Genomic DNA, 276,988 nt, shown 5'->3' with positions numbered 1-276,988 from the left:
TCTTAGAATTCTTAGGTGTGATTGAATTCTGTGATAAACCTGTAGAAGCCTCCAGTGGCTTGAGATTTTATCTAGAGCTATTCTAGTGCCTATTCGCTTGATCGAATTTATGAATAATTATGAGTCAGCCTCGATAATAACATTATGTGTATTGTGAGCTATTAGAATCTCCAAGCATTGCTCCATAACCATGAGTTCAGCCATATTATTGGTTGCTTTTCCCAGATGACTGTGAAAGATGACTTTTATGTTGCCCTCCTCATCTCTTATGACTCCTCCATAACCAGCATCTCCAGGGTTACCTTTTGAGGCTCCATTTATGTTGAATTTTAGAAAACCCTGTGAAGGGGGTTGCAAGAAAGCCTTTCCCTCTGAAGTATTATTTGTGGTATGATTTAAAATCTGACGGATATGTGTTTGAATTTTCAACCTTTCTAGAATGTGAGCCTCTCTGTGGCCAATGTGCTTTCCTGTAGTACAACCACCAAAGGTGTTGACCGTCTCCTTGAGATGTTTTAGGATTAGCACAATGATGCTTCTAACTGGGCCATTTTTGTCTTTGAAGATCCTATTGTTGCGCTCTTTCCAAACATTCCAGATCAGGAACCCTGGAATCAGGGCCCAGGCTGTGTTTATTGTCTCATTGTTTGAGAAATCTCTTCTCCAGTTTTTCAACGTAATCATTATATTATTTTCATTCCTGTCTGTTTGCCTGAAGACATCTGCTACCTAGTCCCATAGGGTTGATGTGTAGGAGCAGAGGTTAAGAAGATGATTTGTGGTCTCCTGTTTTCCGCATAGGTGACATCTTGAGGGGCCAACAAAACCTCTCTTTCTTAGATTCTCCCAAGTTAGAATCTTTTCTTGTTGAACCAGCCACCTGAATAGTTTGATCTTCATCCAATGTGGTTTATTCCATAGGTCTTTCCATTATTTGTCAGTGTTTGGAAAGTTAAGACCAGTGGCTATTCTTTCAGCTTCTTTGAGATTGAAAACTCCCTGATTATTGTTGTCCCATCTTAATATGTCATCTAAAGTTGAGGTTAAAATTTGTCCCTTTTCCACAATAGCTGCCAGAGCTTTAGCTTGAGTTTTCAGTGGTGTCATCTCAATGTAGTCTGGTAGCTTCCAAAATCTCCATTTGTCATTGTCCCTTGACTAATATCAATAGTCGCTTACCTTCTTTAATCCTTTGTTAATGGTATCAGTTTTCATCTTGCTAATTCCTCTCTACTATGGCTACCTTCCTGCTGCCAGTTGTACTCCCAGAACCAGGCTAGATTTCCATTTTTTATTTCCCAGAAACTATGTTTTTTGAACTAAAGCTCTGTTCTCCTAGGCCTTGTTCGAGATACAGGAACCTTTTATGTGTCCTGTCATTCATATGAAGTTTGTTTCTTGCCAGTTTAGAACATATTTTTGTTTCCAGAGTTTCACCCATGGTTTTTGTATTTCCTTTAGCCATCTCCACCACAGCTTTGCTCCTGAAACTTTGTCTAGGATATCTGGGTCATGAAGACCCAAACCACCATGTGATTTGGGTTTGCAGATCTTATCCCAAGGAACTAGAGGCCATTTCTTTTTCTCTTCCCCTTTTCCCCAGAGAAAGTCTCTTTGAATATTTCTGATTTGCTAAAGGACTCCCTTTGGAGCCAGAAGGGCTGATAGCATGTAGATTGGGATAATTTGTAGTATCGCTTTGGTGAGGACTAGCCTCCCTACTAGGTTCAAGGCTTTTCTTGTCCACTTGCTAACATTGTCTTTCAATTTATTTGTTATATACTCATAGATGTCCTTGTTCAACGGTTTGTCTATGAGAGGAATACCCAGATACATTGAGGGAAGTGAATCTCTTTGAAAGCCTAGAATTCTCGAGAGATTTCTTTGAATAGAAATATCAATATTGAAAAAGAATATCTTTGATTTTGAGAGGCTTACCTCAGTACCAGCTGCCATTGCAAAGTCATATAGAATTTGTTTGAATGCTTTGGCTTCCTTGACTGTTGGAATGCCCTGCAACATAGTATCGTCCACAAATTGTTGATGTGTCACAGTGTCTCCATTCTGTGTGAGTCTCAGTCCCTATATTCTTCCATCCTTATTGGCAGAAATGATCGCTCTACCTAGCCCTTCCATCATGAGAATGAAGAGGAAAGGGGAGAGAGGATCTCCCTGTCTGAGACCTCTCGAAGGCTTGAAGGTTCTGGATGGAGAGCCATTGAGAAGAATTGAACAACTAGCCGTGGTAACAAAAGCCATAACCCACCTTATCCAATTGTGGTCAAAGCCATATGCTTTGAGTACAACCCTTATGTAAGCCCAGCTTAGTTTATCATAAGCTTTCGCTATGTCCAGCTGTATTATCATTCCTGCTTGCTTATTGGTTTTGATGGAATGTACCACTTCATGAGCTTGAATGATGTTATTGAGAATTTTCCTTCCTTCCACATAGCCCGTTTGTTCCTCTGACACCAGAGTTGGGAGGAGGGGTTTGAGTCTATTGGCAATGACTTTGGAAATGATTTTGTACACCACATTGCATAATGCTATGGGTCTGAACTTGTCAGGAGAGGTGGCTTTTTCCTGTTTGGGGATTAAGGCAATGAAGGATTCATTAAGTGCCCTCAAAACTGATTTAGAGTTTCTCGAGTCCTCCACTACCTCTAGAATGTCATGTTTGACAATCTTCCAACATATTTTGAAGAAGTCCACATTGAAACCATCTGGGCCTGGAGCTTTTCCATTGTGCATATCTCTGATAACTTCATTGACCTCTTCCTCCATCACTGACCTGTTGAGATTATGATTGTCTTCCCTGGAAACCAGCTTAGGAATGTGCTGAGTGAATCTTCTCGTGAATTGGGATTTGTCTGCTATGGTTTCCTCAACAATGCTTTGAAAATGCTGGACCAGTACATCTTCCATTTCCTCATGAGTATTTTTCTCCGTTCCTTGAGAATCTGTGAGTTTCGAAATCCTATTATTAGTCCTACGTGCTATGGTGGATTTGTGAAAGAATTTAGTGTTTCTCTCTCCTTCCTTAATCCATTGTACTGTAGATTTCTGTCTACAAAAGATTTCCTCTTGGAGACATCTGTTGTCCCATTCTTGTTGCAGAGAGTTGGCTAGCTCTTTTCTTTCCGCTGTGAAGCCTTCAGTGATGAGAATTTGGTTAATTTCCTCTAATTGCCTTCCCACTTCTCCTTTAGCTTTGAAGATATTTCCAAACTCATTTCTGTTCCATTCTTTGAGTTTTCTCTTGATGTGTTTGAGCCTGAGGTGTATAAAGAACATCTTCGTGCCTTGGATGTGTAACTCTTCTTTCCACCACTTCTCAATGTTTGTGAGGAAATCAGAGTGAGTGAGAAAGACATTCTCTAACTTGAAGGGTCTGTTTCTTGGTGAATTAGTTAAGGAAGCTTCCAGTTGGATGGGCCAGTGGTATGAGCCTCCAAAAGGGAGGATGAATGCTATCAGGCTTCGTCCAATGAGCAGAAGTTCTTCAGAGATTATGAATCTATCTAATCTTGAGGTTACTTGGGTAGTACCCCCTCCCTTGTTATGCCATGTGAAGATGCAATTACTTGTGTCCATATCCACCAATCTCATATTGTTGAGGAAGTTCTAGAAGGCAACTGAGTCTCTATCAAGTATTTTGGTTCCCCCTTTTTTTTTGTGAGAGATTTAACCAAATTGAAGTCTCCCCCCAAAATCGAAGGTATTGCTAGGTGTCTTTGCTTCATTTCCTCTAGAGAGGAGAGGAGTCTGACTTTATCTTCTAGTAGTTCAGGGCCATAGACATTGGTGATTATGTAACACTCCTTGTCCCCCATAGGTTGTATAATCAAAGAAAGGTGGTGTCTGGACGCCTCCGCGTTAAGTATACCAAATTTCTGAAGATTCCATAAAGTGAGAATTCCACCAGCTGAGTTAGTTGCTTCGACTTCAGGATACTGATATTTACTTAACCATTTGCTATGCTTTTATCTGATCTTCTCTAATAAGCATTTGGTTTCCTGTATGAACACCATATCTGGTTTTTCTTCTTTCATTTTGTTACTTAGATTTCTTTGTTTTCTTCTACTTCCTAGTCCTCTAATGTTCCAGGTTATGAGCTTCATTGAGGGGGGGTTTATAAAGGAGTAACTAGAGAGATCTTTCATCTTTCCTGAGTCAATCATGAGTTTTCCACATTCTAGCAGCAATTCTTTTTGTCTCTTCCTTCCTCTTTTCTTACTTGGGTTTTTGGTAGATTTTCCTAATAGTAATCCCGTTGATGTAACCCCTCTGTTTTCTTGGTTATCATGGCCTCCTTTGACTCCTAGAGCTTTTTGATGTGACTTGTTGAGGAATATTTGTTGCACCCTATCAACTTCCTCCTGAGGTAGAGAGTTAATTCCTTTGTTGCTTCCTTGTTCTAGAAACTTTTCTAGTTCAAGGTTCTCCCTCTCAAGGATCTCCTGTAAGTCTTGGTCCTCTGTACCACTTTCACTTAGGGTCATATCATGGTCCCTTTCTAGATCCATGGTACTCAATGGGTCCATTTTTTGTTCATTTTGATCCTGTATGATCTCCATGCTAGCCTCTTTTCCTTTTCTGCTTTGCTGGTCCTCTTGTTTCTTTTGTATTCCTTCCTCTTCCACTTCATCCTCTAAAATTTCAAAACTGTTGTGACTTGGTCCTTTGCTCTCACTAGGTTTCTTTTGGGTCTTTTTCCCCCTCCTTTCCCTTTTCCTCCCACTTTCGTAAACCCTATAGGGTCTTTTCCTTTGTTGGTTTTCTGGTGTTCCTCCCTTTTATTAAGAGGGCAGTCTCTGAATAGGTGTCCATGTTCATGACATTTGTGACATCTGAATGGTATGTGTTCATAGTCAAATGCCTGAACCCATTCCTCGTCATAAACTTCTAGGATGACTTCATCTGGAAGTGCTCCTGATAAGTCCATCTCTACACATATGCATGCAAAGGAGGTATATTTTCCTCGCAGAGTCACCTCTGATATCTTTATGAAATGACCTAATTTGTTACCTATAGCTTTTAAAGATTCAGGCATCCAATAATCTAAAGGTAAGGAGTATAGTCGAATCCATATCGGGATCAATGTGAACGTCTCTCGCTCTCGAACTATGTTCAACGTCCAAGGTCACATATAGAGACCAGCAGCCACATAGAAGTATGGTCCTCCTTCAAAAATTTTGTCCTTGTCCTCCAAGTTCGTGAATACTATAGTAAAAAAACCCTTGGATCCAAGATGTATCGTTAACTCTCCTTTTGGTTTCCAGGTGTTTTTTATCCAAGTGTACAGTGCTCTCTCCGTCGGCCAGATGCCCATAAACTTGCAGATGATCGCATAGGTTGTCATATGATCCCTGTGCTCTAGCAGAGCTGGATCATTTAGGATTACCCATGGTTTAATGTTGGACTTTGGTTTGCAGGGCCCCATCTTAGCTCTATTCTCAGATCCTTGACTGTTGTCTTCTATTTTCTCCTCCTGTCGGACCTCCTCGTGGGTCCCTTCCTTTTCATGGGGTTTGCTGCCTTCTGCCTTTTGGATGTCAGAGATTTTTGTCTTGTGCTCTGAGGAGCTTTGTGGCTTGTTTCTATTCTCTTCTCTGCCTCTGTTTGAAACCACATTACTGTAGGAGGGAGTGGAGCTCCCTCCTCCTTGCCCCTCCATGGTTACCAGCTTGCTTCTGTCACTTCCAGTGTCGAACCCTAGTTTTTCCCACTCCGATATTCCTTTCAACTTTTAAATGCTATATATCATTTTTATATTGAAAAATAAATGAATTACACATCTTCAAATAATTCATTTTTTTACTTTCAATTATTATTATTATTATTATTATTATTATTATTATTATTATTATTATATGGCTATACACAATATAAAAAATTGATATTAAAACATATTGTGTCACATGAATATTTAAATAATTTATTTAGATATTATATTGAAAAACAAGAACTATACATCTACCTCACACTCTAAAGTGAAAATATAACTTTCCTTCACTTTTAATTATATTATATTTTAAAAGTCTATATATAATTATGTAATTTAATATGGATATGGAAATATTTCATTTGTGGTTATGAGTGATATTAAAACTTTCCTTCACTTTTAATTATATTATATTTTTAAAGTTTATATATAATTATGTAATTTAAAATGGATATGGAAATATTTCAATTGTGGCTATGAGTGGTCTTAAATTTTTTTAGTAGATTTTGTTTATATTAAGTCTTTCGGTGCATTCTTTTTACCATAAAAATCAAATATTAAAAAATCTCAACTAATCTCTTACTTTCTACTTTCCTAAAGTTAAATAAACCACATTCCGTCATAACAAATTTCATCCTCATCAGCTAATTGTACGCTCAAATTATATTTTAATATTCAATTTATAACATTATAATATCACTACACCTCGGTACCGCACTCCTTAGAAAACTAATAAGCAGTACATTTTCCATTTGTGAGATGGAAAGGGACAAATACCCGTAGCCTTAAACAATTTGTCCTCAAGTTATGGATTGCCTTGTGATAATTGTGTTGATAAATAATAGTTAACTAATTAAAAATAAACAATGTTATATAGGAAAATATGGAAAACACGCTTAATTGACAGGTTATAAGCAAATAAAGCATAAAATTGTAAGTGTAGAGTGGATAATTAAAAACACATGAAATGAAAATTTCATGCATAATCTTAAGGAATGTTGATATGATGTTATGTTATATATGGATATTATCAACTTGAGGAATGATCTTATGTTATATATTGATATTATCAACTTGAGGAATGTTGATATGTTATATATTGATATTATAAACTTGAGGAAAGAAATATAAAATTACTTTTTCATTTAATGTTGATGTTAGGTTATATATTGATATTATCAACTTGAGGAATGTTGATATTTTATATATTGATATTATAAACTTGAGGAATGTTGATATTTTATATATTGATATTATAAACTTGTGGAAAGAAATATAAAATTACTTTTTCATTCAATGTCATTGACTATGTTAGAGATGTTATTGATTAATAGGTTTTGCGAGGTTTATATGTGCTATATGCATATTTTTTTTCCCGATTCTTAATACCATTTTGGAATTTAAACAAAAAGGGTAAATGATGGGATTAGATTTGAATATTAAAGAGTAATTTATTATAACCAAAATGGTGGTAAAGAGATGCATGGTAATTTAGTTGAATTTGGTGTTTTGTGTATCTATTAAAAACAATGTCATTTTATCTATTTATTATGATTATTAAGTAACATATTTTAATTTCTTTTGGATTTTTCCCTAGATACAATGTGTATCTCTTATTTAGGCATTTTTTGCGTTATGTTTTTAAAATTATGAGACATAATTTGATTCTATCCCATTAAAATTTTAAACATTGATTATATACTCAACAAGATTCGCAGGCATCGGTAGTCCATGCTGATCCAGAAAACAAATAATAAAACATACCAGATTAAATATTGATAAAATTACAGAATAATTACCAACATCTCTCAAAAGAAATTCTCTTGGGGTTGACACAATGTATCATAATTGTTGCAAGTACGCTGAAATTTTAATTTTACAAGAGTAATTGTCACAGTAGTAAAAATAATTCAAATCTAGACACTTTGTTTATATTGAAGTATGAAAATTTTGGAGGAAGGAAATTAGTAGAAAATGAAAGTGGTAGATAAATACCTCTTTCTGGAAAACGAAAACAAAGAATATGAATTAATGTTTTGTCATGTCTGAGGGCAAGGGGAAGAATATGAATTATAATATGAATTAGAAGGCTGTTTTCTGTTCCCTTAGCTTAAAAACATAAGTCACCTATGGAAATATAACATTTAATGTTCCGGGTTAATACTCAGTTAAAACTTAGCATTAGTTTATGCATCAGAGGAAAACCAACTCCACATAATTTAACCAAACTTTATATGCATCGCAGAAACCCCAACTTTGGTTATCTTAATTTGAACACATAGAAAAATCAGAAGACTGCAATAAGGCTTCAAATCTGGTTATCCAATCAAATTAATATTAAATAATTGTAAATATGTCCTTTTTAACGAAAACTTTGGATAAATACAGGAAATAAGATGTATTTTCAATGGTCAACTCAGATTAATGGAGAATCAATGCTCTTGCCAATGTTATAATCCCTCAAGTAGGGACAAAAACTTTGATAGTATGGACTTACATATCATATCGGTAACCATTAGCTCCCTTACTCTCAACTTTTTATATTTCAATTACATAGAAATTGAGGATTGTTATCTTTTGTGCATTGTTTAGTGAAGTTAATGATATTGAAGCTATGTTGGTGCAATGGTTATATTTTATCGAAACAAAGCTTCCCACAATCTTGGCTAATGTAAATATTTTCTTACAACTTTCTTTTTCTTGAAATCCTTTATAGAAATTGATTGACATAAAACCTTGTCCAAGTGTCATGTTAATCTATGGGAATAAATTCAGACATTATATTTAGATTAGTTATAGTGTTTATATACTTATAAACACATTACAATATCTACGAAGCCATGCTAGATTGGTTGGTCCCATTAAAATGAGACAATGTGAACTAGCAGAGGTTAAGGTCTAGAATTCTAATTTAGAAAAAAAATAAAAAAACTAATTTATAAAAGCATGAAATAAAATTTTTGAAAGCACACTAATCTAATTACACTTATTTAACGTAAGGCACACATACACAAAAAATCTATTCAATGATAAGGTATGCACTAGTGTCCCAAAGATACAATGTTTGACTCCTTGTCTTTTACACTATCATGCTCGATTGGTTTTCAAGTATTCACATTGAAATCAAATTCTTGAAAATGAAAATCACATGAATTGAAAACAATGCTCATTCAGGTCTAGTTTGATAGATTGTGAATGCACTAAGGCATTTTCCACTTAAGAGAGAGAAAGGAACAAACACTTTTCCTACTCAAATTCTTGAAAACGAAAATCACAGGAATTGAAAACAATGCTCATCCAGGTCTAGTGTGAGAGATTGTGAATGCACTAAGGCATTTTCCACTTAAGAGAGAGAAAGAAACAAACACTTTTCCTAGTCTTTTACTCAACCAAACACTAGTTGAGAAGCTAAGAATGCACTTCCACTTGTGAAAGAGAAAAGGATAGAAATTCCTCGTCTTTTACTTAACTCATTTGGATTAGCTTTTCTGTAAACCATTGGCTAATATAAGAAAGTATAAACTAATATAAAAGAGAAATAACTATGACACCTTGGTGAGAAGCTTAGAATTCAATAGGGCATTTTCTATCCATGAGAGAGTAAGGGACAAACATTGTGTAATATGCCTAGAACCTTTATGCATTTATGATAAATAACATGGGAAATATTATTACGTTAAAAATAAATGCATGAATGCGTTAATATTATGTGCCAAAAATTAATGGTCTAATTAGTTAATGGTAATCAATCAATTAGTAAAGTATCCATTATAAAGAATGTCTTTTAATCGAATTACAAGAAAGCCAAAAGAAAAGTGGAAACACATTGAGAAGTGGCATACTTAATTCCTTTGGAGACAATTCCAGGAAAATGTTTTTTACGTTCCGCACATCGGATGCTCTTTTGGAATTTATGGGGAAAGTGGATTTTATGACCAAACGTCACCTGTATGAGCACTAGATTAGTAAAGATGAGAAGGTACCGCTATAGATTATTTTAAATATCTCTAGCCAAACATGGAGTAATGTCATTCCTAAACAGTTTGAGGGAATTATTCATGAGGGGAAAATTGTATTGGAGAAGGGAAAATATTATCTCAAGAAAGATATATTATCTTCCGTGACAATGAGAACCCTCATTGCTACAAGGATGTGTTAAGAGGAATCATCAACCCAGCAAGGAGACAAGTAAGCGAAGTGGATTTTCTCAGCCTCTGCAGGGGTGGAAGAAGCTGGATTCGAGGCATTTTTGTTTATCAAAAGGGCCCTCTTTTGTCCCTTTTTGCCATATGTCGTACATGAAATAGTGGAATCCTATTTTCCCAAGACTTTCATTGTCATCACATCATGTGCAGAAAAGGAATGGGTATGCAAACTCTGTTTTCCCTTATTGTTGCATGGTAATTTTTAATTAGTTACTACATTGCCATGTAGGATCCTTATTGTAGGAAATTTATATGTAGTCTGCAAGCTGACTTCATAGATATGGTTTTTGCATCGGTAAATACTTTTGCGATAGGTCAATTCAATAGTAAGTTTATAATCGTTTTTATATTTATAATAAGAGTTGTTTTCTATCAATGCATTTGGAATTTTGTAATTGTATGCATTTTAAATGAATTTGGAATATGGATAAATTGGTGAGATTTTATAATTGTACCCATTTGTATGATGCATATAAAATATAAGAAAAAGATGACTATGTTTTATATTATTTTCCTATGTTGTTACGTGGGAAATAAGAAGAATGGTTTTGTATTAGAAGAAACAAGTGGATTATTACTCATGGCTTTTAACAAAAAGAATAACTAGAAAACATTACCATGGTTGTGCAAATATATTCCCATTTGGATTAAATGCACTAAAAGTATTGTTTGCAGATAGTAGTTAAGGTATTGCATGTGTTAAATAGTTATGGTTATGTATTTGATGATGAGTGTAAAAGTAAAAGAATAGTTATGGAGAATGACTTTTACTTTTATTTATGCATGTGAAAGAAAGTGTTTTCATGCAAAGATGTACCATAATCTTTTGGGTTTGTAAAATTTGATATTTCACGAGTTACATGTAATCATGGCATTATTGTGTTTGGTAACAATAGTGTTTGCAGTGAAGAATCTTGAATTTCACAAATAATTGAGTGATAGATTTTGAATTAATCTCTTTTGTAGTGAACAAAAGATGGATTATAACTAATACTATTGTAGGTGACGAGGAAAGTATATATAACTATTGTTACATGAGTGAAATATCAAAGTGTAGTTCAGAATGGGAAACTTGGTTTACTAAGTTATATTTTCAAATTTTTATGGTGTGACAATGGTGATGCACAACAGGGAATAAGGTTGCTACAATAAACAACCATGCCACAAACACATTATTCTCTAAGAACTATTGGGTTATGTCTTTGAGAAACATCACAACATGTCTAGTATATGGACCTCTAGTTAATAATGCTTGGATGAAAAATGATGTTTCTTTTGTAAAATTTCCACAATGTACAAGGGACAGACTCCCTTGTTTCCATTGAGTGAGGGGTGAACTCCGTCACAAAACATTTAATAAAATAAATGTTTGTTAGATTTTCCCTTCAAGGTTTTGAGGGTAACATCAATGTTGGTTTATGTTCTTTCCTATTTGGTTATCTTGGTGACATTGTTATCTTGCATGAGTTAGAAATTAAATCATTCATCATAATATATCATTAATTAAATAATGTTAATGATGAAAACATATAGTGGACTACATTGTGGTAGCAAGTTACATTCATGATTATTTATTTATGAAGTTTGTTATTCCATGTATATGGTTACTTCACTTAATGATTGTGATTATATCATTTTTTATCAGTTAAGGAGTATGTGATAAGCCATTCATGGAATGTTAGATGACAGTAAAACTTGTAAGAAATTTTAATCCTGTGTATTTTATACGAGGTATACCAACGGATGTTTCAAGTGCTATCAGAGGTGAGGTTGCATCAATGAGACCTCTTGGTTTCCATGAGAACGAGAAGGAGTATATGTATAATACCATTAGATGATGCTTAGGTATGATATTAATGAAATTACATTGCAACGCATGCAGTAAACTACATTTATTGTGAAATGTATGATAGTGTTGATGGATGCGTTAAAGAATGATAGTGTTAATGACTGCTTTGAAGAATAATAATGCTGATGGTGTTGAGTTCTCATGTTGAGAAAAGACAGTTCGAAATTATGTTAAAATTGTTTATAATTAATTTATGGACAATATTGCACACTCACAGAGTAAATAGTGATCTTGTGGATTAGAATTCACTACCAAGCTTTGTATCCATACTCTTACAATAATGTTTAATGATGCATTAATGCTTGGAATTGTCATGCATTTCATATAGTTTTTCGGAAAGAATGGATGTGTGCATTTCGTTGTCAATAATGAAAACGATGTTATAGTGAAAGAATGTAGAAGGAGAGGGGTTGCCCTTAATGTTGTTGATAATGTACTAGAATGTTTAAAAATGCATTAAATAACCCTCTTGAATGTTGAGAACAAGAAATGAGTCAAGTGGTAGGTATTATGTATTAAATGGACACTTACTATGACCATAATGGAAAAAGTTAGTGATATCTTGCTGTGCAATTACTTTGAATGTCAATTGAGTTTACAATAACTTTGTGGCTTCAATTATTTGGTATATTACAATATCGTCCTATGAATTAGCATTCTTATAACAACCCTAGTAAAAAAGTACATGTAATAAAGTTAATAAAGAAAAATAATAACCGATTTCATGGGACACATATTCCAAGTTTAATGTTGGGAAAAACAATAGTGATGGGGATCACTTGTCATTAATTAATGGCTATGGAAATTGTCAAAGGCAACGGAAAAGGCTTTGGAAAGGAAACATGGCATTAATTTGGCATTTTATTCATGAAATTAATGGAAATTAGGATAGAAGGAAGGTGAAAGGGCACAAACTGCATGTGATGAGGAAAATGAAGGAAAATAATGGAAAATGAAGAAAATAGAGGCCTCACTGATAAAAAGCCTTTTGAGGATCAATTCATGGATTTTTGTCATTTTTATCTTGGATATATCTCTTTTATTCTCTCTCTCTCTCATACTCTTGGATACGTAGAGTTTTATTTGAGAACTCTTGAAGGAGTGTGGCATACTTCGGATTTGGAGCAAGAAGGAAAAAAAACAATAGGAATGCACAACAAGACATCAAGATCAATAACGACAATAGGTTTTACTTGTAGGTACCGACATTCATGTATAATTTCCTTGCTAGTTTTGGCATGCATGGCACATGCATGCGATTTCTTGGTTATGATTAGTCATTGGCATGGAGTATTTCCTAGATTAATGATGGTTTTTTGTAGCCTTGACATTTCCTATATAGACATGGTGTTGAGGGTTTCTTTCCTTTTTTTCCAGTTGGTTCTCATATTCCTTATGGTTGTGGGTTGAGTTACTAGTCCTTGGAGCCTTCATTGGACAAACGATTTGCAAGCCCTGTAACAACTTAGGTTGAGTTACTAGTCCTAGAAGCCTTGGTTGGAAAAACTCTTTGGAGCCCTTGGTGGGTTGATCTACTAGTCCTAGAATCCCTGGTTGGACAAACACTCCAGAGCTCACTAGTAGATGTGGGTTGAGTTAGTAGTCCTGGAATCCTTGGTTGGAAAAAACACTCTAGAGCCCTTGACATCTTGGGTAAAGCCCGATTTGGTGATGGTTAGTGATGTCTGACTATGAGGTGGAATTGCTGGTTCAGGGTTGAGTTCGTTGGCCTATCGAATCCCTAGTTTGGCTTATTTTATTTTTTTCATGAGATTCCACATTCATGCTTGGAATGTGGCGCAGGGGTGATTGGCTGAAATGATATCTTTTTAGCAAAATCTATGGTCAGGTGGTATGTTGAAGTCCCTCAATTGGTTGGATTTACATATGTTCATAATCACTCCTTTTCATTTTTTATTTTCATGAGTAAATGTGTTGATCACTATGTGGCTTTAATAGTTGTTCATCATTGATATATCTCTGGTTATATGTTGGTTATGAGCATGTTTTATGATAATCTTGATATATGGATCTCATAATGTTTTGGTTTGTGAGATCGATTCCTTTTACTTAAGTGTTTGCAATAGCAGCTTTATATTAGTGTTAATTATATTTTCTAGAAGTTTCATAAAGTTCTCGGCAGTGGCCTAAGTCACGGCCCTCAAAAAGTGGCACAAAACCTGGGGTTGTTGGAACAAAACCTGAAAAAGGCCACAATTGCATGCATTCCTTGTTATGGGAATGACCGGAGGATCTCATTAGCATGCATGGCTTGTCATGGGAGTGACTGGGGGTCGAGAGTAGCACAACATCAATTTGTCTCAGGGGTTAGGCACCTGGAAGGGTTGGTTATATCATGAAGTTTCTATAGCTCCTGAGTAAGGTGAGATTGGTTTTGTCTTATCGATTCCACTTCCTTCACTTTACTTGGAGAGTTAGATCATATCATAGTAACTCTTCGTCACATGTTTACCCTGGTGCACCAGTTAGCTTGGGTGAATGTGGAAGGAGGCTGTTACAATTGCGTGACATGAATTTGGTAATTGCAACACTAACAAATTGTATGTGATATGTCAAAAACCTATTATACTTATCTCTAAAGGTATATTGAAATAAGTTTATTGGAATATGGATCTTTCAATTTTTGTTAAGATTGTTACTAGATTTGTAAACAATTTGATAGTTGTAGTTCATACTAATGTTATTTATTATTGGATTAATGGTGATAATACATTTTTCGAATTGGGGGTCTGATTGATTTCTAAATTTCTACTAGTATTTGTTATTGTCACTTAGTTACTAATGGTAAATTAGTATCCTTGTATGGTTAAAATTTTGTATGTGCTTTATGCATATTAAGATAGTATGCAAGGAACTATGATGTCTACAGAAATGGATATTTGTTTAATCATTCATAAACATGATTTCAAATTCTTGAATTTTATGAGTAAGTTAGATCATGATAATAGTATCCCTGATAGAAGGTGACTAATTTTATAGAAATGCATTGTTATGTCAAAAATAAAGGAAAAGGGTTGTGGTCTTTTACATGAACATATATAAATGGTAATTGGTGTGATAAGAGCAGTAAATATTATTTAATAATTTAATAATGTATTGTCCAATAATGGGAACATATGCAATGGAATACAATATGTATGTTCTACAACTTAATGATAAAACTAGTAGTATCCATGTGTTATTGTTTACATTCATTGTTCAAACTTGATACATGACAATGTAAATTATACAATTTGATGTTTGAATGGTGGTGTTAGTGTTAATTTTTAGAAGATCAGTGACAAATTCCAATCATTGGAATAGATTTCTCTTTCTGAGAGGACTAATTTTGACTATTGAAGTGCTCAATTTAGACAAGGGAAAGTGCATCTTTGAAAGAAATCCCACATGTGCATATTTGTTCACGTTGGCTCTAAAGAAAATTGGACACTCTTGGAAGCCTACAAATACAAGTGACCTCAACCTCATTTGGACATCTTTATGGATCATTCTTGTATTTTCTTCTTTGGTTTGGCTTGCACAGGTCCAAGGGATGTTTAAGGAGATTGGTTGACACAAGTCCAAAATTGCAGGTTTGAAGCTCACATCTCTGTTTTTAGGGTTTTGAGTCTCAGCCAGAGCCATGTCATGGAGAAATTTAAACTACATTCATAGGAACTTCATGGACAAATTTTGACTGAAGCCTTTTAGTCATATGCATGACACATCTTCCCTATGACTGGGACCTAAAGGTTGAATTTTCCAGTTGATTGAAGTTTTCACCCGTTGACCACAAACTTCGATAGTTGACTATAGACACTCACAATTGACTACTGGTTCCTAAATTAGGGTTTTGAATTATTGGCATTATTGGTTTTATCTCATGGAAATTTTCTAGTTCAATTTGATGGATAGGTTTATTCTTACGGATCATTGTACTCTCTCTTTGTTGAATCATTCAATGACAACCTAATAAGAAGAATAATTTGAAAGGGTTTCCCCATGGTGTGTTTTACCTTTGTCTCCGACCAATCCAGGTATCTCTATGTGTGAATATTTTTCTTCTATTTTTCTTGTATGTTCCATTGCATTGATGATGATATTGTTATTTCTACATAGTTGTGTATGTTGTTGAATACCGATTTAAATTATAATAATGTTATAATATTATGGGGTGAATTTAACATGGAAATAGTGAAATGCAATTATCAAAGAAAAGAACAATATAGCCCTTAAGAAAAATTAACATGGATCCAAAGTTGGGTTGAATAAAATTCATTAAGATCACCCCTAAGAAGACACCTTTCATGGAATCAAGAGAAGATGGAAGTAACCTAAAATACGTCTAGGGTTTGAAGGAAAGCCTCGAAGATCTAGTTATTAGGGTTTGATGGATTACATGAGGTTAGGGTTTGGAAGAAACCCTGTGATAAAATGATTGCTTGAGTTTTACAGTTTTGAATCATGATCAATGTCAAGATGTTCTAAACTTGTGTCAAGGTTGATGGCCTTGGTCTTTAATGAAGTTGATGGAAATATGGACAATGGATATTAATGACTCTTGAAGGCTAGCTCAAGAGGGAGAGCTCACATGTCATTAAGATAATTACCTTTTTAGATTTATGTTAGCTCTTTATGTTTCTATTATATTTTATGATTATTGATTTTATTATTTCTTCTTCCATGAATTTTTTAGTATGTGGTTACTTCTAACCTCCTGATGAGATGTGATAAGTGGATCCTTCAAGAGGATCATCTAATGTGCAGGAAAAGAAAGCTAGTGTAGGAACATAGGAGTTAGTGGAAAGTTGGCAAAGTGCTAAGCATTATAGGCTATAAAGGTACATGAATACTGAAAGGTATGTTTCAACTTCAATATTTGATGGAAAAGTAAGCCCTGAGGTATGAAAAAAATATGAAAGTAAGTTTGATTTATGGTACATATTTGTTCTCTTTATATTTTGCTAATATATTTCATTTCAGACATGGCAGATTTCATAAAGAAGGCCAAAACATTGTTTTTGATATATGGTGGCTTGATGTTGTTGTTAATGCTTGTGATAATCATGATGAAACTATGAAAAAAACATTGATACTCCTTTTGATTTTGGTAACATTTTGTTGGATTCCCTAACTTGATGATCCTTGAAGTAAGAAGACACATTTATATGACACTAACTCTTGATGAATATTTGATGACATGATGATGACTTATTATGTTATATGTCTAAGAACCTGATATAGTTTGTGAACTAACACTTTTGTTGTAGCCTCATAATATTATGATAGAAAAGTACATATTGATGATTGAAGAGGTTTCTCATTAAGAGGGAGTTAGACATTGAGTTTGAGATGAAATATATTCTGGAGATATGAGCTTGCATGGATACACTGATAAATGGAAGAGAACATTTACTAGATTGGCTACTAGCATGGTTATATATGGGATTATTTGGTAAAGGAATCTCCTTGGAGAGATGTTTAAGTAGGTTTTAATATGAAAATGATATTGTGATAACAAGAGTGGGTTTCGATTGGCAAAGAATCCCATATATAGTTGAGTCAAATATATCTTCATATTGAGATGGTGTTGCTGTATAGGCTTATGGTTGTTGCCTCCATATGAGGGAGGATGAAGAATAGAGTAGCATGGATTGATGAATGTGACCCTCATGAAGTAAGGGTCTAGGATGATTGAGAACACTGAGCTAGCTCTTCCCCCCTTTCTGAGATCACAAGGTGAGGAATTGAGATATAGGTCTCGTAGGGTTGAGGGATTTCTAGACAATAGGGTATCCCCCCTATTTGTTACACATAGGTTAAAAGATGTTGCTTCCCTATCTTGGTCTATGCATAGTATACCCCAATTGGAATTTGTCTTTCCCACCCATCTAGCCAATGGGTGTTGGATACTTGAGTTAGGCGCGATCCTTACTATTTATGGTAAGTGGCATTCCACTCAAGCTAGAGATGTAGGTGTTCCACCACTGACTCTTAAAGGTCATGTTGGGTATATCAACAAGGTTTCTTGAGTTGTAGCATATTCTCCCCATTAGGATAGCTTTCACAAGTTGTAGCATTGGCTCCCCGCTGGCAGAGCTTCCATGGTTGTAGCATTAGATCCCCACAGGCAGAGTTTACCGAGTTGTAGCATTGTCTCCCTACTAGCAGAGTTTTCTGGGTTGTATTATTGTCTCCCTACTGACATTGTAGCATTGTCTCCCTGCTCGCAGAGTTTCCGGGGTTGTAACTTTGTCTCTCTGTTCAAAAAGTTTCTCAGGTTGTAGCATTGAGGTCCCCGCTAGCAGAGTTTCCACAGTCAAAAAAATTTCTCGCCACTAAGAGATGTTTCTTGGGTTGTAGCATTGGTCTTGTCATTGGAAAAGTTTCCCGAGTTGTACCATTGGGCTCCCTACTGGTAGAGTTTCTAGGGTTGTATCATTGGGCTCCCTGCTAGAAGAGTTTCATGGGTTGTAGCATTGGCTCCCCATTATTAGAGTTTCCTAGGTTGTAGCATTGGGCTCCCCACTGGAAAAGTTTCCCAAGTTGTAGCATTGGGCTCCCCATTGGCAGAGTTTTTTGGGTTGTAGCATTGGGCTCCGTACTAGCATAGTTTCTTGGGTTGTGGCAGTGGGCTCCCTGCTGGAATAGTTTCTTGGGTTGTAGCATTGGGCTTCCCACTGGTAGAGTTTCCCAGGTCGTAACAGTGGCTCCTCGTTGGAATAGGTCTCCCGGGTCATAGCATTGGCTCCCTGCTGGTAGAGGTTTCTCGGGTCATAGCATTTTCTCCCCGCTAGAAGTGATTATGGGTGGTAGATGGATAGAGGGTGGTAGATTAAGCTCCCATCCGATCTCAAATGATTCTTCTTTTAGATTCGATAATGATCAACATATGAGCATACAGAAGTAAGAGATGAGCAGGGATAAGCAGATATGAACCAAGATGAGAAACGACAACATTTGATGATGATGTTCTTGAGATGGGACATTATATGATGCAAGGATTAGAATTTCCCCACAGCTGAGTGGGAGTGTTAATTTTTGGCAGCTTGGTGACAAATTCCAATCATGGGAATAGATTCCTCTTTTCAAGATGACCAATTTTGGCTATTGAAGCCCTCAATTTAGATAAAGAAAAGTGTATTTTGGAAATAAATCCCACATTTACATATTTGATTAGGTCGGTTGTAAAGAAAATTGGATAGTCTTGGAAGCCTATAAATACATGAGACCTTAAAATCATTTGGACATATTAATGGATCATTCTTTTATTCTCTTCTTTGTTCTGGCTTGCACAATTTCAATGTAAGTTTGTAGAGATTGGTTGGCATGGTCCGAAATTGCACGGTCTCAAGATCGTATCTTTTTTTTAGGGTTTTGGGTCTCAACCATAGGCATGTCATGGAGAAATTTCGACCAAATCATTTCAGTTGTATGCATGACACATCGTCCCTGCAACTGGGACCTAAGCGTTGAATTTTTCAGTTGACCAAAGTTTTCATCTGTTGACTGTAGTGTTCGGTAGTTGACTATAGATAGTGATAGTTCACTACAGGTTCTTGAATAAGGGTTTTGGATTATTGGAATTGTTGGCTTCATCTCATGGATATTGTCTAGCTCATTTTTCTCGATAGGTTTATGGTTATGGATCATTTTACTCTCTCTTTGTTTAACCATTCAATGACAATCGAATAAAAAGAAGAATTTGAAAGGGTGTTCCACATAGTGGGTTTTTCTCTGGTCTCCAACCAATCCTATTGTCTTTTTGTGTGAATGCTTTTCTTCTATCATTCCTTTATGTTTTGTTGCATTGATGATGATATTTTTCTTTCTCCATAGTTGTATATGTTGTTGAATAATGATGTAAATTTGAGTAATGTTATGATGTTATGGGGTGAATTTAATTTGGAAATAATGAAATGTAATTATCAAAGAAAAGAAAAATATATCCCTTAAGAAAAATTAACAGTTAGTATGAGCATCCTATATGCACCATATATCTAACAAAATATTTCATTTTCATCTTTCGAAAATTCACTCACCCTGTGTGATTATTGTGGATGACATTACGTATTAAACATAATCAGTTAGGCCCATTTTCTTGTGTAATTGTGGAATTTGGATGGCATATTTTAATTTGTTGGCATTTTCATTTCTTTGACTTGAAAGTATGCATTATTTCCTTCAAATTATTGATGTTGCATAGTGAATTATTGTTAGACAAATATACATGAAAATGGAATATCATTTTCATAGATTGGAAATATGGTGATGAGAATGGCTATATCTACTAGAAGTTCATGCTTTCCTTAATTGTTTTTATGGAAAAAATCTCTGTGATTTTTTTTTAATTATATTATATATATTTTCTAGAAGATGTATCTTTATTTTCTATGCTTACTCTTAATGCATCGAAATTGTTGATGGAAGTGAAAAATTGGCAAGACCGTACCTTCTCACTTTGTTAAATTATTGAGAAACATTGATGCATGTGAAAATTGAAATGCATATTGAGTATATTTGACAATATGTTTTGAATGAAAATAACAATTTTATAAAGAGTATGGTTTTGACTAACGTTGTTAGTAAGATTAAGCAGGAGTATCCTAATTGTAGCATAGTGATGTCGCAAAATATTCGACAACACAAAACATTAGAATTAGTGAAAGCTAAAAGGTTTACATTGTGATTTCCAATTGAAAATGCGAAGGTATAACATTTACTATTATGCAAACATGAAATTTTAAGGATGAGAGTTTATCTTAAAGGTTATAAATCTTGGCAAATCTTACTAGTCCCCAATTTGTAAATTACAAAAAATTTTATGATATTTTTGTAAAAATGTTTAGGTTTCTAATTACTGGATATTAGTATATATAAAATTTTGGCGATTTATAGGGTAAAATAATTTTATACTATAAAATTTGGGAGAATCAATTTTCAAAAAAATGGAAATTGGCAAAAAATTTTTTTGGAAAAAGTATATAAAATTAGCCCACTTGCAAATACTAGCCCCTAAAATTTTGCTTGATTATGTTTGAGAAATACTAAGCAAATTCCTTGGTCAATACGTCCAAGCATATTAGCTTGGGATTGATAGACTACCAAAGGTGCTTATTGTTGGGATGATAAAAGACTATTAAGAGTGTTTTCCACAACTGACAAACCACTTCTAATTAAAATATTTCATGGAGTTGCCATGGTTTCCAATAATATTGGAAGTAACAACCATTTTTATGAGTTTTTTTTGCAAATTGAACATTCACTGAAACATTGGAAATAAAAGTGGAATATTTTCATAGTTATTGTTATTAATAAAACATTATTTTTTTAACTTGTAGATATTTCCTAGAAAAAATCATCCATTTTGAAGGGGAAGGATCCCTTTTGGTTGTTCTAGTTATGAAACTATCATGACTAGAGATAGATATGATGAGTGAATGATGTTCTAAAATAAACATGGTTATATATAAAAGAAATCTAATTGAAAAGAGAAATTTCCAATGGGAGTTAAACACTGGGAAAAAATATAATGATAATGAAATGAAGATGAGATCAACAATGAGGATGGTTTTATCTTTAGGGGGGAGAATGTAATTCTTTAGAACCTGCATATTAATCTTGAACATTTGGAATTTATGATAATAAACATGGGAAATATTATTAGGTTAAAAATAATTACATGAATGCATTAATATTTTGTGCCAAGAATTAACGGGCTAATCAGTTGAGGGTAATTGATTGGTAATGTATATGATTACATTATTCCAATATAAAGAGTGCATTTTCATCTCATTAAAAGAAAATTGGAAACCCAGGGAGAAGTGACATACTTAATGCTTCTAGAAACAATGCCAAGAGGTGGAGGAGAATGTTGTTGACATTCCTCATGTCGGATTCCCATAAAAAAAAATTGGGGAAAGTTTATTTGATGACCACATGACACCTGGCTGAGCATGGTATTCCTATAGATCTCTATGTAACATGATATAATAGAGCCAAACGTGGAGTTAATGTCATTCATGAATAGCTTGAGAACAGTGTTCATGAGGGGGAAATTTCATTGGAGAAGGGAAAGGATTCTCTCTAATACAGATGAAAAATAGAACATGTTAGAGTCGGTCTCATCATCCCTCCATCAGAGATCATTTCTCTTATTGTATTTCATTTTTAGGTGTCTCATTCAGCTCGATCATTTGAATTCCACTAGGAGCATGCCATAATCTGACAAAAGGGCCTTATCACTCATTCCCCTCATGTTATCTACCTGCTGGCTCTTCATTTAAAAAACATATACAGTCTTTTCATCAAAGTTGCAAAAGTTGTCTTTAGGGTTTTAGTGTCAATTAGGTCTAGGATTTCATTACGGTTTTCTCAATAAATGCTTCAGAGTGTCTGATAATCACTAGCAGGCCATGAGGATGTTCTATCGCCAATAAATTTTGTTAATAAGTATCCGAAAATGTGTTTTTCCACAAAACTCTGTTTTGAGGAAAAAACAGAGTATTTAGCTTTATTTGTACAAAATCATGTAAATTTTGTTCTCTTCATTGTAAATTCCTTCACCTGCACCCTGGTTCCTTTCCTTAGCCTAAGAAGCTCCAAAACCTGCAAAAACAAGCCAAGCTCGGGTCATTTCGCTCATTACAAAGTGAAAAAGCAGTGAAAAAGTCCAAAACAGAGGTTGAAATAAAAGTCATCTGCCAAACATTATAGAAGTGGGTTTCATGAGCTAAAATCTTAAAAGCTCTTTGATTATAAGTAATTCCTTCATGTCATTAGCTCATTTGCTAAAGAGAAGCAAGGTAGAGCACATTTGTTGAGCACGTGCACAATTTGGGTGAATTTGGAAGAAACTTGGCCAGCATGGTGCATAGAGTAGGTGGCGCGGCGCATTGGGAGAAAACACGCAGTGTTATTTTACACTGGTGCGGCGCACTGGGAAGGCATGGCGCATACAACTAACTGGCCCGAAACATTCCAAAATCGCCTCCAATTGCCAAAACCGCCTACATTATCTTGGTTTCAAGTAGGTTGTTGTTTATTCATCCAATTTTGAGGTTTATATTTGATGTTTTGTGATGATTGGTGTGGTGAAACCCTAAACAAATAGCTAAACACAAAAACCTATTGTTAGGGTTTCAAATTTATTGTTTGTCACCAAATTCATTCCCTCATCCCATTTCTCCCTTACGTTCATCATTCCTAAGTTTCCCTACTCCCTAAAATCATCAAACCCCTATCCCAAATTCTCTCTCCCAAATTCTCAAATCCCAAACCCCTCAAACCCTCCTACATTTCCCTAACAAAATTTGTCCCAATAGTCCCTAATCCCTTACTATTTTTTCCCCTTCCTAACAGTCCCTTGTTTCATTTGTTTTCCCCTTGGTGGCAGAAATTAAACACATGACTAAAAAGCAGCCCAACACAGTTTTCATACATCAGCAATCAGTTTTCTCCAAGGCATTTTGTACAATAGTCATGGCATCTGAGCATTCATCTGATTATGAAATGGAGACCAAAAGTGACTCACCAACAAGAGTACATGCACCCAGGAGACCTCATAGAGGTGGCAAAACATTCGGGAGAATAGCCAAGCTGCCCAAAGGAGGAGGGTCGAGTTCACTTCACTTGAGTAGGAGGTTAATGCTGATCGAGAGTCATGGCCTGAAAGAGCCAACATACACTTAGAGAGACTGTTGGACAAGGCTCACACGGACAAAGCATTGTTGAGACACATGGATTTCCACTACATGGCACGGAACAAGGTTTGCAAGGCACGAATAAGGAATCTAAAGGCAAAATTAAAGAAGGTAATAAGGAAGAAAAAGAGGCAAAAGGAGCATGATCATCTTCAGATAATTGCCGAAGCCTCTTTAGCCCAGCATGACACATGATAGAGAAGGTCCAGCCCAAATTTCGAGAAATTTGGAGCAATTTTTGGCATCTTGAAATTTTTTGCACTAAAAAATAGGTTTTTGCTCCCTTTGCACTGTGCCACGCGGCGCTCGCTTTTGCTAGAGGGCTACAAATCCAAAAAAAATTGCATTTTTGGATCTTTCATGATAAATTATGGTTTCTTGTGCATGGCCAAGAAATTTTGGCAGGTTTTGAGCCCTCAAGTGGCCAAAAACACTCAAAAAATGACCTCACTGCCCCTATTTTGACACACGGGAAGCAGTCTTGGGAGATTGAAGTTTTGGAGGGGCAAATGACATCCAATTTCAGAAATTCCACTTGGGTTAGAATGTAGACAGGCAAGGCTTTCCAACAAACTATATTGGGCTCAATTTGGACTTCAGGAAGTGCCTCAAATTCAGCTCCAAATTTATGCGATGCATAGAGGATTTTTTCCTATTTTTCACTGTTCAGCTCAGAAATTCACCCAGTTTTGACCAGTTTTTCTTTTTGATGTTACAATTGACCTTTCGTGATGTAATTTGACAACCATGTTGTAATATTGGCACATTTTTACTTGTTCTAGAGGATTAATTCACTAAAAGGTGAAAATTAAATGAATGAATCAGTTTCCTAGCATATAGGGGCAAGTTGTTTGATTACCTAGATTTCAGTTCCTTGTTTAGAATTGGTTCAAACAGCTCCAAGAATGATGAGCTCAACCCCTAGAGGCCTGGGAAGGAGTTAGGATTGTCTATATCATGTAATTTCTCAGTCATTTTCAGGGTTGGATACTTGGGATTGCTTGGCACTTCATTTTACATTTCATTTCTGCAATTTTGGCAAAGGAAAGACTAGGGTTTTGCAGCACTTGTTGGGATCCATCTGGCCCTGTGTTTTGATGGTGTGTTTCTCTAATTAATTGTAAGTTCAATGATGTTTATGTGTATCATTTTACCTTTTCTTTTCTTCTGAAATTAAGCAAATGAGTGATTGAGGTAGAATTCATTGGACTGCTCTGCTCTGCCTTGAGATTTTGTTTAATTTTGCATGTTTTCATCTATTTGAGGAGGACTCTTGAGACCCTCCTGCCCTCCTTAGCCCCTCAACAGTCTGATCCATCCATTCATTCAATCCAAAGCATCAAAACAATTGCGTTCCTTTCCCCAATCAGAACTCTGCAAAAACTAGGCCTCATCCCACGACCAAAATTTGCCTTTCCCTTTTTCCCAACAAAACCCTCAAAAACTCAAATCAAATCCTCTGCACTTCATACCTAGCCTAAAATTAGTTTGTTTTTTAGTCATCTCCAGCCCTATTGATTATATTTTGCTAATACTGACCGAAGGAGAGCCCTCTCCTGTCCTCGTAGGGCTAGCTACGAGGCTAAGCGTGGTTTGATGTGGACCTAGAACCTTGTCTTTTCAGCCTGAGGCAAATCTAGGCTCTAACATAGTGGTGACCAAACTGGGGAAGAAAATGGTTTGCTTGTTGACATCATTTGTTTTATAAGCTACAGACAGAGCCTGAAGTTATGCCAGGTAGCCTTTGAAATGCTTTTTCTTTGCATTAGAGGAAGTAGATAGATGTTGCTTCAGTCAATCTCCGGTCTAGCTTGTGAATGTGACACTTGACTTGTAAATTGTCCCAGTACATGTATCAAGTTAGATTTTATGGTTGATGGTGGAAAATGATCAGACACCACAAGGCTGAAATCATTCACCTAACGACTCCATCCACTGAAAAAACTGGAAATCAATCGTTCACCTGGCGACTCCATTCACTGAAAAATCTAGAAATCAATCATTCACTTGGTGACTCCACTGCAGGAAGGTCAGTAGCTATAATATTTTCAAGATGGAACGGGTTGCAAGAAGATACGCTCCCATGAGCCGAGATGACATCCCAGGTTTTCCAAATAAAATGCCTAAGGTGGATTGGCTTCAGAATTTGCCTATGTTCAGAAATGTGGAAAGTAATGATGTTGCTCTTCATCTGGTGAAATTTCACATTCATGTGCATAAATTAAATATCAATTTTCCTTAAGACTATTTGATGAAAATGTTTATGGCTACTCTGGAAGATGAAGCCCGATCTTGGTATGAAAGTTTGCCACCTGCTTCTATTTATTGTCTAAAGGATTTTCATACAATATTCTTTGAAAGGTATAAAGAATCTTGTCCATCCTTAATATTAGTGCATAATTTTTGTGAACATGTTAGTAGTTTCATTGAAGATTGATCCGAATTTAAACAGGAACGCAACAAATTACAGAGATAACCATATACACAAAGATGCAGCGGAAATAATACTTCATTTCATTAATGGAAAATACTGAAATATGCTTACAACCAGAAATGGAAATAAACCAGCTAGGGCGATGGTAGCTTATCTTTGAGAAAAGATGTGATGGCTACATGCCTCTGAATTGTGTTACCATGAGGCTCGAAGGCCTATTTATTGTTGAGAAACAATGGAAAAACCCTTAACATTCCAAAACCTAACCCTAGGAGATGAAACGCCAAAGTCTGGGCCCTGTTTGGGGTAAATTGGTACATCAACTTCCCGGGGTCGTAATGTTGGCATATGATCTCCGTTTGACGTGTACAATAGCTCATTAGAAAGATCTATCTGAGCACTATCATTGTTGGAACGGGCAACATCGGTCCATTGCATGGACCCATGTTCCCCCTGGATTCCCCAAAAAACGTCGTTTAGGGCCTCAAAACGGCTCCGGAAGTTCAGGACCCGAAAAACTGCTAAAAATAGTAAGTTGTGCTACAATTAAGGAAACTGAAAATGCTGAGAAAGAAAATGGTGGGGGTCTAGGTGGACTTGGTAGGTGGCCACCAATATCCACCTGGATCATTCCTCCCCCCTTAGGAAGCAATGGTCCCCATTGCGTTGAGCTCCCCCATGAGATGAGGAAACTTCTGCTGAACTTGTTCCCTGGTGAGCCACTTGCCCTACTAAAGGAGTTGGCTTGCTTTGACAACTCGATACAGTTGGATATTCTGTTGGCGAGTGTTCTTGATCTGTGTGTCCATGATTCGATCAGTTGTAGCTTGTTCCATGCAATCTGGATTTAATTCTGTGGGTTTGAGCTGTTCTGCAATGTCAGATGTGTCTAGCAATGGTGGAAAGTATGGCCGAAGGCGGTCCACATTGAACACTGGGTGCAGGCCAAGGAATGGGGGAATGCTGAGCTCAAATGCATTGTCTCCCATAGCCTTAGTAATGGTGTAAGGACCATATCAGAGTGGTCTCAATTTCCGATAGGCTCCAGTAAGGCGTTCCTTTTGCAAATGCAACCAGACTTTGTCGCCCACCTGAAACTTGTGTGGCACCCGATGTTGATCATGTCGCTTCTTGTACTTGGCATTTGATTTCTCAAGAATGTCATGGACCTACTAGCGAATATGTTGGATGCGCTCAATGAAGCTAGTGGCCTTATCTGTTTCGGACTGGACATGAGCTGAATTCATGTGAGTAGCTGCAAGTGGCATGGCCACATCAATGGGGCATAGTGGCTGGAATCCCAAACCCACCTGAAAAGGGCTATGGCCAGTGGAGCTGTGAAGAGCTCGGTTATAGCTGTGCTGAACATAGGGGAGGCTCTCGTCCCATGTGCGTGGATGCTTTGAGTTATACATGCGTAGAATGTGCACAATCATCCTATTGACAACCTCTGTCTCGCCATCAGTTTGAGGATGGAAGGCTGTGGACTTCGTGAGTTTGGTGTCCAGCATTGACCAGAGACTGGACCAAAATGTGCTGAGAAACCGACTGTCCCGATCTGAGATGATAGACTGTGGGATCCCAAAGTGCACCCACACTCATTCAAAGAAGAGTTTAGCAGTGGCTTCTGCTGTGATATTCTTCTTGCAAGCCACCATAATGGCCATCTTCGAGAACCTGTCGACGACCACAAAAACACAGTCATTTCCATGCTTAGTGGAAGGAAGGCCTGACATGTAATCCATGGAGATGGATTCCCAAGGTCGACTAGGGGTAGGCAACGGGGTATAGAGGCCGTGCTTCTTAATGGTCGGTTTGGCAATGGCACATGCAGTACATGATCGGATGTACTTCCCAACATCCTATCAAAGATTCGGCCAATAGAAATAATTTTGCAGTACTTCCACTGTTTTCTCGACCCAGAAATGCCTAGCAGCCCGACTGTAGTGTGCTTCCCAAATCATCTTGGCACGCTCGCTTGAAGGAACACAAAGGTGACCGAGGTGGCATAACAGGGCATCCTGGAGGTGAATATCTGCAACATGCCGACCCTCCAAGAGTGTCTGGTATGTGTGGCCAAATTCTGGGTCGCTTTTGTAGAGAAGTGGCCAATCATAAGTCTCGTGCCCACAAGAGTTGAGCATGGTGGTCAGCGCCATGATCGGTGGTCGACTGAGGCAATCTGCAACATTATTGGTGCTGCCCTTTTTATACTTGATATTCAAGTGAAACTGTTGCAGGTATGTAGACCACTTCTGATGGCGATCATTCTGCAATTTCCCTTGGGTCTGTATGAACTGCAGGGGTCGGTGGTCTGTGTGGAGGACCGTTTCCTTCCCCAAAATGTAATGCTTCCATTGTCGGCAGGCCTATACAATGGAATACATCTCTTTATCATAAGTGGGGTACTTCCGGACTGTGTCTGAAAGCGTTTCACTGTGATATGCCACTGGATGTCCATGTTGAGTAAGGACTGCCCCAATAGCATAGTCAGAGGCATCTGTCTCGACCTCAAATGGTTGTTGTAAATTTGGTAACGCGAGCACTGGTGTCGTGCAGAGGCGATCCTTCAACTCCCTGAATGCCTTCTGTTGAGATTCAGACCAAAAGAATTTTGCTTTCGCCCCTCCCTTGGTGACTCGACTCAAGGGCCAAAAAATATGAGAAAACCCAGCACAAACCTACAGTAGAAGTTGGCAAGACCTAGAAAGTTGCGGAGCTCTGTTAGAGTGGTTGGAGAGGGCCAATCCCGAATGACTTGGACCTTGGCTGGATCAACATGCACCCCCTGTTCATCAATGATGTATCCCAGATACTGAACCTGGGTCATGCCAAAAGTGCATTTCTCCAAATTGGCACATAGCTTGTGTTGCCGCAGTGTTTGGAGAACCTGTCGGATGTGGTGGAGGTGCTCTTCCCAACTCTGGCTGAAGATCAGAATGTCATCCAAGTATACTACTACAAAGGAGTTGGTGAATGGCCGCAAGATGTCATCCATTAGCCTCATAAAGGTTGCAGGAGCATTCGTCAATCCAAAAGGCATGACCAACCATTCGAAGAGGCCCTCCTTGGATTTGAAGGCATTCTTCCACACATCTGAGGGTTTGATTGGTACCTGGTGATATCCTGACTTCAGATCGATCTTGCTGAAATATTTTACCCCCTTTAGTTGGTCTAGGAGGTCATCAATCCACGGGATCGGGTACCTATTACGGACAGTGATCTTGTTCAGCGCCCAATAGTCAATACAGAGTCTCCACGTCCCATCCTTCTTCTGTACCAACACGATCGGGCTTCCACAGGGCGATGAACTCGGACGGATGTGACCTTTCTACAGGAGCTCTTGAATCTGCCTCTTGATTTCATTGTTCTCCAGAACGGAGCGCCGATAAATTGATCCATTGGGTAGCAGCGCACCTGGGGTTAGATCGATGGAGTGCTTGACTTGACAGTGCAGAGGAACCCCTGCCGGGGAGGTGAAGATGTCTTCGTACTCCTCCACAATCTTTTCCATCTGTAGCTGTCGTGCAGAGGGACCCCGTTTGGAGGCCGCGACCACTGTCTTCTTCTTCCCTTGAGGGCGTATCATCAGGAAAACAAATTTCCTGGTTTTGGAAATGATCTTACTGCATTGTTTTGCAGTAATCAAAGAGATGGCGGCAGGTGGTGCTACCTCTGGTATCCTGAACAACTTATTTCCCAATGTAATAATAACAGCACGGGGCCTTGATTCATACATAGCATATCGCTTCCACAAGTATGGTTGTCCTAGTAATACATCACAAACTTCAAGGGGAGCAATGTCACACAATACCTCATCCGTGAAGGGCTTGATGTTCTATGGAAGGCGACACTGCTGACTCACACGAAGATCTCGCCCTTGGTGAAGCCACCCAATGGTGTATGGTTGTGGATGTGCTATGGTCGGTAAGCCCAACCGCTTCACGACCTCTGCCGAAATGAGGTTCTTTTGACTCCCGCTATCAACAATGAACTGTATCGGGGAGCCCTTTACCCACATCTGGGAATGGAAGAGACGCTCCTCTTCCTCTGGATCTTCGGGTTCATTTTTCTGGATCTTTGCGGTAGCAACAGTGGCGCTAGGATCCGCATCAATGATCTGCTTCCCTTTTTCATACCCCTTATCGGGTTCTGATTCAGAGTCGGAACATGCATCTGATTCTGAAACCTTTAGCTCAGCCATCAGTGACTGCTTGGCCCGACACTCACTTGTGTTGTGAGTGGAGCTCTTATGGAACTCGCACCATTTTCCAGTGTCCTTTCTCGGCTTCGCGGCATTGTTCTTCACTTGCAGCTTCGGCTGGTTGTCTTGGGCTGTCCCGCCTTGGCTCTATCCTTTATTCTGTGGTTTAGGGGCACCTTTCCCTTGCTTTGGATTCGCAGATCCAAAGTCTCGCTTCTTTTGTTTAAACTTCTGCTCGACCTTGATGGCATATCGGTATGCTGCGCCGAGTGAGGGGATGTTTAGGAATTGTATTTCTTCCTGGATGTACTTGTGCAGGCAACCACAGTATTTGAGTATCAAATGTTGCTCCGAATCCTTGATACCCAACTTTGTGCGAAGGGTATGGAAAAGATTGGTGAACTCCGGCACGTCTTGGTCCCTTCCCTACCGCAGCGTGGTCCACTTTATGTATTCATCCTCATAGCTTCCGACAGGGTAGTACTACTCCTTGATGGCATCCCAGAACGAATCCCAGGTGGGTGCGGCTGAAAATAGTGAGCCAGTACTTTCATCCTTCTGCTCGCAGTAGGTTTCCCACCAGTCCTTGACGTGGGGGGCTGCTTTGAGAAGAGCAAAAACAATCTTTTCCCGACTCGAAAATTCATGAACAGAAAAATAACCCTCTAGCAGATTTAACCATTTATCTACGGCATCGGCGTCTATCTGACCCTTGAATATGGGGATTTCAAAATTAACTTGTACCTTAAAGGGTGTGGCGTTTCCAGAGGAGCTGCTGGAAGCCGATGCGCCGCTTTCGGGTAGCCGCTGAAGGATCTGGGCAAAGCTGTCCATCATCGCGTTCCGTTGTCACTCGAGGGCTTCTTTGAGCAAGATTTTGATGGGATCTCCTGCCCCCTCGTCTTTCTTCTCGTCCGCCATGGGAGGCCGTCGGGATTTGCGAGGCTGGTCTTGCAAAGGTTCAACTAGTTCAAGCCCTAACTCCTTATATCCCGACCTTGTTGGGGACATGCAAAGAAAAACAGAGAAAAAAAGCAGACCGCTCTGATACCACTGATCCGGATTTAAACAGGAACGCAACAAATTACAGAGATAACCATATACACAAAGATGCAGCCGAAATAATACTTCATTTCATTAATGGAAAATACTGAAATATGCTTACAACCAGAAATGGAAATAAACCAGCTAGGGCGATGGTAGCTTATCTTTGAGAAGAGATGTGATGGCTACATGCCTCTGAACTGTGTTACCATGAGGCTCGAAGGCCTATTTATTGTTGAGAAACAATGGAAAAACCCTTAACATTCCAAAACCTAACCCTAGGAGATGAAACGCCAAACTGTGGGCCCCATTTGGGGTAAATTGGTACATCAACTTCTCGGGGTCGTAACTTTGGCATATGATCTCCGTTTGACGCGTACAATAGCTCATTAGAAAGGTCTATCTGAGCACTATCATTGTTGGAACGGGCAACATCGGTCCATTCCATGGACCCATGTTGCCCCTGGATTCTCCAAAAAACGTCGTTTAGGGTCTCAAAACGGCTCTGGATGTTCAAGACCCGAAAAACTGCTAAAAATAGTAAGTTGTGCTACAATTAAGGAAACTAAAAATTCTGAGAAAGACAATGGTGGGGGTCCAGGTGGACTTGGCAGGTGGCCACCAATATCCACCTGGATCAAAGATCTTGAGAATTTTTACGGAGATACTGAATTGATGGACAGAGAAATCATGGAAGCATTGTATGAAAATTTATTTTAGCAGCATACAGAAATCTTAGAGGATTTCCATATTGCTGAAAATGATGAGAGAAGAAGTTTTATTTCAGATCTGGTTGAAATAAAAGATGATACGCAGGAAAATGATGTTCCAATATCAGATAATGGTGATGATAAATCAGATTGAGAGACAGATTGTGATGACGAAAAACATGTTGTTCTGGATCTCATAAAAGAGAGTTGCATTGTTGAGGCTGCCTCAAATGAAGAAAACGGAGTTACAAACCTAAATGCTCTCATCCCACTAGAACTAGATCTTCATGAGGAGGTAGTTCATTCCCTCTATGAAAAACAAGACGAGATCTTCGCTTAAGTAAGTGAAAAAGTTTCCTTGGATGAATCATTGGTAGATGATAATGTCATATTTGAGTATCAAGAATCATCTGAAGTTTCTTTTCTTATGATTGATGAATGTAATGAGAAACATGACAATCTGGTTGTTATATCATATGAAGATGATCAAAATAATATTCAGACTACAGAAGATCATAACATTCAGCACTGCCTTTCAGATTCTTCTTCATATGTCTCATGTTTTGAAATGTTTTTCCAAGAGGAGATCTGCTCATCTACTTGTTCAGAATTATTTGAGGACCAGGAACATACTTTTACTGAAGTACATTATGAAGGAAGATCAGAATCAAAAGAAAAAGACACCTTGTTTCTTCAGCAGGAGGTAAATCTTCATGTTTTTCAGGATCCAATGGCAAATCTGTTGCAGTCAGCAGTGAAGGTGATTATCACAGTATTCAGTGATGAAGGAGATCATGGTCAATTATGTTTTTGGATGCCCAGTTACCAGTATTTATTGTTGACCAGAAGATCTGATCAGGAGAATCAATCAAGGAGGCATCTGCTTAATTGGTTACATTGGAAGGCACACTACACATGATTGTACATATTCCATCAGCAGGCAGTTGGTTGTCATCATGATTTGAAACCCTCGAATCTTGATGGACTGCTGCCATTAAACAAGCTTTGTAAGTTCTTGTTTTAGTTAAGTCAGTCATGAGTCATTTCTTTTTGCATTGAGTCAGTTTTTTCAGTCATTTTAGTTTCAAAATTGAGTCAGTTTGAGTCAAATTTTCAGTCAATAAATGAGTCAAGAGTCTTGTGTTAATGTCTTGTGTTAATTTGTCAAAATAATGGACTCCATAGCCCAATGGACGAAGGCACTGTCTATCTCTCGCAGAGATCTGTAGTTCTTGGCACCTCCAAGGAGCTACCATCCCCATCAGAGCCAATGTTAGAGTCAGTCTAGTCATCCCTCTGTCAGAGATCATTTCTCTTATTGCATTTCATTTTTAGGTGTCTCATTCAGCTCGATCATCTGCATTCCACTAGGAGCATGCCGTAATCTGACAGAAGGGCCTTGTCACTCATTCCCCTCATGTTATCTACTTAGTGGCTCTTCATTTAAAAAAAATATACAGTATTTTCATCAAAGTTGCAAAAGTTGTCTTTAGGGTTTTAGTGTCAAGTAGGTCTAGGTTTTCATTAGGGTTTTATCAATAAATGCTTCAGAGTGTCCGATAATCACTAGCAGGCCATGAGGATGTTCTATCGCCAATAAATTTCGTTAATAAATATCCGAAAATGTGTTTTTCCTCAAAACTCTATTTTGAGGAAAAAAAACAGAGTATTTAGCTTTATTTGTACAAAATCATGTAAATTTTGTTCTCTTCATTGTAAATTCCTTCACCTGCACCCTGGTTCCTTTCCTTAGCCTAAGAAGCTCCAAAACCTACAAAAACCAGCCAAGCTCAGGTCATCTCGCTCATTACAAAGTGAAAAAGCAGTGAAAAAGTCCAAAACAGAGGTTCAAATAAAAGTCATCTGCCAAACATTATAGAAGTGGGTTTCACGAGCTAAAATCTTAAAAGCCTCTTTCATTATAATTAATTCCTTCATGTCATTAGCTCATTTGCTAAAGAGAAGCAAGGTAGAGCACATTTGTTGAGCAAGTGCACAATTTGGGTGAATTTGGAAGAAACTTGGTCGGCACGGCGCATAGAGCATGTGGCGCGGTGAACTGGGGAGGCGCGGCACACTGGGAAGGTGCGGCGCACTAGGCAAGCTACGCAGCACAATGGGCAAGCTGTGCAACGCATACAACTGACTGGCCCAAAACGTTCCAAAATCACCTACATTATCTTGGTTTCAAGTAGGTTGTTGTTTATTCATCCAATTTCGAGGTTTATATTGTGATGTGTTGTGATGATTGATGTGGTGAAACCCTAAACAAATAGCTAAACCTAAAAACCTACTGTTAGGGTTTCAAATTTATTATTTGTCACCAAATTCATTCCCCCATCCCATTTCTCCCTTATTTTCATCATTCCTAAGTTTCCCTACTCCCTAAAATCATCAAACCACTATCCCAAATTCGCTGTCCCAAATTCTCAAATCCCAAACTCCTCAAACCCTCATACATTTCCCTAACAAAATTTGTCCCAATAGTCCCTAATCCCTTACTATCATTTCCCCTTCCTAATAGTCCCTTGTTTCATTTGTTTTTCCCTTGGTGGCAGAAATTAAACACATCACTAAAGAGTAACCCAACACAATTTTCATACATCAGCAATCAGTTTTCTCCAAGACATTTTGTACAGTAGTCATGGCATCTGATCATTCATCTGATTATGAAATGGAGACCCAAAGTGACTCACCAATAGGAGTACATGCACCCACGAGACCTCATAAAGGTGGCAAAACATTCGGGAGAATCGCCAAGCTGCCCAAAGGAGGAGGGTGGAGTTCACTTCACTTGAGCATGAGGTTAATGCCGATCGAGAATCATGGCTTGAAAGAGCCAACATCCACTTAGAGAGACTGATGGACAAGGCTAACAGGGACAAAGCATTGCTGAGACACATGGCTTTCCACTACATGGCACGGAACAAGGTTTGCAAGGCACGAATAAGGAATCTAAAGGCAAAATTAAAGAAGGAAATAAGGAAGCAAAAGAGGCAAAAGGAGCATGATCATCTTCGGATATTGGCCAAAGCCTCTTTAGCCCAGCATGACACTTGATAGAGAAGGTCCAACCCAAATTTCAAGAAATTTGGAGCAGTTTTTTGCATTTTGAAATTTTTTACACTAAAAAACAGGTTTTTCCTCCCTATGCGCTGCACCACGTGGCACTCGCTTTTGCTAGAGGGCTCCAAATCCAAAAAAAAAAAATCATTTCTAGATTTTTCATGATAAATTATGGTTTCTTGTGCATGGCCAAGAAATTTTGGCAGGTTTTGAGCCCTCAAGAGGCGAAAAACACTCAAAAAATGACCTCACTGCCCCTATTTTGACACACAGGAAGCAGTCTTGGGAGATTGAATTTTTGGAGGGGAAAATGACATTGAAATTTAGAAATGCCACTCGGGTTGGAAATTAGACAGGTAGGGATTTCCAACAAGCTATCTTGGGCTAAATTTGAACTTTAGGAAGTGCCTCAAATTCAGCTCCAAAGTGGCATGATGCATAGAGAATCAGGCGCAGCGCATGGAGGATTTTTGCCTATTTTTCAATGTTCAGCTTAGAAGTTCGCCTAGTTTTGACCAGTTTTGCTTTTTGATGTTACAATTGACCTTTCATGATGTAATTTGATGACCATGATGTAATATTGGCACATTTTTACTTGTTCTATAGGATTCATTCACTAAAAAGTGACAATTAAATCAATGAATCAGTTTCCTAGCATATAGGGGCAAGTTGTTTGATTACCTAGATTTCAATTCCTTTTTTAGAATTGGTTCAAACAACTCCTATAATGATGAGCTCGACCCCTAGAGGCATGGGAAGGAGTTAGGCTTGTCTATATCATGTAATTTCTCAGTCATTTTCAGGGTTGGATACTTGGGATTGCTTGGCACTTCATTGTACATTTCATCTCCGCAATTTTGGCAAAGGAAAGACCAGGGTTTTGCAGCACTTGTTGGGATCCATGTGGCTCTATGTTTTGACGGTGTGTTTCTCTAAGTAATTGTAAGTTCACTGATGTTTATGTGTATCATTTTCCCTTTTGTTTTCTTCTGAAATTAAGCAAATAAGTGATTGAGGTAGAATTCATTGGACTGCTCTGCTCTGCCTTGAAATTTTGTTTAATTTTGCATGTTTTCATCTGTTTGAGGAGGAATCTAGAGACCCTCTTTCCCTCCTTAGCCCCTCAGCAGTCTGATCCATCCATTCATTCAATCCAAAGCATCAAAACGATTTCCTTCCTTGCCCCAATCAGAGCTCTGCAAAAACTAGGCCTCATCCCCAGACCCAAATTTTCCTTTCCCTTTTTTCCAACAAAACCCTCCAAAATTCAAATCAAATCCTTTGCACTTCATACCTAGCCTAAAATTAGTTTTTTTTTCAGTCATCTACAGTCCCATTGATTATCTTTCGCTGATATTGACCCGGAGAGAGCCCTCCCCTGTCCTCGTAGGGTAGCTACGAGGCTAGGCGTTGTTTGATGTGGACCTAGAACCTTGCCTTTTCAGCCTGAGGTAAATCTAGGCTCTAACAGAACCCTCAGTGTTGCAAGGATGTGTTGGGAAGACTCATCAACCCAAATAAGTGAGGAGGATTTTCTCTCTAATACAGATGAACAATAGAACCCTCAGTGTTACAAGGATGTGTTGAGAAGACTCATCAACCCAAATAAGTGAGGAGGATTTTCTTAGCTTCCGCAGGGGTAGAATAAGATGCATTCAAAGCGTTCTTGTTTACCAAAAAGGAACCTCTTTTATCCCTTCTGGCTAGCGTGTCCTACACCGAAATACTGGAAACCAATTTTTCCAATAATTTCAGTGTCATCACAACTTGTGCACCAAAGTAGAATGTAACGTAAGAAATGGGTATGAAAAATATGTTTCCCCCTTATCGTAGCATGGTAGTTTTTAATTACTTACTACATTGGCATGCACACTCTATTGTAGGTGATTTACATGCAGTTTACACACTCATATTATAGATATGGTTTTTTCATTGGTAAATACCTGTTCAATAGGTTAGTTTAGCAGTAAGTTTATAATCATTTTTACATTTATAACAAGAGTTTACCTCTGTCAATGCATTTTCCATTTTATAATTGTATGGATTTATTTCATTCTTGTGAAATTTGGATAAACAAGAATTATTTTATAATTGTATGCATTCGTTTAATGCATATGAAATGTGAATAAATAAGCATGTTTTTTTAATTGAATGCATTTATTTAATGCATGTTAAGTATGGTAAATATTCATGCTTTTATAATTGTATGCATTTATTAAATGAATTTGGAATATGGATAAATCGGTGAGCTTTTATAATTGTATGCATTTGTATGGTGCATTTGAAATATAGGAAAAGAGAATGATTGTGATTTATATTATTTGCATATGTTGTTACATGGGTAATAAAAAGAATGATTTCGTATTAGAGAAACAAGTAGATCATTACCCATAGTTTTGCAACAAGAAAAATAATTGGAAACCAATACCATGGTTGTGCAAATATGTTCTCATGGTTTCACATTTGGATTAAAGGCATTAAAAGTATGAGTTTGCAAATGTTAGTTAGGGTATTGCATGCGCTAATAGTTATGGTTATGTACTTGAGGATGCATGTAAAACAAAAATATTAGTTATGGAAATGACTTTAACTTTTATTTATGCATCTACAAGAAAGTGTTTTTATGCAAAGATGTACCATAATATTTTTGGTTTGGAAATTTTGATATTTCATGAATTATAGGCAATCATGGCATTAGATTATTTTCTAAAAATAGTGTTTAGACTGAAGAATCATGAATTTTGCAAAGAATTGAGTGATAGTTTATAAACTAATCTCTTCTGGAGCAATTGAAAGATGTATTATAACTAATACTATTGGATGCGATGCATACATTATATATAACCATTGTTACATACATATTGAAATATCATCATGTGCAGGTCACAATGGACAACTTGATTTACTAAGTTATATTGTTAACTTGTTATGGTTTGACAATGGGGTTGCACGATGGGGAAGAATGTTACTATGGTAAAAAACCATGTCAGAAAGACATTATGCTCTAAGAATTATTGGGTAATGTGTTTGAGAAACATGACAACATTTCTAATGTATGAGCCTCTAGTTAACAATGCTTGGATCAAAATTGATGTTTCTTTTGTAAAATCTCAAAAATGGACAAGGTATGGACCCCCTTGTTTCCATTGAGTGAGGGGTGAACTCCTTCACAAAACATTTAATAATATAAATTTTTGTTAGTTTCTCCCTTTGGGATTTTCAAGGTAATATCAGTGTTCATGTATGTGCAAATGTTACTACAGTAAAAAACCATGTCAGAAAGACATTGTGCTCTAAGAATTATTGGGTAATGTGTTTGAGAAACATGAAAAAATGTCTAATGTATGAGCCTCTAGTTAATAATGCTTGGATCAAAATTGATGTTTCTTTTGTAAAATATCAACAATGGAAAAGGTATGGAACCCCTTGTTTCCATTGAGTGAGGCGTGAACTCCTTCAAAACACTTAATAATATAAATGTTTGTTAGTTTCTCCCTTTGGGATTTCCAAGGTAATATCAGTGTTCGTGTATGTGCTTTCTAATTTGGTTATCTTGATGATATTGCAACCTTGAATGATGTTTGAAATTAAATCATTCATCATAATCCCCAATTAATTATATGATTTTAGTGAAGAAAAGATACAAAAAATTGCATTGGGGTAACAAGTTGAACTTTACGCAATTTGTTATTCCCTTTCTATGATTACTTCACTTAATGAGTGCGATTATATCATTTTTTATTAGTTGAATATGTGATGAGCTATTCATGGAATTTTAGATGCTGGTAAAACTTGTAAAAAAATAGTATTGTGTATTTTGTACGATGTATGGTCAGAGATGTTTCACATTGCTAGTCTTGTACTTAACTCATCAAACAATTTTTCCTCAATTTATCAATTACTCTATGATAATTTTGTCCATAAATAGTAGCTAACCAATTAAATATAGACAACGTCTCATAAGAAAATATGGACACAAAACATTATTAACAAGTTATGAACACATGAAGCATAAAATTAGAACTACAGATTAAGGAATTAAAATCTAAAAATATTGATATAATGTTATGTTATACATTGATATATGAATGTTACAAATTTGAGCGGAAAATATATATATAAAAACAAAGAGTCGTTGAATTTGATTAACTATGTTCTAGATTCTTTATTGTAAATAAAAATGAAAAATAAATGTGAAAATTAAAGTATGTTTTTCTACCACTTTGTAAATTATATTTTAATAGAAAAAGATATTTGGTTTATTATAAAATTTCATGTTAAATTGTAAGTTATATAATGTTTATTTGAATTTTATAATTTTCCATGGTTCAATAAGTATTATAATTATTAATTTATAATTACAATACAAATTATTTCTAAGAGATAAATGTAATGGTATTAAATATGTTTTCTATTCCTGGAGTCTATAGTCATAAAAGATGAATGCTTGTAAGATGGTAAATTGGTTATGACAAATTGCAAAGGTGAATGGGAATAATAGTGAAGAGCTGCTAGAATGGGTGTTTGTGTGTAAATTTTTTAAATGTAAATATATATATTATATTTTTTTTATGAATTTGAAAGATTTGTACTATTCAATAAAACAAGATTATATAGATAACATTAGGTGCACAAAGGGAGAATTGAGACTCAATCCTCAACTTATTTTAGCTATACGAGTCACTAAGAATTACATAAAAAAATACTAGTACATCAGCTTCTTGAAAGGCCGAGACCCCTCTAAACAAAATATGTATTAAAGCCCAATCAAAGGCCACGTCGAGGCATCAAAACAAGACCACACCAAACAAGCTCCTTGGAATACAAAATAAAAAGTCCCATGACCCATGACAGAAGACCCGAGAAGGAACCTTTAAAGCCATTGTCCCATTATAAAGGAAACACCATGCTAGCCCACAAACAAGTAGACTTTCTCTGCAACCCACATCATTCAAATAATAGCTCGTATTTTGAACATTGAAAAAGACAAAATACTCTAAATATAAAAGAGGAGAAACATTTCCAATGAAGAAACACATGGATGCGACACTAATATGTCACCTTAATCCATAGATTGGAAGGCCATCCAATGACCTACTACAGACAAAAACCAAAAGACTCAAGAGTAACCCATAAACCACCACCCATCACCCTATATCACTGATCATTGTTTGAAGACGAAATAATTATTGGAACACTTGCACTCAACCAAGCTGATACCTTGTGTCCCCACCATAATATTCATAGGGAACATGGATGTCCACATGCATGAGACGCGCATCAATATTATCGACACATAACCTCAAAATTCTCAACATTATTTTAACATCCTCCAAAGAGAAAATGTTGTTATACTTCTCCACCTATTAATTCCTCAGAACGAAGCCCAACAATTTATTCATTTTCCAATAAAGTGTCAATGATTTTAGGTAATTCTTCTTCATACCCCTAGTGTACCTAGGATCAGGCACCCAACTTGCCAAATATACAAGAAATCCAAATCAGAAATAGACTACATTTCCTCCCCAACATCAATCTCGAGACCCGAAATTTCCTGGCATATTTTTGGTGGCATTGCATTGAAGCATGTCACCACAGAGTCGTGGGAAAAGAGTCGTTCCCCTCTATACCCAGGTTAGTCTCTATGACCATATCCTCTCCTAATCCTTTGTCACTACCTTCGTAGCATTGTCGGGTCGTAGAGTGCCACTTCAATTTCACTGTAATTATTTCCCCTTCTTGTAAAATAGAAGACAGATTGATCTAACCCACCCTCAATAAAATCGAGGTACCAACAAAAAAACCTTTTGTAGTAGCACGAGACATAAGACTGAATCTTAGACAAAGACCCACCAGAGAAGGCAGAGGATGACACTTCCTCAGCCACAATCCTACATCCCTCAACCATTGAACAAGGAAATCACCACCCCAGTACTAGGTAATTACAAATACAAAGTAAATAGAGAAAAATATCTAAGTCCCATCCTTAGCACCTGCTTAAACATATAAGTAAACCTCTCTAGACTAGCCCTTACCAAAATATCAATCTAAAACCACTACCAAAGATAATAAACTAATACAAACCGCAATACCAAACAACCCAAGAAAACCAACAATATTTACCAGACTTTAAGGGGTAATTCACACACAAAAGCCTAAATAACCAACCCTTGAGACCCAATTTACCAGAAAGGAAGTACAAGACACCTAGAAAGAACAAAAGGGACACTAGAATACATGAAATTAACTTACAGGCTGAGAGCTCCAACTACGACTGAAAAGAGCTTACCTCTACCAACTAGCAAGACGAAGTTGCAAAGACCACCACTACATCCTAAGACTAGAGGATGACAACACCTAGAATTTATCCATGCTCTGCATAAATCATTTCTTCCTTCCACACTAGAGCTACTACCAACACCACCCTCACATGCAAGTAACTCGAGAAAGATGAGGTATTCCCCTCAATGCTCTATCACTCTTCACAAAATAACTTACCAACCTTCTAAGCCAAAACAAATAACCCCTTCGAGTTGGATATTTTCATGCTCATGCATGTGAGACACCAATCACGTACCATAATCCGTTAATGAGTGATTACGAGCTTGAGGGTGGTGGGAAAAAATCCCTCAACCATGTACCATCTGTCATAACACCCCCATCAGGTGGATATATATTATATTATTAGGGTGTGTTTAAAGGATAAATTTAAAGTTTAATATAAATTTATTATATGAAATTTTAGCTAGGATATATATATATATATATATATATATATATATATATATATATATATATATATATATATATATATATATATATATGTTATTGTAATAATTTTAACTTTTAATTTCATATTGGTATTATAGTTAATTATGTTAATGGTTCTTCTGAGCATGCAAATGTAAATGGGTTAAAGATTCAAAATAGTTGTAGTTATATTTTTAATGTAAAATTCCAAACAATTAATGTAGAGGTGGATTGTGATACACAAACCATGAGAATCCATTTGAGAGGAGTAAGCCACGAAGGGGGGATATGCTAACAAGCCTAACCATGGAAATAATATCTAGTAATAAATTATTTGGCTAAGATATATATTTAATATATCGAATATTGCCAAAATCCCATGAAAAGAATCAATGGGGAAGTTAGTAGTTGAGCTACAACTCCCATAATTACTGTGCTAGTTATGATCTGTACCCAACTGTATCATCCAAGGTATGGGCATAGTAAAGATCTAGGGAATATTGGGATTTCACCAAAATCTTTCAATATGATCATGAATTGGGAGATATGACATGAAATAAATGGGAGAATAAAACCATGAGCATTAGGGTGACAAGTGATGGGATATTGTTCTTGTTTCCACAATATGAGAGAAAATAATGTTCTCAAGAGATAGCAACATAGTGAGGGATAGGATAGATTTTATTTTGGCCTAAGAAAACCAAGTGCAAGTCGCTCAAAACCTAGTCTACTTTGTAGTGCTATGTTGTAGATGCTTGTTGGGAAAGGAACATATAATTAAGAAAGGAGAGGTCCTCGAGGGTCTGGTTGTTAGTGAAACTGATCCCTTTGTGTTATGAAAGTAAGTTGAAAAACCACACCATGTGCATGTTCAATCTCTTATATTTTTGGGGTTTGGGTGAAGCTTGTTGATTTCTTGTGGATGAAGGAGAGTGGCCTTCAACCTTACACAAAATGACTATATGAAATAGAGATATTATATTATGGGTGCTTTCTAGTCAATTAACTAATAATTATGAAATAATAGATCATCAAGGGACTAGTTGGTAATGAAGGAGCTCCCTTTGTGTTTTGCAATATAGCTAAGAAACCACACATAAAATTTGTCTAGGCCCTAGGATTAGTGGGGTTATAAGAGAACTTATTGAGCTTGAATCGGCGAAGGAGATTTGCCTCCATGAATCCACCTTCAATGATCAAGTGAGAGTCTTGTCTCATGACTTCATGTCTAACTAAGACATGGCTAGTTGTAAAGTATAAAGTAGTAAACTAATCCTTTTGTTGGGTGGAAAGTGACTCACCCTTTATCAATTGCAATAAACTATGCATAATATCTTGATAAGTTCCCTTACGAACATCAAATATGAAATGAAAATTATGTTAAATCACATAGAAAATATGTAGTTGGTTGTTTATATTTATGTTCTTTCATGTTGGATTGTACCTAATCATGTAATTTATATTTAATGGATGATTTCTTAATGTAGTGTATTATTTTGTTAGTGGATTATTTATCCCTTATGTATTATTGTAATTGGCCTTTTTATAATAAAGAGATTGTGGATGACAAGGCAAGCGATGTTAACTAATTATCCCCTTGGATAGCCATTATGGTTGATTGGTTCTGGACTAATCTTAGTGCATCATAAACACGGCATTGGTTTTGTTCCAAATAAGAAAAAGAAGCATCAACTCCACTTCTTATGCAAAGAGTGTCTCGTTGATGATGTGGATCCTTTATTTCAATGTTAGGACTCAAAGGAAGGAATATTGATAGAACATCCAATAAAAGGTGGGAAACATTTCACTCATGAACTAGTGAAAATATGATGAGAGTCTTGATTAGTATTTAATATATTTTAGAATGATTGTGAATGATAAGAGTACTCATTAGGATACATTTGTGGTTAATTATCTGAAAGATATCTCTGTTTTTATATATGAATAATTGGAGGTCTTCTTATGTTTATAACATAGAAGGATTTTCCTCCTTATTAAGGCAAGCCTTGACATTGGTGTTTGGCTAGTATTGTGTTGGGATTGAATCCCTATGTTTATTTTATTGAAATGATTGACAGGTTTCACTTGGATTGGGGTAAATGTTAATTTTTCACTCTTTTATGTTGTTACAGTCACTTTAGCCCAATCATTTTCTTTAATTAGCAACCTTTAAACACAATTTAATATTCCAATGATCAATAGAAATTGTAGATAGAATGGTAAATGAAATAGATAATAGAAGACAATCAAGAGAAATAAGAGACACAAGGATTTGGTACAAGCCCGGGGAAAAACCCACAATGGGGAAAACCCTTTCATATTCTTCTTTTTATTAGATTTTCATAAAACTTTAAGAAAAAAGAGTACAATGTTCAAGAGTCCAAATCAATCCCAAATATAACCAAACAATATCCAAGATATAATCCTTGTAGACAAATTTGATCAAAGTCAAAAAATCTGAAGTTTGTTGTCATTGGTCAAGAAAATTTAGGTCAAGATCATAATCGCATGGACTAAATGACAGTGAGTGCAACTAAATATTTCCAGTTGCAGGGAATACCCTATCAAGTGAGCAACTACAACAGAGATTTTTCAACAAACCAAGCCTACAACTCTAGAAAAAAACTTCCTTTCACATGTGTGAGCTTAGACCCTACAATTTCGAACATGTACAAACCAATTTTGTGAACCAATTACAAGCATATGTGAACCAATACTAAAGAAGAGAGATAAGAAGATTCTTGCTGATGATATCCAAATGTATTTATATGCTTGCAATGGTGCCCAATTTCTCTGTAAAGTCGACATGTACTTTTGTGCATATGTGGGTTTCCACACAAATATATTTTTCCTTAACCAAATTAAATTATTCCAAGGGCTAAGAGGGGTCCTTCTTGATAAAAAAGACTATCCAATGAAGGGAATTTTTCCATGAGATTCCAAATTAACACATCCTCTCATCTAGGGAGAAATTTACAATTGTAACATATGACCCATATCAAATATCTTGTCATCGTCAAATCAAATTTCATCAATACTCAACTTTGCTCATCTCGGACCACATATGCTCATCTTTGTTGAACACTCTTGAATCTAAAAGAAGAATAATTTAACATTACAGGGGAGTTAAATCTACAACCCTCTATCCATGAATCGTCATAGGGTAGTTACAACTCAACCCACATCGTAGGGGAGCCTAGCTCAACCCTCTATTGATAAGCGAGATCAACTTAACACAAGGGAAAGAATCACACTCTATCCTATTGACTTGGGACAATCGACAAGATCTGCTCAAGGATCACACTCTGTCCTATCAACTAGTGACAATAAGCAAGATTGACTTGAGTATTACACTCTATCCAATTTTTTGTTGATCCTCCATCGAGACCCTTAACAGTCAAGTGGTAGAACACTTGCATTGAAGAATTGAGTGAGATGAACTTAACACATGGGTAAGGATACACACTCCATCTCAAGTCACCTCAATCCATTGGCCAAATAAGGAGGTTTAATCCCAACAAGCCCAACTTATGGATAGGATGTGAACTGGGATAAACTATCTCAAGGTGACAATAGGAAAGATATATTTAACATAGGGGTAAGGATGCACACCCTATCCTATTTTCTAGAGCTAACTCAACCCCGGGATCCCTTAATGTTACATTCCCTCCCTTGATGCTTAACAGGGGGGAAGGGGATGATCAGTTTTCTAGATCAACTAAGACCCTTACACAGGAGGGTCACATCCATTAGTCTAAGATACTCTCTGAAGATAAATAAATTTTCTTTTGGTAAAGCGTTAGTAAGTATATCCACTATTTTTTAATCAGTTGAAATATGATGAAGTCTCACTCCTCCTCTCTATACCATATCTCAAATGTAGTTATGACTAATCTCAATATGATTGGACTTGTAATGAAATACAATATTCTTCGCTAATCAAATTCCACTCTTATTATCACAATATATGATTGTAGTAACCAAAACCTACTCAAATAATTCTCCAAAGAGATTCCTCCACTATATTGCCTCACAGATAGCCATGCTAGAAACAATGTATTCTTCCTTGGTCATTATTAAAGCTACATAATTGTTTTTCCTACTCACCTAAGATATCATCGTAGATCTCAAGAAAAAGCAAGACCCTGATGTGATCTTCCCATCAATAACCTTTCTAGCCTAGTCAACTTTAGTGTAACCATGAAGTCATACATCATTGGAAAAATATCTCAACCTAAGGTTAATCGGCCAATGAAAATATCTCAATATGTATTTGGAAACAACCCAATGTGCATGAAGTGGTTGATTCATGATTTGAATCAAAGTATTCGCTGATAAGCATATATCCATATGGGTGTTTGGAAGGAACATTAATGCCCTAATTAATTGTAACTACTCATAAGGATTCACCAGATCAGGTCTAGTAGAATCTCCACATCACTTCTTGAAATTCATCTTTATTGGTGTGGCTAGGGATTGGAATTTAGCCATTTCAAATCTTTCCAATAGCTTCAAAACATATTTTCCTTGAGAAAGGAAAATCTCTTTCAGTCTCTCCCACACCTCTAGTCCCAAAAATAATTCATCATACCAAGATCCTTCATTTTGAATTTGGATTCCAACTCCCTCTTACACTCAAGCATCAAGGGATCACTACATGTCAAGAATAGATTGTCAACATAAAAACCAAAATCAAAGGCATACATTGGACCACTTTGACGTAGAGGTTTACATTAACACTGCTTCTCATGAATCCAAGCTTCATGCTGGGTGCAGGAATTGCACTTAAGCAAACTCCTCAACACTTAATTGTCAACCCAGGGGATCCGTAAACTCAAAGACGAAGCACAGGAAATTCCAACAATGGTATGAACCTGTCTGATGTAAATTCCTACCTTCTTAAATGGGAACTTGTAGAATCGAATTGGAAAGAGTAAAATACAACTGAATCATCAAAGTAATCTAGTGCTAGAACAAGAAAGAATGCATTTGCAAAGGAATCAAAATAAAAGGACAATCATTTCAACTGATCAATATTTAATCACTAAGTACATGATTATATTCTTCTTTAGTAGAAACAATTTAGAAGTCTCATAAAGGTGGCCCTTAATCTTGCTTTCTTAAAGGTTTCCTTCTTGCACTAGTCAATCCTGCACTTATCGCAATCTGCTTGCATTAGTGCAGGCACAAAGATTTATGCAAGAGGTATAAGTTGTGTCTTACCAAAGATTCTTTACTTCATGCAAGGGCTCCAACCTCAAGGGTTCTGAGCACTCAGATCTTGTGACAAGAAACCAGTTCTTACACCTTCGCAGAGTTCCTTGTACTTAGTTATCGATTCTAGAAATAAGTGTTAACTATTGCAAATGAAACATAATTGCAGAAATAACTTGCACATGTAAAAATAAATGTTTCCAATCTTAACTGCATGTAAAATGAAAGTAAATAAACATAACTGGAAACAACCACCAGAGAATTAACCTACCATCTACATATATATTACTTAGAAGAACGGAAAAGAAATATTGTATGAAAGAGACTAGAAATACTTGCTGCAACACATCAACGTGCACTAGTGCAAGTTCATTTCTCCTGCTTTGACCAGGTGAGGAAAACCAATCAAAACGAATTGCATGAAAATAAATTGCGGGAAACGGAAAAGGATTAATCACACCAATGTGCACTGGTGCAGGCTCATTTCTCCTTCTTGGACCACGCAGGAAAAACCAACTGAAATAAATTACATGAAAGGAAATTGCAGGAAATTAAATCTAACTAATTCACACAACGGATCCACTCACACTTTGACAGGAATACATGTGCATGGAAATAGAATTCAATTAAATCACACTTTAACAATAAGAACACATAAATAAATATAAAATCAAAAATAGGGTAAACAAGCTAGGTTGGATGGGCCCTAGCTAGCCAGCTTGTTTCCCTTCTAAGAAACGATGCTACTCAGTAATTCAAATCAAACTCATTGGCTTAAAAGAACAGATAAGATTTGAAAGGCATGAGGCAAAGCTCCTTCTTTCTATTAATTCACAAAGGAAAAGTACATCGTGGAATACAGAGTCCAGCCCAGATTTGGGCGATAACAAAATACACAATATGTTTGGAACACAGTGTTGTTATCTCCTCTATCTATTGTTTTCTTAGTTTTATCTACATTCTGTGATTTATAGACCGTCGGCCCAAGGCCGTAACTACTAAACTTAGTACAGGCCATTCGGTCAACCATTTACATAACAAAATTTAGATTTTAGCCTCTGGGCTTTTAAATATAGACAATTAAGCTTGCTAGCCATAGGCCAAATCTTTAGCTTCTGTTCAAGCAATTTGCAACTTCAGTATTTTCTTCGGTTGCCTTTGGCTGATCTAGTCTTTTTGGCCAATGATGCACAAAACATGGTGGTGGTTAGGGAAGTCCGGATCTGCTGTGCGGATTCACTGCACTGGAAATAGTGTGAGATCTGATCCTGCACCTAAATCAACAGCCACGTTAAGTGGCTTTATTTACCAAGTATTTATCAAAGATAAGGATAAGTTGCAAAAGTGCATTAAAAGCAAGAAATTTGAATTAAATAATAATCAAATGCTAAATTGAAATAAAATATGAAAAATAAAGTACATGTGAAATATATCACCATGCTTGGACTGGTGCAAGATGAGGGTATGTGAAAAGGGTAAAGCATAGGTAAATAGTTGTGGTTTATAAAGGAAAAAAAGACAAGAATGGGGACAATTTAGGGGACTAACATCCTCCCATCCCTAAGATGTTGTGTGTCCTCACACAACTTTTTACCTGCTTCAAAAAAGCCTCAAAAATCATAGTGCTTCACTTCAATCCTATACTGTAATATTCATGTCGGCCTGCATTGTCTTGGACTTCTTCTCTTTGATCTTCAATTTCTTTTTCGCCTTCTTGATACGCTTAAAACATTTTTAAGATCGATACTTCCACACCCTCACTTCTCTTTTCTGCCTCTTGAACTCCATGGTCAATTCATCCTTAATATGCTGCTTATCATCCTGCTCTTTAACCAAAAGCTCTTCTAAATCCCGAACTTGGTGCTCCAACTCAGTTATACGACTACTAAAATGAGAGACTTGTGTCTCCGACTCGTCGGGTGGAGACATTTCAGTACCCTGTGCTTCCTTATCTTTAACTGCTGTGGCAGGGGATACAGTACCCTCTCGAAATGGGGACTGCACCATATCAGCATCCGACCCTTCAACGAATCCTTTCTTGCACTCGGTTCTTCTTTCTTATTCTGAGGTTTCTGGATAAAATTAGCCAGCAAGGCATCATATTCAATTTCTTCAAATTCTATTCCTTTGTAATGGACCCTTGCATCTGTAAGGATTGGAAAATTATGCCCTTCAGAGGCACTTGTATGCACTGGAGAGGTAGTCTGAGGCGAGGGGTTCTTCCCAATAGAGGCGTTGGTTGCATTCTTCTTCGAAGATGGGGCTTCCTCTTCCACTGTCTCTATGGGTCTCTTTCTTTTTGTACTAGCGTGAGAAGAACCTCTCACATTGTTTTTAACCAGACCCCTGCTTGTACTTGGACTAGAAGGGTCCTTTGTCCTTTCCCCAGTGGGTGTCTTCTTGTGTAACTACTCTAATAATGTTGTCCAGGTCATGCCTTTGGCCTCCAACTCCTTCTTGACCAAGATCTTGGTTAACCCCTGATGGTATAATTTTCGGCCAACCTGGTCTTCTCGTCCAGTTTGCATGCCCTTGGCCATCCTCTCTAAACTCCTGAGCAAGAAGTAGGGGAAATTGATTTTTCGCTGGAAGTGTCGACCTGCTTTGAAATGTGGAAATATTCTGAAATGGTAAACAAATGTGAAGGAATAGCATCCCTCGTAGGTCAAAAACTTCTGCAAAATATAAAGGAGATCCTGCAATTGATCCAGCAGGGTGCTGCATGGGATGTCCTTATTCCAATTCACCTGCATTTCCTTGTCAATGACAAATCAGCGCCACCACTTTTTCTCTAACTTTTGATTCTTGAACCATTGCTCGCCAATGTTCTCTAACCTTGTGGCCTCTGTGATGAATTCTTCTATGACCTTGAACCTCAAGGGGCCAATTTTGACTCGACTGTCCTTAAAACTCTTGGCAAATTGCAGGGCCACTTCCATGTTGTGCCCTTCAAAGCTCTGTAAAAACTGAAGAAACCCTGATTGTTGCAAGAGTGCAACACTATTGCGGTATTCAATGGTTTTCTATACTTTCCTGAGGGATGACGGCTCACTTCTAACAGGAAGCATCATTGCTTAATAGTTATGAACAATCCAAATCTCTTCTGCATGAAACAAACAAGGAATACGGATTCTTATGGATAAGGTCCCAACCATCCACCACCCTTTTCATCTAATTTTTCACTTAATACATCCCTTAAATCACCATGGACATGTAGCATCCTTTGAAAGGTGTTCCGGACTGATTAGGGCTACTTTGCAGTGGTGATTTAATTGCTGGGTAAAGTAATGATTTCAAATGGAGGAGATAAAGGGTCATTTCGCAAGGGGAGTAATCATAGCCAAGCAATGGTTACATAATCCACATCATCTTCATAATTCATTAAAAATACCTTTAGCATTCATTAAAATGAACATGATTTCTAACCATAAACACTTTGTACTTAAATAATTTTCTCCATAATTAATACATGATAACATAAAGTACTTAACGATCGAATGAAAGGACTTCTTTCAAATTTTCATAATAACCACTTCTTTATGACACACGCTATATTGCATGGAAAAAACAAAATGCATTATATCTCTGACAGGGTGTGTGCTTGCACTGATCTTCTTCCACCACCTACACTATGTTTCTCTGCCTGCACTATTCTGCTTGCGCTACTGTATATTGTAACATGCTTGCACTAGTGCAAGCAGAAAATCTGCTGAAGAAGAAAAAATAAGAAATTTTGGTAGAACATAGGCTGGACTTTAACATGACTTTCCCAATCATATGGACGATTTTCTTTGCCATTTCTTTGATGTTTATGAGCACATCCTTTTGCTCTTTCTGCACTAGATCTTACAATACGCTCATGGGGGAACAAATAAGTGGGAAAAGGGAGAAAATTTAGAATGGGGAGGAAGTTTATGATATGGATTCCAGGAACAGTGCCATCAAGAGGGCATAATCAGAAGTGGGATTGGGAAACAAATTCAAGGGATAAAAGTGGGATTTATGAAATGGATAGGGTGAATTTGGAAGAATATGGGAAGGTACTCATTATGGGATTGAAGAAGAAAACAGATGGGGAATTATGAAAAAGGGATATGAAGAAAGGCAGAAAATTTTCTGGAAAGTCTGCCTGCACTGGTGCAAGAAAAAATAACTGCAGTGAGAAATAAGTGTTACTTGAATAAAAATATCCATGCTAGCTACCCCAAACTTGTTTAAGGGTTGGTTCTGCTAAACATGATTCTTCTTGGTGGCATCTAGCACATCTAAAGATCAAGAAACATTCTGCTTTTATTAGAGATTTTTGATCTTCCCGCCAGCAAGCTGGTTTTCAGGTCGATCCTTTTGCAATCATGTCAGCAAATTGATTTTCATAATTACAGGAAAATATTTTTTTCCTCACTATTATCTATATATATATATATATATACATATATATTTATATTTTTTTTTCTTTTTAGAAGAAGAAGAGTTCATGTTTTACAGGTTGGTATTACCATCCATCACTACCATTCCAAGTTGTTGTTGGACTTTCTATGTAAAATCCTTCTTGGAAAGTGGCTGAAAAGACTTCTTTAATCTATGTCCATTCACCAAGAACACTAAGCTCTGTCCATCAATAGTTTTAATATCTACCGCTCCATTCTGAAATACTCGAACCACCTCATAAGTTCCCATCTAACATGTATGGAATTTTCCTTTGAAATTTTTAAATCTAGAATCATAAAGGAGTACCCAATCACCTGGGTGAAACTATGTTTTCTGAATAGATTTTTCATGCCACCTTTTGTGTTGTTGCTAAATCAATATGTTCTACTGAACAACATCCCTTCAAAATTCATCCAGCTCACTCAATTGAAGGAAATGTTGTTGTTGCGCTTTGGAGAGATCTAGCCCCAACTAAACTTCAGTTCTGAAGGTTTTGATCTGGAATTCGATTGGCAATAAGACTTGTTTGCCATATACCATCTCATATGGTGTATGTCCCGTGTTATTTCTCCAAGTGACTCATTATGCCCACAAAGCTTCTGGTAATCTTTCAGCCCAATATTTACTGTTTTTGTGAGGATGGACTCGATGACTTTGTTCGTGGATTCCACCTGGCCATTTGCTTATAGGTGATATGCCGTAGATTTCCTATGCTGGATCTTGTATTTCTCCATCACACCCTGCACCAGATTAGAAATAAACTGCGGACCATTGTAAAAAAAAATCTCTCTAGGCACACCAAATCTAGTAAAAATTTCAATAAAAGGGAAATCAACAACAACCCTTTCTATAGCAAAGGAAACATCCTTAGCTTCTACCCATTTTGTAACAAAATCTGTACAAACCAAAATATTATTTTTACTTAATGAAGTTGGATTTATTGGCCCTATAAAATCAATAGCCCATTTTTCAAAAGGCTCAATCATAACTTGGGGGCATAAAGGAATCTCATTGGTCTAATTAGGCTGGCCCATTCACTGACAACTATCACACCGCCTGACATACTATTTGGCATCCTTAGAAAAGGAAGGCCAAAAGTAGCCAGCGTGCAATACCTTATATGGAGTCTGTTTATTAGCGAATTGGCTTCCACAAGGTTCATCATGGACAGATTTTAAAATGTCAAACCCTTCTTCCTCTCTTACACATCTATGGATAATAAAATCTGGACCAGTGTAAAAGAGATCTCCTTGAACCCAGGAGTATTCAACACTTTTCTTAATAATATTCTGCTTTTCACGAGCAGACAAGTGGAGTGGTGTCTTTCCAGTGACTAAATAGTTAGCAATGTTAGCAAACCATGGGGAGTCTGTTGACATAGAAAAAAGATATTTGTCAGGAAAATCATCGTCAACAGGATTTACTTCACTAGGATTATTCAATCTTGAAAGAAAATATGCTACCACATTATATTTTCCTAGTCTATCAAAAATAGTAATATTAAATTCCTGCAATAATTACAACCACCTAGTCACTCTACCACTAGTCAATACTTTATTCATCAAATATTTAATTGCGGAATGGTCAGTATGTACAAAGACTTCATACCCTATACTATAGTGCCTGAATTTGTTAATTGCAAAAATCACAGCTAAAAACGCTTTCTCTGTAACTATATAATTTAATTCAGTGGGAGACAAATTCTTACTAATAAAATAGATGGCATAGGATTGTTTGTTTTCCTCCTGTCCTAAAGTTGCGCCAATAGCCAAATATGAAGCATCAGAGGAAATGTCAAAAGGTAGGGACTAGTTTGGACCTCTCAAAACTAGTGTTTGTACTAACTTTTCCTTCAATGTTTCAAAGGACTGTTAGCAAGCTATGGACCAACAAAACTCACTATCCTTAGTTAGAAGTCGAAAAAGAGGGGTAGCTATCCTAGAAAAATTTTCAATGAATCTCCTATAGTAACCAACATGTCCTAAAAAATCTCTTACTTCCCTTTGAGTCTTGGGTGTAGGAAGATGCAAAATGATCTCAATCTTAGCTGGGTCAACCTGGATACCTTTATTAGAAATAAGATGGCCAAGCACCACTCTTACCTTACACATTAACCTGCATTTCTTGTCACTCAAGGCAAGATGGGCTTCTTGGTAGCGAAGAAGTACTTTTTCTAGATTTTTGAGAGCCTCCTAAAAAGAGTCACCAAACATAGAAAAGTCATCCATATAAATTTCTACACATTCTAGATCAGCAAAAATAGCCAGGACTACCCTTTGAAAGGTAGCCGGGGCATTACATAAACCAAAGGGGAGCACTCTATAAGCAAATGTTCCCCAAGGACATGTAAAAGTAGTTTTGTCCTGATCTTCGGGTGCAATCTGTATCTGGTTGTAACCACTGAAGCCATCCAAAAAGGAAAAGTATTTCTTTCCTGCAAGGGTATCAAGCACCTGGTCAATAAAAGGAAGAGGAAAGTAATATTTGAGAGTGGCTTTGTTTAATTCTCGATAGTCAATACAAATACGCCATCTCCCATCTTTCTTAGGAACCAACACTAATGGAGAGACCCACTAGCTGTCAAAAATAGGATAGATGAAACTGACATCTAAAAGTTTTTGTAATTCTTCCTTCACAACATCTTTTAGAGCTAGATTCATATGCCTTTGGGGCTGTCAGACAGGTCGGGCTCCTTCCTGAATGTAAATATGATGTGTACAAGTTTTAGGAGGAATGCCTTTCATATCCTCATAACCCCATGCAAAGGCACCAAGATGGTTCTGCAACAAGTTTACAAGCTGCTCTTGCTAAGATGAGTCTAGATCTAAACTAATATGCAAGGATTTACCAAGGCTAATCTCAACAAGAGTAGTATCAAGCTAAAGAATACCCAAGGGAGTGGTCAAAGGCAATGGTACAGAAGAATGAGAATCATGATTTTCTTGAAAATCTGGCTCAATGGCTCAAAATTAGGCATAGTGTCTAGATTATTCAAGAAATATTGAACCTCACCTTCTTGTGAAGACCCAGTATAATGATGTATAGGAGAAATGGACTGGGTCTCCTCATCATTGCTTTGATCCAACCATAAGGTATCTCGGAGGTCCTGAATGGATCTGGTAGGAGGATATACAGTAACTTTCTTCCTATAATCTCCATGAGAAATATACATGTCACTAGAATGACATCTAATATATGCATCAGCCATAGCAAGCCTTGGTCGACACAAGATCAAGGGATGTCCTCCTACTGGGTTCTTTGGCTAAAGCACAATGAAATCAACAGGATATTCCCAAGAATCTAATGCAATGATCACATCATCCAATACTCCTTCTGGCTTGATTTTAGATCTATCTACCAATTCAACCACAGTGGAAGTAGGACGAAGATGAGATAATCGAAGTTGATCCATGGTTTGTTTAGTCATGACATTAATGGTTGCCCCCAGGTCTATAAGAACATTAGAGACAAGGATATCACCAATCTGAACTGAGACAACAAGGTTTCTAGGATCAGTATATTTCTCCATAGACACACATCCCGTCATCAACTCTGCTGCCCTACCAACAAATTGAATGGTTTGGGGTTCTAATCTCTTCCTCCCTGGTTTCTTGAGATAGATTTCCTTAATGATCTTAGTACAAATGGGGATATCTTTAATGGCCCGAAGCAAAGGTATCTTAATAAAAATGTTCCTAAGTTTAGAAACCAAGCTAGTTTCAGAAATAGGCTCACTTCTTTCCACAACTAGCCTTTCTGGAGAGGGAGGCTGGTTGGAAGAGGATGGTAAGGATTCAGAAGATAAGGGAGTGGGTTGCTTGGTGACAACTTTTGTAGAATGGTTAGGAGTCTCCTCCTCTCCTTTCTATTCAACAATCACCATAGGTTGCTTCTGGTTTTCGAAGTTACAGTCCTCCCTGATCTCAATTGGATATCATGAACACCAACTGGAATACACTGGTACCCGAATGGTAAAGGTGGGTTCGTTACATCGATCATTTGCACCACTTTATTATTATTAGGATTGGGTATAGGTTGAGCAGGAAACTGAAGAGGTCGAAACGGTTGGGGTAAAGGCAAAGTTGCAGTAGACTGACTCTGAGGTAAATATGGTTGAAGTATTGGATAAGGTGCATATGTAGGTGGATATGATTGCATAGGTGGCTGGTAGGAATACTAAGGATGACTTGGCCCTCTCCAACCTTGTTGCCATGGTGGTGAAGGTTGTCCATGTTGTTATTGATTCCCATACTACCATTGTTGAGAATGATTAGTGTTAGGATAAGAATATGCATGTGAATTATAACCAAAATAGTGTGGAGAGAATTTAGGATCCATGCCTGCACTTACCTGAGGCCAATTCCTCCTTGCTCCCATGGCATATAAGTATTCAGCCTTAGGTTGTCCCTCTTTGATTACAGATTTAAATACTTGTAAAGAGGGACACTTTTTCATGGTATGGTCTTCTGCACAAATAACACACTTATTAGTTTCCTTCAAATTAAGAGGACACTCTTTAGGAGGATGCTTATCTCTACATTTAGGACAGAAAATACATAATGACTCTTGTTCTTTTATAAGCTTTTGCTGAAATTTCAAATAGTCTAATTGTTTGCTAACAATATTCATTATATCAATCTTCATATTTTCCATTTCATTTTCTAGTCTAATAATCATAGCATCAATAGATTCGGTTTTTCTGTTTCTACTCCAAATTCATGTACCATATCTATACTGATTCCTTGAAGATTTCCTGCGCAAATCACAGATCTGATCAAAAATTTTCTGAGAAATATCACCTTGTTTTAACAGGTTCAAATTATTTCTAGCATCATCAGTAAGTCCACACAAGAAAAAAGTTCTAATAGTACTACAATCAAGCTTAAGCTTCGACCTTCGTAAAATATACAAAAATATTTCTAAGTAATCCTCAAGAGTTTCATCATCATTCTGCACAATTGTAAAGATTTCCTCTTGCATGTCATGAGTTTTGCAATATTCTTGATATTTTGAAAAAAACACTCTCTTCATCTGAGCCCAAGAAGTTATGTTGTTCCCTCCTAACCCCATAAACCAGGGAAAAGCTGAGTCTTTGAGAGTAGCAGGAAACAATCTCAACTTCTGAGCTTCAGTTGAATAGTCATAACTTCTACACAAAATATCAAAGTCGAATAAAAAAGAGTCAGGATCTTCATGAACTCTACCATGGAAACGAGGGAGATCCGATGGTGGAATATTCTTCATCTTTGCAATAGTATCAACATCCACAATTGGAAACTCAAAAGTGGATTGTTCCTCATTTACCTGGTTTTCACCAGTTCCTTCCGCATGATCTTCACAATCTGCCATTGTTTCCCCTTCATGTGAACCACTCTCAACAGGCTCAGAAGATTAATTACTAGTAGTCTCCTCCTTCTCCTCTTTGGGTTGAACCACACCTGAGCTATTGTCAGCAGAGTCCAGGTGGATTGTTCCTACGTGATGGGTTTGAATTTTGGACTTCTTGCCTACAGAAGAAGACCCAATATGAAAATTGTTTTCAGATTGATCAGTATTTCCTCGTCCCTTAGTGGGCTTGGGACCCCTACCTCTTCTAAGAATTCATCTCAAAAGAAGAATAATAAAGCAACTTCTAATAAAATGCTGCAAAGAATACTCAACACCAGTAAAATTCCTTCAAAAAACTTTCCCAAACAATAGAAACACACTGTAGAAAAAGATAAAAGAAAACTTACCCCTATTACATCAAACAAAAAATTCTTACCAAATCAAATTGCCTCCCTGTCAATGGCACCAAAATGTTGGGTGGAGGAATTGCACTTAAGAAAACTCCTCAACACTTAATTGTCAACCTGGGGGATCCGTAAAGTTAGAGGCAAAGCACAAGAAATTCCAGAGATGGTATGAACATTTCTGATGTAAATTCCTACTTTCTTAAATGGGAACTTGTAGAATCGAATTGGAAAGAGTAAAATACAACTGAATCATCAAAGTAATCTACTGGAAAAAGAAAGAATGCATTTGCAAAGGAATCAAAATAAAAAGACAATCACTCCAACTGATCAATATTTAATCACTGAGTATATGCTTATATTCCTCTTTAGTAGAAACACTTTAGCAGTCTCATAAAGTGGGCCCTTAAACCTGCTTTCTTAAAGGTTTCCTTCTTGCACTAGTCAGTCCTGCACTTATCGCAATCTACTTGCACTAGTGTAGGCACAAAGATTTATGCAAGAGGTATAAGTTGTGTCTTACCAAAGATTCTTGACTTCATGCAAGGGCTCGAACCTCAAGGGTTCTGAGCACTTGGATCCTGTGACAAGAAACCAGTTCTTGCACCTGAGCAGAGTTCCTTGCACTTAGTTATCGATTCTAGAAATAAGCGTTAACTATTGCAAATGAAACTTAATTGCAGAAATAACTTGCACATGTAAAAATAAATGTTTCCAATCTTAACTGCATGTAAAATGAAAGTAAATAACCATAACTAGAAACAACCACTAAATAATTAACCTGCCATCTGCATATATATTACTTAGAAGAACAGAAAAGAAACATTACATGAAAGAGACCAGAAATACTGGCTGCAACACACCAACATGCACTGGTGCAGGTTCATTTCTATTTCTTTGACTAGGTGAGGAAAACCAATCAAAATGAATATCATGAAAATAAATTGCATGAAAGGAAATTGCAGGAAAATAAATCTAAGTAATTCACACAACGGATTTGCTCACACTTTGACAGGAATACATGTACATGGAAATAGAATTCAATTAAATGACACTTTAACAATAAGAACACATAAATAAATGCAAAATCGAAAATAGGGTAAATGAGTTGGGTTGGTTGGGCCCTATCCAGCCAGCTCATTTCCCTTCTAAGAAACGACGCTACTCAGTAATTCATATCAGACTCATTGGCTTAAATGAACAGATAGGATTTGAAAGGCATGAGGTGGAGCTCCTTCTTTCTATTAATTCACAAAGACAAAGTACATCGTGGAATACACAGTCCAGCCCAAATTTTGGTGATAACAAAATATACAATATATTTGGAACACAGTGTTGTTATCTCCTCTATCTGCCATTTTCTTAATTCTATCTACATTCTGTGATTTATAGACCGTCAGCCCAAGGTCATAACTACTAAACTTAGTACAGGCCATTCAGTCAACCGTTTACATAACAAAATGTAGATTTTAGCCTCTTGGCTTTTAAATATAGACAATTGAACTCGCTGGCCATGGGCCAAATCTTCAGCTTCCGTTCAAGCAATCTGCAACTTCAATCTTGTCTTTGGTTGATCTGGTCTTTGTGGCCAATGATGCACAAAACATGGCGGTGGTTAGGGAAGTCCGTATCTGCTGTGCGGATTTGCTGTGCTAAAAATAGTGCGAGATTTGATCCTGCACTTAAATCAGTAGTCACGTTAAGTGGCTTTATTTACCAAGTATTTATCAGAGATAAGGATAAGTTACAAAAGTGCATTAAAAGTAAGAAATTTGAATTAAATAATTAATTAAATGCTAATTTGAAATAAAATATGAAAAATAAAGTACATGTGAAATATATCACCATGCTTGGACTAGTGCAGGATGAGGGTATGTGAAAAGGGTAAAACATAGGTAAATAGTTGTGGTTTATAAAAGAAAAAAGGACAAGAATGGGGACAATTTAGGGGATTAACACTTCGCCGGGTAATTTTCAATACAAGCATACCAGGATTATGTTGGAAATAATACTGAGAGGGGGGGTGAATCAGTATTACCAGATCAATCAAACTTTTTTCAATGCTCAGAAACATATACGCTACTTCAATTAAGTGAACCAGCGTGTACACGCTACTGTGACTAAATAAAACAGCGTATAAGAAGAAAGCTTATAATTTAGTTAGATTAATCTTCAGTTAAGTGCATCAGGACATTATTCACCACATTAACAGTAAAGAGGTGCAGTATAACAGAACAGATCAAAAGCCACACACATGAACACCAAGATATAAGGTGGAAACCCAATGTGGGTGAAAACCACCTGTTGCAAGTCGTCTCTATCTTTCTTTAATATAAAACTTCAGTTTACAATCTTTTTGTACTGGTGCAGCCTTATACCAGTACGCAGGCTACAACCTGCAGAAGGCTACAACCTTCTCTCGTTCTCCAAACTTCCTTGGAAGGGAGCTCCAACCCCCTTTTGCTCTTGTACTAGCTAAGATACTAGTACGTAGGTGCTGGCCTACAATCTTCTTTCCTTCAGGTACCACTTTTCATACATTTTCAGACTGGATATTCCTAAAACACAACATTACAATCTGAAGACTACAATTCATTCACCTTTCACAACAGATCATTGAAGCATAAAACAACCAAACTTTGAATCACTGAACCACTGAACCCTGTCAATCACCAGTTACCAGAACACAGAGCAGACTACAGAACTCTGCAATAACAGTCAGACCCAACTGTAGACCCAAAATCAAGCTTCAAAAGATATACGCTACTTCAATGAGCAAAACCCACGTATACACGCGCTTTTACCGAAGCCAACCTGCGTACAGATCTAAAAATAAACTCTCTCAATTTGCAGCTGTACCAGACATCAGTTAGACCCAGAACATAACATTGCGACAGTATGCAGATCTAGATATACGCATAATCAACCATATCATGATAGTGCATTTCAAACCATTAGATCCCAATCTATCCTTAGATCTAGTCTTCCATCAACCGATGTGATCTCTCCTTGGCTTAGATCAAGCAACCCAGAACCTGCATGTTAGATCTCTTTCTTTTTCAGATATTCAAGCCTTCTCAAAAGATGATTTTGCCTAATGATATTCTTCTCCTTATATAGCCTTAGGCCTTGCTCAATACCAAGAGCCAAAACCATAGAAATCCAAAACCATCAACTTCAAAACTAGAGATCTACACGACTGTCGAGGTACTTTGGTCCAAAGACATGGGCACAGGTACCGAGGACTAACTACCATGGACCAAAAGGAAACTTCCCGACATATACGCATTTTTCTGTTCATGCATCTGCGTGTATACGTGACTTATTATATAGCTCTCCTGCGTATACGCGACTTAGTATGCATATCACCAGCGTGTATACGCAACTTGGACTTAATTAACCTGCGTATATGAGATTTCTTCTTCATTCTGTAGACTGAACGGAGATCTGTCATCAAAGAGAGTTGCCATCAAGGACAACACCTGTATCATAGCGCCATACCTGAGCCAAAATTCCAACAATCTCCCCCTTTGGACTTGATGGCGTCCTTCAGATCCTTAGAATCATTCTCCCCCTTTGTCATCAAGGGCAAAGGGCTGTGCTCCCCCTGAGAACATGCTGATACCTCTGCTTGGCTGTGCTGAAACATGCTCCCCCTGACTGTAGGCAAGATCTGCAAAAGATGTTCTTCAACAAGAACCAAGACTTATACACCATAAGGGACCTTTCTATCACAAAAAGACTCAATACATACATCCATACTCCCTACTAAGAGGGGACACATCAGAAACAATCAATTATATTACATCATTCATCCCAGGCATAGTGGGGAAACCAACATAGGCCGTTACATGACCTTGACATCATAAAAGAGATATGACATAGAGACAACAGATCTAGACCAAGACTTATGAAAGTCACCAACAGCATCTGAGAAACATCTTTTTAGATCAGCAACCAGGATTTTTTTCTGAGCTCCTTCTCCTGAACCCAACAACAAAAACATCTGAATGCCAACAATGCTTTATGAGACTTTTAAGCTGCTCCCCCTGAACCTGTGCCTGAAGAATTCTGACATACCCATTGCTGTTCAGAACTCCAGAGATTGCCCTTGCTGTTCAGAACTTCATATACGTGATTTCTCCTGCATGAAACTGCGTATGTACGCGGATATACTTTCTGCCACAAGCGTCCAACATACACGCGACTTCCTTTTCCATAACCTGCGTATATACGCGGATATCCCTTCCGTAACCTGTGTATACCAACTTTTCTGTAGAATAAACAAACTTCAACATCAGGATGAAGCATCAACTACTCCCAGCTTTTGTCTGAGATATTCAAAAGTTTCCCTGGGCAGTGGTTTTGTGAGAATATCAGCAACTTGTTCCTTAGAAGGAACATACTCCAACTTAACCTTCTGCTCAAGCACTTGTTCCCAAAGAAAATGGTACTTGATTGGTATGTGCTTGGTCTTTGAGTGCATGACTGGATTCTTTGAAATGCTGATTGCACTTGTATTATCACATAAGATAGAGACGGGTGGAGTGCAAGTGATTTGAAAGTCCTGCAAGGTCTGCATCATCCAAAGAAGTTGTGTGCAACAAGATGCTGCAGCCACATATTCTGCTTCAGCTGTAGATAAGGCAATCGAACTCTGTTTCTTGCTGAACCAAGATACTAATCTGGAACCCATGAAGAAAGCACCACCACTTGTGCTTTTCCTATCATCCACACTTCCAGCCCAATCTGCATCTGTGTAAGCATGAAGAGTGAGATCTGTATTTCTAGGATACCATAAGCCATAGTTTTGGGTCCCTTGAAGATATTTGAAGATTCTTTTGACTGCTTGAAGATGAGTTTCCTTTGGGTTGGCTTGAAATCTTCCAACCATTCCTACTGCATGTGTAATATCTGGTCGAGTACCTGTCAAATAAAGCAAACTCCCAATCATGGATCTATAAGTGGGTTGGTGAACTGCTGTTGATTCATCATTTGCACTGAGGCTGCATCCTGTAACCATGGGTGTACATACTGGCTTTGACTCTTCCATGCCATACTTCTTCAAGATCTGCTTGAGGTATTTGGTTTGAGACAAGAAGATACCTCCTTCATTTTGTTGGATTTGCAATCCAAGAAAATATGTCAATTCTCCAAGAAGTGACATTTCGAATTCTTTCTGCATAACCAAGGCAAAGTTTTGACTCATAGTCTCTTCATTGCTGCCAAAAATAATATCATCTACATAAACAACAAGAATTAGCAATTTGTTATTTTCAACTTTTATATAGAGATTGCTATCTGCTGATCCTTTTGAAAAGCCTTGTTGGTGAAGATATTTGTCCAACCGATAGTACCAAGCCCTTGGAGCTTGTTTGAGTCCATAGAGAGCCTTTTTCAATCTGCATACAAGGTTTGGATCATTCCCAAGAATGAAGCCATCTGGCTGCTCAATATATACTTCTTCTTCTAAGTCTCCATTCAGGAAGGCTGATTTCACGTCCATTTGAAATACCTTGAAGTTTTGAAAGCTTGAGAGAGCAAGGAACATTCGGATGGCCTCAAGTCTTGCCACAGGAGCAAAGGTCTCTTCAAAATCTATTCCTTCTTGCTGTGCATACCCTTTACAAACAAGTCTGGCCTTGTTTCTAATTACTTCTCCATTTTCATTTAATTTATTCTTGAAGACCCATTTTGTTCCTATTACATTCTTATCTTTTGGTTTAGGAGCTAATTCCCAAGTGTTGTTCTTTTCGATTTGCTCAAGTTCTTCATCCATTGCTTTGACCCAACATTCATCTTTGCATGCCTCTTTCACATTTTGTGGTTCAGTGGAGGAGAGTAATGCCAAGTAGCTTGAAGCTTCTGCAAGTGTCCTTCTTGTTTGTACTCCTGCTTCTTTCTGCCCCACAATCTGAGTTTCTGGATGATTCTTTTGAACATATTTGGATGGAGTCTTCTCTTCTATTCTTTTCTGCTCCTCTGGTTCTTCTTGAGATTCTTCTTCTTCTTGAGGTTCTTCTTCTTCATCATTCCGCCTTTGAGAGTAGCCTTCATCTTCTTCAATGTCTTCATGATGAACTTGCCTAGGAATATATCCCTTCTCATCAACCACTATATCAATACTGTCAACAATTCTGCCAAGTCTTTTATTGTAGCACTTGTATGCTTTGCTATGTGGAGAATAACCAAGAAGAATGCCCTCATCTGCTCTTGGTTCAAGTTTGCCAAGTTGCTCATCAGTATTCTTAATATAACATTTGCTCCCAAAGATTTTGAAGTGCTTCACGGAAGGAGTTTTACCACTCCAAAGCTCATGAGGTGTTTGAGTGCTATTTACTCGGACATTTGTTTTGTTAAGAATTATAACAGCAGCATGTGCAGCTTCACCCCAGAAGGTTGCAGGAGTACCTGATTCATCGAGCATAGCACGAGCCATTTGTTGGATAGTTCTGTTCATTCTTTCCACAACCCCATTTTGCTGAGGAGTTCTAGCTATAGAGAATTCTCTTCTTATCCCATGTTCGTCACAGAAATCGAAAAATTCATTTGAGGTGAACTCCCCACCTCTGTCAGATCTGAGGCACTTAATTTTGTGTCCTGATTCATTTTCAACCGATGCTTTGAAGGATTTGAATTTTTCGAATGCTTCATCTTTGTGCTTCATAAGCCCTAACCAAACAAACCTTGAGAAATCATCAATGAATAATATTAGATATTCTTCTCCTCGAGGTGTCCTTTTCCTAAATGGACCACATACATCTGTATGGACTAGCTCAAGAGGCAAGCTAGTTGATCCTTCCTTCTCTGGAAAGTTAGTTCTGGTTTCCTTTCCAAACTGACAAGATTTGCATATGGTGTTGTCTGGAATTTTAATATCTGGAAGATCGCGAACTGCCTGATATTTGCATGCTTTCCTTATTTGTGAGAAGCTTAGATGTCCCAACCTTCGATGCCATAACCAGTGCTCTTCATCCTTGCTAAGATAGCATTGTTGTTGTCCTTCTTCAAATATGTACAGATTATTTGGAGTTCTTTTGCCTTTGAGAACTGTTTTACCTGTATCAAGATCACGAACAAGACATCCATTCGATCTGAAAATAACCTAAGTTTTTTGATCACACATCTGGCTGACACTTAGTAGATTATGCTTCAATCCATCAACATACAAAACATTTCCAGCCTTGACCTTTTCTTTCAAAGGAGCAATACCTTTTCCTTTTATAGTTGCAGGAGTATCATTTCCAAAAGAAACTTTCTTTCCCTTTTCTAAAGTAGAATAAGATTCAAGTTTTTCTTTATCACCTGTCATATGTTTCGAACATCCACTGTCAATGTACCATAGATTTTCCTGTCCTTCTGCATAAAATGCTATCCCACATCTTTCTGTTTGAGGTTCCTTTATTCTCCATGTTTTGGTGCTTGTGGCTTGTTCCTTTTTCTCCTGAAACCTGCTCCTGCATTCAGAATCTTCATGACCAAAATTATTGCAAATAGAACATTCAACTTCATTTTCAAGAACCGAAAAGTTGTTATAGGTCCTTTTTGTAATCCCTGTCATACTTCTTTGTTTTTGAGCTTCCCTAGTCATGATTGTTTTATATGCAACACATTGAGCTGCTTTGTGACCAAAGTTATGGCAAGAAAAGCATTGTCCATTGAAGAAGCTTCTGCGGTTATTGAATCTACCAGCCAACTGATTGTAGTTTCTATTTTCATCTATTCTTGAACCAAACTGAGAAGATTTTACCTGTGGCTGGTTGTAGCTTTTGTTCACCCTTAAGATGGATTGTCCCTGATAGTTTCTGTTTGTAATTCGTCCCTGCTTTACCTGATTATCTTCATTGTTCTTCTGCTCATTTCTCCTTGCTCCATCAAGATAACTTTTTGAGATGGATGCTTGAGAGGTTTCTCCATTATAGCCCAAACCTGTCTTGTTTAGAGGAGACCGCTGCACATTGATAATCTCATCCAAAGTTTCAGATCCTTTGACAAACTTAAGATTAATAGCTTTTGTTTTCTCAATTTCTTTTCTGAGACCAACAATTTCACCTTCTAATTTTTCAAGATGTTTTTCCTTTTCATCAATTTGAAATTGCAAAGTATCAATGATCAAATTCTTTTCTTCTATGCATCTCTTGAGTCTAGTAATTTCATCATAGAGATTATCCACATCTACAGCATCCTCATAATCATCATCTTCAAATGCCATTAACAGCTTATATTTATTACCTTGTTCATCTTCATCACTGTTTGATAAGCCATCACTATCTTCATGGGTGTAGTAGCTTTTCTTATTTGCACTTTGTTTCTTGTTCCATCTAGCAGGTTCTTTTCCTTTATCCTTATAAGGACATTTTGCAGCATAATGACCTACTCTTCCACAAGCAAAGCATTTTAAAGGTAGCTTACCTCTGAACCTTCCAGAACCCCTTTGAAGATTTCTGACAAAATTTGATTCTTCTTCCTCTTCTTCTGGAACATGGCTTGCTTCATAGTAATCTTCTTTTCCTGATGCCTTAAAAGCAGCTTCCCTTCTGTCTGATGGACCTCCCTTTCTCATTTCATAAGCAGTTAGAATTCCATGTAGCTGAGACATAGTGAGAACACGGAGATTTTCCTTTTCTTCTATTGCAGATACTTTAGATTCAAACTTGGGGGATAATGATCTTAGAATCTTTTGAACTACTATAGTCTCTTTTATTTCTTCACCCAAATTTTTCATACAATTAACAATCTCATCTACCCGAAGAAAATAATTAGCCACACTTTCATCATTATACATCTTGAGAGTCTCATATTGAATCCTGAGAGTTTGAAGTTTAGCTTGTTTTACCTGTTCATCTCCTTCATAGCTAGTGATCATTTTGTCCCATATCTCTTTTGCTGATTTGAAGTGCATGACCTTCATGAATTCTGTTTGGGATATACTTCCTAATAGAGTACTGACTACTTTTGCATTTGTTTCGTACTGCTTTTTCTCAGCTGGATCTGTAGGAGTAGCTGAAGGAAAAGCATAGCCTGTTTCTACAATGTTCCAAACTTCTGTACCAAGAGATTGAAGATATGCAGTAACTCTTACCTTCCAATAATTGAAATTTGTCCCATCAAAAATTGGTGGCCTGATTGATGCTTCTTTCTCGTAGTTGCTCATGATGAATGATCTACCTTCAAGCGATCAAGCTTCTCTGAAGGACCTGCTCTGATACCAATTGTTGGAAATAATACTGAGAGGGGGGGTGAATCAGTATTATCAGATCAATCAAACTTTTTTCAATGCTCAAAAACATATACGCTACTTCAGTTAAGTGAACCAGCGTGTACACGCTACTGTGACTAAATAAAACAGCGTATAAGAAGAAAGCTTATAATTTAGTTAGATTAATCTTCAGTTAAGTGCATCAGGACATTATTCACCACATTAACAGTAAAGAGGTGCAGTATAACAGAACAGATCAAAAGCCACACACATGAACACCAAGATATAAGGTGGAAACCCAATGTGGGTGAAAACCACCTGCTGCAAGTCGTCTCTATCTTTCTTTAATATAAAACTTCAGTTTACAATCTTTTTGTACTGGTGCAGCCTTATACCAGTACGCAGGCTACAACCTGCAGAAGGCTACAACCTTCTCTCGTTCTCCAAACTTCCTTGGAAGGGAGCTCCAACTCCCTTTTGCTCTTGTACTAGCTAAGATACTAGTACGTAGGTGCTGGCCTACAATCTTCTTTCCTTCAGGTACCACTTTTCATACATTTTCAGACTGGATATTCCTGAAGCACAACATTACAATCTGAAGACTACAATTCATTCACCTTTCACAACAGATCATTGAAGCATAAAACAACCAAACTTTGAATCACTGAACCACTGAACCCTGTCAATCACCAGTTACCAGAACACAGAGCAGACTACAGAACTCTGCAATAACAGTCAGACCCAACTGTAGACCCAAAATCAAGCTTCAAAAGATATACGCTACTTCAATGAGCAAAACCCGCGTATACACGCGCTTTTACCGAAGCCAACCTGCGTACAGATCTAAAAATAAACTCTCTCAATTTGCAGCTGTACCAGACATCAGTTAGACCCAGAACATAACATTGCGACAGTATGCAGATCTAGAAATACGCATAATCAACCATATCATGATAGTGCATTTCAAACCATCAGATCCCAATCTATCCTTAGATCTAGTCTTCCATCAACCGATGTGATCTCTCCTTGGCTTAGATCAAGCAACCCTGAACCTGCATGTCAGATCTCTTTCGTTTTCAGATATTCAAGCCTTCTCAAAAGATGATTTTGCCTAATGATATTCTTCTCCTTATATAGCCTTAGGCCTTGCTCAATACCAAGAGCCAAAACCATAGAAATCCAAAACCATCAACTTCAAAACTAGAGATCTACACGACTGTCGAGGTACTTTGGTCCAAAGACATGGGCACAAGTACCGAGGACTAACTACCATGGACCAAAAGGAAACTTCCCGACATATACGCATTTTTCTGTTCATGCATCTGCGTGTATACGCGACTTATTATATAGCTCTCCTGCGTATACGTGACTTAGTATGCATATCACCAGCGTGTATACGCAACTTGGACTTAATTAACCTGCGTATATGAGATTTCTTCTTCATTCTGTAGACTGAACGGAGATCTGTCATCAAAGAGAGTTGCCATCAAGGACAACACCTGTATCATAGCGCCATACCTGAGCCAAAATGCCAACAGATTATGCAGCTTGCTTCAAAACATATAATTATTTCTTCAACTTGAAAACGTGAGTTTTCCTATCCTTTACATTAAAACCGTGAGGGATTTCAACATATACTTCTTCTTGCAACATGCCATAAAGGAATTTTGTCTTTACATCCATCTAGTGAAGTGTCCATCCTTGACTAGCAACAAGGGAAACAATTGATCTAATAGTAGTGTGGCGGGAAATGGGAGAAAATCTATCGTCACATTCTTCTCCATCTTTTTAGGAGAAACCTCAGTCCATGAACCTTTCTTTATAATTCTCAATACTTCCATCAGCTCCATGTCTAATCTTATATAGCCATTTTGAATTTATGATATACTTTTCATTAGGCCTTGGTACTACATCCCATACATCGTTCTTCATTATTGATTCATATTCTTTAGCCATGCCATCCTTCCAAACTTGTTCTTTCACAACTTCTTCAAAATTGGGAGTGAAATGCCACCTCCCACATTTAACCACTTTCACCTCCCTATCAGGGTAAATATGAGAGGACAATTAATTTGACATGACTTAACCTCCTAAATAACCACAAGGAAATGGAGTTGAGAAACCAAGACTTTAGTAACATCCCCCAATGTTAGAGGACCCCCAAGAGCTAAACCACCCTTCCAAATGCAAAAACCCTGAGTTAAATTATCCTTTTGACTGGTCTAGACTCCCAAAAACTGGCATAACCATGCTTGAATTAAATTGTAACCCCCTAGTTGCATGCATGAGCCTGAAAAGGGAGTGAATACAATATTTTTCACCTAGTTGTGTGTCAGTGACCATGAGATCTAAGACACTTTTTCATGGCTATGAGCTATACCTCTGCCTCGAACATAATGAAACTTTCCAAAATGATGAATGACACACAAAGAAAGCCTTTATCATGAAAATTAGGCAAGGACCTGACTTAACTTGGTCTAACCATGAAATTCATTCCGTCAAACACATGGTGAATATGGAATCTACAGGTCATGAATGCATATATGAACATATGGATATCAAACTTATTTTAGGTTTAACAAGAATGACTAATGCCTTCTCACAATAGTTGCAATATTACTATTAATTCATGTATTCAATAACCCTTAATTTACTAGTGAAAACATGGTAAGATCCATAACTTAAATATGTCATAAAACCATGATTATAACCAGCATATAACCAGTTAAATAACAAGGACAGAACAACCATTGAAGAAACATAATAACATGTATAATTACTCATGAATTTCAAGAGAAACCTAGCTATTATTGACCATATGAAAAAACAACCAAGTCAGGGACTTCCAGATACCACCCAACCATAGATTGGGTTGAACCAAATCTTTCATTCAGCCAATCACCCTCGTGCCATATTCCAAGCATGAATGCGGGATCTCAAGGGATAAAGTAATTGATAAATAACCAAGGGAATTGATAGGTTAAACCACCTCAACCCTCACACTATTGTGATCTCACCTAAACTGGTTCTGGGATCACAAAACCAAATCAATCTTGTATGCCTCCAAATTCCTTCACCATCGCTTGAGGAATTTTCCTGTCACCACCCACATGTTCATAGATTCCCAAAGAAAACCATCTCCACACCAGATTTTCCTAAGACCACCTCACCCAGATTGGAAACTTTCATGCAATCTAATTCTCAACCAAGAATGAATCCCATCAAGCCATGGCTATCTAGAAATGGAAAGGCAAGGATGAAACCACTTTAAAACCAGGAAAAACCCATGCCAATAACAACAAATGAACCAAATACATACATGAATATACCATATATACCAAAACTAGCTAGGAAATCATACATGTGACCTATTAATTGCAAGTATTCATGTTTAAGTCACTTGATCCAACCTTTATTTTCTTTATCCTTGCCTCCTTTGATTTTCTTGTCCTTCCTTTTATTTCCTTGCTTGTTCTCTCCTCTTGGTTCGTTTCTCCTCTCTGAGACTAATTCCAAAACAAAATTGACAAAAGGTCCCAAACTAATCCTCTAATATCTTTTTATTATTGATGTCTATAATTTATTCATTTTCCCTCTATTTTCCTTCAATTTCCTCCTCACATGCAACCTGTGACTTTTCTGCTAACTTCCTTTATTTTCATAAATAAAATGCCAATACTTCCTTTTTCACTTTCAAATCCTTTTCCAATTTCCCCTTAACCATAATAGACAACAAGTGATGCCCACTAGGATACTTTTCCCAACATTCATCTTGGAATATGTGTCCCATGACCTTGGTCTTATTTTTTCTTATTGAATTTATTACATGAACTTTTAACCTAGGGTTGTTATAGAACCTTCCCCATTAGGGAAACATCGTTCTTGGTGTTCTATGACACCTAGAACTAGCAATATCGTTGAAAACCAAAACATACTTCCCATGGAGTTTTATAGCTCAGCTCGTTGGAATATTTACAATGAACAACCTACTCAAAAGAAAAACCATCATGACAAACATGACAACATGACAACCATACTCCTTATTGGAGGTTTACAAAAGATTTCATTTCAATATTTACAATAACAACCATACATAAATATGTACATATACCAAAAATCATTTACCTCCACAGGAAAATAATGAAGGATACATAGACCACATCTGATCATTCATCTCCTATGTAGCTTCATCAGGCCCAAAGTGCCTCCAATGCACTTTAACTTGCTCTATTGCTCCGTTCTAAAGTGTGAGTTATTTTTGTTGCAATATTCACTGAGGTTTCAATTGGAATTCTCCTTCTGGATCCACCCACAATACATACCAATCAATAACATGATCAACATATTTTTCATATATGTTAAGCAATGAAACATGGAAAACATTGTGGAATTACACGGTTGGAGGCAGTGCAAGTCTATAGGCCACTGGTCCAATCCTCTCAAGGATTAGAAAAGGTATGAGATACTGAGGTGCCAACTTGGCATGTGATCTAATCCTTAAGGAGATCTTCTTGAGATTGACATGCAAACAAACATGTTCCCCAACCTAAAACTCCTTAAATGGCCTATGCTAATATCCATAAATTTTCTTTCTATCTTTTGCTGCCTTTATATTCTTCTTTATAACCTGCATTTCCTCTTCCATTTCTGCCAACATATCCGGTCCAATAAGTACCTTGTTCACTGGATTACTCCATATGAAGAGAGTGTTACAACTCCGCCCATAGAGTGCCTTAAATGGACTCATTCTCAGGGACCCTTGATAAGCATTCTTGTAAGTAAACTCCACCAGTGGAAGATACTCTTCACACCCCCTCTACTGATGCATGACATACATCCTCAACATATCCTCTAAAATATTTTTGACACTCTTTGTATGTCCATCTGTCTGCATATGATAATATGTTCTGTAGGTCATCTTTGTACCCAAACCTACAAATAAATCCTTCCAAAACCTAGAAGTGAACTTAGCATATCTATCTAACTCAACCTTCTTCAGAAAATCGTGAAACCACATTATCTCTCTGATGAAGAATTTTGCTACCTTACTAGTTCAATAAGTAGTCTTCATTGGAATGAAGTCATCAACCTTGCTCAACCTGTCAACTACAGCCATGATCGAATCATGCTGGTTCGATGTCATTAGAAAACATGTGATGAAATCCATGGAAATGACCTCATATTTCCACTCTACAACTAAATAGGTTGTAACAAAATAGGTGGGTTCTTACAGTCAAGTTTCACTTGCTGGGAGTCCAAGCATCTTGGCACAAACTCTTCCACTTCCTTATTCAGAATCGGCTAATAGTATAACTTCTTCACACCTGTCAACATCCTTTGATATCTTGGGTGACTCGAATATGACTTAACATGAAACTCCCTTAATATAAGCTTCTTGAGCTCACCATCATCAGGCACATAGATCTTGTCCCTAAATATCACCATGGCATCTTACAGGAGATGAAAATCCATATCTTTCTCACTTGTACCCTATTTTTGTAGCCTGTACCTAAGCTCCCTATACCTGTCATCCTATTTTCTTGCCTGTAAGATCTAATCCTATAAATTTGCCCCATAAGAATTCATAGCGGAAACATGGTTTACTTGCACTTTCCTATTGAGAACATTTGCAACCCTATTCTCCTTTCCTTTAATGTATCTGATCTCAAAATCAAACTCACTGAGGGTAGCCAACCATCTAGGTTTCTTGAAATTCAGATTTGGCTGGTCAAACAAGTACCTCATCCCACACTGGTCACTCATCAACACAAACCTCCTGTAATGCATGAATAATCATTTCCAACTCAGTATCATGTGTCACATAGTTCTTCTCGTTCTCATTCAATTCATTTGACTCATAGGACACCACTTGTCCCTCTTGCATCAAGAATCCACCAAGTCCTCTCTTGGAATAATCTATACACACCATAAAATTTTAATCTAGATCTGTAATCTTAAGAAGGAAATCATTTGTCAATAACTGCTTCAACTTCTTAAAACTTGTTGCACATTCCTATATCCATTCAAATTTATTTCCTTTCCTCTACAAATATGTAATAAGATAGGAAATTCGCAAGAAGTTCCTGATGAACCTCTTGTAGTATCCTGCCAACCCCATGAATGATCTGACCTCATCTGCATTCCTATGAGCTTTCCATTCCATGATAGCTCTTATCTTTTCTAGATCCACTATTATGCCTTCCTTGGAAACCAAATGTCCTAAGGAATGTACTTCTATATGAAAGACACTACATTTACTAATATTGGTATGTAATTGATGCTCTCTTAGCAGTCTCAACATTTGCTAAGTGTTCGACATGCTCTTCCTTATTCTTATAATATATCAATATATCATCAATGAATAGAATCACAAACTTGTCCATATAAGGATGCAACACACTATTCGTCAAGCACATAAAATTAGTTGGAGAATTAGTCAAACCTAAAGGAACCACAACAAACTAATAATTCCCATACCTAGTCCGAAAAGCAGTCTTGCAGATGCCCTCTTCCTTGAGGTGTACCAGAAGATAACATGATCTCAAAGAAATCTTCGAGAACACCACTTCTCCCTTCAATTGGTCAAACAAATCATCAATCCTAGGCAATGGATATCTATTCTTAATCGTCACCTTGCTCAGCTACATATAGTCAGTTCACAATCTGAGACTACCATACTTCTTTAAGAACAACACTGGTGCACCCCAAGGTGGTACACTTGATCTAATGCATTCCTTTTCAAGCATTTAATTCAATTTCAAATTCAATTCCTCTAACTCTGGAGTTCTCATCTTCTAAGTTTCCTTTGATGTCGATTTCACTCCTGGTACCAACTCAATAGAAAATTGCACTTCCCTGTGAGGCAACAACTATGAAATTTGTGCTAGAAACACATACTGAAATCATTGCAAGATAGGGTACCTCTTGAGGACTTGAGTATCCTCAACATCCTTACCCTTGTCACTATAAATATTAACAAAAAACATTACACACCCTTTCCTACAATTGCGCTTAGCCTACATAGTTGTGACCATCCTCACTAATGTAGGCTTCTTCTTTACCTCCAAGATTCTCTTTTCCCCATTATCGTCGAGACATTCAATAGCCTTGTCATAAAAATATACTTTGGTTCTGTGGAGGTACAACCAATCCATGCCCAAAATCATACTAAACGATCACAATGGAAGCACACTTAAATGTGCAAATGTAGCCATAACATTCAACTCAAATGCATAATTGCTTAACGAATGATGAACTCTCTTCTTAGTAACTATAGCAACTTGCACCAACCAAGATTCTACATGCACTTCTTGTCTCAAACCACACTTATGCACCAGGTCAGGATTAACATAACTATAATTAGATCGAGGGTCAATAAAAATAGAAACAACTCGACCACAGAGCTTACCTTTCATCTCAATATGGATTCTTGGTGATCTTCCTTCCTGCTGTCCATAACTACATGAATTCAAGTAATGCTATGGCTCACATCCCCAACCTTCTGTGCCTCCTAAGAACTACAGATATAAGGCTTGCCACCCTATTACAATGGACCATCCTTCCTGTGATGATCGTTGCCACATATCCAACACTACAACGGTCCCTTACCATCACCTCTATCCTACTGCTCTCTAGGAAGCGACCCATGCCCCTTCTCAACTGCATTAACATTCTTGTAAGGAGCAACATTTTCTTTCTCACTTGCATCCTAAGGTCTTCCCCACTTCGGTAGCCACTTCCCTTTAAATTTCTCATTTCCCTTGATATCACGCTTAGGCATAGCTTTACGCTTTGATTACTCATAAAAAAGCTTGAGTTTTCTGATGGATTCCTAAAATGACTGAGGCTCATCAAAATAAATCCGGTCTCTATATTCTATGGTATGCCACTATTGAACTATTGAATCTTTGCTTTCTCATCCTTGAGGTAAGGAGCATACCTCAACAACTCCATGTACTTGCTAGTGTACTCATCATCTGTCATAAAACCCATATGCATCTCATAAAAATCATTAGCTATGTCAACATAATATCTCTTAGATAGATACTTCTTCTTAAATGGTTTTATGTTCTCATCCCAAAGAAAATTTTCTTCCCGAATGCCCTTAGCATTCTTCACATCTTCCCACCAAATGTATGCTTTCCCTTTAAGACTGAAGGAAACTATTTTGGCTTTCATGTTCTCTGAATAGTTATGAAATATGAAGAATTTATTCATCCCTAGCAACCATGTCTTTTCATCTTATTACTTCTTCATCTCTCCATCGAATTTAGGATGTGTGACTTTCTTGAACTCCTTAGGAAATTACTCACACCTCCTATAAGGATGACGATAGTGATGATGATGATGTTTTCTCCTGGACGAGGAACTTGAGTGAAATTGATACATACTAGTCATCTTTTCATGTGTATCCAATGATCTACCACCTTTGAATGTGTCCCCTCTATCTAACATGTATCTGGACAGAGACCTCTACCATATGCTCCATTAGCCTTCTCTTCCTGATCTTGACTAATCCTTAGATTTCCTTATTTATGAAAGTCTAACCAACTATGAAGGATGACTACATTAACCTCTTCTTGCCTTTCCTGATCCTTTTCAAGTCTGTCGTGAGTGTCAATCAACCTATCATTGTCTTCCTTGCTACTTATAATCTTTGTCACCAAAATACTCAATGTATCTACTATTCCAAGAGAATCCTCATCTCCTTTCTACCCAATTGATCTGTAGGGAGAGTCACATGATTTGTAGTCTACCATTTTTCCCATTATCTTGGATTCTCTTCTTCCTACAAGCATGCCATGTTAGCTAAACAAAATAGATACAATAATCAAAATCATACCTCAATGATGTTCAAGCGAGGCTTATCTCATAGGCAAAATTAGTCCAAATTAGCATGATACATCTATAATCATAATCACATAAATATACCAACATCATGCATGACAATACTAACTGCGTAGCATGAGCTCATGCATTCCTAACAACATGCATGTAACCCATCTCATCCAGGTGTTTGAACCATGCTCTGATACCACTCTATAATGCCACCTCCCACATTTACCCAATTTCACTATCCTATCGAGATAAACACAAGAATAGGGATACTATGACATGAATCAAAATCCTAAATAAATTTAAGGAAATGAAGTTGACAAACCAAGAGTTTACTGACTTCCCTCAAGTGCTATAGGACCCCCAAGAGCTAAACTACCCTTCTAGGTGCCCAAACCTTGAGTTAACTTGCACTTTTTATTGATCTAGACTCCAATACATTGGCATAACATTTCCTGAACTCGACTATGTCCATGAATGTGTTAGCACTTAGAATGAACCTTAAGGCTGAGGAGAGGCAATTTCGAGGTAACCACAGACCAAGCTTTTGATCTAGCATCTAGCCCTACCAGACCAGAGAGGGCTCTCTCTTTCCCAAAAAAATGTGGCTATGATAACTGAATCTTAGGCTAGCTATGAAGTATAGGTATTTGATTGAACGTTGTGGGTCGAAAACAGCAGGATAAGGGATCATTGGGCTATGGAATCGAAGCTAGTTTCTGCCGACAAACTTAGGTCAAAGTAAGTGCAATTTTTAGCCAGATAAAAGATGTAAATGAGAGAAGGAAAGAGGAGAATTCCCACTGCCCTATAGGCATCAATCAAGGGACGGATCTACAGTGGCAATGTTAGAAGAAAAGGAAACACCGGGTTACTCAACAGAGCATCTAACAGAGGATGGATTCTGCAAAGATAACCACTAAATTTCACAAAAAAACCATTATGATAGGAGCATCTTGTGTGGATGGATTCCTACCACTTCTCTTAGATAATGTTGTAACAAGAATTAGCAGAAAAAACAAAGTATGTAAGATCTTACAAGGAACACATGCTGCACATTAAGCACTGTGATGGATCCCAAATTTAAAGGGCAGAAACTGCTTCATTAAAAAAATAAAATATTCAAAAATAACTTTACACAGTCCAAAGTAGCCTCACTCTGCTGCAAAAATCGAACCCCTACATCTTCAAAAACACCCTATATATACCTTATTACATATTAATTATGATTTCCTAAATATAGGAATCAAAATAATTAAAAAAAAACAAACAACTAAATATGTTTTTATGCAGTCAAATAAAATAAATCAAACTTATAACTAAGGAATTAAATCACATCAAAACAAAACAATAGGTCTGCTGCCACAAGTGGAATTGCTGAAGGTGTCATTGCTAGAAATATGGGATTTTTTGAGATGTTGATCGATCATCTTCCAAACGCACCCTATAGATGCCCTGGATTCCTAAAATATTTTCCATTTGTTCATTGAATGTTTTGAATATTTCCACCTCTCCTTCAAAAATTCAATGTCGCTGATTTCATGGCTAAAATACTTGCCATCGGTTCCTAGAAAGATTCGAATAATGCCATATCTAGTTATGATTCTCCATCACTGTCATACCTGAAAACTGATGACAACTTGGAAATAGCTTTTGCTTTCTTGGAGGCGCCACCTGAAGAAGTCTTGGAAGGGGAAGCCTTGGTTGCAAAGCCAAACTTTCACTGATTCTACATTGCAAGAGATGTTGCAGTTCTTACTGTGCTAGAGGCTGGGACAGAACGAGAGTCCTCTTGTTGTAGTTGTGACCTTTGGGCATCCACAATCTGAAAAAATTTAACCATTTCCCTTTCCATTCTATTTACTGCAATAGCCTAAGTTAACTGCGTGTCTACATATGCCTCTCACATCATGGAAATTATTATGGCAGATGATGGGCGCATAAGCATTGTCCCAAGACGAGCTCCACAATGCAAAATGCCTCTAATCAATATTGATAAAATGGGTTGCATATACCAAGCTTTGCTCTAGAATCTGCCTGGGGATTTTATTGGTCTTCACTAGATCCTCAATTATAGATTTCGTGTAGCCAAAAACACTAACAGGGACCACTAGCACAGAAATTCTGAACCATAAAAGGACCAAGGCAAACATACTCCCAACAGGAACTACACCAGATGATTTCTCACCCTATATCAGTGCATTGAGTATATAAAAAAAAAAATGCAAAATGCAATGCCTAGAAATGAGAATGCTATCTTCAGTGTGTTCTTCCTCCGTATGTGAAGCTAAGGATGGCCCTACGCGCAGTGCCAAAGGGCTATGTGCAGTGCCCCTAGACTCTCTGTATCACCCCTTCTATCATGGCTGCGCTCTTTACTATTGTTTCCAAATGGAATTGTCTTCTGCCTCCACACTGTATTGGGTCACAAGCTGGTGCAAGAGGATGAAAGCTTCTAGTTTTTCCATGTCGATGCCTGGGTGAAGTTTGTGGCCTCCTCCAAATGGAATAAAACTATTGCCACTTGCATCCTTTTCTTGCCATCTCCAAGGATTGAATTTGTGTGGATTTTCATAATAGTCTTCATCAAGATGAATGGATCTTCAAGTATGTGAGAACACACCATCCTTCAGGAATGAAGTGCCCTTTAATCTCCACGATATATAATGCTTTCTTCATCACACAAGTTATGATATTCCCCATTCGCAAAGTCTCGGTTATCACATTCTAAGTAAAGGGTAAGGAAGTATAATTGTTCCAAGTTAGCTGCTCTTTCTTCTATTCCTTGGATTTCTCCATCTTCATGTTTTCTACCTTTAATTGTTGTAGTGCAAGTGGACAATCTGTGAGAAACTTGACTGCAAGAATCATTAGTATTGGTACCGAGTTTTCTCCTGGAATCATCAAATCTATCATGGTTGCTTGCTTGATTGTGCTCTCATCGTAAGCATGACAGAAAAACAAGAATCCTTGGAACCAATACGCAAGGTTTCTTTCAAAACTAGGCCACAACTTATCCAGTTTGCCTCCCCAAACAAAATTTTTGAAACTTGCAGAAACATTTTTTGTTGTATGAGACATCCAGATGCCTTCTCTATCTTAATCTTCACTAGCATTTCCACCTTATAAACACATACATCAAGTTGAGCTGGATAAACTTTAAAAGCCATCTGATTTGAATAAATATCATAACATGAGATATAAAGAGGTCCAATTTCAGAACCTAGCCTGAAATTAAGTCGTTTAATTTCACTACACTCAACATTTGGCAATTGAACCAAATTTCCACTTCTCATCTTTCTTCAAACTGACATTTGGCATTTTGATGTCCAACCCTTATTGCCTTCCAATGTTGGGTGTCTCTCCTTGATGTAACCTTGGGGATGGCCCTACAGGCAGCACCAAAGGGCTACGTACAACGCTCCTTGAAGATGGCTATATGCGCAATGCCAAAGGGCTACACACAGTGCTGACGGTTTTTCTTTTAAGCCACCAAAACAAATCCTCACTTTTCCCATTTAGGTATGTAGTCCGAGTCAATTGCACCCATAGAGAAAATAGCTACTGTGCCTTCTTCAAATTGACATTTGAAACTGTCCTTTTCTGTGAATCCTCAACAATATTTGACATCTTATTTGATTGGAGACTCTCCACCTTTGCTAATAGAATGTGAACTTTGAGATAAGCCACTACAAAGATGAGAAGTCTTAGGCATGCTCCAAGACTTTCCTCTTGATAGCCATGGTAATAGCATAAACATCATACAAGAGCACCTAGCTCCTATGATGATATTCAGAGGACAAAATTGTGGTATAAATATAGCCCAACATTCTTTCAGATCAGCTTTGCTACAAAAAAAGTCAAAGAACCAATGAAAAAATCAAATCAGATGTCTCAGAGTGATGCCCCAAATGTTGTGAACAAGAACAAGCTGAAAATATCACTGCATAATAAATTCTTTCACAAAGCATCGTCCCCCAGAAGCATATTCTAGGTGTATATTTAGAAAGTGTGGGTTCTCCCTACTCTGTGACAACGTAATAGAACCTACAATTACTTGATCTTGCTTCACCTCTAAAGGATCGTAGATATAGAGCAAAGTCAGGGCCCAATAGTACAAGTGTATTAGGTGATTTCGCACACTTTTTCTTTGATGTACACCATTTACACGAACATCTCCAAATAAAGAGCTCTCTATTGATGATTCTGACTGGGTATCACTAGATGTTGTTGCATTCCCTCCAAATGAAACATCAAACCATAATGCAAAACCATGCAGGGATGCTTTCATCATAGACGACACACTAAAATTTGCAGTAACTGATTCCAACTCCTGTATTGTGACAGTGCTACAATCAATTTGTTTGATAACAATTGCCCATGTCAAGACATTTTCTGTTGTAATAGTTTCAATGCAAGGCTCCTCAAAGGTACATTGCTTTGCCAATGGTAACATTGCAGACATATCAATTCCATAAACATTTCGCCAGAAGTCAATACTTTCACTGTATCTTTCAGGATGTGTAATTGGTGCCATGTACAATGTCGCGTGAGAAGGAAAAATTAGCCCCCCTGCCCAACCAACTTGAGCCAACGATCTCTGGCAACGATTACACTAGAAAGCATGCTCTCATATAGAAGCATGTAACCCATCCATTCTGATATAATGACATCTACCTCCTCATCAATTTCAACCTCCCCAAGATTCATACTTATAAATCTCCAAGTAATTCCTCTCTAGAACCATGAGACTAGAAGCTGTAAACTTTTCACCAGCAATATCACAGTCAGTAATGTATAATGCCCTTTGCATAGATTCATGGATATCTCTTTCAATCAAAGCAGAGAAACGAGCTCGCCATATGTTGAGATGAGGATTAGCAGCATGGCAGATATCTATGATTTCAAATGCTACGTTCTCTATTTCTCTACCACAATCTAGCCACAAAACCAGCCACTACCATCTCCTAGCTTCCTTTGGATCATTAAATACATGAACTGCTGCACTGGGAGATCTTTGAGTCAATCATTCATTCGGTCATATCTCCTGATCCAGAAATCGATTACGGGAGCGTGATATACCGTTGGAAATATTTTTCTGAGATGCTTCTGATGGACATACTTAGGATATGATTTGCACTAAAACTCGTGTGAAAAACATCTCTGAAAACTAGACATAGTAAGAGCCCATTTTGATTTTGATTCCTGGTGAGAGGCTGCGAAGACTGGAACTAACATTGGCCTTATTGGGGATGGAAACTCCTTGGAGGTGTCAAGAACACCGTAGACCAAGTGCGTCATCCATTGGGAAATACGATAACAAACAACTTTAAACCCAAAAAACTCACACCAATCCAAAAACATATACATATTGTAATCTGTACATAAACAAATACTGGAAACTGAAATGTTGCCTTAGGCAACTTATTTATTTACAAATCTACCCTACTCTGATGCAAAATTGATAGATCAAGTAATCTTGTCATGCTAGATCAAATAATCAAGCAGATGTGGCAACGATGATGCTAGGAAATGCTTGAACCAGGACACAAGTGGAAATGCTGACAGCCATATATGGAGAAAATGAGTATGACTGTGTAAAAGACAATATGGTTTGGAATTCAAACTGAAAAAATATTCCATCTATGCAACAACAGGATCATAGGAACCAGACCATGTCTGCTACCCTAACTCCTCGACATATGCTTCCAGCTATAAACTGTCGATGCAAACATCCAAGGGTAGCCCTATTGTTTCTTGTTTTGAAGGAGGGAAAGTTTCCATGAACTTTTTGGGATCTCAGAATTCATATGACTTAATTTGAACATCTATATACTCAATCTCCTTCTTAATTTTTTCCACCACTAACTCAAAGAAACTAGTTTTACTGTTAATAGGAAACTTCGGAGATCTCAAATATTGAAGCACGGTGATTAAAAATACCTCATCTATTTCAATATCCACTAATTGATCTCTAACTTCTTTGAAAACTTCACAACATACAGGGTTTGCCACATACCCTACCATCTTATTTTAGTACATGAACAGATCAGTGAGCGCTGGAATCTCTGGATTGAGTTGGAGTCGCCAGGTGAATGTTTCAGCCTTTGTATATCTGATCACTGTCCACCATTAGTAACCAGATCTACTACTTAAATGATATTTCCTAGAGAAGATCTGTCACCTCGTTACTCGGATGCGGCGCCAATATGTTAGCACTCAGAATGAACGTTAAGGTTGAGAAGAGGCAATTCCGAGGTAACCACATACCAAGTTTTTTATATGGCAGCTAACCCTGTGAGACTAGAGAGGGCTCTCTCTTTACCAAAAAACATGGCTGCGATAACTGAATCTTAGGCTTAATATGAAGTACAGTTATTTGATTGAAAGTTGTGAGTCAAAAACAACAGGAGAAGGGATCATTGGGCTATGGAATCAAGGCTAGTTTCTGCCGGCAAACATAGGGCAAAGTAAGTGCAATGTTTAGGAAGGTAAAATATTAAATGAGAGAAGGAAAGAGGAGAAATCATGCTGCCCTACAGGCATCAATCAAGGGATGGATCTATAGTGGCAGCGTTAGAAGAAAAAGGAACATCGGGTTACTCAACAGAGCATCTAACAAAGGATGGATTCTGCAAAGATAACCACTACATTTAACAAAAAAATCATTGTGATAGTAGCATCTTGCGTGGATGGATTCCTACCACTTCTCTTATATAATGCTCTAACAAGAATTAGCAGAAAAAACAATGTAAGTGATCTTACAAGGAAAACATGTTGCACATTAAGCACCGTGATGGATCCCAAATTTAAAGGGTAGAAAATGCTTCATTAAAAAAATAAAATATTGAAAAAGAATTTTACACTGCCCAAAGTAGCCTCACTCTAGTGCAAAGATCGAACCCCTACATCTTCAAAAATCACCTTATATATACCCTATTACATATTAATTATGATTTCCTAAATATAGGAATCAAAATAATAATAAAAAAACAAAACAAAAAACAAAATATGTTTTTATGCGGTGAAATAAAATAAATCAAACTTATAACTAAGGAATTAAATCACATCAAAACAGAACAATGGGTTTGCTTCCACAAGTAGAATTGCTGAAGGTGTCATCACTAGAAATATGGGATTTTTTGAGATGTTGATCGATCATCCTCCACCCGCACCCTATGGATGCCTTGGATTCCTGAAATATTTTCCATTTGTTCGTTGAATGTTTTGAGTACTGCCACCTCTCCTTCAAAAACTCAATGCTGCTGATTTCATGGCTAAAATACTTGCCATCGGTTCCTAGAAGGATTCGAATAATGCCACATCTAGTTATGATTATCCATCACTATCACACCTGAAAACTGATGAAACTTTGGAAATAGCTTTTTCTTTCTTGGAGATAGCACTTGAAGAAGTCTTGGAAGGAGTAGCCTTGGTTTCAAAGCCAAACTTTTGCTAATCTTGCACTGCAAGAGATGTTGTAGTTCTCACTGTGCCAAAGGCTGGGACAGAATGAGAGTCCTCTTGTTGCAATTGTGACCTTTGGGCATCTGGAACTTGATCAAATTTAACCATTTCCCTTTCCATCCTATTTTCTACAATAGACTGAGTTAACTTCGTATCTACATATGCCTCCCACATCATGGAAATGATTCTCGCAGATGATGGGCGCATAAGAATTGTCGCAAGACCAGCTCCATAATGAAAAATTCCTCCAATAAATATTGAGAAAATGGGTTGCATATACCAAGCTTTGCCTGGGGATTTTATTGGTCTTCACTGGATCCTTAATTGCAGGTTTCGTGTAGCCAAAAACACTAACAGGGACCACTAGCACAGAAATTCCGAACCATAAAAGGACCAAGGAAAACATACTCCCAACAGGAACTACACCAGATGATTTCTCACCCTATATTAGTGCATTGAGTATATTAAAGAAAATGAAAAAGGCAATGCTTGGAAATGAGAATGTTGTCTTCAGTGTGTTCTTCCTCCATATGTGAAGCTTAGGATGACCCTACGTGTAGCGCCCCTAGATGCGCAGTGCCAAAGGGCTACGCGCAGCGTCCCTAGACTCTCTGTATCACCCCCTCAATCATGGTTGCGCTCTTTACTACCGTGTCCAAATGGAATCGTCAGTTGCCTCTCCACTATATTAGGTCACAAGCTCATGCAAGAGGATGAAAACTTCCAGGTTTGCCATGTCGATGCTTGGGTGAAGTCTGTGGCCTCCTGCAAATGGAATAAAACTGTTGCCACTTGCATCCTTTTCTTACCATCTCCAAGGATTAAATTTTTGTGGATTTTCATAATAGTCTTCATCAAGATGAATGGATCTTCAAGTATGTGAGCACACACCATCGTTCAGGAATGAAGTGCTCTTTAATCTCCACATTCTGCAATGCTTTCCTCATCACACCAATTATGATATTCCCCATTCGCAAAGTATTCATTATCACATTCTGAGTAAAGGGTAAGGAAGTACAATTGTTCCAAGTTAGCTGCTCTTTCTTCTATTCCTTGGATTTCTTCATCTTCATGTTTTCTGCCTTTAATTGTTGTAGTGCAGGTGGGCAATCTGTGAGAAACTTGACTGCAAGAACCATTAGTATTGGTACCAAGTGGTTTCCTGGAATCATCAAATTTATCATGGCTTCTTGCTTGATTGTGCTCTCATCATAAGCATGACAGAAAAAAAAGAATGCTTGGAACCAAGACGCAAGGTTTCTTTCAAAACTAGGCTGCAACTTATCCAGTTTGCCTCCCCAAACAAATTTTCGAAACTTGCAGAGACATTTTCTGTTGTATGAAACATCCAGATGCCTTCTCTATCTTAATATTCACTGGCGTTTCCACCTTATAAACACATACATCAAGCTAAGACAGATAAACTTTAGAAGCCATCCGATTTGAATAAATAGCATAACATGAAATATGAAGAGGTCCAATTTCAGAACCCAAGCTGAAATTAGGTCATTTAATTTCACTACACTCAGCATTTGGCAATTGAAAACCAATTTTCCACTTCTCAACTTTCTTCAAACTGACATTTGGCATTTTGATGTCCAACCCCTATTGCCTTTCAATGTCGGGTGTCTCTCCTTGATGTAACATTGGGGATTGCCCTACGCGCAGAACCAAAGGGCTCCGCGAAGCACTCCTTGAAGATGGCTATACATGCAGCGCCAAAGGGGTATGCACAATGCTCACGGTTTTTTTTTAAGCCACCAAAACAAATCCTTACCTTTCCCATTTAGGTATGTTGTTCCAGTCATTACACTCATCTAGAAAATAACTATTGTGCCTTCTTCAAATTGGCATTTGAAACTGTCCTCTTCTATGAATCCTCAACAATATTTGACATCTTATTTTACTGGAAACTCTCCACCTTTGCTAATGAATGTGCACTCTGAGATAAACCACTACAAAAATGAGAAGTCTTAGGCATGCTCCAAGACTTTCCTCTTGATATCCATGGTAATAGCATAAACATCATACAAGAGTGCCTAGCTCCTATGATGTATTCAGAGGACAAAATTGTTGTATGAATTGAGCCTAGCATTCTATCAGATCAACATTGCTACAAAAAACATCAAAGAACCAATGAAGTAATCAAATTAAATGTTTCAGAATGATGCCCCAAAGGCTGTCAACAATAACGAGCTCAAAATATCACTGCATAGTAAATTCCTTCACAAAGCATCGTCCTCCAGAAGCATATTCTAGGTGTATATTAAGAAATCATGGCTTCTCCCTACTCTGTGACAATGTAATGGAACCCACAATTAATTTAGCTTGCTTCACCTCTAAAGGATCGTAGATATATAGCAAAGTCGGGGCCAAATAGTACAAGTGTATTAGGTGATTTCACACATTTTTAATTTGATGTACACCATTTACATGAACATCTCCAAATAAAGAGCTCTCTATTGATGATTTTGACTGGGTATCACTAGATGTTGTTTCATTCCCTTCAAATGAAACATCAAACCATAATGAAAAACCATGCAGGGATGCTTTCATCATAGATGACACACTAAAATTTGTAGTATCTGATTCCAACTCCTGTATTGTGACAGTGCTACAATCAATTTGTTTGATAACAATTTCCCATGTCAAGACATTTTCTGTTGTAATAGTTTCGATGCAAGGCTCCTCAAAGGTACATTGCTTTTCCAATGGTAACATCGCAGACATATCAATTCCATAAACATTTCGCCAGAAGTCAATACTTTCGCTGTATCTTTTAGGATGTGTAACTAGTGCCATGTACAATGTCGCATGAGAAGGAAAATTAGCCCCCCTGACTTGAGCCAATGATCTCTAGCAATGATTACACTAGAAAGCATGCTCTCATATAGAAGCATGTAACCCATCCATTCCGATATAATGACATCTACCTCCTCATCAATTTCAACCTCCCCAAGATTCATACTTATAAATCTCCAAGTAATTCCTCTCTAGAACCATGAGACCAAAAGCTGTAAACTTTTCACCAGCAATATCACTATCAGCAATGTACAGTGCCCTCTGCACAGATTCATGGATATCTCTTTCAATCAAAGCAGAGAAACGAGCTCGCCATATGTTGAGATGAGGATTAGCAGCATGGCAGATATCTATGACCTCAAATGCTATGTTCTCTCTTTCTCTATCACAATCCAGCCACAAAACCAACCACTAGGATCTCCTAGCTTCTTCTAGATCATTAAATACATGAACTGCTACATTGGAAGATCTTTGAGTCAATCATTCATTCAGTCATATCTCCTGGTCCAGAAACCAGTTACGAAAGTGTGATATACCGTTGCAAATATTTTTCCAAGCTGCTTTTGATGGACATACATAGGATATGGTTTGCGCTAAAACTCATGCGCAAAACATCTCTAAAAACCAGACACAGTAAGAGCCCATTTTGATATTGATCCTTGGTGACAGGCTGCAAAGATAGGAACTAACATTGGCTTTATTGGGGATGGAAGCTCCTTGGAGGTGTCAAAAACACGGTAGACCAGGTGCTTCATCCATTGGGCAATATGGTCACAAACAGCTGTGATCCCAAAAAACTCATACCAATCCAAAAACATATACATACTATAATATGTACATAAACAAATACTGGAAACTTAAATGTTGCCTTAGGAAACTTATTTATTTGCAAATCTACGCTACTATAATGCAAAATTGATAGATCAAGTAATGTTTTAATGTTAGATCAACCAATCAAGCAGTTGTGGCAACCATGATGCTAGGAAGTGCTTGAACCAGGACACAAGTGGAAATGTTGATAGCCATACATGCACAAAATGAGTCTGCCTGTGTAGAAGACAATCTAGTTTGTCATTCAAACTGAAAAAATATTCCATATATGCAACAGCACGATCGTAGGAACCAAACCATGTCTTCTGCCCTAACTCCTCGACATATGCTTCCAGCTGCAAACTGTCGATGCAAACATCCACGAGCAGCCCTATTGTTTCTTTTTTTGAAGGAGGGAGAGTTTCCAAGAACTTTTTGGTATCTCGGAATTCATATGACTTAATTTGAACATCTATATACTCAATCTCCTTCTCAAATTTTTCAACTACTAACTCAAAGAAACCATTTTTACCGTTAAGAGGAAACTTCAGAGATCTCAAACATTGAAGCACAGTACTGAAAAATACCTCATCTATTTCAATATCCACTAACTAATCTCTAACTTCTTTGAAAACTTCATAACACACAAGGTTTGCCACATACCCTACCATCTTATTTTAGTACATGAACGGATCAGTGAGTGTTGGAATCTCTGGATTGAGTTGGAGTCGCCAGGTGAATGTTTTAACCTTCGTATATCTGATCACTGTCCACCATCAGTAACCAGATCTTCTACTTGAACGATTTTTCTTGGGGAAGATCTGTCACCTCGTTACCCAGTAGTGGCACCAATATGTTAGCACTAGGAATGAACCTCAAGGTTGAGAAGAGGCAATTCTGAGGTAACCACAAACCAAGCTTTTGATCTGGCATCTAGCCCTACTAGACCAGAGAGGGCTCTCTCTTTGCCAACAAAATGTGGTTGGGATCACTGAATCTTAGGCTAGCTATGAGGTACGGGTATCTGATTGAAAGTTGTGGGTCGAAAACAGCATGAGAAGCGATCATTGGGCTATGGAATCAAGGCTAGTTTCTGCCGAAAAACTTGGGGCAAAGTAGGTGCAATGTTCAGCCAGATAAAAGATGTAAATGAGAGAAGGAAAGAGGACAAAGCCCACTTCCCTACAGGCATCAATCAAGGGATGGATCTACAGTGGCAGCGTTAGAAGAAAAAGAAACACAGGGTTACTCAACATAGCATCTAATAGAGGATCAATTCTACAAAGATAACCACTACATTTAACAACAAAATCATTGTGATAGGAACATCTTGCATGGATGGATTCCTACAACTTCTCTTAGGTAATACTGTAACAAGAATTGGCAGAAAAAACAAAGTATGTAAGTGATCTTACAAGGAACACATGTTGCACATTAAGCATCGTGGTGGATCCCAAATTTAAAGGGCTCAAAGTCCTTCATTAAAACAAAACTATATTCAAAAAGAAATTTACACAATCCAAAACAGCCACACTCTACTACAAAAATCGAACCCCTGTATCTTCAAAAATCACCCTATATATACCCTATTACATATTAATTATCATTTCCTAAATATAGGAATCAAAATAATTTTAAAAACAAACAAACAACCAAATATGTTTTTATGCGGTCAAATAAAATAAATCAAACTTATAACTAAGGAATTAGATCACATCAAAATAGAACAACAGATTTGTTGGAACAAGTGGAATTGTCGAAGGCGTCATCACTAGAAATCTGGGATTTTTTGAGATGTTGATCGATCATCTTCCACCCGCACCCTATAGATGCCTTGGATTCCTGAAATATTTTCCATTTGTTCATTGAATGTTTTGAATACTGCCACCTCTCCTTCAAAAACTCAATGCTGCTGATTTCATGGCTAAAATACTTGCCATCGGTTCCTAGAAAGATTCGAATAATGCCACATCTAGTTATGATTCTCCATCACTATCATACCCGAAAACTGATGACACTTTGGAAATAGCTTTTTCTTTCTTGGAGGCAGCACCTGAAGAAGTCTTGGAAGGAGCAGCCTTGGTTGCAAAGCCAAACTTTCGTTGATCCTGCACTACAAGAGATGTTGCAGTTCTTACTGTGCCAGAGGCTGGGACAGAATGAGAGTCCTCTTGTTGCAGTTGTGACCTTTGGGCATCCGCAATCTGAACAAATTTAACCATTTCCCTTTCCATCCTATTTTCTGCAATAGCCTAAGTTAACTGCGTGTCTACAGATGCCTCTCACATCATGGAAATGATTCTCGCAGATGATGGGCGCATAAGCATTGTCCCAAGACCAGCTCCACAAGGCAAAATGCCTCCAATCAATATTGAGAAAATGGGCTGCATATACCAAGCTTTGCTCTGGAATCTGCCTGGGGATTTTATTGGTCTTCACTGGATCCTCAATTTGCAGTTGTGAACTTTGGACATCCGCAAACTGAACAAATTTAACCATTTCCCTTTCCATCCTATTTTCTGCAATAGCCTGAGTTAATTGCATGTCTACAGATGCCTCTCACATCATGGAAATGATTCTCGCAGATGATGGGTGCATAAGCATTGTCCTAAGACCAGCTCCACAAGGCGAAATTCCTCCAATCAATATTGAGAAAATGGGTTGCATATACCAACCGTTGCTCTAGAATATTCCTAGGGATTTTATTGGCCTTCACTGGATCCTCAATTGCAGGTTTCGTGTAGCCAAAAACACTAACTGGGACCACTAGCACAGAAACTTTGAAACATAAAAGGAGCAAGGAAAACATACTCCCAATGGGAACTGCACCAGGTGATTTCTCAACTTATATCAGTGCATTGAGTATATAAAAAAAATGCAAAAGGCAATGCCTGGAAACGAGAATGTTGTCTTCAGTGTGTTCTTCCTCCATATGTGAAGCTAAGGATGGCCCTACGCATAGCACCAAAGGGCTATGTGCAGCGCCCATAGACTCTCTATATCACGCCTTCTATCATGGTTGCACTCTTTACTACTATGTCCAAATGGAAACGTCATCTTCCTCCCCACTGTATTGGGTCATAAGCTGGTGCAAGAGGATGAAAGCTTCCAGTCTTGCCATGTCGATGCCCGGGTGAAGTTTGTGGCCTCCTCCAAATGAAATAAAACTGTTTCCACTTGCATCCTTTTCTTTCCATCTCCAAGGATTGAATTTGTGTGGATTTTTATAATAGTCTTCATCAAGATGAAAGGATCTTCAAGTATGTGAGCCCAAACCATCCTTCAGGAATGAAGTTCCCTTTAATGTCCACGTTCTGCAATGCTTTCCTCATCACACCAGTTATGATATTGCCCATTCACAAAGTCTCGGTTATCACATTTTGAGTAAAGGGTAAGGAAGTATAATAATTCCAAGTTAGCTGCTCTTTCTTCTGTTCCTTGGTTTTCTCTATCTTCATGTTTTTCTACCTTTAATTGTTGTAGTGAAGGTGTACAATCTGTTAGAAACTTGACTGCAAGAATCATTAGCATTGTTACTAAGTTTTTGTTTGGAATCATCAGATCTATCATGGTTGCTTGCTTGATTGTGCTCTCATCGTAAGCATGACAGAAAAACAAGAATCCTTTGAACCAATATGCAAGGTTTCTTTCAAAACTAGGCCACAACTTATCCAGTTTGCCTCCCCAATTTTTTTTTTTGAAACATGCAGAAACATTTTTTGTTGTATGAGACATCCAGATGCCTTCTTTATCTTAATCTTCACTGGCGTTTCCACCTTATAAACACATACATCAAGTTGAGCCGGATAAACTTTAAAATCCATCTGATTTCAATAAATATCATAACGTGAGATATAAAGAGGTCTAATTTCGGAACCCATCCTAAAATTAGGTCGTTTAATTTCACTACACTCAGCATCTGGCAATTGAAAACCAATTTTCCACTTCTCAACTTTCTTCAAACTGACATCTGGCATTTTGATGTCCAACCCTTATTTCCTTGCAATGCTGGGTGTCTGTCCTTGATGTAACCTTGGGGATGGCCCTAAGGTCAGTGCCAAAGGACTATGTGCAGTGCTCCTTGAAGATGGCTAAATGTGCAGCACCAAAGGGCTATGCGTAGCGCTCAAAAATATTTTTTAAGCCACCAAAACAAATCCTCACTTTTCCCATTTAGGTATGTAGTTCCAATCAATTGCACTCATCCAAAAAATAGCTACTGTGCCTTCTTCAAATTGACATTTGAAACTGTCCTTTTCTGTGAATCCTTAGCAATATTTGACATCTTATTTGACTGGAAACTCTCCACCTTTGCTAATAAACTGTGCACTCTGAGATAAACCACTACAAAATGAGAAGTCTTAGGCAATCTCCAAGATTTTCCACTTGATAGCATGGTAATAGCATAAACATCATACAAGAGCATCCAGCTCCTATGATGATATTTAGAGGACAAAATTGTGGTATGAATTGAGCCCAGCATTCTTTCAGATCAACTTTGCTACATAAAACATCAAAGAACCAATGAAATAATCAAATCAAATGTTTCATAATGATGCCCCAAAGGCTGTGAACAATAACAAGCTGAAAATATCACCACATAATAAATTCCTTCACAAAGCATTGTCCCCCAGAAGCATATTCTAGGTGTATATTCAGAAAGCATGGGTTCTCCCTACTCTGTGACAACGTAATAGAACCTACAATTACTTGATCTTGCTTCACCTCTAAAGGATCGTAGATATAGAGCAAAGTCGGGGCCCAATAGTACAAATGTATTAGGTGATTTCGCACACTTTTTCTTTGATGTACACCATTTACACGAACGTCTCCAAATAAAGAGCTCTGTATTGATGATTCTAACTGGGTATCACTAGATGTTGTTTCATTCCCTCCAAATGAAACATCAAACCATAATGCAAAACCATGCAAGGATGCTTTCATCATAGACGAGACACTAAAATTTGCAGTAATTGATTCCAACTCCTGTATTGTGATAGTGCTACAATCAATTTGTTTGGTAACAATTTCCCATGTGAAGAAATTTTCTGTTGTAATACTTTCGATGGAAGGCTCCTCAATGGTACATTTCTCTGCCAATGGTAACATTGCAGACATATCAATTCCATAAACATTCTGCGAGAAGTCACTACTTTCACTGTATCTTTCAGGATGTGTAACTGGTGCCATGTACAATGTCGCGTGAGAAGGCAAAAATTATCCCCCCCCTGACTTGAGCCAACGATCTATGGCAATGATTACACTAGAAAGTGTTATCACTGAAAAGTTTTCAAAGGAAAAGGGTAAGGTAAGGGAGAATTGGTCTTGGTTATTCTCCTGTGTTTCTTTCATGCATAAGAAGACAATTGGCAAGCTTAAGGATGACACTCATCAGAACTTTTTGAAATCTAAAGCGAGGCAGTTATCAATTTCAAATTCAAGCAAGGTAGTGTTCAAACCAATAAAGTGCAGGTTTATTTTCAAGTTTCCTTGTAGGGATTTCATAGACATGTTTGAATAAAAGAAGAGTAACCAGAAGCCAATTTCAAAAGAGTAAAAGTCATTTGGAAAGATGTAAAAGTTCCAAGACATGAACTAGTTGACAGCCATGCTCAACATTTCACTTGGATTGTCCCTGCAATAAAGAAGGCAAAATATATCAGAATGATCAATGGAAATTAGGAACTAAAATCAGGATGATGAAGAGACAGTTGAGGACCTGCAAATTCAGTTGAGAAAACCAGGAGGACAGTCTTAGCATAAAAGAACCGGGCAGTAAGTGATTGGAGCCTTAACACAATTTTGGTTAGAACATTACCTTTTTGAAGTTGTTTATGGATGAATTATGTCAAAGATATGTGGCCTATTGGCATAAGATGAAGCTGTGAAGAAATCACAAGAAGAATAATTTTTGAGAAAAAACTGTGTTTTTTTATTCACACAGCAGTTTCGTAGCGCACTACGAAACTGCTGTCACTGCACATTATGATTTCATGGACCAATGTTGAAAGAAAAAGGCAAATCTTCTTGAAGGAGAACCTCTACAAAGAATCATTTAAAAGGTGTAAACATTCAGCAAGGGCAAAACAAGTAGAGGAGAGACATTTTTGAACTCCAAACTTTATCAGTCAACTTATCAGTCAAACTGTCTTCTTGTTTTTACCAGTCAACTTCTAGAAGAGTTTCTGAGCAGTTGAAAACTCATCTCTGAAAATTGAAAGAGGTTTTCATTCCTAAGATACTAAAGTACAAAAACCTCTTCCACTTTCTTCAAATCCATTATGAGCTGGGAGAAACGGGTGACTAAAACTTGCGCTACGAAACTGCTGTAGGTGCAAGTTTTTCACAGGCATATTTCTCTGTTTGACACAGGTTTTTCAAAGACACATTCTGGGCGGTAGGAAAGGTGTTTCAAAAAACCAAGAGAGGTTTTTGTTAAGCACGGATTGGTTCACAAAAGCCTCCTTCAGTTTTTCCAAATACATTGTTTATGAGAAGTTATGAGCTCTGTCCCAAGACCTATTTTTCAGCCAGAACAGAGCAAGGGACAGTTTCCTAGTTTCTAGGAACAACAAAAGGATGAGTCATCAAGGGCCAGCTGGAAGGTTATGGGCTTCATCAAATTCGACTTCATGGAGTTTTATGTGTCAAAAGGAGTGTTTAATGCTTAGATAAGGTTGTTGTAATCATGATAAGGAGTTACACTCCTAGTTGTATTAGGTCTCTAGGACTGCTAGTTAGGTGTCATTTGAATTTAATAGTTAGTTTTGAGTGTCAGTAGGTGTCAGGTCAGGTAGAATTCGAATTTTCCTCTTCCTAGAAGAGGAATCTAAGCATGTAAAGAGCTCTATATATATAAGAACATCTGATGTACAAGGGGTTGGAAATTTTATGCAAAAGCTTGTATTTGGCCTATGTAAGACTCATTTTCAGTAATACATGCTTGACTTTACTTCTCAGGATTCATGAAGGATTTTTTATGTTCAGAATATGTGATGTTGTCCTTTTCTTAATTCTTATAGTGGTATGGATGTATAATCACTCAGAATTCACTGAATGTGCTCTGACTTCCTGTATACATTTATAAACTGTGTGGTCCCATATGAGTTTATGTTCTGAATGTTTAAATGCTGAATGCCCTAACTTCCATGTAAGGTTGAGTTCATTGTTATATTGAGGTGTTGTTGACTCCATAAGCCCAATGGATAGTTTTGTTTAATGTGTTTCCACCATTCATATTTTTCACAGTTGTTCTATAAGAGTTAGCCATCTTATCTCTAATCAAAATCATTAATCCATCAAGAGAGAGCCCTCTCAGGTTGAGGAGGCTAAGCCTCAGCCTAAAGTAGGTTGAAATAGTTACTTAGAGTCAACCTGACCAGCAGCCTATCAGGATCTGATTTTGAGATAACAGAACGAATGCTCTCATATAGAAGCATGTAACCCATCCATTCTAATATAATGACATCTACCTCTTCATAAATTTCAACCTCCCCAAGATTCATACTTATAAATCTCAAAGTAATTCCTCTCTAGAACCATGGGACTAGAAGCTGTAAAATTTTCACCAGCAATATCACTATCAGCAATGTATAGTGCCCTCTACATAGATTCATGGATATCTCTTTCAATCAAAGCAGAGAAATGAGCTCACCATATGTTGAGATGAGGATCAGCAGCACGACACATATCTATGACCTCAAATGCTATGTTCTCTCTGTCTTTATCACAATCTAGCTACAAAACTAGCCACTGGCATCTCCTAGCTTCCTCTGGATCATTAAATACATGAACTGCTACACTGGGAGATCTTTGAGTCAATCATTCATTCAGTCATATCTCCTGATCCTGAAACTGGTTGCGGGAGTGTGATATACCGTTGGAAAGGTTTTTCCGAGCTACTTCTGATGGACATACTTAGGATATTATTTTCACTAAAACTCATGTGAAAAACATCTCTAAAAAACATACATACTAAGAGCCCATTTTGATTTTTATCCCTGGTGACAGGCTGCGAAGACTGGAACTAACAGAATGAGCATGTAAGGGAGCAATTGTATTCTTTTTCATCTATTTTTGTGCTAGCGGCCACGATATCTAAGCCAAATTTTCAAGGCTAGGGGCCAAACCTCTTGCCAAAACATAATGAAACATTTCATAATGATGAATGACACACATAAAAGCCTTTAACAAAAAACTTAGATGAGTAATTGACCTAACCCAGTCTAACAAAGACACTCATTCTATCAAACAGATGTTGAATATGAAATCTATAGGTCATGGATGCATATCCGAACATAGGGAGTTGAAACTTACCTAAGGTTTACCAAGAAGGACTAATGCCCTTTCACAATAGCTGCAATAACATCTATTAGGTGATGCCTTCAATAACCATTCATTTACTAGTGAAAACATGTTAAGAGTCATAACTTAAATCTTTCATAAAACCATGCTTATAACGAGCATATAACTTGATAAATAACAAGGATATAAAAACTGTAAAATCCACATAATAACATGTATAATTACTCATTAATGACAAGAGAAACTTAGCTCTTATTGACCATACGAAAAACTAAGCAAGTGAGGCACTTCCACATGCTATCCAACCATATATTGAGCTGAACCAAATTTTTCGTTTAGCCAATCACCCTCGTGCCATATTGCAACCATGAATGTGGGAGGTCATGTGATAAACCAATGCATAAACGACCAAGGTAATCTAGAGGTTAAACCACCTCCACCATCGCAGTACCATGATCTCACGTAAACTGATTCTGAGATCACAATACCAAACCAAGCTTGGATGCCTCAAAATTACTTCACTATCCCTTGATTAATTTTCCTGTCTCCACCCACCTATTTAAGTCTTCTTGAATAAAACCATCTCCAACCCCAACCCTTGGGATTTTCTTAAGAACACCTCACCCAAATCCAAATTTTTTTGGCAATCCAAAGCTTAACCAGGAATGAATCCCATCACACCATGGTTATCCAAAAATGGAAAGGAAAGGATGAAACCATTTTCAAACTAGGAGAAACCCATGCCAATGATAGAAAATAAACTAAATACACACCTGCATATACCATGCATGCCAAAATAAACTAGGAAGTCATACATGAAACCTACTACTTGCAAGTATTCACAATAAAACCACTTGATCCAAGCTTTCCTTACTTGATCCTTGTTTCCTTTGCTTTCCTTGTCCTTACTTTACTTTCAATTTTTTCTTTGTCCTCTTGTTGCGTTTCTCTCTCTCTCACTAATTCCAAAGAAAAAATAACAAAAGGCCCAAAACTGACACTCCAATGTCTTTTTATTATTGATGCCTCTAATTTCTTCATTTTCCCTCTAATTTCCTTCAATTTCCTCCTCACATGCAACTTGTGACTTTCACCTTCCTTTTCTCCTAATTCCCTTCATTTTCATAAATAAAATGGCAATAATTCCTTTTTTCCTTTTGAAATCCTTTGTCAATTCCTTTTCCAATTTCCCATTAGCTATAATAAACAAGTGAGGCCCACTAGGATACTTTTCCCAACATTCATCTTTGAAACGTGTCCCGTGACATTAGTCTTATTTTTGCTTTATTAACTTTATTACATAAAATTTTAACCCGAGTTTGTTACAGGGAGGTTAAGCCTAGATCATAGTGATCATTGCTACACCTTATCCCCAATATCAACAGGGCTTCTTACTTTATCTAAAGGTCCTTTTGGTAGGGACATATCTCTCAACATTCTTCAAAGCATCACGAAGCCATAATGGCCTCTTCCTACTAGGGTATCACTTGGAGGAGGATCCAAGGGTTCCATAGGCTCTACGAGATCATCAATTATGTCTTTCCACTAGTAGAAAATGATGAAATTACTGGCTAGGTGACTAAAAAAGTTAGTCACCGCAATTATTTCAAGTGAATTACTACTAAATTTGAGAAATTAAAGTGACCGAATTAAAAATGACTAACTTAAACGAAAAATTTAGTTTAGGGATATAATATATGACTAGAATAAGTGAACAAACTAACAGAGGCTAACTAAAATGACTAATTTAGTCCAGGACTAAAATATATGACTAGATAATAAGTGAACAAAATTAATAATGATTAACGTAAATGACCACTATAGTCCAATAATGAAAATATGACCAAATAATAAGTACAACAAATATATGAGTTATTCATTAATGTTAGTAAATTTTAATTGTGTCACTTCGAAAATGGAAAATTACAATTTTGATATTGAAGTGTTTCGTTTCACTACTGGGGTCTCTGAATCCATCTGCAGTGTTAAAATCTAGATACAAAGGGGTCTTTCAATACATCTACAGTGTTAAAATTCTAACTACCTTTTTGTCTCTAAATTTTAACACTAAAGATGGATTCATATATTATCAACATCAGTTTGACCTTCCTTCATTCTGGGAGCAAGGCTCTCCTTCACCAGTTTGTCCAAGGAGGGAAAGGCCAATGGCACTTGAGATGAAGGACAAGAAAAGTAAGACACTAGAGAAATTCATAACTTATGAAACTTCTGGAAACCCTAATAAATTCATAAGACGTTGCATGTCTTTCTTTGATCTTTATGATGAAAGGGAAACCACACTCAAAGCTAGACAACACCAAGAAGAGTTTTTCATCCTCTCACAAATGACCTCAAGTCATGGGATCGGCAAAACTAGAGGCCCTAAACATTGCACAATTGGAGCAGGGGTTAGGGCCTCTGAATTGCTAGATGTGTGCCCTATCAAATTATTAACTTTGTTTTCTAAAGACCCAGTAGGCCCGAAATGTGAGGAGTGCATAGTGACCTTTCACTATAACTTCCAAATTTGAATGGATAAAATCCTTCCACTAGACCAAATTTGTTGAAAACCCCCTTCTCTAGTGCATAAGTCACCAAATCCTCCTCCTTCACATTGGTATTATAGTAAGGAAACAACATATTACCTAAAAAAACATATTTGATGAGTAGTTGTGTGTACTCTTCAAAGGGTTTATCATGGCAACGATCTATGTACTTAAAAAATATACATCATGTGAATAAAAATCGCATGGTTATCATTTAATCTTATTTTTCATTTTGACAAGGATATCAAAGCCTGACATTATCCAGAGCCCATTCACTCTTCGTCAAAACTATGCCTCGCTCTAGTCAGAAACTCCACACCCCTTTCTTCACCTACAATTTTTCCATGGACCTATAGGGTTTCTCCATAATTATTGAATTCCTCTCCCATGGTAGAGATGTTGTGATGTCCTCTTTAACATTTTGACTCTGTAAAAAAAAAGTAAAAAAAAATATAACTATAACTATAATTAATAATTAAACCGATCTAGATCCATCTTAACTCTAGATCTACCAAGTTCCAAGACGAAGGAATCAAATCTTTCATTAAGTGCAGACATGAAAAAATAAAAAAAATTGAGAAAACAAAATAGCTTGCACATTCAACTATCTTTATTTTTGAAAAATATTAAAACATTTATAATATTTGATAACTTTAAAAAAATAAAAAAAATTATTATATTTGAATAATATTATTTTTACATTATGGTAAAATTTTTGGGGCCTTATCATTTCGAATTTATTTTTCCCACTCAAATTTAAGAGGATATGGCCAAGGAGGCTTGGCGGGGGTATGGTTGGGGAGGATTGGTGGGAAAACGAGGCGGATAACATTCAATTAACAACAAAATAGAGGGTATGTCCAAGCAGGATTGGTGAGAAAAGCAGGCAGATAACATTCTGTTAACAACAAAATAGAGGGGGGCCTTAACACTCTCTAGATAGTGCATTGGATAGTTTGAAATAGGAAAAGATGATGAAGCGGTGATATTTGGTTGGGGTAAATGAACAAGAGAAGTGATGTGAGCAGCTCAAGAAGACCTGAGTTGGTCCTTCTCAGAACGTTATCAAGGCATGGGCTATGTGTGTCCTCAAGTAGAAAATGGCAATGGAGTTGCCAAGAAGGGAAGATACAATGCTCGGGTGAAGAAGGAAGAAAGTGATTACCATTCCAATTACAATGCCTCTAGAAATACCCTTTAACACAATTAGTCATTTTAATATATATATATATATATATATATATATATATATATATATATATATATATATATATATATATCGTTGGTTAAACGATGTGCGCTCCAAGTTGTCAAAATTCATTTTATCTATAAATTTAGAAGTATAAAATATTTGCATTTCAATTATTTTTTTAACATGGTTAACCATTTTTTTCTAATACATATATATTGTGTATTCAAGATATATTTTCAATTATTTTTTAAAATTTTTAAATAATTTAATTATTAGAGATTTCTCAAGTTTATCTCGATTATGTTTTTAACTCTTTTGGATAAATTTGGAAGTAAAGTAGATAACCCTCTTTGAAATTATTGTAATTTTAAGATTTTTTAATAAATCTAAAGTTAAGATGCTTATTTGCATTGTAATTATTTATTATGATTTTTCAATAAATTTAAAATTAAGATGAATTTGTTACTGGGTGTAGAATAGATGGTGATACTTGTTTTGGTGACACGTGCTCTCTTATGACACTCTGTGGTGGAAAGGTCACAGGTTACAAATTATGTGGGTCAAAGTCCAGTCATACTAAAGGACACTGAAAAGGATAGAAGTTAGAAACTCTATGGGAAAAAGTCTAATGATACTAAAGCTAGTGTGGCCGGGAAAAAAGTGATCTCTTAGTGATTTTGATTGCTTAATTGTACCCATCATCTCAAGGTACCTAACCCCAAACAAAACAAAATTATATTGTTTAATAAAAATGCCATTTAATAAAAAATCAAACTAATGATAAATTTGTTGTTATTAAACAATGGAATTATCACTTTTATTATCTAAGTCCATTCCAAAACCACTTAACCCAGTTTAAATTTTTTTTTTTCAAAATTAAAATAGCAAATTTCTAACAAATTACATGAATGAAAAATCACAAGGGGAGAAAAGAATAAATAAGAAAATGGGATGTTCAATGAATGCTTAGCCCATTCCGTGGGGTTCATTGCAAAGTTTTTGTGGATTGTACATGCATCTAGTTTAAAAAGGGACATTATCCACGTCCTGTCGTGTCGTGTCATGTCCTGAAGTAGCTCGGGGCTCAAATTTACCCAACATTCAACTTGATTGGTTCAGAATAAGAAGAAACATTATTTTTTACAAATGAGGTGGACTGAAAACTAGCGGTTGGATGCTTCGACAAGGTCGAAGGAAAATCCAACAAAGGACCGTGGACGTTGCATTAAGTCATCAATTCCGCGCCCTTTCTTCAAGACAGGAGACACCATCACTGCCAAATGAGGTTATTAAGCTCGGAGAGCATCTACACCGTCATTTGGGCATCCGACGGTTAGAGTAAGTTGGCGCCCTCTGCAGATGAGACCCCAATCAAACCCTAGCCTCGCCTACCATCCGGATCGGATATAAAAGTAGTTGCAAAGCTTATCCAGGCATGAATGATTTGGTTTTTTAAACTCTCTCCGGGTCATCGAAAAAAAGAAAAAGGAAATAAATAGAAAAACCACTCGGACATCTACACCGTCATTTTGGCATCCGATTGTTAGACTAATTTGGCACCCTCTAGAGATGAGACCCGAATAAAACCCTAGCCTCGCCTCCCATCCAGATCGGATATAAAAGCAACAACGCAGATTAGCCAGATATGCATGATTTGGTTTTTGAAACTCTCTCTGAGTCATCGAAAAAAGGAAAATTGAAATAAATAAATAAAACCTCACTTAGAGTTCCAAACTTGGTGGGGATTATTTAGATCTGCTGGGGCTCTAACATATACAATTGGGTCCAATTCCATATTTCCTGGAATTTTATCCATCATGCTCAAAAGGAAATGTCAAATGAAATAAGAGAAGGGATGGAATAATGCACACTAGGAAAAAACACTGAATCTAGATTATTATCTTTGGATGCTTCTAAGAAGCATCATTATTTTAACTATATTTGTTAGTTGCATGGATTTGCAATGGTTGAGTAAATGAATTCTATGGAAAGAAAGAAAGAAAGAAATTATTTTAACTTCCACGAGGCTAAAGATAGCCTATGGGACAGGTTGCTTCTTCATTTGCTTGATGTATTCGGCCCCTTTTTTGTGAAGCTTCACAATAAATGCTCCCATTTTCTCGACAAACCCCTCGTTAAATAGATTATCCCAAGAGCTAGGTGCCAGTGTATCTGCATAACTTTCCATGTTGTCTTTGAAGGCCTCATATTCTAAAATGAAATGTTTTTTTGTTTCCACTTTTCCGGAAGAACAAAAAATGCATACCCTTTCCTCCCACACTTCCTTTGGCCTTTTCCAGTGCCCTGTTTCACAACGGAGCTGATGAGAATTAGTCCTTAACTGAGCAATAAGAGTTTTGGCTCTCCAAGAGATATTGGCCTCTATGTATGCTTTTGGTTGATGATTATGTGTGGGATTAAACACTTCAATATAATAATTTTTCTTTCTTCCTAGCTCCTTATCCCAAGTACGTTTGTGGAACTTTTCCGTAACAAAAGCTTTTATCTCTTTGTTGTTTATGGGACACGCGTTCAAGCAAATACTCCATTTACTAAACCATTTGTTATTTTGCTGCATCCAAGTTTTTTTGCTCTTGCACAATCTATCATTAAAGACAACCTTAGGCCATCTACCCTCTTCCATTTGGTCAATTTTTCTTAAATACCTTATGACTCACACCATAGCAATTGCTTCAATAGGAGCAATCCCTGTTTCACTTAACAAGATATCATAAGGAACTGCACTTTTAATCTTAATTTTTTTTTGTAATCAAACACTTCTGAGTTTTCTCAATTTGTCTCCACTGCATATCGGAGGTACTGCTAGCCCACAGTTCACAACTATAGAGAATCACCGGAATCACTAGAAGCCCAAAAAGAGTTTGAGTGGTCTTCCACTCCCATAACTCTGCCTCTCTACACCTATTTTGAAAAGCATAAAATGCTTTCTAACCCCCCAAAGTTCTTTTCTTTCTACAACCATTCTAGCTTAGATTTTTGTTGAAGTCAATTCCAAGGTATTTGTAATCCGCAACTTCTTCCAGAATGTTGCCTTCAAAGTAGAACTTATGTTGGTTATGTTTTCTTTTCTTAGAGAAGACCAATACTTTCGTTTTGCTGATATTGACTTGCATCCCCACACTTCTACAAAAATGCTCAAGGGATAGTAAGTGCTCTTGCAAACCAAGAGCCGATTTAGCAATCAGAATAAGGTCATCTGCATACAAAAGAATCCTTATAACAAACTTGCACAAATAGATACCATCACCCCCTTGCGAATTTAACCACTCCTTAAGCTTGTTGATATATAAACCAAAAAGGGTAGGAGACAGTGGGCAACCTTGCTTGACCCTGATATTGCTTCTAAAACTTTCAGAAATGCCTGCTGAAGTTCTAATTTTGACTTTCACCTCTTCATACAGCCTATGCACAGCTGCTCTCAAATTTTTAGGAACCCCAAGTTCCTCCATTCTTTGCCAAAGTTTATCCCTAGGAACCCAGTCAAACGCTTTTCTGAAATCAACAAAGCAACAAAAGATTTCTCCCTTTTTCTCCCAAACTTTTTCAATGATGTGCCTTCAAGTTATGCAATGATCAACTGTGGAATGCTTAGGTCTAAAACTTGCTTGCCCTTTAGCATGCTTATCTCTTTCTTCTGCCCACTTGCTAATTTTGTTTTCTAGCATGCTTCCAAATAGCTTTGCAAACAAAGGGTTTATCATGATGGTCCTATAATTGGAGGGATTATTGACGTCGCCGCTCTTCAAAAGAGGTATTGCCAGACTAGTTGTCCAATCTGTGGGAGCCCTTGTTGTATGATGTTGTTGAAGATTTTTGTAATGTGAGACCTGCAAGAATCTTTGAGCCCCACTTTAGATATTCTGCTTGGAGTTCAGCTAAGTCTTTTGCTTTCCCAACACCCAAGTTCTTGATACCCATCTCTACCTCCTGTACCGTGAAGAGTTTAGTATCAGTTTTGACCAAGGGGGGAGGGTCAACCTTGGGAACCTGCTCATAGAGTTGTCTTGAATAGTCAAACCATTTAGAAGCTGTAATATTATTTTCAATTTGTATCTTTTTCGGTTGGAACTCCTTCCAAAATAATTTGGGATTATTTTTCCCAAGGAAGATTAGTTCTTCCCTCCTTGAAACCATGAAATCAGCCTTTTTCTTGCTTAATAAATGCTTGTAAGATTTGAGCTTTATGTTATCTTTGTTTGACTCTTTCCACATTCTCCTTGCATTTTTGCATTCCTCGTCAAACCAAGCATTAACCGGAAAGCAATTTGTTTCAGACTTCTTAATTTTTGTTCTTTTGCACTTTGCAAGAGCGCATTGAATTAAATGTGTTAATTCATGACTATGAAGGTTGTGAGTTGTAATTTTCTCCTTCTCAAAGAGCCTCTCTAGCGTCATTTTGAAGGTATTACAATTTTCTGGGGTCAAAAGAATTCTGCCCTGTGCGAGATTTTGTTGGACATGCTGAATTTTTGACTCTAATTGTTTCTTTCCAATCCAAGAGAGACATAAATAAATTGGCTTGTGATCTGATTTCAAATCCCACAGCTGATCTCCGATCAAAACTTCTTCCATTTTCTCACACAAACCATGTGAGAAAATTACATAATCTACCACACTTGCTCCATTGTAAGTATTGCAAGTGAAATTACCGGACTTTGCCCATCTAGTCAAGCCATTACAAATGACTAAATCAAAGGCACCACATAGAGTAAGCAATTTTTCACCAAAGAGATTGCGGCCCTTGTCCTCTGAAATTCTTTCCACTGATGATTACTTTCTTATGTAAGCCAAATAGGGTCACAATCATCTTTACAACAAAGAATGCTAGCTTGCTCACTTGCAGTCCTAGCATTGAAATCACCCACTATAAGGACTTCACCTAGCTGAGAATATGTTGCAATATCTACTTTTAAAGCTGCAAAGGGATCTTTGTGGTCAAGCCCTCTGCCTTTGTAGATTTTTGAAACCTGTGGCGCAAAATAGCATGCTGCAATTCTGATGTGGTTTCCATTTTCTGATATTTTAAACCAAATGAATTGCTTATTTGAGTCTTCTTTTTCTGACTGAATGAGATGACCTTCTTTCTCCCTTACTAAAACCATGATACCCCCATGCCCTTTGCCATTCCCTGCTGCCTTGTTCCATACTGCCATCTTCCAGTATCCTTCAAATGAAGGTGTCTTGCACCCTTCATGTGCATGTGTCTCTATGAGGCAAATTATGTCTCTATTTTCTGCAATAGGCCCTATGTTGGGTCCCTATAATACTAGTGACTGCCCCATTAATATTGTAGTTATACCCCTTATTTATATTGTTGTGCCCCTATTACCCCCATATTGTTATTTCTGTGCCCCATAGAATCCCTCTATTGTTATTTTTGTGGCTTTATATTATTATTGTTAGGTCGGCTGGATTATATTGTGACTCCTTAGACTCTTATATATAGAAAGGAGGTTTTGTCATTTGTATCATCCAAGAATTGTTCATTTATGTAATGTAAAGGAGGTTGCCCCCTCGAAGAGGCTGAATTATAAGGCGTTGACATATCTTTTCTATCTTTTCTTGAGCTGGTTTCATAACATTTGGTATCAGAGCTTTGGATTCTAGGGTTTCGCTGCTCCAAACAGGTCATCGTGGCATTTTCGCTATAAATTTTTTTCTGTGACGTTTCAGAAGTCGCAACAAAAACCCATTTGAGAAGAAATCGCGCTGAACCTTGCGTCCGAATTTCAGATCTTTTCACACGATATTTGCGGAGACATGATCTGAGGAATTTGGTCTTTTTGAAGACTCCTGAATTACATTCCAAACAGGTGACCTGGGGAAAATCATCATAACTTTCTTTCTAAGCATCGGATTGAAATTTCGCAAGAAGCTACAGAAAAAGGATGGACTGTAGTTTTCTTTTATATATTTTCAGAGTCAAACCTTGAAACAATGACACGTGGCACTTCATACAATTTCGCTCTATTGAACTTGTTTACAATCAGGTCACTATGGGAGATTGTGCATAACTCTTTCTTGGAGAATCCAATTTGGATCAGGCTAGTGGCATTGGATAGAGGACACAGAAGGCTACTACAAGTTGCAATTTCAGAACTTAAAAATCCAAAATCATAGAGTTACAGTCGTTTCAAGGTCGAGCTCCTAAAATCAAGAAAAAGCAAGATGAGGAAGTTTGATGGTAAGGATCCGGTAAATTGGATACTTCAGATGGAGCAATATTTTGATCTACATGGTGTACAATTGTTACAAAAGGTATGTATTGCATCTTCATATTTAGAACCAGATCAATTTTTATGGTACAAAGGGCTTTGTTTTCGTAAACAACTTGTTACGTGATCAATTTTCACGGAGGAAATGATAGCACATTATGAGGATACAAAGAGCAACACCTTCTTTAGAGCAACACCACAACAATTGGAAAGAGTAAAAGGGCTTTGTGACATAGTGGAAAGCAAAATTATGGAAACCAGGAAGCGTACCCCTCACAACTATAAAGATGGAAGTGTTGTTTCTCCTAGCCTTCCACAACCTACTAGGGTTACACCACAACAATTGGAAGAAAAAAGAGAAAAAGTGTAGAAATTTTGAATAATTTAACACATATTCAACAGAGATTATCCTGATCATACAATTATAAGCGGAACATGTATAATACATAATCTCCTCTACGTTGATCATCAATTTACAGAAGCAGAAACATTCACAGGCACACATAGAAGCATCAATCAAACTCATAAACACAGTATGTATCCCGGGGAAAGCATCTCGCTAAAAACCCCACACTATCTGTATATTAATGATTGAGTCATGTAACATTACACAGCATAATACTTCTCACAAGTATCTCCACCTCTGTTACACACAATACAGCTCAGATCTGATCTCCAAATCTCTTCCACTGCTTGCCTGCCTCCACTGCTCAATACCTGCTCAAGAACTGATGAGAATTGCTTCCCAAACTCGATTTTCACCTGCAAAATAGTCACTCACTCTTTGTGGACGTGAGCAAAGGCTAAAATGTGGGCCAAAATACGTGAGCAAACTCATTGGCATACTCAATCCTTTGATTGTGCAAGATCTGGTGCACAACTATAGTCACAACTGATAGCAATCTGATTCTCTACCACCTGTCCCTGTTGAACTGAACATGCACTGACATGCAACTGAGTTAACTGATGTATTCTTTAGTTGTATTATGAGTTAATAATTAGTTTAACAACTCATCATTATTCTATCTGCAGTTAGACTAACTACAACCAGTTTAACTAAGTTAAACTGAACACAACTCCATCAACTGTACCTCGAGTCCACTAAACTCAACTCACTTGAGTTCTAACTGAAGTCATGCATGCAACAACTCAACTGACTCATAACAAAAACGAATTTCCTTCTGACAGCTGCATGTGCCACTTCTGTAGCTCAAACTGAAGTGCTCCAAGAGAATAAGATTAAGTTTATAGTCCAAATATTATTGTGAGATAATAATATTTGACTTTTCTATTTTTGACAGCTAGTCTAAAAATAGACTTTATCACTCACACTTTCATCAAAAATAGAAGTCCATCTATTTTCCCAACTTGATCAATCATCCATAAACATAGACATGATCCATATGTCTAAAAATAGACATAGTCTAAAAATAGACTTGCGCCAAAAATAGCCTGCGGGCCCACTTAGTGAAGGCGACTCTTTTCACTAAGCTCCATCATCTTGTTGCAATCTCAACACTCCCTCTCGACAAGATATGGATTATCAGCAACCCCTATCCTGCCTCGGTGGTACTCGAGTTTGCTCCTGGTGAGAGCCTTCGTCAGAATATCAGCATCCTGATCCTCCGTTGGAATGTACGAAAGTAACATGATCCTCTGCTGCAAACAATCTCTGATATGATGGTACCTGATGTCAATATGTTTAGATCTATCATGAAATACAGGATTAGCCGAGAGTTTAATGCAACTCTGGTTATCACAGTAAATCACAGTAGGATCCAAATGAGAACCGAACAAACCAACCAGGATCTTCCTCATCCATATAGCCTCGCATGCAGCCAAACTTGCTGCCATATACTCGGCCTCCGCTGAACTGAGTGCCACAGATCTCTGCTTCCTGCTGTACCAAGAAACTGCTGTTGATTCGATACTGAAGACCCCTCCTGATGTGCTCTTTCTGTCTGTTGGGCTCCCTGCCCAATCTGCATCCGTGAAGCCACATAGCTTCACCTTATCCTCCTGTCTGTACCACAAACCATATCCCGATGTGCCTCTCAAGTAGCGCAATACATGCTTTCCCGCCTTCCAGAAGAGCTTGGTAGGCTTAACCATAGCTTGTGAAAGCTGGTTAACTGCATAGCATATATCAGGTCGTGTATTGACCAAATACATCAGCGACCCCACCAACTGTCGATAAACAGTGGCATCCACTTCTTCTCCCGAAGTGGCATCCTCCTTCCTCCAACCTCCAGGAAGAGGAGTATCAACAGGCTTGCAGCCATGCATGTTGAACTTCTCCAGTATCTCCTGAGCATACTTGCCCTGAGAAACAAACAGTCCACCACTGCGCTGCCATATTTCCAATCCTAGGAAATAGTGAAGGAGGCCCAAGTCCTTCATCTCAAACTCTGTAGCAAGATCCTTCTTGCATGACAGTATCAACAGCTCATCACCCGTTAGAATCAAATCATCAACATACAGTACAATGATAAGCAACTTACCCTCCACCACAATCTGGTATAGGTTCGGATCCGCCTCACTCTTGGAGAATCCAAGTCCTGTGAAATAGCTGTCTATCCGTGTGTACCAAGCACGTGGTGCTTGCTTCAACCCATACAGCGCTCTCTTGAGCCTGCACACATGCGACTCGCTGCTGAAGACTTCAAAGCCTTCGGGTTGCTCAATGTACACCTCCTCCTCAATGACTCCGTTGAGGAACGCAGTCTTCACATCCATCTGATGAATGTGCCATCCCATCTGCGCTGAGAGAGCAAGAATCGTCCGTATGGAAGAATACCTTGCGACAGGTGCAAAGGTCTCCTCATAATCGATCCCCTCAATCTGTGAAAAGCCTCGGGCAACAAATCTTGCCTTGTACTTCTCCACACTCCCGTCAGCTGCCTGCTTAACTTTGTAGATCCATCTCGAACCTACCACTGATTTCCCTTCCGGTCTAGGAACAATCTCCCATGCACTGTTTCTCACAATAGAATCATACTCTTCCACCATGGCGTCTACCCATGCGGGATCCTCCACAGCTTCCTCGAAAGAGGATGGCCCAGTCACAACACACTTGCTCATAAGAGCCATGTATCCAGTGTACCGATCAGGTGACTGTCTCTGCCTGCGTTGGGCTGTAGGTGGTCCTACAACTTTCTCTGCATCTTGAGCCAGTCGCTCAGCTTCTGTCAAGCGCTTTCGCCCTCTGATGGTTGGCGCTGCATGAGTGGTCTCTTCCACTCCATGAACCTCGTCCTGTGGTTGATCCACGTCCTGAAGCTCATCCTTAGGAACTAATAGCTCCTCATCTGCATGCAAGTGTAGCTCCCTCTTAAGCGAACACTTCATGGCTTTCTCCTCCTGAAATTTTATATCCCGTCGCACAACAGTTTTACCACTGTCTGGCAAATACACACGATAGTTGTGGGGCGTATCAGTGTACCCCACAAATATCCCAACCTCTGCAGTCGGCTCCAACTTCTTTCTGGCATCCTTCGTCACATGCATGTAAACGTTAGCACCAAAAATCCTCAAATGAGAAAGATCAGGCTTCTTACCAGAATAAGCCTCCTTGGGTGTACTCATGCCAAGTATCCTATGAGGACAACGGTTCTGCACATAAACTGCTGTATTGCATGCTTCCGCCCACAAGTGAAGGGGTAGGCCCTGATCATGCAACATTGCCCGTGCAGCACCCACAATCGTTCTGTTCTTCCGCTCAGCTACCCCGTTCTGCTGTGGGTTATGGGGAGCTATGAGCTCTCTACGAATCCCTTCTGCCTTGCAGAAATCCTTGAACTCGTCCGAGATGTATTCACCACCATTATCGCTCCTAAGAGCCTTCACCTTCTTCCCCGACTCCTTCTCGACCAGTGCTTTGAATTCACAGAACTTTGAATATGTCTCGCTCTTCTTCTACATGAAGAAGATCCAGCACTTACGAGAGAAATCATCAACAAAAATCACATAATACCTGTGTTTTGCTGTCGAAGCAACTGAGAAAGGTCCACACACGTCTGTGTGAATTCTCTCAAGGATCGTCGTGGCGCGACTATCCTTCTCGTGAAAGGTGGCTTTCACAAACTTCCCCAAATTACACCCCTTGCACTAATCTGACTGCACAAGTGTGCCTTTAGGAAGCCCTATAGTGATCTGTTGCAGTATCTTCAAGGCTCCATGGTGAAGGTGACCCAATCTCCTGTGCCACAACTCGCCATCATCCCGGCTCACCAATCCTTCTGCCTTGCCTGCCATTGCTGCGCATCCATCTACATGCAACTGATAAAGGTTCCTCACTCGAACCCCTATCTTCCGGGTCTCACCAGTTGTCTTGCTGCGCAGGAAGGCCTTTCCCTCGCTGAAAACAACATCATACCCCTTGTCTTCTAACATCGCCACTGAGATGAGATTCTTCTTCAATCCTGGAACATGCATGACTTCCTTCAATACAAAGGGTTTACCAGACTCCCTCTCAAAGGAAATGGTACCGATACCGGTCGCACTGTATCTACCATCATCGCCCATCTCGATGTGCACTCCAAGATCTTTGTCCTCCAGATCAGAGAACAAATCTCTATCTCCCGTCATGTGAAAAGACGCACCACTGTCCAAGAACCACACTGATCCCATCACACTTGAAACCAAGCATGCGATCAATGAAAAATCAAGCTCAAACTGAGAAGCTAAGGCCTCTCCCCCTGCAGATCCAGCAGCTTGCTTGTTCTTCTTCTTCTGCGGACAATTTGTGGCATAGTGTCCATGCTGGTGACAGTGAAAACACTTCACTTTGGACATATCCTGCTTCTTGCCTATCGCACCAGACTGAGAAGCTTTCTTGCTCTTCCCTTTCTTTGCTTTGGCAGCCAAAGCACAATTCTCTTCATCAGATACCTTTGATGAAGATCCATTCTCACCTTTATTGTTACTGAGTTTATCCTTGAGCGCCAGGTCGCTCTTGCTTTGGAATAACATTTGCAATCCGTTGAAAGACATTTCAACAACACTGCTGCAAATTTGATTTCCACCAGCAACCAACTCAACTGCTTCCGATCTAGAATTCGTGAGAACAAAATATTTCTCGTACAGAGATTGACTGTATGGGCTTTTACCGGATATTTCACCTTCCAAAGGAAGGATGAATCCAGAGGCTACCTGGCCCGATTACAGACTCTGCCTGAAGAAATAGAATGTAAACACTTCCTGAATAGTAGATCTGATGATCAATCCTCGCTTGATATCCTGTAAAAATCTCTTCTACAAATCAAGCTGCTCCGATACCATGTAGAAACTTTTTCTACAATTATCTAGCTCCGATACCATGTAGAAATTTTGAATAATTTAACACATATTCAACAGAGATTATCCTGATCATACAATTATAAGCGGAACATGTATAATACATAATCTCCTCTACGTTGATCATCAATTTACAGAAGCAGAAACATTCACAGGCACACATAGAAGCATCAATCAAACTCATAAACACAGTATGTATCCCGGGGAAAGCATCTCGCTAAAAACCCCACACTATCTGTATATTAATGATTGAGTCATGTAACATTACACAGCATAATACTTCTCACAAGTATCTCCACCTCTGTTACACACAATACAGCTCAGATCTGATCTCCAAATCTCTTCCACTGCTTGCCTGCCTCCACTGCTCAATACCTGCTCAAGAACTGATGAGAATTGCTTCCCAAACTCGATTTTCACCTGCAAAATAGTCACTCACTCTTTGTGGACGTGAGCAAAGGCTAAAATGTGGGCCAAAATACGTGAGCAAACTCATTGGCATACTCAATCCTTTGATTGTGCAAGATCTGGTGCACAACTATAGTCACAACTGATAGCAATCTGATTCTCTACCACCTGTCCCTGTTGAACTGAACATGCACTGACATGCAACTGAGTTAACTGATGTATTCTTTAGTTGTATTATGAGTTAATAATTAGTTTAACAACTCATCATTAGTCTATCTGCAGTTAGACTAACTACAACCAGTTTAACTAAGTTAAACTGAACACAACTCCATCAACTGTACCTCCAGTCCACTAAACTCAACTCACTTGAGTTCTAACTGAAGTCATGCATGCAACAACTCAACTGACTCATAAGAAAAACGAATTTCCTTCTGACAGATGCATGTGCCACTTCCGTAGCTCAAACTGAAGTGCTCCAAGAGAATAAGATTAAGTTTATAGTCCAAATATTATTGTGAGATAATAATATTTGACTTTTCTATTTTTGACAGCTAGTCTAAAAATAGACTTGATCACTCACACTGTGATCACTCACACTTTCATCAAAAATAGAAGTCCATCTATTTTCCCAACTTGATCAATCATCCATAAACATAGACATGATCCATATGTCTAAAAATAGACATAGTCTAAAAATAGACTTGCGCCAAAAATAGCATGCGGGCCAACTTAGTGAAGGCGACTCTTTTCACTAAGCTCCATCATCTTGTTGCAATCTCAAAAAAAGGGGCTTTGTTACAATTGTGATAGCAAATGCACTAAAGGTCATAAGTGTGCTGAGAAGAAATTATTTTACATAGAATATGAAGAGGAGGAAGAAAAGGATCATGGAACATCAAAAGAAGAAGATATACGCCAGGACTTCACCCCAAAGAATGAAGAAACGAATCAGACCATATCTTGTAAAGCATTGGCAAGAATTACCACTCCTCAAACTCTCAAGATAGAAGGACATATCAAGAAGAAAAAGGTGCAAGAAGTGAAATATCAAATCGAGAAAGAAGAAATGAATCCAACCATATCTTGTAATTCATTGTTCGAAATTACCACTCCTCAAACTATCAAGATAGAAGGACATATCAAGAAGAAAAATGTTCAAGAAGTGAAAGATCACATCGAGCATGAAGAAATGAATCCGACCATATCTTGTAAAGGATTGGAAGAAATTACCACTCCTCAACCTCTAGAGATAGAAGGAAATATCAAGAAGAAAAATGTTCAAGCAGTGAAAGATCACATCGAGCATCAACAACAAGTTCTCCAACTCTTAAAGGATAACCTCGTGTTGGCACAAAATAGAATGAAACAACAGGCAGATCAACATAGCAGTGAAAGAAGTTTTGATGTAGGTGATTGGGTATTCCTACGGCTACAACCATATAAGCAAATGTCCCTAAAGCAAGCTAAGAAGGATAATAAATTATTACCAAAGTATTATGGTCCGTACAAGGTGTTGCAAAAGATTGGTACTATGACATGCAAATTGGAGCTTCCTGCAGCTTCTCGATTACACCCAGTTTTCCATGTTTCATGTTTAAAGAAGGTTATAGGCGGCAAGCTCCCAATTCAAACAATATTGCTAGAACTTGACGAGGAAGGAAAAATTATATTGGAACCGGAAGCAGTCACAGAAAGAAGAACTCGACAGCTACGGAATCGATCAATTTCAGGTATCTTATCAAGTGGAAGAACTTATCCGCTGAAGATTCCACATGGGAAGATGAGAATTTTATGCAGAAGTATCCAAAACTAGTCAAGCGTTGAGGACAACACTTTTTTGAAGGAGAGGGGCATGTTGGGTCCCTATAATACTAGTGACTGCCCCCTTAATATTGTAGTTATACCCCTTATTTATATTGTTGTGCCCCTATTACCCCCATACTGTTATTTCTGTGCCCCATAGAATCCCTCTATTGTTATTTTTGTGGCTTTATATTATTATTGTTAGGTCGGCTGGATTATATTGTGACTCCTTAGACTCTTATATATAGAAAGGAGGTTTTGTCATTTGTATCATCCAAGAATTGTTCATTTATGTAATGTAAAGGAGGTTGCCCCCTCGAAGAGGCTGAATTATAAGGCGTTGATATATCTTTTCTATCTTTTCTTGAGCTGGTTTCATAACACCCTAACCCAGGTTCTTGTCTCTGTGGGTAACCTCTGCAGTTCCAACAAACTAATCTTAAGGAAACCTGGGTATGACTTGATTGCTATTTATTTTGACATGCAAGACTCACATTGGAGTCTTTGTCCTTGTTTTCCCATACTGACCTTGCTTTCTGATTTCCTGTTGAAGAGTTTGTTGCCTCTTCTTTATTACCATCTTGCTGCTCTGTTCTGGAAGGAGGTCCAAATTGTGCTATCACAGCGTTGCCTTTATAAATCCATGCTCTCTTTCCTTCATCTCTTGCTGCCCTAACCTTTAAAATTTCCTCTCTTCTTTCCTCCTATTGTTTTACAGTTAAATCTTCTTCTAGGAAAAAATGAGAACCCCTCAAGAGATGTTTCTTAATTAGAATAATATATTTATCATGCAAGCTAGGCATAATGACTTTTATGGGCCTGGCTCTCTCCCCGTCGAACTTACCCACCCTCCATGCTTGGCATATTTGTCCTTGCCATAGCAACTTGTCTTTCAAGAAGTCTCTTGCAAGGTCAAGAGTACATTCATTTTTCCCATAGTCTTTCACCCCTTTAATAATTATGTTTGCTGCCCTATTTTGTCTTTCCTTGCCTTCACTATCTTGCATGTTATCAACCTGAATATTTGTTTCTCCTTCCTTATTAGCAGAATTGCTAATAACTTGAGCCCAAGTTTTGGAAACTTTGGTGGAACCTTCTTTCATTTCTTCTCTTGCATTCTCTTCATGGTTGTTTATTTGGACAATCATTTTCCCTTTATCCTGGGATGATTTCACATTCACCACCTCTATACTTTCCAATAGAGATTTCTTTATGTTTTGCACATCCACCTTCATGTGTTGCCATTCTGTCTTCCCTATCAGGAGAGCTTCCTGTAGCAATGCCACTTGTTCTTCTAAAATTTTATTGCTTTCTGCTAACACCTTGTTCTCAGCCGTTATTATATGAATTTTATGATCTCTTTCCTGCTCTTTAGCTTCTAAAACCTCCAACCTTTGTTTTGCATTTAACAATTCTTTCACATAAAGATCAGATGACCAGGTGAGAGGTGTGGATGTGGGACTATATAAGGCAAAATCATCAATGGTTTTTCCTTTGGACTTCTTGTTGCCACGTGCTTGTGGAGGAGACTTGTTTGAGTGCTTTTTGCGAAGGACTCGATTACTTTTCTTTTTAGATTGTTTCTTCCTTGTTTGCTCCCATTTTAGACGGGCTATTCTTCATTTTAAAATGCCCCGATATTGTTTGGCATTGACCCAAACCCACTTCCCAGCTTTGGCGGATGAGGCAATTTTCACTTGTCCTAAATCATTTGTCTCCACATGTTCTGAAATTTCTGGTTCCTTTGTCATGTTTGAATGCATTTGCTATTGCTCGTTGCTCAATATTTCCGCTGCATAAAAACTACCTGCTTTCACACTGTTCATTGTTCGTTGCTCGTTGTTCTCGCTGCTGCCCACACTACTATGCTTATATCACTAACCACACTGCTCACCACGTTGCTCGACTCATAAATGCCCTGAATATATGTTTGTCAGAGGTGACGCCAGTGTGAGTGCAGCCATTTTTCAGAAGTACGACGAAGTTCCTGGTCTAACCTCTATCGGGCGTTCGACTCTCGACCCTTGTGGTATATCTTTGCTTAACGGTGATGAATGCTGGTAAAAGGTAAAAGGAAGCAAACAGTCCCTGATGCGATGACGCTGAACGGTTCCGATGCGATGACGCTGTATGGATTTATGACAGTGCAGCGAGTGCCTGGTCTAACCTCTGTCCGGCGTTCGACTCTCGGCCCTTGATTCTCAGTTCTTGGATCTAGAGTTTAAACTGAAAAATATAAACAAATGTGCTATCTACTAAGCCTTCTTAAGCCTTTTGTCACGAGCAATTCCATTTTCCTCTTTCGTGGTTTAGTTGCATCACGTATCGTATGGTGTCTTAAAACAAGCAAGATCAGGAGGAAGGGTGAAGAATGAAGAAAGTGCTTACTGTTCCAATTACAATGCTTCTAGCAATACCCAGAAATGTCTATGATGTGCGGATCTTACTCCTCATTACAACAATCATGTTCATCATCATCCAGGTTTTTATATTTACCCATTACTTAAATATCTATCCTGCAAATGTTCAACGAATTTTGAATTTGAAGATCACAAAAGATTAGATCCAATGGTACCAAATTTTTTTTACTTTAGATTGAATTATGGCCATACTATTGTTAAAGGTTGTGTTGCGGAACTATAGGATAAGAAGGAAAATATGATTATAATATAGAGGAACTAATGAAATTTTCTTATTCACAAACTAAGTTTCATTTTGCATGACTTCACAAAATAAGGTTGAGCCTATGGAAGATGGAGTGTTTCTCTGTGATAGGGAAGGTTATGTGATCTATCAGTGAATGAGGGAGACGACTGTCTCTTGTAAGATAGCGCGGTTGTTGGTAATGCCTATCCTTATGGGTCAGTTTAGGAGTTTGTGTTATAGATGTTATTATACAAAATTGTCTTATCAACTTCTCAAAACAGGTGAATCGTAAGATCATGATCGGTTCCAAAGGAAAAAAGAAGAAATGTCAAATAAAGAAAAGAAGAAATTGATTCAAAGAAATCCAAGTTGTCGATTGAGGCTAAAATAAAACACCATAATAATTTGGAGCCATGTTGTTTACAAACATTCTCATTCGCTACTTGAAAAATATCAAGAAAAACCTTGTTTTAGTAAGGCTGCCAAATCCTCCCAATTCATGCACAGAAATGGATTTTATTTTGACTGAACTAGGCCATTTCACAAAGTTTTCCCAAGCGGGATGGAATCATCTATTTTCTTTAGTGCCTTCATCCTTGTGAAACCCAGGGCTAGGGGTATGCTGCAGTGAACGACTTCTGTAGTGGGGAAGGCATGGAATGTCTTAATGAATTGTTTGAGTTCATGGCCATGAAATCCAGATATTCAGTAAATAAATAGAAATAAGTATACGGCACATATAAGTTTCAATTTTCTATTTGAAGAGGTTATCCTTTGTTGCATACCCATTCTTCCCTGCAACAACGTGTTCAACTCTTTTCAAACTGGGGGGCTAGGAGATGGGGCTTCGTGCATGCAGTGAAACAGCTTCAGTGAACAACTTCATGCAGTGATTCAAACAACGACTTCTATTTGAGAGTTCCCATCATGATGTTCCACCAGACATTAGATATAATGTTCCCCATTGTGCGGAGGTTCCACTCATTCCCCAACAAATTCACCCATTCCAGCCAAGTTGCTAACAACAGACGGGAGGATATTAAACCATCATGTTGTTTACTTACAAGTATATAGTCAATTTTGTTCAACCGATTGACTGATATCTGCTGACTAAGTTTGGCACAGGCAAAAATCTAGCTTGGAACAGATCTACAAAAACATCATCAGTTAAAATTTTATTTTACATAAAAATCCTCTCAACTAATGTAATGAGAGCTTACTATCAGAGTGTTATCATGCAATTATGAGTGAATGGATTCTTTATACAATTCAATCTATCTCTGTAATGATCTCTAGTGGTGGGCCCTTTCTGTGTCTTTACCTTCGATATCGGTTATTTCCTATACGTCTGAAGGGAATATAGCTCGCCACGCACGCCCACCTCGATCATGGCTCACCCCCAAGGTAAGGGCATTAGTGGGAAAATGGCATTTTAGCATATATGTTTCCTTTCTCTTTAGTTGATCCAAGTTTTCCATTCTTACATGCTCGTAAGTCATATGATGAGATGATTTGATTACGAACCTACAAGCTATCGAAATAAAAATTCACGTAGTGAACCTTGAAAATTATTGGAATTATTGAATTTGATAGCATAATTACATAATAATGATCTTTATTTCGGTAACTAAAGAGAGAAGAACTCAACAAGAAAGGTTGATGTATGGACCGATTTTTCAAGTCTTAATGAAGCAAGTCCCAATACGAAAAGATCAATGAATGTTGAGCATGGGTCAAGGGGTTAATGCTAGTGAGACCAAGGTGAGGGTGAAATGGTAATAAAGAATATGTTTAGAAGGTGGGTTGGCTCTCCTTCTGGAGTGTTTAGGCTTTTTATTTTCTATTCTATTGTCACTTGCATGACCTAAAATGAAGTTCTTTCCGGAATTTCCTTCCCCATTCTTGTGTTTGTTCGTATGGTCCACTATATTTTGGAAATCATATTGCATGCTACCTCTACCCATTCTCCCCACTCCATCGGTTGCATCATTGGCTCAGGAATCATCCCATCCTCCGGGAAAAGACTGATTAGAAAGTAATTTCTTTAGAACACCGATAATTAAGTTGAAGTCACCCAAAACCTTTTATGAATAGTAGAGGGGAAGGGGATCACCCTTATTTATCTTTCCTAGTAAAAGAAGTGCCTTCTTGGTCACTACCTTCTAGTTGACGAGCACCTCCTAACATCTCAGGATTAATAACAAGTTATGCTAAGAGGGTCGAGCATGTGGGTTTTGTCTCTCGGTCAACAAGAGAAAATACTAGTGTCTTTCTTTCTTGTTTCGTTTTTGAATCAACTAGGATTCGAACCATAATTACTACTTCTAACTCCATTTCTGTTGTTGGGACTAGATAACCAATTATGACTAGAAACAAAATTGTGCTTTCCTCTCCTACTTCCACTTATGTTTTAGCATTGATGGCCGCCTCTTCCCTCACTAGGAGGTAAACTTCCATAACCCCTGCGGCAGGATTTTACTCTTTCTATACAAGATCCATTGGTTGATGGCCAACAACCACTCCTGGCTCAGAAGCTTACTGGAATGTTTCTTCAGTTGACTATGGTGAGAAAACTAATTATTCTTGCTTTGGATCTTGATATTGATCTCAAAATGCGTTCACCCTCCTACTAGTAAAGCACTCAATGCAGAATATTCAATAAGATCAGGGATGTATCGATGAATTCGATAAGATCATCTGGGTATTCGATAGGATCAGGGAGGCCTTTCCAGATCGAGTATACCATGAATATTGGGTGGATCGACCAAATGAAATAAATACCATCGGTGCCTCTGAGAAACTGGCAAAGAACTCTCTAGTTATTTTTTATGATTTCACCTATTATTATTCAAACGATTTTTACATGTACATCACATCTAGGATATTACACCTATCGAGTTAAGCTTTGTCGCATGAAGATTCATTCTAATTGATAATTGTCTACGAGTGCCTAGTTCTTATTTAAGCCCGTAAATTATTATAAGCTCAGTCGTGATTCCTTTTCCATCTTAGTACTTAATACCCATTTCCCAACCAATCCATCTTATTCCCCTCCCTTTTCTCCTCAAAGCTTTCCCCTATTTATATAAAGGACAAGAAGTAGAATCTCAAGATTCAATATCCACTTTTGTTGCTTAGACCATATCCAATCTTCGAGGTATCAAGAAGGGATGAAAACTCTATTTTGATTAAGTCCCTTAACTAATGCACATGATCTCATGTCATAATTTTGGGATGGATGTTGAACCGGAGCAGCCACTTGCTTGGGTATAGGTACGACCTAGTAGGCCCTAGTGTGACTTAGTAGTAACCTAAGCACTTTCCCTTGGACTTTGTTTTGGGATTAATTGACGTATCTGACCATGTGTTATGGTCACCAACAACCCCCTCTTTGTTTGGTATTAGCAATAACATCAAGCAAAGGGGGACCCTTAACAAAAAATCCCAAAAATATTTTTATTAAAATTTTTGTGTTTAACTCCCTAAAAGCTATATCGCATCGCAAAGGGAGAGTGAAGTGTTTTCCTATGCGCATAAATTAAGCTGCAAAGAAGTGATGCGAGATTCATCGCATCGCATATTTTTGAAAGCGCCTTTAAAAGGAAATCTAAGGAATCGCCGACGGCCGATATGCGACGTCGCACATCGCAACGTCGCATAAGCAGCGCACAGTGATCAAATGAAAAATGCGATATTGCAATCTGCGATCTTACGACCTGCGATTTTGTGATTTGCGATCTGCGACGAATGAGACTATCAAATTGTTGCGATGCGAATCGCAGAAAACCACTCATCGCAAAGTTTCTTCGGCATGATCTGTAAACCCAAAATGGAGCGCGCACCTTAAGGGAAATTAATGATTGCACGCCTGAGTATCCAAAGATGATCGTGTTGTGTTTTTCGAAGAGTGAAGTCATTATGAGTGTCATGATTATGCATTCATTAGAACTTAAAGCTTTCATGTCAATCTTTTCGTCAATTCTATTTTCCTTTGCGTGAACTGTAAGGCAACAACTAATATAAATCTATATGCAGGAAACATCTAAGGAAAAGGGGAAAGCGCCAATACTAGAAGAACAGAGAGGAGATGCCTTTGCAAATGGATGCCGCATGCAGCAGGGCCATGGATTCTAGAGTATCACTCAACAGACACTGATGAAAATAGACTATCCAAGACTCAGAGTCAAAGGCGCACAAAAGCAGCATGTTTGCAAAAGATCCTAAAGCTCAGATTGGATAAAGCAAAAAGAAAAATGCTGAAGAGGGAGGATGCTCCAGAAAAGCCTGGAACAAAGAACGGAAGATTGTCCAGGCAACGAAATCCCTAACTCATTGAGTCATTCGCACGGCCAGAAACTGACATAGCAACAACACAATCAGTTTGAAAGAAATCTGGGTTATACTAAGTATACACACAACAAATACACCCAGCCAGAGGAAGGTTTTCAAAAATGTCTTCTAGTTTGTCAAAAAGAGGTGCCAACTTTTTTTATTTCTACTTTTATCGCTCGAGCAAAGGAAAAAGACAACCAACCGACTCTTTCCAAGCGAACCTTGCATTGCTTACAGCACTAAGGAGCAGATATAGAAACGGTTAGAAATTAGATTCAATTTTTAGAAATAAATTTGTTTTAGTAAAAGGGCGGTCATTTGAAGCCGTTTCCTAAATTTGTGTAATTAATATTAGTTAGTTAGTAGTATTTAACCCTTCTCATGGCATTTGGAGAAGGGTCCAGAAATTTGTCAAAAAACTTGTCCTCAGAACATGCACTTTTGCACCCTCGGAGGGGGTTTTTGATGAATGGATGGATCAAGATTTATTTATGTTTGCATTTTAATGTCTGCTACTAATGTTGCACTTCTGTACTCTTAGTAGATGTTAGAAGTAAGTAGAGATAAATCGTTATTGCTTGAATTTTGTGAGTGAAATCAGTCATATATGGTACTTTTATCTCTTGATTAATTTATGCTCATATTCTTAGAGTGATATACAACTGAGTTGTTTATATGTTAATGTATGAATGTGTGGGTTACCATTTGGCACTTTTGTACGGTGGAGTCATTTGTTTGTGCTTGACATATGAATAACTGATTATGCGATATGCTGTTCACAACTGTTTTGCCTAACTTCTTATGCAGAATGGTTTATCTTAATTGATTTATATTCTTATGATAGCTGAATGATCTTTATTACCAGTTGTTGTATGAAATCTTTTTAGATCGCATAATGAAAGAATTTTACCCCGGGTTAGTATAGAGTAGATGTGTTGTTTTTGTTAGATTACAGTAGCAGAGAGTTAGTTTAGAGTCTAGAATTAAATTAGCTTAAAATTACCTTTAGAATAGCATCGTCAAAATCTACACACACACACACATCCTTTAGATTGGGAAGCTGGTCCCATTATCCCCAGTCGGACCCGCTACACCAAACGGGCAAGGAGCCGCCAACCAGGTTCTCGACCGGGTGGGTATCCCCCTTGTTGTCAACCCGATTTCGGGGCCCTCAACATATTTGGCGCTAGAAGGAGGGCACAAAATATGAATGGCAACTAAGTCAAAATCTAAATGTCATTCTGAGAGTAAATCACCCTCATCAACTCCTCCGACTTCTCCAGTACGGTTAAACCCGGAGTTAGAAGTCGCTCGAGTATCCACTGCTGTTACCTACTCTAATATATCAGACCAACTCATTATTGAACCCCCTGAAATTCAAACTTTGATTCGTAAACTCCAGGGATTCTCTATTTTTTCTCATAGGTCTGATAAATCTAACAGCAGCGTGACTTCGCAGTACAATCCTGCTCATCCTCTGACCAGATTGAAGAGTGAAAAATTTGGTATTCAACCAAGTGAACTCCCTCTCCCTACTAGGAAAAGAGCAAGGAAAGCACCACCAGAGTCTGACCGTGAGACTCTTTCATCTACTTCGTCCATTTCAACCCCCTCACCGCGAAGTCAACCACCCACATCCTCATCCCAAATCACTCATCCATCTTCCACAACCCTTCCTCTTCAATCATCAAAGATCATAATATCTTCATCTTCTCAGCATCAGGGATTATCTTCTGCACTTTCATTAACTAGCAGCTCTACGATGGCCCAGTCTCCATGGAACAATCCTGGGGCGGTTTTAATGCCTCCACCCCTGAGCCCAATACCGGCCCATCCTGAGAAATGGCTACCTAAGTTCAATCTAGAAACAGGCATGCTAGCTGAAGAGCATATCAATAATTTCATGCTTTCTATTAATCTCAACGGAGTTACTAATGAAGATGCTGTCGTCCGACTTTTTCCTTACACAATGCAAGGAACATCTGGGTCATGGTAGTTTTCGTTACCTTCCGGGTCCATCACAAGTTGGGACATCTTTCAAAGTCAATTCCTCACCAAGTTTGGCGATGACAGATCAACAACGACATTGATCAATGACCTATCTAATCTTAAAGCTGAGGTTAGAGAACCCATTAAAAATTTCAATTTACGGTTCAATAAGATCCTCAACAAAATTCCCGCTGCTTCTCGACCCAGCGAGGAAGTAAGATGTGAATGGTACATCACGGCCTTACCATCAAACTTGGCTATCTTCGTAGATAGGGCAAACACAATGACCTTAGTTGAAAACTTAACTGAGGCGTTAGCAGTATAAAAACGCGTAGTTTCCCTAGAAAAGAGATCTGCAATAGAAGAACGCAAATCTAAGAAAATCTCTTTCAAAGAAGATACCAAGAAGAAGCAAACGAAAGATCCTTTCGATATGGAAGGATTACAAAAGGTGTTAAAGGCCATGTCCAATGAGATGATTGATATAAGAAAACAAGTAGCAGAAACTTCTTCAAAAAAACCCTATAGATCTTTTAAAAGAAACCCTCCCATGGAGGTGAAACCACCCAATGCTGTCTCAAACGTCGAATCTGAAGAAGAAGAAGAAGAAGAGAATACCACGGAAGGGAAGACCGATGATGAAGAAGTTGTGGAACTACAAGGAATGTGGGATTTCATCCTCCCACAAGAAGAGGATCAAGAAGCATTTCCGGTTAGCACACGAAGCAATAATCAACTTGATCCTCCCCAAACTACCCCTAAACAGAAGGGCGCAAGCCCTGCAACAAAATATAAGGTCGCAACGAAGAAAACAACTGCTAGAGCGACCCAATTTAGCCCAGTCCAATCAGATCAAGCACCTCCATCAAGAGGACTGATAGTGTCGGATGAAATGGAGTATAACATTATCTATGACATGAAAAAGACTAGGGCTAATATCACTCTTTACGAATTAAGTAAATTGAAACATCAACAGAAAATAATGATGAAAGAATTTCATGCCGTGCCTACTACATCTCTACCTACAGCTGTAGCTTCCCACAACATGGGAAGACCTCCAACCAACATGATCAATAAGATTGATCCGAATGACATTGCCTTGATTGGAGGAAGGTCAAGATCCCATACTCCTCCTTTTTTTCTCACTTATGAAATTTTCAATAAAAACGTGCACAATTGCTTGGTTGATTCTGGTGCTTCAACGAATATTCTACCCAGATCAATATGTGCCAAATTGAATTTTCAGCCTCAGAAATCCACAGTGCGCATAGTTCAGCTTGATCGATCTCAAGTCGAAGTGATTGGTGAACTTAACCAGGTGACCATAAGATTGTTGTCTAACCCGAAAGTATGCCAGGTTATCGACATTCTAGTAGCTGATATCCCTGAATTTTATGGTTTAATTCTTAGCAGGGATTGGTCCAAAAAACTCCACGGATATTTCTCAACCGACTGGTCGCACATGTGGTTACCCTACAACGGTAAACCCAATCAAATAAAGGTTGAACGAGAGTTGCACCAAAAGTACATAGTGACAGAATTGGAAGGAGAGAACGAAACAATAGCATACAACAGCAGTATCATAGGCAATTACTCGGTAGATTCTTTCCTCGACAATTTCAATGCTCACATCTCACCTTACTTAGAAAATTCAGTTGTGTCCCAAGTTGAAAATTTTTCCCAAACTGATGATTCAAAGTGTTTTAATTTTTTAGATAACTCTGTAAATACCTCTTTATTTTGGAAATTATATTTTGATGGCTCTAAATCTAACGAGGGAGCAGGAGCAGGATGCGTTCTGATTAACCCAGATGGGAACAAGATCATGCTTACATGCAGACTTGAGTTCGATTGCACAAACAATACAGCGGAGTACGAAGCCTTGGTGCAAGGCCTATACAAAGCAATCGGGTTGAATGTTAAGTATCTTCAAGTCTTTGGAGATTCCGAAATTGTCGTCAAACAGGTACATAACACCATACATTGTTTGTCAAGTCATTTAAAGCACTATCAATATTTAGTACAAGATCTGACTTCACATTTCATAGCATTCAATATTTCGTCAATCCCAAGACTCCAAAATGCGAGCACAAGCCTGTTAGCTAACGTAGCCTCTAGACTTATTCCCTCCGAAGATTTTAGTCCCGATAGGTTTTCAATAGAATAAATCTTTAGACCATCCATCCCTGACAACATCACCAACTGGAGAGTATTCAACGACGATCTAAACATTGTAAATTTCCTCACTTCTGAAGGATCCTACTCAAATCAAATAATTGACGAAGACCATCATGATCACCAAATTCAGCAAAATAGCACTGATAATGCTATACCTAAATCGGTGGTTAAGTTAGAAGATTTATATGATCTGAAAAGTCAGTTTAAAAGGTCTGCCAATTCTAAACTCTACAGTTCAACTCTGAACTATGAATTAGTGAACCTAGGAACCGATCAGAAGCCGCAAAACGTTAATCTAGGCCACGGCCTAGCCCCTGAAGAAAAATCAGCATATATCCGTCTTCTGAGACAATACAAAAACGTTTTTGCATGGAATTACGATGAGCTGAAGACATACAACACTTCTATCATTCAACACACTATCCCTATGATTGACAATGAAAAACCTGTCCAGCAGAAGCTCAGAAAAATCCACCCCAACTTAGAAAATCAGATAAAGACTGAGCTAAATAAATTGTTGAGAGCCAGAATAATTTTCCCCGTCAGACACTCCAAATGGGTATCCAATATGGTGTCTTTTAGAAAGAAAAACGAAGATATCAGGATCTGTATTGATTTCTGGAATCTCAACAAAGCCTGTCAGAAGGATAATTTTCCCCTCCCACCTATGGAGCACATACTACAAGCAGTAGCGGGCTCAGAATTAATGTCTTTCCTGGATGGATTTTCAGGATACAATCAAGTGCTGGTACATCCCGATGATCAGTTGAAAACCACATTCCAAACCAAATGGGGCACATACGCATATCGGAAGATGCCGTTTGGTCTGATCAATGCCGGCGCTACCTTTCAGAGAGCCATGGACATCGCATTTAAAGGTTTAGTCAATAAATCGGTAGTGATTTACCTGGATGATATAACAGTGTACTCCAAGAAGCGAAGTGACCATATCAAAGATTTGAAACAAATCTCTTAAAGATGCTTAAGGTATGGAATTTCACTTAACCCAAAGAAATCTTTTTTCGCATTAAGTGAAGGGAAATTGCTTGGATTCATAGTGTTGAAATCTGGTATTCACATTGAACCTGACAGAATCAAAGAAATTTCCGAAATATCCATACCCCATAACAAAAAGGCCATGCAATATTTCCTTGGACAGATCAATTTTGTAAAAAGGTTTGTCCCGGATTTTTCACGTATTATTTATCCTTTACAAAATATGATAAAAAAGAATTCAAATTTTAAATGGGGTCAAGATGAGCACGAAGCATTCAACTTGATCAAACAAGCTATCATCAACGCTCCATCTTTAGCTACCCCAAATTTTTCAGAATCTTTCATCTTATACACTTTTGCCTCAGAGAAATCTTATGCCGCGATTTTAACTCAAGTAAATCAAGAGAAGGCGTAAGCTCCAATCGCATTCTTTAGCTCGAACTTACGAGGTGCTGAACTCAATTATTCAGACGTGGAGAAACAGGCATATACCATTTTCAAAGCGATCAAATATTTCAGACCTTTCTTACTTAAAGCCCATACCAAAGTCGTAGTATCGTTTCCAGCGGTAAGAAACCTTTTGGTACAGAAGGACGTGGGCGAAAAGAGAGAAAATTGGATTACCGCTTTACAAGAATACGATCTTGAGATCAAACCAGCAAACATCGTAAGAGGTCAAGGCTTCTGCAAGATGTTAGCTGGAGCGTCGAAAATTCCTGAGAACTCATCTGAAGAGGTACACACGTATGAGGTAAGCCTAAACGATGCAGAATCATTATATGCGGACACCATTTATTATCTTAAGAACGGGTATGCTCCATCACACCTGGATCACACCAAGAAAAGAGCTCTGAGGTTGAAAGCTAAACAATACCAGCTCATAAATGATGTTCTGTTTAAAAGGAATTACGATTCTGTACTTCTTAGGTGTCTTGAGAAAACTGAAGCCGAAAAGGTTTTGCAGGAACTCCACGATGGACCAGCAGGTGGACACTATGCTGGAGAAGCTACTGCGCATAAGATATTACGTGCAGGATATTATTGGCCCACGCTGTTCAAAGACTCATACAATTACGTAAGGAAATGCCAAATCTGCCAGACTGCTGCAGGGAAACAAAGGAAATCGTCCATGCCACTGCAGCCGGTTAACATCGAGCAACCATTCAGCCAATGGGGCTTGGACATAATAGGTGAGATCGTTCCTCACTCTTTTAAGAAGCATAGGTATATCCTCACGGCAACAGATTATTTTACTAAATGGGTAGAAGCAGTTCCTCTCAAGACAGTTAATTCTGAAAACATTATTGAATTCATAGATCAATTTATCATCACTAGGTTTGGATTGCCAACGGCCTTAATGTTTTATAATGCATCATACTTTTCTAGAAATACAATGACTGAGTTTGCACTGAAAAGAGGGTTCAAACTGAAATATTTTGCCAATTACTATCCGCAAGGTAATGGGCTGGCTGAATCGACAAACAAAAACCTAATCAGGATTATCAAAATAACAGTCGACCAAAACCAAAAGAATTGGCACAAAGCGTTGGTAAATGCTTTATGGGCAGATAGAATGACGAAGAAAGCTTCAATCGGCACTTCTCCCTTTAATTTAGTTTATGGGAGAGAAGTGGTTCTTCCAACTCACTTAGTCATTCCCTCTTTGTCTTTAGTACAACACATCGATGAAGTATCCACTTCCTCTTTACAACTGAGACAAATGGAGATAATCAAACTAGAAGAACACCGAGAACAAGCTAAGAAAACCCATGCTCATCACCAAGCGCTAATAAAATCCTCTTTTGACTCAAGCATCATAACCAGAAAGAACTTTCAGATGAGAGATTTAGTTTTGAAATGGGATAAGGCTCATGAAGAAAAGGGCAAACATACGAAATTTTAGAAGCTGTGGCTTGGTCCTTTTCAGATTGTAGAAGTCATAGGCCCATCGACGTTTGTGTTGCAGGATTTGGCAGGTAGAAGAGATTCTTTGCCTGTGAATGGACAGATTCTTAAAAAGTATTTTCCATAGAAGATCATTCTTCTATTTTTGTAGGATAGTTTTAGTTTCTTTTATTTAGTTTTCTTTCTTATAAATAAAACCAGTTGTAAATGATCATTGAAAAGGATTCATGAAAGAGCACCCCAACTCTATATCAGATTTTGATTTCACTTGTACAAATAGCAAAACTTTTCGAAAAATCTGATTTTTATTATTGACAAATAGAGTTAACTTTAACCTGAATATGATATTAGTTTCAATCTCTCAAAAAACTTTGATGAAAGCAACCTTTGGTAAAAAATTGTTTTATGCCAGCCCAATGAAAGGTATCATCAATAATAAAATAAATATTCTCTGTAAAGCTGTTGTTTTCAAACTCTATTATTGTCATCCAGAGCTTTCTTAAGGAAAAACAATGACTTCCTCCCTGCTAAAGGAAACCGCAGCATTTAGAGAAACAATCCAAGAAAACACTATATCTGAAAGAATAAGAGGTCTCATCACGAGCCGGCTTATCATGATCACAGATATTATAACTTGCTGACTTTGCCAATACTGTCTATCAAAACAGGGCAACGACTCAAGATTGTTGCAATCAAAAGACAAGGGGTCTCATCACGAGCTAGCTTGTTCAGCAAAAGTGTAAATCAAGTGAATGACTGTGTCATAATTTGGCCACCAAACCAAGACATTGTTCTTTAGAGAATAAAAAAAAAAAAAAATTGCCAAAAAGGATTTTTCTCTGAAATGTTGTAAATAACCTCAAGCAGGAAAAAGGATCATTGCTGGATAACATGGTAACCCTGTCAAGGCTGTGGACGATTGCGGGCAGCAGAGGCTCTACCTACGACAAATGAGCATATTTTAAAGCCAGTACGCAGAGAAGACCTTATTTTATCTTTAAAAAGGACCGAGTAATGTCTGGTATGAATGCAAGAACTAAGCCTAAGGAAGCAGACAATTGGAATAAAAGAAAGGTTGAGACAAAGTATCATTGACAGGATAAGGGGTAATCTACTCTATCTGTCCATAACAAAATTTAGACATATGAAAATTTTTCTGTTTCGGAAGTGGAAATGTCAATAGAAAAGTAGAGATAACTGGTTCTTCACAGTGAATCGCCATTGTTGTGGTCACCAACAACCCCCCTCTTTGTTTGGTATTAGCAATAACATCAAGCAAAGGGGGACCCTTAACAAAAAATCCCAAAAATATTTTTATTAAAATTTTTGTGTTTAACTCCCTAAAAGCTATATCGCATCGCAAAGGGAGAGTGAAGCGTTTTCCTATGCGCATAAATTAAGCTGCAAAGAAGCGATGCGACATTCATCGCATCGCATATTTTTGAAAGTGCCTTTAAAAGAAAATCTAAGGAATCACCGACGGCCGATATGCGACGTCGCACATCGTAACGTCGCATAAGCAGCGCACAGTGATCAAATGAAAAATGCGATATTGCGATCTGCGATCTGCGATCTTACGACCTGCGATTTTGCGATTTGCGATCTGCGACGAATGAGACTATCAAATTGTTGCGATGCGAATCGCAGAAAACCACTCATCGCAAAGTTTCTTCAGCATGATCTGTAAACCCAAAATGGAGCGCACACCTTAAGGGAAATTAATGATTGCACGCCTGAGTATCCAAAGATGATCGTGTTGCGTTTTTCGAAGAGTCAAGTCATTATGAGTGTCATGATTATGCATTCATTAGAACTTAAAGCTTTCATGTCAATCTTTTCGTCAATTCTCTTTTCCTTTGCGTGAACTGTAAGGTAGCAACTAATATAAATCTATATGCAGGAAACATCTAAGGAAAAGGGGAAAGCGCCAATACTAGAAGAACAGAGAGGAGATGCCTTCGCAAATGGATGTCGCATGCGGCAGGGCCACGGATTCCAGAGTATCACTCAACAGACACTGATGAAAATAGACTATCCAAGACTCAGAGTCAAAGGCGCACAAAAGCAGCATGTTTGAAAAAGATCCTGAAGCTCAGATTGGATAAAGAAAAAAGAAAAACGCTGAAGAGGGAGGACGCTCAAAAAAAGCCTGGAACAAAGAACGGAAGATTGTCCAGGCAACGAAATCCCTAACTCATTAAGTCATTCGCACGGCCGGAAACATGAAATAGCAACAGCACAATCAGTTTGAAAGAAATCTGGGTTATACTAAGTATACACACAGCAAATACACCCAGCCAGAGGAAGATTTTCAAAAATATCTTCTAGTTTGTCAGAAAGAGGTGCCAGCTTTTGTTATTTCTACTTTTATCGCTCGAGCAAAGGAAAAAGACAACCAGCCGACTCTTTCCAGGCGAACCTTGCGTTGCTTACAACACTAAGGAGCAGATACAGAAACGGTTAGAAATTTGATTCAATTTTTAGAAATAAATTTGTTTTAGTAAAAGGGCGGTCATTTGAAGCCGTTTCCTAAATTTGTGTAATTAATATTAGTTAGTTAGTAGTATTTAACCCTTCTCATGGCATTTGGAGAAGGGTCCAGAAATTTGTCAAAAAACTTGTCCTCAGAACATGCACTTTTGCACCCTCGGAGGGGGTTTTTGATGAATGGATGGATCGAGATTTATTTATGTTTGCATTTTAATGTCTGCTACTGATGTTGCACTTCTGTACTATTAGTAGATGTTAGAAGTAAGTAGAGATAAATCGTTATTGCTTGAAGTTTGTGAGTGAAATCAGTCATAAATGGTACTTTTATCTCTTGATTAATTTCTGCTCATATTCTTAGAGTGATATACAACTGAGTTGTTTATATGTTAATGTATGAATGTGTGGGTTACCATTTGGCACTTTTTTACGATGGAGTCATTTGTTTCTGCTTGACATATGAATAACTGATTATGCGATATGATGTTCACAACTGTTTTGCCTAACTTCTTATGCAGAACGGTTTATCTTAATTGATTTATATTCTTATGATAGCTGAATGATCTTTATTACCATTTGTTGTGTGAAATCTTTTTAGATCGCATAATGAAAGAATTTTACCCCGGGTTAGTATAGATTAGATGTGCTGTTTTTGTTAGATTACAGTAGCATAGAGTCAGTTTAGAGTCTAGAATTAAATTAGCTTAAAATTACCTTTAGAATAGCATCTTCAAAATCTACACACACACACACACATCCTTTAGATTGGGAAGCTGGTCCCATTATCCCCAGTCGGACCCGCTACACCAAACGGGCAAGGAGCCGCCAACTAGGTTCCCGACCGGGTGGGTATCCCCCTTGTTGTTGACCCGATTTCGAGGCCCTCAACACCATGGAATGAACCGGTGAATTCCTATAAACACTCATTCTTCATTCCTTCAACTTTGATCCTTTTGGAATGGGTTGAATATTTTCCCAAGCATCAAGAGGGTGGGATGCTTCATGTAGAGACAGCTAGGAGCCCCACCAAAGGGGTTCAAGGGCGCTAAAGTTTTCACCCTATATTCTATGGATAACCAGTTTATTCCATTCCTAAATGAAGTAACGGATTTGACCCCACATTAGTAAGGAGCCACCAGAGACTTATTGAGGAATAGAGAGGGGTGGGCATTCCTGCAATCCTTAAGCCTTTAGTCTTAGTTATTATTCTATAAGGAAGGATAGCTCACCTGGTGGCATCTGTGTTGATCTAAGTTTTGATAGCTTAGAATCACGTGAAGTACATTTTCCAAGGGTTTTATGTGTGTTATTGAAACAATGGATCATTTTTTTTCCTTTCCCCTTTAGTTAATTTAGTTTGGAAAGAAATATCACAATTGACTAGTCATGAAAAAATAAATGGGATAGGATTTCTTAGGGAAGTGTTTTGAACTTTGGTGTCATGACAATTCTACTATGAGTCACAAGGCTTGGCCTTGCTTTGTTTTGTGGGGGATTTGGCTAGCAAGGGACAAATGACCTAGGGAACAAATACACATCCAAGCAAGTGGCCCATTAATTTGGGCGTTCCTGTAGTCCTTAAGCCTTTAGTCTTAGTTATTATTCTATTAGGAAGGATAGCTCACCTGGTGGCATATGTGTTGATCTAAGTTTTGATAGCTTAGAATCACATGAAGTACATTTTCCAAGGGTTTTATGTGTTTTATTGAAACAATGGATCATTTTTTTTCCTTTCCCCTTTAGTTAACTTAGTTTGGAAAGAAATATCACAATTGACTAGTCATGAAAAAATAAATGGGATAAGGATTTCTTAGGGAAGTGTTTTGAACTTTGGTGTCATGAAAATTCTACTATGAGTCACAAGGCTTGGCCTTGCTTTGTTTTGTGGGGGATTTGGCTAGCAAGGGACAAATGACCTAGGGAACAAATACACATCCAAGCAAGTGGCCCATCAATTCAGGAGTGCTTATGGGGAAACAGGAAAATTCCAGCTCCCAAAGCTATAAGGGTTTTAACTGAACCTATGGTTGACTATTTAGTGGCTTGGGGATATTTTAATTGGGCTTGACAAGGGACCCCATATCATTTTGGTTCTGGCTACATTTTATTCGTATCACTTTCCCATTAAATTAATATCAAATATTAGGCTGGACATGGAACTAAAAATTGAGATGAGCTCTATGCCTTGTTTCTTTTGATGAAATATGTTGTAGAAAGGGGAATTCTCAAACTTCAAGTATTGGGAGATTCTAAATTATTCATAGATTGGGCTAATGGGAAAAATATGATAGCAATTTTGGTTTTGAGCTCAGTCATGAGTAGATTTGTGGAGATTAAAAGCAGGTTTGAGTTTAGCTTTTTTATTCACATATATTGGGAATTTAATATAATGGTGGAACAGTTCTAAAAGGATGCCTTGTATTTGCATGAAGGAATCATCACAATTGAAGAATTTAGAGATGGACGCTTGGTTTCAGTGAGCTTCCTTTTTAAATATTTTGGAAGATGACGTTTCTCTATTTTCGTTATAAAAATAGTTTAGTAGTGTTATTAATTGTTTAGGAGTACTAAGTATTCGAGGTAGGTTTTGTGATGCTCTGATGTTTATCTAAATGACTCCGTTGGAGGACTGCAATAAACAGTGTTTGGGACATGTTATTGACAACAATAACATATTTTATGGGCTCAAAAGATCGAGGATAATGTATATTTTTATTTCGTCCTAGATATATCAAACATAATGTTTTTCTCCCATGGAGAAAATTGTAATTTTCCAAGACAATATCCATTCATAACATACTAACAACACCAAATATCTTGAGAATTTGCAGGCCAGCATAAGATGAAGGTTTTTGTAGCTTCGTATTTTATTGGTTTATTTGAAGTGGTTTGAGAAACACAATCCAATTTCAAGTGTTCCACTGTATAGCTCAACTTCCTCCAACTTTCCTAGGGTTTTCACCAAGTCTCATTCCTTTGAGATTGATTCCATGTGGTTCATGCAAACCACAAGGATAATGAAACGTGGTGGATGACATAATATTATGTAGGCCTTGTTAAAATTTTCAGACCATGGTAGGCAGAGTCTGCAATCAGAAAACCTAAGCAGCTAAAACATAAAACTTTAAGGGCTATCAAAACTACAAGTTTTGTATATGTAATCTACTAACACATCATACTAAAAATATAGGACAAAGTTTACAAAAATGAACTTCCAAAATTGCAATATTTTTTTTATTCAATCTGGAAAAATCACACTTCTACAACTCAAAAGTGTTATCAAAATCACCAGCACAACTCAATATCATGCTTAAGAGCATTAAAAAATACAACCTATGCCCTGCCTTCCTTATATAATATAGATGAGGAAGGTTAGAGGAGGAGACAAAGTAACCCATCCTCGTTGGTGCTAAAAGTTAGAAAATAAAAACCATTACCTAAATTTTTCTAGGGAAGTATGATGCCCCTAAAATTTGAAGTTTCCCCGACTCATGTGTTTAATCTACCTTAGAAAAAGAGCTAATTGAAGCTAAAAGAAACCTACTTCTAAATTTTATTTCAAACTCCAAAAGAAGAAAAGCATCTATTCTAAAATTGGAATGCTAATTTTGAAAAACAACCATAAAACTAGAAGTGGTTGAGGTTGGTGCATGCATGCTAGAAAGAATGTGTGTGCACTCCCAATATTCTCTTACATAATTACAGTTTAGCATCACATACAATCTAGGGTTTCACCTCCATTTTCCTCAGTTGCACCCTTATTATGACAACACAAGTACTCTACACATGAATCCAAATGATTGTGGTTGTTGTTGGTGTGCCTTTGCTGGTTGATTGTTATGCCACTATAGAAGAAAACAATAACTAATGCAATAGGGGAAACTTAGATCATCCATGCACCCTCTCAATCTATGTCCTACATACCTGTAGTGGAGTACCCTAGACATTCTAGTGTTGCATCCACATTCTCCTCAACTACACCCTTACCATGACTACACGAGTACCTTACATAAATCTAGACTGTTGTGCATGTTGTTGTTGTGGCTTTGCTACTAAATATGATTGCTATGCCACCATGGGAGGAAGAAGTATATGATGCAATACGGAAAAACTAACACTCCCTCTTTGTGAAGAAAGTGTTATTGAAAAAATCAAATATCTCCTTCTCTATCCTCAAACTTCTCCTTTTCTAAGGGCTTCATCATTATGGTGACCATCCATGAAGTTGAAGAATATAAACTTGGATCATTGTTTCCTTCTGTACTTTGAAATATATTTAAAGTCTTCAAGGTGTAAATCCCTTGTACAAGGAAAACTTCGTAAAATATGTACCAACCTTCCTCTAAGGCTTTAAGACATACATTTTGATGTGTTTGATGGTAGGTTTGAGGCTACTTTTCTTACTGTTTTGAGTAGAACATTGCAACTCTTTGTAAGCATATCTAACTTGAAGTAGTTTCTATTTATTGATGATTGTAGGGGTTTAACTTTTAGCTAAAACCTTCCTCTTTTTTCATGTTGATCTACATCCAAACACGGTTGTGGTAAATTTGTCTAATTTAGAAATCATGCAACGTTTTTCATTGTGAAAAAAAAATGAATGAAGAATAGTTTGGAAAGGTGTTGATCTAGTGATATCGTGAAGAATGGTTGGACAAGGTGCAGTAATGAGTTCTTCTATGTTGTGGTTTTAGTGGGCTCTTGTGCTTGCAATAAATGGATAGTGGAACTGAAGGTGGTATGAGGGTTGTGAAAGTACTTTTTATAATGAAACCTTATGTGCTTTATTTCCTAGGTCAGTGCAAATACTTAAGAAATTATTTTGATGTCTAACAAGTCAGTAAAGATTTTTTAGCGGTTGAAAATATATCTTCATTGTGATTGGTTTTAGAGCTAAATGTCTTTCTGGTTGGATGGTCATGGCTACTATTCTCTGGCCACTTGGTGAATATCCCATTGCCTCTTTATCAGTGGATTTGTCATATTTTTTCATAATCCAAGAATGGAGACACAAAGAATGGCACTGTTTGGATCTTCCTCTTTGTGACATGGACAATATTCAACAGAATAAGAAATATCTGATTTTTTTTATTTCTGAAGTCCATTACATTACCCTTTTCTAAGCACAAATGGAGGGGCAAGTAATCATTCAAGGGAATGCTTAATTTGTTAATACTAGCATTACTTTGGAAATGAATTTAATTTTAATGCAAGAGAATTCATTTTTTTTTGGGAAATGCTTCTACTTACATCAACTGCATATTTCTTAGCATTCTTGTGTTTTTTGCATTTATTGCTTGAAGGACATTCTAGTCAATTTCATGGTTTATGGTTTCGTCTTTGCTTATAAATATATAATATGACAAATTATATGACGTGTAAACTTTTAAACATCAATACATTTTGTAATTTTTTCTACTCTAGGTATAATATCATCAAGCAATTGGGGGGTGAAATTTATGGAACTATTTAGAAGGCTTTAATACGAATTCAATGAAATAGTAAGTATTTTATGCTATATGGGACTTTCTAATGAAATTGATGAGGCTTTGATGACATTTTATGAGTAAGGAATCTGGATTACTATTGTTGGTTATGATATCTCTTTAAGTTTGGTAATTATATGGATTTTAAAAACTAAATCTATGTTCTTCCAGGTTTCCGTTAAGAAAATGAAGAGGAAATTTTATTCTTGGTAGGAATGTATGAATGGTAGAGAAGTGAAGGTAAGAATATTTTGTATGTTCATCAATATCTATTGTAGAACTACTTAATGGTAGTACATTTTTAATATCTTATTCATAAATAGTAATAGTTGTTCTGACAATTATTCTGGTTATTAGACAAAGTGACTAATAAACAAGCAAACATTTGTTCAAAACACAACTTATATTTCATCAAAAACCAATACACATTCACATAAATATCAATATATCCAAGAGCTAAAGATGGAGCATATTCGAATGTCCACTCCACTTAAGCAAGGAATTCTATCATATTCTCCTCAACTACACCCTTACCATGACTACACAAGTACCTTACATAAATCCAGATTGTTGTGCATGTTTTTGTTTTGGCCTTTATACTAAATATGATTGTAATGCCACCATGGTATGAAGAAGTATATGATGTAATAGGGAAAAACTAACCCTCCCTCTTTGGGAAGAAAGTTTTATTGACAAAATCAGATGTCTTCTTCTATGTCCTTGAACTTTTCCTTTATAAGCGCTTCATCATTATAGTGACCATCCATGAAGTTGAAGATCATTGTTTCCTTCTGTAGTTTGAAATATATTTAAAGTCTTCAAGGTGTAAATCCCTTGTACAAGGAAAACTTCATAAAAAACCTGCCAACCTTCTTCTAAGGCTTTAAGACAAACATTTTGATGTGTTTGATGGTAGGTTTGCGGCTAATTTTCTTACTGTTTTGAGTATAACTGTTAGCGTCCAACCCCAACCCATTTATTTATGTAATAGCTCCAAGTCATAGTTATAGTTAGTTAAAGAGTCAATAAAGCCGGTATTAATAATTTTAAGTGGTTGACCACATTTAAGAAAGGGACCATAGTTAGTTGCAAATGGGCCATGGTATTAGATATATGGTATTGAGAGAACCATGGCAATGACCCATGGTATTGTATGTATGAATCCTATATAAAGGATAGAGACTCCCCATTGAGAAATATCGAGTCTTATTTTGTAATCGATCTACGCTCTGCTGGAGGTTGCCCCCTTGAAGAGGCAAGTGAACATTGCTTTCATATCTGAATAACAAAATACTTTATTTTTTTCTCATTTTGTTCTGTGTTATAGGTTGCATTTCTTCACATATTTGGTATTCTAGAATTTTTCGCAGGTCAAGAGCATAACAAGTGGTATCCGAGCACTTTCCAAGGCCTGTGGTACCTCCATTTATGGGAGAATCTTTTTTATGCTAGAGACATGTTCTGGTGTCTTTAAACCATGAGATCTGTCGTTAAGCGCATAAACCTATGGACTTGGGGAGGCATGCATGCAGGAAATACAAGAGGTGGTCACACTTATTGGACTCCCTTGTCACCCCTGCAGGAACCGCTTTGAGTAGTAACACATTAGATAGAATCACACACAGACTTCCTTCCATGTACCCTCTGGGTCTATCAGAAGCCCCCTAGGCTCACCTCAAACCTTGCCTTAGATAAACCATCGGTTGCCTTTCTCCTACAGTACAGTGAGAACAGTACTAGAGGAGATTACACACACGTACAATAGGGTAGTCGGGTAGTATGGCTAAGGGTATGGTTGATCCTCCTTAGTTAGTGCCCTGAAAGATTGAGCCGAGTACTATTGTTGGACCCTTATGTATATTGCGATCTCTAGCACCTCACACTCCTTTGAGACCATAGTTCCCTCCACTCTCTAAAGATTGCTCGTTATCTTATTTATCAGATCATATCTAGTAGTTGTGGTTCTGTCGCTGCTGCAACAATTAGATCCACCAGTTGAGTTTCTTTTGCCATAGTACCATTCAGATCTAGCAGTTGGGGCTTTGTTGCCAACACAATCCAACTGACATTCAGCAGTTCGGGTTTCACAGGCAGACTTGACCATCTGTGCAGTGACACTTGTGGCTCCTATAGTCTAGGCTCGATTTTTGCAGGACATTGGGCAAGATCAAGTTTTCTGGAATTTGGCCACTGTAGTATTGATGAGTGGGGAGTAAAACTCCATTCAGAGTAAAAAAGAAAAAAAAAGTCTAAGGGCTTCCCAGGCTGCTTATAAGAGACTTAGCCCATAAGATTTAGGACGACAACTTGATCGCAGTGGTACCATTCACTTTTCAACATCAATTTTTAGGCGATCCCAAATTTTTTCAAAGTGATGACAAGTGACCAAGATCTGTGTATGTTAGAAAACAAAGCCCAAGTCATGGCCAACAAGAAGATTGAGTGACTTGAACAAAAGTTGGATTCTTTGTAGAGCCTAGCAGAACAGATGCAATAATTCATGGCACAATTCAAAATGAGAACATCGAGGTTGCATCCAGAGGCACATGGTACTAATGAAGACCTTGAAGGAGAATCTAGCCATCATATTCACTTCCATGGAAACCACCAACATTCCCACCCTTGCCCACCCAAGCTGGACATGTATAAATTTGATGGCTCTAATCTAGTAGTATGGGTAGCACTAATGGAAGAATATTTCATTCTGAATGATATACGAGATGATCAAACTAAACTATGTGTGGGAGCCCTTTACTCAGACCAAGAGAGATGGTAATGGTGGCAGTGGCATTGAAAATGTTATCCCGGGAACATAACTTGGGAGGTGTTCTCAAAATCTCTTTGTGACCTCTTTGATAGAGAATCTAAATTTTCGGGTCATCTTACTAAGCTCTGTGATGAGCCTCACCATTAGGTAACTATATGGACCTTAATTCACCTACTATATTAGTCAAATCAACTCTTCTCACAATTTATTACATTTTTTTATTATATTTTGTTTAATGAGATGAGTCAAAGTGAGATATTATGCCTCATGGACTAATGTGCATTAAATCTAGGTTTGTGAGAGAAAATCGGGGAATTTTGGAAATATTAAAGGTTGAAACTTGAATGGGACAAGGAAGTGATATTTTAGGAGGTAAATCCTCCTCATTTATTCCTCCCTCATTTGAATATTCCTCCAGCAATCACAATAGCTCGAAGTACAAGCAACCAAGTCATGAAGATCAAAAGGCATTCGAGCAAGTGATAGTCAAAGAGTTAGTTCATCTTGAGTTTGGGAGCTGAGCCTCCCTAGATTTAAGAAATTCATTGGAGACTTCAGTCGTATAAATAAAGAGGCCTAGAGCCTCATTAGGATTTAAATTTTTGTTGTAAAAACACCAGTTATTTTTGAGCTCCAGACTTGTGGAAGACATTGCTATGTAATTTTCTGTTTTGATAATGAGAATGAGCTTTTTCATGATCCAGTACTGAGTTAACTCATAGGGATGAAGCTCTTGGGTTAGGGCCCAACCCTAGCAGTAAAGGATCCTATTCTTGTATCTGTATGCTTAGATTAGTTTCATAGACTCATGGTCAAATTGTCCTTAGAGGTATTTCATTGCAAGTAGTATATATTTGATTAGTTTGCTCCCATCTGTGCTTTTCGTTAGCAGTAGGTTAGAAGGGATAAAAGAAACACCAAAAAGATATCAATAGGTGTCTTGGCCTCATTTCTTATTTCAGGGATCACGATTTGAGGAAAGGACCCCTATGCAGCCCCAAAAAGACAGATTTCTACTTTCTCATAGAATATAGAGTTTATTGTACTTGAAGCAACATCTGATCAGTTTGAAAGTGTAGGATTTAATTACCATTTCCTCCATTTTTAGTCTTATAGTAGATCTCATCAATGATTCCATTTTATTCTACAATTTCCCTCATGCATGAGGTAGATAGCTATCTCATTAAACTCTGTTTTTCTAGCTCATTGAAACTCTTCTTGCTTACATGATTTTTGGGAAAATATCATTGTTTGATGCAATGCAGGTGTTTTAGAAGTAGAGAAAGATTTCATAGCAAGAAACCTCATTCCAACTTCATCCACCCATGATCATTCCTCACTTTCACTAATACCCTCACCAATTTCATCATTCTTCAAGGAAAATTCTTCAAGTATGTTGATAAAATCCAACCATCTCCCAACCTTTGTTTTGATTTCTGAGTGATCCTAGGCATTTTCTCACTCCATTCCATCCACCGACCACCTTCCCTAAGCCTTCCATCACCTTCAACACCCATCGTTTTGCTCTCGGATGTATCCTGTAGAAATACAGGGAATCCAGTAGGTTTTTAGGACATCCTATAGGATTTCCTGTAGTGGCCTTTTTTGAGGCCGAATTGAGGGAAAACCTCCAGGGAGCCACACAAGGTCACCTAAGGGTCTTCCAAACCTTCCAACCATCCACCAGCATCCCTAAGCCACCAGCCACACCACCAAAAGAGATTAGCTTTCACACATGTTTTTCCATAAAAGAATAAAAAGAAAAAACAGATTTATTTCAATACTTTACATGCACAGTAGTGATGTTTGATGTTTTGAACTTCCATGCTTAGGACAGTAGCATTTCATACATGTTATCTTGGAATTCTTGTAAAGCATAGTTTCTTAGCAGTTAGTTAGGAAATGGTGTCTTTTTTAGCATTGGATTTCAATTCTTTTTCTTATTGCAGTAGACAAGCTTTCTCCTAAAGTAGATTTCTATTTCTTTCATCATTAATCAAGCTCCTTCTAAATCCATAGAAGTCTGGCTTGCAAACCTTAGTGGTTTCTCACCAGTTGAACAGTGACAAAAGGCAGAACCATCACTTTTACTTGTGTATACAACACTGTTGCCTCCGAGTTTATATGAACTCCGGAATGATAAAGTAAAGCTGGTAACCCTAGGAGTTGCAACATTCTTGATGCAATACTGGTGCTCATCACTTTTTGGCACCGTTGCCGGGGAGGTGTCTGAGTAATATGTGATTACTGCTTTCTTTCTTCCATTTCTTGTTTCTAATATTCTACTAGTAGTTTCATTTCTGCAAAAGTAATTTAGTTTGCTTCCTTTTCCATTCTGCATTCTTTGCTTTCCTTTCCATTCTACAAGTAAGATTTCAATCAAGCAGTTAATTTTTCATTCAGTCAGTAGTTTTCATTCAGTCTGCAATTTCAATTCTGCAATTACTTTCAAAGTTTGAAAAAAACACAAAACACAACAAAAACATTTTTTCATGCCTCGTAGGAATAGGGATAACTTAGGGAAATTTTTTCCAAATACCCCCACTACTTCAAATAGCCAACCTTCCCTCTTCTTCGATGGTTGTGAATTGGAGGAACCCTTAGGTGAGAAACCAGAAATATTTGAAGAACCTACAGGGGAAGAAGAAGAAGAAGAACCCATTCCTACTGAACCAATGGCTGAAAACAGAAATGACAGAGGAAATAGGGAAAGAGTTGAGGGTGCCTTCCCCATCAGGGAAACCAATGGGGATACTAAGATGAAAAATATAAGCCCTGTTGGAAATAATATTGAGAGGGTGGGTGAATCAGTATTAGAAAATCAATAACTTTTTCATTTCCATAATCAGATTCATATACACTACTTTAGTTAAGGGAACCCTTGTATACACGCAACTATGTTTAATGCAACTAGCGTATATCCAATAAACTTATGATTCAGTTAATTCATCGTATGTTGATCTTTAATCAGTGCATCAGAACTTCATTAACCATATAAACAATAACCAAGTGGAGTAAAATAGAAAAAATCATCACACATAAGAAACACACATGAACACCATGATATAAGGTGGAAACCCAATGCGGGACAACAACCACCTACTACTGTATTCCTTTTAATATAAGAAAAACCTGTTTACGATATGTTATTAGCATAGACTCATACCAGTATGCAGGAACCCACATGCAGAAGGCTACAACCTTCTCTCATTCTCCAGCTACTACTGGAAGGGAGCTACAACCCCCTAGCTCTTGTACTAGCCGATATGTTTACTAGTATGTAGGCGCCAACCTACTGAAGGCTCCAACCTTGACTCGTTTTCTAGCTTCTACTGGAAGGGAGCTCCAACCCCTAGCTCTTGTACTAGCTGATATTTTTACCAGTACATAGGCGCCAGCCTACAGAGGGCTACAACCTTCTCTCTTCCTCTAGGGACCATGTTTCATAAATTTCCAGACTGGATACTCCTGGATCACAACACCATAATTTGAAGGCCACGTTTCATCCAATTTTCATACTGGACCCATCAACAACATTGAAGCACAAAATCAATCACCGCTACAGTACAACCATCAACTACACCTACATCATCAATCTCTGAATCACCCAACACTGAATCACTGAAACCCTGTCATCAAAACACAATCACTAGAACATAGAGCAGAACCTAGAACTCTGCAACAACAACTAGATCCAACTGCAACCTCAAATATCATACTTCATACTATATACACTACTCTGATGAGCCCAGCAAGTGTGTATACACGCTTTTACCAAAGCGAACCTGCATACAGATCTGAAAATATTTACTCATAACATTGTGGCTATTCCAGACATCAGAAATACCCAGATCATAACATTTATAGAATAAAATATGCATTAGTAATTTAGATCTAGTCTATCCTTGATCAAACCACATAATGATAATACATTGCAAGCCTTAAGATCCCGATCCATCATTCATCATCATCCACATAGGTGCATCCTTATTTCAGATCAAGCAAAGCATTGTAAACCCATAACCAGCGTATTGGATCTCACACTTCATCAGATATTCAATACTTGCACCACTTGCACTACTTGGCCTAATGATATTCTCGTCCTTATATATGTTTAGGCCTCTCTCAATATCATGGTCCAAAACCACGTAGGGCCAATACCTTGGACCCAATACCTGGGGTCAATACCTCAGACCAAATACCATGGACCAAATATCACGGACCAAAACTTAGTTTTCCAACATGTACGTTCCTTTCCTTCTGTGAAAGTGTGTGTGTATGTTATACGCTCTTTTTGGTCTGTTAACCTGCGTGTATACGCTCCTTTGTCATGGTGAACCTGCATATACCTCTCTCTGATAATTAATTCTTTGCTATTGACCTACTGCACTATGATCTATCATCCGAGTGAGTTGTCATCAAGGACAACACCTATATCATACCTGTATGATAATGCCAACAATCTCCCCCTTTGGACTTAATGGCAACAGCCACACCAAGTCACTCTCCCCCTTTGACATCAAGGGCAAAGGGCAGACCAAGATATTCTATCCCTTTGATATAAATTATGTTGTCCATACTCCCCCCGAGTAAATGATGAAATCTCTGATTGAGCTCCCCCTTTGTACATGCTAAGATGTATCAATCCGTCCATGCTCCCCCTCAGCACATTCCGAGTCTGCAAAAATATTTTTCAAAAGAATAACTTGACTCTACAACTCAACTATGTGAGTATGACGATTCTATCACCAATGAATCATACATACATCAATCTCCCAACCGAGTGGGGATACACCATTTTGACTCATCCACCCAACCAAGTGGGCATATACCAAATGTTTATACATGATTGAAAATAGAAATTATTACATCATCCTTCCCATGCATAGTGGGGGTACAAATTAGGTCTTTGCATGACCTTTACACCAAATGGTATTCATGACTTTTATAACAAATACTAGCAATCTAAACAAGACCATGATAGTCATCAACAACTATCATACACCATATATGATTTGCACCATAAGCATTTGTCAACAACATCCAGACCTGTAACCTATAATACCATTCTCTTGACAAACCAACAATAAGTAGAAAGATGTATCATTTAGCCACATAAGCATCATCACCAAAGAATTCTAACCATAATTCCAACAATGAATTATATCGACGCATATGCTCCCCCTAAACCCGTTCCATCTGTTCACTGCCAGATCTGATCATGCATATGTCAGCAGGAAGTATGAATGCATCACCATCAATCAGATATGCATCAAGTTAAGAACTTCTAAATAACATCTTATGAGTACCAACACATTTCCACACATCATCAGTAGTTTGTAACCATCATCAAACAGAGCAAATAATTGACTGAACCACATCAGCCCCTTTTTCTAGAGTCTGTTCCACTGCTTTTCCTCAACCTAGCATATACGCGACTGTGTAGCTTTGAACTCGTGTATATACACGACTTGTCTCATGAAACTTGCGTATGAGATTTACAACACTGAAGTTTCACACTTTCAGCTCCCTCTGAGTCTGTCATGTCTGTATACTCTGTTATGCCACATATTTCTGACTGTACTTTCTTCTTCATCCATATCTTTGACTGATATGATGTTTTCTCCTTTTCGTACGGTGCCCAAAATCTTCTCCTACATAACTTTGTTATATTTCCAAGCTTGTTACATGCACAACATCTTACATGTTTCATATTCCTTCTATAGCAATTAATGGCTTTGTGACCAAACATATTGCAAGAAAAACAATACCCCTTAAAGTACCTGGAATGTGATAATCTTTCAGTGTGACGGTCTTGAACCATTCTACTTCTACATCTGGCTACAACATGTCCAAGATTATGACATACATAACATCCAACATTATTCATCAGAGGAAATAACCGTCTATCACTTCCACATTTAGAAGTAAAAGAATTTCTTTGAAGAATTTCTTTCCTTGGTGGTTGATGGGGTTGACCCTTTATCTCCTTGTTGAGCATTTCAGGTTTTGCATTAGAGTTCCTTGCCTCACCCTGTAAGCTAGATTCACCTTCAATAGATTCATAAAAACCAAGACCAGTTTTGATAGTAGGGGATCTTTGACTATTAAGAATATCATCCAAAACCTTAATACTGTCTTGAAATCGTAATAGTTTATCCTTTTCTTCTAATTTACCTTTTAAGATATTTGCCTCAACTTGATATTGATCTTCCTTTTCTAGATGTTGCTTCTTCAAGATTTCTGTAGCCTTTATTCATTCTTCTACTTGTTGCCTTAATTTGAGAATCTCATTTTCTTGTTCTTGATCTACTTCATTCTGCTTATTTTTTAATGATATCACTTCATCCTGCAGCATTTGACATACTTTGAAGGCACACTCCAGTTGAGCTTTTAATCTCATAACTTCTTCTTCGAGGGCACACTCCCTTTTGTTAGATAGATCTTGTTGATCTATGATTTTATATGATGCTTCATTTGCTTGTTCATCTTCAATCTAAGGTGATTCAGAATATGAATACTTACTTCCACCTAATGGCAAGCTGTCGTTGTTCCTTTGAGGTGTATTCTTCTTCTAACGCGCTTTCTTTCCCATTGTTCTACATATCTCCTTCAAGCGATCAAGCTTCTACCAAAGGACCTCCTCTAATACCAATTATTGGAAATAATACTGAGAGGGGGGGTGAATTAGTATTAGAAAATCAATAACTTTTTCATTTCCATAATCAAATTCATATATGCTACTTTAGTTAAGGGAACCCGCGTGTACACACAACTCTGTTTAATGCAACTAGCGTATATCCAGTAAACTTGATTCAGTTAATTCATCGTATGTTGATCTTTAATCAGTGCATCAGAACTTCATTAACCATATAAATAGTAACCAGGTGTAGTAAAATAGAATAGATCATCACACATAAGAAACACATGTGAACACCATGATATAAGGTGGAAACCCAATGCGAGACAAAAACCACCTTCTGCTGTCTTATTTTTAATATAAGAAAAACCTGTTTACAACCTTGTACTGGTGAAGACTCATACCACTATGCAGGCACCCACCTGCAGAAGGCTACAACCTTCTCTCGTTCTCCAGCTACTACTGGAAGGGAGCTACAATGCCCTAGCTCTTGTACTAGCCGATATGTTTAGTAGCACGTAGGCACCGACCTACTGAAGGCTCTAACCTTCACTCATTTTCCAAATGGTAGAGGGAATTACTCCCCTAGGGCTTTTTGGGTGAAACCCTAGCAGACTGAAATTTGTCTATTCAAATAAACATGCATTCATACAGCCATTATGCTAATATGAGCAAATTCTATGATAAGGGTACGTACCTTCGGTCCTACATTTGAGAAGGCCTTTAGGGTCCAAAGCCTTCTTGGAGTTCCCTTCTTCTCTTTTATCCTGCAAAAAAAACAATTCAAAGAACACAACAGTACATGGACAAAAACTTATAAAGAAACCATCTTCATGTTATAAAGAAAGGTAGTTAGTTATGAAATCCAAACAACCATTTACACATGAATTCAAAACATGAATATCATTAACATAAAGAAGATTCATTTCGGGAACCAAGACATGTGTTTCTTTTATTATAGACAAATAAAGTACATAAAAAGGAATATGTTCACCTGAGTCACCTTTAGCAGGCTCTAAGCAAAGCTTCCTTCTGGATCCGTTCCAGCCTCAAGCCTCTAACAAAACTCCTTCCATGACTCTCTCCATGATGTCATAAATGGTGGATGAACATCAACACACAAGGAAACAAAGATTTCCTGTACAAAATGGGGGAAGTGCAGAAGGCACAAGGGACTTCAGAGCTGGTCAAGGGAAAAATCTCAGCATAATAACCTTTCTCTCTATTCTCTCCCTTAGGCCTTCCCTTTGAGGTGTTTTTATACCATCTCCAAAGTAGTTTTTTAGTTAGGAGTTGGTTGGGAACAGTTGGACCACGGGCACTAATAGGTGATCAGCAGGTAAAACCCGCGATCTCCGCCCGAAAAGAAGGAATTTTATATTTTTTTAAGTGTTTTAATACATACACGCGGGTTGGATATACACAGACCCGCGTAGACATGCGTTTAACTCAGGGAAATGTCGCGTATAAGGGATAAAACACTATTTTTTAAATTTTAGGACCAGGTCTGGAAGGAGGGGTTGCCCTAGGCCATGAGTATAGCATAACAAACCATAAGAGTGAGATTTGGAGCTATAACAGATGCCCCCTAATATGTGAGGTCAGAAGGGGTACATGATGGCCGAAATATATTATGCGAGTACATGGAAAGGAAGTTTGTCAAAAACCGAGGAGGACTTCACCAGAATTCAGCCTACCAAGCCACCAAAGGAGATCAGAAAGAAACACTGTCTGAGGCGGACATACCCATGCTCAGAAAAAGTAAAGCATGTCTGCATATCAAGTACAAGCAGATCCAATAAGTATACAAGTATGAATGACTGAAAGATACATAATGGACAAGTACATGTCTGAATATCACATATAAGACTGTCAATGATGCTGAAAGATGCGACGGATCACTGATATCAAAAACTGATCCCAAAAGGTACCAACTGAACATGATGGAATAGGATGGTACTACACTGCAAACTCAGGTGCCAGCGTATAGAATGTCGCCATGACTGACTACAACATATAAAGTGGAGTGGTATCAACTAGCAGCAATAGGAGCAACTGTCAAGTGAACCAATGAATGCTGATACAACCTGAGGTCTTCACCGACTGCCGTGGTACATTTCTACACCATGGGAATAAATGATCTGAGGTCGACCATTTGAGAAATCGTTTGATTACCCGTTCTTTGATATATACTGTTAACAAACGCGAGACTACTCACCGATAATGATAATGAGCATCAAGGTACCCAGTACAATCTAACAAGTGCGAATAGATGAGCTGGAGTCGAACACCTGTAAGAATCTATCGATCATCAGACAATGATGGTTTCCCACTGTCGATAGCGAAGGATCTGCCACTAATGACTGCAATCCCCAAGGTACTGCCAAATGGACGCTAGATCTTTGCCCCAGAGCAATGAGTCGGAGTCGATAGGGAAAGATCCGCTAGAAGGAAGGCATTAAGGCATCCTCCATCAATCTAGCGCGAGTGTAACCCATAGGCCAATAATGTGGAAGGAATCGGACGAAAAAAATGTAGTAACCCAACCGAAGTACGTTTCTGGCGTACACAAGATGTGGCTAGCGCATGGCGGAAACCCTCTGAACCAACCAATAATGAAAGCTGACACAGAGGCGAGGTATCCACCAATAGGGTCAAATGGAAACCAAGGTACTGCACGAATCCCAATGTCTGATAATGTAAGTTGATGTCGAACACAAGGGAAACCACTCAGTCAAAGACCCATAATACTGATCAATGCTGAGCACAAGGTGACCTATCAATAATAAAAATAGGGCCAGGGTGCGGCTGTAGGCCTATCCTCAGAGCAAGGTGTCGTCGTCAATAAGGACAAGACCCGCCAGCAAGAAGTCAATGGGGACCTTCTCAAACCGGCACGAGTAAAGGACCAATATAACTGATGTGATGATAGACATGACACTGACAACCAGGGATGGCCGACTGAAAAATGAGTCAAGAGACACCGTAGAAAGGCCGACTCAGGCTAACTTCCCTTGAACAAAAGCACGACTCAATGTGACTGTGTGGCAACATATGATGACTCTGTATAAGTTCGCCATGCAGGAGGCACAAAAGAACCCTCCATATGATTGGAAGAGATAACCAATCGGGGGAGAACTGATTCAACAACAAGGTTATGGCGTACCTAAGTCAAACTAAATCCCACCCATACGGAGGAGACTTTGTTTTGAATGCTTTGTTCAAGGGCGACACGACTGACTCTAGCTGCCAAAAATAAATGGAAATAATGTCCCGTTCCCGCTCTTTTTGGAATATTTAATTTTTTTGTCTTTTTCTGTTAAGCTGGAAAAAGAATAAAAGAATGCTATGGTACAGTGGAAAGAGCGAGTGTCGGTGAAACAGATGATCTAGTTCCCGGAAAAGGAACGTTCCTATGCTCAATGCAGGGAGGTGAAAACTGGTCAGTGACACTCAAAGGTATGTTCCTTCCACGGGTCAAGGTGTGTCAAGCTGCAGAAGTCAAAGGTATGCAAGGTTGATTTTGCAGACGTCATGGTCAAAATTTTGCTTAAACACGAGTCCAAGTGAAGCCGGCTCTAGGCCAAAAGGTGCAAGTAGTCAACATGCAATGCAGTAGTACAACTCAACACAAAGGAGCCTCTAGGGTATAAGGCCAGAACAAAGCGGAGAAGCTAAGAGGAATGAGTCTTCAACGCATAAGTCATGGCAGGACTAAAGAGGACTCCTGAGCCTAGGGATGAAAAATCAGCATGAGTGCCAAGCGACAAGAAGGTACTAACTAGGGCACCCATGATAAGGTAGGCTCAACCACACAAGTCATGATACTTCTAAGCAATGAGAAGGTTTTGCACCATAACTTGGTGGGGTCGATCCTAAGGCCACAGTGAGAAAGGAAACTGATAAGTGCACAATGCAGGCGGAAAAACCTAACCTATATGCCAGTTTCGAGAAACAATACTTGTCAGAACGGACCAACAAAAAACTTCCAATGGAGAAATCTTCCAAGTTCTGTAAACATAAATAGGAACACTAGACGAGAAGTTAATGCATCCCACATATAAACTTCATATAAAATCTTGTGTTATAGAATACAAGACTTGAAAATGAGTACCTCATATATACAATATGGTACAGGGAACCACGCAGCCTTGCGGCTTACACATAATAGTTCTGCTGAACAAACCCCTTGCAGGGCTCAGGCCAAGGACTCCTTTGGTAGTCAAAACTCATGGCTTCAAAGAGTTCCTCCTGTGAAGGCAAAGCAAGATCTGAGAAATCATGAGAACTACAAGGATTAAAAGAGGGAAATAAAGGGTCCCATGTTCCTATAGGAAGAATCTCTCGGTCAATTGCCGGGACTAAGTCCCAAGAAGGAGAATAATAGGTCAAAGGATCCTTCTTAGAAGGGATTGAACATTGAGGATTCAATGCCACATAATTAACCCGTGGCGGGGTAGAGTCTACTTGAACACTTGGAACAAACCAAGGGGCATTCTGCAGTAAAGTCGAATTAGGGTGGTGATTATCAGATGCAAGCTAATCAATAGTGACAATATTCCCGTTATGAGGAAAGCACATTACTCGAAAGAGTGAAGACACCATAGCATTCATGGCATAGACATAATCACGCCCAAGTAGCATATTAAAGGCTAAAGGGCTATCAACCACCATCATATCATTAAGACAGTCTTCCCACCTAAAGTGATAGGCAATTGAGGAAGAACACCCATAGATTCACCAGGTCTTCTATCATAGGCTAGCAACTGACTCTGAGCTGTCAACAACTTTGGGGAACCCAAAGCTTTCCAAGTCAAAGAGGATATAATACTTGCAGAGGATCCTTCATCCACCATACATCGATAGACATTTGTGGAATTCACTCTGACCTTTATTTGGAAAGGTGCAGCGGAAGGAAGACGAGGCTCAACAAGGCTATCCCAATCAAAGGAAACACTCTTAGAACTTGGAGGGGGAACATTCGAAGAAACCGGAATGCCCCCTATACTAGAAGACTCTGTACTAGAGATCAAACAGACTCTTTTGTTAGGCGCTTCACCCCCAAAAGACGAGTGTAATCGGCCAGCGATTGCACTAGCTCTACCACCTTATCAACCAATGGTTGATGGGATTGATGAGAAACCATATCAGATCTAGGAGTAGAAGTACTTTCAGACTTAGACCATATCCTTTGAACCTCTGGAATAGCAGGGCATAAATGAGTAAGATGGTCTCCCTTGCATATCTTACAAGGGAACTTAGGTTTAAAACTTCTACGTCCAGGTTTCTTCTCAATCTCCATTCCGCCAACATGACTAGCATTGGTTTGCGGAGAGTCTTGAACATGACTTGCAGAGGTCGGTGACTCTTTGCTAGTATGACTCGTAGTGACTAGACTCATGCCCCCAGCATGACTTGCAGCGGCTGAAGACTCATCTTTAACATGACTCGCAGAGGTTAATGATGAAGTGTTAGTGTGACTTGCAGTGACTAGACTTGTGCCCCCAGCATGACTAACAGTGGTTGAAGGCTCATCTCCGACATGACTCGCAGAGGTTGAAGATGAAGTGCTAGTGTGACTTGCAGTGACTAAACTTGTGCCCCCAGCATGACTAGCAGTGGCTGAAGGCTCATCTCCAACATGACTTGCAGACATTGAAGATGAAAGGATAGAATTATTCTTCTTCTTTGACTTCCTCTTTCTCCTCTTTTTAGATTTCTTGTGACAAGAAGGAGGAGAAGAAGGAACCCCAGATTTCTCTTTGAGAGAAGATGAACAATTAGCACCCATGTGATGCCCTTGAAATAAAGCATTCAACTGAGAAGCTTCAAGAGCATTTGGAATATTCGGAGTGGACCACAGCCAAACGGGTAGTCCAACATTCAACCCAGGAATATTCAAAATGGCCATCAAGGGAGTACCAACGTTTCCAAAGAAAGAAAAAGCACAAGGATCCCCTTTTGGAAGGGTACCTTGGTTGGCTTCCACAGGAATATTGGCCATATCTAACTGTTCCAAAGACCCTTCCCTTACGGGAATATAGAAATAACTTTTCAAGGAATATGGATAAGCAATCAAAACCTTTTCCCTTGAGGAGGAAACTCTACAACTTTTGAAAAAACGACCAAAAGCCTTTCAAGATCGGTAGAGTGGTAAGCTAGTCACTCAAAACACAAAGTCCAAACGTGACTAGAAAAAAATACCTAAAGCCAACTATATACAAGGAACAAAGAGCACACACTATAAAGTCCCTAAAGATATCAGCCAGTCAAACAACTTCCAAGTATTTCCGCTCCGGGTGATGAGGACCAGACACCAAAATACAAGAAAGTTGAGTAAGGGGCCTTCCGAAGATAGTCTGGGATGATGAGGGCCCAGCCCTATCAACGAAGGTATCAGAGGAAGTTACGCTGACCTCCTAACAACAGCCTGCGCTGGTGCAAGCCCCCAAGCTTCGCAAGGGTGCCCTCCAGTAGTACTGTCGAGAGTAATGCAACGTCAACCTCAGGTGCCACGGGATTCCCCTCTGCAGCCACCTGTGTAGTTCCCTAGGAGTAGCAACTATGGATACCAAATCATCGCAGAAGCCAGGCAGAACAGTCGTGAGGTAAGTTCGGACAAGTAGGAGAGGGGGGATCTCTCTTCCCTGTCTTTACAGACCCTCGTGCTTAACTCCCAGATCCGGAGCTTTCCTGGTCTTCCTAACGCTATTGGATTTTCTCTCGTTATTCAGACTCCTACGTTTGACGTTGATATGGCCTTGGAGAGTTAACTCTCCACTCGCCTAAAAGGATATGCAAATCTATCCTAATGCAACAAATATATGTTGATGCAACAAAAAATGAAAGTTGCTTGCTTATCAATCTTTATCTTGCCACTTAAGATGCCTAGACAGAATATGAGATGTTTCCATTCATTTCGTCTAAACACTAAAAACAAGTTCTAAGACAAACATAAATCACTTTCACTTCTCTAAAAGGAAACCAAATGAAAAGCAAGTTCAAGAAAGCAAAACTAAGATTTTCAAAATATTTTCTTCAAAGCAACAAATAGAAAAGTCTTTTCAAAAAATGCTCTCAACACTGAAACTTGTGATTGAAGAATAGGCAATCAAACACTTTTAAGAATTGACATCACTCAATGGATGAAAACTCAACAAAAATAAATGTGTTTAAAATCGCTCTTAACAATCAAAAGCAGCAATGAAAGCTTTGACAATGAAAACCAAAAAAATCAAAAAGACAAATTCCAAGAAAGTGTCAAACAACAACTTTAGTGAAACAAAGAAGTGGATGGTCACAAAAAACGATCTTGTCAAGCAAACAAAAAGTCACCAAAATCAAGATTAACACAAAGATTGAATTCAATCTCCCTACCCTGATGAAACAGAGCAGCCAATATTCCCAGCAAGAAATCTTGCGTGCTTTAGCCGAAAACGATGACGCTTGCAATCAACAAAAAACAAGACCAATACTCCTTATAATAAGAGAGAATTCAGAACGAGATGCTCACTGTAAAACAAATAACTGATACTGGAAAATGACTGTTTCAAACTGAATCAAACCACCAGACAAGCGTTCAGAGACTAAAAATATTTATAAATCTCGAAAATTGCAATATATACGAGACTGTACTTAAGTACATATTGTGTGTATACGCGACTGTGTTTGAGGAAACCTGCGTATACGCGGGTTCACTCAAAGAAACAAACGTATATACGCCTCTGTATCTAAGAAAAACAACGTGTATGAAAAGCTTCAAGAAAAATAAAAAATAAACTGAAGAAACTGGCAAAGCTTAAAGTTCAAGAACAGACCAGACAGTAACAGCAAGCAGACAAGGCAGTTGAGCCCTGATTGGCTTGGAAAACACCCAAACTAGGAACAACAAGAGTGTTGTCCCCAGCGGAGTCGCCAATTCTGGTAGAGGGAATTACTCCCCTAGGGCTTTTTGGGTGAAACCCTAGCAGACTGAAAGTTGTCTATTCAAAGAAACATGCATTCATACAGCCATTATGCTATTATAAGCAAATTCTATGATAAGGGTACGTACCTTCGGTCCTACGTTTGAGAAGGCCTTTAGGGTCCAAACCCTTCTTGGAGTTCCCTTCTTCTCTTTTGTCCTGCAAAACAAACAATTCAAAGAACACAGCAGTACATGGACAAAAACTTATAAAGAAACCATCTTCATGTTATAAAGAAAGGTAGTTAGTTATGAAATCCAAACAACCATTTACACATGAATTCAAAACATGAATATCATTAACATAAAGAAGATTCATTTCGGGAACCAAGACATGTGTTTCTTTTACTATAGACAAATAAAGTACATAAAAAGGAATATGTTCACCTGAGTCACCTTCAGCAGGCTCCAAGCAAAGCTTCCTTCCGGATCCATTCCAGCCTCAAGCCTCTAACAAAACTCCTTCCATGACTCTCTCAATGATGTCATAAATGGTGGATGAACATCAACACACAAGGAAACAAAGGTTTCCTGTACAAAATGGGGGAAGTGCAAAAGGCACAAGGGACTTCAGACCTGGTCAAGGGAAAAATCTCAACATAATAACCTTTCTCTCTATTCTCTCCCTTAGGCCTTCCCTTTGAGGTCTTTTTATACCATCTCCAAAGTAGTTTTTTAGTTAGGAGTTGGTTGGGAACAGTTGGGCCACGGGCACTAACAGGTGATCAGCAGGTAAAACCCGTGATCTCCGCCCGAAAAGAAGGAATTTTATATTTTTTTAAGTGTTTTAATACATACACGCGGGTTGGATATACACAGACCCGCGTATACACGCGTTTAACTCAGGGAAATGTCGCGTATAAGGGATAAAACACTGTTTTTTAAATTTTAGGACCAGGTCTGGAAGGAGGGGTTGCCCTAGGCCATGAGTACAACATCAAAAACCATAAGAGTGAGATTTGGAGCTATAACACCAAATGCTACTGGAAGGGAGCTCCAACCCCTGGTTCTTGTATTGGCCGATATGTTTACCAGTACATAGGTGCCGGCCTATAGAAGGCTACGATCTTCTCTCTTCCTCCAGGGACCATTTTTCTTAAATTTTCAGACTGATACTCCTGGATCACAACACCATAATCTGAAGGCCATGTTTCATCCAACTTTCATACTGGACCCATCAACAACATTGAAGCACAAAATCAATCACCACTGCAATACAACCATCAATTTCACCTACATCATCAACCTGTAAATCACCCAACACTGAATCACTAAAACCTTGTCATCAAAACACAGTCACCAGATCATAGAGCAGAACTCGGAACTCTGCAACAACAACCAGATCCAACTGCAACCTCAAATATCATACTTCATACTATATATTCTACTGTGATGAGCTGAACCAACGTGTATACGTGTTTTTACCAAATCCAACCCCTGTACAGATCTGCAAATATTTACTCATAACATTGCAGCTATTCCAGAAATCAGACATACCTAGATCATAACATTTATGTAATAAAATATGTGTCAGTAATTCAGATCTAATCTATCCTTGATAAAACCACATAATGATAATACATTGCAAGCCTTCAAATCATGATCCATCATTCATCACCATCCACATAGGTGCATCCTTAGTCTAGATCAAGCAAAGCATTGCAAACCCATAACCTGCATACTGGATCTCACACTTCATCAGATATTCAATACTTGCACCACTTGCACCACTTGGCCTAGTGATCTTCTCCTCCTTATATAGGTTTAGGCCTCTCCAAAACCATGTAGGGCCAATACCTTGGACCAAATACCTAGGGTCAATACCTCAGACCAAATACCATGGACCAATATCATGGATCAAAATACCATGGACCATATACCATGGACCAAAACATAATTTTCCAACATGTACGTGCCTTTCCTTCTGTGAAAGTGTGTGTGTATGTTATATGCTCATTTTGGTCTATTAACCCGCGTGTATATGCTCCTTTTTCACGGTGAACCTGTGTATACCTCTCTCTAATCATTAATTCTTTGCTATTGACCTACTGCACTATGATCTGTCATCTGAATGAGTTACCATCAAGGAAAACACCTGTATCATAATGCCAACACCTCTGCCCTTCCTCTTTTCCATGGCCTAACCTCAAAAGATCCAGAAACTTTCTTATTTTAGTTTGTTGTCATATGCCAAACCTATGACTAGACCAATGATAAACATAAGTTGAAACTATTTCCATCCACTCTCAAGGATGCTACTTTGCATTGGTTCATGGGTTTACCTAGAGATAACATCACAACTTGGGTTCAGATGTAGCAAGCCTTTAACAACAAGTATCGAGACTACTTTAGGTCTAAAGACACTAGAGAGGAAATATTTAGGATGACCTTAGGCAATGATGAATCCCTAGAAGACTATGAAGAAATATTCCACCTTAACTACAAAAGGGCCAGGTGTACACTTGACCCTAAGCCACTAAAGCTAGTCCTGCTTAGAGGAGTAAGGGAAGGTCTTCTGGATACTCTAAACTTGTTAGCAAGAGGGGACATCTACCAGTTACCCTATGAGGATATCAAGACTGTCTTTAGAAACCATTCTAGGGCAGCTAGGAAAAAGGGTAGGGGTAGTCAACCTATGGCTAGTCCATCCTCTTCCAATTCATCAATCAAAGGTGAAATTGGAAACATTGTGGAGGATTTCAAGAGTGAGATGCTGCAAACACTTTCCCTATAGATGGACACTATGTACATTAAGAGAAAACAAGAGGAATCGGAGAGAGCCTTAGCCATTTTCTGTCCTAAATGCACCAGGTGGCACCCTAGGAACAAATTTCCATTGAATTCTATTGAAATCTGCTCAATGTGTGAAGAAAACTACTCCACAGACAAGTGCCCTTCTCTCACTAGATTAAAAGTTGTATATCAAGGATCTAAAGGGGCAATTGAACAACTCTACTACATAAACGAAAGGAGACCTCATGAGCCGAGACCATACCTACAGGGCATGCAAGGGTCATCCCATGCATGTTACAACCCCAACTAGACTACATCCATGCCTTCTTGGCCCCCCTACTCAACCTTGCTAGTCTACACTGCCTCCGTGTTCCTTTGCATGTTAGTATCATTCCTAGCCAACCAACCAGTCATTTCAACGATATGCTCCATCACAACCTCAGTGGAATGCACTGCCCCAAGGGTAGAGGCCCCCATACAACAATGCTCCAGCTTTATTGCCTTCACCACTTGCTCAACCATAGTTGTTACACTCTGCTCCACCTAAACAACCCCAGATGCCTACCCAGCGAAATCCGAATCCAAACAACAGATAGACACAACAATTATACAATGGAGAGACATCCTATCCTGCTTATGCTGTGGAGATTCAGGAAATCAACCTGATATCTAGGAGAGTACTCCCGGACAACCAACCTCTACCTCCACCTAGGGATGTTGAGGAGGAAAGAGAGGGAATAATGCCTAAAGTAAATCCACCATCCTTTCCTAAGAGGTTAAGCCAACCACTCCAGCCTACCCTAGAAGAATGAACTTCTAGGAGAATTGAAAAACCTATGTGTCAAATTTCCACTTCTCCAAGATATTAAAGATGTACCTATTTAAAACAAGTTGATTAACGAGAGGTGCTTCAACCATCCAAGGAGGTGAAGAAGAGATGCCCCTACCATTAATGTCACTGGACAATTGTCTAACTTAATGATGGGGCAGGTAATCTGTCCAAGGTATTTCGACCCTCGAAGCCCTATAGTAGATGTGCACATCAATGGCACCATTGTCCTAGACACTTTGATCGATCTTGGGGCTGCCATTAATGTGATGACCAAGGACACCATGCTCAAGCTAAACCTCCAAGGTTCATTGTGAAAGATCACAACGGTTCTGCAACTTGCAGACTACTCCATAGTGACCCCTTGAGGGGATTGTGGAGGATGTGATGGTCTCCATTGACTCTTGGGAATACCCTGTATATTTCATAGTTCTCTAGCCTAAGGAGAAGCTTACTGGTTACCCTCTCATCCTTGGGAGGACCTGGTTAGCCAATTTCGATGCCTACATTAGTTGTAGGGATGGAAATATGACTATCAAGAATGGGCATATGTCCAAGTAGTTAGTCCTATACCCTCTTGCTCAGCCATCTATAGAACATGACTTAACTTTGTGGTTGGAAGAGGAGGAGGAAGATGAAGTTTATTCCACCCAACTCTATACCTTAGAAACAACCATGGGAGGGGGACCACAGGATGAAGATGATTTGATTGAACACATACTCTAAAGTCCAACTCCCAGTACATTGTCCTTAGAAGAAGTAGTAAAGGAAACCAAAAAAAACTAGCAGATTGATCTATGCTTAGCCAATTCCAATGCTATCCATGACAAAACCATATAATTCGGCCCCGAGAGAGATTTGAAAATCAACCCATCTCTTTATGTTCAACAAGAAGAAAATTTGTGCAAGCTGCTAAAGGAACACATGGATGCCTTTGCTTGGAGTTACAAAGAAATGAAGGGAGTGTACCCCTCGATGTGTACTCACCACATTTATATCAAATAAGGCTACAAGCCAATCCGACAACCCCAAAGGAGAATGAATCCAACTCTTAAAGATATAGTCAAAGAAGAACTGCAAAAGCTTCTAGATGTAGGATTCATTTACCCTATCTTAGACAGTGAGTGGGTCTCTCCTTTGGTGTTGGTTCCAAAGAAAATTGGTAAGTGGAGGATTTGTGTCAATTACAGGGAGTTAAACTAAGCCACAAAGAAGTACCATTTCCCTCTACCTTTCATCGACCAAGTGCTAAATGGCTTGGCAAGGAAATTGTTTTTCTCTTTCCTAGATGGATTTAGTGGGTACAATCAAATCTAGATCAGCTTGGAAGAGCAGGATAAAACCACCTTCACTTGTACTTGGGGTACCTTCCGTTAGAAAATACTGAGAGGGGGGGGGGGGGGGTGAATCAGTATTCTTAGCAATTATCACTTTTGAATATTTTCAGAGAATTTGTTAATCTTCAATTATCATTAATATTTACACAGTAATAACAGTAAATAAAAGAATACAGGAGGGAGAAAAAATTTAGGTGGAAAACCCCCTCAACTCCAATTGAAAATAAAGCTCCAACTTCTTAGAATCTAGAAAAGGATTCTTCTCCATCTCCCATTGGATGGACACTCCAATGCTTGAGATTCTTTAGTAGTCAACTGAACAGATGCCCCAACACCCAACTCACCCTACCACAAACCTACCATCCTGAAGTTTTCACAAGATTGAACCCATTGGCGACTTCATGCAGCAACCTAGCACCACCCTACCACCCTAAAGAAAAATAAAAGAAGAATGGACTCTTGTACGAGGGAAAATGGTTCACTTTACAATGATATAGAATGATGTAGAAGAAGAATACACACTAGACCATAACCCCAACTATGACACAACCACCTAATGATGGTCCTAGACCTCCCGACACTGCCTCTTCAACTCTTGGTAGATAGATATTTGTACAACTTTTACAAATATGATTTTACAATGACTCTGTACAATGATACTTTTACAATGTCTATATGCAGTGCTGCCCACTTGAGGACTTCACATGGTGAACTTCTTGCTGTTGTTTTGCACCTTGATCGCTGCTCTTTTCATGCTACCCTTTCTCATTCTTTAGAACATTAGATTATGCATTGAGTCTTCTCTTAATGAATATATAATACCTAAAAAAATTCTTCAACGAAATACGCATGACATGATAATAGCAAAACTTACCTCATCCTGTAGAGCATATGTTAGTGCTAAACAAAAACAACAAATTAGAATACAAAGAAACTAATGCAATTAAGAAATACACATGCATATATAAAAGATACTTACCTTTATCATACCTCTGCTGCATCATTTTGTTGCACCTTGCTCTTTACTGCCCTAAAATGTCTTGTCCTTTTCACCCCTTGACAAAACTTGATCTATTTTTTCTCGCCTTCTAGGATCACAATATTTAATTTGATATATCTTTGTGATTTCATATCACCAATATGTGATCTCTAGTCTTGTAGTATCCCTCTGAGTCTTCTTTCTAATGCCACAGGTCTAACCTGATTTGGACTCTTCAAGAAATAGTTATGCCCAATCTCTCACAATGACCTAATTATGGACTAGTTCAGTATAGTGAAATTGTACGACGTGCCATGTTTCACTGCTTAATCCTTCGGCTTTGAAATTGAAACAAATAAAACTATAGTCTGTGCACTATCTGCCACTTTTTATAGAATTGCAATCCTCTTCTCCAAGAGAATATTATGACGATTTTCCCAAGGTCACTTCTTTGAGATGAAATTCAGAAGCCTCCAAAAACCCTAACTTCCAGAGATCATATCTTTGAAAATATAGCGAACAAAGAACTGCCATTTGGTCACAATGTTCATTAGGATTTAGAATCAAATGGGTTTTCATTTTAGAATCTAAGACTTCACAAAAATGAAGTTATTGCCAAAATTCCACGATCACTACTTTTGGAGGATATATGAGATTTATTTTTATAGAGTTGAGAGGGGCTTCTATAAAGAATGTTGGAGGGATTTTAGGAGCTTAAAAAATGATTAATTATTGACTATTCAATGACCAAAACAAATTATGAGTGCCATGCCACAACCCCATAGGGTTTTAGCCCACTAACTGGGTTTACTATCTTCAAACATGAATATCTCTCAAACCGTGAAGAATTACTTGGCGTGCCATATATCAACGGAAACATCTCGATGAGTAGAATCCATATAGAAGATCCTTGACTAAAAATAGAGTAAGTTCTCAAGTCAGAATTCCCTTGCAAGATTAGGGTAGCCCCTGGTGCTTCTTGGGTTGACATCAATGACAACCTCAAATCATCTTTAGATCAACACTTTCGCCTATAGAGCCCTTCCTTTTGGCCTATGTAATGCTCCTGCCACTTTCCAGAGAGCAGTCTTGAGTATCTTTTTAGAATTAGTCCATGATGTGGTAGAGATTTATATGGATGATTTTACACCTTATGGATGTGATTTCCTGGATGATCTGTCCAACTTAGGTAAGGTGTTGCACAAATGAATTGAGATGAACCTGTCTCTTAGTCCCAAAAAATGTGAATTCTTGATGACTGCAGGGACCATGCTAGGTCATTCAATATCTCAGCAAGGACTACAGGTGGACCCAAACAAAATAGCTATCATCTAAAGGGTCCCACCTCCACAAAAGTAGATAGATGTTAGAAGGTTCCTATGGTTAGCTAGATAATACCGAATGTTTATAAAAGACTTCAGCAAGTTGGCTTCTCATTTATTTGGGTTGTTGGCCAAAGACTCTGAGTTTGTATGGTAAAAAAGCTGTCAAAAGGCCCTGGACACCTTGAAGGACAAGTCAACCACTCCACCAATTCTCCGAGGCCCAAATTGGTCCATTCCTTTTCATATACATGCTAGTGCCTCACAAAAAACCATAGGAGTAGCCCTAGGTCAAATAGATGAAAAATTGCCTTATGCCATTTACTTTATCAGTAAGAATTTGTCAAAGGGCAAGTTTGACTACGCAATGACCGAAAAGGAGCTCCTAGTTGTTGTGCATTCATTGAAAAAATTTAGGCATTATATTATAGGCTATCAAACATTTGTACATATTGACCATCATGCAATCAAATATTTAATGAATAAACCTAATGTGAATGCCCGGATTATTAGATGATTACTTTTATTACAGTAGTTTGATCTAACTATTGTTGTAGATTTTTTGTCCAAATTAACTTTGCCTAAAGGTGAGCAGGGAATGGTTGATGATCGGTTACCAGATGAGCACCTATTCACCATTTCAGTTGTCTCTCCATGGTTTGTTGACATAACAAACTATTTGGTATATGCACAGTTCCCACCAAATTTCTCCTCCAAAGAGAAAAGAAAGATTGTGAGGAAAAGCGCCTCCTTCACAAGGATTGGGGGGAACCTCTTCAAACTAGGCCCAGATAAAATTTTGAGAAGGTGTGTCAAAGAGGAGGAATTCTTTGACATCCTTCTGAACTATCATGGTGGGCCTTGTGGAGGTCACTTTGCAGCAAAAAGGACAACATTTAAAGTGTTACAAGTTGGTTATTATTAGCCCACTCTTCATCAGGATGTGAAAAGATATACTAGTCAGTGTGATCGGTGCCAAAGGATGGGAAAGACTACTCCAAGAGATGAAATGCCTCTGCAACCTCAAGTGACTTTCGAGCCATTTGACAAGTGGGGCATGGACTTCATTGGACCTATTGACCCTCCTTCCAAGAAAAAGCAGTATATCATTGTATGCACTAACTATCTAACTAAGTGGGCTGAAACCAAGACAATCAAGGAAGCAACAAAGGAGAAGGTGGTTGAGTTCTTAAGGGAGAATGTATTTTACAAGTTTGGGTACCCTAGAGAACTGGTCACTAATCAATGCAACTAGTTTACCTCCAACACGATTGAAGATTTTCTAAGCCAACACAAGATTAAGCATAGAACCTCCACTCCCTATCACTGACAAGCTAATGGGCAACTGGAGGTGACCAATAGAGCACTGGAGGGCATCCTGACCAAAGTGGTTAGTAGCAGTAGGAAATATTGGGTAGATAGACTAGTTGAGGCCAGCTGGGCCTATAATACCACCTAGAAGACCACCACTGGATTCACACCCTATGAGAAAGTCTATGGGAAAAAGGCCCTGCTGTCCATTGAATTTGAGTATAATACATTGAGGATGGCAACCCAACTATATCTGGATCTCCACAGTGCAAGAAAAGAGATATTTCTCTAGTTGAATGGTTTAGATGAGTTCAGAGTGCAGGCCCTCCTACACACAGAGGTAACTCAAATTCAGAGGAGTATATGGCATGATAAGAACATCAAGGATAAGCAATTTCAAGAAAGTGATTGGGATTTCTTATATGATTCTAGATATAAAGACTTTAAGGGAAAGTTAACGACAAGATGGTTAGGTCCTTATGTTATAGAGAGATGTCATGATAATGGTTCAATGCATATCATAACCATAGATGTAGAGGCCATTCCTTTACTTGTTAAGCAGCACAGATTGGAGGCCATTGTCAAAGAAAGAGTTCACTCATGGTATTAATAAAATAGTTATGGTGGTGGAGAAAGCCTCAGCTCATGCCTCATCAAGTCACTGAGGAAAAGAAAAAAAAAATAAGGAGACTCGGGTGGAAACCTCCATGAGGTGCCTAAGTCCCACTATTGGGTTGAAAACCTCTTGGGGTGGCCCAATGGTGTAAAAAAAAAAAGGAAATAAAAATATCTCTGGGTGAAAAATTCTCTTGAGGCGCCGAGGGCAAGAAGCTATGATGAATACCTCTTGGAGGAAAATTGGTTGTTTTCAAAAAAATAAAAAAGAGAAAAGAAAAATCATGAAAAATTGTTTGCAGGTAAGCAGGAGGATGATTAGAGAGCAAAGGAGAATCAAAATGGACCTATTCCACTCATATTTTTATTTCTTCATTCATTATCCTTCATCATTCCACCATTCCATTCATTTGTTTCACTCATTTGCCTCAATTTGCAAGGGTACGATGTTTTTTACAGGATCCCCTGTAAACCTAGAGGATCCCCTGAAAACCTACAGGATGATCTCTAGGAATTATAGTGGCTTGGGAATCCTAAAGGAAGTAAACCTAGGGAAAGCAAATGACCTACACATGTCAAAAAAATAAAATTCGTACATCACCACTTCATTACCATACCTCTCTCCAGCTTGATCACCCCTACATTCATTATTAAAAAAATCAGTTTTCAAAGAATTACAATTTTCAAGAAAAAACACAGAGAAGAAAGATGAAACAGAGAGCAAAGGGGAACAACACCTGCAGGTTGTTTCTCATTATTCACACATCCCTAGACCTCTTCTTTGACCATGGTCATCATCATCAGGTCCCAGCAATAGAAATGATTAAAAATTCTAAGGGTGAAGTAGCTACAGGACATCCTGTAGGAGATCCTGTAGTAGCCTATCCTACAAAATAAAGATCATAAGTTGTAGCAAGTTTCCAGCATGGAGATCCAAGGGTAGAAGAAGCTCCAGAGCGGCAACAACACCATCGTCTTCAACACTAGGTACCTTCACATCAAGGAAATCATCGAAGGACAATAAAATAAATTAAAATAAAAGAAGAAGGAGAGATTGCATGCAGCCAACATACAATAAAAAGCTCATTCCTTCATCAAACTGTAGCAAGGTATTGTTACCCTAGGTAAGTATCTCGCTTCACTCTCTCATTTGCATAATGTAATCAAAAGATGTAAAGGTTGTGAACGAGTTGGTTTATAAGCCAAACATGGCCAATTAACTTGGCTACCTTCGTTCAGTCAACAAGGACAAAATAGTTGGTCCTCCCACACGTGGCAGTAGTCAAGTCAAAGAAAAGGAGGATGAGGTCGAAAGCAGTTAAGACTACGGATGCCCAAAGTGGGAGTTGATTACGAGGTGAGGGGAATGATGATGTGGTAGTGGGGACCAACGGTCCAAAAATAGAAATTCATACCTCAGCTACCAGCACACCACCTCACTCAAGTCGACCATAAGAGGAAATAAATGTTGATCCTCGTGCACTCATGCATTCACCTTCTCGAGTCTCACTCTAGAAAAATCACTCTCATCCCCAAGAAACCTACAGGAGAGGAAAAATTCATTTTTTCCTGCGCAGGACTTCCTACAGTGATCTAAGTGGCTCCAGACATAGAGAGAAGTCCCAGAGGAGTCAGAAAGGGTAAAAAAATCAGAGTGTTTGGATTGTATTCGAACTCTGTTCATGTTGAAGATATTGTCATCATGATCACGGTGGTGTGAATGGTTCATCAAACTGAGCTCGTATGTGAACAATACATCTCTTAAAAGTTTGCAATGACAAGGGAAAAGCAAGGCCCACAGTGTGCCACATGGCATCCCAGTGAGCAAGTGGGACCCACATAGCAGCCCATCAACCACTGACACATGGCATTCCATCATTGGCCTCTTTACTCCTGCAAAAGACAAAAAAACACATGATATTAAAATATCTCATAAAATATAAAAATAAACATATAATAACCAAAATCTATATATTAACCAAAAAAACGAGTTAATATATTAAGGTTATTATAACAAACATATGTTATATATTAATTTCTTTTATCAAAACAAACATATGCCATATGCCATATTTGAATCAATGAATATATGGCGTGGTTATTGATTCAACATATTCTATATATTAAAAAGTATTAAAACAAACATATAATACATGGCGTAGTTAGTATTAAGCCATATGGCATACTGTTAGATGGTCAACTGAAAACAACGTAATATGTGGTTCTGCATTACATTGCACACTGCACGGTTATCACCGCCCATTCAACACGATTATAAAAAAGTTCAAGTTCGGTTAAAAAAATTAATGCGCAAAAATAAATGTAACTACATGTCGTTAATAAAATGTTGTGTGTATTTTTGGTTGGGGTGGGATTTGATCCCCCGACCTGTCTGCCTCCATTATTTCACATTACCACAAAATCAAACAACATTCAATGGTAAGTCCATCTCGGAAATTTTATATAAACCTTCATTTTCTCAGTGAGGGAGGGCCAAGGACATGGCACATAAATTGAGGCTATTTTTTAATTAATTTATGCAGGTGGAACCATGATCCTGGAAAAACATAGGCGACACCATGATTGAGACAAATTCTCAAGAGGGCGAAATTTTGCCAGTGTCCAAATTGGGCAAATTTTATGTCAACCTTACACCTCTTAGCGACACAAACCTGATGGCGCAGACATAATTTTGATCTGAGCACAAGATCTGTAGATGACCTAGAGGAGGGAATCTTTGAGGAATCCAAGGGGGAATCTAAAAGATTCATGTAGCCCCATATTTCCACTTTCTTAGAATTTAGAAATTTGACACTCGATTCTAAATTATTCGATGCCACAAATCTGATAGTGTAATCAGATTTCCCATTTGATCATTTAATTTTTCGACCACTTTTCAAAGTGGAGTGTAGGTATCAGCATTGATGGGTGAGCAACCATTTCCATGATATTTGACGTCACAAGATTGATGGTATGGCTAGCTTCAACAGTTTGACATCCTTTTCTTCAGACGGCCCCAGGATGTGAGGTATATGTAATGTGTTCATGTACTTCTTTTGCTATGAGAAGCATTGTGCTGTATAGATCCTTGTTTGATGTTTGATGTGGGATCTTGATCTAGGCAGCTCATCGAACACCGGTGACTGGGAAAAGGGTCAAAAATGAAAGTGCTCAAAGTGTGATCGACTTAGGTTCAAGTCGTAGATCCTTTCGTCTTGATCATGGACGTGTGAACGGTTCGTCGAACAAAGACCGTATGAAGAAGATATGGCTAGTCAAATTTTCGGTTGACTTTTGCTGAATGTGCATGCTCAATGGAGACACAAATTGGAAGTTTTCCGGAAGACGGAATCTGGCCAACTTTGGCCAGATTCTAGGTGAAATTGTCACCTCGTTAAATTGTCTCCTTCAGTCACTTTCCAATTTTTCAAAAATGACCAGGCATTTATTATGAAACAAAAAAAATATATGTATCTTTGGGGTGGCAGGCCACCAACCCTACCAACCCCCCAAATCCAATGTATAAACCAACAAAAAAAATTTAATTTCAGGCTGACATGCCATGACCCCCGTCGGACCTCCTTCAGCCACAACAACAAAACATTAAAAAAGGGGTGGGCGGACATGACCTTGCCATCCCCGGAGCCCACTCAACAGACTTGTATTAATGGTGGGGGCGTTGGCTATCAACCCCGCCACCCTCTCCACCTCCAATATATACCACAATCGCTAGCAAAAATGGGGGCGGGCAAGCTAAAACAGTGGGACCCGCCACCCCAAATTTTAAACAAAAAATTATTTCGTTGATTAATTCGGGAGGGGCAGGATTTGATCTCCCGACCCCTCCTCAATGAATTTTTTTGTTAGCCAATGTGCCAATGGCCCCATTGTTTAATCTTCCCCCGAACTCATTAAAAATCCCCTCATTTACACAATGCACCCAATGGAGGTACATGCACGATTTTCAATACTGAGTTTGCATTCACAGGTGGAACCATGCTTGAGCCCAACTTTGAGAGGGGCCAAATTTTCCCAGTGTCCAAATTGGACAAAATTTATATCGATTTTATACCTCTCGGGGACTCAAACCTGATGGCGGTGTCAGATTCTGCAACAAATTCCTTGATTTTTCGTCCACTTGTTATATTCTATTGTAGGTGTCAATACTCAATGTGCGAGCAGACATTTTGATGGTGTTCAATGCTACAAGATTTGATGGTACAACAAGCTAGCAATAGAGCAGCCCATTATTCATGCATCCATGGTGCTAAGGTATATACAGTATTGTTGTATTATACTTATTTTTATGGCTTATGAGATGTGTTACGATTCACGCTTTATGTGATGCGGAATCATCATTATGAGTTTGCATTGTGTTGATTTGATCCTTGCGCTTTATGTTTTGATGTGGGTTCTTGTTTGTTGATGTTGACGAGAGATGTACATTTATGGTTTTGTTATGTTATTATGAGATCTCTATGTAGCTTGTACAAGAGATTCTCTGAGTCATTAGATAGGAACATGTATTAGGGGTTACCAACCACTCCTACGTGAGGGCATTTCCTTTATGATTGTGATAACATACATGTACATCTTCATCCTCTTTACCAACACTTAATGCACTGGCCTATACCATCTTGACACCGAGGCCTGGAGACATAGTCCCTCCTGTACAAACTCCGTTATCAACGGCTTATGTCTTTATGTTGCTGATACTTGTCATGTTCTTATTCTCTACAACATGCAAATGTATTCATTTATATTCTTTTAAAAATGCAATTTAACACATCACAAAAGTAAAAGTTCTTGGAAGGGTCCTTGTCACACCCCGGACTCTAATCAAGTGGTATCAAAGCGGTCTTCTTGTTGATGTGAACTACTCTTGAATGTGCAGCCATGATGGAAAAAGACATGTACGAGGTCATGATCAGCTTGTCCAAGAAGGCAGACATATTGGATAAAGATTACGAGAAACAAAAATCAGACAACACAATGTTGAAGGTGCTTTTACAAGAGGCGAAATAGGAGAAGCATCAGTTGCAACCTCAATTGCAAGCCGTAGCAGAGGCCCTGGAAGAACTGAAGCACGATGATTAGAGTCTTCAAGCAGAGCATGATGCATTAAAGACCCTTCTACAGGAAGAGAAGGAGGAGAAGTAGAGGTTGCAGATTCAGATACAAGCTGTCAAAGAGGCTTTGGAGAAACTGAAACCCAAAAAAGGCTTAAAGAAGCCCTCTTCACCTATGTTGCATTGACATATAAGGTAAATGACCATAATCATTCTTTAGTTTCATCTTCACCTGCTTTCATTTCTGTTGGAGATGTGGAGATACCCATTGCAGATACAGGCATGAGACTCCTTACCAGGATGGGTTATAAAGGAGGAGGTCTTGGTGCTAAAGGCCAAGGCATGATTACACCATTGGAGGTTGTGCAGAGACCTCGTTATGCAGGCTTGGGATACAATGAAGGAGAGTGCTCAACGAAGATATAATCTTCCATGATATTGTTGAGACCGTCGAAGAAAGAGGAGGATGGGAACACTTCACCATCATCCCGTGACAGTGCACATTGCAGAGAGAGAGCTGAGGCAAGCTCTCATCACCATGATCATGACGAAGACCACCAGGGAAGGTATAACAAGTCTCAATATTATAATCATGTTCATTTTGATTATCACCATGTTGTTAAGGATAAGCATTAGTCATGGCATAGACATACATGTTCTTTTTGTGGTTTGCATAATCATGTGCTTGCAAGGTGTTGTAAACGAATGACACCACAAAGGAAGATGAGGCGTGAAAGGATTTTCCCACAGCAGGGGAAGAGGCATGTTAAGCAGATCTGGAGGAAGAGGACACATTGCAGTCAATGAGACAGAAGTGTCCATAAAAAATCCACGTGTTGGAGGCTTCATCTAGAGCAGCGCCGTACAAACAAAACCCATGTATACAATGCAGTTAAAAGAGTTGATCGGCAAGCAGATCTCCCACAGGGAGATAGTCTATTTACTATGATAAAGAGATGGTTATCTAAATAGTTTTTCTAGATTTTCTTACTTTTCATGGCTATGTTATTGTAAATCATTTGTCGTATTTGCATTGTAAAAGTGATGATGTTTTTCCATCACTTGTTTGAGCAATAATGATGTGTGGCATTATTTTGACAGTTGGGTTATTGTTGTTCTCAATTTGATGTAAGCTTGACCACTCAATATGTGTTATAAACTCGTGGCAAGTATGGGGATGCTTGGATCATTAGTTGGTCATATGCATGCAAATTTCAAATATGTACTACAGGTTTGTAGAGAACAATAGTGTTGGCTTATCGCTTATGACTCTGAAGGAAAAAGGAGAAGAGGAATGAAGGGTGACATTTTAGGACACTTGTCGGGCAAAAATTGTACACAATTGTGCATTACTTTGATGCTTTTGGAGGACCAAAAGCTCCTCAGCGGGTAGGAATGATCTAGGTGTGTCATCAAACATCAGGGACTGGGAAAAGGCTCAAAAATGAAAGTTCTCGAATCGTGATCAACTCAGGTTCAAGTCATAGATCTTGTCATCTTAATCACGGCGATGTGAACAGTTCATCGAATAGAGACCATATGAAGAAGATATGGCTGGTCAAAGTTTTGGTTGAATTTTGTTGACTGCATAGGCTTAATGGAGACACAATTTGGAAGTTTTCCAACAGACGAAATCTGGCCAACTCCGAGCAGATTCCGAGTGAAATTGTTGCCTCGTTAAATTGTCTCCTTCAACCATTTTCCAATTTTTCAAAACTGACTAGGCATTTATTATGAAACAAAAAAAAATATTTTTGGGGTGGCAGGCCACCAACCCCGCCACCCCCCCAAATCCAATGTATAAACGAACAAAAAAAAATTAATTTCAGGTTGACAAGCAATGAACCTCACCGGCCCTCCCTGAGCCACCACAAAAAAACATTAAATAAGGGGTGGGCGGCCATGACCCCGCCACCCACGAAGCCCGCTCAATAGACTTGTATTAATGGTGGGGGCACGGGCTGTCAACCTCGTTGCCCTCTCCACCTCCAGTATATACCACAGCCACTAGAGGAAATGGGGGCGGGCCACCTAAAACAGTAGGACCTTCCACCCCAAATTTTAAACAAAAAATTATTTTGTTGGTTAATTCGAGACGGGCGGGATTTGATCGCCCGACCCCTCCTCAACAAATTTTTTTTATTAGCTAATGCACCAATGGCCCCATTGTTTAACCCACCCACAAAACTCATTTAAAAACCCCTTATTTGCACAACGCACCCAGTGGAGGTACATGCACAATTTTCGAGACTGAGTTTGCATTTGCAGGTGGAACCATGAGAGGGAACAGAGGCAGGTGGAACCATGCTTGAGCCCAACTTTGCGAGGGGCCAAATTTTCCCAGTGTCCAAATTGGACAAACTTTATTCGATTTTATAGCTCTCGATGACACGAACCTAATGGCAGTGCTAGATTCTGCAACAACAGCCTTGATTTTTTGTCCACTTTTTATATTCTGTTGTAGGTGTCAATACTCAATGTGTGAGCATATGTTTTGATCGTACAGTAGGCCAGTAGTAGAGCAGCCCATTATTCACGCATCCATGGTGCTGATGTATATGCAGTATTGTTGCATTATACTTATTTTTATGGCTTATGAGATGTGTTACGATTCTCGCTCGATGTGATGCAGAATCATCATTATGAGTTTGCATTATGTTGATTTGATCCTTGCGCTTTATGTTTTGATACAGGATCTTGTTTACTGATGTTGACTAGAGATGTACATTTATGGTTTTGATTATGTTATTACGAGATCTCTATGTAGCTCGTACAAGAGATTCTTTGAGTCATTAGATAGGAACATGTATTGGTTTCCAGCCACTCCAGCATGAGGGCGGTTCCTATTATGGAACATGTATTAGGGGTTATCAACCACTCCTGTGTTAGGGAATTTCCTTTATGACTGTGGTAACATACATGTACATCTTCATCCTCTTTACCAACACTTAATGCAGTTGCCTAAACCATCTTGACACTAAGGCCCGGAGACGTAGTCCCTCCTGGATGAACTTCGTTATCAATGGCTTATGTCTTTTATGTTGTTGATACTTGTCATGTTCTTATTCTCTACAACATGCAGATGTACTCATTTATGTTCTTTTAAAAATGCAATTTAACACATCACAAAAGTAAAAGGTCCTTGAAGGGTCCTTGTCACACCCCGAACCTAGATCAGATCTTGTTTTCTTACTTGTTTCACGATTCCTGCTTGATGTGACGCGGAATCATCTGTGGGATGTACTTGTTTTCATGATTCATCATGTTTTGTTTGAGATCCCTTTGTCATCATGTTGACGAGATACTCATGTGTCACCATGTATGTTTGCATTGAGATCCCTTTGACTCCATGTTGGCGGGATGCTCATTATCATCATGCATGAGTTTATGTCATACTAATAGAAGTCCTTTTTTGATTGAGAGTTCCTGGAGCAGAACATCTCGTGGAGCCACTCCTGCGTGAGAGAATTTTCCTTGTATGATAGCGATGTCACCACCTATGTATATCATCACTATTGACAACACTTAATGCAGCAGCCTACACCATCTTAACATCGGGGCCCAGGGATGTAGTTCCTCCTGGATGAACTCCATTATCAACGTCTTGTGTTTTATGTTGCTAATTATTGTGATGTTCCTTCTTCTTTATAGGATGCATATATGTTCACTTATGTTATTTTAACTGCAATTCTAACAACATCACAAAATTAAAATATCTTGGTTAAATCTGGGAGTTGAGTCAACTTAGATCAAGTTTGGTATCAGAGCGGTCTTTGCATGGATGTGAATTGCAAGTGTGAACAATGGAACGTTCAACGACAGAGGATGAAAAAGTGATGTACGAGACCATGCTCAAAATTTCACAAAGGGTGGAAATAATTTATGAATCTCTACAAAAAGAGACGAAGGCAAAGGAGCAATTGCAGCTTCAATTGCGAGCCATGGAAGAGGCCTTGGAAGAACTGAAGCACAAAAACCAGAGTCTTCAAGTAGATAACGTTGAATTGAAGATGCTTCTACAAGAAGAGAAAGAGGATCAATAAAGTTTGCTACAACATCTACATGCTAAGGATGAGGCCTTGGGAAAGCTGCAACGTGACCCATGTGAGGTAAAAAGTAATTCTATAAATTCATGTATGTGTCTTGATGATGATTTTGCTGTTTTTGAAAATCATACCACAGGAATTGGCTCCAAACTGTTGAAGAAAATGGCTTATGAAGGAAAAGGATTGGGCATTAATGGCCAAGGCGTTGTCAACCCCATCAAAGTAGAAGAATTACCCCATCAATTAGGACATGGGTATGTCAGGAAAGAAGTTGGGGAATTCACCAAGACAGACAGCAAACCACCAGCAAAAGATGATGAGGAACCCTCATCAGTTCTTTCCAACTCGACAGTGGAGGTAAAAGAAGTTGATTTCATTTTAGTTTCATCTTCACATAGTATGATTTCTATTGGAGATTTGGAGATCCCAATTATAGGGACAAACATGAGGCTCCTTACCAGGACAAGGCACGAGGAGGAATAAGAACTTGGTTTTAATAACCAAGGCATAACTCAACCATTGGAGGTTGTGCAGAGACCTCGATTTGCAGGGTTGGGGTACACTAAAGGAGAATGCTCAAAGGTGTCAGATTCTTCCAAGACATCATCGAAATCATCGAGGAAAGAGAATGATGGGCACACATGCCCATCATCCCATGGTAGTACCCATTGTGGGGAAGGAGTTGAGGCAAGCTCTCATCACCATAATGACACTAGAGGTAGCAAGGAAAGGTTTAAATAGTCTCGATATTCGCATCCTAATTTCAATTATAATCATGTTGTTAAAGATGAACATAAATCATGGAATTGAAAAACATGTACCTTTTGTGGATTACATAACCATACATTTTCTAAGCGTTGGAAAAGAATAGAAGCACACAAAAGGATGAGGGATGAAATACCCTCTCAATAACAGGTAAAAAAACATGTTAAGTGAATATGGAGGTAGAATATGTATTACAGTCATTGCAAAAGAGGTGTCCATCAAAGAGCCACTTGTTGGAGGCTCCATCCAAAGCAATGCCTTAAAGATAAAGTGTCAATGCATGAGCCAAATAAAACGGTTTTCCAACCAGTGAATGTGCCACAAGGAGGCAACCCATTCACATTGACAAGTGAAAAATGGTTTCTAGATATGTTAGCTTGTCATGGTCGTGCTTTCGTAAATCATTTGTTTCATTTTAAGATGTAAAAGTAATGATGTGTGTTCCATCACTTGTTAAGCAACAATGATGTCTAGTCTCATTTTGTGTTGCATTTTACACTCTGAAAGTGATGTTGTGTTTCCATCACTTGTCAAAAAAAAATAGTGTTTGGCCCTATCTTTGTAAATCATATGTTGCGGTGATGATGTGTTTTCCATCACTTGTTGGAGCAACAATGATTTGTTGGCCTTGTTTTCATAACTGGGGTATTGCGTCCATCTTGATGTAAACTTGACCACTGAGTATGTGTTGTAAACTCGTGGCAAGTATGGGATGCTTGGGTCATTAGTTGGTCATGAAAGTCAAGCATGTAATTTGAAAAAACATGTACTATAGGTTTCAAAGGTTGCAGGTGTTGGCTGATCGCTTAAGGCTCCGAGGAACAAAGGTGAAGGAGATGGAAGCGAGACCTTTTCAAGATGCTTGTGATGCAGACATGGTAAAAAGAAGTTGTAGATTATTTTTCATGCTTTTGGAGGACCAAAAGATCCTTAGTGGGGAGGATTGGTCCAAGTAGCTCCAGACACAGGCAGAAGTCCCAGAGGACTCAGAAAGGGTCAAAAAATCAAAGTGTTTGGATTGTGTTCGAACTAGGTTCATGTTGAACATCTCATTGTCATGATCGCATTGGTGCAAACAGTTCATCAAGCTGATCTTTTATGTGAAAACTAGAGCTCTTAAAATTTTGGCATGACAAGGGAAAATTCTCACCACGCCATCAAAACAAACATATGCCATATTCCATATTTGAATCCACGAATATATGGCATGGTTATTGATTCAACATATGCCATATATTAAAAAGTATTAGAAAAGATATAATACATGGTGTAGATAGTATTAAGCCATATGGCATATCATTAGACGATCAACCCAAAACAGAATAATATGTAATGGTTCCGCACTACATGCCATGCCGCACCGTTATCACAACCATTCAACACGGTTATAACAAAGTTAAAAAAATTAACCTACAAAAATCAATGTAACTACATGCCATTAACAAAATGTTGTGTGTATTTTTTGTTGAGGCAGGATTTGACCCCCCTACCTCTCCACCTTCATTATTCTGCCTTACCACAACACCAAACAACATTCATTGGTAAGTCCACCTGGGAAATTTTATATAAACCTTGATTTTATCAGTGTAGGAGGGCCAAAGATGCGGCATAGAAATCTAGGCTATTTTTTAATTAATTTATACACGTGGAACCATGATTCTGGAAAAACACACACGAAACCATGATTGAGCCAAATTTTCAGGAGGGCGAAATTTTGTTAGTGTCCAAATTGGACAAATTTTATGTCTATCTTACACCTCTCAGTGACACGAACCTGATGGTATAGTCAGAATTTTGATCTAAGAAGCAAATCTACAGATGACCTGGAGGAGGGAATCTTTGAGGAATCTAGGGGGAATCTAAAAGATTCCTATAGCCCTAGATTTCCACTTTGTCAGAATTCAGAAATTTGACAATCGATTTTACACTATTTGATGCCATGAATCTGATGGTGCAATCATATTTCCCATTTGATCATTTCATTTTTTGGCCACTTTTCAAAGTGGAGTGCAGGTGTCAGCATTCATGGGCGAGCAGTGATTCCATGAGATTCAATGTCGCGAGATTAATACTACAGCCAGCTTCAAAATTTTGACATCTTTTTCTTCAGATGGCCCTAGGATGTGAGGTATATGTAGTGTGTTCATGTACTTCTTTTGCTATGAGATGCATTGTGCCGCATAGATCCGTGTTTGATGTTTGATGTAGGATATTTTTTTCTTACTTGTTTCATGATTCCTACTTGATGTGATGCAGAATTATCTATGGGATGTACTTGTTGTCATGATTCATCATTTTTTGTTTGAGATCCCTTTTTCGTCATGTTGATGGGATACTGATGTGCCGCAATGTATGTTTGCATTGAGATCCCTTTGATGCCATGTTGGCGAGATGCTCATTATCATCATGCATGAGTTTATGTCATACTGATAGGAGTCCTTTTTTGACTGAGAATTCTTGTTGCAGAACATCTCATGGATCCACTCCTACGTGAGGGAATTTTCCTTGTATGATAGCGACGTCACCACCTATGTATATCATCACTATTGACAACACTTAATGCAGCGCCTACACCATCTTGACACCGGGGCCTGGAGACTTAGTCCCCCTTGGATAAAATCTGTTATCAACGTCTTGTGTTTTATGTTGCTGATTATTGTCATGTTCCTTCTTCTTTACAACATGCATATATGTTCACTTATGCTATTTTAACTTCAATTCTAACAACATCATGAAAGTGAAAGATCTTCATTAAATTTGGGAGTTGAGTCAACTAAGATCATACAGGATCCTATAGGATCACATAGGAATCCTATAGGATATAGTCAGGCAGTCTATAGGATTGGCAAAGAACAATTTTAGACTGGGAAACACAGGGGTTGGCTACAACAATTGCTATGAGGAGGTAGGCTCTACATTTCCTACCATTTTTCCAAGTAAAAAGAACAGAAAAATCTCCTAGTTTGATTGAAATTGATAGTTGTATAAGGGAATTGTATCAACAAAAATTTCAATCCCATTTCCTCCTTCATTAAAATTTTGTATCATACATTTCTACTCCTAAAATTCCCTATACAAAATGAGAGGGGGGTTTAATAGAAGGGAACCCATTAACACTGTAAGGATTCACCAACACCCTCCTATGCTATAAATAATCACAAGGCATAATTCGATGGGGTACTTTGAGAAATTGAGGGGGTACGATGATGAAGTAGCCAGAGATTTTTCTCTCTCCCTCATTCCAATGACCAAGACCCATGCCACTGTTATGGTGAGAGGTCTCTCCATAGAGCTCACCCCTGAAATCATAAGCAGAATTACCACAATTCCCTTAGGAGTGCCTTGGAGAAAGGAAGACAAGGGAAATAGCCAAGCTACCAAGAAGAAATTATTTCTAGAGGGAGAGGAGCACATTGAAGAAAAAATGGAGTGAGGAGAGCAAGCCCATCATACCCCTAGAATGAGGTAAGCTACCATCTTATAAAATTAATATCATGTGAAGGTATGTATAGTGTGGTATATGGATATCACTTTAGGCTTCTTGAAGAATTGAGGTTTGGAGTAGAAACACCTCCTCACCACAGGCTTAGCATAACATACTTCTTTCTTTAACCACTGATAGATATGAGTGTAAAGGTGTACGAAGGTGTTAGAGCCTAAATCTGCCTTAGGTTGAAAGAAGGAAAAATTCAGGGTAACCACAAAGCACGCTCAGTCTGGTAGTTAGCCCCACCAGAACAGGAGAGGGCTCTCTCTGGGTCACACTCAGTGAGGAATAAACAATATGGTCTAAGATGACTTAAACTAAATACTGATTTTAGGTTAGTAAATAGATATGGAAAAAGGTGAATTTTGAATGACTGAATTTTCCGGGTTGTGTGGGACCAAAGAACCGCATGAGCTGGGAAATTAAATCAAAGACACAGGATATTTCATGAGGCAAGATAGGCAGGAGGTTTAGCAATCAGATTTAAATAAAATGGAGTGGAAAGAATGTTGAGAAAAGCTAAAAAGGCATACACATGAATCCTTTTCAGACAGAAGAAGATATACAAAATATGAATGCTTTACAAGGCAGAGCATAAACTGAACTCTACCTCTTCTACTTAAGAGCATTCAACCAGAAATGATAATGAATGGATGGTAAACATAATAAAATACATATGAAACATAGAAAGAAAAACACATTTTCTAAACTCACACCACAGGGATCTCATGAATCAGAGCTCCATCATTCTATTAATTTCCAATCCAAAACTGTACAGTGAAAGTGCTGATTTTTTCTCCACACTATTCCCAGAAAATCCAACCATTTACAAATGAATCTCAATACAATAAATAAGCTTTGCCATGAGAAAGTGGATAGACCCAAAGTTGGGGGATTGTTTAATCATTACAAATGGAAATTAAAAGCCAACCATCAGTAACAGGAGCAACATTACATTTAATTTCTCTGATGGCCAATAAAAAAAAACAAAAATGTAGCGTAGAAAACATATATTGTTAATGAACGGGCCTACCTGCAATTTTTGTTTAACTCACCCACGCGCCAATATTCACTTTCAACTGTCTTCACTTCTAAACCACAGTACCATAGCCAAAAATCATTGAACAGGCTTTGACAAACTTACTTGGAGAAAATCACACTAAAACAAATCGAATTCTTGCAGAGCGGAAGTGATTTGGCCTTTGGGACTCTGTGCGTTGCGCCAAAAGATGTATGCTTTGTGCCAGTTTGGAGATGGCTTTGAGGCACTTCCTGAAGTCCAAATTGAGCCCAAGTGTGGTTTTTGGAAAGCCTTGCCTGTCTACTTTCTACCCCAAGTGAAATTTTTCAATTTGGATGTCATTTACCCCTCCAAATCTACAATCTACCAAGAGTGCTTCCTGTGTGTCAAAATAGGGGCAGAGAGGTCCTTTTTTGGGTGTTTTTGACCTCATGAGGACTCAAAACTTGCCCAAAATTCTTGGCCATGCACCAAAAGTCATGATTTTCCATGGAAAATCCAAAAATATAAACTTTTTGTCATTTGGAGCTCCCTAGAAAAAGCGCGCACCGTGTGGCGCGATGCATAGGGAGAAAAACCTTGTTTTTTGTGCAAAAAATTTCAAAATGCAAAAGTTTGCTCCAAATTTCTTGAAATTTGGGATGTACCTTCTCCATCACATGTCATGCTGGTCCAAAGAGGCCTTGGCCTAGATTCAGAGCTGATCTTGCTCTTTTTGCCTCTTTTGTCTTTTTGTCACCTTCCTCAATTTCGCCTTTAGGCTCCTGATTCTCGCCTTGGAGCTCGTATTTTAGGCGATGTAATGGTAAGTCATGCACCTCAGCATTGCTTTTTCCCTATTAGCCTTCTCCAACAACTTCTCCAAGTGAATTTTCACTTTCTCTAAAACGTACTCCCGGTCCTCATCTCTTTGCTCCATGGGTCTACCTTGTGTTGCCATGATGTGTTGTCGATTTTCCTTGATCAGTTGCAACTCTATCTCAGCTTGCCGATCCTCAAGTTGTTTGTTCCTATGCTCCAAGTATTTCATATTCCATTTAGCTCTCTCCAAGTCAAGGGATAAGGCTTGGATCTCTGTTTGCTTCTCCTGGATGATCTCTTTAAGCTGTGCACTTTGCGGACCCGTATCTGTATCATCATCATGAAGGAGAACGAAGTCGGTCTCTCGTTCACCTGATGGCCCCTCATCATGCATTGGCTCCTTACCTCTGTCTTGTACATGTAGTGCTGATGTCGGAAGCGAGACCCCTTCCACCCCGGGTGGAGATAACACTCGCTTTGCTGCTGCAAAAAACTGTCTAGCGCCCCTCTGATATGTGATGAATACTGGCACACTAGCAGTCTCATGGCACTCATACTGATGAGAAGGTCCCCCTATCTCATGCTTAACCTCTGATAATCCTTGTGAAGCTCAGAAGAAGTCACAAGAGATGAAATCATCCCAAGTGATACCTTGTAAATCAAGCTGATGCACCACCAAAATCTTCATGAGAGCAAAATGACAAATGTTGTTGAAATGCTGCTCAGGGGTCTTGTGTTGCACAAGGGCGGTCATCCTCTGTCTATTTCAGCATATGAAATATGGGATGTTCATCATGCGTACCCGGGCGAAATGCATGAGCAACCTGATGTGATAAGCATATAACCGGGAGAAACGGCCTTCACAACTGAAATACTTCATAATTAACTACATTAGAGGGCATATTCATCTTTAAGATATCGGAAGGAAACACCCTCTTAAGCTGCCTCAAGAAACCAGGTTTAACATATGGCTCATAATGCTGTCGGTCAACATTTTGTCTCTTGTTCCATGGCTCTCCAATATTAGGCATGTCAGTAGCTAATGAGATAGAGTCTGGTGTAAGTGTGAAAGTAACACCGGCCAAAGTGACTTGAGCACCATGTAAATGTAGAACAAATAGGTGAGCCAACTCATGGTGAAATTGAACATTTGCAACCTTTTCACAAAAATCATAACATGACTGAAACTGAAAACAAGAGACGGCAAGAGGGCAGGCTTGCAATTCTGTGAGGGTAGTTGGTTCTTCTCTAACATGTCTACCACTTTTATGAGGCCTCCAGGGTGCATGTTTTTCCATGGGTGAGTCACTTTGAGTTTCCACCTCATAGTCGGATGAATGATCAGATGACATAATTGATGCTATGAAAACTGCTTGGAGAAATGAATGCTGGTCGCAAGACTGTGTTGGACTGCTGTTGTAATATGGTTGAAATCTGTCACCAAGGGAGCAATGTAACAAGGGACTGTTAGGGAGGGAAAATATGAAGTGATTAGGAGTATTAGGAAAGATTTTATTTAGGGTAATGTAGGAGGGTTTGGGAACTTTGCATAGGGTAGGGTTTGGGGGGTTTACATTGGGCAATGGGTGAAAGGGAATTGGGGATAAGGGTTTAGTAATTTTAGGGGATAAGGAACAATGAAATTCAAAGGGATATGGTATAAGGAAAAAGAGAATGAAGGAAAAAGGGTCAGATGGGATGGAAGGGGAACCTTGGTAACAAAATGATGAATTTGCAACCCTTAACAACAATTGACATAAGGATTTTTAGAGGTAGGGTTTGGAAAGTTTGTTTCAAACATTTGGAACCATAAACCACCATCACACAACACACAAAAATCGATGAACCACCGAGATGTCAACCCTACCTAGCACGTCCAAGCAATTCAATGGTGATTTGGAGGAATTTCGGGCGTTTTTTGGGTGTTACACTGTATGTGCCACACCGCCTGTTCTATGTGCCGCATGCTACCGGTCCGTCGCGCCCATTCAAGACTGCACTAGAGGATCGTGCCCAACGTTCCGCACTGGCCCAGTGCGCCGCGCCACCTACTGTATGCATTGCACCTATCAAGACACCTCCAACCTCACCCAAAACGTGCGCTGGCTCACCCAATTCACTTTGAAGTGCTTCTCTCCGACCTTGGCATTTAAAATGACCTTGATCCTTATGAGAAAATCCATATAAAGACATGGAGACATGGTTTTGATTTTTGTTTCTTCAAAACCCACTTTTGCAATGTGTTGTTTTGGAACTTTTTCCAAAATTTAATGCAACTCTGTATTTCAGATTCCCTTTTTGGATTTTTGACTAAAATGATGAAATTTTTGTCAAATTTTTGCGGGGGTAGCTGACATGGAATTTGGCAAAGGATGATCAGAATCTAATTTTGAAGTACTTCATGGTGGAGGACTTTACATATTTATCATAAACATTAATTTGACGATTTCCTCTTCAAAACAGAGTTTTGAAGAGGAATCACCTTTGAGCATTATGGATGATGAAAATATGGAGATGAAACTTGTTGAGCCTCCCTTTGGCCTACTGGCATTATTGGGTACTTTTAAAACATGACTTATGAAACCTTAGACGTATGATTGACATGATATTTTGCCCATCAAAAGACCAAATATTGACACTCATTTAATGAACTTTGATGAACAGACCTGAGCCAGCAGGTACAAAGCATGAGGGGTAATGACTGACAAGACCCTTCCATCAGATTATGGCATGCCCCTAGCAGAATGCAACTGAGTGAATGGAGCGAGACACCTAAAAATGAAATGCAGAAAGAGCCTTGATCTTCGACGGAGGACTGACAAGACCGACTCTAATAGAAGGAAACTACCAACAGTTAGCCCACCATGGCTTAATTAGAATCATCATAAAATATGCCCTCCAAAACCTCAAAATTCCTATCCAATGGGAAATTTTCAGAGATATGCAGACAAAGGAGGATATCAAAGCCCTCACATATGATATCAACCCTATTGTCAATGAAAAGGATGAAGAAGAGACCAAAACAGATGAAGAAGAAGCGGAGAGGGATGAAGAGGAAATGGATGAGGAGGAAGAGGAAGAGATAGAGAATGAAGGTGATGAAGAAACATATAAAGATGTCAAGGGGGAGACTGATAAACAAGATGAGGATCTAGATGGACAATAAGAGGGGAAAGACAAAGGTGAAAAGGGCAATGGAAAATAGGAGGTACAGGAAAAGGAGGAGTCACCCAGGGTGTCTCCAAAACCCCCCGAGAAAGAGGCAGAAACTGCCCTCACTACCCTTAGCACCCCTATCAAACAGAAATGCAAGAGACAAAGGAAAACCCCATTATACTTTAGAACAAGGAAAAGTACAAGGATAAGGTAGGTAAAACCTCAAACTCCAACCAAGGTTACCATTCTTATTTAGGACTCACCTAAATCATAGGATAACATGGCTCCTCTTATAAAAATTCAAGGAGAAGGATCCTCAGCAAAAACCTCCCCTAAGTTTCCAATCACTTATGAGAGAAGGCCTATGACTAGATCTACCTCATCCAAAGGAAAAGACATCCTTCAGGATACATAGTAGGACCTATAGGAAGAAGAGGCAGCCCTATAGGAAACTCTAATAAACCTACAAGAAACTTGGAAATTGGATAAGGAAGGAAGTATGTAGCAAGAAACAAAGAGACAAGACCCAGAGCTAAGGGAACCTAGTCTTCAACCTAACCTTGACTCCTACTACAGATTTATTGATGGGGGTTAGGGTCATTCCACAAAAAATTTCCCATCCCATTATTCTTTGAGCTTGAGAAAGAAAGAGCCATAACGCATAGCTAGATGCAGATTAACAAGTCCAAGAGAGTGGAGGACATTGGTCACATGGAGGAAAAGCTCAAAGAGAAGGGAAAAGAACTAAGTAGATTGAGGGACAGAGAGGCCATAATGAAGGCTCAGTTGGAGGTAGAAAATGTATGGTTGAAAGGACAGCTGCAAGAAAGAGAGAATCAATTGGCATCCATGGCTAGTCTATCTTAGGAAGCAATCCAGTGTAGGATGCCAGCTAAGTCCCATGCATTATACCTTAAGGAATAGTGGATGCAGTTCCAAAGAAAAACCCTAGCACAGAGAGGCACTACGCCATTCCACGATTATAGATAGTTCATTGATCTCTATGATCAATGTACATTGGAGGATAGGGCTAAGATGTCTGAGTTCTACTTGCATAGCATGGCCTTGATAGCTCTGAATGTATGGGACACTAATGCAAAGCTAGGGGATTTACAGTTGACGACTTTGGCATCATGGATGAACCATGAGGAATCAAGGGCTGCATAAATGAAGAATATATTGGAAAGGGAACAAACAGAGCTTCTCATGATAAGAACTGAACATTCAAATCCAATGGCTGTCATCAACACACATAATTTAATTGCAAATGATCCTCAACTTGCACCTAGGTATCTTGATGCCCAAGAGTAAGCAATTACACATTTTGAGGATATATTCAGTCTATTATGGGATGACAACATGCAAGCTTGCCAAAGGATATGGAATAATTTTGCATACAGTTTGAAAATCAAAGAGTACCATTCTCCTCAAAGGATGAGAGAAGCATTGAACAGGACACCCATGTACAAAAAAACCATCCAAAGGCTCAAAGTCAATTGGATTGGCTTGAGACTCATTCTACCACTGCTCTTGGGGATGTTAGAAGGAAGGAAGGAAGAGGAAGAAAGAAAGTAGTGGGAGGAGATAGAAAGGAAGGAAAGACTCTATGCACAAGAAGAAGAACCCACAACAGAAGCATGGGAGGTTAGGGAAGCCACTAGAGCTATGAAAGACATGGATATTGATTGAGTTGCTTAGAGGATGAGCAACACTTTCAGTAGGGGGGTGATGATGAGCCTCATCATTGGGTAAATATATGGACCTTAATTGAACTCCTAGCTTAGTCAAATCAACTCTTCTCACAATTTATTACATGTTTTGATTATATTTTGTTTAATGAGATGAGCCAAAGTGAGATATTATGGCTAGTGGACTAATGTGCATTAAATGCAGGTTTGTGAGAGAAAATAAAGAAATTTTGGCAAGATTAAAGGCTGAAACTCAAATAGGACAAGGAAGAGAGATTGTAGGAGGTAAATCCTCCTCATTTACTCCTCCCTCATTAGAATATTCCTCCATCAATCACACTAGCTCGGAGTACAAGCAGCCTAGTCATGAAGATCAAAAGGCAGTCAAGCAAGTGATAGTCAAAGAGTTAGTTCATCTCAAGTTTGGGAGACGAGCCTCCGTAGATTTAAGGAAGTCGTTGGAGACTTTAGTTGTATATATAAAGAGGCCTAGAACCTCATTAGGATTCAAATTTTTGTTGTAAAAACACTAGTTATTTTTTATTTCGAAACTGGTGGAATACATTGCCATGTAATTTTCTATTTTGATAATGAGAATGAGCTTTTTCATGATCTAGTATGGAGTTAACTCAGAGGGTTGAAGCTCTTGGGTTAGCTCCCAACCCTAGCATCAAAGGCTACTCTTCTTGTATATGTATTGTTAGATTAGTTTCATAAATTCATGGTCAAATTGTCCTTAGAAGTATTTCATTGCAAGTAGTGTAGATTTGATTAGTTTGCTCCCATTTGTGCTTTACTTCAGTAGTAGGTTAGAAGGGATAAAAGGAACACCAAAAAGTTGTCAATAGGTGTCTTGGCCTCATTTCTTCCTTCGGGGATCATGATTTGAGGAAAGGACCCCTATGCAGCCCCAAAAAGACAGATTTCTACTTTCTCATAGAATTTAGAGTTTATTGTACTTGAACTAGCATTTGATCAGTTTCCAAGTGTAGAATTTAATTACCCTTTCATCCATTTTCAGTCTTACAGTAGATCTCATCAATGATTCCATTTTATTCTTCAATTTCCCTCATGCATGAAGTAGACAACTAGCTCATTAAGCTTTGTTTTTCTAGATCATTGAAACTCTTATTGTTTACATGATTTTTGGGAAAATATCATTGTTTGACACAGTGCAGGTGTTCTAGAAGTAGAGAAATATTTCATAGCAAGCAACTTTCTTCCAAATTCATCCATCCATGATCATTCCTCACTTTCACTAAGACCCTCATCAATTTCATCATTCTTCAAGGAAACTTCTTCAAGCATGTTGCACAAATCCAACCATCTCCCAACCTAGGTTTTGAGTGCTGAATGTGATGGAAGGCTTAGGGAAGGTGGTTGGTGAATGGAATGGAGTGAGAAAATGTCTAGGATCCTATAGAAATACAGGGAATCTTGTAGGTTTTTAGGACATCGTGTAGGTTTTCCTGTAGTGGCTTGTTTTGAGGCCGAATTGAGGGAAAACCTCCAGGAAGCTACACAAGGTCACCTAAGGGTCTTCCAAATGTTCCAACCATCCACCAGCATATGTAAGCCACCTACCACACCACCTAGCACAACACTAAAAGAGATTATCTTTCACACTTTTTTTCCATTAAAAAAATCAAAAGAAAAAATAGATGTATTTCAATCCTTTACATGCACAATAGTGATGTTTGATGTTTTGAGCTTCCATGCTTAGGACAATAGAATTTCATATATGTTAGCTTGGAAATCTTGTAAAGCATAGTTTCTCAGCGCTAGTTAGGAAATGGTGTGTTTTTTATCATTGGATTTCAGTCCTTTTCCTTATTGCCATAAACAAGCTTTCTCCTAGAGTAGATTTCTCTTTCTTTCACTAGTAATCAAGCTTCTCCTGAATCCATAGAAGTCTAGATTGAAAACCCTAGTGGTCTCTCGCCAGCTAAAAAATGAAAAAAGGGAGAACCATCACTTTTGCTTGTGTATACAACACTATCACCTCCATGTTTGTATGAACCCTGGGTTGATAAAGTAAAGCTGGTAGCCCCAGGAGTTGTAGCAATCTTGTTGCAATACTGGTGCTCATCACTCTGATAGATAGGCACAATAAAAGACTACATTGCAGCCTTTGAGACATTGGCCATCTGCACAGAAGGTTTGGGAGATGAATTCTACTTGAAATGTTTTAGAAGTGGTCTCAAATAAGCCATCCAAGCCCATGCTTGGATGCACCACCCACCTACATGGATGGACGCTTGCACAAAGGCTATCGAAGCGGAACATGCTTTAGCTGCCAAATCACCTCGTGCAAATTTCATAGCCAAGGGATGCCCCACCTAGGCGCAGGGCCCTACCCCAACACTTAAGGTTCAAAGGTGTCTCTAGTAGAAATGGATGAAAGAAGAAAACAAGGATTGTGCTACTACTCTGATGACAAATAATCTATCAGGCATAAATGCAAGGAACCCAAATTCTTTCAAATTTATGTTACTAGTCATAGCTCATCTAAGGAATCCCCACCCCTTGAGGGACCAGAGGACAAAGTTGAGGAAACCCAATAGGACAATGAACTCCCAGCTATGCCCGAGGAACGAGTTATCTCAGTACATGCTCTGGTGAGCATTTCTGTGCCCTAAACTCTCAAAATCAAAAGCTTTATTAAAAATTGCCCTCTAGTAGTATTAATTGATAGTGGCAGCACTCATAAATTTATCCATTAGTATGTTGCCGAAGACATTTCTAATTTCCAGGTCTAGATTTCTGATGGGGGGACACTGAAATGTGAAGGCCACTGCGAAAATATCAAACTTCAGATGGGAGACTACCACCTAAGACCAACATGTTTGCGATTAGCATGGGGGTTATCACATTGTCTTGGGTGCTGAATGAACTCACACACTAGGCCCAATCACCATGGATTTCCAAGAGTTATATATGAAGTTTAAGCAAAATGACCACATGCATACCCTCCATGGACTCCAGACAGGTGCTCCTTCTATCATCAGCTCGCATCACATGAAAAATTTGTCGAAAAAGGACCATCATGGAGTTATCACCTAGTTTAATGCCATCCAAGCCATAGAGCCTACTACTCTTCATATTCATATTGAGATGAAACAGGTCTTTAATCGCCACCAATAGGTATTTAAAAAACCTAAAGAGCTTCCACCCTCTAGAGGGGAACATGATCATATAATCACCTTGGTCCCAGGGCCACAACCGTCAAATGCGCACCCATATCGATATCCTTTCACCGAAAAGAATGAAATTGAAAAAATCATCAAGGAACTCCTTGAATCTGTTGTTGTTCGTCCTAGCATCAGTCCTTATTCATCACCATTGGTCATGGTGCTCAAGGAAGATGGGAAATGGCACATGTGTCTAGACTTCGGGGCCCTCAACAAGCTCACTATCAAAGACAAATTCCCTATCCCAGCTGTTGATGGTTTGCTTGATGAACTACATGGTGATCAATTATTTACTAAGATATATATTCACTCTTGCTATCACAAAATACGCATGAAAGAAGTAGACATTCCCAAGACTGCTTTCTGAACTCATGAAGGCCATTATGAATTTTTGGTCATGCCATTTGGTCTCTGTAATTCCCCATCCACCTCTCAAAGCCTCATGAATCACTCGCTAAAACCATATCTCTGAAAATTTGTCCTCATTTTCTTTAATGACATTCTCATCTACAGTCTAACTTGGGAAAAACATCTTCAGCATGTAGACGTGCTCTTGAAACTACTTTAGAATCACGAATTAATTGTCAAACTGTCCAAGTGCTATATTGGCATGGAAGAAGTCAAGAATTTGGGCCACATTGTGGGCCTTGAAGCTACCCGGGTGGATCCCAAAAAGATACAGGGAATCCCAGATTTTCCCCAACCAAAAACCTTGAAGAGTTTGAGGGGATTCTTAGGTCTCACTGGCTACTATCGCAAATTTGTCCACAATTATGGTCGCATTGCTAGACCCCTCACTAACCTTCTCAAGAAAAAAACATTCATCTGGGCTAATGCAGCACAATAGAGAATAATACTGAGGGGGGGTGAATCAGTATTATCAGGTCAATTATTTTTCATTTCACAATCAGATTTGTATACGCTACTTTAGTTAGTAAAAACCGTGTAAGTATGCAACTGTAGTTAAGGAAACTACTAGCGTATAACCAGTAGACTTGTAATTTAAACTATTCTTCAGATGTTGATCATTAATGTATGCATCAAACCATATAAACAATAACCAGGAATAGTGAAATAGAACAGGCAGTCACACATAAGAACACAAGATATAAGGTGGAAATCCAATGTGGGTGAAAACCACCTACTGTAATTCGTCTCTATCTTATTTTAATTAGAAACTTCTTTTTACAATGTTTCTGTACTGGTGCAGTCCTATACCAGTATGTAGGCTGCTACCTGCAGAAGCCTACAACCTTCTCTCATTCTCTAGCTCCTCCTGGAAGGGAGCTACAACCCTCTTAGCTCTTGTACTAGCTGAGGTACTAGTATGTAGGTGCTGACCTACAGAAGGCTACAACCTTCTCTTTTCTTCCAGGGACCATGTTTCATAAATTTTCAGATTGGATCCATGAATAACATCAATCAAAAATCAAGTATATCTGCATCAACCAATCTCCTTTGTACAAACCAATACTGAATCAACCAATCACTTCTCAAAAAGCTGTAACCAGAATACAATGACAGTAACCAGAACCAATCCTGAACCCAGAACACTGCAAAAATAAACATAAGTAGCTAAAACATATTTCATGAGACGTATGCTACTTCAATATGCATAACCTGCATGCATATGTTGATGTGTTAAGGCCAACCTGCACATACGCTGTTTTGAATTAATGTACCAGCGTGTATACGCGCCTCTTCTGTGCTGAACCTACGTACAGATCTATAAAAGATAATTTACCCTTTTCACTTATTGAGACATCAGTTATACCTAGATTATGAGATTTATAGATCAAGTCATGCGCCAAATACAACAGATCAAAATCACACAAAGATACTAGCATTCAAGCCTTAAGATCTTAACCCATCAATAGAACTTCTCCTTCTTCTAGTGCTCAAGTTCCTCCTTGATTCAGATCCAACTATGCACCATTACCCAATGACCAGTATTCTAGATCTTGCTCTTCATCAGATATTCAATACTTGAGTGAATGCCTTTGCCTAATGATCTCCTTCCCCTTTTATAGCCTTAGGCCTTACTCAATACCAAGGTCCAAAACCATAGAGAATCAATACCATGGACCCAATACCTAGGTTCAACACTTCGGACGAGATACCATGGTTCAAAACCATAGGTCCAAATACCAAGGACTAAATACCATGGACCAAAAATAAGTTTTCCCACATGTACGTGCTTTTCTTTGCATGAAATTGCATGCATACATATATGTGCTTTTTGATCATCGAACCCGCGGGTATACGCAACTTGGTTAAGAGGAAACTGCGTATATGTCTTTTTCTTTCATTCTGAGAGCCTAAATAGTGATCTGTCATTTGAGTGAGTTGCCATCAAGGAGAACACCTGTGTCATAGCGCAAACCTGTGTCATAATGCCAACAGTCTCCCCCTTTGGACTTGATGGCAACCCCAAGTCACTCAAAATCATTCTCCCCCTTTGTCATCAAGTGCAAAGGGTTATGCTCCCCCTAAGTTTATGCTGAAATATCTACTCTGCTGAGCTATCCATGCTACCCTTAACGGTAAGCAAGGTCTGCAAGAAGATGTTATACAAGAAGATACATGACTTTATACATCCTAAATGAACTTCCTAACACCAAAGCCTCATACATACATCCATCTCCCAACCAAGTGGGAATACACCTATATTGACTCATCCACCCAACCAAGTGGGGATACACCAAAAGTTTAGACAAGATAAAACAAAAACATTACATCATCCATCCCAGGCATAGTGGGGAAACCAAAGTAGGCTGTTACATGACCTTAACAAGAAAAGAAATACATGACATCGAGATGAAATATCTACAACAAGACCATGATAGTCATCAACAAGTATCATTAGCAGCATCTATCAATCATCATTCAGAGCAGCAACCATGTTCTTCCTCATCACTTGTTCCACTTGAAACCAAAAACAATTATGAAATTGAATTGAGATCTTCTAAGATAATGCCAATAATGCATTATTAGAAGTATATGATCCCCCTGAACCTGTTCCAGATGGTCTCTGTCAGACCCATATCAGACTCTTTTCATCCTGAGTCCGGCACACTGATTTCCCTCAAACCAACATATACGTGACTGTATCCACAGAAACCTATGTATGTACGCGGATACGCTTCAAGAAACTCACATAGAACCACTGTTCTCTGAAACAGATAATTTCAACAGCAAGATGATGCATCAACGACTCCCAGCTTTTGTCTGAGGTATTCAAATGTCTCCCTGGGCAGTGGTTTGGTGAGTATATTAGCAACTTGTTCTTTGGAGGGGACATACTCCAATTTGACATTTTGTTCAAGCACTTGTTCCTGGAGAAAATGATATTTGATAGGTATGTGCTTGGTCTTTGAGTGCATGTCTAGATTCTTTGAAATACTGATTGCACTTGTATTATCACAAAAAAAGGAGATAAGTGGAGAACAAGTGATTTGAATGTCTTGCAATGTTTGCATTGTCCAAAGGAGTTGTGTGCAGCAAGATGCAGCAACCACATATTTTGCTTCCGCTATAGATAATGCAATTGAACTTTGTTTCTTGCTGAAGCAAGATACTAATCTGGAACCCATAAAGAATGCACCACCACTAGTGCTTTTTCTGTCATCCAGGCTTCCTACCCAATCTGCATCTGTATATGCATGAAGTGTGAGATCTGTATCTCTAGGATACCATAAGCCATAGTTTTGAGTTCCTTGAAGATACTTTAAAATTCTCTTAACTTCCTAAAGATGAGTTTCCTTTGGATTTTCCTGAAATCTGCCAACTATTCCCACTACATGCATGATGTCTAGTTGGGTACCTGTTAGATAGAGTAGACTACCAATCATGGATCTATAGGTTGGTTGATGTACTGTTGCTGATTCATCATTTTCACTGAGGTTGCATCCTGTTACCATAGGGGTACATACTGGTTTTGAATCCTCCATCCCATATTTCTTCAAGATCTACTTGAGGTACTTGGTTTGTGATAGAAAAATACCGTCTTTGTTTTGTTGGACTTGTAAACCAAGAAAATATGTGAGCTCACCAAGCAGGGACATTTCAAATTCTTTTTACATCACCAAGGTAAAGTTTGGACTCATGTCTTGTTCGTTGCTACCAAAAACGATATCATCAACATACAAAACAAGTATTAGCAACTTATCATTGTCAATTTTTATATATAGATTGCTATCTGTTGATCCTTTTGTAAGACCTTGTTGATGAAGGTACTTATCCAAATGATAATCATAATACCAAGCCCTTGGAGCCTGTTTAAGGCCATAGAGATCCCTTTTGAGTCTACATACAAGTTTTGGATCATTTCCAAGGATAAACCCATTTGGTTGCTCAGTATACACTTCTTCCTCCAAGTCTCCATTCAGAAAGGAAGATTTCACGTCCATTTGATATACTTTGAACTTTTGAAATCTAGAAAGAGAAAGAAACATTCTTATTGCTTCAAGTCCAGCAGCTGCTGCAAAAGTTTCTTCAAAGTTTCTTGTTGAGCATACCCTTTACAAAAAAGTCCGGCCTTGTTTCTAATAACATCTCCATTTTCATTCAGCTTGTTTTTGAATATCCATTTTGTCCCTATGACATTCTTATCATTTGGTCTAGGAACTAACTCCCAAGTATTATTCTTTTCAATCTGATCAAGTTCTTCATTCATGGCCTTGACCCAGCATTCATCTTTGCATTCTTCACTTACATTTCATGGTTTAGTGGAGGAGAGCAATGCTAGATAGCTTGAAGCTTCTGAGATAATTATTCGTGTTTGTACAACTGCCTCTTTCTGCCCCAAAATTTGAGTTTCTGGATGATTCTTCTGAACGTACCTTGATGGAGTCTTCTCGTCTATCCTTATCTATTCTTCTGGTGCCTCATGGGTTTCTTCTTCATCATAAGTCTGATTTGATGTTGAAGGATAATCCTCATCATCTTCGAAATCTTTGGATTTTACTTGCCTAGGAATGTTTCCTTCTTCATCAACCACTACATCCAAGGAAAATTTTAAGGATGGAAAATTTTCTTGAAGTTTAAAACATTGGCGAATCTCACTAATCCCTAATATGCAAATTATAAATGTTTATTGATATATTTGTAAAATTATTCAAATTTATAATTCTTTTATATATAGTCTCTATATAATGTTGGCAATTTTTAAGGTAAAATAATTTTATATTCTAAAATTTGGGCGAATCGTCTTTTATAAAATTGGAAATTGGCGAATCTTTTTTGTGGAAAAATCATGGAAAATTAGCCCACTGGGCGAACATTAGCCCCTAAAATTTTCCATGAAGTCTACATCAATACTTTCAACAATTTTTCTAAGTCTTTTATTGTAAAACTTATATCCTTTGCTATGGGGAGACTAACCAAGGAGAATGCCTTCATCTGCTCTAGGTTCAAACTTACCAATGTTTTCATCAGTCCTTTTGATGTAACATTTGCTTCCAAAAATTTTGAAGTATCTTACGATGGGAGTCTTACCATATCAAAGTTCAAGAGAAGTTTGAGTGTTGTTCACCTAGATGTTTGTCTTGTTCAGAATAGTAACTGCAGCAAATGCAACTTCACCCCAGAAGGTTGTGGGAGTTCTAGACTCATCAGGCATAGCATGATCCATTTGTTGAATTGTTATGTTCATCCTTTCTACTAATCCATTTTGCTGAGGAGTCCTTGCAGTAGAGAATTCCCTTCTTATTCCATGTTCTTCACAAAAATCTAAAAATTCATCCGAGGTAAATTCCCCTCCTCGATCAGATTTGAGGCATTTGATTCTGCGATCTGATTCGTTTTCAACCAAGGCTTTGAATGCTTTGAACCTTTCGAAGGCTTCATCTTTATGCTTCAGAAGTCATATCCAACACATCTTGGAAAAGTCATCAATGAACAATATGAATTATTCTTCTCCTCGAGGTGACCTCTTCCTAGATGGACCACATACATCAATATGGAAAAGTTCAGGTGGCCTAATAGTTGATCCTTCCTTCTCAGGGAAATTAGTTTTGGTTTGCTTACCAAACTGACATGATTTGCATATTGTATTGTCTGGAATTCTGATGTCAGGGAGATCACGAACTGCCTGATATTTGGATGCTTTCCTTATCTGATAGAAGCTTAGATGCCCCAATCTTCTGTTCCATAGCCATTTTTCATCATTCTTGCTTGGATAGTATTGTTGTTGTCCTCTCTTGAGTATGTATAAATTATTTGGAGTTCCTATGCCTTTGATCATTGTTTCTCCTGTATCAAGCTCACGAACAATACATCCATTTGATAGAAATATTACCACATTTCCTTGATCACACATTTGACTGACACTCAATAGATTATGCTTTAAGCCATCAATATACATAATAGTTCCAGCTTTGACCTTTTCTTTCAAAAGCACAGAACCTTTACCTTTTATGAATGTAGGGGTGTCATTTCCAAATGAGACCTTCCTTTCTTTTTCTAAGGCACTATATGACTGAAGTTTTTCTTTATCACCTGTCATATGTTTCGAGCATTGACTGTCGATGTACCACTAATTTTCCTTCCCTTCCGCATATAAGGCTATACCACATCTTTCTGGTTGTGGTTCCTTCTTTTTCCATATTTTGGGACTCAATGAAGCTTGCTCCTTCTGAGCTATTTGTTGAAACCTACTCTTGCATTCAGAATCTTCATGACTAAAGTTGTTACAAATAGAACATTCTATTTCATTTTCAAGAGCAAAAAAGTTATTATAGGTCCTTTTCATGATCCCACTCATACTGCTTTGTTTTTGAGCTTCTCTAGTCATGATGGTCTTGTAGGCAACACATTGAGCAGCTTTGTGTCCAAAGTTATGACAAGAGAAACATTGGCCATTGAAAAAGTTCCCGCGATTATCAAACCTACCAACCAAATGATTGTAGTTTCCATTGACATCCATTCTTGAGGAAAACTGAGAATGATTTACCTGCGGTTGGTTGTAGCTTCTATTCATCCTTGAAGTAGACTGCCCTCGATTTACTTGGTGATCTCTGTTCATTCTTGAAGTAAATTGTCCCTGATTTACCTGGTGATCTCCATTATGCCTTTGCTGTCGATTGTCAACCTGTTCACTTCTCCTTGCTGCATCAAGATAACTTTTAGAGGTGGATGGCTTATGTGCTTGAGATGGTTCTTCAGTATATCCAAGACCTGTCTTGATTAGAGGAGAACAATGCACTTTGATAATCTCATCTAAAGTTTCAGATCCTTTAGCAAATCTAAGATTAAGAGCTTTTGTTTTCTCAATATCTTTTCTAAGTCCCACAATTTCACATTCTAACTTTTCATTGTGTTTTTCCCTTTCAGCGAGTTGGAATGTCAGAGTATCTATAATCATATTATTTTCTTCTAAACAAATTTTAAGTTTAGAAATTTCTTCATAAAGCCCTTATTCATCTATAGCATCCAAGAAATCATCATCTTCAAAAGCCATCAAAAGTCTATAATCATTACATTGTTCATCTTCATCACTATTTGAAAATCCATCACTGCCTTCATGCGTATAATAGCTCTTCTTACTTACATTTTGTTTTTTGTTCCATCTAATTGGTTCCTTACCTTTGTCAAGCTTATCTTTATGAGGACACTTGGCTACATAGTGACCGACTCTTCCACAAGCAAAGCATTTAAAAGGTAGCTTACCTCTGAATCTTCCAGAACCCTATTGAAGGTCCTTGACAAAGTTTGATTCTTCCTCTCGTTTTGACATATGTCCTGACTCATTATATTCTCCTTTTCCTGAGGCTTTGAATGCAGATTCTCTCATGTCTGATGGTCCCCCTTTTCTCATTTCAAAAGCAGTTAGGATTCCATGCAGCTGTGACATGGTAATGCTTTGTAGATTTTGCTTTTCTTCTATGGCAAAAACCTTTGATTCAAACTTAGAAGACAAAGATCTTAGAACCTTTTCAACCAAAGTAGCTTCTTTTATTTCTTCACCCAAGTTTTTCATACGATTAAAAATCTCATCTATACGTAAGAAATAATTAGCCACACTTTCATCATTGTTCATTCTGAGATTTTCATATTGAATTCTGAGAGTTTGTAGTTTTGCACATTTTACCTGATCATCTCCTTCATAGCTTAGAACTATCTCGTCCCATATTTATTTTGCGATTTTGAGCTTCATAACCTTGGCGAATTCTGATTGAGATAAACTCCCTAATAGAGTATTGATAGCCTTTGCATTTGTTTCATACTGCTTCTTACCAACCATATCCGTAGGAGTTGCTGATGGAAATTTGTATCCTGTTTCCATGATATCCCAAACTTCTATACCAAGAGATTGAAGATAGGCTGTGATTCTTACCTTCCAATAAACGAAGTTGCTTCCATGAAAGATTGGTGGCCTGATAGATGCCTCCTTTTCATAACTGCTCATGATGATAGATCTTCCTTCAAGCCATCAAGCTTCTTCTGAAGGACCTTCTTTGATACCAATTGGAAATAATACTGACAGGGGGGGTGAATCAATATTATCAGGTCAATTATTTTTCATTTGACAATCAGATTTGTATACGCTACTTTAGTTAGTAAAAAATGCGTATGTACGCAACTACAGTTAAGGAAGCCAGCATATAACCAGCAGACTTGTAATTTAAATTATTCTTTAGATGTTGATCATTAATATATGCATCAAACCATATAAACAGTAACCAGGAATAGTGAAACAGAATAGGTAGTCACACATAAGAACACAAGATATAAGGTGGAAACCCAATGTGGGTGAAAACCACCTGCTACAATTCATCTCTATTTTCTTTTTGTTAGAAACTTCTTTTCTCTATACTGGTGTAGTCCTATACTAGTACGAAAGCTGCTACCTACAGAAGGCTACAACCTTCTTTCGTTCTCTAGCTTTTCTTGGAAGGGAGCTACAACCCTTGTACTAGCTGAGGTACTAGTACGTAGGTGTTGACCTAGAGAAGGCTACAACCTTCTCTTTTCTTCCAGGGACCACATTTCATAAATTTTTAGACTGGATCCATCAATAACATCAATCAAACATCAAGTATATCTGCATCAACCAATCTCCTTTGTACAAACCAATACTGAATCAACCAATCACTTCTTAGAAAGCTGTAACTAGAATACAGTGATAGTAACTAGAACCAATCCTAAACCCAGAACACTACAACAATAAACAAAAGTAGCTAAATCATATTTCATGAGACATACACTACTTCAATATGCATAAACTGCGTGCATACGCTGATGTATTAAGGCCAACCTGCGTATACGGTGTTTTGAATTAATGTACTAGTGTGTATATGCACCTCTTTTGTGCTGAACTTGCGTACATATATATAAACGATAATTTACACTTTTCACTTATCCAGACATCAGTTATACCCAGATTATCAGATTTATAGATCAAGTCATGCGCCAAATACAATAGATAAAAATCACACAACGATATTAGCATTCAAGCCTTAAGATCTTGACCCATCAATAGAACTTATCCTTCTTCTAGTGCTCAGGTTCCTCCTTGATTCAGTTCCAACTATGCACCATTACCCAATGACCAGTATTCTAGATATTTCTCTTCATTAGATATTGAATACTTGAGTGAATGCCTTGGACTAATGATCTCCTTCCCCTTTTATAGCCTTAGGCCTTACTCAATACCAAGGTCCAAAACCATTGAGAATCAATATCAGGGACCCAATACTTGGGTTCAACACTTCGGACGAGATACCATGGTTCAAAACCATAGGTCCAAATACCAAGGACTAAATACCATGGACTAAAAATAAGTTTTCCCACATGTATGTGCTTTTCTTTGCATGAAAGTGCATGCATACGTATACACACTTTTTGATTGTCGAACTCGCGTGTATATGCGACTTGGTTAAGAGGAAACTATGTATATCTCTTTTTCTTTCATTCTGAGAGCCTGAACAATGATCTGTCATTTGAGTGAGTTTCCATCAAGGACAACACTTGTGTCATAGAGTCAAACCTGTGTCATAATGCCAACAGAATGGCACATGTGTCCAGACTTTGGGGCCCTCAACAAGCTCACTATCAAAGACAAATTCCCTATCCTAGTTGTTGATGGTCTTCTTGATGAACTACATGGTGATCAATTCTTTACTAAGATAGATCTTCACTCTCGCTATCACAAAATATGCATGAAAGAAGTAGACATTCCCAAGACTGCTTTTTGAACTCATGAAGGCCATTATGAATTTTTGGTCATGCCATTTGGTCTCTATAATTCCCCATCCACTTTTCAAAGCCTCATGAATCACTTGCTGAAACCATATCTCCGAAAATTTGTCCTCATTTTCTTTAATGACATTCTCATCTACAGTCTAACTTGGGAAAAGCATCTTCAACATGTAGACATGCTCTTGCAACTACTTCAGAATCACAAATTATTTGTCAAACTGTCCAAGTGCTCTTTTGGCATGGAAGAAGTCGAGTATTTGGGCCACATTGTGGGCCTTGAAACTACCCGCGTGGATCAAAAAAAGATATAGGCAATGCAATATTTTCCCAAACCAAAATCCTTGAATAGTTTGAGGGGATTCTTAGGTCTCACTGGCTACTATCACAAATTTTTTCGCAATCATGGTCGCACTGCTAGACCCCTCACTAACCTTCTCAAGAAAAAAACTTCATATGGGTTGATGCAGCACAACAAGTGTTTATGGCTCTCGAACAGGCCATGTGTTCCACTCTCGTATTGGCACTACCCAACTTCACCAAATCTTTTGTGATTAAATGTGATGCTTCAGGTACCGGTATTGGTGTTGTCTTAATGCAGGAAGGTCGACCCTTGGCTTTACCGGCCAACAACTGAATGGGAAACATCTGGGACAATATACTTATGAGAAGGAGATGATGGCCATCTTACATGCAATAGATACCTGGTGACCATACTTATTGGGGAAACATTTCAAAATTAGTACAGACCATCAAAGCCTCAAATCTTTTTTGGAGCAACGTCTATCCTCACCCTAGCAAAATAAATGGCTAGCCAAAATGTTGGGATATGATTACGTGATAATTTACAAGAAAGGGCGTGACAATGTAGTAGTGGATGCTTTATCATGCCAATTTGAGGATGAAAGAATCCTGCTATCAATCTCTCTTCCCATACTCGATTAGATTGAAGAAGCCCATAAGGAATGGTTTTCACACCCATCTCTCTCCCAACTCATCATGAACTTGAGAGAAGATCCTAATTCCTCAGTAGGCTACTCTTGGAAGGATGATATTCTTCGCTACAAGGATAGAGTAGTTATATCACCAACATCCACCCTCAAAATGCACATTTTGGTAGAGATGCACTCATCTCCCACTGCAGGCCATGCAGGCTTTCAAAAGACTTATGCTTGTAATCATTGTTCTTTCTTTTGGACATTCATGAAAAATGGCATTCTTACTTTTGGAGCTGAATCTGAGGTGTATCAATTATATAAAGGAGAAACAATCAAGTTACTAGGAACCTTACAACCATTGCCAATCCTTGCCTCAGTCTGGATGGATGTTTCTATGGATTTCATTACTGGTCTCCCGAAGTCAGGCAACAAATTAGTCATCATGGTGGTTGTGGACAGAATTTCTAAATATTCTCTTTTTTGTGCTCTACCCCAACCATTTACCCCTACTTTGGTGGCTTAAGCTTTCATGGACCAGATCTTCAAACTGCATGGCATGCCCACTTCCATTGTGTCTGATCGTGATCCAACTTTCACCTGTAACTTCTGGGAAGAAATTTTCAAGCTACAAGGCACCTAACTCCAACTAAGTACTTCCTATCATCCCCAAACTAATGGTCAAACTGAAGCAGTCAACAAATGTTTGGAGAAATAACTAAGGTGCTTCACTTTAGAAAGGCAACATCAATGGGTAGAGTGGCTACCTTTAGCTGAATGGTGGTATAATACTAACTATCATACATCCACCAAGATGACTCCATATTAAGTAGTGTATGAAAAACTCCCACCTTCACCTATTTCTTATATCCCTAGATGCTCTAAGGTGCAAGAAATGGATCAAATCCTACAAAACTGTGCAGCCATGATAACCCGTCTTAAAGATAATCTCCATCAAGATTAGAATCGAATGAAGAAACAAGTAGACCAACATTGTTCAGAGTGCACATTTTAAGAAGGGGATTAGGTATTCTTGCGTTTGCGGCAATATAAGCAAACATCACTAAAAGAAAAAGGCTGCAAAAAAAAAGCTCCAAAATTCTACGGACCTTATCAAATACTTCAGTGCATTGGAGCAGTAGCCTGCAAGTTGGACTTGCCACCAACTTCAAAAATCCATCCAGTCTTCCATGTATCATGCCTCAAGAAATTGGTGGGGAACAATTGCAGAATTCAAACCAGTCTACCTGAATTGGATGGAGAAGGTTCACACTGGCTCCAACCTGAATAGGTCCTTGATACGCGAGAACAACATCTGCGTGGTCACACGATCAAGGAAGTCCTCGTCAAGTGGAAATACACCTCTCCAGAAGATGCGACCTGGGAGCTAGCCACTATTCTTCAGTATTTCCGCAGCTTTAGCCTTGAGGACAAGGTTGCTTTTGATGGGGGAGGGCATGTTAGGGTCCAACCCTAAACCCTTTGCTTATGTAAGAGGGTCAAGTCATAGTTATAGTTAGTTAAAGAGTCAATAAAGCCTATATTAATAATTATAAGTGGTTGACCCACATTTAAGAAAGGGACCACTGTTAGTTGCAAATGGGCCATGGTATTAGATAGATGGTATTGAGAGAACCATCATAATGACCCATGGTATTGTATGTATGAGTCCTATATAAAGGATGGAGACTCCCCATTGAGAAATATTAAGTCTTATTTTGTAATCGAGCTCTACTCTACTAGAGATATCCCCCTCGAAGAGGAAAGTGAACATTGCTTTCATCTCTGAATAATAAAATACTCATTGTTTTTCTCATTTTGTTATGTGTTCTGGGTTTTATTTCTTCTCATATTTGGTATTCTGGAATTTCTCACAGGTCAAGAGCATAATAATAACATTGAAACTCTTTGTAAGAATATCTAATTTGAAGTAGTTTCTATTTACTGATGACTGTAGGGGTTCAACTTCCAACTACAACCTTCCTCTTTTTGCATGTTTATCTACGCCCAAACACAATTGTGGTAAATTTGTCTAATTTAGAAATCAAACAATGTTTTTCATTGTGGCAAAAAAAATAGAATGAAGAATAGTTGGGAAAGGTGCAGATCTATTGATATCATGAAGCATGGTTGGACAAGGTGTGGTAATGAGTTCTTCTATGTTGTGGTTTTAGTGGGTTCTTTTTCTTGCAATAGATGGATAGTGGAAATGAAAGTGGTATGAGGGTTGTGAAAGTAGTTTTTATAATGAAACCTTATGTGCTTTGTTTCCTATGCTAGTGAAAATACTTAAGAAATTATTTTGATGTCTAACAAGTTAGTAAAGATTTTGTAGTGGTTGACAAAATATCTTCACTGCGATTGGTTTTAGAGCTAAATGTGTTTTTCTGGTTGGATGTTCATGGCTACTATTCTCCAGCCACTTGGTGAATATCCCATTGCCTCTTTAGTAGTAGATTTGTTATATTTGTGCATAATTCAAGAATGGAGAGACAAAGAATGGCACTGTTTGGCTCTTCCTCTTTGTGACATCCAAAATATTCAACTGAATAAGAAATATCTGATTTTTGAGTTCTAAAGTCCATTACATTACACTCTTCTAAGCACAAATGGAGCGGTAAGTAATAATTCAAGGGAATGCTTAGTTTGTTAATACTGGCACTATTTTGGCAATGAATTCAATTTCAATGCAAGAGCATTCATTTCTTTTGGGAAAATTATTCTACTTACATCAACTGCATACTTCTTAGCATTCCTATGTTTTTTGCATTTATTGCTTGAAGGAAATTATAGTCAATTTCATGGTTTAAGGTCTTTTCACTCCTTATAAAGATATAAGATGAAAAATTATATGATGTGTAAATTTTTAAACATCACTACATTTTGTAATTTATTCTATTCTAGGTATAATATCATCAATAAATTGGGGGATGACACTTACAGAACTTTTTGGAAATAGGCAGACCAATGAAATAGTAAGTATTTTATGCTATATGGGACTTTCGAATGAAATTGATGAGGCTTTGATGATATTTTGTCAGTAGGGAATCTAGATTACTATGGCTGGTTATGATATATTTTTAAGTTTGGTAATTATACGGATTTTAGAAACTGAATCTATGTTCTTCCAGGTTTTCGTTAAGAAAATGAAGAGGAAATTTTATTCTTGGTAGGAATGTATGAATCGTAGAGAAGTGAAGGTAAGAATATTTTGTATGTTCATAAATATCTATTGTATTACTGGTTAATGGTAATACATTTTTAATATCTTATTCATAAATAGTAGTAGTTGTTCTGGTAATTATTCAGGTTATTAGACAAAGTGACTGATAAACACATAGACATTTGTTCAAAACAAAACTTATATTTCATCAAAAAATAGTATACATTAACATTAATATCAATATATCCAAGAGCCAAAGAGCATATTTGAACCTCCATTCCACTTAAGCAAGGAATTCTATCATATTCTCCTCGACTACACCCTTACCATGACTAGAAGAGTACCTTACATAAATCCAGACTGTTGTTCTTATTGTTGTTGTGGCTGTGCTACTAAACATGATTGCTATGCCACCATGGGAGGAAGAAGTATATGATGCAATAGGGAAAAACTAACACTCCCTCTTTGTCAAGAAAGTGTTATTGACAAAATCAAATGTCTCCTTCTGTGTCCTCGAACTTCTCCTTTTCTAAGGGCTTCATCATTATGGTGACCATCCATGAAGTTGAAGCATATAACCTTGGATAATTGTTTCCTTATATAGTTTGAAATATATTTAAAGTCTTCAAGGTGTAAATCCCTTGTACAAGGAAAGCTTCATAAAAAACCTACCAACCTTCCTCTAAGGCTTTAAGATAGACATTTTGATGTGTTTGATGGTAGGTTTGAGGCTACGTTTCTTACTGTTTTGAGTATAACATTGCAACTCTTTGTAAGCATATATAATTTGAAGCAATTTTTTTATTGATGATTGTAGGGGTTCAACTTTTAGCTACAAACTTCCCATTTTTCCATGATGATCTACATTCAGGCATGGTTGTGGTAAATTTTTCTAATTTAAAAATCATACAACATTTTTCATTGTGACAAAAAAAAATTAAATGAAGAACAGTTGGGAAAGGTGTTGATCTATTGATATCATGAAGCATGGTTGGACAAGGTGCAATAATGAGTTATTCTATGTTGTGGTTTTAGTGGGCTATTGTGATTGCAATAAATGGATAGTGGAAATTAAGGTTGTATGAGGGTTGTGAAAGTAGTTTTTATAATGAAACCTTATGTGCTTTGTTTGCTAGGCTAGTGCAAATACTTAAGAAATTATTTTGATGTCTAACAAGTGAGTAAAGATTTTGTAGTGGTTGACAAAATATCTTCATTGTGATTGGTTTTAGAGCCAAATGTGTTTTTGTGGTTGGATGTTCATGGCTTCTATTCTCCAGCCACTTGGTGAATATCCCATTGCCTCTTTAGTAGTAGATTTGTCATATTTGTGCATAATCCAAGAATGGAGACACAAAGAATGGCACTGTTTGGATCTTCCTCTTTGTGACATGGACAATATTCAACAGAATAAGAAATATCTGATTTAAAATTTTTGAAATCCATTACATTACCCTTTTCTAAGCACAAATGAAGCGGTGAGTAATCATTCAAGGGAATGCTTAGTTTGTTAATACTTGCATTACTATGGCAGTGAATTCAATTTTAATGCAAGAGCATTCATCTTTTTTGGGAAATTGCTTCTACTTACATCAACTACATACTTCTTAACATTCTTGTGCTTTTTGCATTTATTGGTTGAAGGACATTCTAGTCAATTTCATGGTTTAGGGTGTTTTATTTGCTTATAAAGATATAATATGACAAATTATATGATGTGTAAATGTTTAAACATCACTATATTTTTTTTTATTATGTTCTAGGTATAATATCATCAAGCAAATGGGGGATGACACTTATGGAACTGTTTGGAAGGCTTTAATATGAAGACCAATGAAGTAGTAAGTATTTTATGTTATATGGGACTTTCTAATGAAATTGATGAGGCTTTGATGATATTTTGTCAGTAGGGAATCTAGACTACTATGGCTGGTTATGATATAATTTCAAGTTTGGTAATTATATGGATTTATAAAGCTGAATCTATGCTCTTCCACGTTTCCATTAAGAAAATGAAGAGGAAATTTTATTCTTGGTAGGAATGTATGAATCGTAGAGAAGTGAAGGTAAGAATATTTTGTATGTTCATAAATGTCTATTGTATTACTGGTTAACGGTAATACATTTTTAATATCTTATTCATAAATAGTAATAGTTGTTCTGGTAATTATTCCGGTTATTAGACAAAGTGACTAAGAAACACACAAACATTTGTTCAAAACACAACTTATATTTCATCAAAAAGCAATATACATTCACATTAATATCAATATATCCAAGAGCCAAAGATGGAGTACATTCGAACCTCCATTCCACTTAAGCAAGGAATTCTATCATATTCTCCTCAACTACACCCTTAACATGACTACAAGAGTACCTTACATAAATCCAAACTGTTGTGCTTGTTATTGTTGTGGTTGTGCTACTAAATATGATTGCTATGCCACCATGGGAGGAAGAAGTATATGATGCAATAGGGAAAAACTAAAACTACCTCTTTGTAAAGAAAGTGTTATTGACAAAATCAAATGTCTCCTTCTGTGTCCTCGAACTTCTCCTTTTCTAAGGGCTTCATCATTATGGTGACCATCCATGAAGTTGAAGCATATAACCTTGGATCATTGTTTCCTTCCATAGCTTGAAATATATTTAATGTCTTCAATGTGTAAATCCCTTGTACAAGGAAAAATTCATAAAAAACCTACCAGCCTTCCTCTAAGGCTTTAAGATAGACATTTTGATGTGTTTGATGGTAGGTTTGAGGCTATGTTTCTTACTATTTTGAGTATAACATTGCAACTCTTTGTAAGCATATATAATTTGAAGCAATTTTTTTTATTGATGATTATAGGGGTTTAACTTTTAGCTACAACGTTCCCATTTTTCCATTATGATCTACATTTAAGAATGGTTGTGGTAAATTTTTCTAATTTAAAAATCATACAACGCTTTTCATTATGAAAAAAAAAAATTAAATGAAGAAAAGTTGGGAAAGGTGTTGATCTATTGATATCATGAAGCATGGTTGGACAAGGTGGAGTAATGAGTTCTTATATGTTGTGGTTTTAGTGGGCTCTTGTGATTGCAATAAATGGATAGTGGAAATTAAGGTTGTATGAGGGTTGTGAAAGTAGTTTTTATAATGTAACCTTATGTGCTTTGTTTCCTAGGCTAGTGCAAATACTTAAGAAATTATTTTTATGTCTAACAAGTCAGTAAAGATTTTGTAGTGGTTGACAAAATATCTCCATTGTGATTGGTTTTAGAGCCAAATGTGTTTTTCTGGTTGGATGTTCATGGCTTCTATTCTCCAGCCACTTAGTGAATATCCCATTGCCTCTTTAGTAGTAGATTTTCCATATTTGTGCATAATCCAATAATGGAGACGCAAAGAATGGCACTGTTTGGATCTTCCTCTTTCTGACATGGACAATATTCAACAGAATAAGAAATATCTGATTTTTAACTTTTGAAGTCCAGTACATACCCTTTTCTAAGCACAAATGAAGCAGTAAGTAATCTTTCAAGGGAATGCTTAGTTTTTTAATAATGGCATTATTTTGGCAATGAATTCAATTTTAATGCAAGAGCATTCATTTTTTTGGGAAAATTCTTCTACTTACATCAACTACATACTTCTTAGCATTCATGGGTTTTTTGCATTTATTGGTTGAAGGACATTCTAGTCAATTTCATGGTTTAGGGTATTTATTTGCTTATAAACATATAATATGACAAACTATATGATGTGCAAATGTTTAAACATCACTATAGTTTTTTTTATTATGTTCTAGGTATAATATCATCAAGCAATTGGGGGATGACACTTATGGAATTGTTTGGAAGGCTTTAATATGAAGACCAATGAAATAGTAAGCATTTTATGTTATATGGGACTTTCTAATGAAATTGATGAGGCTTTGATGATATTTTGTCGGTAGGGAATCTGGATTACTATGGCTGGTTATGATATATTTTTAAGTTTGATAATTATACGGATTTATAAAACTGAATCTATGTTCTTCCAAGTTTCCGTTAAGAAAATGAAGAGGAAATTTTATTCTTGGTAGGAATGTATGAATCGTAGAGAAGTGAAGGTAAGAATTTTTTTTATGTTCATAAATATCTATTGTATTGCTGGTTAACGGTAATACATTTTTAATATCTTATTCATAAATAGTAATAGTTGTTACTAGTAATTATTCGGGTTATTAGACAAAGTGACTAAGAAACACACAGACATTTGTTCAAAATATATTTCATCAAAAAGCAATATAAATTCACATTCATATCGATATATCCAAGAGACAAAGATGGAGTATATTCAAACCTCCATTCCACTTAAGCAAATAATTCTATCATATCCTCCTCAACTAGACCCTTACCATGACTACAAGAGTACGTTACATAAATCTAGACTTTTGTGCTTGTTATTGTTGTGGTTGTGCTACTAAATATGATTGCTATGCCACCATGGGAGGAAGAAGTATATGTTGCAAGAGGGAAAAACTAAAACTCCCTCTTTGTAAAGAAAGTGTTATTGACAAAATCAAATGTCTCATTCTGTGTCCTCGAACTTCTCCTTTTCTAAGGGCTTCATCATTGTTATAGACATTTTTGGGCACTGCAACCCCAAGCATAAAATGTCCATAAACCAAGGGCTCCTAAGTCCCTAAAAGTGTTGTTCTAACCCCTAAAGGAACAAGGTCAACTGATTACAGCTTCTCCCAGAAGTTCTCCATGAAACACTGCTCAGAACTGGTCAAAATAGGATCATTTCACCTGCTCCATAGGCAAAGTGCGTTGTATCTCACCTAAGTGAACTCTGTGGGTGCGTTGCATTCCAAAAATCCCTTCTATGGGGTATGATGGGCGAGAAGTGACAAATGGTAGTGTCAATCCGCGAGGTTGAGAGGCATGGAATCTTCCAAAAACTTCTCCTGTGACACTTGCCTCTCTGAATTCGACCAAGGATGAGTAAGAGATCATCAATCTCCAAGTGGAAGCAATAACTATGAGAGGGAAGACACTAATCAAATCACAAGCTGACTCATCTCCCTTACATATATCTATATATGGATCCCTCATCCCAGAGATCCAGAGGCTAGAATTTTGCATCTTGTAAGGAATTGTTGTTGGTTTCTTGAGACAATATCATAGTGTTGGGTGATCTAAGCTTTGTATGAGGTGAAGAAGGGCTTACTTGCTGAGAGGATGATGCTGGGTTAGAACAACTGGTTGTAACTCCCTTGGCTCTTTCTTGAGTATCAATAAAAGCTATTCAAGTTTTCCTCCATACTCTTGTGTCATTTATGTTTTATGCATTTGTATGGTCAATTTACATCTGATCCTAGATTGTTTATGATTATAGATCCATGTTCTTGTATAGCGTTATGCTACTCTGATTCTACAGGTACTCTGTGAAGCTGGGCGTATAAAGAAGCAAGTAGCAAAGGACTATCAGAAGAGAGAGGAATTGAACTAGGAGCCAAGCGCAAGAGAGAGGTTGGTCTCCTCTATTCTACTCTCATCTATCTTTCATAAAGGAAAAGTGAAAGTAGCTTTACTTTGTTTGTTTCTAAGGTATCTACCACACCTTAGTGGGATAAGTAGTTCTGTATAGACACTTTTCCCTGTAACAAAATGGCGACTCCGCTGGGGACGAATTAGGTTGTTTATTTATCTTCCTTGTTGTTTATTTTATAAACTTACAGACAGAGCCTGAAATCGAGCCAGGTAGCTTTCGAACTGCATTTGCTATGCAAATGAAAAGTAGATAAATGCTGCTTCAGTCAATCTCCGAGTTTTGTTTATAAATTAAACAATTGATTTACAAACTCTCTGATTACCCCTTGTGGTAGCTCTAGTAACATCCTTAGATCTACCCCTGATTGTTGATTTACTGATTACCATTTGCTCAGCCAAAACCCCTAAACTGAAATGCAAACTGTGACCCAGAACCCAAGCAAAGTCTCATCTCTGGCCCAGCGCAGGCTCTGTTCTGTGAATCTAAAATTCAGCGCACTTCTCGAGTGTAGTAGGTGCGCTGCATTTCAAGTTCACTGTGTTATAGGTGTGCTGATCAGACTAGGCATTGTTCTTCAGTTTGGCTTTCTGTGTTCATTCTTTTCAGTTCTATTCATGAATTTTCCTGCCTGTAGTTAGTATATCTCTGTTTGAAACCCCTTTTCCTTGCTGTTATTCCACCTCCATTGTGTAAAGAACTGTAAATGTTTTTGTGTATTTGTTGAGTCATTTTCAGTTCTCCTTTGCAAAAAGTAACGTAGTTGTACTGTCGTTTCTCGATTTGAAAGTGTCGTAAGTGTCATTTTCAATCATAGAAGAGAGTGTGATTGCTCTTGAGAGTTGGTTACCCTGTTACTATTGTATTTGATCTAAATTTGTAGTTTTTTTCTAGTGTCGAAAGCAAGTATTCATTTCCGAATCGTAAAGTGTTGTGATTGTCTTCATTTTTTATTTTCAAAAGAAACTTGTTAGTAATTGTTGCTTGAAAAGTAATTTAGATTTGTGCATTAGATTTCTTTTTATCATTCACATACTAAGAAAGCCAAAAACAAATACATGCATGTGCATTTGCATTTAGATTGTCTGATTGGTTTGATTTAGGATAGTGCATATAGTGTGTGCTCTTTGCTCTTTGTGAAAGGAAATTATCTCTCTTTCCTTAGTAGCTAGGATTTTCATTGCACAAAGAAGATAAAAGACTATTTATCATCTTAGATTGCATTTTAGGAATTGTACATCTACATCACGTGGTGAACCTGAAAGGAAAATTTCTTAAGCAAGATCAACTATAAAATAAATTCAATGAATCTAACAACGCTTTGGAACCTAATGCACAACATCTAGAAGTCTAGGCTAGAGACATATTCCGGCGTCATAAAGCCTGGTAACTGTTGTTCTCACTAATGGTTGGGTGATTCCTCCAATTTGAGACGATAAGTGCCAGTACGGACTTGTGCTCCCACGTACCATCGAGTATATTTTGGGAGACCACAATAGGCTTAATCCTTTGTCCATAGGAAGCCGTGTCTGCTGCCCTATCGATCGCAATGCACTGAACACAGCATTCGGGAAGATTGATTGCCGTACCGTAAAAATTATTCTGCAGTTTTGTGATTGGTTTGGTCATCCATCTACCTAGATTTCCAGAGCAGTCCCTTTCATTCCTTTTCAGACTCCTTAACGGAAAAGGTCCATCTGAGCACTTTTCACTTCAGGCTCATTAAAAATAGAAGGCGACTAGAGTCATCTTTTGTTTTTTCTTGAATCTTTAAAATTGAAAAAACAAGTTGTGTCAAAGCGTCTAAAATTTATTTTAAATGGAATAATCATCACCCTTTCCTACGTTGATCTTAGGTTGAGAAAATGGAATCCACCAACCAAGGAATTCCCCTTGGAGGAAATCCTAGTCCCTTCTCCTCTTGGGGAGATGTTGGTGCACCCCATATGGCCACATTGTCGCTTCCAGGATTGAAAATCAGTTTGCTCGTATGGCTCTTCTCAACCTCTGTCGTTTAGAACACCGCAATTCCTGAACAATCAAGTCAGCAAATAGACGAATCCAGAGTTACCCCCCAACCCTCTACTTCCTCCAATTCTTCCTCTCCTCCTTCCTCTTCGCTTGATGGGGATGGTAAAGCCAAAAATCACGTATCTAAGAAGAAGAAGGAAAATAAGAAGAAAGAGAAGAAGAAGAAGGAGCCAAAAGTGAAAGGGGGCAACCAAGCATCGTCTAGCGAAAATCCACACACTGCACCGACCAGGCCTAAATCGCCATGTGTCATTTGCAAAGGAGATCACTATCATAGAGATTGTCCCTACATCCCTCAGATCTTAAGGGACTGGTCTCCTCGTTTTCACAACCCGGTGTCGTCAACCTCTGATGATCATGTTGAAAACAGACCGTCGACTAGTGAAGGTGAAGCCCCAGGACAAAAAGGAAAATATAGATTTCCTTGTAAACTGTGCGAAGGCGATCATGCCATCCACCATTCTCCCTTCTTAGATGAGGGTAAAAGAGTTTTGGACGATCGTCCGGTTTCACCGTTACGACTTCCTCCTAGATATAAAAAACTCTTGCCGAGTCCGTCACTAGTTGAAAATCAGGCTGACCCGCCCAAGTGGTCGGCCGAAGCGTCTATCATTGAAGATGAACCATCTGAAACCATACCAGACGAAAGTAAAAAGGTCAAGGCGGCAGTTGATCCGGTCTTGCCTTCAAAGGTTCCATCTTTAGATGATACAGTCATCGAAGAGAACAAGGATGACACCGTCCAAATTCTTTTCGTAAGCACAGACTCCGATGAACATGGGGGCAATTTACCCATTCTTTTACCGTAGGAAGGAAGTTCGTCAGAGTCGTACCTGACCGTCTATTCGGTCCCACCTCCAAGCAACCTAGTTGTCTCCTTTGACTGGAATCAACTAGGCAGACCCCATTTACCGGCTAGTGTACCATTCCGAATCATTGCTCAAATATATAGAATGGTTATGTCTAGTACCATCATAGATGAAGGGGCTTCTGTGAGTATCCTTTCCTCAACTGCTTGGAAAGCGCTTGGTTTTCCATCGCTTTTGCCTGAGATGAGAAATCTAACAGGCTTTGACAAAGAAACCAGTCGACCGTTAGGGATCCCTCCCAATGTGCCCATAACATTGAGAGGGAAAACCGTTCATATGAACGTAATGGTGGTCCAACGACCCTTGGATTATAATCTACTCCTTGGACGAGACTATATTTATTGTATGGGAGCAATTGTCTCATCACTCTTTAGAGTAATGTGTTTTCCGCACGAAGGAAGAGTGGTCGAGCTCGTAGACCAGCTTTCATTTCCCGAATCACACATAGCAAATAGTCATATACCATCCCTGAATGGTCTTTTCACACAAGGAATGTCTCATCAATCCCCAGTCCGTCCACCTTATGAGCGCGGGTGATTCGGGGGACATGACTAAAACCCAGGGGGCATGCACCCTGGTCTGCTTCGGCAGGAAAACTTCGGGTATAGGGTAGGTTTCCGTGAGAGATATATGACTAGTCTGTACTCCCGTCCGTGATTTGAAAAGGGAGTTAGACTAGAATAAGATTCCCTCGTCAAAGTTATGTGAGTGGATTGTCTCACCTTTGTCTATTTCGGTAGACATTGCCGAAGAAATGTTTTGTTTGCGGTGTGAATAGAACAATCTTTGGTAACCTGAAAGAGGTAGACCTTTCCTGATAAAACAAATGTTTTGTTGGAGATTTGAAAGGTGACCTTGAAACTTTGTTTTATACCTGGGGGCATGCAAACCTTTTGGCGTGAAAGCGAAGAGCGATCATTTATCTGTTTTTTGGATTGGTCATTTCCTAACTTGCATAAAGAAAGGATGTGGGGCAAAACTCTAAAAATTGCCGTTTTCATATATGAGACATTCTTATTATATGACTAGATTTATCGAGCAGTTTTAGGACATAGTTCAAGCTCGTTAAAAAATAAACATAAGTCATGAGAAAATGTTTCTCCCCGCGTTTAAGCTCATTAAAAAATGAACTATTTCCTGGTAAATAACCATCGTGAATGTAGTACTTCAGCCTTTAAATCCTTGGTCGTGTTCTCATCATCACCTCCACTCTGTATTGGCCGATCATTCACCTCCGTTTGATTGTTTACCCCTTTTGAGGAACAGCTTCGAAGAGTGATCCCACTAGCCATCCTTCTAACACTACCGTGATTGGAAAATTCCAAACCTTACCTGGAATCAGCTGCTACCCAATTTTATCACTCGTTCCTCAAAAGACGAGTCTCCTTTAAGCTCTTTTCGACTGACTCATAAAATATGAAAAGATTGCCAAGCCATTGGCCTCTCCAGCTCGTTAAAGGGACCGGAAGTGCTATCCCTCCTTTAGATTTTAATCTTTTTGGACCTGAGGGATTATTACACAAAAAGATCGAGTGCTTGTTTTGTTTAGCTCGTTAAAAGTATCGAAAATTCATCCCTTCTGTATTGTTTTATACTTTTTCGGACTTAAGGGATTAGATGACGAAAAAGGAATTTTTGAGTTTCGTTTATGTCCCTTTTCAGACTCTCTAAAATTGAAAAGGACCCCGTTATCTTTGTCGTTAAACTCGTTAAAACCTAATAGCGACAAACTTGTCCATAGCAGACAAGACCGAGTTTCACTATCGCTAGGCTCGTTAAAACATAGCAATGGGTTTGCCCGAAGGGAAAATTATAGAACAAGCATATGTTATCCTCCTCAAGCTTGACAAAAATAAAGAGGTACTGGTCAGCAATGACTGGGGAAAAATTGGGAAGAAAACTTGAAGAAACATTGTTGGTAGCAAGTCGCTCTTGAACATGACACTTTCACTCCGCATCCAAGTTGGGTTGGGTTGTTTCATTCACCAGTCACATCACCATGGTCCCATCACACCATCCACATTTGGGGTTAATGCTACCAATCCATCACGTCAGTGTTGCCGATATGTTCAAGAGAAGTCATTCAGAGAATTCACTTGTGTCTCACCCGCTGTAATACATTTACACTTCATTCTTTCATGACTGCCACCCTAAACCTTATATCACCAGATCGTTTTCACCTCCATTAAAATCATTTGCTCCGTTCCGTGTCATTGATGTGGGATTCATTAAGGCCCTCCTATGACGGATCACTTCTTTTCGACATCAGCTCATTATCCAAGAAGTCGATCTAGGGACACCCCTTTCAGTACTTTGAAGATTGCATGCCTCAATGGCAAGTTTCTCACTTCCAGCAACAGGTTTACATCAATGGCCTTCGAACGAAAGATTTTGCGTGATGTTCGATGCCAAGTCCTTTATTCGCACCACGTGAATTGTACTACAGTACCTTGAGGGTCATTATCATTATCGGTGATTCCTCTCGCGCCTGTTAACAACTTACATCATTGGCTGATAATCAGGCGATGTCTTTCCATGTTCGACTCCAGAACATCTCTCACATGGATAGACTTGTACTTCGAGTGAAGATCAAACGAGATTGAAGACTTCGGATCTAGTTTCATCAATCGAGGCTGCGATATATATTCAAGGAAATAAAGACATCAAATGTACATCGTTGTTGCACAGATAATCATCCAGTCAAAGGGATGATGACTCTACTAGAATCATCAGTCTACACTCAGACGATTGTCTGTCCTATGTACATGAAAATGAATTTATAAAGCTGAGCATGGGAATGCCCGCCTCATCTAGATCACGAAAAAATTATGAAGATAATGTATTGTATTGTATCTTACTACAGGTCTCCTCCCAGCTTGAAAGAACTTCGGATCCTCATAATAAAGCATTTCACCCGACATCAAAAAAGATCAACGACCTCATGCTTTAGGGGGAAACTGTTATAGACATTTTTGGGCACTGCAACCCCAAGCATAAAATGTCCATAAACCAAGGGCTCCTATGTCCCTAAAAGTGTTGTTCTAAGCCCTAAAGGAACAAGGTCAACTTATTACAGCTTCTCCCAGAAGTTCTCCATGAAAAACTGCTCATAACTGGTCAAAACAGGATCATTTCACCTGCTCCATAGGCAAAGTGCGTTGCATCTCACCTAAGCGCACTCTGTGGGTGCGTTGCATTTCAAAAAGCCCTTCTATGGGGTTCGATGGGTGAGAAGTGACAAATGGCAGTGTCAATCCGCGAGGTGGAGAGGCATGGAATCTTCCAGAAACTTCTCCTGTGACACTTGCCTCTCTGAATTCGACTAAGGATGAGTAAGAGATCATCAATCTCCAAGTGGAAGAAAGAACTATCAAAGGGAAGACACTAATCAAATCACAAGCTGACTCATCTCCCTTACAGATATCTATATATGGATCCCTCATCCCAGAGATCCAGAGGCTGGAATTTTGCATCTTGTAAGGAATTGTTGTTGGTTTCTTGAGACAATATCATAGTGTTGGGTGATCTAATCTCTGTATGAGGTGAAGAATGGCTTACTTGCTAAGAGGATGATGCTGGGTCAGAACAACTAGTTGTAACTCCCTTGGCTCTTTCTTGATTATCAATAAAAGCTATTCAAGTTTTCCTCCATACTCTTGTGTCATTTATGTTTTATGCATTTGTATGGTCAATTTACATCTAATCCTAGATTGTTTAAGATTATGGATCCATGTTCTTGTATAGTGTTATGCTACTCTAATTCTACAGGTACTCTGTGAAGCTGGGCGTACAAAGAAGCAAGTAGCAAAGGACTATCAGAAGAGAGAGGAATCGAACTAGGAGCCAAGTGCAAGACAGAGGTTGGTCTCCTCTATTCTACTCTCATCTATCTTCCATAAAGGAAAAAGGAAAGTATCTTTACTTTGTTTGTTTCTAAGGTAGCTACCACCCCTTAGTGGGATAAGCAGTTCTGTATAGACACTTTTCCCTGTAACAATCATTATGGTGACCATGCATGAAGTTCAAGCATATAACCTTAGATCATTGTTTCCTTCTATAGTTTGAAATATATTTAAAGTCTTCAAGGTGTAAATCCCTTGTACAAGGAAAAATTCATAAAAAACCTACCAACCTTCCTCTAAGGCTTTAAGATAGACATTTTGATGTGTTTGATGGTAGGACTGAGGCTACGTTTCTTACTGTTTTGAGTATAACATTGTAACTCTTTGTAAGCATATATAATTTGAAGCAATATTTTTTTTATTGATGATTATAGGGGTTTAACTTTTAGCTACAACCTTCCCATTTTTCCATGATGATCTAGATTCAGGCACGGTTGTGGTAAATTTTTCTAATTTAAAAATCGTACAACGTTTTTCATTATGACAAAAAAAAATTAAATGAAAAATAGTTGGGAAAGGTGTTGATCTATTGATATCGTGAAGCATGGTTGGACAAGGTGCAGTAATGAGTTCTTCTATGTTGTGGTTTTAGTGGGCTCTTGTGATTGCAATAAATGGATGGTGGAAATTAAGGTTGTATGAGGGTTGTGAAAGTAGTTTTTATAATGCAACCTTATGTGCTTTGTTTCCTAGGCTAGTGCAAATACTTAAGCAATTATTTTTATGTCTAACATGTCAATAAAGATTTTGTAGTTGGTGAAAAATATCTTCATTGTGATTGGTTTTAGAGCTAAATGTGTTTTTATGGTTGGATGTTCATGGCTTCTATTCTCCAGCCACTTGGTGAATATCCCATTGCCTCTTTGGTAGTAGATTTGTCATATTTGTGCATAATCCAAGAATGGACACACAAAGAAAGGCACTGTTTGGATCTTCCTCTTTGTGACATGGACAATATTCAACAGAAAAATAAATATTTGATTTTTAGTTTCTGAAGTCCATTATATTACACTTTTCTAAGCACAAACGGAGCGGTAAGTAATCATTCAAGGGAATGCTTAGTTTGTTAATACTGGCATTACTTTGGCAATGAATTCAATTTTAATGCAAGAGCATTCATTTCTTTTGGGAAAATGCTTCTACTTACATCAACTACATACTTCTTAGCATTCCTGTGTTTTTTTCATTTATTGGTTGAAGGACATTCTAGTCAATTTCACGGTTTAGGGTCTTTTCCTTGCTTATAATGATATAAGATGACAAATATATGATGTCTATATGTTTAAACATCACTACAGTTTGTAATTTATTCTGTTCTAGGTATAATATCATCAAGCAATTGGGGGATGACACTTATGGAACTCTTTGGAAGCCCTTAATATAAAGACCAATGAAATAGTAAGTATTTTATGTTATATGGGACTTTATAATGAAATTGATGAGGCTTTGATGATATTTTGTTAGTAAGGAATCTGGATTACTATTGTTTCTTATGATATCTTTTTAAATTTGGTAATTATATGGAATTTAAAAACTGAATCTATGTTCTTCCAGGCTTTCATTAAGAAAATGAAGAGGAAATTTTATTCTTCGAAGGAATGTATGAATCGTAGAGAAGTGAAGGTAAGAATATTTTTTATGTTCATCAATATCTATTGTATTACTGGTTAATTGTAATACATTTTTAATATCTTATTCATAAATAGTAATAGTGGTTCTGGTAGTTATTTTGGTTATTAGACAAAGTGACAAATAAACACACAAACATTTGTTCAAAACACAAATTATATCTCATCAAAAACCAATATACATACACATCAATATTAATATATCCAAGAGACAAAAATGGAGCATATTTGAATCTCCTTTCCACTTAAGAAAGAAATTCTATCATATTCTCTTCAACTACACCCTAACCATGACTGCACGAGTACCTTACATAAATCTAGACTGTTGTGCTTGTTGTTGTTGTGGCTTTGTACTAAATATGATTGCTATGACAACATGGGAGGAAGAAGTATATGATGCAATAGGGAAAAACTAGCAGTCCCTCTTTGTGAAGAAAGTTATTGACAAAATCAAATGTCTGCTTCTGTGTCGAACTTCTCATTTTCTAAGGGATTTATCATTATGGTGACCATCCATGAAGTTGAAGAATATAACCTTGGATCATTGTTTCTTTCTGTACTTTGAAATATATTTAAAGTCTTCAAGGTGTAAATGCCTTGTACAAGGAAAATTTTGTAAAAAACCTACCAACATTTCTCTAAGGCTTTAAGACAAACATTTTGATGTGTTTGATGGTAGGTTTGAGGCTATGTTTCTTACTGTTTTGAGTATAACATTGCAACACTTTGTAAGCATATCTAATTTGAAGCAGTTTCTATTTATTGATGATTGTAGGGGTTTAACTTTCAACTACAACCTTCCTATTTTTGCATGTTGATCTACATCTAGACACGGTTCTAGTAACAAAAAAAAATTGAATGAATAACAATTGGGAAAGGTTTAGATAATCTTCGGCAAAATCACATAACCAATCTTTTGTCGACGCGTTTCGAACCAACTAGTGTGGTTCATCGTCAGGACAAGTTGAAGAACCAATTCGGTTTAGCTGATTAAATAGAGTGTGCAGAGACTCCAACGGCTATATTCCAACGGCTAATTTGACCTAATGATCCTGGTCAAACCATTAATTCAATTATTAATATTTCTATAAATAGCTAAAACAGGTAAATTTGTTAATTATATTTAAGATCATTTAATAATATGAGTATTGAATATAATATCCATGTATATTATTTAAATATAATGGTCATATGTTTATTAAATAATCTATAATTATTCTTATTCTAATATTATTTAAGTATAAATAATTGTCACTCTTAGAATTTTGTTATCTTAGGTAAAAATAAACCATTTTATTATTTATTAATTAAAATATAATGGTCAATCGAGAATAATATGTTTATTAATATATAGCTGTAATTCAAACCTATATAATAGTTGAACCATATAAATAGTTGTAATTCAAACCTCTAAATAGCTAAAACCGGTAAATTTGTTAATTATATCTTAAGATTAAAATCATTGGGTAATATAATATCCATGCTTATTATTTAAGTATAATAATCTATAATTGTTATTATTCTAATAATATTTAAATATAAATAAATGTTACCATTTTATTACTTATTATTTAAGTATAATGGCCATTCGAAAATAATAATATATGTTTAATAAATCCATATTTATTTAAAAATTCAAAATTCCAATATTAATAAAACCAAACAAATAGAATTCTTAATAAATATTATTATTATTAGAATAAAGTAATGTTCATGTTTATTAATACTAGAATAACCAATATTATTGTTATATCATATATATATCTATTTATACTCCTATCTAATTATCTTTTAAGCCTAATGGTCATTTGGTAAACCAGGTCTCCTTTAATATTTAAATTACTGATTTATATTTATTAATACTCAATATATACTCAATAATCTGTTATTCCATTATTAAAGTTAATTATGTCATTAGGTTTAGTCTTAGGGTTTCCGTCTTCCTCCTCCTTATGTTTCGTTTTTGGCAGATTAGTCCTAGTGAGTTTCAGGGTATTAACCTTGTCCCGCTTATGATACTATGGGATATATTATTATTGGATTAGATTTTTAGGTTCCTTTATTTGGATTAAATATGCTTCCTTTACTAATGTCTAAAAAACCCCTTTTGTACCTTATAGTAATGTTATATTTACCTAATGACATAATTAACTTTAATAATGGAATAACAAATTATTGAGTATATATTGAGTATTAATAAATATAAATCAGTAATTTAAATATTAAAGGAGACCTGGTTTACCAAATGACCATTAGGCTTAAAAGATAATTAGATAGGAGTATAAATAGATATATATATGATATAACAATAATATTGGTTATTCTAGTATTAATAAACATGAACATTACTTTATTCTAATAATAATAATATTTATTAAGAATTCTATTTGTTTGGTTTTATTAATATTGGAATTTTGAATTTTTAAATAAATATGGATTTATTAAACATATATTATTATTTTTGAATGGCCATTATACTTAAATAATAAGTAATAAAATGGTAACATTTATTTATATTTAAATATTATTAGAATAATAACAATTATAGATTATTATACTTAAATAATAAGCATGGATATTATATTACCCAATGATTTTAATCTTAAGATATAATTAACAAATTTACCGGTTTTAGCTATTTAGAGGTTTGAATTACAACTATTTATATGGTTCAACTATTATATAGGTTTGAATTACAGCTATATATTAATAAACATATTATTCTCGATTGACCATTATATTTTAATTAATAAATAATAAAATGGTTTATTTTTACCTAAGATAACAAAATTCTAAGAGTGACAATTATTTATACTTAAATAATATTAGAATAAGAATAATTATAGATTATTTAATAAACATATGACCATTATATTTAAATAATATACATGGATATTATATTCAATACTCATATTATTAAATGATCTTAAATATAATTAACAAATTTACCTGTTTTAGCTATTTATAGAAATATTAATAATTGAATTAATGGTTTGACCAGGATCATTAGGTCAAATTAGCCGTTGGAATATAGCCGTTGGAGTCTCTGCACACTCTATTTAATCAGCTAAACCGGATTGGTTCTTCAACTTGTCCTGACGATGAACCACACTGGTTGGTTCGAAACGCGTCGACAAAAGATTGGTTATGTGATTTTGCCGAAGATTATCTAAACAATGTTATGGATCACAGAAGTCTAAATTCCTTAATTGGGAAAGGTGTCGATCTATTGATGTCGTGAAGCACGGTTGGACAAGGTGCAGCAATGAGTTCTTCTATGTTGTCGTTTTAGTGGGCTCTTGTGCTTGCAATAAATGGATAGTGGAAACGAAGGTGGTATTAGGGTTGTGAAAGTAGTTTTTATAATGCAACCTTATCTGCTTTGTTTCCTAGGCTAGTACAAGTACTTAAGAAATTATTTTGATGTCTAAAAAGTCGGTAAATATTTTGTAGTGGTTGAAAAAATATCTTCATAGTGATTGGGTTTAGAGCTAAATGTTATTTTCTAGTTGGATGTTCATGGCTGCTTATTCTCCAGCCATTTGGTGAATATCCCATTTCCTCTTTAGCTGTAGATTTGTCATATTGTGCATAATCCAAGAATGGAGAGATAAAGAATGGCATTGTTTAGATCTTCCTCTTTGTGACATGGACAATATTCAACCGAGTAAGAAATATCTTATTTTTTAATACTGAAGTCCATTACATTGCCCTTTTCTAAGGGAATGCTTAGTTTGTTAATACTAGCATTACTTTGGCAATGAATTCAATTTTAATGCAAGAGCATTCATTTGTTTTTGGAAAATGCATTTACTTACATCAACTGCATACTTCTTCGCATTCCTGTATTTTTTGCATTTATTCCTTGAAGGATATTCTAGTCACTTTCATGGTTTAGGGTCTTTTCTTTACTTATAAAGATATAAGATGACAAATTATATGATGTACAAATTTTTAAACATCACTGCATTTTTTTATTTATTCTGTTCTAGGTATAATATCATCAAGCAATTAGGGGATGACACTTATGGAACTGTTTGAAAGGCTTTAATAGGTAGACCAGTGAAATAGTAAGTATCTTATGCTATATGGGACTTTCTAAGGAAATTGATGAGGCTTTGATGATATTCTGTGAGTAAGGAATGTAGATTACTATGGCTGGTTATGATATATTTTTAAGTTTGGTAATTATACAGATTTTAGAAACTGAATCTATGTTCTTCCATGTTTCCATTAAGAAAATGAAGCGGAAATTTTATTCTTGGTAGGAATGTATGAATCGTAGAGAAGTGAAGGTAAGAATATTTTGTATGTTCATCAATATCCATTGTATTACTGGTTAATGGTAATACATTTTTAATATCTTATTCATAAATAGCAATAGTTGTTCTAGTAATTATTCTAGTTATTAGACAAAGTGACTAAAAAACACATAGACATTTGTTCAAAACACAACTTATATTTCATTAAAAACCAATATACATTCACATCAATATCAATATATCTAAGAGCCAAATATGGAGCATATTTGAACCTATATTCCACTTAACCAAGGAATTCTATCATATTTACTTTAGCTACATGTGGAAGATAATCTGTCTTTCTTAAACATTCAATTCTAGTAGAAATATGGAGAGCCAAATCTAGTTAAAATTAAGATATTCTTACGGTTTGGTTGAAATTGTCATCTCGTGAAAGGTTGTGCAACAATGGTTTTTCCATAGGGTAAATAAGACTATCAATTGCATCACATCTTACATTCTCCTTCCAGAGCATCATACCATCCAATTGTCTCCAAGAGGCCAAAGAAAAACGTATGGATCAAAAAAAAAACAAATTATACTTGCACAATCTAGTCCCAAAATGACCTAGCAACTTAATAAGTCCAATATACATAGATTATTCTTTCAAGTTTGTGGTAGATCTGACAAAATCCATATATGAAACTAGTAAAATGAAATCGATCCTTGACTCCATATTTTCTAAAATTTATGAAGAACCAACCACTCTAAAGCTTAGTTCTTCTGTTTTAACAATAAGGCTTGCAGATGCCTTGACACTTCCTGACGCACTTTAACTTGGAATTGTGGATATTTAATATTGCACTTATAATTGTAACCAATAAATTGTTTTATCCATCCTGTTGCTTGATAGATCTAGAGCTAATATGGATATACACTGGTATTTTTATTTGTATTTGAATATTTATACTATGCTTAAACCAATAGACTTTCAGAATGAACTGTTATAGTTCAGTAGAAACAAACATGTCAACAACCTCAAAATTTGATGATAACAATTAAAATCCTAGAAAGATAGGTATTGTTTTATTATCCTGTCCCACATATTAGCTCATGTTTAAAACCTTTCTTTTCCAATAGCTTCCTTGCAAAAGAGAGAAGTAACCCATGCTGCTCTATGAAGCTGAGAAATTCTAGATTAATCATGTAGACAAATACCATTATTATGGATAGTTCAAATTATCCCAGTGTAGTTGTTTGGACATGAACTTTCCATCTTGCCATATTCTCTTAGGCATTGGTAGTCAAGCTACCCTTTGGAAATATTCTTAAATGTGTGGGTTGGTAGTTTAGTTGGTAAACTTCTTGGTATTTTGGAAGTCCTTGGTTTGAGTCGTAGATGGTCTATTTTTTCTCCTCAATACCTAAACAAACTTTAAGCAAACAATTAGATATTGAATTTCTCTCATTAGATGAGGAATCTCTTAGAATGATCCAACATTCGTCCTCTTATTTTTAAAGGTTCTTCTTCCTCATCCTATTTTTTTTGGATTTCCTTTGGAAGCATCAGTAAAATTGACCTCATAAAACACATAATCCTCCTTTATACTTGGAAAAAAATAATAGACAAGAGGAAATGTAGAAATAATTGGTAGAAACACAAAAATGTTTGTTGGGTGTCCTAATACGTTAGAAAGATTTGGGTCCAAGAAATTTACCTCCACATGTTGCCCAAAAAACAACACTGCATGGATACAAAAGCACCTTGGATTGAGCAAAATGAACGCTATATAGATGTTGGTCTTTCCCATAAAAATTGTATATACACATGTATGGATACCAAACACACATTGGACTGAGAAAAACATCTGTTATCTAGATGTTTTTCCTACCCATACAAACTGTATGGACACATTTATGGACTGTCTATATAATTGTATGGATCTTAACAGTAATGTTTGTATGACCATACAAATCCATATTATGCTATCCATGTGACCATATGGGACTAAGTGTTGTTGGAAACATCTCTTTCCTAGTTACCTGCTCACTCTCCATGTTTGTTTCTCAACCTACTCAACTACCCAAGTTTTTTGAAAGACTCTACATTGCCCTATATATATACTTTTAGCAAATAATATATTTTTAACATTCCTCCTAGTTTAAGTTATGGATGAGATACAATCTTAGGCTCAACGGCTAAGCATAATAATTTCACTCTTTTTACTAAAATGAATTACAAAATAGAATTACTTTTCCAAAATTATCTCAAACTACTTCTTATGTTCACACTGAACTTGTGCAGAAGTTCATGTATGAGCTATAATTCTCAATAGTAAGATTTTTAATAGCTCTATAAGTGTCAAGTAAAGCACCATTAATGGCAGCGATGAGCAGAAACGATCTTGATAAAATTCATATTGACCATCAAATATGGTTAATATTATTGATTGTCCATCATAGATCACAAATAATTTAAGTTCAAAAACTATTTTTGACAATTTGTTTCTTTTGGAAATTGCCTTTATAGTTCACTGTGCCATGTAATTATTACATGTAACTCCTCTAAATCCACTGGTGTGTTTGCATTTAAGAGAGACACATCACATATATTTAAGTGATATACTTGTGTAAAATTGATCCCTACACAAATGAAATGTAAGGGATACAATGCTTGGCTAAACTCCTCCACTATGAATTTCTTTCCCTAGTAGGTTGCTCAACAGAATTTGGAATTGAGCTTCAACAATATTAGTCCTCTGTCTCAATATAAATTCCCAATTTTTTTATGTAAATTATCCATGGGCTCTTTGTAGTCACATTGAGGTTTATTCACATTTTTCTCTATATTTTCCATGATCTCTTTGTAGTTATATTGAAGATTCTTTGAATAAACTTACTAAAACATTGATGATGGAGTTTTAGTGATTTAAAAATTCCAAATGCATTTGATTTTTTTTTCTTAAAGCCCAACTTTACTGAATGTTGGAACAAATGGTAAAGCAAAGCATCACTAAATCTTGTGTGCATTTTCATCATTGTTTGTAGCACCATGTTTGCGTTAGTGGTGCTTTATTAGCAATTTTGATGGGTGTTTTGTTCTAGTTTATTTTTAACAATTTTGATGGGTGTTTTGCCTTTGTTTATTTTTAGCAAATTTGTTGAATATTCTGTCTAATTTTATGAGAGGAAGATCATAGAGTGGAAGCTGGAAGTTGTATTAATACTTTCGTGGAGCATTGGGCCTATCTCAAGTTTCAATTTTTGGCTAGGGGCCCTTCACTCAAATTTTGATGTTGCCCCACTTTTGTGGGATGGCACTATGAACAGGTAAGAATAAATTAATCTTGACAATAAAGAGAAAATGTATTGTTAGCATTTATTCTCAAATATGAAGCTTTTATTGAAACTTGCAATATGTTCTGAATTTAAACTTTGAGTTAAATCCATACTTTCACATAAATGATAAATGGTAGAGTTTCTTTTCAAAGAAATTTCAAACTATTTGTGATAATTTCATTGGAATATAATGATTTCAAAATTCCAATACCCCATGTAGAATGTTTTCTAAAGAGAAAAGTGAGAAAATATAAATTAAAAGTAACAATAGTAATCTTAGTGTCCCTATGGGATGAGTTGAATGTGAAGAGTTTTTGGAGGTGAGATACATTTCTTACATCTGTTCAAGTGTTAATCAAGGAGAAGTAGCACTGTCTACAAAACATAGTGAAAATGATATTATTCTAATTGAAGAGACAATAATAGCACCAAACCAAGATATTTTTATTGATAGTTTTCTCAACCTCAAAAAGCACGTTTGTAATGTGTATTGCCTCCTTATATGTCAACAGTGTCTTGGAATAAATGCCTTCAACTTCCTCGTCCACTTACACTATTTCCTGTATTGTGACCTTGAGAGTGTATGTATATGATGAGGATGAGTATCTCTTATCATGATGTATATGATTTTCTCTCTAACAAATACCTCATATATTTCCAAATGTAGATCAATAAAATTGTGAAACTCATCTTTGCACAACTCTTGGCACAAGCTAGTAGCTTACCCCACTACTACCCTCCACCAAGGCAATAATATGTGATCATTGATACCTTTCCTTTAACTTGAATGTCAAGAGTGTCATGGTCAATTTCCTCCAATATCCTTCTAGAAATTCCCAAACATGGTCTCACAGACACACACTCTACAATGATTTTATGTGTGCATGTTAGGTGTAACTTTAGTAAAAAGAATACTTAAGAAAATATTACTAACAAGCCAACACATTCATTCCAAGAAAGCTTAGATAAGAAAACCTCTAAGATAGGAGGGAATGCATTGTTCAACAGATAAGTAGTAGGAAACTCCTTCCACACCAATATTTCACCATTAGAAAACAAAAACATCTTAGAAATACCTCAAAAATTACTAGAAATATTTCCAAAGCAAATATTGATATTTCCAATGTATAGGGGTTTTTCCGATCCCCCTAATTGTTGATTAGGCATTTGTTTATAAAAATAAAAAAAATAATAAGGAATAAAACCAAATATAATTTTTAATGATAGGAAAAATACCTTGCAAGTTAGTTAATTTCAAGCATTTTTGGCATATTTTGTTCATTTATGTACAAATACAACCTACATAACTACCACCATGCTCTACAGATGAGGAAAACAAGATATATATCATGGAAAAATTCATCCCCCAAGTGTGGAAATGTTTGTAATAAAGTAGGGGAAGAAATTTTTGGATAATTTCAGTGGAATTTAGCCCTAAGTTGGAAACTCTTACTAAATATAGCACTAAGTTTATTGTTTTTGATTTTTGAGTAGCCAAATAATCTATATGGATAATTTTCTACATTGTAAAATGCAAGGCTATATGAGACTGACCATATAAATGAGCTTTTTATTCATTTGTTGACTATGTTTATCTTTCTAATTTTTTGGACAATTTGCTATTATAAAATATATACAGTCTACTTTAGATTATATTCTAGTGTTCATTGTATTTCATATCTTATACTTTTCATTGTATATTCATTCATTTTCAGAAGTGGAACTCAGTATTGATGGGAAGTAGTAAGAATTGAAGAAAGAGGAGAAAAATTCCTTGGAAACACAGTATGAATTCAGTTTCTAATTTTCTTCTTTTGAAATTAATTATCCATTAGCAACATAGTATGAATTCATTTGCTAATCTACTTGTTTTGAAATTCAAACTATGTTCATACTGGGTTGTCATTAGTAATTAATATTATTTTTTTGAAATTCACATTTGCTAATCGTTTACACAATTTTTAATGTATGTTGTTTTAAATTTCTACCATCATATCAATTTCATGAATAAAGGATTGATCATTGTTGCTAAATAGATGACTGTGCAAGAACTACCTCCAAATTCTTTTTTTTTTTTATTCAGTAAGAGTAGAGCTTTCCATTAATCTATAAAAAAATACATATTGTACACTTTACATATCGAAGCCAAGAGCCCCATACCTGACTCAGACACAACCCCATACCTGAATTAGACAAACCACAAAAGGTTAGATGCAAACATTACCAAAACACTAGAAAGCCTGCCTTTCCTCCTCACCCTAAAGAGAAATGAAAAGAACTAAGGTTCTGTCGAGTTTGCTAAACCTCGAACCTCCCTTAGTGACAAGGGCCCATAGCCAAAGGCCCACATTAACCCAAGGCCCACAATAAACCACAAGCCCACATTAAACCAAAGGTCCAAATAAACATACGCGCGTAAAAAAACTAAAGGCCCACAAAACCTATAGTGAGTGACTTGGCCTCAAAGATCTGATGGTTTAAACAAAATTTGTAGATTTGACTGTTTAAATAGATTTCGAGTGAGCCAACAAGCTCACCATTTAAAATCATTTCAGACACGATGAGTAAATAAAACCAACTATTATGAAATTTCGGGTCCAAGATGTGTATAACTCACGATGAGTTTCATGGCCTGACTCTTGTGTGATCCGGCTCTCGCCGATCCAACGGTTTAGATTCGATATCAGGCCTGCAACATACGCACACATTATAAACCCAATCGGACTTGATGGGTGGCATAAACTACCATTCTATAATTCTTTGGGTCTGATTTGTGAGATATCCATCATGCAGCTTTCCGCCTGAAATCCGTCAGATTCTGGTGCTCGATGCCATCGATGGTTATCTGCCTTTCAACCTACTCACTGATTGCCCCCTGTTTCCTCATTGTCTTTGGTTTGCTTCCTGCTAAATCCAATGGTTTGTTCACTGCTTGTCTTTCATCCTTTGAAAATTCTCCCTATCTGTAATTGCCTGTTTGTGACAGTCCTCGCGAAGATTTCCTGAGGGTGTCATCTCCCAAACATAGCTGTCATTACCTTTTGTCCATAGCACACCCTCATTTGCCAGTTAATCCGCTAATCTGTTGGCATTTCTATGCACATCAACAAATCTAAGTGTCCTTAGGGTTCTCAGGTGGGATTGTATGCACTGGTAAAACTGCAATAATCGCCAGCGGTTTGAAACTTTCTCTGGTGCCGTGCCATTGCCTATCTTCTTGACTGAATTAATCATCAGTTCAGAGTCTGCCTCGATGATGGTATTGTGTAAATTGTGCTCAATCAAGATTTCTAGGCATTGCTCTAAGGCCACGAGTTCTACCATGTTATTAGTGGCATTCCCCAAATGACTATGAAAGATGACTTTTATGTTTCCCTGCTCATCTCTTATGACTCCTCCATAACCAACAACCCTAGGGTTTCCTTTAGAGGCTCCATCAATATTAAATTTCAAGAAACCATGGGGGCCGGTTGCCAAAAGTCCTTCCCCTCTGTTGTATGTCTTATGATCTTGCTTATGCCCTGGGGGATAGTCGATTGGAGACCCAAATGCACAAGAATCTGAGCATCCTGGTTTCGAGGAGGGTTCTCGGGGAGTTGATTCAGAAGGGTGCTCACAGTTTCTTTGAGCTGTCTCAAAATCTAAGCCATGATGCTCTGAGTTGATCTAGTTCTATTCTTGAAAATCCTATTGTTGCATTCTTTACATAACTCCTACATCAGAAAACCTAGTATCAGAGTCCCGGCTTGGTTGACTGTTTCATTATCTGAGAAGTCTTTCCTCCACTTCATCAAAGTTCTAGTGATAATATTTTCATCCCTATCAGTTTTCCTAAAGATTGAGGCTACCCAATTCCATAAGGTAGAGGTGAAGGTGCAAAGGTTGAGTAGGTGATCCATTGTTTCGTCTTGTAGACCACATAACTGGCACCTAGAAGGACCAACTAAACCTCTTTTTCTTAGATTCTCCCAAGTCCGAACTTTTTTATGTTGTACCAACCATATGAATAATTTGATTTTCATCTAGTGCGGGTTCTGCCATAGATTCTTCCATATCACATCAGGGTTTGGAGAGTCAAGCCCATTGGCAATTATTACGGCTTCTTTGAGGTTCAAGTTTCCTGCACATTTTCTTCCCCATCTTAGATGTTCAGACCAAGTAGAAGTCAAAATTATTCTTTGTTCTAGTACCACTGCAAGAGCTTCAGCCTAGGCTTTCGAAGGGGATTCTTCACTGTATACTAGGTCTTTCCATTTCCTCCATTTACCATTGTCTCTTGTCTGATCCCAAAAGTCACTTACCCTGAGTAGCCCTTTATTGTCAGTGTCATTTTTTAGAATGCCTAGTCCTTCTTTACACATGTTAGGCTCCTGCTGCTAGTTATACTCCCAAAACCAGGCTAGGTTTCCATCTCTGATCTCCTAGAAATTGTGATTTTGAACAATAGCTCTATTCTCCCAAGCATTGCTCCAAATGTTGGAGCCCTTGATGATCCCTGTCATTCAAATATGATCCCTTTCTTGCCAGTTCTTTGCATACTTCTATTTCCAGAGCTTTCCCCAGTGGCTTCTTGTTTCCTTTAGCCATCTTCACCAAAGTTTCCCCCCCAAAACATTGCTTAGGGTTTCCGGGTCATGAAGTCCCAACCCTCCATAGGTCTTGGGTTTGCAGAGCTTTTCCCAAGCAACCAGAGCCCATTTATTTTTCTCTTCTCCTTTACCCCAAAGAAAATCTCTTTAGATGTTCCTGATGTGTTGAAAAACTCTTTTTGGGGCAGGAAGAGCTAAAAGCATGAAGGTGGGAATGGTTTGTAGGACAACCATTGTAAGCACTAACCGTCCTGCTAAATTCAAAGATTTGCTTGTCCATTTTCTGATTTTGTCCTGCATTTTATTTGTCACTAGCTCCCAAACCTCCTTACGTAGAGGTTTGTGTTATCGGGAAATCTAGTGTCTATGCAGAGCTGCTAGTCCCACTAAGACAGGTAGCTATCTTAGAAACAAACAGATTAAAGTTATTTTTGCTTTCCTTTATGAGAAGTAGATAGGAGAGGATCAAAGAATACCAACCTCCATCCTTCGCTCGGTTCTTTGCTTGTTCCTTCTCCTCACCAATAGGTCTTTGCTGCTTCTCCCTTTACCACTCCACTTCAAAGAGTACCTATAAAGTCAAAGCAGCATAATACCTTCAAAGTGTAGAGATATACAATCATAAAAAATATAGGACCAGATATATATTGACTACACAAATGCATATACTATCAAACATACAAGAATGTGGAGGAAAACTTGAATAGCTTTATTAATATGAAGATTATAAGAGAGGATTACAACCCATTTCTCTGACCCAGCATCATCCTCCCAGCATGAAAGCCCTTCTTCACCTCATGAAAAGCTTAGATCACCCAACACTATGATATTCCACCAGGAAACCAACAACACTTCCTTACAAGATACAAAATTCCAGCATCTAGATCTCTAGGATGAGGGATCCATATATAGATTATTGCAAGGAGGTGAGTCAGCTTCTGGGATTTTGATTAGTGTCTTCTCTCTAATAGTTCTTGATTCCACTTGGAGATTGATGATCTCTTACTCATCCCTGGGCGAATTCAGAGAGGCGAGTGTCACATGAGAAGTTTCTGGAAGATTCTATGATCATCCACCTCGCAAACTGTCTCTGCCATTTGTTCATTCTCACCCATCACACTCTACAGAAGGGATTTCTAGTATGCATCGCACCTTTTACACTGGGAAGGTGAGATGCATCACACCCTTAGCACTGAGAAACCTGTATGGTCCAGTTTTGACCAGTTCTGAGCAGTTTCCTGTGGAGAACTTCTGGGAGATGATGTAATCAGCTGACCTTGTTCCTTTAGGGCATGAAACAAAACTTTTAGGGACTCAGAAGCCCTTGGTTTATGGACATATATGATAGGGGTTGTAGTGCCCAAAAATGTCTATAACAGTTGCCCCCTAAAGCATGAGGTCGTTAATCTTTTGATGTCGGGTAAAATGCTTTATCATGAGGATCCCAGGTTTTTCGAACTGGAAGGCGACCTGTAATAAGATACAATACAATACATTATCTTCATAACATTTTCATGAGCTAGCTGAGGCGGACATTCCCATGCTTAGCGTTATAAATTCATTTTCATGTACATAGGACAGACAACTGTCTGTGTGGTAGACTCATGATTCTGATAGAGCCATCATCCTTTGATTCGGATGATCATCTATGCAGAACTGATGTACATTTGATGTCTTTATTTTCCTGAATATATTGCAGCCTGGATGGATGAAAATAGATCCAGGGTCTTCAAACTCGTCTAATCTTTGCCCGAAGTACAAGTCAATCCATGTGAAAAATGTTCTAGAGTTGAACATGGAAAGACATCACCTGATTACCAGCCAATGATGTAAGCTATTAACAGGTGCGAGAGGAATCACTGATAATGATGATGACCCTCAAGGTACGACAACACAATTCGCATGGTGTGAAAATTGGACTTGGCATCGAAGACCATGCAAAATCTCTCGGTCAAAGGCCGTTGATGTAAACCTGTCACCAAAAGTGAGAAACTTTCCATTGAGGCATGCAAGCTTCAAAGTACTAAAAGGGTTGTTCCTAGGTCGACTTCTTGGATAATGAGCTGATGTCGACAAGAAGTGACCCGTCATAGGAGAGCGTTAATGAATCCCACATCTATAACACGGAATGGAGCAAATAACTTTTGGAGGTGAAAACGATATGATGATACAGGGTTCAGGGTGGCGGTCATGAAAGAATGAAGTGTAAAGGTATTGCAGCGGATGAGACACAAGATGGGTTGGTGAATTCTTTGATCAACATCTCTTGAACATATCACCGATATTTGAAATGGATTGGTAGCATTAACCCCAAAGATGGATGGTACGGTGGACCAATGGTAATATGACCGGTGAAAGGAATAACCCAACCCGACTCAAACATGGAGTGAAAGTGTCATGTTCAAGAGCGACTTTGCTACCAATAAAGTTTCTTCAAGCTTTCTTCCCAATTTTTCCCCAGTCATTGTTGACCAGTGCCTCTTTATTTTTATCAAGCTTGAGGAGGATAACATATGCTTGTTCTATAATTTTCCCTTTGGGCAAACCCGTCGCTATGTTTTAACGAGCCTAGCGATAGTGAAACTTGTTCTTGTCTATATGGACAAGTTTGTCACTATTGGTTTTAACGAGTTTAATGAAAACGATAACTCGGTACTTTTAAATTTTAGAGATTCTGAAAAGGAATGTAAAAGAAACTCCAAAAATCCTTTTTTGTCATATAATCCCTTAAGTCTGAAAAAGTATAAAGTAATACGAAAGGGATGAATTTTAGATAATTTTAATGAGCCGAACAAAACAAGCGCTCAATCTTTTTGTGTAACAAAAAGATTAAAATCTAGAGGAGGGATAGCACTCCTGGTAGCTTTAACAAGCTGGAGAGGCCAACTGGTCGGCAATATTTTCATATTTTATGAGTCAGATGAAAATAACTTAAAGGGGACTCTTTTTTTGAGGAATGAGTGATAATTTCAGGTAGCAGTTGATTCCAGGTAAGGATTGGAATTTTCCAGTCATGGCAGTGTCACAAGGATGGCTAATAGGATCACTCTTGGCAATTGTTCCTCAAAAAGGGGTAAACAATCAAATGGAGGTGAATGGTCAGCTAAAACAGAGTGGAGTTGATGATGAGAACACGACCAAGGCTTAGGAGCTGATGATAGTGCATTCACAATGGTTATCTACCGGAAATTGGTTCATTTTTTAATGAGCTTAAACTCTAGGGGAAACATTTGCTCATTGCTTAGGTTTAATTTTTAACAAGCTTGAACTTCACATAAAAATTGCTCGTGATTATGGTCATTGGTTATTTGATTTCACCGCTAACACTTTGTTCCTTCGACAATCATACTGCTCGTTCAATTGCTTCATCAAACTGATTAGAAATGAACAATACATGCTTGAAAAATGAGTTAAAACACTAATATTTTACTTGAATTACGTGAAAGGTAATTTAAAAGTGGTTTTTACCCCTCATTTTACCATTTCATTTGAACTTTGGTTTGTTGGAGATCTGGAGGTGCCTTTCCCCCTTGATTTTCACTAGCTGATTCTGGGAGATTTTGTGGACAATTCTCGGCGCCGTCTAGACTAGGTAGGAGCTAAACCTGAGCTCCTCAGTTGCGTTCCTTCCTTTTTGAATTCTGAGGATGTTTCCCTGTTTTTCTGAGCCCCTGTGGTTTGAAAAATTTGCCCTGCCTCCATCGCACCCTTCCTATATCGAAATGTGCGATGCATACTGGCTTGGCCATTGGCCAGTCAGTATGCATCTCACCCAGTACACTATCAGGGTGTGATGGGCACAAGAAAGGAAGCTTTTGCACTATTTTCTCATGGAACTTTTGCCTGTTTTTTGCCAAATCAGGACCCTGACTCTTCTCTTGTTTGTTTTGCAGAGATTCATCAGAGCAAAATGGTTGTTACATGGCGAGAACGTGAGCATGAAGAAGAGGACATGGTTGCTTTACATGATTCGGGTATGGTAACTGCATTGCGGAACTGTGGCTTGCTCAAGTTTTTCCACATCTCTAGCATGAGGAAAAAAATCAACTTGTTGCAATATTTCCTCGATGCATGGGATCCTACCAACCAGGTGTTTTAGATGAGAGGAAAATCTATCCCCTTGATTGTCGTGGACATCTATTTTTTGACCAGTTTATCAAGGCGTGGTGCCCCTCTCTCATTATCAGGTTTCACCCGTGGGGGCGAATCCGTGAGAGATTACATTCGCTGGTACTGCAGAGAGGGATCTCAGTCTAGTAGGGATGGCATGTTCAAGATCTGAGATGTCACTGACTGGTCCTTAAGGACCATTCTATTCACTTTTGTTAGATTGTAGTGCGGCTCTTCACGTGGCTAACAGGTCCTATATGCAGTATGCCTTGGAATGCCTTGAACCAAAGGTGCTCAACTGGTGTGAAGCAATACTCCCTGTGATGAAAGAACAACTGTCCAAGGTCAAAAGTGGAAGATCCAAGAATTTCGGCTATGGTTCTATTTTGATCACTTTAGCCTTGGAAAAGATCCCATTGATGCAGCCACAGTACATTTCACTTGGTTTACCTCCACCGGCTGAGCCACGGATGCAGAGATGGGTTGACCTCATGGCCCAACATGCTGGTCAGTCCCAGGTTTCCTTCTCTGATACCTTCTTCGAGTGGTTCAACCGTCAGGACATGGTTTTTACTGAGTGTCCATATGATGGTATGGATTTCTGGGGTGACCCGGATTTGGTGCTGCTGGCTGGTGAACAGTGGGGTGCTATAGGTAAAATCTCTGACCATATATCTGTTTATTGTTTTTTATAATGCTCTCATGCTTTCTTCTATCAAGACTAACCAAAAGTCATGTGCTCATGTAGATATTGGACTAGTTCAACCAGCAGTACGTCTGAGAGCACCAGTTGTCGTTCTAGCAGGAGAGGATGTGGGGAGGGCTATCCTTCGTGACCTTGATGTGGCCGAGACTCTTTCAGCATTGTAGGATCAGGTCGAAGGTCTTACTCTTGGTGTTCCAAATGTCAGGATTGATGAGCTACCTCTGAGGTTGCAGCGACATACTACTGGCATACCGAGTCGATGGACTAGGCTTTTACGCATGATTGCACAGGCGGTGGCTTGTTATGACCAACATCATTAGATTAGGGTGCCCCCTAGAATTTTGAGTTTTGGGTCATTTGACCAATTTTGTCTTGGTTACAGAACATTATGTATTAACCATAAATAGTTATATATATATTTTTGATCTTCGAAGCTTTATTTTGGTTAAGTTACATGATCTTGATGCAAAATTTTTATGAAATGCTTCTTTTATAAATTTTGCAAATGTATATCTAACACATAATTAGCCAATGAGTCTGTTAATGTGTTTAAGCTTCTAGAAATATGCTGATATTGAATAGAGTCAAACTGTCTTTCCAAAATCTTGACCCTTAGGAACATGCGATAGATGGCTGGATTTCGTACGAAGTAGATACCAGTGAGCTGTAGAATGATGAGTTGTGAGTCTAGCCTGACGATAAGTTGGCATATGCCATGTGTGATGGCATCAGAGAGGAGTTCTATCAATGCGTTGTATTCAGAAATGTTGTTTGTTGACCTACCAATACATACCCCTCTAAAACTCACTAACTCGCCACTTGGATCGAAGATGGCCCTGGCCGCAGAAGATAGGTTCCGCGAACTACGACTCGCTCCATCGGCATATCTAACAAATGATTCCAATAGGTTCGACATCTGCAAGAAATGCAAAAGTGGATCACTTAACCAAAACAATTACGCTTATCGAAAACAAAAACGTAACAAAAGCATGGGGGTTACTTATCAAGCATAGTAATGCTTAAGGTACAACCCGTTGCGGGGTTGCGCCAGTGGAATCCCATGAAAATCCACTAACTCGTAGGTTCCTTTTGCTAATACACGCTTAACAATATAGGGGCCCATCCATAAAGACTTGAAATTACCTTCTCCCAATTTATCAGACTCCTGGTTGTAAAGTAAGACCAGGTCACCTTCTGAGAAGACACAGGGTTTGAAATTCTTGTCAAACTGCGCCTTGAATCATTTCTTATGGGTTTCGTTAGCCAAAGTGGCATCATGATAGGTTTCATCCAATTGGATTAGTTCCAAGAAACGAGCCTCCTCTTTTGAAGTTCGGGGGAGAAGGTCGACTGCGAGCTTGAGGGACGAGATTTCGCACTGAAATGGTAAGATTGCTTCCAAGCCATACACCAGTTGAAAGGGTGTATACCTGGTTGCATTCCTCACCGACGTCTGGTATGCCCACAAGGCTGAGTACAGGATCGGGTTCCAACTCCGTTTATGGACTCCGATCATCCTTTGCAGCATGCGCTTCAGGACCTTGTTGATTGCCTCAACTTGCCCGTTAGCTTGCAAATAATACGGAGTAGAGCTGTCGTGGGATAGTCCTAATTTGGAAACCAACTCAGTCATCGTGTGATTGTGAAAATGCGATCCATGATCTATAACTATGGCCTGTGGAATGCCAAATCTGGAGACTACGTGATTGAAAAAGAAGAGGGTAGCCATTTCGTCGTTGTTGTTTAATGTAGGCATTGCCTCGGCCCATTTGGTAAAATAGTCTACTGCGACTATGGTATACCCATGCCCCCCAGCCAAGGTGGGGTTACATGTCATGAAATCTATGCCCCATTTGGCGAATGGCCCAATGGCGACTATTGGTTGCAGAGGTGTGGGTGGTATTCTGGTTTTGCGATCGAAGATTTGACAGGCATGGCAACTTCTGACTGTTGTTATGCAATCTTTGAATATTGTTGGCCAGAAGTATCTTGCTCGTAAAATCTTTTGCACCGTAGCGTAACCAGATTGATGCCCCCCACATGCGCCTGAATAGCAATCATTCAGGACATTTTCAACCTCCTCGTGGGTGAGGCACCTCCGCAGAAGTATATCGACACCACGACGGTAAAGCGTATCACCGATGATCATGTAGTCTTTTGTTTGGTATCAAATGCATCGTTGTTCTAAGCGGGAGGTATTAGACCTATATGTTTGGGTTTGGAGATAGATTATTATGTCTCCATACCAGGGATTGCTTGAAGATATCATAAACAAAGATTCGTCCACGTTCACTTCTTCTGATGTGGCGTTGTTGGACGATGATGGGAGATCGCATAGTAACTTCGCAAAACCTAAGGCTTTCTTCGATTTGGATTTTGTGAATTCCAGATCAAACTCTTGTAAAATTGCTATCCATTTTGAATATTTCCCCCCTAGCAAATTTCGTGACAATATATAACTCATGGGGTTGCAATCTGACAAAATGGTAGTTTTTCGAAAGAGGACATAGTGTCAAAATCTTTGTATCGTTTGAACAGCTGCGAGAGCTAGCTTTTCAATGTAGGAGTACTTGCTTTCCATATCATTGAAGTTTCTACTCAAATAATATATAGGATGTTCAATTCCATTGTCTTCTTGAACTAAAACCATTGCGATGGTCGTACCCATTGCAGCCAGATACAGGTTAAATTTTTTTGATAATCAGGAGCATACATTAATGATGCCTTTATTAGGGATTCCTTTAAAGCATCAAAGGAAGCTTGTGCAACCTGATCCCAGATGAAGGGTACTTCTTTCTTCAATAGATGAGTATAACCTTTAGCAAGTTTGGCATAATTTGGAGTGAACCTCCTTAGAAAGTTTGCTTTCCCTTGGAGTTTCTGAATCTGAAGCAAATTTGACGGTGGAGGCAAATCAATGATTGCCTGAACCTTACATGGGTCAAGACGAATCCCGTCCTTTGAGACCACAAAGCCATGTAAACGACCAGAAATGACACAAAATACACATTTGTGTGGATTGAGTCATATATTGTAGTGTAGGGAACGTAGAAATATCGCTCTCAAATGCTGCGGATGATCTGTCCGCTTTCGCGAATGAGCTGGAAGATTGTTGAGATATGGTTGAACGGTGTTTTTTATGTCATGGAAGGCATAATTCATTGCCCTCTGAAATTTTTCCCCTGTGTTCTTTAAACCAAAGGGTAGCTTGTGATATGCAAATGTACCCCACAGAAAAATAAATGCAGTCTTTTATTGGTCCTGTGGGCGGATGTTAATTTGATTATACTCGGAAAATCCATCCATAAATGAAATATTTCACATCCGGTGCATTCATCAATTATCTGGTCAATGAAGGGTGTAGGGTAGTTGTCTCTTGGACAAGCTTGATTTACATCCCTCTAATTGACGCACACTCTAATCATTCCTTGTTTTTTCATTACAGGAAAAATATTCGATACCCAATCGGTTAGAGGAACCGGACAAATAAAACCAGCATGGAGAAGTTTTTCAACTTCTGCCTTAATGGCAGCGGCTTTCTTGGGGTGCACCTGCCGTAGCCATTGTCGTACCGATTTGACATCTGGATACATCTTAATTTCGAGTTCAATTATGCTGAAGTCAATGCCTGGCATTTCATCATACGACCAAGAAAAGATATCTCTGAACTCGTGAAAAAGAGTGTAATAAATTTCTAGTTCTGAAGAAGAACAAGATTTGATGACATGAATATTCTCTACAACATCTGTTTTGGTCAAGATATTTATGGCGATAGTCTCTTCAATATTGGACAAGTTTCATTTGGAATCCACCATGTTTACAGTATTTGATAGAAAATCAAAAGCTGAGGGATGATGAAGGTCACTAGGACTATCTTCCTTGTAATATGGAAGATGGGAATGATGGTGTTAATCTTCCCATGGTGCCCCATCAATCATCATTGACTGAACAATTCCTTTGTCTATAGTATGTACTTGCAACCAAGGATTTGAAGGGGTGCCATATTCCTTAGACCTATCTATCCAAACGCTTGATGAGCATTGATTTGGGTTTGCCTCCCATGCTGAAAACATTGATTGCTACAATATTTCTATTGGGCTTGGAGGCAATACCTACAGATGATCCATGCTAATATCGTTTTCATACATCTTTTGAATAGAAGATATCATATTGTAGGTTCCTACCGTTGCCACTTCCACCATATTGATTGGAGGTGGTAGGGAAAAAGTCCCCATTAATATAGGGTCTTTTAGTAGGCCTACTCCGATATTTTGAAGTGAATGAGGGCTTCCATGGATCATCAGAATGCTTCCCGTAACTTGTGAACTGTTGGGCAGAAATGTTTGCTAGTCGACGATTGTAATATCTCCTTGGAAGGGAAATGCAATCTTCCTAAAGTAGGTTGACACAATGGCAGCCATAGGATATATCCAGGGCCTTCCCAGTAGGATGTTGTAATCAAGGTTTCTGTCGATTACTTCAACATCAATTTCTACTGTTTTGCCTCCCAGTTCAACTTGCAAGTTACTTAAAATCCCATATGGGGTGTATGTTCATCCATAAAATGCTTTTAATGTCATCGAAGATCGCGACAAGGGTGGAAATCCTAAAGTTTTCCAGCAACTCATCGACATAATACATGTAGATGCCCCCTCATCAATAATTGTCTGATGGACAGTTTTGTTGAGGGCTTTCACTTGAATAAGGAAATCTAGTTGAGCTGGTGACTGAGGATCATATCCTTTATGATTAAAGACCACAAGATTGGAATTTGTTGGGTCAATCCCACCTGTTGCTGATAATAAAGCCTGCTTTTCGGAGGGGAAATTTTGTAGTACCTCAAGTGTCGACATAGCGGACGGCGACTGTGCCAGATCCTCCACTATATTTTAATGTTGTGCTGCTCTGGCACGAGGATTAAATGTCAATTTGTGTACTACTCCCTTCGTTGGCTTTATCGTTAGTTCAGGAATGATGGGTGGCACAACATCGGTCAAAGTTGTTGTTGAATTACTAGGTTGATCATTAGCCTTGTTGTTCAATAGCTGTGGATTCCCGTAATCTTTATTCGTTGTCAATATGAAAGCATCATTTTGCTGCTTTGAAACATACAACATTAGTACTTGGGATGGGGAAACATTGTCACTAGCAACCAAATTTGTTCATGGATTCAGAAACGGATCAGTCAATACTGCCGAGGTTTTTGAATTCTTAAAGAATTTTCTAAGCTCGACATTATGTGGACAATCTTTCGTCCAATGATCCTCATCACATATGAAGCATGGATGACTTGGTTTCCTATCTCTAGAAGGGTTTGCAGAAGATTTTTTAGGAGACGACTCCTCCTATTTTTTCTTCTTCCCTTTATTTTTCTTCTTGCCCCCTGGTTTCTTTGGTTCTTTGCCTTTGTTAGTCGACATGGCATTTACCTCTGAGGTGAGAAGCTCCTCATTTGCATTTTGACTTGAAACCGTACGAGCCTTCTTTGATGTAGCTTTTACGGTTTTCGTGCTAGTCACACCTATCACGCCATCGCCGACATGAGAGTCTTTGCTTGATTTAGGAGGGGGAGGAACGAAGAATTCTGGTCTAGGAGCATTAGGGATTTTATCGTAGAGCATGCCAGACTGAGTATATATCAAGTCTAGATATTGCGCACAAGTAATGAATTGCTCTTCAGTGATGACTCCTCCCTTTGCCACATCTTCCATAATAGAAGGTAATAATGACTTAATAAAACATTTAGCTAGCATCTGATCAGGGACATATGTTTTCACCATTCTACGACGATGTCGCCACTCATGAATATGATCATATATGTGAGTGGCCGTTGTCTGTTTGAAATTGGTAAGAAGCTCTGTTTCTATTTCGTACCTTATCGGTAACTGAAAATGGGTTAAAAAGGTTGTGGCTAGGGTGCTGAAGTTATCGAATGAAGCTCTAGGCAGTTCGATATACCATTTTGTTTCCGAACTAGTTAACGTTCACTGAAAAAGGCGAAGCCTAATCGAATCATCATTTAGAGTGTTAGATGAACACCACAAATGAAAGGTCATCACATGATTCGATAGGTATTCACCCAGATTTCCATTAAATTTAGGAATATCTGACGGAAGTTTATGTGGAATCGCTGGCCACCAAGGGGCGTAAGTAATTGGATCATTTGTCAGCCAATTTAGATCTGGTAACTCTAAAGTTTCCACGGAGGGCAACTGTTGATTCAGGTTTGGCGAAGCATACCCAAGATAAGATGGGATTGCCTAAGTAGTGGGTCTTTGCATGCCAGCATAATGCATTTGATGCTGATAACTTTGGTAAGGTTGATGGGCATAACCATTATGAAATGGTTGATGTTGACTGTTTTGAATATACGGCTACCCATTACTTGCAAAGATTTGGTGCTCAGATCCTTGGTAAACTTGTTGGAATTGTGGTTGTTGATATTGCACCAGCCATGGTTGTGAAACCATTTACTGTTGTCCAATACTGGCCGTTTGACCAAGATGAGGGGTGATGATACCCGTTTGAGCCTGGGTCACTCCAGTTAAGGAGCCACTAATCGATGATTGTGGTGGTGTTGTAGACAAGAGGCTGTTTAATTGTGACCTGAGAGACTTGAGGTTGGCATACAAAAGGCAACACTTGCACTTGCGACACCGTCCCAATAGTTGGTGTAGTGGGGATATTTGACATAGGTAGACTTTGTTGCATTGAGTATACAACTCTTGGTTGTTGAGGCAGTATTGGCACCCAACCACCGAATATAATTCTAGCATAACCTGGATTTTTTTGTGAACTCTCGTATGTTTGTTCTCCTGGAGGAGACAATGAAAGGGTATATTGCCCCCCATACGGCAGAAATCCAGTACTCAAAGGAATGATCTACCTTTGAGGACTGGACTGCCCAAATTGACACTGTGAAGGATCAATTTTCTGAGACTCAACATAAGAGATTCCAGATATTATTCTAGACAAACAAAAGGGGACAAACCATACTGTCGAAATAGCCACTGGATGGATTCCATCCAGCGATTGAGAGCTAGTTGGGATAGATGGTACACCGGCAAACATTGTTGGAGTAATAACAGGAAGTTCTGCTGCTGCTATGTCATATGACATAGTCCTAGATGTCGACAGTTGTTCAGACATATTGAGTCTATCCAAAAGATTTCCTAGCGATTGTACAGGGACTTCCGATGACGGGAGACTAATTTCTAACGAAGAAGGATATAGGGTGATCCCAACTCCAAAATGCGATGGAGTAATAGATGGGGGATCCTCCACAATCTCTTCTATAGCAATCAATCCAGGTGGAAGAGGTAGACTGTAAGGTCTGTCAAATATTTCCAGTACTAAAGAAGGTATAGATTCTGGAGCGACAGATGTTTGGGGAATAACACCTTCCAAATCAGCTGTAGATGGGGCTCGTAAGGAATAGAAGTGTTTACCTTCACACTAGGATCAATTCTACTGTCCTCTTGTCGTTGCGGAACTTCTTCTATAGAGGCAGGGATACCAAAATTTTTTGGAGTAACCAGAGTCTCTGAGGGTGTCGGAACACTAGTTCCAACCAAACCAGGGGACTTTGATCCGGTTAAATGAGTTCGCTTTGTCCGGAATAGTTTTGTTTCCAAAAACAAAGACGGTTGACTTGTAAGTCTTCACGAATGATGGGGTTTTGATTAACATTCCTCCACGATTGTCGATTACTCGATCAACTAAAAATAAAGCGAAAAATGATTCCAAATTAAATCAATTTTAGATGCTTTGACACAACTTGCTTTTTCAATTTTTAAGAGTTGAGAAAAAACAAAAGATGACTCTAGTTGCCTTCAATTTTTAATGAGATTGAAGTGACAAGTGCTCAGATGGACCTTTTCTTTTAAGGATTCTGAAAAGGAATGAAAGAGACTACTCTAGACATCTAGACAAAGGGATTACCAAACCAATCACAAAACTGCAGAATACTTTTTACGGTATGTCAATCAATCTTCCCGAATGCTATGTTCAGTGCATTGCGATCGATAGGGCAGCAGACACGGCTTCCTATGGATAAAGGATATAGCCTATTATGGTCTCCCAATATATACTTGATAGTACATGGGAGCACAAGTCTGTACTGGCACTTGTCGTCTCAAAGAGGAGGATCGCCCAACCAACAATGAAAGCGATAGTTACCAGGCCTTACGACACCGAAATACGTCTCTAGCCTAGACTTCTAAATGTTGTGCATTAGGTTCCAAAGCATTTTTATGTTCATTGAATTTATTTTACAGTTGATATTTCTTAAGAAATTTGCCTTTCAGGTTCACTGTGTGATGTAGATATATGATTCCTAAAATGTAGTCTAAGATGATAAACAATCGTTTAATCTTCTTTTTGTAATGAAAATCCTAGCTACTAAAGAAAGAGAGATGATATTCTTTCAACATAGAGCAAAGAGCACACGCTAGATGCACTATCCTAAATCAAACCAACAAGCAGTTTAAATGCAAATGCACATGAATGTATTTGTTTTTAGCCTTCTTAATGTGTGAATGACAGGAAGAATGCTAAGTACAAATCTAAATTATCTTTTCAAGGCGACAGTACTAACAAGTTTCTCTTAAAAAACGAAAGGACGATAATGACGACACTTTGCGACTTTGAATTGAATACTACTTTCGACAATTGAAAAACTATTAATTCAAATCAAATACAAGAGTAATTGTATAATTGACCATCAATAACAATAGAATTCTTTTCTTTGACTGAAAACGACACTTGTGACACTTCCAAATCAAAAGACGACTTTTTGTAAAAGAGGCCTGTAAATGGCACACAATACATAAAAAAATTCACAATTTTTTGTACTATGGAGGTGGAATCATGCAAACGAAGGGAGTTTCCACAGTGGTATACTGATCATAGACAGCAAAACTCCTTAATAAAGCTTAAGAGAGTGAACACAGAAACCAAAATCTGGAAGCAGATGAGGTCTTATCTGATCAGCACACCTGCAACGCAGGGAAAGTGCGATGCATCGCACCTACCGTACACGGGAGGTACAATACATCTAGATTCGCAAGAGGAGAAATCACGATGGTCCAGGGACGAGACTTCAACTTGGTTCTTGGTCACAGTTTGTAGCTTAGTTCAAGGATTTAGGTCGAGCTAATGATAGTCAGTAAATAGAAATCATAGGGGCTGATCTAATGAGGTTACTAGAGCCACCACCAAGGCACTAAGGATGTTTGCAAATCGATTGTTCAGTTTATAAACAAAACCCAGAAATAGACTGAAGCAACACTGATCTACTTTGTACTTGCATAGCAAGTGCAGTTCGAAGGCTAGTTGGCTTAACTTCAGGCTCCATCTGTAAGTTTATAAAGCAAACAAGTATAAACAAGAAAACAAGATATTCACTCCCCAGTGGAGTCACCATTTTGTTATCGAGAAATATAGTGCCTATGAAAAGCTGCTAGTCCCACTAAGATGGGTAGCTATCTTAGAAACAAACAAATTAAAGTTATTTTCTCTTTCCTTTATGAGAAGTAGATAGGAGAGGATCAAAGAATACCAACCTCAATCCTTCGCTTGGTTCTTTGCTTGTTCCTTCTCCTCACCAATAGGTCTTTGCCACTTCTCCCTTTACCACTCCACTTCAAAGAGTACCTGTAAAGTCAAAGTAGCATAATACCTTCAAAGTACAGAGATCTACAATCATAAACAATATAGGGCCAGATATATATTGACCAAACAAATGCATATACTATCAAACATACAAGAATTGGAGGAAAACTTGAATAGCTTTATTAATACGAAGATTAGAAGAGAGGATTACAACCCATTGATCTGACCTAGTGTCATCCTCCCAGCATGAAAGCCCTTCTTCACCTCTTGAAAAGCTTATATCACCCAACACTATGATATTCCACCAGGAAACCAACAACACTTCCTTACAAGATACAAACTTACAGCCTCTAGATCTTTGGGATGAGGGATCCATATATAGATTATTGCAGGGAGGTGAGTCAACTTCTGGGATTTTCATTAGTGTCTTCTCTCTGATAGTTCTTGATTCCACTTGGAGATTGATGATCTCTTACTCATCCCTGGGTGAATTCAGAGAGGCAAGTGTCACAGGAGAAGTTTCTGGAAGATTATATGATCATCCACCTCGCAAACTGTCTCTGCCATTTTTCCATTCTCGCCCATCAGACCCTATAGAAGGGCTTTCTAGTATGCATCGCACCTTTTACACTGGGCAGGTGAGATGCATCGCACCCTTAGCACTGAGCAACCTGTATGGTCCAGTTTTGACCAGTTCTAAGCAGTTTCATATGGAGAACTTTTGGGAGATGATGTAATTAGCTGACCTTGTTCCTTTAGGGCATGTAACAACACTTTTAGGGACTTAGAAGCCCTTGGTTTATGGACATATATTATTAGCGTTGCAGTGCCAAAAAATGTCTATAACAGTTTGTCAGTGAGAGGTATTCCCAAATATTTGAAAGGTAGTTGGTCTCTTTGAAAGCCAAGAATTCTGGTGAGATTTCCCTGAATAGCAATGTTAGTATTGAAAAAGAAAATTTTGGATTTTGTGAGGCTAACCTTTGTACCAGTAGCCATAGAAAAATCACTCAGGATTTGTTTGGAGGCTTTAACTTCCTTGACCGTGGGTGTGCCCTGCAGCATGGTGTCACCCACAAATTGTTGGTGAGTCAAGGTATCTCCATTCAGGGTAAGTTTGAGACCATGGATTCTTCCCTCCTCTTTGGCTGTTGTGATCACTCTACCTAATCCTTCCATCATGAGAATGAATAGGAAGGGGGAGAGCGAATATCCTTGTCTGAGGCCTCTCAAAGGCCTATAAGTTCTGGATGGATAGCCATTAAGTAGGATTGAAAAACTAGCTATGGCGACAAGGGACATCACCCATCTTATCCAGTTGTGGTCGAAACCATACACTTTTAGTACATCCTTGATATATGAACAACTTAATTTATCATAAGATTTTGCAAGGTTAAGATGTATGATCATACCTGCTTGCTTAGTGCTCTTAAGAGAGTGAACCACCTCATGAGCTTGAATGATGTTATTGAGAATTTGCCTTCCTTCTACATAACCAGTTTGCTCCTCAGACACAAGAGTTGGAAGAAGAGGCTTGAGTCTGTTTGCAATTACTTTAGAAATAATTTTCTACACCACATTGCAAAGGGTTGTGGGCCTAAATCTCTCTGGTGTCACATCTTTTTTGTGCCTTGGAATTAAGCATATGAAATATGCATTGAGCGCCCTTAATACCACTTTTTATTGCCTTGAGTCCTCCACAACCTCAAGGATATCTTGTTTGATGATTTCCCAACATGTTTTGAAGAAGTCTACATTGAACCCATCCAGACCTGGAGCTTTCCCGTTTTGCATCTCTTTGATGACTTCATTGACCCCCTCTTCAGTCACTGGCCTGTTGGGATTGATGTTGTCTTCCCAGGTTACTAGCTTTGGAATGTATTGAGTGAATTTGTTGATAAATTGTGATCTGTCTAAGAGAGGCTCCTCTGCTATGATTTGGAAATGGTGTATCAGAACAAATTCTATTTCTTTGTAGGTACTTAGATCCTTCCTTGAGGATCTGTGAGTTTTACAATCCTGTTATGAGTACTGTGATCCATGGTTGATTTGTGAAAAAACCTTGTATTTCTTTCCCCTTCTTTAATCCATTGCACTTTCAATTTTTGTCTCCAGAAGATCTCTTCTTTCTGGCATCTATTGTCCCATTCCTGTTGAAGAGAGTCAACTTGCATTTTCCTTTCCTCGGTGAAGCCATCTATAATGAGGATTTGGTTAATTTTCTATAGTTTCTATTCCACTTCTCTTTTGGCTTTGAAGATATTACCAAACTCATTTTTGTTCCATTCTTTAAGCCTAAGTTTGATGTGTTTCAGCCTCCGTTGCAGTAGGAACATCTTTGTGCCTTGAACAGGTTTGTCTTCCACACACTACTTGCCAATATTAGTGATGAAGTCAGGGTGTGTGAGCCAGACATTTTCAAACCTGAAAGGTCCGTTTCTCGGAGTAACTATAAAAGAAGCATGAAGTTGAATAGGCCAGTGGTCCGAGCCTCCAAAAGGAAGGATGAAAGCAGTCAAGTCAAGGCCATTGAGGAAGAGGTCCTTCGAGATTAAGAATCTGTCTAGTTTAGAGGCAACTTGAGAAGCCCCTCCCCTCTTATTGTTCCAGGTGAAGATGCCATTTATTGTCTCCGTATCCATCAGTCTCATGTCATTTCAGAAGTTCTAGAAGGCGATGAAGTCTCTGCCTAGTGTTCTAGTCCCACCTATCTTCTCTGTAAGAGATCGAATCATGTTCAAGTCTCCTCCCAGAATCCAGGGCTTAGCATGGTGTCTTTCTCTCAGCCTCTCCAATGAGTTGAGAAGCCAGAGTTTGTCTTCAAGTTTTTGTGGACCATAGACATTAGCGATCATATAGATTTCCTTGTCACCTAAAGGTTGTATAACCATTCAAAGGTAGTTTGTGGATGCTGAAGCATCAAGGATTCCAAGTTTCTGGGGATTCGACCGAGTGAGAATCCCTCCTGCTTTGTTGTTTCCTTTAACTTCTAGATACTTGTACTTAATAAGCCATTTTCTATGTATCTCTATTATTTTGTTTATTGAACATTTTGTTTCCTGTATAAACACCATATCTGGTTTTTCTTCTTTTATTCTAGTGTTCAGATTTCTTTGTTTTCTTTTACTTCCTAGACCCCTAATCTTCCAGGTTGTGAGCTTCATTATGAAAGGTTTTTAAAAGACTATCTATTAAGATCTTTCATCTTACTTGAGTTAAGAAAGAGTTTCCCACACTCTATCAGTAGCTCATTCTATTTCTTTCTTCCTCTTTTCCTGCCTGGGTTTTTGAACGAGTGTCCTGAAGTTTCCTCCATTGGTTTTATCCCTCTGCTTTCCTGGTTGTCATGGTTTCTTTTAACTCCGGTAACCTTTGCTTGAGATCTCCACAGGAAGAGCTGATACACTCTATCAAACGCTTCTTGTGGTAGAGAATAAACACCCTTGGTGGTTCCCTACTTCAGGAACCTTTCTAGATCCAGATTCTCCCTCTCCAGAATCTCATGTAGCTCCAAGTCCTCTGTGCCAATTTCACTTGGGGTCATCTCATGGTCCCTTCCAAGTTCCATTGTGCTCTTCATATCCTCCTTTAGTTTTTTGTTCTCATGTGTGACCTCCATGCTGTAATATTTTTCCTTTTCTGCAGGATTATCCTCTGGTGCCTTGTCCTATCCATTGTTCCCCCCTTCTTATTCTAAAATTTTGAAATTGTTATGACTTTGTTGCTTCTCTTCACTGGATTTCTTTTGGTTCTTTTTTCCCCCTCCTTTTCCTCTTCCCCCCACCTTGTTAAAGCCTTTTGGGTCTTTCCTTGTGTTGGTTTTTATATTATCCTCCATTTTGTTTCTTGGGCAATCTCTGAAGAGGTGCCCATGTTCATGACATTTATGACATATGAATGGGACCTGTTCATAGTCCATCGCCTGCACCCATTCTTAATCATATACTTCTAGAATAATTTTGTCTGGAAGTGCTCCCCATAGGTCCATTTCTACACATGTGCAGGCAAAGGAGGTATAATTTCCTTGCAAAATCGCTTCTGATATCTTTAAAAAATGACCTAGTTTATTGCCTATGGCCTTTAAGGATTCAGGTAGCCAATAATCTAAAAGTAAGGAGTAGAGTCTAATCCATACTGGTACTGATGTAAATGTTTCTCACTCTGGGACAAAATTCATCATCCATGGTCGTATGTAGAGTCCTGCATCCGCATAGAAATATGATCCTCCTTCGAACACTCTATCTTTATCTTCTAGGCTCGTGAAAACCACTGTGATGAAACCCTTGGACCCAAGATGAAGGGTTATTTCTCCCTTTGGTTTCCAGTGGTTTCTTATCCACATCTACAATGCCTTCTCCATTGGCCATAGTCCCATAAATTTTCATATGACCATGTAAGTCGCCATGTGATGCCTGTGCACCTATAGCACTGGATCATTTAAGACAACCCAGGGTTTAATAGTTGACCTAGGTTTGCAGAGTCCTATCACAGTCTTGTGTTCAGTTCTCTGACTGCTATCTCCTGTTCTCTTTTCTCTTCTGACTTCCTCAAGATTCCCTTCCTGTTCATGCGATTTGAGGCTTTCCAGTTTTTTGGTACTTGTCTTCTCCGTCTCTACCTCCACTGGTTTCTTTAATCAATTAGAACCCACCTCCTTGTTTTTATTCACTACTACCTGACTGTAGGAGGGAGTGGAGCTCCCCCCTCCTTGCCCCTCCATTGTTACCATCTCCCTGTACAAAACCCTAGCTCCCTGTTCAGAACCCTAGCTTCGCTTTCACCCACTCCACTAAAAAAATCTTCTAAGCACAAAATCTAGACATCAGTGTTGCTACTTAGTACCTACTTCTTATGCAAAAAGTGAGAACTACCTCGAAATTCAACTCTGAAGGATTTTCTAGAAAAAATAGATTATGGCAATTCACTTTTTATATCATATGATTTGCCAATACAAGAGGAGTTGAGGCACTTTAGCCATCGACTTTGGAAATGTTTCGAGTAGGGATTACTATGGTTTTTAATGTTGTGATTCTTTCACCTCATGGTTATTTTGGGCAAGAAAATGTTTTAGGAATGCTAGAAAATACACCGGTGGATAGGTAAGTAAATTTTTTATAATTGTAATGTACATTCCATGATATCCTCTCTTATTAATTTGATTGTATTTTGAATGTTCCCTTTGATTTTTTTTGTATTTTAACTATGAAATTGAAAATACATGGTATCATGTCCATTTAAACACCATCCAAAGCTTGAAGATGAGATTAGTATTACACAATATTAATTAAATCATTTTCGTTGTCTTGTGTTAAAAAGTTTCATGACAATTAGAAAAGTTTACTTCCATGTTTTTATCTGAGAACATGTTGTCTATATACTTAACCAGGTTCATGTGTTAGATAATGAAATGTTGTTGTGAATAAAATGACAAGGATTATACAACACACCTCAGATTATTGGTTTTCACAAGTTATCTACATCCTGAGTTTTTTAGCATGTAACTTAGTTGACATGATTGTGCTTAATCTTTCTATAAAGCTTAAATTCTAAGTTATTAAGGTGTTATTTTATATGGTGACATTTTATTTTCTTTTTTTATGCAGGCCATCTAGCCACATAGTGGCTGCTATCACCCAACTAAAGAAAACTTGTTCGAGTTTCTTACTTTTATTGGGAAAAATGGCATTAACATTACTAATGCTGAGGTATATGTCATATAAATATTTTATAGCCTAATTTACTTTATATTCAAGTATTCATTGTCTTTTATTTCTTATACTATGTATTGTATCTTCTTTTGTTTTCTTGAGAGGAATTCAATATTGATGGTAAGAAGTAGGAATTGAAGAAAGAGGAGAACAATAACACTGGAGCGACAAATGAAAAAAGGGAGAGAGAAGAAAACTGGTGTAGTTATACTGTTAGAAACAATATCCTGCAACTGACACACACATAGAGACTGATGGTAAAGTACTCAGAGTTGGTGAATTCAATTGAAATGGCTTGGAAAAAGAGTGATAATGTTTTGAAGTGATGAAACAATATTTCAAGTGTAAATTGTAGTCCAACTAATATTAACTTGGACACTCATATTGTAATAATCGATATTTTATATAATATAATTTCTGGTTGAAATTATTTATAGTTACACTTGATATTATTTAGTATTGTAATTAACATATGTAACTTTGCGTTTTCATATTAGATAAACATGCACATTATATGATTTTTGTTTTTATAATTTAGTTGCAAAAGCATAATAATTAATTTATTTTGATTAATAATGAATACGTAAAATCACTCTAAAACTACCAAATTAATAGTTTATATTGATTAATGATGAACAAAAATAAATTGAATTCGTGAATAAATTAGTCATTTATAATGATTGTTAATGAAAGTAAGTGAAATGAATACAAACTACTAAATAAGGCATTTACATAATGAATATGAAACTACCAGAAAAATATAAATGACTACTACAAATGATAAATTTGTGATTATAAATGAGGACTAAATTTTGCATATATATGACTATTAGTGGCTAATTTACAATATCTTATAACACGACCAACATTTTTGTCATATTTCTTTGGACATTAATTTATTTTCTCAGGTGATCATGTTGTAATATATTTTGTTGTATATTTGGTCATTAATTGTGGCAATTAATGACTAAATAAATAACCAAATTTATGACTAAATATACTACTTAATGATAAAATTGAGACAACCAATTAATGGCTAAGCTAAAAATGACTAAAAGTTGGTCACATTATAAGATACTGTAAATTATCTACCATTGGTCACTGACTGAAAAATGGTCGTTTATATGAAAATTTTAGTCATTTTTTTAGTAACTAATTAGCTACTTTGTACTAGTGTTCACAAATTTTGATACATAAGGACCTCTTGGTATGTCATCATCACCTTTCTTATCAACGGGAGGAAGCAAAGGAGGTTTCCTTTCTTTTCCAAGGGTGACATATTTATTTCTAGAGGCTTCCAACTCATTCCTCTTGTCCTTCGACACATGTAAATATACAAGGAAACCAAATATACTAATATGTCCAATATCATGCCTCACACCTAAGAATACTTCTTCGAGAGTTTTGTTGTGCAGGGCTTGATGAGGAACCCAGTTTTGAAAATACATTATTGTATTTGTAGCTTCTCCCTAGAGGAATTTCGACAACTTTTGATCATACAACATAGCTTGGGAGACTTCCATAGTGGACTTGTTATTTCCTTTGGACACTCCATTTTGCTTGGGGTTGTAAGGTACAATAGTTTCCTTCTCGATTCCAACTTACTTGCAAAATTCAATGAAGATATTTGAAATGTACTCTCCACCACTGTCGGACATAAAGACTTTGATTTTATTCCCTGCTTGATTTTATATCACTGTCTTGAATTCCTTGAACATATCAAAGGCGTCATCCTTATGCTTCAGGTAGTATATCCATGTCTTCCTAGAGAATTCATCAATGAAGATTTTGTATTAGAGATGTATGCCAATAGATTACATAGGCGTGGGTCCATGTGGTTTAGAAAGAATGAGTTGAGAGGAATGGTCTGCTTGTCATCATTCGACTGTCACACATCGAACATATTCCATCATAACTAGCTTGAACACCAGACATCCCAAATACTAACGTCTTCAATTTTGGTAGGGCTTTATAATGTAGATGTTCCAACCTATGGTGCCATAACTCCATTTTATGATTAGTTTCTTAGACCATTTCTATATGGGGTCTTCAATTTACTCTATAGAGTCCTCAAAACATAGATCCCAAGGTTAAAGCATTTCTCATGCGAGATTCCATAAACTAGGTGAGGAATTTCATTTTTATGAAATATACTCACATCCCCTTCTCTTTCAAAGTAAAAATATATACCAATTTATTATTTAAAATCGGAACATACATCACATCATGAAGAAGAATAGATTCACCATATTCCATATAAAATTTAACAAAACCAGAACCCTTCACAGGATGATAAAGTTCTCTCCAAGAATGATTGTCAAAATTTTATACCTCTCAACTAGGTTAGAGAGGACTTCCTTGTACCCAAATAAACGTCTATAGGCACCACTAGATACCAACCAGCTATCATAGGAATCTGGATGACAAGAACTAGAAAGAGCGGAAATAAGTATTTATTCAGATTGACTAACGATTGCATTATTTTCATAACTGAAGTTATTTGACCTATTTTTAGGAAGATGGCCTTCTTTGTAGTCATCTAGAGTATCTATTCTTATTATATCATCCCTTATTCTTATATCATCACTTCCTCTTAGATCTTTGCATCTTATTCTATCGTTAAACCTATTCGTTGAAGACTCAATTGTTTTTATAGTTGGATCTTGAATTATGTCTCTTCTCTAGGAAGTCTCGAGAATAATGGACATGATTCTAGAAGTTAAAGAATTTGATTCTAATTCCTCTTATATTGGAGTATTTTAATTCATGGGGAGGCCTTCTTGAACTTGGTGGTCTTCCTTTTTCTTTCCTCTCCTTATCTTGGGTAACAAATTCAGAGATCTCTCCTTCTTCATGCTTTCGAATTCTTCCTCTGGAAATCATCTTGGCCTCTTCTTGAGTGTATTTACCAATTATCTCATCAAATGGAAAAAGAAATTATTATTTCTTATGAAGGTTTCCAAAATAGGAGGAAGACCTTAAAGAGTCACCACCACTAGCTCTCTATTAGATATTTGTTCAACAACAGATTGAAATTGACCCTATAGTCGAGATACTCTCATGATATAGGATTTTACGGATTCACGTTTGTTCATATTCATCTTTTTGAGTTGATTTTTTCAAACAGAGTATGCGATTCACATTTTTTACTTCATACATCCTAACCAAATTGTCATAAATATCCTTAGACTTCTTGAAGCTACGAACATAAAAAGGTAAATGATCTTGAAAACCATCAATGATAATGTTCTTGGCTTTGAGCTCACCTTTCATGTACTTCGATTTGATAGTAGTAGAATCACTTGAAAAAGGCTCATGTACCTTTCCTTGTTCATATTCCAAAATATCATTGTCATCTAATATAACCTCCAACCTAATCTTCCAAGAAGAAAAGGTAGATGAATCACCTAGATTCTCATTGTCCTTGAAGTATGAGGTAGACATATTTTCCAAGTCAAATAGGCTCCTTTAGCTTCTTTCAGGAATGATTTCTCTAATCACTTGTCTCTTAGGGCTTATGTTCACCTCAGTTTCGATACCATGTTAATTTTCCTCTATTCTATGTTGTTACAATCACTTTATCCCAATCCTTTTCTTTCATTAGAAATATTTCAACAAAATTCAATCTTCCAATGATAAATAGAAATTGTAGATAGAACAGTAAATGAAATAGATAGTAGAAGAAAATCAAGAGAAATAAGGGACACAAGGATTTGGTCAAAGACTAGGGAAAAACCCACAGTGGGGAAAACCCTTTCAAATTCTTCTTCTTATTAGATTGTCATAAAATGTTTAGAAAAGAGATTACAATGTTCCAATTCACCAATCAAGAGTCAAATTCAACCCCAAAGATAGCCAAACAATATCCAATAGATGATCCCTATAGAAAAATCTGATCAAAGTCAAAATATTTGAAGTCTGCAGTCACTAGTCAAAAAAATGTAGGTCAAGATCACAATCGCACAAAGTTAGTGACAATGAGTGTGGTTGAATCTCTCTAATTGCAGGGAATACCCTATCAAGCGAGTGGTTACAGCTAAGATTTCCATGAACTAATCTTGAAAATCTAGAACAAAACTTCCTGTTGTACGTGTCAGCTTTGACCCTACAATTTCATACTTGTATAAAACAAATTTGCACACCAATTACAAACTTGTATGAACCAATCCAAAAGAAGAGAGTGAAGAAGATTCTTAATGATGATATCAAAATGATCTCAACTTGAATTGTATTTATATGCTTCCACGGGTGCCCAATTTCTCTTTAAATTTGACCTGTACTTTTATGCACATCTGGGTTTCCTCCTTAAAAATACATTTTTCCTTAACCAAATTAAATGCTTCCAATGGCTGAGAGGGGTATTTATTTCTAAGGAAGACTTTCCAAAGGAGGAATTTTGTCCATGGGCTACCAAATTAATAATTAAGTGGTAGAAGTTTGATGGAATTGTTATGCTCTAGATATTTGGATAACCAAATATCCATAATTTCATTGCACACAAAGTTATCAAGATGAAATTTATATTGTAGGAAAGCTATTGATGAGTAGAACATTGTTGCATATGGATATTTTCTTAATGTTGGATATATTGATAACAAAATATATAAGCATTAGGGGTAATTTTAAAGGTCCTCATTTGAAATATTTTGGATGTCATAGGGTCTGTTTTGGTGGAACCCTATAATTTTGGAACCTAGTGTTGATGAAACTTGATGGTAAAATTACATGAGTGTAATATGGGATCAAGAAAATTATTAAAAGTGAGAAGCTCAACTTGAAAGGAAAATCATGGATTTAGATTTTAGTAGGGAGAAACACATAGTGGACACATGGGCTGACATATTATGAATCCCATACTTTACAAATAATTCAAGGTGTGACATGGCCATTGCTGTGGGATTTGCCATGGTAGATGAGATGGAAATTAACATGCCTATTTATGGATATGTTTCACGTAATTCATATTCTAAGTTGAATTTTGGGAAAAAAACTATGATTCTAAATTTACTTTGTCCAATAATTGTATCCCCCTAATGATGGGTGGAGATTCCAACTGAAAAATTGGACAAACTAAATTTAGAAACACAATTATTTTCCAAAGCTTCATCTCACAATTCCTATTTATGTTTCATTGCTGACAAGGCATGCTAGTGTATAACTATTGACACAGTAAGGTGGACAGTGTTGGATGACATGACATGGTGATATGGCATGGTGTTGCAAAATGGATAATGTGGTGACCAATGTAGCCTTTGTCACGACACACAACATGCACACTGCAAGTATGGAAATCCATAATTTTTAGAAAATAATCTTTTCGAGTTTGACTAGATGTTTAATATTCCGGATGTCCAAAAATATGAGTATACAAAAGAGAGAAGAATTGACTTGTGTTGACTATGGTAAGATGGCATGGTGATGACATGGTGTAGAGGCTTATCAATGTTAAGGTGGAGGCCCAGGTTTCAGTCACTTCAGGGGACATGGATTTATCCTGCTAACAGATGATCCAGATATCGAGAAAGACAACCTTTTATTTAAATGATTTTCTTGAGATTTCTCATATAGCTATTTTTTTGAACATCTAGGGTTCTAGATATCCAAACGTTTGACTTGATTAATCAAGTTCCCTTTCCAAGATCTAAATGAATATGGAAAATTCAATAATCTACAAATATAGAAGAAATGGAATGGCCATGTGCAAAAGGAAGAATTTGGATTTGGATGTGACTTGGTAGCCAACGTGTTTAGCTTATGGGTGTGGTGTGGAATGACAGTGACATGTAGGAATAGGTTAGAAATGTACCATACATATGTAAATTATATGGTCTGTGAGGTGGCATAAAGTGGTGAATCTTATAAGGGCCATAATTATGTAACTAAAGCTTAGAACAAGATGAAATTTATATTGTTGGAAAGCTCTTAATGAGTAGAAGATATTGGCAACCTCTATAAATGGGTTTGAGATGGTTAAAAGAAGGGAAAATATCAGGGGTGAAATTTCACTAATTAGCTATTTTTGGACCTCTTTTGAAAAAATATTTGCCCATTTGGTTAAAAAAATACCTATTTTTTACATATATATATGATCAAATGGATAAAATTCAACAAAACTTTAGCAACTTTAAAAGTAAATTACATGTTTTTTATAAATATTCACCCAATTTCTATATGTATTACTTTTCAAACCAGAATAATTGCCTATAATACTATAAATAGGCATAGAATTTGAATCCTTAAAAAATACCCTGGTTAAAAGAAGAGAAGTTTTGGATATTTCACCTCCATAAAGTGACTTAGGTGGTTGGACTTGCACACCGCTTACTATTAAGGAGTCTCAGAGGGGAATATTTTGTGTTAAATAGTGATAAAAATGGTATGGTTCACAAGCTAGGCCTCAAGTGCTAGAGATATACCACAAAGATGAATTTGGAGCAAGATAGAGGGGTTGTTCTTTATGTTTGGAAATAATATTACTTCTTTAATTTAACCTTGGAGAGATTATTATGTTCCTTGGACTACAAAAATTATGTAATAGCACGAGTGTTCTCTTGAAAGGAGAGTTTTTCTTTGAAAGTTGTGCCTTCAGGAAGGATGTTTAAAGGAATGTGATAAGTTTTGATAATGAAATCAGGAAGGAAGAATAAAAACATCAAAAGTGCAATGAACACATTTGTATATATGTTAAAAGGATATAGACATGTGTATGTGGGCAATTTCGAATTCCATTATTTAAGGAAATGATTGAGTTCATTGTTTGAGTGATTTGTGTGGAAACAACCATTGTTTAAAATAGATTTAATCCATACTTGGATGGTATGACTATAAGGAAAAAAATCATGATGGGAAGTTTGGGAAATGGTAAAGGGGCCTAAATGGTTGAAGTTGGTTATGTTAGAGATGTGAAATAGTTTTTCACTACGTGTGAAAAATGGAAAGGCCCATGCTAGAGGGCCTTTGTTCTAGTTCTAGGAATGGTTTCATGGATGCCAATATATTATGCATTGAAGTGAATTGATGAGGTAGATATACCTAGAAAGGAATGCTCATGATTTCTAGCTGAAACAAATGAGATTTGATGCATGGAACACTAAGTCAATCAGAAAGCATGAGGCTTAGTTGTTATGATTTGGGTATATTGGACATTGTCTATTTTCCTTAATGGGATACTACATGGAAGATGGTGTTCATAGAAGAAATGGTGCATGAGAGGACTCCCTTGACAAAAGAGATCCAAATTATTGAAAAGTATGGTTTGATGATTGTTAAGTGGATGAGTAGGAAGGCAAAGCCTTGAAAATCATATTTGAATCAAAATTTTAATGAAAAGAATCACGAATAGAATAATGGACATAGATATATGTATATTTGCATATAAATGTGTGTATTGAATACTTAAATTTTCACTTGAGTACCTTGCATGATGCATAGCATGAATGCATGGTAATGGTATAAATGTCGATGTGAGTATGGAGTAGGGTGAATGCCTAATGCTAGTAAGGTTAAGTTATGGAATGCTAATGTTATTTAAATAATTATGGTTAAGAGAGATGGTGAAGCTGCTACATATGGTGTATAAATCTACAAAATAGCTTCGATGATATAGACAAATTCGATTGTATCGTTGAGAATTACTAAATAGTTATCAAATTGTTGTATTTTTTTATTCTTGGTTCCCTAAATTTTGCCTTATTTTCAACAATGGATAATTAGAGGAATTTTTAGGTCTAAAATGGGCTTCCTAAGGAAATGATAAAACAATTGTGGAAATAATAAAACAATATTATATTACATCATTCAAGTTTAGAGGGAAAAAAGAAAAAACTATTTTTTCAACTCATATTTTCAACTTATCTCCCTATGGGTTTACCCAAATTTCTAGCGAGAACACTTGCTGGATGTAGAATTTGATTCCTCATCCAAGGAGTACCCATGTTGGATACTTTCGAGGGACTGTGTTATACAAAAAAATGAGAAATAAATGAAAACCATGATTGCAATCACATTTTTTCATGTATTTCTTATTTTGTGTGTAGTAGGGTCCATCGGAAGTATGCAACATGGGCACTCTTTGGATGACGAATTAAATTTTCATCCAATGAGTACTCTTTCTTGAAATTTGACTAAAAAATTAGGGGGATAAGTTGAAAGTACGAGTTAAAAATGTAGTTTTATTATTTTATTATTTTTACTTTTTTACTCTAGAAAAGGTGAATCACCCCCCATGGTTGGCATCATCATCTTTAGTGCTATTGGTTCTTATAAAGTTTATTTTGGTTGTACATTTTTCTTAGGAGGCCCATTTTAGACCTAAAAATTCCTCTAATGGATATTCATTATAATTCCGATTCATGTTGATTTAAATTAGAACGTGTGGCATATAGTCATAAACCACTAAAACCCTACTACCTACCACTATGATTCAACACATGCCACTACCATCTAAACAAAGTATTCATCTCATGGGTGGGTTTGGCATATTGGGTTGCAATTATGCCCACTATAGTAGGTGGGAAGAAATACTATTAATATTAGTTTAATACCCTATAATAATTTCCATTGAATATCACATTGGCCTTATCCGAATGACAATATGGAAAAGTAGTATTATATATTTTCCAAAAAAAAGTTTTCTCAAGTGAAATGGAAAGGGAAAGTAATGGAAGGATGTAAAATGTATATAGTAAAAATAGACCATAAGCCAAGATGGTTATACAATACTAATTTCAATACAAAGTGGGGTGTCTTAAGTAACATATATGAAATTAGAGTGAAAAAATTAATAATGTGAAGCGAGACGACTCTAGGTCGTATGAGGAAAGACATTCCATACTTAATAGTTGAAGGTTTGTTAAAGGACGCTCTAATAGGAATATGTATGTTATAGGAATATCCAAGAGACATAATGTGGGAACATGAATGATAAATATTTGTTATAGTCTACAAGATTGAGGATCTATATGATCTCTTAGCATATGAGGCTAATCTAAAACCATAATTGTTATGTAGTAAGCTTACTCTCTAGTATGATCATACGTCTACCTCCATGTTAGTTTATGCAACAAATTATATCATACAATAGCCATTCGTGATTGGTTCCACTAAGACTTACCAGCTTGATCAAGTCAATGTATAGATATACACTAATACATGGCATTATAAGGTTCCTCCATCAATCCATTTCTAGATCATGTCCTTTAAGTGCGATTGATTGGGCCAAATAGGAATTGATGGAGTTTTATGTAGGTATAGGATATATAACGTCATAGTTTTCTTACATAATAATTCATGTTGAACATATCCTTGGTTGAATTAATTGTACTCATCAAAAACTAATTCCCTACCACAAGTGATACTTCAGAACAATACATAATCGTCAACCACTAGGCATCACTTCCTTCGCACTCTTCGACCATATTGGTGGATACCAATACTGCATTCCATATCTTCCATCAGATGGAATTTCATGCACTATAATTAAGCATAAGTTCCTTTATCCTCTTTTCACATAGTGGTTTATATCCATATTGCATCTTGTATCTTGCATTAGACTATTGAGTGCAGTACCAAGTATGGAGCTACCCTGTACCAAGTAAGCCACTTCTATACCACTTAAATGGTGCCAACAAGGTGTATTGTTCTTTGAAAAAGCATAATAAGAGTCTAGCTCAAATAGAGAGATTGAAATCTAAATGCTTGTTAGAGATAATTTACGAGGAATGTTCAGAGAGAATAGAGATCAAGAATCTATGTTATAATCTTCCCGATTATGTAATGGAGACTATAACTATGATTTTTGTCATGTAAATATCCTACAATTATGAGGAATTAATATAAGATCAATATTTTTTTTAAATAATAATTGTCTTATATGTGATGCTTGTTGTAATCTTTAGTGTTTAATATATGAAATATTTCATAGATATTTGATGCATATTTATGATAAAGTTTGAATTATGAATACTTTGTTCCTAAAACATCCTATTGGTTTTGTTGCATGAGCTCACAAACTAAAGGTTATGCATATTGTATAAACGTTAATTCTACATGCTTTATCATATTAAACTTGTTCATTTGGTTATGTTTTCAATTTTAATTTTAAAAAGGTTCTATGTGTGAAGGAGAAAAATTATTCCTTGACATTTGAAAGGTCAAAACAATACTCACTAACCAAATTAGAATTCAAAATCAATATCTCTTTTAGTTGTGACAATTTTTTTATAAGATATAAGTTGGAGGAGGTATGTAGTATAATTACCTATGTCATTTAGGATGAAATTCAAGAATAAGAGATATTTATATCATGCACCTAGATTTAAGATTTTATGTAATTTGAAGGAAAAATTGCAATATACTAAATGCATGGCCTAGATTCAATTTAGAACCAAATTGAGTGGTTCAAATTTCAGTAAGAGTAATTTGTGATTTGACTGCTATATATAACATTATATTGGAATTTTTAGAGAGGAACCTTCTTGTTTTGTATAAATACTAAAAAAAATTGTAGAAAATCGAATGGCATGCTAGGATACACTAAAATGCACACCCACCTCTCAAAAACTCATTCAATTTGAGTGTTATAAATTTTAAATTATTTTTGTGTCAATTTACATGAGACTATATACTTAATTTTTTAGTTGTATGCATAAAAAGAATATGTTGTGCAAACAAAGGGAAGAGATGGCTAGAAAAAACCTACAAATACACAACATGCTTGTAAAACGTAAGCCAAGGTTGTGATATATCTAAGAATTGAGTAGTGAAATTTGTTCTATTTGTGTTTTACCATATTATACCTATTCCTTTTGTTAATTTTTAAATTGTGATTTTAGGTAGGGTTTATTTGAAGAGGAAAAGTTTACCTTGTCATTTGGAAGGACCAAATTGTGCTAAGTGACCAAATTAAAACTCACACCCAAGATTTATTTTAGCTCCAATGTCTACCCGACAGGATTAATTCATACTTTGACTATGAGGTAACTTCTCTCTTGATTTTCTTGACTTCCACATCTGCTAATGTATTCGCATTAGGTCCTTTCATAAAATAATCCACTTCCTAGTTTTGTGCTTGCGAAGATCTCGAATGTGCATTGAACTTGGTAGAATTTTTCCTTCCACCATTCCCTTTTTCCTCCTTCAAATGTGGTTTAACAACACTTATCAGACACTTGGTAACATGAATATATTCCTTAACCTTCAAAGGAGAAGCCATCTCATGATCTTCTCCATATGAAGCCTTGAGTAGGTACTAAACATGGCATCATTTTTCCTTTCACCATGCCCTTTCTTCTCCTTCAACTGCTGCTTCACGACACTTATCTAACACTTGGTTGCATGAATAGCTTCCATACCCTTCACAGGAGAAGCCATCACTCGATATTCTCCATCTGAAGCCTCTAAACGAGCTTCAACCTTCTCCTGAATATGAAAAAATTCATCCTTCTTCTCCACACAACTTTCTTCATAGTCAAGAACTTCCACCTTAACCTTTTCTCAGAAAACATTCACGTCCTTTCACAATTTCATCATTTTCTCTTCAGTGTGATGCATTCTTTCAATGAGGTGGAAGATTTCATCATGGCATTTCTACATTATGTTTTTCAAAGAATAAACCATATTTCTTGACTTCAAAAGGTTGCTTGTACAAAACTTTGGCTCCTCCACAACTCTAAATATACCATTGTATTCACTTCACCTTCAAAATGCTCTGATACCAACTATTTCACCCCAAGGGAACAACTCAAAGCTATAATCTCTCTGACTCCCCTAAGGTTTGTAGCACCAATGTGGTTTCTAATTAATGGCAAGATCAACTTAATTTTACTATCACACAAGCTATGCCTATAGCCTACACAAACTGTAATGAAATCAATCTCTTATACATGTAGAATTAGTACTCCATCTAATCTCAGTATAGTAGCCACTTCAAAATTTAAATCAATCACAATTTACTTCAATTATCCAATTTATAGTTCACTTCAAAATATAAAATCAACTACATAAATATGCATAGTAATACAATAGTAGAACAGGATGGGGGACTCCCAAAATGATTCCCAAACAATACTTCGGTTATAAAAATTCAATATACAAAATCTCGTACAGCAGAATTCTAGTTTGGTTGAGTTGAGCTCTTAAACAAATCGATGCCACAACCCTTCACCAATATAAATACAATAATATTGAGTTGCAATCCTTTTAATTACAACCCACAACCAACCCAAAAATATAGTTAACCTTTGGCTATATCTCACATCATTGAAGACCCACGATGACAACTTTGTTCACGATGTGCAATTGAAGGCAATCCTTCGTTTCCCTTCTTGTCTTGCTTCAAACATGAGCTGAATTCACGAGTCTTGACTCGTCTTTTAATCCTTTTCACAACTTGTGTCTTCATATTTAACATCATTTGATTGAACTTTGAATGATTCATTGATGCCTTACTCATATTTCTCTTCTTTCTATATGTACAAGTCTTCCTTCCCAAAAATCGTCACATCCTTTCATTGGGCATTTAGGCTGACCTTCCATCATTTGAGTCAACCTTCTCATGAAACCCGAATTTTTGTCTCTCCTAAATTTTTTCATCACATAAAAGCTTTCCTTTGGTTGGCCCTTGAATCATCTTGTGCTCCATGTCACAACTTGCCTTCATCTCGTCACATGGTCATGCACCTTTCCATATCAAGAAGGCACCTCCGGTTATTTTCCTTTGCACTTGTCTTTGGTCATCACATGGTCAGGCGTGCATTCTACGTAGCCTTCACAAACTCTTTTTCCCTCATTTGACCAAGCATGTCTTGTTTTAGGTATGCCATGTCCATTTCATTCTCGCACGTCTTTCCATTGCCCTCAGTCAATCATGTCTCACTGAAGCCCTCAGTTTTGCACCTTTGTCTTTTTTCATACAAATATCGATTGGGCACCCTATTCCTCGGTGGGAATTCTTGGTGTTGTGATGTAGGAGCACCCAAAAATCCAAGTCAAAATATATTTTGACTAGAGTAGGGTTCTTTTTATTTACCAAGGGACGTTGTTCCCTAATCGATTGTATTAATTATTTAAATGTATTTTCCTATGATTTTATGAAAACTCATATGAGATGGTGTTATGAAACCAGCTCAAGAAAAGATAGAAAAGATAGATCAACGCCTTAGAATTCAGCCTCTTCGAGGGGGCAACCTCCTTTACATTACATAAATGAACAATTCTTTGATGATCTAAATGACAAAACCTCCTTTCTATATATAGGAGTCTAAGGAGTCACAATATAATCCAGCCAACCTAACAATAATAATATAAATCCACAAAAATAACAATAGAGGGATTCTATGGGGCACAGAAATAACAACATGGGGGTAATAGGGGCACAACAATATAAATAAGGGGTATAACTACAATAGTAATGGGTAATCACTAGTATTATAGGGACCCAGCATGCCCATCTCCTTCAAAAAAGTGTTGTCCTCAATGCTTGAGTAGTTTTGTATACTTCTGCATAAAATTCTCATCCTCCCATGTGGAATCTTCAGCGGATAAGTTCTTCCACTTGATAAGATACTCTGAAATTGATCGATTTCGTAGCTGTCGAGTTCTTGTTTCTGTGAATGCTTCCGGTTCCAATATAGTTTTTCCTTCCTCATCAAGTTCTGGCAATATTGTTTGCACTGGGAGCTTGTCGCCTATAACCTTCTTTAAACATGAAACATGGAAAACTGGGTGCAATCGAGAAGCTGCAGGAAGCTCCAATTTGTATGCCATAGTACCAATCTTTTGCAACACCTTGTATGGACCATAATACTTTGGTGATAATTTATTATCCTTCTTAGCTTGCTTTAGGGACATTTTCTTATATGGTTGTAGCCGTAGGAATACCCAATCACCTACATCAAAACTTCTTTCACTGCGATGTTGATCTGCCTGTTGTTTCATTCTATTTTGTGCCAACACGAGGTTATCCTTTAAGAGTTGGAGGACTTGTTGTTGATGTTCGATGTGATGTTCCACTGCCTGAACCTTAGAATTTTCTCTTAAATATGATGTGATGGATGGTGGTTAATACCCATAAAGTGCAAAATGGGGTCATTTTTGTTGTTGTATGGAAGGAAGTGTTATACCACCATTCAGCCAGAGGCAACCATTTGACCCATTGTGTCTGTTTATCAGATACAAAGCAACGAAGATATCCTTCCAAACATTTGTTTACTATCTCAGTTTTCCCATCAGATTGAGGATGATAAGATGAGCTATGAGCTAACTGAGTACCAGACAAGAAAATAATTCTCTCCAAAAATTTCCAGTGAAAATGGGATCTCTATCACTTACAATAATCTTTGGGTTTCCATGTAGCTTTTGAATTGTTTCCATAAATGCAGTAGAAACTGTACTGGCTTTAAATGGATGTGATAATGCACAAAAGTGTGCATACTTGGTAAGTCTGTCAACTACCACCATGATGACACTCTTTCCCTCAGACTTGGGTAAACCTGTGATAAAATCCATTGAAACCTCCTCCCAACATTGGCTTGGAATGGATAAAGGTTGTAATAGACCCGGTGTCTTAATTGTTTCAACTTTATTTTGTTGGCAAACCAAACATTCCGCCACAAACTTTTGAATATCTGATTTAAGGCCATCCCAAAAAAATTCCTTCTTAACCCTGTGGTAAGTTTTTAAAAATCCTGAGTGCCCTCCTAAGGGAGAAGTGTGCAATTCCATAAGAATCTTTTGTTTTAGCTGGGAATTCTTACAGAGGTATAAGCGATCTTTGTACCATAATGAATCATTTTGCCAGCTAAATGTATCAGGCGTACTGGAATCTTGTTGTAGCTTTCAGATAAGTGCCCACACTTCTTCATCATTCTTCCATTCCTCCCTTGCTTCGTTTATCCAATCTGGTTGGATAATAGAAATGGCACACAACAATGCTTCCACATCCTCATCCTTTCTTGAGAGTGCATCTGCCACCACATTTTGCTTCCCTTTTTTGTAGATGATTTCAAAGTCATAACCCAACATCTTTGTGACCCACTTTTGTTGCTCTTCAGAGGATAATCTTTGTTCTAAAAAGTATTTAAGGCTATCATGATCCATTTTTACCTTGAAGTGTCTTCCCATTAGGTAGGGTCGCCATTTCTTAAGTGCATGGAGTATTGCCAACATTTCCTTCTCATAAATAGCTTTGCTTAAAAACTTTCCCTTGATTGGATGACTTTCAAAAGCAATGGGTCTTTCATCTTGCATTAGAACAGCACCAATTCCATTTCCTGAAGCATCACATTCCACAATAAAGGTTTTTGTGAAGTCCGGTGTAGCTAAGACCGGTGCTTGGCACATTGCCTCTTTAAGATGTTCAAAGGCCTTTGTTGCTTCCGAGTCCATGAAAATGCATCTTTCTTCAATAATGTTGTTAGAGGTGCTGCTATTCTCCCATAATTCTTAACAAACTTGCGATAATACCCTGTCAACCCAAGAAATCCTCGCAGATGCTTTATGGATGTGGGGATTTTCCATTCCTTAATGGCTTTAATTTTGCTAGGGTCTACCTTAACTCCTTCATGAGATACAATATGACCCAAATATTCCACCTCCTGGACTCCAAAGAAACATTTGGATCTTTTTGCATATAATTTTTTCTCCTCCAATAGTTGTAGCACCCTGTCAACATGTTCAACATGATCCTCCAAGACTTGCTGTAGATTAGTATATCATCAAAAAATACTAACACAAATTTTCTAAGGAATGGTTTGAAAATTGAATTCATCAAACCTTGAAATGTTGAAGGTGCATTGGTAAGGCCAAAAGGCATGACCAAAAATTCATAATGACCCTCATGAGTTCTAAATGCTGTTTTCAGAATGTCTTCAATCTTCATTCTGATTTGATGATATCCCGAACGAAGATCCAACTTGGTGAAGTAAATTGATCCATGCAATTCATCCAGTAATTCATCAATGACAGGAATGGGGAACTTATGTTTAATAGTGAGCTTGTTCAGCTCCCTATAATCTGGACACATGCCCCATGATCCATCCTTCTTATGCACCAATACTACTGTAGCAGAGAAAGAACTTTGACTTAGTTGAATTATACCAACCTCTAGCATTTCTGCAACCATACGTTCAATTTCACTTTTTTGGACATAGGGATATCTGTACGGCCTGATGTTTGGAGGAACACTTCCTGGAATCAGATGAATAGCATGATCATGATCACGCATAGGTGGGAGACCTTTGGGAGTCTCAAATACCTTGGAATGATTGTCCAGGATTTTTTGGAGATCTGGAGAAATAGATGATTCGAATGTGGAAACATCTAGCGAACATAATTGTGCAATTACACCTCTTTGCTCCTTTTTTAGAAGCTTTGTCATACCATTAGAGCTGATTATCTTTCCTGGTTTCCCTGCAATACCCCTTAATTCAACTTCCTTTCCTTCCATAGAAAATTTGATGAAAAGTTCTTGAAAATTAAAAGCTATTGTACCCAAGGATTGTAGCCATTGGACTCCTAGTACAACATCAACACCTCCCATTGGAATGGAAAGCATTGGGCTAGTCAATACATATTCTCCCATGGATAGCTTGATATTATGGCACTTTCCAGAGCAATTTATTGTTCCTCCATTTGCAATCATCACTTGACACTCTGGTGCTGGATATAGGAAGCAATTCAATTCTTTTGCTACCCTACAATGAATAAAATTGTGGGTGCTTCCTGAATCAATCAACACTATTACCTTTTTCTTCTTGATTTGTCCTTCTATCTTGATGGTTTGAGGAGTGGTAATTCCCGCCAATGCATTACAAGATATGGTCGGATTTATTTTTTCTTCATCTAGGCTTTGTTCCTAGAGTATATCTTCTTCTTTTGACCTTTCTTGCTCCTTTTCTTCTTCCTCTTCACAATCTATGTAGAATAATTTCTTCTCAGCACACTTATGACCTTTAGTGTATTTTCTATCACAACTGTAACAAAGCCCTTTTCTCTTTTTTCTTCCAATTGTTGTGGTGTCAACTTATAGGTTGTGGAAGACTAGGGACAACAACACTTCCGTCTTTATAGTTGTGAGTGGTATGCTTCCTGGTTGCCATAATTTTGCTTTCCATTTTTCTTGCTAACCTGAATGCCTTCTCTAATGAATCAGGTTCCCAAAGGCGAACATCATGTTGGATATTATCCTTTAAAGACCCTATGAACACATCAATCCTATGCTCCTCTGGAATATCTTTTACCCTTATGTTCAATTTTTGGAACTCCTCAATGTGCTCCATTACTGAACCCTTTTGTTTGAGACTTATCAATTGGCTAAAAAAAGTGTTGCTTTTTGTATCTTCATAATGTGCTATCAATTCTTCCGTAAAAATTGCCCAAGTGATAAATTTTTTATGAGATAAAAGCCATTGATACCATACAAACTGATTTGGTTCCAAATATATAGTTGCCATACGTACCGTTTGTGTGTTTTTGCACATTATTGAGATCGAAGAACTGCTCCATCTGTAATATCCATATGGCGGGATCCTTGCCATCAAACTTCCTCATATCGATTTTTGGAATATGGTGGGTCTTTGATCCAACATTAGCATCTATGGAATCATGATTAACATTAATTTTGTTCACATCATGAGTTCCCTTTACAACCTTTTCACCATTAGTAAGTATTTCTTGTAGAAAATTTGTCAAATCTGTCTTCAAATCTGCCATGTCTGTCTTCAAATCTGTCTTCATATCTGCCATGTCTCTCTTCAAATCTGTCTTCGAATCATCCATCTTAGCTTCCATGCCCTTTATCTTAGATTCCATGCCATTTATCTTAGATTCCACGCCATTTATCTTAGATTCCACACCACTCATCTTAGCTTCTGTTAGCTTTTGTGAGCGTGACATTTGTTGCACTTGTTCTTGTAATTTTGATATATCATGTAGCATTTCTTCCTCTTCTTCATGAGTCATGCTAGAGCTTTTAGGTTCCTTACTAGGTGTTTTCATTTTCTTTCCTCGAGGCATCAGTTACCGATAATAATGCTTTACTATGCCCTTTGAATTTCGTTAAACCAAGCTTACACAAAATTAAAAAAAAAAAACTACACACCTTTTTTCACTTTATAGAAGCCTGATATTGAATCTGATGTATCTCTGTAATCCAGTTCTGAAATTGCGACCTGTAGTAGCCTTATGTATCCTCTTTCCAATGCCACAAGTCTGACCCAAATTGAATTCTCCGAGGAAGAGTTATGTGAAATCTCCCAAAGTGACTTGCTTTTAGACTAGTTCAGTAGAGCTAACTTGTACGACGTGCTACGAGTCACTGTTTCAACCTATGAATCTGAAACACACATAAAATAAACTACATTCTGTCCTCTTTCTTTACCTTCTTACGCAATTTCAATCCGATCCCCAGAGAGAAAGTTATGACGATTTTCCCCAGGTCACCTGTTTTGAATGTAATTCAGGAGTCTGCAAAAAGACCAACTTCCTCAGATCATATCTCCACAAATATCGTGCGAAAAGATCTGAAATTTGGACCCAAGGTTTAGCGCGATTTCTTCTCAAATGGGTTTTTTTCTGCTACTTATGAAATGTCACAGAAAAAAAGTTATAGCAAAAATTCCACGATGACATGTTTGGAGCAGCGAAACCCTAGAATCCAAAGCTCTGATACCAAATGTTATGAAACCAGCTCAAGAAAAGATAGAAAAGATAGATCAACACCTTAGAATTCAGCCTCTTCGAGGGGACAACCTCCTTTACATTACATAAATGAACAATTCTTTGATGATCTAAATGACAAAACCTCCTTTCTATATATAGGAGTCTAAGGAGTCACAATATAATCCAGCCGACCTAACAATAATAATATAAAGCCACAAAAATAACAATAGAGGAATTCTATGGGGCACAGAAATAACAACATGGGGGTAATAGGGGCACAACAATATAAATAAGGGGTATAACTACAATAGTAATGGGTAATCACTAGTATTATAGGGACCCAACAGATGAAAAATATCTAAGATTTCCAAAATCCATAGAAAAGCATGGTTGTTAGGATAGGATTAGTTTTAGAAAAGTTATGGATAGGTGAGATTTTTTCCATAAGGTAAAAACTAATTTACCTTGAAAATAATGATAGATTTAGGGAATAAATCATGAAAGATTAAGGGAATAAATCATGAGAGCTTTATGGAATAAATCAAGGAGTGATTTATGCATGTAGGAAAATTCTAGCACATCTTGCCACTACCCTTAGTCAAGCATGTCACACTAAAGACCTTGGTTTTCCACCTTTGTATTTATTCAGACAAATCTCGGTTGGGAGCCCTCGTCTTTGGTGGGCTTGATTAGTGTTGTAATGCAAGAGCATCCAAACATCCAAGTCAAAATATATTTTGACTGGAGTAGGGTTATTTTTATTTACCAAGGGAACCAATTCCCTAATCGATTGTATTAATTATTTAAATGTATTTTCCTATGATTTTATGAAAATTCACATGATATGGAAAATCTCTAGGATTTCCAAAAGCTATAGAAAAGCATATTTGTTAGCATATGATTAGTTTCAGAAATGGGTGATATTTTTTCCATAAGGTAAAAACTAATTTACCTTGAAAAGCATGAGAGACTTAGGGAATAAATCATGAAAGGTTTAGGGAATAAATCATGAGAGCTTTATGGAATAAATTAAGGAGTGATTTATGGATGTAGGAAAATCTTCTTTTATTATTATTTTGTATTCAATCATTGTAAGCATATGGGAAATACTAATTGCCAAGTGAATGCATAATCAGGGCAAACATGTACATATGAATTTGGTTTTAGAATGGAATTTTTACATGCTTATGGATTGTCTAGTATCTCTACATATATGTTAATGAATGTATCTATATTATTGTAATAGTTAATTGGCTAATTAATCAAAATTTTGTAAATTTCTTGGTAGTCTTAAGATTGTAGGTCCATGAAAGTGAACATAGCAGGAGAATTCAAAATTTCCTACATCAAGTGGTATCAAATCTGGTATGCTCTTTGGAATTGAGTATTATAGCCAAAAGAAGCACAACTTCCAAAAAGTAGCAGTTGGGTAGAAGTCAAAGGGAAGATCCACAGTGAGTGTGGTTATAAATCCCAAGAGAAGGCTCTAGAGAAGGATTTTGTCATTTCAATGGAGGAGATAGGATTGTCATATATAACCATTAAGGAGGGAATATGTGAAAATACAATGCGTGCAAGTAATAGAAATTTCCAAAAGGACGAGGATGTGCAGAGAGAAAATAGTTGGCTTAGAGATAATTCAAATGATGAAGTACAAAGTCCATTGGAAGAGATCGTGAAAAGTTGAAAAGGAGTGGACATGAAATTTATTGCTACAAAATTGAATTTTTTAGAAGATTGGTTGAACAATCTGAGGACAAAGAGTATATTGAATTGCAATAGTCCAAGAAATGATAAGAATGAGTTTCCCATGGAAAAAATGCAGCAACAAGGGGACAATAATGATGATGAGTTTCAGCAGAAAATGCAGAGAATGATGGAAGCAACTCTAGACAATTGGTATCCTGGTAATTTAGTGGAAGAAAACAACAAATTCCAGCAAGGAATGGGTGACTTGTGCCATCTAGAGGACAAGATAGACATAGATATTGAGGAGATAAGGAGGTTGATGATTAAAGTGTCCCAGAAGAGGCATGTTGTAGGAAAGAAAGAAGATAACTGAGGTTTGGATATGACAGAGGGATTATGCATGAGTAATGAAGGAGGAGAATTGCAACATAAAGTATGGAAGCCTAGAAGAATGAAGAAGACAAGAATAAAGCAACATCAATATGACAAGGAAAAGTACTAACTAAAAAACAAAATTTGGGATTCAGGAAGATTTGCTTCATCAATACATGGTCAAGAGACCATGATTCTTTTTCACCTTGGGATTCTCATGCAAGAGCATCCAAACTTCCAAGTCAAAATATATTTTTACTATAGTAGGATTCTTTTTATTTACCAAGTGTGGTGTAGGAAAATTCTCAGTGTGGATTTACCAAGTGTGGTGTAGGAAAATTCTCAGTGTGGACACAAACAATTCCTCTAGCCCGAGAGAGCGAGTCTAGCCACAAACAAACAATCTATTGAAAATCTCCTTAAGCTAGAATCAATTAAGAGGGCCTACTTCTTAGAACGCTATCCCACTTGGTGATGATCCTACTTCCTCACTCTATCTATCTTCCATTTCCTTCCTTCAAATACCTGAAACAAGCAAACAACAACAACAACAGACATGACAGCATGCAATATTGTATTCAGCGTACTTAATAGGTCAAGGAACATTAAGACATAAAGATGTAAAGTCTCATTTCATGTAGGAAATCAATCGATAGTTGCATTAATGTAAATCAGAAAGAGATTACAACAGGTGCCTTGACATTGCTGGTCGCCTTCGACGTATTTGAGTTCCCACACTTTTGCTCGCACTTCATGGATAGCCCCAACAAATGGAAGTTTAAGGTCTCTTTCCCTCTAGTCTCAAACCAAAACAAAATCACACTATTATCCCTCAAACACACACTAGAAAGTTATAAGCTATAAATGACTTGCTGGTTATTCACACTTTCTCCAAAACTCCAGCTAGATTTTGGTTGGGAAAAAGAGAGGCTTATATAGCTTGGATGGGTGGGAGATGGTTCCTCTCATAATGGGAGAAGGTCTTATCTCTTGAGTTTGTTCCATCCTAATAGGGGAAAGGAGCCCAAATTGATTTCCTCAGCTCTATCCGGCCCACCAAAATTATGTTACGAAGCTTCAGTTCCTTATTTAAAAAACCTTCCAAAAGAGGATCGGCACGACTAGAAAAGGGCTCAGTCAATCTGATCAGCACGATGGATAGTTTTAGCCTTTGTAAATTGACATGAGAAGAAAACTGGTCAGTAGCGCCAGTCTTGTAAACTGCAATAGAAGGAAGATTCTTTGGAAATGATGCAAAGGGGACTTATTCTACTCGTGAAGAGGGACATACTAGGAGTTTATTCATGATGGGAAAGCATGTTGGGTACACTGTAGAGATCCTCCAGAACTGTAGACGTGAAGTACAGGGACAATGAAAAAATTCTATGTAACAAATTCCCCCTAAGGCGTGAACGCTGAACTAGAGTGAGGGGTGAAATGCTTTACAAGTGGAAGCGGGAAACCAGAGTCTGTCATTGGAAAACCTACAAGAAAGCATAGATACATATACATCACTGAAAACTATGAATAATGATACATGAATCATGGTCTATATGTAGCCATCCATAGAATAATCATGTAAATGTATCCAAGGCATGGGCGTAGCCATCCAATAGAAAGGATTATAATGAAACCAAGGTATGGTCGCAACCATCCAATAATGAGAAGGATCACATATAACAACTCATGGTATGGTCACAATCATCCGTCTACAAGAGACATGTATATCAACATCACCATGTCACATCACCTCACAACCTGGACTTGTGTAATCTTAGGCTAGGGTCTTGTGCTCCAAACAACTCGGTCAAAGTACAAATCCTAACATGTGAGTGAATGTGTTGAAGTCGAACATGCTAGGAAGTCACTTGATTACTGGTCAATGATGTGAGCCATTAACAACATGAGAGAAACATCCAATAATGACAATAGCTCTCAAGGTATAGGCAGCACAGTTCATGGAATGTGAATAAAGACACTGATGTCGAAAACCCATGAAATCACCCGATTGAAAGCCAATTATGTGATCCTATTGTTGAGTGCGAAGAAACTGACATTAGGGCATGCAAGCTCTAAGGTACTGGAAGGGAGTCCCTCGACCAGCTTCCTGGATAATGAGCTGAAGTTGATAGGAGGCGACCGTGTCAAAGGAGGGCCATGATGTATCCCACACCATTGACACGAGACAAAGGGATGCAAATGATTTCAAATGAGACAGAGAATCAGGAGTAAGTGTAACTGCATAAGGACTGACTCTTGAACATATCGACGACACGATTCTAGAGTTTGGAATCTATTGGATCCATAGGATCGGTGGCCATGATCACGTGGCAAAGATCAAATGGAAGGAAAAAATGAGTTGCCCAACCTAGGAAGGTCAAATGAAAAGGAGGATATCCCAACCTGACACGAAATAGAAAGTGTCATGTTCAAAAGTTAGCTACTGACACGACTGATAGAATTTCCAAATTTCCTCCCACCATTTCTGGCAGGTACCCCAATTATTTTTTATCACAAGCTTGAAGGGGATAACATATGCTTGCACTGTAAGTTCATCCTTCGGACGAATCCGACGTAGTAAGTTTAATGAGCCCTAGGAAGGAGAAGCTCATGTTCGTCATGGCGACAAATCCAATGTTGTTTAATGTTTTAATGACTTCGACAAAGGTGTAACTCAATATCTTTTTCATGATTAGAGAGTTTGAAAAGGACACGAAAAAGAAAACTCCAAAAGGTCCCTTTCATACATTTGTGTCTCTTGAGCCTGAAAAGGTAGAAAACAATACTCGAGAGAACTGCTTGACCATTCCAATCCGGGAGTACCTTTTTCATAAATAGTGCATCGCAACCCTAAAAAGGGGTAAACATATACTAGGTGCATGACATTTTGCAGCCTTTTAAAAGTTCAAAATGTCAAGATCTCGGCAATATTTTTGTGTTTAAAGAGTCGGAAAGGAGCTTGAAAGCATACCCCCCCATTTTACTCTCTTTTACGAGTCAAAAAATGAAAAATACTCAGCAATATTTTTATTTGAGATTTATGAGTCGAGAAAAGATCTGAAACATGACTCCAGTACCATCATCGACAATCCATCACCTGTCGTTGCACAATAAAGGTAAATGCATTATCTAGTTCTGAGGAAAAATAGGTAAAAAAATACTCAAAACCCTAGTATTTCATGAAAAAATGAATAAAATGGGGCAAAAGTAATTATATTTTACCTTTGTGTGAAGAGATTTTTACCCACTTGTGCCCTAATTTTTCTGCAGTAGATTGCGAGAGATCCGGGAGGTCATTCGCCGATTCGTCAGTTGAAGGTAAGAGCCATGACCTTAAGCTCCATTTTCATACTGATTTTTCCTGTTTTTATCCAATTTTTGGGTTTCATGGGGAGCTTTTGGAAAAAAAAAATTCGCCCTCAATCGATACGATTTCCGGGCACAAAATCATGCCGATCAAGGGTTGCTAAAAATACCAACATGCCGACGTCATGAGTAAAGAATTTGCATGTTTGTTGCTCAATTTGATAGTTTGAACCCAAATTTTTTCAGCCAAGGATGATCATTGACTTTATTACATGGTTTTTGTAGGAAGAAATCGTGAAAAATGGTGGATTGGAAAGAACGTGAGCATGAGGATATTGATACTTAAGCAATAGTTGATCCAAATTGCTTGGAGGTTTTGAGGAACTGTGGGCTCCTCAAATTCTTTCTTACACCAGGTCTACGAGCCCAAATCGAGTTTATACAATACCTGATCAGTCTCTGGGACATGAATCCAAAAATTTTCATCATCGGTGACCAAGAGCTAGAGTTGGAAACTTCAGACACTTATTTCATCACAAGACTATCCTGGAGAGGGGACCTAGTCAGCCTGTATGGGTCGAGGCCGATTGGGGAAAGTGTGGCTATCCTACCTACCAAACACTGCCTAGAAGCTCTCAAATCCAAAAGTGGAAATATTGAGATTATGACTGTTTGGGATCTTGTGTTGAGAGTGCTACTATTGACCATCAACAGAGTGGCTGGGTCCCAAGCGCCGCATGACACCAAAAAGTCAAAGTTTCAGTACGTTATCGACTACACAATGCCCACCATATTTAACTGGGAGGAAGCTATGAAAATCAACATGAAGCACTAGCTATCAAAAGTTAAGTTAGAAAACCTAAAGCAGTTTTGCTTTAGATCTATGCTAATGACCTTCTTCCTGGAATGGGTGCCACTGTTCCAATACCAGCTTACTAAGGTAGATCCACCGATTCCATGACACCCACAGATGGTCTGTTAGAGCAATTTGATGCTTAGGGTTATGGGGGGCCAGCAGATTTCCCATAATCCTACCTTTTTCTCGTGGCTATGATGACAATTGATCATAGTGGAGGATTAACCTTATAGCGGTACCGACTTCCACGAAGATCTGGATATGCTGCTCCCAGAAGGGGAGGATTTTGATGATGGAGGTTAAAGCCAACAATTTTTAATTTTTTGATGTTTTTTATTGTTTTTGAAATATGTGTGTTCATGAAACTTCAATAATCTGAATGCATATGTCAGACTACAATGCCTTGCCGGGATGTCTCCAATTTCCAGGCACGTTGCTCGGCAATTTGATGTCACTCCCTATCAGGAGGGAAGCGAAAACGAGGAGGATATTGCATGAAATCTTGAGGGTTTGACCCATGGGATGCTAGAGTATGCTCAGATGGGTGATGTCCCACGCTAGTACCAAAGGCATGTGGTGGGGGTGTCAGATCGGATCCACCGACTGCTGACTCATGTAGTCTGAGCAGTTACATGCTATCATGAACATCATGTTGTTTAGTGCATAGGTCTAGCATTCCACATTTTTTAGGCCTGCGAACCACTGATGTATTTCGAACACACATATTATTTTTTGAGGTTTTGATGTATAACAAACATTGCCGACACACACACACACATATATATATAGATGTTGTACTTCCTTTCTTACTGTGGTACAAATGTTTTTGTTTTTGAGTTGTTACATGTTTCGCAAATTTCTATCCATAACATAATTAGCTAATGATTTTGTTAATGTATTCATGTGTCAAGTAATATGATGATATGTAATGTAATCAAAATTTCTCTCTAGCAGACGAATGCGTAGATACATTCTCAATATCTAAGGGTTTCTGACGAAATATTTCACGTTAAGTTAAAGAACAAAAAGTTGTGAATCAAGGTTGACAACCAATTCCCGGATGCCAAGAGCAATATCTTCTAACACTAATTCAATAACCACGCTACACTCAGCGATGTTATTAGTTGTTCGACCTAGACATATACCTTGAAGATCAATCAACTCATCATGGGGGTCATAAATGGTCCATGTTGCGGATGATAGATTTAGGGTACTACGGTAAGCACCCTCAACAAAACTGGTGTGAGGAGACACCGACATCTACAAAGCAGGAAAAAACATAATTAGTAGGGAAGCTGCTTGCAAAATAACACACCAAACCACACTGTACAAAAATGAATGACACACTATTGTACAAAAGTAATCGTGCAAGATGACCTAAACATAGTACTTTTTGAGATAAATCCTATTCCGAGGCTTTTCTAAGGGATTTCTCTCATAGTCAATGATCTCATAGGCCCCTTTCTGTAATATACATTTAACAATGTAGGGCCCATGCCACATGGGTTCGAACTTGCCTGCCCCCAGCTTATCATTAGCCTGATCAAACAGAAGAACCAAATCGCCCTCAGAAAAGGCTCGAGGAGAGACAGACTCATCAAAGTGGGATTTGAACCGCTTCTTTTGTGCTTCGATAACTAAAGCAACAAGACGGAGAGTGTCATCAAGTAGTTCTAGACACAAGAGATGCTCTTCCTGGGGTGAGGTCTCGTGGAGAACTTTGAAAACCAACTTGAGTGATGGAATTTCACACTTTATCGGTAAATTTACTTCCATACCGTAGACTAGCTGGAATGGTGTGAATCCAGTTATGTCCTTGGTCAAGGTTAGGTAGGCTCACAAAGCTGAAAATGGAATGAGATGCCAATTTGACTTGTGCATCCCAATGGTGCACTGAAGCATCGTGACCAGAACTTTGTTCATAGCTTCAACTTGGCCATTGGCCTGAGGGTAGTACGGGGTTGAGCCATCGTGGAGGAAGCCCAATGTAGAGGTTAGCTCAACCATCATGTAATCTCAATGGGAACCATGGTTGGTGACAATGGCATGAGGCACACCAAACCTAGAAATAACGTGATTGAATAGAAATAAAGTTGTCGTTTTACCATCCACAGAGTATGTAGGCATCACTTCAGCCCATTTGGTGAAATAGTCCACAGCAATGATAATATACCCATGCCCCCCAGTCAAACGAGGGTTACAGGTCATATAGTCGATGTCCCATCTGGAAAAAGGACCAACAGTAATAACAGGGTGTAGGTGAGCAGGTGGGGCACACATCTTGCACTGATGAATTTGGCACTCGTGGCACTTGTTAATAGCATGGATACAATCCTTGAAGATGGAGGGTAAAAAATAACCAGCGCGAAGGATTTTTTGAGCAGTAGCATATCCAGATAGGTGACTTCCACATGCGCTAGAATGATAGTCATTCAAGACTCTCCCAGCCTCCTCGAGAGTGAGACAGCAACGAAGAATTGAATCGACACCAATGCGGTATAAGGTATCTCCAATGATACAGTAAGGTTGAGATTGATGTTAAATGCATCGACAATCATCCTTGGTCAACATAGACTAGAAGGTAGATGTCTGGAGATATACGATGATATCACCGTACCACGGGTTGAGAGTGCTAATTAAGAAAAGAGTCTTGTCCAAGAGTTGTTCATCAGCACCAGCAGGGAGAGAAGCGGAGGGGGGGGGGACCAAATCAAATCAGCAAAGACCAATGATTTCTTAGATTTGGCAGTATTAAACACAAAATAAAACTCTTGGAGGATAACAATCCACTTCGAATATTCCCCCCCCAGCAACTGACGAGTCAGGATGTAGGTCATGGGGTTGCATTCCAAAATCACAGTGGTAGTGTGGATTAGAATGTAATTCCAAAAGCATTGAATAGCCTGTACGGAAGCCAAAGACAACTTCTTGTCATGAGTATAACACGTTTCGGTATCAAGGAGATTGCAAGTGAGGTAGCAAATAACATGTTCATTGCCTTCGCCATTATCTTGTACTAGCACCATGGCAATATTATTAGAGGCTACAGCTAGATAAAGGAAGTAATCGTGATGATAGTTCAGGGGATGCAACAAAGGAGCATTGATGAGGATAGTCTTTAGGTCATCGAAAGACTTTTGAGAAATGTCATCCCAGACAAATGGGGTTCCTTGCTTGAGCAACTGGGTGAAACTTGAAGCTAGCGAAACATAGTCTGGTATCAAATGATGGAGGAAATTTTCTTTTCCCTGCAGACTTTGTAGTTGGTGCAATGAAGATGGAGGGGGTAAATTAACTATGGCCTTGACTTTAAGAGGATCAAGGAGAATTCCTTCCTTCGAAATGATAAAGCCAAGGAGTCATCTGGATTCGACGCAGAAGGCACACTTATGCAGATTTAGCCGGATGTTGTAGTGTCTACAACGAAGAAAAATTTGTTGAAGATGATCAGGGTGATCATGGTAGTTACAACAATGAGTGGGGAGATCATCCAAGTAAGGTCGAACGATGTTTTGAATGTTGTGGAATGCATAAGACATCGCTCTTTAGAATGTGGCCCCAACATTCTTAAGGCTAAAAGGGAGAATTTTGTACCCAAAGGTCCCCCACAAATAGATGAAGGCTGTCTTATCTTGATCAGCCAACGTAATGTTTATCTAGTTGTAGCCAGAAAAACTATCCATAAAAGAAAAGAATTCACTCCCGGCACATTCATCAATGATCTGGTCAATGAAGGGAGTGGGGTAGTTATCTTTAGGACAAGCACAATTGAGATCATGGTAATCAACGTAAAAATGAATAGTTCCTTGCTTCTTTGTCACCCGTACAATATTTGACACCCAATATGTAAGAGGGAGGGATCAGATAAATAAATCCAGCTTTCAAAAAAATTTCAACTTCACCCTTAATGGCGATCGCTTTTCTAGGCTGCATAGAATGAAGCTGTTGGTGAATGGGTTTCGCATGAGGATAAGTTGGAATCTTGTGCATGAATATACTTGGATCAATGCCGCACATTTCTTCATATGACCATGTGAAAACATCCTAGAATTCTTGGAACATATGAGTATAGATCTTGATCTCGGAGAACAAGTTACCTCAATATTGACATTTTCAATGACACTAGGTTTGACAGAAATATCAATTGGCATCATTTGGGTAATGTTACCCATGTTTCCTTCTGACCAAATTTCGTGAGTCAAGATTAGTGTCTGAAGCCGCAGGGATGGGAACTGAGAAGAGAACTCCTCGAGACAAATAGACATGACCATTGGGCTAAGTAAGAACGAGGAAAGATTATGAGTGTTGTTCCAAGGTACTTCCTCTAGAGGCATTACTTCCATGATACTTTCTTCAAAAAGAAACGTCCCGGCTAAGGGATCGAGAGATTCTGAAGAACCAAGCCATGACGATTGAGAATATGCATTGAGATATGTTCTCGAAATAGGATGATTAGAGGATACTGAAGGTGAAGCTGAAATAATTTCCACGTAATAAATTTCGGCGGGACTTAATGGCATAACCTCGCCTCATGTATCAATAATATTCGGTGAAGGAACGACCGAATGATTAGACTTGACTGAAATCATGTTGTAGAGGCAACATGGGGAGGTGGGAGTGGAAATATGCCCATCAAGGTAGGACCTTTGAAAATTCTTGCACCCACACTCTCATAAGGAGCACTGATGTGCTTAACATTCAAAGCATTTCCATTCGAGGAGGAAGAGGCAAAGAAGGACAGTTGGTTGACTGTGTCTATCTTCCCTTAATGGGTAAAATGAATCACGCAGAAGAGGGAGGAGCCTAAAACATGCATGGCATGGGTCCAGCTCTGTCTGAGTAGAAGATTGTAGTTAATATTAACCTCAACAAGCTCTACCTCGACATGTATCGTCTTTCCCTCCAAGATAATGGCAAGGTTAGGAAGGACACCGAATGGTCCCAAATCACACATGTCAAAAGCTTCCAAAGTGTTAGGGGAATGTTTCAGAGTAGGAGAACCAATTGCCTTCCAACAAGCGACAGACATGATGCAGGTAGAAGCACCTTCATCGATGATGGTCCTATGAATGGTTTTCTCATTTATGATTACCTGAATGAGAAAGGAAATTTGATGAGGTAAATGTGGAACATGGTTTTCTAGGTCAAAACAAATGAGATTAGAGTCAGCTGGATCAATACCCCCAATAGCCGACAATAACGATTTCCGCTGAGAAGGACATCTTTGAAGGACCTTGAGAGCAGACATAGTTGATGGCGCTTGAGACAAATCTTCAACAACATTATAATGTTGAGTGGCTCGAGCATTGGGATTGTATGAGGACTTTGAAAGAACACCTCGAGAAGGTGTTCGAATGGTGGAATCAGGATTAGGTTTCTCTATATGGAGAGGACCTGAGCTGGATGGGGTAGAAGAAGAAGGGGTACCTTCTTTCTATTTCACTACTGATGGGATAGGAGTTTGATAATATTTTGACCTGGTAGCCACGTTGATCGGGGTACTCATCATGAACACTTGTGAACCCGAGGAAGAAGATGACTGAGGTTGGTCTACCATTTGCATCTACTCGGACAGAAAGGGATCTTTCAGGACAAATGGGGTCCCTTTGAGCAAAAGACTAACTTCATACCGTTTGGGACAATCCTTAGTATAGTCATCCTCCTCATAGATGAGGCATGGATACTTAGGTTTCCATTGGGAAGCATCACCAATAGATGGTTTAGGAGGACCCTGTTTTGGGGCATTGGATTTACCCTTTCCTTTGCCTTTCTTATTATCTTTAGAGGATTTATCTGTTGTGGTAGAGTGGATAGCGTGAACCTTAGAGGTTTTCCCAGGGTTGGATGCATTGTGAGAGGAGTCATTGGGAGAAGTGTTGGGGACCAACTTTTGTTTGGAAGGAGATTTTGCAGGGGTCTGAGTCACTGAACCAATTACTCCATCAATAGGAGGGGTACCGGGAGACTTAGATGTCATCAGATCAGATAATGGTCTCGGCGCATCGGTTAACACATCATATAACATGTCAGAATGTGAATAGACAAGGTCTAGATACTGGGCATGCATGATGGCTTGTTCCTCAGTGACGCATCCACCCATAGCAATTTCCTAAACAATTTTGTTCACAAATGATTTGGTGAACCACTCAGTCAACAATTGATCAACAATTTCAAACTTAATCAGACGGCGCTTACGTCTCCATTCATGGATGTGATCGGAGATGTGAGTCATTGTGTCTTGCTTGAGTGACATTAACAGATGGGTGCCAGTTTCATAGCGAACCAACAAATGGAAACGCGTGAGAAAGGCCATGGCGAGAGTATTAATGTCATGATAGGTATTCCGAGGGAGATCTATATACCACTTGGCTGCAACTCCTATAAGAGTTCGTAGGAAAAGACGAAGACGAATGGAATCATCAACGTAGGAATTCAAGAAGCAACAAAGGTTATATTTCATCACGTGGGCTTGAGGGTCCTCTTTCTCTTTTCCTTCAAACTTTGGAAAATCACTAGGAATCTTTGATGGAACTAGAGGCCAATATGGCGAATGAAGAATCGGGTCATTCGTGAGTCTAGACACATCTCACAATTCTAGCATAGCTAAGAATGGAAATTGGGTATTGAAAGGAATTTGAGATCGATAAGGGGGTCAAACTAGTGGGACCCATCCCTGATGGTAAGTATTTTGTCCCCAAAGTGGAGGTCTTTGTCCATGAGGCTTTTAATTTTGCCACCAATGTAGGTTACCTTGCCCGTAGGAAGGATTCTAACCTTGAAAGCCTTGAAACTATCTAGCTAGAGGCTGTTGATAAGCAATATACTAGTTAAAAGTCTGTTGAGCCTGCTAGCCTTGGACATATGGATTTTGCACTTGATGTCCCTGAGCATAATAATTTTGGATCTGTTGCCCTTGGACAAATGGGTATTGGACCTGCTGCCCTTGGACATAAGGATTCTGCACTTATTGTCCTTGGGCATTTTGGAATTGTTGTTCTTGGACAAAAGGAGGTTGAACCTGTTGCCCTTAGACATAAGGATTTTGTGCCTACTACTACAGGACCTAACCCTGGCCCTGCCCTTGCAAGGGTTAACCCTGTTGATATGAGTATAAGGGTTGCTACTATTCAGGTTGACCTTGTCATTGCAAGGGTTGACCTTGCAGCTATAAGGGTTGTCCCTGCTGTTGTAAAGGTTGACCTTGTGAAGGCATAGGCTAGGAGGATTTTAGTGGATACTACATCTACGGCTGCATGGTTTGTTGCAACTATTGTGAGGGTTTCCCCTGCAGTTGTTGCAGTTGTCCTTGTGGTGACATGATCTGGACTTGTTGCTGCATGGATGGCCCCTACAACCATGAAGGTTTCCCTTGCTACTGCAGGAGTTGCCCTTGCTGCTGCAAAGGTACTTGAACAGTTCCCGGGATGACAACTTGAAAGTTTCTGAACTGTATCTAGCCATACCCACCAGGTGCGACGGATGGACGAGGCTGGATGTAGGGTATAGGCCAAGTGATGTATGACAGACTAGCCATCTCTTATGAACCATATGGAACGTAAGGAGGTTGGTACTAACCTTGAGCCATATTGGGCTATTGGTACTAGACATTACTTGATCCAGAAGAACGAACACGATTTGAAATGGAACTCAAAAAGGGTTGGCTCATCCCAACCATGTGAGGTTGTGAGTTGATGAGCCCCAAATTTTGGTAACAATTTGGGCTCATTTGGCCTACTTACCTTGCTCAACCCTTCATTCTTTATCACTTATGCATCATTTCTTAGTATATTCGTGTTATTTGTAGGAAGAAGGGCAGTCATTATGCCTATGTGGCTAATACATGATGATTTCAGGT

The 276,988-nt window shown here is 37.8% G+C and overlaps 3 pseudogenes; all 3 read right to left on the bottom strand.

The window, feature by feature from the left end:
- Positions 1-79,037: 79,037 nt before the first annotated feature.
- Positions 79,038-81,124, bottom strand: LOC149158619 (putative protein arginine N-methyltransferase 6 pseudogene; annotated as a pseudogene).
- A 3,645-nt stretch (positions 81,125-84,769) lies between these two features.
- On the bottom strand, positions 84,770-85,530 carry LOC149158618 (putative protein arginine N-methyltransferase 6 pseudogene; annotated as a pseudogene).
- A 5,239-nt stretch (positions 85,531-90,769) lies between these two features.
- On the bottom strand, positions 90,770-270,909 carry LOC149158617 (putative protein arginine N-methyltransferase 6; annotated as a pseudogene).
- Positions 270,910-276,988: the final 6,079 nt, after the last annotated feature.

The sequence above is a fragment of the Pinus tabuliformis genome, chromosome 5_2, assembly GCF_031772625.1.
Source record: "Pinus tabuliformis cultivar Carrire ecotype Pingquan chromosome 5_2, CPIR1, whole genome shotgun sequence".
In the NCBI taxonomy this organism is placed as follows: Eukaryota; Viridiplantae; Streptophyta; class Pinopsida; order Pinales; family Pinaceae; genus Pinus; species Pinus tabuliformis.
This window is presented reverse-complemented; position numbering and strand designations above follow the sequence as displayed.